The sequence below is a fragment of the Macaca thibetana genome, chromosome 7 (genome assembly GCF_024542745.1).
Source record: "Macaca thibetana thibetana isolate TM-01 chromosome 7, ASM2454274v1, whole genome shotgun sequence".
NCBI classification, from domain to species: Eukaryota; Metazoa; Chordata; class Mammalia; order Primates; family Cercopithecidae; genus Macaca; species Macaca thibetana.
Genome location: NC_065584.1, coordinates 31,095,010 through 31,383,367, shown reverse-complemented (window position 1 = coordinate 31,383,367; position 288,358 = coordinate 31,095,010). Strand labels below are relative to the sequence as shown.

Below are 288,358 nucleotides of genomic sequence, written 5' to 3'. Positions count from 1 at the left end.
AGGACAGGAGTTTGAGACTAGTCTAGGCAACATAGCAAGACCTCCTCTCTACAAAAATAAGAAAAAGGAAAAGTTAGCCAGGCACAGTGGACACACCTGCGGTCCTAGGTACTTAGGAGGCTGAGGCAGGAGGATCACTTGAGCCCAGGAGTTTGAGGCTGCAATGAGCTCTGATTGTGCCACTGCACTCCAACCTGGGAAACAGAGCAAGAACCTGTCTCTAAAAAATAAAAAATAAATTAGGATCCCAATGAGGACCAGATATTGAGATTCATGGAGATTCATAGATATGTCTTTTAATGTAATAGATGTCCTTAATTCTTTAATCTATGGTTTCTTTCTCTGTCTCTTTCTCTCCAGCTGCTTTCATGTAAGACATGGCTTAATGTTCACTGTTGTACCTCTGGTGCCTAAAACAGCAGGTGTGGCAGACAGATTTCAAGATGTCCCATGATTGCTGCCTCTTGGAGTCTACAGCTTTGTGTAATCCCCTCCCCTTGGCTGTGGCTTGCTTCTAGCCAATAGGATGTGGCAAAGGTGATGAGATGTCATGCCCATGGTTATGTTACAGAGGAGTCTGTCTTGTTATCACTCTCTCTTTCTCCCTCTCCCTGTTGCTGGCTTTGAAGGAACAAGCTTCCATGAAATAAATGACCATGTTGGAGAAGCCCATGTGGCAAGGAACTGTCAGCAGTCTCTAAGAGCTGAGGGTAGACTTCAGCAAGAAACTGAAACCCTCAGTCTGACGGCCACAAGGAAATAAATTCTGCCAACAACCTGAAGAAGCTTGGAGCAGATCTTTCATCAGTTGAGCCTCTGATGAGATTGCAGCCCCAGCTGTCACCTGGATAGCAGCTGGTAAAACCCTTCAGCAGAGAAGCCAGCCAAGCTGTGTGTAAACTTCTGACCTGCAGAAACTATAGATAATGAGTGTGTGTTATTTAGAACTGCTAAGTTTGTGGTGGGTAGTTAAGCAGCACAGAAAATGAATAAAGTAGGCAGGAAGTGATGGCTCATGCCTGTAATCCCAGCACTTTGGGAGGCCAAGGCTGGCAGATCACCTGAGGTCAGGAGTTCGAGACCAGCCTGGCCAACATGGAGAAACTGCGTCTCCACTGAAAATACAAAATTAGCAGGGTGTGGTGGTGCATGCCTGTAATCCCAGCTACTTGGGAGGCTGAGGCAGGAGAATTGCTTGAACCCCAGGAGGTGGAGGTTACGGTGGGCCAAGATCGCACCATTGCACTCCAGCCTGGGCAACGAGAGTGAAACTCCATCTCAAAAAAGAAAAAAAAGAAGAAAAAGAAAAGAAAAAAAAATGAATACAGTAGACATTCACTAAACTATATTGAATTGAATGACTGATATGGTTTGGCTGTGTCCCTACCCAAATCTCACCTCGAATTGTAATAATTTCCATGTGTTAAGGGTGGGGCCAGGTGGAGATAATTGAATAATGGGGACGGTTTTCCCCATACTATTTTTGTGGTAGACTTAACTCGAATAAGTCTCATGAGATCTGATGGTTTTACAAATGGGAGTTCACCTGGACAAGCTCTCTTGCCTGCTGCCATGTAAGACATGCCTTTGCTTCTCCTTTGCTTTCTGCCATGATTGTGAGTCTTCCCCAGCCATGTGGAACTGTGAATCCATTAAATCTCTTTTTCTTTATAATTACCCAGTCTTGGGTATGTTTTTATTAACAGTGTAAAAATGGACTAATATAACGACCAAACGTGAAGGCTAGTTAAGACCGGATCAGACACTGTGCTTTTAGCTGAATGAGTCCTCTGGTCATTGACCAGATGGTTGAACTTCACTATCCTTTGCTTCTGAGGTGGTTTTGTGACCCACGTCAGCACTAGTTGAGGTGGTCAGGCCCTCCTTCCAGCCAGGCTGATTGTGGCATTCTCTGACAATTGCTTCACCTCCTCTCACCTTCCCCCATGATCTCCTTGCAGCCTGCCCACACTAGCCTTAGGGTGATTTTCTGGAGAGGCAAGCGTCTTCATGTGAGACCCGCCAAAGGGTGTATACCTTCTCAACAGACCCTGCAGTTTCTTCTCCAATGTGGACAACGCTGAGTATATGATCTTTGGGTGTCTGTCTGCACTTTCTTTGCCCTGTGAATATTTCTGTTTATGGTGTAATTTACTTTCTCCTCTCCACATAGCTTCTCCAGTCTGATTTCTGAATGGTTGTAAATTGCTCCCGACAAAAAGCTTTAGAACATAAGCATTCAGCCTTGAGCTGAGCCTATGTGGTCACTGTGCAGATCCGTCCACCCTGGGACCCTCCCTTGTGCCCCCCGCCCCATGCAGGGACAGTTTTCCCTTTTTGTCTCCATGGCCCATGGCTCTGTTCTCTCTCTCTAGTGTTCTCTCTGTCACCTCTCCTTTCCTAGCCTGGGTGTTTGAAAACAATCATTGTCAGAATATGACATTTAATCTGTTTTCATTTTTTATTCTAAAAAGAGGAAGCGAAGACTAGCAGTAAGATGCAGATGACTAATAAAAGAATTCCTCACAGCTGTTCAGGGATATATATTCTTTCTGCAGCGGAGCAAGACAGATTCCCATCACAGCTCGGGGACTTGTTCCTTGAAGCCCCTCATCTGTCATGCTCCGGGGACGAAGGGGGCAGTGGAGAAATGTCATTATGGATGTAACTGGACTCAGAAGTGACTGGTCAAGGTTGGCACTGCAGTCCTGATGGAGCTGCTTATGGAAGTTTTCCTGGGAGGCACTGCTGGCTGGTGGAAAGGGCAGCTCCAAACAGCCCGTGCTTGTGGTTGATTCCCAGGTTCTGTCCAACCAGACCACCTTAGAGCTGAAATAAGTCCCTCCAACATAGCTATCCAAGGAAAATACCCTTCTACCCATTCCAAACCAGATAGGAAATCAAACCAAGTATTTTCTCAGATTTTGCACCAGACCTGAACAGGTGCTCTAATCATCTGCTCTAATGCCACTGGCCCATCTCCCTGGGAACTCTGAACAGAGTGGAACCAGGGTGGTCTGGATCCGTACCTGGTGCATTACACCAACAGGGAGGAATGCTTGGATCCGCAGTGCCTGCATCAGGCTGACCAATCCTGTATGGATATTGACTTAGTCTCAAAGGGAGAAGGCTAAGGAAGACAGAGATCAGCCGATCTATAAGATACAGATTCTACTGGGTGCTGTGGCTCACGTCTGTAATCCTAGCACTTTGGGAGGCCGAGGTAGGTAGATCACCTGAGGTCAGGAGTTTGAGACCAGCCTGGCCAATGTGGTGAAATCCTGTCTTTACTAAAAATACAAAAATTAGCCAGCTGTGGTGGTGGGCACCTGTAATCCCAGTTACTCGGGAGGCTGAAGCAGGGGAATCTCTTGAACCCGAGAGGTGGAGATTGCAGTGAGCTGAGATTGCACTGCTGCACTCCAGCCTGGGCGACAGAGCGAAACTCCGTCTCGAAAAAAAATAGAAAAAAGACACAAATTCCTTCTCCATACTCCCTTTTCCTAACCCCAGGAAACAACTTGAGCAAAGAGCTTTTCAGCCACTAATAGCTGTCCTTCCCCTTTCTGCTCCTGCCTTCAGGCTCGCCCATCCACCTTCCACCAGAGGCAAAGAAGCTGCCTCGCGCCCACTGCCCACAGCATCGGCCAGCCCCCTTGGGCTTCTCCACCTAACTGGACCCATGGCTGTCATGCCTTGACTGCCCTTCCTCCCAGGTTTCGAGTTTGCTTGGGGAGAGAGCCTTTCTCTTTTCTCCCCCACTTTTAAATGTATTTCCTTATTGTCAGCCTCATTCCTAAAAGGATTTGAAATATCTGACAAAAACAAAAACAGTGCAGCAAAGGAGGACACCCAGGCAGGGGAAATAAAGGCAGGAAACATGAGGCAAAGCCACGTGAGGCTCTCATACCAAAGGCTGATTGATGTTCACTTGCTAATTTGAGTCTGCGTTTTCTGGAAGAAGGAAACATAATCAACAATTCCCTTCACAGTGTCCACGAGATAAAAGCAAACGAGCTGTTTGGGAGAAAGTTCTGAAGTGCCAGATGCATCTCTAGTGGGATGTTTATCCTTTTAAGGATGTGAGCAACACCCTCAGTCATGAAGAGTTTCATGAGCCATACAATTATTAAAAATTTTTAACTTTCTTATTAAGATTCCTGTGAAGATCACTGGCATTTGAATTCTGATTGTCTTTAGAAAGACTGTGTGTCTCATGAAATCGTGTTTGAAAATACACTGTATTTTATCATTTTTCTTCCTCCTCCTTCTCCTATTTCTCTACTCTGTCTCTCCCCTTTCCCATTCTCTTCCTTACCCTTCTTTCTTTTTTTCTGAGACAGGGACTCACTGTGTCACCCAGGCTGGAATGCAGTGGTGCTCACTGCAGCCTCTACCTCCCAGGTTCAAGTGATCCATCTCAGCCTCCCAAGTAGCTGGGACTATAGGAGTGTGCCACCATGCCCGGCTAATTTTTGTATTTTTTGTAGAGATGGGGTTTCACCATGTTGCCCAGGCTGGTCTCGAACTCATGGGCTCAACGGATCTGCCTGCCTTGGCCTCCCAAAGAGCCGGGATTACAGGCATGAGCCACTGTGCCCAGCCCTTACCCTTCTTGAAAGGACACTAGACATTTTCCACTCTCAGGGGTCAGGGGGTTTGGGCTTTGGTACTTAACCTATGAATGGTTGTCTATGCCATTCATTGTGCTATGTGTGTCCTGTGTCCTGATCTCTCTGTGCAGTTTCTGTGCTGGTGTGTTTATGCATGAACAATAATAAGTGAAAGTATCCAGCCCAGGTACTTTACTGAGTTATTATTAAATTACATGCAATGAGCTGTGTGTAGGACTTTTTTTTTTTTGAAGCAGTGTTTCTCAAACTCAAGCATATTTTAGAAAAGTTTGTTAAAACACAGATTGCTGGGCCTCACTCTGGAGCTGCTGATTTCGTAGTTCCAGGTGGGACTGAGAATTTACATTTCTAACAGGGTTCTAGGTGGTGCTGTCGCTGTTGGTCTCGGTATCATTGAGAACCACTGTTCTAAAGAAACTTCCTTTCCTTTCCCTTAAACCTTCCTAGGTTGGACAACCAGTTGTAGTCCATTTGGGAGTTCCCATCTCATTAAAAACTGAGAACATCCTGAGCCAGGCAAAGATGCTCTTTGTACTTTTAGTTTCATTCTGAACCCAAGCCAGAAATCTACCTAAGCAACTCACATGGGAGTCAAGAGGAAGCAAATATTTAGACTTTACGAGCATGTGCATTCTATACTGACCAGTGTTGAATTTTTCCATGATTTTCATTTGGGCAAAATACTTTGTGTTACAGTCAACCAGGTGGTACCTCTCAGATGCCTGATAATGTTCTGAAAATTAGAGAGATAAACATTATCCTTGTGTGACAAATACAGGCTGGCTGAAGATCTGATTTGCTGGGCGAAAGCTCCTTTCCCAACTCTTTTACCTGAAACTAAAAGTTCTTGCTAGTGAGCATCCATTTTGGCCAGAGTGTGGCTACATCACCAACCCGAAAGTGTTTAGGGAGGACAGGGAACAAGATCTCATAGCTGCGTAATACCAGGCATTCCCAGAAGTGTTTTGCCACCTTTGCTGGTATGTCTTCTGTGGCTCTACACGTGCCAGGTAAGTTGAGAGCAGAAAATCAGTATCCACCTGTTGTGGTTTTAAAATATGTTCACATAAAAAGTTGAAAGCATTCCCCCTGAGAACTGGAACAAGAGAAGGATGCCCGCTTTCTATTCAACATAGTGCTGGAAGTCCTAGCCAGAGCAATCAGACAAGAGAAAGAAATAAAGGGCATCCAAATTGGAACACAGGAAGTCAAACTGTTGCTGTCCACCAATGATACGATCATATACCTAAAAAACCCTAAAGACTCATCCAAAAAGCTCTTAGATCTGATAAATGAATTCAGTAAAGTCTCAGGATACAAAATCAATGTATACAAATCAGTAGCACTGCTATACACCAACAATGACCAAGCTGAGAACCAAGTTAAGAACGCAATCTCTTTTTATGACAGCTGCAAAAAATTAAAATACTTAGGAACTTATATATATATTTTTAATTTTTAATATGTATTGTGCCACTGCACTCCAGCCTGGGCAAGAGAACGAGACTCTGCTGAGACAGAGTTGAGACTCTGTTGAGACACTGCTGGAGTGCAGTGGCACAATCTCAGCTCACTGCAACCTCCACCTCCTGGATTCAAGTGATTCTCATGCCTCAGCCTCCTGAGTAGCTGGACTACAGGCATGCGCCACCACACCTGGCTAATTTTTGTATTTTTAGTAAACACTAGGTTTCACCATGTTGCCCCAGCTGGTCTCAAACTCGTGACCTCAAGTGATCTGCCTGCTTCAGCCTCCCAAAGTGTTGGGATTACAGGCGTGAGCCACCACACCCAGCCCCTGATTTAGGAATATGCTTAACCAAGGAAGTGAAAGATCTCTACAAGGAAAACTATGACACACTGAAATCATAGATGATATAAACAAATGGAAATACATCCCATGCTCATGGATGAGCAGAATCAATATTGTGAAAATGACTACACTGTCCAAAGCAATCTATGGATTCAATACAATTCCCATCAAAATAGTATCATCATTCTTCACAGAACTAGATAAAACAATTCTAAAATTCATATGGAACAAAAAAAGAGCCTGCATAGCCAAAGTAATACTAAGGAAAAAGAACAAATCTGGAGGCATCTTACTACCTGATGTGAAATTATACTACAAGGCTATAGTTACCAAAACAGCACGGTGCTGGCATAAAAATAGGCATATAGACAAATGGAACAGAATAGAGAGCCCAGAAATAAAGCCAAATACTTATATACAACAGATCTTTGACAAAGCATACAAAAACATACACTGGGGAAAGGACACCCTATTCAATAAATGGTGCTGGGAAAACTGGCAAGCCACATGTAGAAGAATGAAACTGGATTCCCATCTCTCACCTTATAGAAAAATAACTCAGGATGGATCAAAGAATTAAATCTAAGACCCGAGACCATAAAAATTCTAGGTTATAACATCAGAAAAACTCTTTTGGACATTGGCTTAGGCAAAAAATTCATGGCTAACCCCCTAAAAGCAAGTGCAACAAAAATTAAAAATAAATAAATGGGACCAAACTAAGCTAAAAAGCTTGTGCACAGCAAAAGAAATAATTAGCAGTGTAAATGAACAACACACAGAGTGGGAGAAAATATTCACAAACTATTAATCCGAAAAAGGACTAGTATCTGAAATCTACAACGAACTCAAACAAATCACCAAAACCCCTCCCAAATCATCCCATCAAAAAGTGGGCAAAGCACATGAATACATTTCTCAAAAGAAGATATACAAACAGCCAACAACTATATGAAAAAATGTTCAACATCACTCTTCACTAGGGAGATGAGAATTAAAACCACAATGAGATACCACCTTACTCCTACAAGAATGACCATAATTAAAAAGTCAAAAAACAATAGATGTTGGCATGGATGTGGCAAAAAGGGAATACTTTTAAACTGCTGGTGGGAATGTAAATTAGTACAACTACTATCGATAATAGTGTGGAGCTTCCTTAAAGAACTAAAAGTAAATCTAGCATTCAATTCAACCATCCCACTACTGAGTATATACCCAAAGGAAAAGAAGTCATTATATGAAAAAGACACATGCACAGGCGTGTTTATAGCAAGCAAAATTTGCAATTTCAAAGGTAAGGAACCAGCCTAAGTGCCCATCAACCAAGGAGTGGATAAAGAAAATGCGGTATATATACACTATGGAATACTACTCAGACATAAAAAGGAATGAAATGATGTCTTTTGCAGCAACTTGGATGGAGCTGGAGGCCATTATTCTAAGTGAATTAACTCAGGAATGGAAAACCAAATATTGTGTGTTCTCACTTATAAGTGAGAGCTAAACTATGAGAATGCAAAGGCATAAGAATGATATAATGAACTTTGGGGACTTGAGGGGGAAGGTTGGAACGGGGTGAGGGATAAAAGACTACATATTGGGTATAGTGTACACTGCTCTGGTGACAGGTGCACTAAAATCTCAGAAATCACCACTAACCACTAACCATGGTTATCCAGACCATGTAACCAAAGTCTATACAAATTAAAACCATGAGATATCACCTCACATCTGTTAGGATGGCTATTACCAAAATGATAATTATCAATATGAACCCCTGCACACTGCTGGTGGGAATGTAAATTAGTACAGCCATTATGGAAAACAGTATGAAAGTTTCTCAAACACTTAAAAATAGAATTACCATATGATCCAGCAGTCTCACTACTGGGTATATATTCACAGGAAATGGAGTCAGTATGTTGAAGAGATATCTGCACTCTCATGTTTACCGCAGCACTATTCATAATAGCCAAAGTACGGACTTAACCTAAGTGTCTATCAAAGGATTAATGGATGAAGAAAATGTGGCATATATACACAATGAAATACCATTCAGCCATACAAAAGAAAGAAATCTTGTCACTTGCAACAACATGGATGAACTTGGAGGATATTATGTTAAGTGAAATAAGCCAGGCACAGAAAGACAAATACCACACAAACTTATTCATCTGTAGAATCTAGGTGGATTGCTTTCATGAAAATATGGAGTAGAATGGTGGTTACCAGGGGCTGGGGTGGTTTTGTGGGCTGGTGGGAGTTGAGGAAGAAAAAAGGTATGTTCACAAATTATTTGATATTACTCCTTTTGAAAGGTGGTACTTAGTTTCCTATCCCTTGAGTGTAGGTTCTACTGAGTCTCTCTTATAATGAACAGAATATGGCAGAAGTCATATTTTACCCAAAACTTGATCACTTCTGAAGGGAAGTCATAAAAGGCATTGTAGTTTCCTCTTTTTCCACTTCCTGGTATCACTCACTCTGGAGGAAACATCTGCCATGTTGCGAGGAAGATCAAGCAGCCAAGGCAGGGCGCAGTGGCTCATGCCTGTAATCCTGGCACTTTGGGAGGCCGAGGCAGGTAGATCACCTGAGGTCAGGAGTTCGAGACCAGCCTGCCCAACCTGGTGAAACCCCATCTCTACTAAAAATACAAAAATTAGCTGGGCGTGGTGGCAGGTGCCTGTAATCCCAGCTACTCAGGAGGCTGAGGCAGGAGAATTGCTTGAACCCAGGAGGCAGAGGTTGCAGTGAGCTGAGACTGTGCACTCTAGCCCAGACAACAAGGGCAAAACTTCGTCTCAGAAAATAAAATAACATAAAAAAAGATCAAGCAACCCTATGGTGAGACTCATGTGGCAAGGATCTAAAGCCTCCTTCCAGCAGCCCTAGAGTGAGCCACCTCGGAATCGGATCATTCAGTCCCAGTCATATCTGCAAAACTGGAAAACACCTTCACTACAATCTCATGAAAGACCATGAGACAGAATGGCCCAAGTAAGTGACTCCCGAATTCTTGACCCATAGAAACTTTGAGATAATAAAAGTTTGTTATTTTAAGCCACTAAGTTGGGATAATTTGTTACACAGTAATTGATAACTAATACATTACAATAAAACAAACCTTTATACCACCACTGCTAAGTTTCTGTTCATGTGACATTCCTTCTAAGAAGCTTTCAGTCATTTTAGTACCTCAAATTAAGTGCTCACTCTACAGTTAAGTCCGCAAGATGCTCCTACATATAACCCTGAACAGACACAACTGGACTAGTATTTGCTGTGCCCTGAACCCCAGTCAGACTTCCACACCTTGGCCAGCCAGCCTGAAATTATACCCCAAGTCCCATCTCCACCTTATAAAATCCTTGCATCCTCCAGGTCCTGTCCCCAAAGCCACCTTCTCCGTGACATCATTTTTGAGTCTCTCAGTCAGATGTTCCCCTCTTCATCCAAACCCACATTATACTTTGTGTGCCTGCTTGTTGCTCACCCAATCACCCTTCCCCTTTTGCTTCTTTATGGTAGAGCTCTGGTTTAGTTTGAGTCAGGTCAAATCCTGTTTAGTTCAAGTCATTCATAGTGGCCCCAATTCCCTTGGCAATGACTGGTGCAGGAGTGGTCATGTGATATATTTCTGGCCAATGACTTACGAAATGTCTGCTAGACAAGAGCATAGCATTCTGGGAAAGGCTTTTAGAAAGATATTATGGAAGAAAGAGTACTGCTGAATATTATCTGCATAGATATGATTTTTAGAATCATGGAAGCCACCTTATAAATCAAAGGGAGCCCAAGGATGGGTGGATGGATGAACAGAAGATAGAAAGAACCAGAGTTCTTGGCCAGGTGCTGTGGCTCACACCTGTAATCTCAGCACTTTGGAGACCGAGGCGAGTGGATCATGAGGTCAGGAGTTTGAGACCAGCCTGGCCAACATAGTGAAACCCCATCTCTATTTAAAAAAAAAAAAATACAAAAATTAGCTGGGCGTGGTGGCACATGCCTGTAATCCCAGCTACTCAGGAGGCTGAGGCAGGAGAATCACTTGAACTCGGGAGGAGGAGGTTGCAGTGAGCTGAGACTGCACCACTGTACTCCAGCCTGGGCGATAGAGTGAGACTCCATCTCAAAAAAAAGAACCAGAGTTCTTTGTGATTTTGTTGGACCATAAATTAGTCAATCCTGTTATTGCCCTGGACTTCACAGTATGTGAAGCCCTTTCTTAGCTGTTCTAGATTAAGCCAGTTAAGTTGATTTTGCTGTTACTTGAAGCTGAAAGGCTTCTAATTAGCTAAAAACCCTAGTGATAGTTTTTAGATTCATTAAAGTTATCCTTGTGCTCATTTTTCTTTGTATCCAGTTATAATCTGAAGGATAGTGATTGTATTTTGATTGAAGTAAGTTGTACATACTGAAAAATACGTAACCTTCGAGTTTTGGTTTGGTGAATGTTCACAAAGCAGCACAAATATATAAATAGCACCCAGATCAAGAAATAGAACATTACCAGCACACAAAAGCCATTCTTCTACCTGCCCTGCTTTTAGTCACTATCCCCTTCCAAGGGTAACCACTCTCAGTACTTATAAAGACATAGATCAGGTTTGCCTGTTTTTAAACTTCATGCTAATGGAACCACCACGGCGTGTACTCTTTTGGTCTGGCTTCTTTCGCTCATTATCATGTCTGTGAGATTCACCCAGTCTGTTGTATGTGTCTGTAATTTGCTCATTCTCATTGAGACACACTCTTCTATTGCATAAATATACCACAATTAGATGTTCTGTCTACCGTTGATGAACTGTTTGTTTCCAGTTTGGGGCTATTACAAATAGTGTTGCTAGGAATGCTCTTGCGCATTCTTTTGGTGAGTTTATGTACACAGAGCAAGGGGCTGGATTGATGGGTCATAGGCTAGGCATTTGTTCAGTTTTGGTATGCATATTGCCAAATGATTTTTCAGGTGTTGCCTTTGTATTCATCTTTGTATTTCTACACACACACCCTCACAATTCTTACCCTCTTGTCTCTTTTTACCCTAAGAAAATACTTTGCACATAGTGAGTACTTGACAAAGGATGTAACAAAGAGTGTACATATATACACATGTATATGTGTTTGTAAATGCATGCATGTATATATGCACATATATAAATAAATCCCTGTGTTGTGTATAATAGCTCAAATATAACAACAACCCTAGTCAACAATCAAACAGGCTATGCTTGGGTTTAAAGGTGTGAAGTTGGTAGGGGAATGGCTGGGGACCTCCATTCCCATCTGAGATTTGGCTCATCTGCAGGTGAATTTCAGTTGCCTTTGGTCTGAATTCTGGAAGTTGCTCCAACTTACGTCTTTCTTGTGGTAGTTGACAAAATAGAAGCAGGCCTTTGTAAGGAAAGGGTGTTACTGAAGAAAGAGATCATCCTTCTTCATGGAGAATGGGGGAGAGATGAGCCTGTTAGAATGCTTGGTGCAGAGAACAAGACTTTTGGAGAGAGGATTGTCCAGTACAACTGCCAGGCTAAGGCTCTTAGATTCAATATTGATTTTCTTAGATCATTTAGTTTTCAACAAACTACCTTTTCCTGCACGCTTTTTCCTCATTCAACCTTTAGAAGGGACTTGGGCTGCACATGATATGGGCGCAGCTCTTCTGTGAACCATCTCACAAGACTGGAACAACTTTCAGAATTTCTATAAAAGAAAACATTACAGTATTGGGGATTTTTTTTAATCACAGGAGGACTCTAAAATGTGTACTGCAATTTTCTTTAATCTTGATTGACTTCATGGGAAAATTTGATGCCACCAAGAAATATATAATTTCCCACAGATGTTATATCTCTGCCATTAAATGTTGATGTCCCAGAACCCCGTGTGTTTGTGGAAAGGTCTAGAATCCATGACTTTGGCTAATCACCTACTGTTCACAGTTTCTAATGGAAAAAAAGAGCTCAGTGATTGCAATCCAGGGTCTCTGTATAAGGAAATTGTGTGTGTGTGTGTGTGTGTGTGTGTGTGTGTGTGTGTGTGTGTGTTGAGGGTGATGGTGATGAGAGGGTCATGAATATATCTTTTACCATGAGGGGTATGAATGATTACCATTTGAATAGCAAAAATACAGGTCTTTAAGTCAAGTAATTGGAGAAATGCTTAGAAATCCTACCACGCAGATCTGCAAGTAGGCATCAGAAGACATTACAGGATTCATAACAAACTAAGTTGATATTTTTGAAGCCAAACCAACAGTAACTCACAATTCAAAGGGAAAAATGACAACGATTGAAAACCTGACTGACTCTAAGACACTGGTGCACTTGGTGGGACACTGTCCTTTTGGAAAGCTGGGGGAATCCTGCCTTTGAGCAAGCACGTTCAGGAGTGGCTGTGCCTTTTGACCAAGGACTGCACAGATGCCAGATGGCTTTGGAGACCCCAGAGTAGAAGTTCCTAGTGAACTCTGGGAATGTGCTAATGCAAGCTTATGAATATAGATTTCAGTAATCCTTAACCTTCTCAGGAGGTTACTAGCATGAACCTCTTAGTCATATGGAAGAAAAAAAAAGTCCTTGTAGTTGCTCATCATTTGCCCTGAAAAACCAAGAAAGGACTCATGCTACTTCTTGGCCCAAACAGACAGTCAACACAGCTCAACAGTAGGACATTGAGAAATAGAGTCCCTCACTAATAGAATGTCATGAGTCAAGCTCCTAATGCCTTCAGTGCAAATGTTTCAATCTTCCTGCAGGTCTTGGGATGGATGGGATGAGTTAATAGGGCATGCCCTGGAGGAGTAACCACAGAATGAAGTACTAGTCTTGGCAATACAGAGCCCCAAGTAATAGCCGCTGAGGGGGTTTAGTTGAGAGGAGGGTGTGCAGTGATCAATTGCTATGTGGTATATGACATATGTTATGGTGGGGGATGATGGTGGGTGTTGGAGGTAGCCTGGGTTGGGCAGGTCAGCCCATTGTCTGATTATTTCTAGTCTTTTCTTTGATCACGAAATGATTTTTAATCATATCTTGTGACTGATTTCCACTTAATTTTCAGATAATTTCCTTAAAAAAGTAATGAGTAAGCCAGGAATTGACTTATAGCTGAAGTCAGTTTCTATGTATGTTGTGTGGTTCCAAATATATATTTCAAAGCTCTGTGTGATATACAGAACCATAGAGAGATCAGAAAACATACAAAGAATAGATCTTGTCATTTGTGAATTTGGTGAATTAGACCATTTGAATCACCACTTGAAGGTTTGCTGTCCTGCAAGTCTTATGTATTTCTCAAAATAAAGGAGGTCTTCAGACACCCAGGTGTCCAACTACCTCCCATTTTCAGCCAGCTAATGTATTTTGTACTAATCTGCACTTTGCCTTTCTTAGTCCTCAATAGCTAAGCCTTACTCTAACCAGATTCTCAGTTGATTATTTTTTAAACGAGTGTTTCTCTGCTTGTGAAGGTTGCGTATAAAGATCGTTACACATCCTGAGCTCCTGTAGGATATCAAAGGACAGAATGCTCACCATGAAAATACTAAATAGGATAGAGGCATGAGGAAAGCATAAGAACACACACCTTTGTAGTTGTGTTTTTCTGCTGGAAGCTGCAGATCAGTCTTCGTTTTGTGGAATATTTTTACAAATGTGTTTATTGACTGAGTTTTAGAAAGGTAGGTGTACCTGTGGCTTGTTCTATGTTAGCTACTGGTAGCTTTAGGATTTCCTGCCTAATGCGTTAACTTGGTCACGGACTTGTCATGCCGAGTGAGCAATAAAAGCATCGGAATCTGAAGAGATGCCTAGTGTATGGGAAACTCTATGATTGACTTGTTGACATGTCTAGTTTGGTCTTGAAATAAAAATGAACAAATTTAGAACAGCGGCTTTATTTCTGTGGTGTTCTACCAAACTCTGATTTTTAGCATTCCAACCTCTTATAATGGCATTCAAAGTTGCCAAATACCTCACAATTATTCCTTCTACCCCATATAAATGGATCTTTTAAACAAAGCCACTTTCTAGGCTGGCAGAAGGACTTGGGAACTTTGCTATAATTACTTCTCTAAGGACTTCTGTCCTCCCAAATGCCCTGGGATGTTCCAAAGCTTGATGGAAGATATACTTGGTAAGATTGAAGAGTCTGCTGGGAAAGGCAGATGGGAATGAGAATGTTTAGAGTTGGAGAAAGAAGGTGGCAAATTGAGTAGAGGATGCAGCTGCCACGGTGACTGGAGTCAAGTCCTTGGAAAACTGGAGAACAACTGTAGCTCAGAGAGTCAGGGCCAAGGAACTGATGGGTCTGGAAGCAGAGAGGACTCTCAGACTAAGGCCCCTGGTAAAAGGCTTCCCCTTACTCTCCGCACGCTTATTTCGTCTGTCCAATGGGAAGGGTGCCTTTGGAATGCAGGGAAAGGGAGGAGCCGCAATTATGCAATCAGAGCCAGTGTCTCCTCCTGAAGGCCTTTTCCACCCGAAGGAAGGCGGCTCCCAAGACCTGCTTTTGGAGCTCACTGTTCTAGAGCTGGTGACACTTGGAAAAGGGGGAAGGAAGGGGAGGGGACATCACCATTTCCATTTTCACTCAAATATCCTAATATCATATCTCTTCCTGTCATCTGAGTGACTTCTGTTTTGGTAAAGTGTGTTTGTTCACAGAAGGTCTTTACCTTTGTGCTTTAAAAAAAAATTTTTTTTGAGATGGAGTCTTGCTCTGTCGCCCAGACTGGAATGCAATGGCATGATCTCGGCTCACTGCAACCTCCATCTCCTGGGTTCAAGCAATTCTCCTGCCTCAGCCTCCTGAGTAGCTGGGACTACAGGCGCCCACCACCACGCATGGCTAAATTTTGTATTTTCAGTAGAGATGGGGTTTCACCACGTTGGCCAGGCTGGTCTCGAACTCCTGATCTCAAGTAATCTGCCCCCCTCGGCCTCCCAAAGTGCTGGGATTACAGGCGTGAGCCACCGTGCCTAGCCACCTTTGTGCTTCTTGCAGATGGAGCTTTCTACTTGTTTCTGACCACACTATTTACTGGCAAAGAATCCAAGAAAGTTGATGAATTAATTAGTGTTATTGACTTCCTAAAAGGGTGAGCAGTTCATCTTCCAGAGTTCGGTAATTTTCTAAAGTGAGAGGGCAGGGTTTGTGCACATAGAGATGTGCATATAGAATGAACTTTCAAATGTAGAGGCTGTAACACACACTGGGACCATTTATTAAAAAATCAAATAGATTTTCATTTATATTTGTCATATATTCAATCAAGGCTGGAAAATGGCTGATGACTGCTCAGTTAGGCAAGTGCTAGTCCCAGTTCCAGACCCAATGTTCTGGTGGGTTTCTAAGGGATCTGAGACAACGAAACACACAAACAACCCAGAACTACACATCGCTTTAGCTAACAGGTTGAATTGTGTCTCTTCTTTTCCCTCCAGCCTGCCTACCCCAAGCAATGCCTCTCAACTCTTTAACTGAAGGCATTAACAATAACATGAACACATTTTGGCCTCATTTCTCTCCCTATTTTGATCTATTCTTAAGTGGATATTCTAGGGAGTAAGGAAATAGCCAAAAGCAAAAAATCATGGGTGCTTTCCGGAGAGGAAGAGATCCTTGGAAACCTAGTAAGGGTGCCTTTCATATTGGGAGTAGTCATCTGTACTTGGGCAATGTGGACTAATCCCTCACCTCCCTCCTTTCTCTGCAAACCCAACTGCACCCCACAGACTGACTGACTGTGGGTCATCTTAAAGTAGAAATTATGAGTGGAGAGGGGAGAGCCCACTGGTGCACATAGCTAGTTTTGACCTTGTTTGCTTCTGGTGTGTGTGTTTGTGTGTGTGCACCTGCATGTGTATTTCTTTATTCTCTTTGCATGTACCTCTAATTGATCTTGAAAAGAAGGGACAGTTAAAGAAGACGTTAAGGTGAAATGAAGCCATAACTGCAGCTGGAGACTTTTATTAAGTGTGGCAAAGTTCCCTGGGCTGCGCTGAAATTGTTTATTGATTTTGGTATGGCTGGGTGCTCGGGAGTAATCGCCCAGAATGCCACTAGAGAGAGCGTCTTGTTAGCTCACGCTCAGCATCGCCTCAACCCAGCCGTTCACTCTGGAGCTTGCCTCTTTAACCTGTAAATAAATACCCCTGGTTAACTCCTGAGGTGCCTCTGCCTGGGACCAGCGCTGCTTCTGACCTGAATGTGCTCACCCCTAGCAGCATTTAAAGACTCAAGGGGTTTAATTTCTTCCATTAGAAAGAGATGTCTCGAGGGGGAGCAAAAACAGGGTTAGGTTTGAGATGAAAGATGTGTATCATTTTCCATCTTGAATGTGTGTTTGGTTTGTTTTTCTCATTTCCCTTTTGGTAGCAAGGTTGGAAGTTTGAAGAAACAAAGTAAATTGAGACTGTTTTCAATGGTGTTTTCAGTATCTCATCCCTGTATCTTTCCTTGTGTGTTTTTAATCAGTGTCATGCCTTTGCCCATGTCTGGGTCTTCCTGGCTTTCCCACTGCTGTAACTAAACTTTCTCTGAGGTTGCAATAGGGGCAGAGGTGAACCTGGCAACTGATCTTGTGTCTGCAGCCAGTGCTGCTCTCCAGCAAGTGATCCTGTGTTGGGGTAGCTGCATGGGGAAGATGGGGTGTGCACACAGTCAAGCTCAATAGGAGGTGGGAAGAGAAGCCTGGCTCCAGGATCATCTGAGGGAAGAATTGAGTTGTAGGAAGACAGCCAAGAAGTTTGGGTCAGCTGAAAAAAGGCTGGTTTAACCTGGGGCATTCTACTTCAAAGGTAGGTAAGATTGGTATCTACTGGGGTCCCCAGGTTGACTCTGGAAGAGTCACATTCCTAAAGTTATTTTGCTTCAGAATTAGGGTTGCCAGTGATGGGGAGCTGACCGTCATTTGCTTTGTGGACTTTATTCCACATCATCCAATGAAATGCCCTCATGGTTGTTTTACTCGTTACCTTTTGAGATCCTTCTGCAATTCCCAGGCATCATTCTTTTCAAGCTTCATGACCATGCTGCTGTCAGGCTTCTCACAATGCGGTACAATATCACTCCAAAAGTACAGATCTACAAGGCACCTGGGGCCAAGGTCTTACATTGGAGTCCCAGGGAACTAGTAGCTGCTTGAAAATCACATTTCTATGAAGTGTCCCTCTAATTGTCCTTAAACAATCCCGCTAGAGATGCTGATATCATGTCCTTTCCAAGTCCCTCTGTATTTGTCTCTTCACCCTATCTTATGTAGTGACTATTTTCTCCTGAAATCAAGCATTAGCGTATTTCCTCTTTTCATTCTGATCACAGTGAGTTTTTCCCGTGAGTGACACAAGAATCAGAGACACTTTGGAGAGTACTGCATTCCGAATATTTCTACAACTTCCCACCTCCCTCACCCTGAGTATTGTATCAGCCTTGCCCAGTGTCTTAGGGAATGACTCTATTGCCAGGAAACAGAGCGAAGATGAAAGACAAAGCCATAGAATCCTTGGGTTTTATCTCAAATTGCTATAGATTGTGCCTTGGCATTGCTTTTTCATGCCTCGTCTTAGCTTCCAATAAGAGAGTTTGTATTTGTTTCTCATCCAACTGGTCATTGTTGGTCAAAGCTAAGGAGCAAGTAGTTCTCAAGATGAAATGGATGGTAAGTTAACTTTATGATGAATGACATTGCCCTGAAATCTCAGTAGAACCAAATTAGTTCTAAACCTAAGATGGTATCTTCACCTCAAAAACTTCTCAAGAGAATGACTTTTTGGCTAAACAGTAGGGTTCGGACAGCCTTTGGGCCAAATTTGACTGGTATAGACTTGATTTGTATAGGTGTTTGACTTTTGTAGGTAATATTATTAAGAGTGATCATAATATCTTCTCCTATGGAAAGTAGCACATATCTCAGGGAAAATTTTTGCATCAGGCAGACATGTATTCCAATCTCAATACCATCCTTGAACCTGATCTGGACCAAGTTTATTTAATCCTTATGAGTTAAACCTTCCTTATGTAAAATGAGGTTGTGAGAATTTACTAAGATCCTATAGACCATGGATCAGCAAACTTTTCTGTAACAGCCAGATAGTAAATATTTAAGGCTTCGCAGATCATATTTTCCCTTGTCACCACAACTCAACTCTACCATTGTAGCAAAACAGCCATAGATAAATGCGTAAATAAATGGGCATGACTGAGTTCCAATAAAACTTTATTTACAAAACAGCCAGTGGTTGGATTTGGTTGCAGTTGGATACAGCTGACCCCTACTATAGATGAAGTATTTGGCAAATGAGTGGACTTTCCTGGCTCTAAACATAGAGAGCTACAACTTTAATGGACTGAAGTTCTTAATTTTAATGAAGTACCTACCTCTTCCTTGATCATAGGATCGCTGGCTAACACTTAGACTATATTCAGCAAACTGGTTTGGCCAGTATGAAAAACTAAGTTTTAAACATCTTCTAAAAGCTTGTACTGGGTGTTGATCCTAAGATGCAAATCCATTCTATCTTCCTAATTTTTCCTTTTTTTCCCTAAGCTTGTCTGTTGCAGACCTCATTCGGACCCTCCCTCCCACAGTCTCTAATTTGGGGTTGGGACACTTCACTCTTCCATTGCCTCCCTGGCCCATGTCTTTTAGAGAATTTTAAATTCCTGTTATAATTTCTCAGTCTGTTGCCTCCACTGGAAAGAGTTATTTTTGACCTACCCTGACCCCGTCTTGAACAACAATAAAATGGGGATTGGGAGAAACGTGACACAAATCAATAGGTTATCCTAACAGATGTGATTTTTGAGGCTGTTTTTTCTTGGACATTCACAGCAGTAACAAAGATAAATAGTGACTCTGTTACATTGCCATCTGAGCAGTAGGTGGCTCAGCAGATCACTGCGTGGCCTCTAGTCTGGGTGGCCAGGAGGTTTGAGCAGGATGAGAAGCAGAGAAGAGCCAGGAATCTGGCCACGAGGATAGAAAATGAGAAGGCTCAAGGACAGCCGGTGCCTCTGTTTCTGTTGATGGTTGTTGATAACACACGGGGTACCTTCGTGCTACTCAGTTGGCTCTGCTCACTCACCCACTTTCTCACTTATCCTTATCCCCTTAGTCTACATGCATTCAATAAGCATATAGTGAGCACCTGCTGTATATAGGGCACTGGCATGGTAAGAGAACCTGGGCATTAGTAGTGGCTCTAGTGTTTCCTTTGCCAGGTTTTGAGCAAAATGTGAGAAGTGATTGAGAATTGAGAATTGATTGCTATGGCTGATTTGAGGACCCTGGGGGAAGAGAGGGGAAAGTAACTCAATGGTTTCCTCTTCCATCTTCCCAGGGACACCAGCTGGCTGGAGAGTGGTAAAGAGCAGATGGAAGAGATGCAGGGAACTCCACTCTCTCCTCCTTGAGTTCTTGTGGTAGTTGTGGTGAAAGTGGTACTACTGGTGGTGGTAGTACTAATGGAGGTGATACTAGTAATGATGGTACTCTTAGTGATAGTACTAGTAGTGGTGGTACTAATAATGATGATAGTAATAGCTAACAAAAATATTGATTGATTACCATATACAAAGTATATTCTAGCTGTATTACTTCTCATTTAATTCTCACAGCCCCATGAGGCAGGTATGGTTATCATTCCCATTTTATGCAAGAAGAAAAGAAGGCTGAGAGAGTTTAAGTCACTTGCTACCACATGACTAGATTGGGGCAGAGCTGGGTCAGGCTCATCATGGCATTGATTTCATTGTGTCATGAATGCCTGTTTTCTTTTCTCTTTTTTCCCCAAAAAGCTCTTAACTGGTCGATGGCATACACCATAATTTTTGTTGATTTTAAAAATATTATAAAGTATAGCACATATACATTATTAAAAGAAAAACTTCATCTGGGCTGGATTAAATTTAAAGGAGTTTAATTGAGCAACGAATGATTTGTGATTCGGGTAGCCCCCAGAATCACAGCAGATTCAGAGAGACTCCAGGGATGCCTCCTGGTCAGAACAAATTTATAGATCAAAATAAGGGAAGTGACATACAGAAATCAGATGTGAGGTACAGAAACAGCTGGATTGGTTACAGGTTGGTATTTGCCTTCTTTGGACACAGTTTGAACACTCAGCAGTGTATGAGTGGTTGAAGTATGGCTGCTGGGATTGAAGTATGGCAGCTGTTGTTACAGGTGCATACTCCTAAATTAGGTTTTCAATCCTGTCTACCTATTAAGTTAGGTTGCGGTTCATCCACAAGGACTCAAATATAGAAGTACGGAGTCCTTCTCAGGCCATTTTTAGTTTACTTTAACATCATAAAACTGCACATACAGTATAAAGTGCAGTGGATTATTATACAACAAAACACCTGTGTATTCATTACCCAGACATTGCCAGCATTCCAGAAAATTCTCCCAGATCCCCTGTCAATTCTTATCCCTCTTCTTCCCTTCCAGGAACAGCTCCCATGAACTCTAGCCCTACAGTTAGTTCTATCTATTGCTTAGATTTGTGAGATTTATCCATGTGTGACATGTAGCTGTAATTTGTGTATTTTCATTTTGGTATATGATATACTTTGGATGTGTGTATAATATTTTAACAATATTATAAAGTATAGCACATATACATTATTAAAAGAAAAACTTCATCTGGGCTGGATTAAATTTAAAGGAGTTTAATTGAGCAATGAATGATTCAAATCTCATATTGAAATGTAATCCACAATATTGGAGGTGGAGCCTGGTGGGAGGTGGTTGGATCATGAGGGTGTTTCTCATAAATGGTTTGGCACCATCCCTTTGGCACTGATCTCATGATAATGCGTAAGTTCTTGTAAGATCTGGTGGTTTAAAAGTTTGTAGCACCTTCCCACTCACTCTCTTGCTCCTACTTTTGCCATGTGACATGCATGCTCCCCCTTCACCTTCCGCCATGACTGTAAGGTTCCTGAGGCTTCCCCAGAAGCCAAGCAGATGGCCAGTATCATGCTTTCTGTACAGCCTGTGGAACCATGAGCCAGTTAAACCTCTTTTCTTTATAAATTACCCGGTTTCAGGTGTTTCTTTATAGTAATGCAAGAATGGCCTAATCCAGTATAGCACTCCATCGTGGGAGCATACCAAATGTATTTATGCAATCTATCGTTGACGGACATTCGGGTAATCTTTCGCTTTTGTTTATTATGAAGAGTACTACTATCAACATTGTTTTCCATGTCTCTTGGTCTTCCTGTACACATAGTTCTTTCTCTTGGAGAGAAACCTAGGAGTGATCTTTCTGGGTCAAAGTATATTTCTATGTTTTATAATTTACCTTCCCACAAGAAGCGTCTGACATTAACTGTTTCTTCACAGCTCACTGACACTGGGGATTGACAGATTTTTAAGGTAATTCATTCTGACCTTAATTTGCATCTCCCCAATTAGTAATGAGGTCAACATTTTCATATGTCTACTGGCTCTTTGGAATCTCCTTTTTGAAGTGCCAATTCAAATCTCTTGCCCATTTTTATGTGTGTGTGTGCCTTTAAAAAAAAACAACTAATCTTTGGGAGTTATGTATTCCAAACACAAATCCTATGCTGGTTATGTGTTTGTCAAATAATCTTCTCTTATTATGTTGCCTGCTTTTGATTCTCTTGATAGTGTCTTTTGATGGACTGAAATTCTTAATTTTAATGAAGTTAAATTTATCTATCTCTTCCTTTACGGGCAGTGCTTTTGCCTTATCTTCTAGAAGCTTTATTGTTCTGTTTTTCTTTATAGATCTATAGTCCACTAGGAATTGATTTTTGTATATGGCATAAGGTAGGGATCATCTTATTTTCTTTTTACCTTTCTTATTGATATTGAGTTGACCCTGCACCATTTATTCAGAAGACCATCCTTATCCCACTGCTCTACAATGTCACTTTTGTTGTAAATTAATAGGCCATATATGTGTGGGTCTGTTTCTGGACTCTCTTGTTCCATTGGTCTATTTGCTTGTCCTTGTGACAATTCCATAATATCTTAATTGCTGTGGAAATCCACTTGAGTCTTACTTTAATTTCTTAATTGCATCTTCCATGCCTACCACAGTGCTTGGCACATAATATATGCAAATACTTATTGGATGAAAGGATGAAAGGGCCTCTAGTACTGGTTTCTGTGGATTTGCCATCGTGGAAGGCTCTGAGAGGGTAGAAAGAAGGTGACTTTATTCCTCTCCCAGGATGGAGGCTGGGCTTGGAGGGTGCTTTGGACCTACCAGTGTTTTGCTGGGATCGTAAGATCTGAATGTCTGCATAAGGCAAAAGGCCATGGGGGTTAGTGGAACTGGGAAGCTGTGACAGAGATGGATGTTAGAGGTGGGACAGCAGTGGTGGAGTGGGTTAGCTGGATCCCCTTCACAATGATGATGGCATCCAGCTGTGATCCAGCTGTGTTCCTTGGGGGAGGGGCAGAGAACATTAATAAACTAAAGCTGTCACCAAATCTAACCTCAAAGCCTCCCATCAGCCTCCCCAACACCCACTGAGACTGCTCCTTTGCTCAGAAGGAGGACCTTGTCTCAAGTAGACTGGTGGGTCATCTCCTCCCCATCTCCCAGTGGGAACCTGATAGGAATCCAATGTTTCAGAGATGGTTTCCCTGACTTTGCTCTCTCCCCATCTCTGGAGGCAGCTAAGCTTCCTTAAACACCACCTTCAAGTTGTGACTCCCTTGCCCCAAGACCAACAATGAATTCTTGTCCTTTACAATATACATTTCAAACTCCCCAGTGTGGACTTGAGAAGACTTTCCATAATTTGGCCCTTCAACATTTATCCAGTATTCCTTTTCTCTCTCAGCCACTCTCTGGCTGGGTCAGTTGGCTTAGTTATCCTATTTCCCACCTGGGTCGTTCCTTCTACTTAGATGCCTTTATCTTCTCTACTGATTCGTTAAAGCCCAGCCTGGGTTTTACCCCCACTCACCTGCCACGAAGCCCTGTCTGACTACTTCAGCACTCTATTCTCTCCCATCTCCGAAACCCTTGGTGTATTCCTATCCAACATTGAAAAGTGGCCATTTATAGTTCTCCTATAGATTGCAGGAAAAGAAAGCGTATTAGTCAAGTGTCCTTTGGTAGCTGTGTTAGTTACTAGCTGCCATAGCAAATTACCACAGACTGGGTGGTTTAAGCAACAGAAATTTATTTTGTCACAGTACTGGAGGCTAAAAGTCCAAGATCAAGGCATTGGTGGGTTTGGTTTCTTCTGAGGCCTCCTTAGCTTGCATACGGCTGCCTTCTCACTGCGTCCTCACATTATATATTTGTGCAACTCTCTGCTGTGTGTGCATCTAATTTCCTCTCCTTATAAGGACACCAGTCAGATTGGATTAGGGCACACCCTAATAGCCTATGTCAACAACCTCATCCCCTCCTTAAAGGACCTATCTCCAAATACAGTCACGTTCCGTGTACTGGACATTAGGGCTTTAACACGTGAATTTGTTGAGGAAGAGGGACACACATTTTAGCTCGTAACAGTAGCCATCTCACAGTGAAAAAAGCCAATGAGAAAATGTATCACCTCTGGCATCTGAAAAGTGGGAGTTGATCAAATTGTTACAGCTGATTCCAGGTATCCCAAGTTGTCTAGGGCCTTGCTCTCTCCCTCCCTCAGCCCCATTTTCTTCAATGTTGAAATCATTCTAAGAAAGCTCCCCTTCCATTGTTGTGGCAAGATAGCTGCCACAGCTCTTGGCTCATATTTCAGCCACAGGGCTGCTCCAGGGAACAGGAGGCTTCTATCCCAATGGTACAGGAAAAGTTCTAAGGCCAATTCTCATTGGCACAGACTTGGTCAAGTGCTCATCACTGAACCAATCACTGAGATTCTACTGGGCCTGATTTGGCTAAGCCATCCTTCCACCTCAGAGGAAAAGTAGAGTCACCTAATCAGACCACATTGACCAAGAGGGGGGCAGTGGTCCCCCACAGAAAAGCCAAGGCATTGTCGTAGAAAGAGGACAGGATGCAGGACAAGGAAAACAAGAAATATTCATTCCAGCTACTTTCCAAGTGCCTCATGCTGATCCACACTTAGCCCCAAGAGGTAGGTTTTATTATTTTCATTTTATTATTTCCTTGAAGCGGGCAATAAAGAAATGGTGTCTCAAGGAGGGCATGTCAAGTCAAGTAGCTGGTAAGTTGAGATCTCAATTTGAGTACTGATCTGACTGCAAAACTCACATCCTTTCCGCCACTATACTGTCTCTCTCAGCGTCTTCCATGAAGGGATTCAGCTGCTGGCATCCTCAACAACTGGCACAGCTGCAGGAAATCACAAGAGCTCCATCTGTTATAGGGCTAGAGGCTGATTATAGTTGATTGTGCCTAGGACATGCTGCAGGGTATGTTAAGCTTCGGGGGCTGAGGCTAGGGAGGCAGGTAAGGCTCAGGTTTGAGGGCAGAGGCTGTGTCAACAGGGATTCTGGAAGGAGGCAGCAAAGGGCACGGGAGGAAGAAAGGGAGATGGATGTAGAGATGGCAGTTCGGTAGATGTAGCAGGTGCAGTTCACTTCCCACTGCATAGCCTGGGTGTATGTGGCTCTCCTGGGGGACTCTCTTGCTATCTCCCATTTCTCCCTTCCAAGACTGGAGTTTCACTGTATGAGTGAAGGCAGGTCCACCTGGCTCCTTCCAATCTTCTCTTTGTTCCTCTTCTTTGCAGATATCTTTCCAGACTTCCAAACACTAAAAACATTAAATTCAGAGATTGCTCAGCTCATTGTAGTAGAGTGGAGTGACTAAGAGAACAGCCTGGAGGTGGTCTGCCTAGCTGTCCACTTAGCTGCTGTGTGGCCTTGGGCAGTTATTTAACCTCTCTGGTCTTCGGTTTCTTTATGTGTAAGATGGAGCTAAACAGAGATTGACCTCATAGAACTGAGATAATCTACCAAAAGGTGTCAGGATAGTGCCCTACATACTGTATATGCTCAAAAATTAAAAATGTCAGGCATTATTGATTGACTCAAGGCTGAAGAGCCTGGCTGGACAAGGGCTGCCCAGCTCAGAGCAAAGATACTGGTGAACAGAGGTGAGCTCACTTTTTGTTTGGGGATGTTCCATATGCTCGATTCCGAGAGATGGTATTCTGAGGGCGAGTTTCTGGGGCCGGTAGGTCAAGGGTTACTTCTGAGTTTGCTTTCCTTGAAGCGGGCTTAGAAAAGGCTTCTCAGAAGAAGTGAGTCATAGGAATGATTTTAAGAAAGGGAAATTGCTGATTAATAGGGTGGCATGAAACTTCAAAAGCTGACCTCCATAAAAATTTAACTAGTAAAAATGGAGTAGTTTTACATCCCCTTATATTAATTGAGGGCTTCTTTGGCATAGAAACCTACATCCATTGATAACCCCAAATGCACCTTTGATTTCCGAATGCATTTATATATATTTTTTGGCAGTAGATTTACTTCCTAACCATGTTTATAGCTTAAATTAATATGGAAATTAACCCTGAAACCCCAGACCATTTCAAAGCACTGGATTTTACAGACCTCAACCTAGTTTAAAATAAACTTTGAAAATGTGAACTGCATTAAAAAGAAGCTGATAGTATTAATTTAATTTCATCTCCATTAAAATATCAGGAATGATTTATTGAGTTTTTAAAAGAAAAAAAGCATAGGCTCTGTTATGGGCAGGTGCCACTTATAGATACAGGTTATTTGAATAAAAATAATGCTTTTGTCAGATGCTAGCTTACTGCTGGATCCCAGCTGGGAAGAAAGTTCTGTGGGTTTCACTGTAATGATAATCTCTATGAACACATGTCTTTATGCAGAAACATTTCATACCTTTAGCAAGAGCGTTCTACCTACCAGGTTTTCTCACGTTCCAGATTTAGGGATGTGGGGAAGTGTCACATAATAAGCTTCAAACCATTTTTACTATGGATATGAATTTGTTCACTCACAAACAATTGTTGCATAGCCACTCTGTGCCATGCACGGCATTACGTGTTTAATGAAAATAGTGGGTTAAGAGAGCAGACAGTCCCTGCCTTTGTAGTTAGTTAGTAGCCTAGTGAGTGAGAGAGACACAAAATAAATGACCCCAAGTGGATATATAGTAATCACCTGAGGTCAGGCCCAGAGGCTCATGCCTGTAATTCCAGCACTTTGGGAGGGTGAGGTGGGCGGATCATGAGGTCAGGAGATCGAGACCCGCCTGGCCAACATGGTGAAACCCCGTCTCTACTAAAAATACAAAAATTAGCTGGGCATGGTGGCAGACACCTATAGTCCCAGCTACTCGGGAGGCTGAGGCAGGAGAATCACTTGAACCCGGGAGGTAGAGGTTGCAGTGAGCCAAGATTGTGCCACTGCACTCCACCCTGGTGACAGAGTGAGACTCTGTCCCCCCCCCCAAAAAAAAATCACTTGGGCCGGGAGCTCACGCCTATAATCCCAACACTTTAGGAAGCTGAGGCAAGAGGATCACTTGAACCCAGTAGTTAAAAACCAGCCTGGGCAACATAGTGAGACCTTGTCTCTACAAAAAAAAATCCCAAAATTAGCCTGGCCTGGTGGCATGCACCTGTAGTCCCAGCTACCTGGGAGGCTGAGGATCGCCTGTACCCTGGAAGTCAAGCTGCAGTGAGCTGCAATTGCCTCGCTGCACTCCAGCCTGGGCAACAGAGCGAGACCCTGTCTCAAAAAAAAAAAAAAAATCACTTGGGATAACTACCTGAGAGAGAATATGGAAGGGGACATTTAAGGGTCTGGGGAGGCCTCTCCAAGGAACTGACATTGAGCCTGAGATACAAAGAAAGGTGAGGACTTTACCTATTCACTTTTACACAAAGGTAATGCATAGGCACCTCCACGTCACTTTACATATGTCTGTCACTTTGTGCAAACAGCACACAGTTTGCAAGAATCTTTATCATACCATGTGGCTTGCTCAGGTTAGGGGGTTGAATGTAGGGACTTTTGGCACTTACTTTGTATGCCCTCTCCCCAACATCCCTCCCACCCCCTGAACTGGTAGATGAGGAAGCCACAGAGAGGCTGTCCCCTGGTCCTGGTCACACACCTGGTTAAGTAGCACAGCTGGGATCTGAAGGTCTCTGCCTCAATGCTTGTGTTTTTTCTCTTATCCTACACTACAAGGCCTCTTAGAAAAGAGCTCTCCTCCCCCCAACCCCAGCAACCGCACTTACATTCCAAGGGCTTCATCGAGTGCTTCTCTGCAGGCAGTTGGAATTTCAGCTGCCTTCTTCAGTTTAGGCCAAAACAAATAGGTCTTTCTCTTTCCTGGAGGGATGCGCTGGACCAGAAGACCTGAGTTAGTTTTTTCACCCTTTGGGGCTACCTCTGTGGTGCGTGGTCCTGACAGATGGACAGTTGAAATGGAACAACTGTAACCAAAGCCCGGGAGTTCCTGTGGTTTCTTTAGTCCCTTTCTTCTCAGCTAGAAGCCTGCAGAGATAACTCTATCAATTCTATCCCCAGGTGGGGATGGGTGACAAAGCTGGAAGCTGAGGATAACTGGATTTGCTGGGGGCAGAGAGCAGGTCTGGGGAGTGCCAGGTGTCACCTGTAGGGCTGCCACACCTTGGCGGGGATCGGGGGTAGGGGGGACATGGAGAGACGGGTGGCATTCTAAACCCCAGAGAAGAGCAGCTTCCAGCCTTTATTCAGTTTTTCTTTTTAACTGACATTAAAGAAAAAGTTCAGGTGTAATTATGTACAGTCAAATGCACAGATCTTAGGTTCAGCGCAATGGATTGTAGCAATGTATACACCTATGAAATTGCCACCCAACAAGACACAGGACACTTTCATAGCTCCAGAAAGTTCTTTTTGTTCCCGTTTCTAATCATTCCCCTGCCTCCACTGCACTGAGACAATGCTCACTGTGTTCTGACTTCTACCATCCTAGGTTAGCTTTGTCTGGTCTTAGATTTTATGTAAATGGAATCGTACACTATTTACGTTTTGGGTCTGGCTTCTATCACTCACCTAATGTTTATGGGAGTCATCCAATTTGTTGCATGTGTCCAGTAGTTTGTTCTTTTTATTGTTGAATGGAATTCCATTGTATGGATACACCACCATTTCCTTATCCAGTTTTAGTTGGTGAACATTTGGGTAGTTTCTGGTTTGAGGCTGCTATGAACATTTGTATCAGAGTCCTTCATAGACATGTGTTTTCCATTTATCTTGGGAAATACCTAGGAGCGGAATTGTTGGTCATAGAGAAGTAGAGAAGTTGTGTTTTATGTGCCTTCATTCTAACTTATATCAGAAAGAGGAGCAGCAGAGAGATGGAGCCTCATCTGAGGGTGGCTTTGCTGTCTTATATGATAAGCCTCAGTGGCATCCAGTGGTGTCTGATGGGCCGATTTGGAGTTATATTCCTGCCTACTTTTGGAATGAGCAGGAAGGGTCAAAAATGGACTCTTTAACTTCCTTAATGATGACCAAGTGCTCCCTTTCCCTAAGATGTCACCCCATGGGGAATTCCCCATGATGGTGGGCAGACACTCTCTACCTCCAAGAAGGCATCAGTGGGATTTCCCATATTGGGATGGTAACAGGAAGGGGATTATATGTTGGAGAGTCAACAAAGTGACAATCCCACTACTTAAGTCAGTTTTGAGGAATGAAAGATGTCTAACTTATTGACAGGAGACCTCATCACTTCGTAAACCTAGCCTCAAAAATGCAGGAGCCTATTAAGCCAAATCTTCTCTCAAGGTGATAGAGGGACAAAGACTCTCAGAGCAGGGCACAATGCTTCAGCCTCTTCCACTTTGATATTTGGAAAAATAGCCATTCATTGTTATTTTTTAAAAAATGCAGAATCACCCAAAGGGATACCATTTGAGTTCTGGGAGAGCTGCCTGCCGACTTCACAAAGATATATTCCTCTCATTAACGACTGTTAGCATAGCATCGTGCAACGCTCCTGAGAAACTGCAGAAATAGTAATGACCATGTGGCAGCCAACGCTGATTGGAAGATGCTCCTGGGGAGAGATGAAGTTTGGATTTACAGCATCAGCATGGAGGAGTTGCAAGCACTGGTGTTGACAGCCGCACTGGCACCTGATACTAAATGTGGGAAAGGGATGGCGTTCCAGAAATAAAGCAAAAACACCAGGCAATGGATGCATAGTGACTGAGTTTTGGGAAAGGCATAAATGCCAAGGAGAATAGGTTGTGGGTTTTATGTTGGCGTGAGGCTATAGTGGGGTGGAAGTATGAGTGCTGGGTGAGTGAGTATCATTGTATCAGATCCTGGAGAAGGGTCAGCCTTGCGTGGCATGGAGAGGCAGGTGCTCATGTGGTTGGGCATTACGCCTGGCACAACACCTATGTCAACCCATTTAACCTTCACAACAACTGGGCGTAGTAGGTATTGTTGTTTCCATTACACACATATGAAGAAATTGAGGTTCAGAGAGGCCCTTTAATTGCATTGTGGTCTGATTCAGGTGTGGGGTTTATGGCTAGAAGTTCTAAAGCAAGCCTTAAAACACTGCTACACCTTTTAGATCTGGATTTGGAGGAAGGGAAGATTATTCTAAAATGCAGTGGCAGACAGAGGACAAGAGACTCTCATCACCGCTGCATCTAGATGACTCTTTATGGTCATTAGCATCTCCCAGGGCCCTCAGCGAGTAGGTTCTCAAGGCAGGTCTTCCCTGATAGCAAGAGGTGGCATGAAGCCTCCTCCACCACATGCTGGCTGCTCCTGTACAGGTGGTCTGGCTGCTGCTGGCTAAGGACAGGCAGAGGAGGGAGGATGGAGGAAGGTGAGGGCTGGTAGGTGCTCAAGTCACCCAGGCCAAACAGTGGCAGCAGGAGCAGCAGAGAGGCCTGCATTTCGGTGGTGCCCCAGGCTGCACTCCTATTTTTACTTTAGAGGCTGTGAGCAGAGAAGATCCTTCCACCTCACTCTTCCCATTTTACATGTGCCCTGAAGAAATATCCTACCCAGAGGCTAGAATATCTCCAACTATCTAGAAGATGTCCATAATTATTTGGTTAATAGCCACCTCCACCACTGAACTTCTGCAACTTGCCTCTGATGAAGCTGTTCCAATAATCGTTCATTTCTTCACCCATTCTTTTGCTCCACCAGTATTTACTAAGCAGCTGCTATGCCGTGTACCAGACACTGTGCTGCTCCTGTAGTATGGTAGGCAGACACAGTCCCTGCCCTCAAGAAGCTTACAGTCTGGTGGAAAGACAGACAGTTCTCTTCTGCAGCTCCCTGTCTGCCCCTGCCCCAGCACCCATGCTGGTCTCTCCCAGAGCTTACATCCCCTAGGTCCTCCCTGCAGGCCAGACACTATGATGCCAAATGCAGGCTGCTCATCAAAGACTCCATTGAGAGTTGGTCGCTGTGTGGGGAAAGCAGCAGTGTTGGCCCTGAACCTGACCTGAGGAGGCACGGCTACTGTCAGTTCTGTTTCGACAGCCCTTGACCGCAGGTGTCTGTCATCTCCCCCATTCTATCCCCTCCAACCACCCCAACGTTTTCTGCCAGCCTCAAAGTGTCACTTTCATTTGGAAGGCACAGAGGAAGCTAGGTGGTGAGAGGAAACTGTCATCACTCTGCTTGTTGACCAGGGTGGGGGCCAGAGGACAAGTGGCATCTGTGCTGGGACATCCTAGGAGCCTGAAGCTGCTGCTGAAAGCAGCTGGGACCCCAAGTGCCTCTGCTGCAGTCCCTCTTCTCCCTGCCTGTGCCTTTAAAGAGGGTAGTTTTCTTCCATGGACCCATCATTGGCATTCAACTTCTCAGTGTCTCACTTGGTGGAAACCATAATATTTCCCTAGGTAGGGGCAGAGTGAGGAGTGGAAGGGAATGTCCTAGCTAAGGGTTTGAACTGCTGGAGACTGACTTTAAGGGATGAGGAAGGGAGTGAACAAAAGGTAGTGAGTTGAGGCTCTGGGGTCAGACCAGGGCTGAAATCCTAACTATGACCCAGCAATTAACTGCTAGGTGTATACCGAAGAGAAATGAAAACTTCTGTCCACACAAAGACATGTATGCAAATGTTCATGGCAGCGTTATTCATAATAGCCAAAAAGTGGAAATAACCCAAATGTCCATCAGCTGATGAATGCATAAATACAATGTGGTATGTCCATACAATGGACTACTATGTACCCATAAACAGGAACGAAGTACAGATACCTGCTACAACATGGATGAACTTCAAAACTTTATGAACTAAGTGAAAGGAGTCAGATACAAACCATGCAGATACATGTTGCATGCTTCCATTTATATGAGATATCCAAAAAGGCAAATCTGTAGATACATTTATTAGTCCATTCTTAAATCGCTATAAAGAAATATATGAGACTGTGTAATTTATAAAGAAAAGAGGTTTAATTGGTTCACGGCCCTGCAGGCTGTATAGGAAGTGTAGTGAGTTCTGGGGAGGCCTCAGGAAACTTTCAGTCATGGTTGAAGGCAAAGGCGAAGCAGGAGGAAGAGACAGAGAAGGGGCAGGTGCCATAAACTTTTAAATGACCAGATCTCGTAACAACTCACTCGCTATCAGTGAGTGAACAGCACCCAAGGGAAATTCACCCCCATGATCCAATCACCTCCCATCAGACCCCACTTTCAACGCTGGGGATTACAATTCAACATAAAATTTCGACAGGACACAGATCCAAACCATATCAATACAGAAAGTAGATTAGTGGCTGCCTGGGGCTAGAGAAGGAGGACAAGGAGAGACTACAATTGGACAGATGATCTTTTTAAGAGGATGGGAATGTTCTAGAACTGGATGGTGGCAAGAGTTGCACAGCTTTGTAAACTCACTAAAAATCATTGGAATACATTTACAATGGCTACATTTTATGATGTGTAAATTATACCTCAATAAAGCTATTTTTAAAATCTCAATTATACCACCTGCTGGCTGGCAGGCTTTGGGAAGTCACTTAACTATTGAGTCTGTTTCTTCATCTATAAAATGGGGAGGATGACACCTATTTCACAGGCTCACTGTGAGAATTAGGGGCCTGATTCACAGTGAGCACTCAAGAAATGTAAATGGTAGCAGCTGGCAGTCGTTACTGCTACTCCTGTCTTTTTGTTTGTTTTTGTTTTTGTGGTAGTAGAAGTGTCTTGATTTAGAAAGAGAGGAGAGGGCTGGGCGCGGTGGCTCAAGCCTGTAATCCCAGCACTTTGGGAGGCTGAGGCGGGTGGATCACCTAAGGTCAGGAGTTTGAAATCGGCCTGGCTAACATGGTGAAACCTCGTCTCTACTAAAAATACAAAAATTAGCTGGGTGTGGTGGTGAGTGCCTGTAATCCCAGTTACTCGAGAGGCTGAGGCAGGAGAATCGCTTGAACCTGGGAGGCTGAGGTTGCAGTGAGCTGAGATCGTGCCATTGCACTCTACAAAGCAAGACTCAGTCAGGAAAGAAAGAAAGAAAGAAAGAGGGGAAGGAAGGAAGGAAGGAAGGAAGGAAGGAGGGAGGGAGGGAGGGAGGGAGAGAGGGAGGGAAGGAAGGAAGGAAAAGAGAGAGAGAGAGAGAGATACCAAGAGATATGGAGCACCTTAGCCAGCAGGAAAATTGCAGGGTTTGAGGGTTTTTGAGACGTTAACTTCACTCCTTGTACCAGTTGCATGGTTTTATTCTGTTGTTTGTTTTTTTGAGACAGTCTTGCCCTGTTGCGCAGGTGGGAGTGCAGTGGCACAATCTTGGCTCACTGCAACCTCCACCTCCTGGATTCAAGCAATTCTGGTGCCTCAGCCTCCCGAGTAGCTGGGACCATAGGCACGCACCACCATGGCGGGCTAATTTTTGTATTTTTAAATAGAGATGGAGGTCTCACTACGTTGCTCAGGTTGGTCTCAAACTCCTGAGCTCAAGCCATCCTCCCGCCTCGGCCTCCCAAAGTGCTGAGATTACAGGTGTGAGCCACCACGTCTGGCCCAGGTTCATGTTTTTAATGGTCTGCCTCCACAATACATTCCTGAATGTTCTCTCTGAACGCCAAGGATTCTGGTTAAAACAAACAAAACTTCCCGCCAGTCAGAGGCATAATGGAGACGTGGGGCTTCTACAGATATTTATAGCCAGGAGGAGTTGAATTATGCTGGAGAGAAAGTGAGAGAAAACTTAGGGTCCACGCGGTGCCCAGTGCCCCTACTTTCTTTCTTCTTATTCCAGCTCTTCATTTTTATTCCCCAATTCTGAAATGTAGTTGGGATTTACTATGAGCCAGCGGGGGCTGAAAGGGCCCGCTTTACCTCCGGGCTCTGCGTTCCTCTGGACGAGCTACATTCCCAGGAAACTGCTCCCCTCCTGGAGACAACAAGGTCTTCAGCAGGCCCAGGTCCGCGTCCATTCAGCCTAACAACCCCAGGGGAAATGTAAATGGTAGCAGTTGGCGGTGTTTACAAATAGTTTCAACAAAATCTGCAGGGTTCATTCTCTTTAAGTTCCTGAGACCTCACACTCCTCCTGCACTGATCCTCGTGGCCTAGAGAACACAGCAAGCTGATTGGCCAGACCTGGTCACATGTCCTGGCAGGCGGGGGAGGGGGGATGTGGGGGGGATGTGGGGGGGATGTGGGGGACAGAGTTGGGGGGGTCAGCCCCACTTTACCAACATTGATAGAAAAGAGGAGATCTCCCAAGGAAAATTAGAGCTTCTTACCAGAGGAAGAGAGAATAACCGTCTGGCAGATAAATCCCAGATGTCCACTCTAACCGTCCACCTTGGAACCTCCACCTTCCTGTGCTCGCCTTGGAGGAATTCTGGAACTGTTGTTGGAGGAACACCTCTGTTTTCTAGAGGTCCCACAGCGGTCCTTCTGTTCATGCGGAGTACAGGCCAGCAGCTTCATTTTCCTAAGAGAATGTTAATTCCGTTTCTCCTCTGGCTCGTTTTCAAAGCCGTGTTTCCACACTTAATGAAAACACAATATCAGTATTACAAATTCTTGCTAGGGAATATAACCCCAAAGATGTAACTGGCCAACTCATAAGAATTTTTATTTCAAAAAGTAATTCACATGGAGGACTGTACGGAGCGTTTACACCCGGATAGTTCCCCTGGATATTCCAGCATGCACTCGAGGCCAAGCCGGAACCACTGAAAGCCGTGTGCTCTCACTATACAACTTTGCTCCCGTAGACAACTATTTTGGGAAAATATCCTTGGCTTTTATGGAGATATGCTATACAAAGCAGTTGTATTGGTTAGAATATTCCAGGCCATGATGCAACAACAAATAAACCTTCAATCTCAGGGGTTAAACACAGTTGGCTTAAACACAGAGGTTTAAGTTAAACACAAGGGTTAAACACAGGTTGACTTCGTGTTCACCTCACAGTGCAATGTGAGTCGGTGGGGTGTCTCCTCCACAAGAGACCCAGAGACCCAGTCTGCTCCCTGCTGGCACTCAGCTGTCTCGGAGTGTTTTTCTTTCATTCCTGAGGATGACAGGGATTTGAGGGCAAATGAACAAAATTCCTTGGTACACCCCATTCATGGGAATTCAGCGACATGATCCCAACCTGTCTAAAAGGGAGTCTGAGAATTGTGTTCTCCTGAGTGCCTAAGAAGAGAGAACAGGATGGCAGACTCACAGTGTTGGCTCTGCCACATTGGTTGTAGGAAATACACAAGCATGTTTATTATCTGAAGCCTGTTGAGACGCAGGATCAACTGTGGCAAACTGAAATACACGCATTTATTGTCATCCCTTCCCCACAGCAGCTAAAGTATGATAAATGGATTTTCAAAAGGCACAGGCCCATAAGGATAAAGAAAATGAAAAGAAGACGATAGCAATTAAGTATTAGAAATGAAAAGGAAATGATAGCAATTAAATATTGGAAGTTGGAAACCAAATAAACAAGTGTTGCTGACCTGGCCAACCAAGGAAAGCTAAAGCTGAAATCTGGAGTGGGGTGGAGGTAGGGGTGTGAGGGAGTGATAGAGGAACCCCAAAGCAGGTTATAGGAGGTTCTGGGACCCCAGCAAGGCTGAGATATTAGAGGCACCAGGTCCCTTGAAAATGAGAGGATAGGCACAGTGGCTCATGCCTGTAATCCCAGCACTTTGGGAGACTAAGGTGGGCGGATCATTTGAGCCCAGGAGTTTGAGACCAGCCTGGGCAACATGACAAAACCCCATCTCTACAAAAATACAAAAATTAGCTGGATGTGGAGGCACATGCCTGTAGTCCCAGCTACTCAGGGAGCTGAGGGAGAAGGATCACTTGTGCCAGGAAAGCGCAGGTTGCAGTGAGCTGAGATAGTGCCACTGCACTCCAGCGAGACCTTGTCTCAAAGAAGAAAAGAGAATAAGCGAAGAGAAGAGAAACAAGCTAGATGGGACTAAAATAAAAAGGACAGGTTTAAATTCAGAAAAGTAGCTGTTAGAAGCCCTATACCCTCATTCCTCCCTCTCCACAATGCGGGCTACTGATTTCCCCTCCTCTACCATAGAGAAAGGAAAGAGGTTTATTTTCTGGAGAAACTGAGCCAGAAAGGCTCTGGACTCTTGATTCTAGACACGGCTGAAGGAAGGGATTCCATGTTGAAGACAGGAGCATTAAGTGAGTTTCTACACTGAAAATCAGTTCCTTTATTCCTTTCCCCACTTGGCTCCTGGAGCTCCAGCAGTTAGATTTACGTAAGTCAAGTTGGAGAATGAAGACTCCTCCCTGAGGAAACCGGTGAAACCAAAAAACCTACAAGAACTTGGGACTTGCCTTACCTATGGTGTCCACTTGATGAGACCTCAGGAGAAATTTCTGACCTTAGTTGGGCTTCTATGGAACAGCTGAGCTTAGGAACATTGTGAATCTTGTAAGGAAGGGAATTTCCTTCTTTGCTTTGTTTCTGGGAAACGTAACTCCAAATTCTCTGCCCACCTCGAGCAGTTATATGGGAATTCACTTATGTATTTCTGGGCACTCAATGTATTCCTGACTTTCCTGTGCTACTTCATTTTAGTTTCACCCTGATTCCCATCCATTGATCCACCCACTCACTCACTCACTCATTCAACAAACATGAGTGGATTCAGTGTGGTGCCAGACAATAGGCTCAGTGTTGGGGACCCAGGGACTAATGCTCATGGACCTTAAACACACTGCCACTGTAGGCAATACAAATTTTCTCAATACAAATTGTATTGAGAAATTGCAATTTCTTTGAGAAATCCATTTTGGAAGCATGTGTGGGTGACGATTGTTATAAATAACTACATATATAAAGACTAGAGCTGATCTAATATACCTGGAACAGAGAACAGAGGCACTGAAATGTTTTCTGCAGCAGCAAAGCAGGAGGGACTTAGTTTAATGGGTGCATGCTAGCGTCTCCAAACCAGTGGTAAAACCCCAGTGTTGTCTATTGCATCTGCCACCATGGGTGGTTAGGCATGGAGGGGGGACTGGGTGGGGGAGGATCCTGGGAAATTGTACCTTCTCATGGAGGGACCTCAGCCCTCAAGGAATTGAAATAAGAGAGAGACAAAGAAATGAGCTCCTACTCTTGTCTCTCAGATGTCGCTCTAAAGCATCTTTAATTTGGATTATGCTCCTCGGTGCCTGAGTCACCCTGCAAGGCCACGGCATTACAGAAAATCACCAACAGTTTCAGAAACACCAGTGTGAGTCCAGTTAGTGCTTCTCTCTGATCTTTAGTATATGTGCTGCTGAAGCGAGCCCATCCCTGATCTTTAAAATGATCTCAGATCTCTAATATGAAGGGGGGGGTCTCAATGCCTAGATCTGCCCACCATCACCCCTCGCTGGCTGGGAGAGGCTGGGGTGTGCAGAATACAGGTGACCTGTCCCTGGGAGGTCCATGCTCCATCGTCCAGATGGGGCTGAGGATGCTTCATCCCAGGGCAATGTTAGCAGGACGGCAGCCCACGCCTTGGCTTCAGTAGGGTATTCTGCGTTAAGGCATGTGCACGCACATGCTCACATGTGTGCACACGCTTACAGGGAAGTTAATAGAGATCTACAGCCCTCGTTACCATTTGCTTTCATAAATAGATATATTAAATTGGGAAGCCAGATTTATTTCTGGCAACAGCTTCCAGGCGATACCTCCCCCTCTTATTCACAGTTCCCGAAGCGAGCCCAGCCTCTCCCACCCCACCCCCAGGCGTGACTTTCTCTCTTAAAATTTTATTTTTAATTTGTTGTGATGAATGAGTGACACCTCTGACAGCTGATTCGCGGAGATTAATAGAAACGACACAATATTTACGTCGGCGCTACGAACAATTATCCTGCCATCTATCTCTGAGATTATCTTCCTGATTGAAAACTACTCATCCGTGTAATCGGAATTATTTGGAATTAGAAGGGAATTTATAGCCCCCCTAGAGCACGCTCTCTCCCCTTGAGTCTACACCTCGGTCTCCATCTTTCTCTTGTCTCTCCTCTGGGCCTCTGGCTTTCTCTTCCATCCTGGTGATGGGCAGAGAAAAATCTTTTCCTCCTGGAGGGGACCACTGGTCACTCAGGACAGTGGGCATCTCTTTAGGGTGGCCTGGGAGTCCATGATATGGATCTAGAAATAGTGGTTTGTGGGAAGGAGGATCTTAGTGGTGTCATAAGAATTAGGGGTCAGCGAGGCCAGCTCCTGAGCTCAAGATAGATGAATATGATCTGAAGAAAAGGGTTTAATACAAAGGTGGAGAAGAAAGGTGACTTTGGAAAGCACTTGGTGTCAGACTGTGACAACTGTAAGAAATCTAAAGGAGCAGGATGGGATTCCCATGATGGTGTTGAGGTTGCTCTATTTCTGTTAAGACTGTCTTAGTTGGCTCAGGCTGCCATAACAAATACTATAGACTAGGGGGCTTAAATACATTTCTCTACAGTGCTGGAGGCTGGGAGTCGGAGATCAGAGTGCTAGCATGGTTGGGTTCTGGGGAGGGCCTCCTCCTCCTGGCTTGCACATGGCTGCTCTCTCATGTCCTCACCTGGGGGAGAGAGAGAGAGAGAGAGACAGAGAGAGAGAGAGAGAGAGAAACAGAGAGACATACAGAGAGAGACACAGAGAGAGAAAGGCAGAGGGAGAGGAGGGTGGAGAGAGAGAGGGGGACAGAAAGAGAGAGACAGAGAGAGAGAGAGAGTCAGAGAGACACACAGAGAGAGGGAGAGAGAGGGAGGGAGACAGACAGAAAGAGAGAGAGGGAGAGAGACAGACAGAGAGAAATAGACAGAGACAGAGAGACACAGTCAGAGAAAGAGATAGAGAGACACACACAGAGGGACAGAGAGAGGCACACAGAGAGAGGCAGAGAGAGAGGGGGTTAGTGGAGGGGGGGGTTAGTGGAGAGAGAGAGAGGGACAGAGAGAGAGAGGAAGAGAGAGAGACAGAGAGACACAGAGAGAGGGAGAGAGAGGGAGGGAGACAGAGAGAGAAAGAGAGAGACAGAGAGAGGAAGTGGACAGAGAGAGAAAGAGAAAGGCAGAGAGAGGGAGAGAGAGATAAGGAGAGGGAAAGAGACAGAGAGAGAGTAAGAGAAAGAGACAGAGAGAGGGAGACAGAGAGGGAGTGAGACAGACAGAAAGAGAGACAGAAGGGACACACACCCACACACATGCACAGAGAGAGAGACAGACAGAGAGATCTTGTATCTCTTCTTCTAAGGGCACTAATCCCATCAGGAAGGCTCCACCCTCATGACTTAGTGACCTTCCAAAGATACCATCTCCAAATATCATCCTTCTGGAGCTTAGGGGTCCAACACAAGAATTCTAGGGGGACAAACATGCAGTCTATCACAGGCATAATGATGTAAAAAGCTGGAGAGGGTGAGTCAGGTTGGAGGCTGGACACCATTAAGGCTCACATATGGGTTGTAATGATGGGGAGGGGAGGCTGAGCAACAGCGTGTGCCGCTCTGGAGAAGCCTGAGAGCCTGTTTCTCACACCAGGGAGGCTGGAGGGTGAGGGTCAGAGTGAGAATGAATGGAGATTCTAGGAGTACACGCTCTGTTTTCCGTTCTCTGCCTCGTCCCTGCCTGTTAGCCTGGTGGATTCAAGGTTGGGCTCTGAGTCAGACAGACCTCAATTGACTCCCCGTTCTGCCACCCCAAAGATGTGTGACCCCAGGCAAGTTTCTTAACCTCCTGAGCTTCCTCTTTTTTTGTCAGTAAATTGCAATTTATAATCATCCTTGTTGGAGTGTGCACAGTCTGTGTATTGAGGGTGGCAATAGTACCTACTTTACAAGGATGTGTGTGGATTAAATGAGATCATGTGAGTAGGGTACTTTGTGCAGCTCCCTCTACGTAGGAGGGACTCAATATACATAGATGCTACAGATGAGATCAGCCTAAACCCTGGGCCCTTTAGGAGACAAAGGCCTGGACTCCTGGAACAGCCCTGGCCTGCCAGATTCCTTTCCCCACCTTTCGCGTCACACATCCTCAAGACCTGTCCGCCTGCATCTCCTCCCGCTTCCAGCTCAACCTTCCCCCTCTCTCTTTGTGGTACTGGAATATTTTCTGCAGTAGCAAACCAGTCTGGGACTTAGTTTAGTGGGTGCGTGCCAGGATCTCAAAATCATCTTTGTTATTTCTCCCCTCCTGTAAAGACTCGTAATTGAGGATGTATTGAACACATCCTCTTCCCTGGCATGTTCCAAGTTCTTTACCTGAATTCGTGTATTTAATCCACACACTATCTCTGGAGGCTAATTGCTATTAAGTATTAACATTCCCATGTTACAGATGGGGAAACTGAGGCACTGGGAGGTGAGATAACTTGCCAAAGTCACATGATTGGTGTGGTTGTCAGCCTCTAAGCTGCCCTTAAGATCCTTGCCTCTGGTATTCACATCCACATACAGTTCCTGCTTCCTGTGTGTGGGCTGTGGTCAGTGACTTGCTTCTAATGGATAGAATAGATCAAAGTGCGGCATGTCACTTCTGAGATTAGGGCAAAAGCCCGCAACATTTGTCTCGCTCATACTCTCTCTCCCTAGCTCCTTTAGATTGTTTGTTCTGGTGAAGGGACCTGCCATATCAGTTGTCCTCCGGAGAGGCCTCAAGAAACTGAAGGCAGCCTGCCATCAACAGCCCATGAGGAACTGAATCCTGCCACGAACCACGTGAATGAGTTTGGAAGTCTGAGATGACTGCAACCCTGGGCCACACCTCAGCTGTAGCCTTGTGAGAGATGCTAAGCCAGAGGACCTAGGTCAGCTAGTCCCAGATTCCCGGAGCCACAGGGCCCCAGTGTTTGGGTTGATCTCATCTACAGCATCTATGTATATTGAGACCCTCCTATGTAGAGGGAACTGCACAAACTACCCTACTCGCATGATCTCATTTAATCCACACACATCCTTGTAAAGTAGGTGCTATCGCTACCGTCAGTACACAGACTGTGCACACTCTAACAAGGAGTCTTGTCTTAAACCGCTGGGTTTGGGATAATTTCTGATGCAGCAATAGATAATCAGGGCAACAGGTAATAGCCCAGCCAGGATTTAGACCTAGGCGGTTGGACTCCAGTGCTGGTGCTCTTGGTCATGTTGCTGTATGATGGATGGGGAGGCCTTTGGGATTGAGCCACTCCAGTTCTCAGGTCATATTTGAGAGGGACAAGTGAGCTTGCATGGCTTTTTCAGACAGATTCAAGCTGAGATTAAAGAAAGTAGTGTCTTGGTCAAGAGAGTTTTTGTTGTTGTTGTTATTTTTTTTTTTTTTTTTTTTTTTTGAGGTGGAGTCTCCCTCTGTTGCCTGGGCTGGAGCGCAGTGGCGCAATCTTGACTCACTGCAACCTCCGCCTCCCAGGTTCAAGCAATTCTTCTGCCTCAGCCTCCCGAGTAACTGGGATTATAAGTGCCCGCCACCATACCTGGATTATTTATTTATTTATTTATTCATTTAAGTAGAGATGAGGTTTCACCATGTTGGCCAGGCTGGTCTCAAACTCCTCACCTCCAGGGATCCAAGTGATCCACCCACCTTGGCCTCCCAAAGTGCTGGGATTACAGGCCTTGGTCAATAGAGATTAGTAAATACCATTTGGAAAATGTCACTTCTCCTTTGAGATTCACATAGCCCTGTCCAAGAGAAACATGAGTATGTTGTTTGGGTCTAGAGGAGCTTTATTCTGTAGGTGGCTGGTAGGTGGAGAGAGAGCTCTTCTTTTGTAGGAAATGTGGTGTCATCAGGGGAGTCTTGGGCCCAGAATAGATAACAGTAATCCCCAATAGTGTTCTCAAGAAATGCTGCCAAGTCAAGGCAGCCCCACGTGGTACATAACATGGCCCTGCCTCAGGGGCTGGAAGGACTTCATCTCCAACAGGGTCATAATCTTCGTGCTATCACTAACATTGGAAACAAATGGGACCAATCTGGATTTATTCATGTGCTCTTTAAACAGTGGAATTCTGCTATGGCTCTCCAGGAAATGGGGACATCATAAATTTGTCATTAGGACATTATTCCTCCTTTTTAATAAATAACTTTCTTTAGTTTCTCAAGAGTTGGCCAACTCTCTCAGAGGAAGACTGTGGAACCCTTAGAATTCAGTGGAGTTCAGGGCCCATCCTTGAATAATGAGGGAAATCAACATTCAGGCCAATGTAGTGCATTTGTTATAAGGGCAGGACCCACGTGGGGCAACAAAGAAGACAAATGTTATGTTCAAATCATAGAAAGCACCATCTGAGTAGAAGGGTAAGATGCCTTGATACTTGAGAAAATATTACCACTTTCAAGCTGGGTTTAGACTGCGTTATCTGCCTCCTACAATTAATATCTTTGGGGGAGCTCTGTGCCTCCTTTAAAAGGACAGTAGATGAAGTAGCTGGCCTCCCTGTGGCTTATGCAGATTTAGCTACTGAAGGGTAGCTAGATCTGGAAGGATCCACATCTACCACAGGGCCCAGTCTCTTTTACCTCCCAGCTGTCCTTTAAAAGTTGGGTGATTTTTTTTTTTTTTTTTTTTTTTTTTTTTTTTTTTTTGAGACAGGGTCTCACTCTGTTGCCCAGGTTTGAGTGCAGTGGTATAATCATAGCTCACTATAACCTCCAGTTCCTCGGCTTTAGCTTCCTAAGTAGCTGGATCTACAGGTGCACACCACCATGCCCAGCTAATTAAAAATTTTTTTTCTAGAGGTAGCGTCTCACTATGTTGCCTAGGTTGGTCTCAAATTCCTGGGCTCAAGTGATCCTCCTGCCTTAGCCTGCAGAGTAGCTGGGACTACAGACATGCACCACCGCATTCAAGGAAGTTGGGTGGATTTGAGTATCACTGACCATCTGGTCAGGGCCTGATCTTTTGCTCTGTAATGATTGGCTCAGACTGGGGGCATTGCCTGGGCACAGGAAGGATACAGCCAGAGAGAAAGAACTCTTACTGCATTGGAGGTGTTTCCCAAGTGAGGTGGAGAACATTTCTGAGAAATAGTCTGAGAAGGAAGAGACCCAGGGACTTCAAAGGGAAGCACATTCACCTTCAGCCCCTTATACTGCAATTTCATTTAAAAATTGCCCGACCCCTGACTAAACACAATTTCCCAGACCTGGACTTAGGAGATAGAAAGGAGAAGCTGGTAAGACAAGGGTTAGACTGTCCAAGGCGTATCACCAGCTCCATTGTTGTCTGGTTGCAAGCAACAGAAACTGACTGAGCTGACTTAAGCAAAACTGGAATGTATTGGAAGGGTGGCAGAGCTCACAGAAAGGGCCAAGCCTCAAGCCTCATAAAGGAGCCAAGGCAGCTTAAGATGTGGGGATGCTTGGCTGTTTTCAGCCTTTGGGTATCCAACTTTACACTCACCACCTAAGGAGAGATTGGCCCAGGATGAGTCATGTGATTAGCGGTACCTCCAAGGTTGCAAGTAATGGGTGTGGGACCGCTCGCCAGAGCAAAACTGGAGAGAAGTTATCAGACAAAGGGTATGCTAGACAAACAATAACAATAGAATATCTACCAATACAACCAATCTCTCTCTCACCGAAATCTTCACATTTGTCTAAAAAGTTAATATCAGGCAAAGACAGTTTTCTTTCCATTGATCCTAAGCTCATCCGACAGAAATGAGACCATCATTCCTTCATCGTGGATAAGCCTCTTTTCCTTCTCAGTCTCCCGTCAGCACCCAAGACCCCATTCCAACTGCCAGCGTCCAGTGTGTGTCCTGGAGACATAAGCAGCACCCCGGGAGAAGCTGCCAGGGAGGAGGAGCATGCAGAATTGTGTGTACACTTGCCCCTTTCTTAGGAGTTTCCCTGGATGCAAATAGATGATTCTACAGAGGACCAGGGCAGGGCCCAGGGACAGCAGCTGAACCTTATTTAAAAGCGACAGTGAGATGTCTGTATTTGTTTGGGAGTGTGACGTGCCGGGGCAGGGGGCACTGCGGTGAGGTGTGTGCTATTCTGATGGGGCCTGGGAGTGGAACAGACCAGGCCATTGGTGCCTCATGTGCTACAAGCCTAGGAGCATGAACTTGCCTAGCCTCAGGCAGCACCTGGTGCTGGAGGAGCCAACTCGAAGTGCGTCCTGGGAGAGCAACCTCTTCATAAGAGCAGCCGTAGGGGGCATGCAGAAAGTCATCAGGGTAACCAGCCTTAATAAAGGTAGAAGATGAGATTGGAGAGGGGTGGGTGGGAGCAGGGGGGAGTCAGAAGGAAGGAAATGATTGCAGGAGAAACAGATGCAATTGAGCAAGACTCCTGGAGATGGATTTCCCTGCCTTGGTCCAAACTCAAATCCCTGTGCTCAGATTAATTAGCAAGGAAATATTTTCCTGTCTGCAGAACAAGGCTGCTGGATTGCCAGTGGGACAGGAGGGTGGGCAGTCTATCAAATAACTACTAATTAGGTTACTTCCCACTGCTGTTGACATGCTGGGGACATGTTCCTGGGCCAAAATAAAAGGGGGAGGAGGGGAAAAGAACAGAGGCAGAGATAGAGGAATAGACCAGGATCCTCTCTTTTCATTTTAGAAAATTGTTGGCTGGGATTGGGGAAGAAGAACTGGATCCAAACGGGAAGACAACAGAAGAGAAGCAATGTGCTGGTTGGCAGACAGCCCAGGGCCGAGACCTGTATTTGTGCTTGTATTTTATTGTTTTCTACAAATGATAGGAAAACATGAGCATTGGTGGGATGGGTGCAGGTGGGGTAGGCATTTGGATGATGCTAATAATGATGGTGGGTGTTTATTGAGTGTTTACTTTCTGCCAGGCTCTTCCTAAGCACTTCATTGATCCTTTCGCTCAACAAGCATGGGACAGGAGGTTAGGTGATTCACACACATTTGCATCATTTATTCTCACAACTATGGGGAAGGCCATGGAGGCTTTTTTATAGATAAATAACTTGGGGCTCAGAGAGGTTTCGTAAGTTGCCCATGGTCACACAGCAGGTAAGAAGTGGTGGAACTGAGTTTTGAACCAAGGTCTGCCTGACTCCAGCCTCGCTACCGTTCACCACTACTCCATGGATAATGCACATTCGACCATACGCATTCTCTTCTTTCTTGTTACTTTGCCTGTTTCCTAGTTCTACCTGAAGTTCTCAAGGCATATTCTTTACTAAGTCACATGCAGGAGTCTAACTGTATGGCACGAGGGGCACCATCATTTTCCCTGAGGTCTGAGATTTTGAGGTCTGGTAGTGACCTTGAGAGGGCATCATCTTGTTCCCTGTCTTTAGCCAGAACTGAATTTGAACCATGTCAAACTGATGAGTATCCATCGTATTTGTAGACACCCCTCAAAGGAGAGTTGTACAGCCTATTCCACTGACACCCTGACCAGGTCATCTCCATTGTGCCCAGGTGGAGCTGGCCTTTTTCCTTACATTCTGTCTTCACTGGAGACAAGCAGGTGAATCAGCTGGGTGTGAAGTGGCCTTCAGCCATGTCCTCTCCTGGGGAATCCATCCCCATCCTTCCACCCTTTCCTTGTAATCAGAGTTGAACCAATGGTGCCCGTGGCTCTCTGGGATGAATCTCTGTCTTGGTGAGTCCTGTTCTTCAGTGACATTTATTTTTGCTTTCCTCATGTCCCCTCTTGCAATGCTCATCCTGTTGTTACAGTAGCTATTTGTAGCCTATGCACCAGCCTGTGTGTTCTTGGGGCCAAGGACTGTGTCCTCTGCTCCTTCCTGTCCCCTATACTGCATATTGTACCAGGAACCTAGTGGTGAGTGTCCCATGCATGTTTGCTGAATGAGGGAGTGAATGTCTGAAGGACATTTCATGGCTTGCATCCAGCCTGCCCCTAAATGTTTCCCTAATTTCTTTTTTTTTTTTTTTTTTTTTCTTTTTTTGAGACGGAGTCTCGCTCTGTAGCCCAGGCTGGAGTGCAGTGGCCGGATCTCAGCTCACTGCAAGCTCCGCCTCCCGGGTTTACTCCATTCTCGTCTCAGCCTCCCCAGTAGTTGGGACTACAGGCGCCCACCACCTCGCCCGGCTAGTTTTTTGTATTTTTTAGTAGAGACGGGGTTTCACCATGTTAACCAGGATGGTCTTGATCTCCTGACCTCGTGATCCGCCCGTCTCGGCCTCCCAAAGTGCTGGGATTACAGGCTTGAGCCACCGCGCCCGGCCATGTTTCCCTAATTTCTAATGCTGACACTAGACACCCCACTGAAGGACTAGGGTGTCTAACTATTCCACGCTAAGTATGGGCGAAAGAGGACAGTTTGACCAAGATGCTCTTTTACCCTTGTGTATCAAAGTTCCCTCTGATCGTTAAATGAGCAGAGACTTTACACGGAAGGTGTCGCTACTGCTACAGATGGAGGTCAGAATTAAGGTACTGCTGCTCAGACCTTTGAAAGCCAGACCCAAGCCTGAGGTCTTGGGGATGGGAATGCCAAGGGATGGGATGGTGAGATACACCAGAGTGGCTGGGAGTGAAAGAGTGTCCCGGAAAACCTGCTTCCTCAGAGCCGATCCTGTGTGAGCAGAAGAAATCTATCCACAGAGGGGTGAGATCGCAGAGCAAGTGGGTTACCTAAAAATAGCAGTGCTGGTTTCCCACAGTTAGAGATGGGTCCTCTGCCATTCATCTCAATTGCTTTGTGCAAGTTTGCTTATTTATTGAGAGTGAGAGAAAAGGATCAAACCATTCATCCAAAGATGGAAATCCGCAACCTCTTCTACAATGATCAGCCAGACAGGTGAGCTGAGTGAGAAGTCCCTGAAGTCTCAGAGGCCTAGGGCTGGCCAGGAGAGTGGGGTGGGCATGCTTAGGAACTCCCTGCAGCTTGCCCTGACTTCACGGCAGAGTTGACAGTGGGCTGAACCTTATCCCCGTCATGGGGACTTTTGCAGGGGAGGCAGACCTGTGTGTACATGTGAGGGTACATAGACATATATGAACGTCTAGCTCTCTGAGGGAAGAGATGAGATGCATAAATCGCCTAACCCAGCACAATAGGTGCACACAATAGGTGCCTAGTAAATGTTAATTAGGGAGTCAAGTAGGTGGAAGTTGAGGTCAGGGCAGGAGGAGGCAGGGATAGAGGAACATAATGTAAAGTAGCCAGAATATTTTTGATGAAAGGTATGGATTTTGGAGTTAGGAAAGCCTAGGTTGAAATCCCAGCTCCACCACTTGCTAATATGGTAACCTCAGGCAAGTTACTTAACCTCTCAGAGTATTGGAGTCTTCACCTATAAATTTTGAGAATGGTGTGATATCTCATAGTGTTACTAGGATCATTAAGTAAAATAATATATTTAGAGTACCTGTACAAGCCCAGGGTTCAATAAATTGTAGCCATTTTTCTTTTTATCATCATTTATTATGGTGGACAATGAGGTTCCTCAGTTTATTAACAGCTAGAATCTTACTTTTAAAAAAGAGCCCAAATTAGCCTGGGCGTGGTGGCTCATGCCTGTAATCCCAGCAGTTTGGGAGGCCGAGGTGGGCGGATTGCTTGAGGCCAGGAGTTCGAGACCAGCCTGGGCAACATAGCGAGATCCCATCTCTAAAAAGAAAAAAAAAAAGAACCCAAGTTGGAAATACTTGCAAGTCATATATCTAATCTGATAAGGGGTTAATATACAGAATATAGAGATAACTCAGAAAACCCAACAACAACAAAACAAGCTGTTCAATTAAAAAATGGGCAAAAGACTTGAATAGGCATTTCTCCAAAGGAGATATAAATGGCCAACAAACACATGAAAAGGTGTTCAACAACACTAATCATTAGGGAAATGCAAATCAAAACTACAATGAGATACCACTCATACCTGTCGGTATTAGGATGGCTACTACCATTGTCAGTGGGGATGTAAATGATATAGTCACTCTGGAAAACAGTATGGCAATTCCTCAAACCATTAAAAATATAATTACCATATGATCCAGCAACTCTACTTCTGGGTATGTACCCAAAATAATTGAAAGCAGGGTCTCAAAGAGATCTTTGTACACCCATGTTCTTTCTTCACAATAGCCAAAATGAGGAAGCAACTCACCCATTGTCCATTGTCCATTGATAGATGAATGGATATGCAAAATATGGTGTGTATATATATATATATATATACGCACACACAATGGAATATTATTCAGCCTTTAAAAATGAAATTCTAACATACGTAACAATATGGATAAATCTCAAGGATGTTATTTTTGGTGAAATAAGCAAGTCACAAAAAGACAAATATTATATGATTCTATTTATATGAAGTACTTAAAGTAGTCAAACTCATTGAGCAGAAAACAGAATGATGATCCAGGGAATGCGGGGAGAGGAAAATGGGGCATTTTTGTTTAATGGGCACAGAGTTTCAGTTTTATAAAATAAGAAGAATTATGAAGATGGATGGTGGTGATGTTTGTACAATATTGTGAATGTACTTAATATCACTGATGTGTAGTTTAAAATGGATTAAGATGGTAAACTTTACATGCATTTTATCACAACAAAAAAAATTGGAAAAGCACTAAAATCAAAGATACTGATTTCCCCCAATTGATCCATAGATTTAATGCAATCCCAATGAAAATATCAGTAGGTTTTTAAAAAACTGAAATGGACAAACATATTCTAAAATTTATATTGAAATGCAAAGACCTCCTAATAGCCAAAACAATTTTGAAAAAATACAAAGTTGGAAGATTTATACTACCAGACTTCAGGAGATACTATAAAGCTACAGCAATAAAGTATTGGCGTAGGGATAGGCATATTAATGAATGGAATAGAATGGAGAGTTCAAATGTAGATCCATAGACATGTATGGTCAGTTGCTTTTCTACAAAACTACTGAGGTTTACTATGAGGAAAGGATAGTCTTTTCAACAAATGATGCTGAAACAGTTGGCTATCCATTTGGAAGAAACCCCAAAGACCCCAAAAAACAAAAAGGCTTAATTCTTCTTACTTCACACCACACACAGAATTCAACTCAAAATGAATCATAGACCTTGGGACAAGTAATACCATGTGTCAACTTGACTGGGTCACAGGTGCCCATACATTTGGTGAAACATCATTCTGAGTGTTTCTGTGCAGGTGTTTTTGGATGGAATTAATATTTAACTTGGTAGGCTGGAAAAAGCCAAGTGCTCTCCCTAATGTGGATGGATCTCGTCTAATAAGTTGAAAGACTGACTAGAACAAAAAGGCTGACACTCCTTTGAGTAAGAGAGGATTCCTCCTGCCTGATGGCATTTGAGCTGGGCCATCAACTTTTTCCTGCCTTTGGACTTGAACTAAAACATTGGCTCTTCCTGGGTCTTGAGCCTGCATTGGAACTATACCATCAGCTTTCCTGATTCTCAGGCCTTTGGACTTGGCTGGAACTATACTGTCAGCTCTACTGGTTCTCCAGCTTGCCGACTCACCCTGCAGATCTTGTGACTTGTCAGTCTCCATCATCATGTGAGCCAATTCATTATAATAAATATCTTTTCATATCTCTATATATCTCCTGATGAATCTGTTTCTCTGGAGAACTCTAATTAAAAAACCCTTAAACTTTTGTTCATTGAAGGACACTGTAGCAGGCTGAATAATGGCCTCCCACAGATGTCCATATCCTAATCCTGGGACTGTGCATATATAACCTTACATGGTAACACACTCTTCAGATGTGATCAAATTAAGGATCTTGAGATAGGGAGATTTTCCTGGATTACCCAAGTGGGCCCAGTGTAATTACAAGGGTCCTTTTAAGGGGGGTGGGAGAAGGGTCAGAGTAGATGTGATGACAGAAGCAGAGGTTGGAATGATGCAGGGCCACCAGCCAAAAAAATGCGGAAAGCCTCTAGAAGCTAGAAAAGGCAAGGAAATGAATTTTCCCCTTGAGTCTCCAGAAGGAACATTGTCCTGCCAACACCTAATTTTAGCTCCATGAAATTGACTTCTGACCTCCAGAACTATGAAATAGTACATTTGTGTTGCTTTTAGTCAGTAAATTTGTGGCGATTTGTCACAGCATCAATAGGAAACAAATACAGATGCTATTAAGAAAATGAAAACTCAAGCCAAGTCTTGCAAGAAAACTCACACACTCACATACACACACACATTCACACACTCACACACACTCTCACACACTCAACACACTACACACACATTCACACACACTCACACACTCTCACACACACACTCTCACACACACATACACACACACCCTGACTTTTACCAAGAATACATAAAGAAGTCTTACCGTTCAATAAGAAAAACAACTTGATTTAAAAATGGACAAAATATTTGAACAGACAAAAAAGATATACAAATGGCTGATAGGCACACAATAAAGCATATCATTAATTGTTAGGAAAATGCAGGTTAAAACCACAAGATCCTACCACATACCCATTAGAACAGCTAAAATTGAAAAGATTGCTAATGCCAAGTACTGATGAGGATTTAGAACAATTAAAACTTGCATACATCACTGGTGGGAATGCAAAATGGTCAACCACTTTGGAAAATTGTTAGCTAGTTTCTTATAAAGTTAAACATACGTTTACTATACAACCCAGAATTCCACTTTTATTTACTCAAGATAAATCAGCACATATGTCCATGCAAAGATTTGTACAAAAGTGTTTATAGCAACTTTACTTGTGATAGTTGAAAACCAGAAACAATCCCAAATGTCCACCAACCAGTGGTAATTGTTACTATGATATGACAGTATCTTGGAATAACACTCCACAATAAAAAGGACTGAACTACAGACACACAACAGCATAAATGAATCTCAAAAGCATTACACTAAATGAATTAAGTTGGACCAGAAAAGTATATACTCTATGATTATAGTTATATAAAATTCCAGGAAAGGCAAAACTAGAATATCACAAAGTGGTTGTCTGGGGCCAGGAGTAGATCTGGGCAAAGGGGCAGGAAGGAGCTTTTTGGGGGTGAAGGGAGCATTCCATATCTTGATTGTGTGATAAGCTAGGTGTTAATATTTTAGAGGACCACATGATCTCTGTTGCAACTACTTAATTTTGTCACTGTAGCATGAAAGGAGCCATAAACAATATGTAAACAAATGGGTATAGCTGGATTTGTCTCACGGGCTATAGTTTGCTGATCCCTGGTCTAGATCCATCAAGCCGTACTCTTAGAATGGATGCATTTTACTGTATGTAAATTATGCCTTAATACAGTTGACAAAAATAACAAAAAATCAAAAGTAATACGTAGCTATTTTTGAAGTTAATTTTTTGGAAATCTGCATACAGAAAATATACAAAGCACATGTACATAGCTTGATGAATTTTAATTTTAGCATTCTGGTAGATGTGGAATAGTATCTCATTGTGGTCAATTTGTACTTCGCTGATGACAACTCACATTGAGCATCTTTTTCTGTGCTTATTGGCCATCTGAATTTTTTTTGGTGTGTGAAATGCCTATTTAAGTCTTTTTCTTGTTTTAAAATTTGGTTGGTTATATTTTTTCCTTACTGATTTGTGTGAATTCTTCATCTACTCTGGATATAAGTCTCTGTCAGAGATGAGTTTTGCCAATATATTCTTCCAATCTGTGATTGCTTTTTTACTCTCTTATGGGTGTCTTTTGATAAACAGAAGCACTATTTTTAATGCCAATTTATCAATATTTTTCTTTACATGAGTGCTTCCATGACCCATTTAAGACATCTTTGCTTACCCAAAGATAATTGAAATATTTCTCTATGTTTACTTGAAAGAGCTTTACTTTTTACCTTTCACATTTAGTTTTTCAATCTGGAAATGGGTTCTGTGAATGAATATCCAATTGACCCATTTCCATATATTGAAAAGGCAACTGTTTCCCACTTCACTGCAGGGACACAATTATGATAAGTCAAATAACCCTATGTGTGTGGTTCTGTTTCTCTATTCTGCTCCATTGGTCTAGTTCTCTGTCTTTGCACCAACAACATACTGTTTGAATTAGAACTTTATACATTCTTACCATCTGCTGTAAAGTTCTCAAGTTTTGTTTTTCTACTTCAAGATTACCTGTTTTATATTGAGCCTTTGGATTTCCATACAAATTTTAGAATCAGATTGTTAATTTCTCTAAAAAACTGCTGGGGATCTGATTGGGACTACATTAAATATATAGATCAATTCATGAACAATTTACCTCTTTACAATATTGAGTCTTATAATTCATGAACATTGTATATCCTCTCACTTATTTGGGATTTATTTTCTCTCAGTAACTTTTCATAATTTTTATGTAAGAATTTTTGTGCATCTTTTGTTATATATATATATTTTTAGGTATGAGATTTCTAAAATGCTATTGTAAACTGTATCTTTTTTAAAATTATATTTTCTAATTGTTTGGTTCTGGTATGTAGGGGTATAATTGGTTTTTGTGTTTTAACTTATATCCAGGGCTTTTACTAAGTTCACTTATTAATTGTAATCATTTATTTATTATTTTACAAATTTTCCACATAATTATGCTGCCTGCAAATAGTGACTATTTTATTTCCTCATTTCTAATTCTTAAACTTTTAATTTCTTTTCTTTGCCTAACTTCTCTGGCTAGCTTCTCAGCACAATGTTCAACAGAAGTGATATTTGTGAATATTTGTGTCTCATTCTCAATTTCATGAGGAAAGGAGAAATGGGGGAAAAGAAGGCTTTTAATAATTTACAACTATTGTGAAAGTGAGGTTTATTGTGGGTTTTTCATAAATAGCCTTTTTTAAAATAATGAAGTTCTAATTTATTCTTAGTTTGCTAAGAGTTGTTTTAAAATCATGGGTAACAAATTCTATCAACATTTTTTCTGCATCTGTTAAAATAACCACATGTTTCTGTCTTTTCTGCAAATATAGTGAATTATATTGATTTTTGAATGATTAAAAAAAACCTTGGTTTCCTATAATAACCCTAAGTAGTTGTGACATATTTTCCTTTTTATATAACAACTCTGGGTTTGATTGGCTAGTATTTCATTTTTATATAACTCTAGGTTTGATTGGCTAGCATTTATATTTGTGAGGGATATGGACCTATATTTTTTCCTTTTCTGTAATTTCCTTATCATATTTTATATCTGATTACACTGGCCAGATTATACTCCCTACAAATAATAAGTTGGGAAATGTTCTCTCTTCTATTCTCCGGAAGTTTGAGTACAATTGGTGCCATTTTTTCCCCTAAATGTTTGGAAGCATTCACCAATGAAACCGTCTGAGATGTAAACTATAGATTTAAATATTTTAATATATAAAGAGAACGATTCAGATTTTCTGTTTTTTCATATGTCCAAGATTTTTAAAGAAATTTGTTCAGTAATATTTTTTAACTATACCCACACAAAGTTATGATAGTCTCCTATCTTCTTTTTAAGTTTGTAGGCTCTGCAACTGTGTTTCTCTTTTCATTCCCATGTATTAGTCTTTTCTGAGAACGTATTTTCACCTTGTTGTTTTCCTCTTATATACATTTATTTTCTATTTAAATGATTTCTACTCTAATATCCATTATTTCCTTCCCTTCCCCTTCAATATATTGAATATATATTGAATATAATTGAAGAGTATATTCTATTCAATATAATATTGAAGATTATATTCTATTCAATATTCTTTTAGACTTATCCATACATATGTCCTTTTCATTTTTCATAATGATTTCCTGTATTTTTATGTTCACATATGGGATCATTTTTGTCTTGCCTGAGAAGAGCTATCTTTAGTATTCCTTTTAATGTGGGTCCAGTCACAATGGAATATTTATTTTTGTTTCTCTGAAAATGTCGTTACGTTACTTTTACTTTTGAAGTATGTTTTCACTGAGTATTCCAGGTTGGCTTTCTTTTCTTTAAGCACTTTAAAGATGCCATTTCTTGCCTTCTGGTTTCTATCATTTACGTTCTGAAGTCAGCTGTCAGACTTCTTGTTGCTCTTTTTAGGGAGATGCATTTTTTTTTATTATTATTTTTACTATGGCTGCTTTTAAGATTCCTTTGTCTTTAATTTTCAGACGTTTTACTAGGATGTGCTTGGATGTGATTTCTTCTGTATTTATCCTTCTCGGGGTTTGCAGTGCTTCTTGAATATTTGGTTTGATGTCGTTCATCAATTTTGAAAATCCCAGGTCTTTATTTCTTTATTGCTTCCACGAAGCATGTATCTTCTCCACTTCTAGGACTCTAGAGACACATATTTGAGAACTTTTCACCATTTCTCCTAAAACTTTGCTCTCTTTTTGTATTTTGCATGTTTTTTTCTTTGTGTTTTAGTCTGATTTTTTCCAACGGATCTATCTACCAGTAAAATAATCCTTTCTTCATTTTTGTCTATTATGCTGTTAAATCCAGGTATTGAGTTCTTAATTCATTATTGTATTATTCAATGGTAGAATTAATAAATTCCAATTCTGAGATGAACTTCCCCACCTTTTCAATTATTTTCTGGAAGATTTTCATTATATTTATTTAAAAGTTCATGCCTAGTAATGCAAATATCTCTGTTATCAGCAGCTCTGTTTCTATTGACTTTGTCCTCTTTTGTATGCCAGAAGAGTTTATGGAACGCCAGATTTGCATAAGGACAGTCATAGAGGGAGTGATCAAATGTTATCTCCCTCCAGAAAGGGTTCACTCTTTCCTCTGGAAGGCAGGTAGAGCAGGGCAGACCACCTCAGTGCAATCAAGGATTAAGATGATTCAAAGTGGGTTTAGACTTATTAAGGATTGTCCTACCCTTGATGTCCCTTCCTCTCAGCGTGTAGTCTTCCAAAGTTTCTAACAGGGAGCTTGAGATGTTTTCAAGCTCAGTGTTCCACTGTTTTGAAAGCTCTTTGATACCCTCCAACAGTTTTGTGTTTTATCCAGCTTTTCTGTTTATTCTTGGTGGAAACATTGGTCGAATACAAGCTACTCTATTATAATGAGAAGCATAATATAACCGATATATATATATTTTTGAGACCGGGTCTCACTCTGTTGCCCAGGCTGGAATGCAGTGATGTGATCATGGCTCACTGCAACCTCAGCTTCTTGGGCTCAAGTGATTCTCCTGCCTCAGCCTCCCAGGTAAGTGGGACTCTAGGAATGGGGCCACCTTACACCCAGCTAATGTTTGACTTTCTTTGACTTTTTTTTTTTTTTTTTTGTAGAGACAGGATCTTGCCTTGCTGCCCAGGCTGGTCTCAAATTCCTGGGCTCAAGCGATCCTCCTGCCTCAGCCTCCCAAAGTGCTGTGATTACATGCATGAGCCAGTGCACCTGGCCCAATATTCTTTTTTAGAATCTCTAGAACTGTCATTTAGGTTCTGAGCCAGGATTAGAATTCATACATTTTCCAAGCAATATTTATTGAATTTCTACTATGCTTCAGACATTGTTTAGGGGCCAGGGATATAGTAATAAATAGAAAGCAAAAATGTGGTGTTTATATTGCAGTGGGAGAGATAGACAATTAGCAAAATAATTAAGTAAAATATATAGTGTGTTACAAAATGAAAAGTGTCAGGGAAAATAAGAAAGAGAAATAGAAATGTTTAGGGGAATGAGTTATAATTCTGCATAGGATATGCAGGTAAAGTCTCACTGGGAAGGTCTCATATGTATGAAGGCCTGATGGAGGTGAGTAAACAAGTTACGTGGGTATCTGGGGAAGAACATTCTAGGCATAGGGAACAGTAAATGCAAAAGCCATGAGGCAGGGACACAGCCGGTGTGTTGAAGGAAGAACAATGAGGCCAGTGTGGCTGCAGCAGGTGCATGATGACAGCATGGTAGAAGATCGGTCAGAGAGTGCCGGACACGATGGCTCACACCTGTAACCCCAGCAGTTTGGGAGGCTGAGGCTTGAGATCAGGATCACTTGAGGTCAGGAGTTTGCACTCCAGCCTGGGTGACAGAATGAGACTCTATCTTCCTGTCTCAAAAAAAAAAAAAAAAGATAAGTCAGAGAGGAAATGGGGACAATATATGGAGGACCTTGGAGCTTCTTGAAAGGACATTAGCTTTTAGTCTACATGAGATGAGAAGCCCTTGGAGGGTTTGAAGCACAGCAGTGACATGACCAACTTCCAATTTAGCAGGTTCGTTCTGGTCTCTATATGGTGACTAGAAAGAGGGAGGACAATGGCGGAAGCAAGGGGCCTCGTTAGAAGGCAGTAATCTAGGTAGGAAAGAGTTTGTATCAGGGTGTAAAAGAGGAAGTGCTAGGATTGGATATGGGATGAGAATGAGGAGAGTTAAAGATACTCCAAGGGTTTTGGCCTGAGCAACTGGAAGACTGAAAAACCGTTGACTAAGATGAGAACAGCAGGTTTCTAAGAGACACGAATGGGGATAGCAGAAGCTCAAACTTGGACATAATTTGAAATGTTTATTAGACATTCAAATGGAATCAGATGACTGGATATAAAAATATGAAATTTGAGGAAGAGAACTGGGCTGGGAATGTAAATTTAGGAGCCTCAGCCAATAGCAAGGATTTAAAGCTACAACCCCTGAGGAGATGGCCAGAGGAATACATGTAGGTAGAGAAGAGGTAAGGCTCAGGACTGATCTCCAGGCTTCTCCAGCTCTTAGAGGTTCAGGAAATGAGGAGAAACCAGCAAAGGAGATTAGGAAGGAGCCTCCAGAGCTGGAGCAGGAGAATGAGAAGAGCGTGGTATCCAGTAGGGAGTGATCAGCTATGGCACATGTGTTGCAGAGAGGCTCAATTAGGTTAGGATGGGCAACTGACCACTGGATTTAGTGATGTGGAGGCCGTGGGTGTTCTGATACCAGCTGTTTGGTGTCATGGTCGGAAGGAAGGCCTGTTATGTACAGGAGATTGTCAGAAGAGAAATTGGAGACAGTGAGTATGGTCAACTCTTCCAAGAAGTTTTGCAATAGAGTAGACAAAGAAGAGGGGGTGGAAACTGCGTTGGAAAGAGAGGTCAGAACTTTATAAAACTGGAGAAATAGGCCAGGCATGGTGGCTCATGCCTGCAATCTCAACGTTTTGGGAGGTTGAGGTTGGAGGATGACTTGAGGCCAGGAGTTTGAGACTAGTCGGGCAGCATAGTGAGATGCCATCTCTACAAAAAAATCTAAAAATTAGCCAAGTGTGGTAGTGCACACCTGTAATTCCAGTTACTCGGGAGGTCAGCGAGCAAGTTATGTGAGTGGGAGGATTGCTTGACCCCAGGTGTTCAAGGCTGCACTGAGCCATGATAACACCACTGCACTCCAGCCTGGGCAACAGAGTGAGACCCTGTCCCCTCCCACCACCCCTTGCAAAACAAAAACAAAAACAAATAAACAATAAAAAAATACTGAGGGAATAACAGCATGTTTGCTATGATGATTGAGATGGTATAAGAAGGGAGAAATCAGTGATGCAGAGAGAAGGGGAGAATTACTTGAGAATGACTTTGGTTGGGCAAGGGGTAACGGGGGATCCAGTGCACACATAGGGGTTGTCTCAGTCGGGCACATAAACAGTTCAACAGTAGCCACATGGTATAAGCCAAAGGCAGCTTTAGACCACACATTTCCAAGAAGAGGTTAAGGTTTCCGACCTGTCCATCTTATGACTTTATATTTTTCCTGTACTTCACAGTTAGAGAGTTGGCTCCTCTAACAAAAACTCAGCTAAAGGGGGAAAAACGTGCCAAGAGACGGGGGCACCTTCAGAAACAGAAGGTGTTTCTCTCCTGCCCTTGCATTTGGTCCAGGCTGTTTCCTAGGAACTACAATACAAGGTGGCTTGAGGGGAGACAAAGGTCTGTGGGTATGACTCAGCCCTGAAGGTCAGGCTGGCGCTTGAGCTCACTGCAGGGAGGGAAACCCCATCTTTGCCTTGGTTGAGGGTGTTATTATCCATCAGAGTCCCAGGCCTGAAATCTCACAGCCGAGGTGTTCGAGGAGTTTGAGAAGAATGAGGATTAGCTACTTCCCTACAACCCCCTACAATCATGTTATAAAAGGAGCAAGTCACAGACCAAACTATGTCCTTGTAGAGAAATTTATGAACTAACCTTCTACTGGCAGGCAAGCAGAAAACAGTCACACAACCTGTTTTAGAGGCTCAGGGAAGTCCCGCCTTTCTGTCCTTTTAGGTACTCCAAGTGTACTTTGCTTGGAGGGTCCATTCAGGCAAACACCAAGATTCCAGAGGTGGAATTCTTAGTACCGCATAGCCCACTGGCCACCAGAATTTTCTAGAATTCGCTGCTGGCTGGTTATTGAACCGTGTGGGGTTCTGGCTTCGAGCCTCACCCCAGTGAGTAAAGCCCACAGATCCCACTGGATTCTTACACTCTGAGCATGCAAGGGAGAGTAGTTTCAAAACATTTTAGCTAGCCCAGGTATTGTCTTAGTTTCGTTTCCCCCTAAGCAGACCCTAAGACAAACCCTTCGGTACAGATGTTCTATTTGGGAAATGATTTCAGGAAGCACAGTAAGGAAGTAGGAAAAGTAAAACAGGGGAGAGAGAAAAGACAGCAAAAGGTGTGCTAAGGAGCATGTTACTGCTACGGGCAGCTGGGCCTGAGGATACAGCAAACTTCAGTCTTTTCACCAAAGGACTGGGAGCCTGGGGCATTCTACTAATGACTCACATGCCCATTGGCTGAGGATTCCTCCCGGGACATTAACCCTCCTGGTGGTACCTCCTTTGGGCAGAGCAAGTTCCAGTAGCAGCAGAGAAAACACGCAGAAAAGAGAAGAGACACCGGTGTTTGGGGGGACATGGTTAGGCTGTCGCACCACCCTGGCCAACATGGCGAAACCCAGTCTCTACATAAATATATAAAAAATTAGCTAGGCATGGTGGCTCGAGCCTATAGTCCCAACTACCTGGGAGGCTGAGGTGGGAGAATCGCCTGAGCCGGGGAAGTTGAGGCTGCAGTGAGCTGTGACGATGCCACTGCACTCCAGTCTGGGTGACAGAGTGAGACCCTGTCTCAGAAAAATTTAAAGAAAGAAAAGCTCACTTGAGAACTCCCCTCAATGATAGTTTACAAACCTTTAATTTACCAATCAAAATCAGTCTCTGACTTTCACCATGCTGCTTAACCATGTGTTGTTCATGGATCTAGACACAAATAGGAGATGCCCCAACCACGGGCCTCCCCACTAATTACCAACCCTGGCCCTGCACTATGCATTCCTGATGGGAGTCCCGGCAGCCACTGGGTTACAGCTTAACCTGAATGGCACACACAGACACATAAACAGGTGGGCTGTTAAGTAAGGCTGCTCTGAGGGGACCACAAAGCTGACCACAAAGGCTGCTCTGAGGGGACCACAAAGCACCTGCCAGGCAAGGTCCAGGCAAGGTGGAGCATCTGAGGCCCAATGACTAGTTCCTGCCACTTCCTCCCCCTCCCACTCCTTCTCTGTCCATCCCCAGGGCCTTTTATGCTTTTAAAATATCTACCTGGAAAATGCTGTTACCCATCTCTATGCCTGGCAATCTCCTCTACAGCCCTCAAAACCCAACTCAAATACCCCACCTCCTCATACATTCTCCTCCAACTCCAGTCAAATCCCGCATCACCCAAGGAATTTGGTCCTACCTCTGCCTTAGCACTTACTGTACTGTACATATTTTGCCTTTTATGTATTTGCCTTCTTAAGAACAGTGAGAGTAGTTTATTCATCTCTGAATCCCTGGTCCTTAGCTCAATGCCTGGCTCACAGCAGATGCTCAATAAACACTTATTCAATGAATGGTATCTGTGAGGTGGTCAAGGAAGGGGAGTTATCAGGAGAACGGGCCAGGGCTCACTCTTCTTCCTGAATCACCTATTAATACCAAATCGTCACACTCCCAGCCCAAAGCCTCCTCCCAGAAATACAAGGAAGGGAACCGCTAATATCTGAGGTGGAGAGACTTCCTTCACCATGCTGAGCACAAAGGCAGTGCTTGTGGGCTATGCTATGGAGGAGGTTCTGCCCTTTCCTGCTCTGTGGTTTAATGTGTAACTTGTCACCTTCCCTGAATGTCAATTTCTTCTATTTGCCTGTAACATTTTCACCTTGGTTGGTCTCCTTGGTTACAATGTGAAGTTCCAGGCCCAGGCCAGACCTGCCACCAGCCTACCCACCTCTGGATCCATAGTGACTGACAAAGGCTTTGACACCATGGTCTCTGGCCCCAGGAGACTGACCCAGACTTCCCAAATCTGCCAAACACTCTCCGAATCACTCCCGTCCCAGGGCTGGCTAGTGGCTGAGCTCTTAGGAGCCTCAGTTACTCCTGGAGGGTAAGATCCTGGAGGGCATGAGTCTGCCCTGTGCCTCCCACAGAGCCCTGCACCTTGGAGAGGCTCAACACGTATTTGTGGAATTCAGTGGAATTATTGTCCCTTCTTTGCTACAGTTCCTTCATTTGAAGATTCTATTTCTGCCTCCTAGAAGAGTTCACACTAACCTACAAGCTCTCCCTTCTTCCCTTTTTCCCTCCCTACTTTCCTTCCTTCCTTTTTTTTTTTTTTTTTCTGAGACAGAGTTTTGCTCTTGTTGCCCAGGCTGAAGTGCAATGGCGCTATCTCGGCTCACTGCAACCTCCACCTCCTGGGTTCAAGCGATTCTCCAGCCTCAGCCTCCCAAGTAGCTGGGATTACAGTTGCCCACCACCACACCTGGCTAATTTTTGTATTTTTAGTAGAGACGGGGTTTCACCACACTGGCCAGGCTGGTCTCGAACTTCTGACCTCAGGTGATCCACCTGCCTCAGCCTCCCAAAGTACTGGGATTACAGGCGTGAGCCACTGAGCCTGGCCTCCTTCCTTTCTTCTACACATTAAATCAGCACCAAATATGCAGCAGCATGGAGGAGCCCCACAGTGACTAAGACCTTACAGGCATCTCTTCTATGGAGATGACCGGACGGTACAGGACACATCAGCAAACCACAAGGTGACCTCACACAGTGGGAGATGCCATAAGGAAAAAACAGAGGCCCCGCCAGAGGGGAAAAGAGAGGGGTCTGCTCTGGAGAGTGCAGTCAGGGAGGGGGCACTAGAGAAGGTGACAGAACACCAGCGGTGCAGCGTCAGTGTTTTAATGATGCAAAGCTTTTGTTTTAGTTTTAGTTTTAAGATAAGGTCTTGTTCTGTCACCTAGGCCGGAGTGCAATGGCACGATCTCGGCTTGTGCAGCCTCAACCTGCTGGCCTCAAGCAATCCTCCCACCTCAGCCTCCCAAAGTGCGGGGATTACAGGCATGAGCCACTGCGCTTGGCCACAAAGTTTTATTAAAAAAAAAAAAAATCGTAGCTAATGACATAAGAATAACATTTGTTCATTCTGGTGGCAAGTACATGAGCATCTATTACCTTTTGCACTTTTCTGTATTAAAAATGTTTCTGTACTTAAAATGTTTTCTGCATTATATTATCAAATAAAAGCTTCTATTCAACAAGTCACAATTTGTGACACTTGAGCCATAGCTCCTACGAATGACGATTAGCCACCTTGGAGCATTATCACTGGACCCCTGAATTACTCTGGCCCTTGTCTTGTGGCCACCCTTGATTTCCTCTTTTTCTCTTCCTGGTAGACTCTTACTCATCCTTCAAAACCCAGCTCAAAGATTACCTTCCCAGTGAATCCTTCCTTTACCTCCTCTGAGAGAGTCAGTTGTTCCATAACTGTAGTCACTCAGTACGTTGTCTATATATTCCTAATAAATCCTAGCATATTGTATCATTATTTATTTGTGCATATATCTTTTCTTAGTCTGCAGATTCTTCCAGGATATTGTCTGAATCTTGTTGACTCCTTATCTTCAGCTTCTAGCAGAGAGCACACAGTAGCACATTGTAGATTCTCTGTGATGATACTCCACGCTGCCTGTTGGATGTATGAATGAATGTTTAACCTTCAAACAACAAGCTTTCAAAAGTATATTAATAGAATATATTTGTATACAAGGAATATGCTAATTAAAATTAGTTTTATTTATTCATTCACCCAAACTCAGCAAGAACTCCATTTGGCTGCTATTAATGTTTAGTGTGATTTACTGTAAGTACTAGAAATGTAAAAAATGTGTTTCTTTTGAAAGGAAAGCTACAGTTCCTTCTTGTTTTCTTTCATGCCTCCCCCATTTGTCTGAATTAGTAAGGCTTTACTTTTAGTTCAAGTCTTTGCCTCAGACTTGAAAACTACTTGTACGGTAATTTAATTACCTCTGAATCTACTGAAGGCAAATACCAAGCAATCTACGGGGTAAGATTATGGAGTTCCAAGTTATGTATTAAGTCAGCCTCGTGTAATCCTCTAGGCAGTAGATGGTGACCCTCTTACCCCCATTCCGTTGTGTCAGTGCTGGAAGGGAAGCTCAGTTAGAAAATTTGCATCCTTGAGTTAGCCAACAGAAGGGCGGCAGAGTCCTTATATGCAAGCAAATCAAGACAGAGGGCTTTCTGCTCCTTCCAAAGCTCTACGGTTCTTCCTGGAGGGGCATGGATTAATAACCATAAAACCAGAAAGGAGTTGCCACCATCACTGAACAGATTGTGGGGGAAAACGTAGGTCTGGAGCTGGACTGACTTGGTTTCCATCCCAGCTCTGCCTCTTTCAAGGTGGAAATGCTACAGGACCTCCCAGTGCCTCAGTTTCTTAGTTTCTTAATCTGTAAAATGGGATGATAATGGTATCTCCACTTCAGGGGCTGCTGTGAGGATCAGATGAGTGAACATGTGTAAAGTGCCTAGAACAGTGCCTGGATAACATGTGCTCAGGTGCAAAAGAAGCTCCCCAAGAAACTCTCCTGCAGCCCAATTGATTCACAAAGAAAGGACATCTTCATTGCTGCCACTTGTCCCTTGGGTGTTTCCTCACCTTGTCCCATATGCCCAGGGGCTACTGTGACTGAAACAGTGAGGAATCATTTTGTAAAGGGCTGCAAAATGGGCAGGTTTTCTTCTAACCCAAAGACTGACAATAATTTTTTGGAAGTGGGGCTTGGGGTTAAAGGAAGATGGTGACCAGGCGCGGTGGCTCATGGCTATAATCCCAGCACTTTGGGAGGCCAAGGTGGGTGGATTACTTGAGTTCAGGAGATCAAGACCAGCCTGGTCAACATGGTAAAACCCCATATCTACTAAAAATATAAAAATTAACTGGATGTGGTGGCACGTGCCTGTAATCCCAGCTACTCAGGAGGCTGAGGCACAAGAATCGTTTGAACCTGGGAGGTGGAGGTTGCAGTGAGCCAAGATCCTGTCACTGCAGTCGAGCCTGGGGCACAGAGCAAGGCTCTGTCTCAAAAAATAAATAAATAAAAGGGAAAATGGTGCCAACTTATTAGAGGGAGAAATGGAGTAACTGAAAGTGTGAAATGAAATTCACACCATTGACATTATTCTACCAATGTTTGCATTTTAGGGATTTTTTTTTTTTTTTTTTTGGACGGAGTCTCTGTCACCCAGGCTGGAGTGCAATGACACAATCTCGGCTCACTGCAACCTCCACCTCCCAAGTTCAACCAATTCTCCTGCCTCAGCCTCCCAAGCAGCTGGGATTACAGGCGTGTGCCACCACGCCCTGCTAATTTTTGTATTTTTAGTAGAGATGGAGTTTCACCATGTTGGCCAGGCTGCTCTCAAATTCCTAGACTCAGGTGATCCACCCACCTCAGCCTCCCAAAGTGCTGGGATTACAGATGTGAGCCACCTCTCTCGGCTGCATTTTAGGATTCTTAACCTGTGGGGTCTCAGGGCTTTTCTACTGGTTTACATGCAGTTTATATTAATTGTCTGGCTCTGGGCCATATGTAGCACCATTTACCATATGTAGCACCACACCTAATTTATTAGTTAGAATGCTTTGGGATGCAAGTAACAGAGAGACTATGAAAAGGAAACAGTGATTTAGGCAATAGAAACATGCATCGTCTTCTATAACAAGAAGTAGTTGGTTCCAGGGTTGGTTTCTTGGCCCAGCGGGTCACCAGTGAGCCATAGTCCCACACCTTTTCCATCCTTGTGCTCTGCTGTCCTTGGCATGTTGGCTTTTCCTGTCCAAGTTTCTTTTTTATGATTACACAATGGCTTCTGCAGCTCTTTCCCCTGGTCTGTCTCTCTTTCTATCATGGAGGAAAATATTGCCCAAATGCCTTCCCTTTCCACCCCAGCAAACTTCCCCTTAAGTCTTATTGTTTGACTGGGACACATGGAAACCTCTAACTATAAGGGAAGCTGGAGAAACACCTGGCATTGTTAACGTCTACAGTAATTGGCCCAGCCAGCCAGGAAAACCGGAAGACTACAAGGCAATCCATGATGTCTGCTGCACTTGCTCAAATGCCTCTTTCATCATTTTCATCTATGTTCTCTTCTCCAAAAGCCTCTTCCAACTCAAATATTAACTGGTAGCTGGTTCTTTTTCTCCTAGAAGAGGGTTTATCCCTTCCTAAGTCAGTTCTTTTTGTGGGGCTGCTGCACATACCTGCCCACATTGTGATCTGCCCAATTCTAGGAAATTCATATGCACTGCCCCATGGATGGTGCCTCCTGGAGTTGTGCAGTGCACAACGTTCTCATCTGACACCCTGCAGACCATTTCTCATTCATCCTATGTTGATCTCTTTCCCTACTCTTCACCCATTTACTCTATGTTTCCTAATTCGTTTTCATTCATTCATTCAACGAACATTTATAGATCACCTAGTGAATGCCAGGAGCTGGGATAGGCACTGGTTGGTAGTGGGACAGAGGATGATAAAAACAAGAAAAAGCAAGTCCTCATTCTCCAGGAGCTACCTCCCAGGGATGGAGACCAACATGTGAACAAATCTTTACAGTACTGTGTGATATGTGTTTTAGGAGAGTGTGTCCCACAATCCTGTAGGAGTTCAGAGGAAGCAGTGGCTGAAGTAGGGAAAGGCTCCTAGAGGAGGTGACACTAGAGCTGGGCTTTGAAGGCCGGTGCTGTATTTCAGGCAGAGGGATGAAAGAGAACGCAGCGGTGCAAGGGAGACAGTACCATGTGCCAGGGGGTGGCGAGAGATGTGACCAGGAATATGAGTTAGAGCTGAATTATGAAAACTAAAGGACTTGGGTTTTATCCCATGGAAAATGGAGAGCCATTGGATATTTTAAATAAGAAAATTAACAAGGCAAGGATGGCCACTCTCACCACTTGGCTCAACATAGTACTGCAAGTCCTGGCCAGAGCAGTTAGGCAAGTAAAAGAGACAAAAGGCATAGAAATCAGAAAGGGAGAAGCAAAATTATCTCTGCAGATGACACAATATATACAGAAAAATCCTCCCAAATCTGTTAGAACTAATAAATATAGTAAAGTTGCAAGATACAAAATTAACATACAAAAATCAGTTACCTTTCTTTCTTTCTTTCTTTCTTTCTTTCTTTCTTTCTTTCTTTCTTTCTTTCTTTCTTTCTTTCTTTCTTTCTTTCTTTCTTTCTTTCTTCCTTCCTTCCTTCCTTCCTTCCTTCCTTCCTTCCTTCCTTCCTTCCTTCCTTCCTTCCTTCCTTTCTTTCTTTCTTTCCCTCCCTCCCTCCCTCCCTCCCTCCCTCCCTCCCTCCCTCCCTTCCTTCCTTCCTTCCTTCCTTCCTTCCTTCCTTCCTTCTTCTTTTTTTTTGTTTTTTTGACAGGGTCTTGCTCTGTCATCCAGGCTGGAGTGCAGTGGTGCAATCTTGGCTGACAGCAATCTCTGCCTCTCAGGCTCAAGCAATCCTCCTCCTTCAGCCTCCCAATTAGCTGGGACCACAGGTGTATGCCACCACACCTGGCTAATTTTTTGTAGTTTTTGTAGAGACAGGGTTTGGCTATGTTGCTCAAGCTGGTCTCAAACTCTGGGACTCAGGCAATCTGCCTTCCTCAGCCTCTCAAAATGTTGGGATTATAGACCGAAGCCACCACACCTGGCCTAATTAGTTGTGATTCTATATCCTACAACAAGCTATCTGAAAAGGGAATTAAGAAAGAAATCCCAGTTACCATAGCTTCAAAAAGAATAAAATACTTAGGAATAAACTTAGCCAAGGAGGTGAAACACCTGTACACTAAAAAGTACAAATCATTGGCCTGATGCAGTGGTTCACACCTGTAATCCCAGCACTTCGGGATTACAGCAGAGGTGGGCAGATCACTTAAAGCCAGGACTTCAAGACCAGCCTGGCCAACATGGTGAAACCCCATCTCTACAAAATTAGCGAGGTGTGGTGGTGCAAGCCTGTAATCCCAGCTACTCAGGAGGCTGAGGCAGGAGAATCACTGAGCCAGGGAGGCAGAGGTTGCAGTGAACTGAGATCATGCCACTGCACTCCAGCCTGGGCGAAAGAGAGAGACTCGGTCTCAAAATAAAAGTACAAATCATTGATGAAACAAATTAAGGAAGACAGGAATACATGTAAAGCCATCCTGTGGTCATGGATTGGAAGACTTAATATTGTTAAAATAGCCATATATCCATAGCTATCTACAGACTCGGTGCAATCCCTATCAAAAATCTCAATGGCATTTTTTATAGAAATAGAGGAAACAATCTAAAATTCATATGGAACCACAAAAGACCCCAAATAACTAAAGCAACCTTGAGCAAGAAGAACAAAACTGGAGGCATCACACTTCCTGATTTCAAAATATACTACAAATCTATAGAAATTAAAACAGTATGGTATGGTACTGGCATAAAAACAGACACACAGACCGTGGTATAGTATAGAATAGACAGCCCAGAAATAAATGCATGTATATACGGTCAACTCGTCTTTCACAAGGGTCCAAGAATACATGTGGATAAGATAGTCCTTTCAGCAACTGGTGCTGAGAAAACTGTATTTGTATATGGAGAAGAATGAAATTGAATGCTTATCTTACACTATATACAAAAATCAACTTAAAATGGATTAAAGATTTAAATGCAAGATCTGGAACTGCAAATCTTCAAAAGAAAACATAGGAGAAAAAGTTGGCAATGATTTCTTGGATTTGACACCAAAAGCACAGGCAACAAAAGCAAAATTGGATGTGTAGGATCATGTCAAACTAAAAATCCATGCAGCAAAGCAAACCATCAACAGAGTGAAAAGGCAATCTGTAAAGTGGGAGAAACTATTTGCAGACCACATACCCGATACGGGATTACTATCCAGAATGCCCAAGAAACTCCTACAATTCAACAGCTGAAACAAGAACAAATAACTTGATTGATTGATCAATTGATTGATTTTGAGACAGAGTTTCATTCTTGTCTCGCAGGCTGGAGTGCAATGGCTCACTGCAAACTCTGCCTCCCAGGTTCAAGAAATTTTCCTGCCTCAGCCTTCTGAGTAGGTGGGATTACAGGCATGAGCCACCATGCCTGGCTAATTTTTAGTATTATTATTAGGAACAGGGTTTCACCATGTTGGCCAGGCTGGTCTTGAACTCCTGACTTTAGGTAATCCCCCACCTCAGCCTCCCAAAGTGCTGGAATTACAGGCATGAGCCACCTACCCCAGCCAATAACTTGATTTTAAAATGGGCAAAGGACTTGAATAGACACTTCTCTAAAGAAGATATACAGATAGCCAACAATACTTGAAAAGAGGCTCAACAACACTAATAATCAGGGAAATGCAAATCAGAACCGCAATATCACCTCACACCTGCTAGGAGGGAAGGAATGAGATCAAATTTGACCATATCCTGGTGATCAGACTTGGTGGCTAATTAGATGTGGAGGGAGAAGGAGGAATTAAGGACTTGGAGGCTTCCAGTTTGGGGAATGAGGTGGATGGTGGTACTGTTAGTTAAGAGGGAACACAGGCAGAAGAGTGCATTTATAGAAGAAGATGATAAATCTGGTTTTGAGCACACTGCATTTAATGCAGTTACCTGGTTATGAACACAGCCACATGTAGAAGGGAGACGTAAATAAGACTCTAAAAGATCCATGGTCCAGGGGGTGACATTGCACAATGTAGGGAAATAGACTGAGGGGAAGGCAGGGTCCAACACAATGCAGTTTTGTTTTGTTTTGATGTTGAATAGAGCCGACTTTAAAGCATTTCAGTAAGTTTTGTGGAAGGAGTCATTGGAGAGAATCAGTGATGGGAGAGAGGGAGGGGAGAACTGATAGAACAGAGTCCTGGAGAGGGGCTAGCAGCAGGGCTGGATGGAGCTGATATCCTGGGGCAGGAGGAAGAACAGAAACTTATCGGAGATATGGTAGAGGGCTGCCATCAATCTCTCTATCCCTTAAAAGGCTCAAAATCCCCAGAGATTTTTTTTCAATATGGCAAATTCATATTCCTGAGAGTCCTGAACAATTTATTTATTTATTTATTTATTTATTTATTTATTTATTTATAGAGACGGAATCTCGCTCTGTCCCCCAGGCTGGAGGGCAGTGGCGGGATCTCGGCTCACTGCAAGCTCTACCTTCCGGGTTCATGCCATTCTCATGTCTCAGCCTCCTGAGTAGCTGGGACTACAGCTGCCCACCACCACGCCCGGCTAATTTTTGTATTTTTAGTAGAGAACGGGTTTCACTGTGTTAGCCAGGGTGGTCTCAATCTCCCCATCCACCTGCCTTGGCCTCCCAAAGTGCTGGGATTACAGGCGTAAGCCACCGCGCCCAGCACAATTTCTACTTTTAAAGTTTGACTACCAGCATCCATTTGCTTTTGGAGAGGTGCAGGACCCTAGTCTCTTTTTGGGGAATTACTTTTCTCCCATTGTGCATAGTCCTAGTGAGCTGTCAACCTCTCCCACCTCCTCACCACCCAAGGTGATCATGTGACCCAGGCTAAGCCAGTCAGTATCTTTCCTGTGGCTTTTGGCCTTTAAGCAGAAGGAGGCAGGGTTGGCAGTTGCTTGGAGCTCATTCATTCTAGTGACTGTGTCCCAAAGAAGCCACCACATTCTGTTCTCAGACTCCCAGAGCCACCTTCGTTTCCTCAGTCTTTCCTTCTGTTATTGTTGTTGTTGTTTGTTTCTGAGATGAAGCCTTGCTCTGTCAACGAGGCTGGAGTGCAGGGGCGCACTCTCAGCTCACTGCAACCACCGCTTCCCAGGTTCAAGTGATTCTCCTGCCCCAGTCTCCCAGGTAGCTGGGATTATAGGTGCGTGCCACCACGCCTGGCTAATTTTATATTTTTAGCAGAATTTCACCATGTTGGCCAGGCTGATCTTGAACTCTTGGCCTCAGGTGCCCACCTCTGCCTCCCAAAGTGCTGGGATTACAGGCTTGAGCCACCACACCCAGATGGTCTTTCCTTTTTTTAATATGAATTACTTTATATCATTTCAATAAGTTCTATTTCTGCTTAAGTTGGTCACAGTGGGGTTCTGGCTGCTTTTGACCAAAGTATACTAATGGCAGCTCTGAAAAACTGCAGAATAATAGCGTGTTTATTGCTGACCAGAATTGTATAGGTATCTTCAGCCCTCCCATTTTACAGAGCAGATTTGGGATCAGCTCTCTATCCCCAGTTTATAAGGAACAAGACAGAAGGCCTGGGAAGAGCTGCTGGAATCCATGGCCAGCATGAGCTTTGGCCACATCCAGCTCTGAGACTTCCTAAACTTTCCACCCTTGCCCTTCTCCTGCCCTTCACCTCCTTTTCCCGCTTTAAATCCCATCCTGAAGGAAAGACTAGGGAGATCTAACTATTCCCTATGGGGTCTATCCAATAACTGGGAAATCTCCCAGCAGTCATTAAGTTCTAAGATCTTTCTCTTACTCAGCCAGAGGAAAAGACTCAAACCATGGTAGATATGCCCTGAGCCCTGGAAACGCCCCACAGGGTGCACCCAGCCAGTGCAAGCCCATCTCTCTTTGTGCATTCCCTTCCAGTTGTGTTCTTGGTGGAAATCCTATTGCTTTAGTTCACTAACACCATGAGAAAGTGTCACTGTGTACCCCCTACTTGGGTGGGGAGCCATAGCAGAAACACTATGAGCATGGGCTTTTATACCAGGCAGAGGCTGATCCTAACTCTACCATCTACCCACTGTCCAATGTGGGCAAGTCACTTGCCCACTTGGCTTGCCAGTTTCCCAGCTGATGAACTGGAGAAAATAATGACCATCAGGGTAGTTGTAAGATTTAAATAAGGCGATGTAGATCAGGTGCTTTCCACAGAACTTAGCACACAACAGTGCTCAATGAATGTCAGCAATTGTTCCATTATTACTGCCTTTTTGTTGCTTGAGACAAACACAGGTGAGAAGACAGCACACTACTCAAGGCGATGTGAGATGTGACAGACACTCAGATGAGACATGTTGGTGGTGGTGGGAGGAGATTGGAGGTGAGGGATGCTGTGAAAAGGGAGTGGACAGGTGAGATGTCACACTTGACCTGGGCCCTGAAGAATGAATAGAAATTAAGTAAGACAGAAGGGAGGCAGCGGAGCCAGGAACACACCTAGCTGGGACAGCGTGTTTATGGGATGCCATGCAGGCTGGCTGGGCAGCAGGGCAGGTCTCCTGGAGTAAGGAAATGGTGGAAATGGGGAGAGGGAGTCTGGGCCTGGGGGCCTTTGATTTGTCGACTTAGGTCTCCTGTTATTCCATGAGTCCCTGTTCAGGCAGCTCCCCCTCCTCTAAGAAGAATACAGCATCCCCCAGGGGATTGTAGGCATGTGCCAAACTGCTGGGCATGGAGAGTTCCCCAGCAAATGTATTCCTGGTCAAAAGGCATTCTGCAGCCACCAGGGGGTGGGTATTTATTTCAGCGCGAGCACCTGCTTTCAGGGAATCCTTTGGGGACATCAATCTGCCCTTCTTGCCTCCTCTTCCCATGCAAGATGTCACCAGCATCAAACTGTGTGACCTCCACCTGATGCACCTGTAGAATGCCCTCTGGAAATGGTGTGTCCCCAGAGCTTTCTCACCCTTGAGTTTAAAGCCAGCGTGCCCACAATGCTGCTTCCTGGTCTCCTGTGTCCCGGCGAGAGATGATTAATGGCCTAGTCGCACCGGTGTGTTGTATTTAGGTCTATCCCCAAGCAGATAGATTTTTCTTTCCAGATAAAGTGGAGGCGGGCCCTTCCTGGACTGCAGGTCCTTGCCCACCCCTCCTGGCTGGCAGTCTGTTAGGGAATTCGGAAAGGTAAATGAATTGATAAGACAGTGTGGGAGGGGGATGACTGCACTTTCAGTGGCCCTTGTAAACAATGTAAAGTCACCTTGATGTGCCGGGACTAATGACGCTGGAGCAAGCCAAATGGAGCCCTGTGGCACTGAGCCAGTGGAGGTGCACGCATCCCCGAGGCCGGACAGGAGCGGTCAAGGGCCCACCTCCCTCTGCCTGTGTCCTTTCTTTGTGGTGACACAGCTCTGTCTCGTTCCGGGGACAAGACCTCCTGCACTTTCAGTTGCTTATTCTGTAAAAGGGAATCTTCTGGGTTGAGCTGTGTTTCCCACAATGATGTTGAAGTACTGGCTCCCAGTTCCTATGAAGGTGACCTTCTTTAGAAATAAGGTCTTTGCAGATGATCAAGTTAAGATGAATTCACTAGGGTGGGCCCTCCTCCCATACCTGGTGTCCTTATAAAAAGGGGAAATTTGGACACAGAGGCAGAAACGCACACAGGGCTAACGTACTGTGACGCTGAAGGCAGAGACTGGGGTGATGGTGCATCTACAAGCCAAGGAACCCCAAAGACTGCCAGTCAACCACCAGAAGCTAAGAGCGAGGCCTGGAACAGATTCTCCCTCCGAGCCCTCAGAAGGAACCAATCCTGCTGACACCCTAATCCCAGACTTCCAGCCTCCAGAACTAGGAGCCAATACATTTCTGTTGTTTCAGGACCCCAGTTTTGGCCACTTTATTCTGCAGCCCTTGCAGACTAATACAAGAAGTAATAATTCTTCCTGTGGGGGTGTGCCGAGGATTTGACGAGAAAACCTGGGTGAAACAGCTAGTACATAACAGGTATTCACAAATGGTCATTGACTTCTTAGGCTGGGAGGCTCACCCTCAGACCTAGGGGTTAAGAACTGGACTGGATGTAGGCCAAGGGCCTGGCAGACCCCGCCAAACAAAAAGTACTGCAAGAAAGGTCAGCCTCCTTGTTTCTACAGAATAGACACGTGGGGTTAAGAGTTTAGGGAAGGACCACTTATTGTGTGATGTTGTTTATATGAAATATACAGAATAGGCAAATCCGTAGAGGCAGAAAGCAGATATGTGGTTGCTGGAAGCTAGGGTCTCCAAAATGCATATGTTAAAGAGAAATAAATGCCTTTTGTTTAAGCCACCAAGTCTCAGGTCTTTTGCTATGGCAGCCCTAGCCAACTAATGGGGGAATGGAAGGTGCCTGCTTAATGTGTACGGGGATCTCTTTGGGAGTGATGAAATGTTCTGGAACTAAACAGTGGTGATAGTTTGCACAGTGTGCAGCATTGTGAGTGTGCTTAACGTCACTCAACTGCATACTTTAAAATGGTGAATTTGCTCATATGCAGAATCTGAAAAAGCTGACCTCTTAGAAGTAGAGAGTAAAATAGTGGTTACCAGAGGCTGGGGAAGGGAGTGAGAAAGGTGGATGGGGAGAGACTAGTTAGTGCTACAGTGTCTCAGTTAAATAGGAGAAATAAGTTCTGGTGTGCTATTGCACAGAAAGATGGTTAGAGCTAACAATATTGGATGGCATATTTCAAAAGAGCTAGAAGAAAGGATCTTAAATGTTCTCACCACAAAGAAACAATGAATGCTCGAGATGATAGTAATGCTTAATACTCTGATTTGATTATTACACGCTGTATGTACGTACAGTTATTATGTGTCAATTAATTTTTTTTCCAGTGGACTTTAGTATATTTACTATGTTATGCAAGCATTCTGGCTATCTAATTCCCTAACATTTCCAGAACAATTCAAAGCCTTTCTATCAGTACAATAAAAAAATTGATGGTGAATTTTATGCCATATGAATTTACAGTATTAAGAAAAAGACAGCTGGCATGGTGGCATGTGCCTGTAGTCCCAGCTATTTGGGAGGTTGAGGCAGGAAGATCGCTGGAGCCCAGGAGCTTGAGACTAGCCTGAGCAACATACTGAAATCCCATCTCTAAAACAAAAAAAAGAAAAAGTATATATTGTATACTAAAAAAAAATTGAAAAGGAGGGATTAGGAGGGAAAACTCAAGAAATTCTAGAAGAGTTGGAATCACCTTTGAAGGAGGAGGCAGAGCTCATAATCTCATGGAATAATTGGGGTTGCTGGGATATTTGGATTTTTTTCAAAAATGTCATGTTCTGGTCAACTTCTGAGTGGTAGCCCCAAGGTGGAACATGTAACTGTTCTGGGACACCAGAATACTCCAGGGGGGCAGAGCATCTCTGGAATAATTGAGGTTGCAGTGATATTTGGATCATTTTTTAAAAAACCATGTTCTGGCCAACTGCTGCATGGTAGCCTCAAGGTGGAATACTCAGCTGTGCCAGGACACAGGGAATCTCTGGGGCAAAGGAACGGAGCAGTGCAGGGAGGAGTGAGTGTATTATGAACCTGGCTCTGTGTGATAGGTGCGGAAACCAGGACAGATATGGAATCCTCCGGGTCTTCCTGTTCTTCTCTATACCTGCTTTTGGGTGTAAAACTCCAAAACACACTAAAACACACTAGTAAAACACATTGAAACTCCAAAAGTCCCCACGCAGTCTTCTCTTCCTGACCTCTGACTTCTGGCCAGGCTCTGCAGCCAGAGCACGTCTTGCCATCAGGTATTTGCCCTGCCAGAGCCACTTGCCAATTTTAGGGAAGAACCAAAGCAAGATCGAGTGATATGGCTCAGGTGGGCAGGGGCCACCTCCAGAATGAGCATGGGGCACACGTGGGGGCTGATATACCTGGAGCATATATAGAGGACACTGGATGGGCCAGGCATTGTTCTAAGCATCCTTTTGTGTTGAGTCATTTTGTCTTCATGACAATCCTAGGAGACAGACACTTAGAATTCCCGCATTGCAGATGAGGAAACCGAAGCACAAAAAAACCAAGGGATTTTTCTAGACTTTCCCAATAATAAGTGGAAGAGGCATGATTCCAACCCAGGGAGTTCCAGTCCAGAGTCTGTACTTAACAGCCCAGTCTGACAGGCTCAGAGGTGTGTGTCAGGATGCGCATCTGCTCCCAGTAGACTAGGGGGCCTGGCCCTTGAAGCTGGAGAGATTTTGTGATGAGAAAGTGAGGCCATGATGAACCTCCTGCAGGCAAAAGCCTGGGATCTCCTAAGATGATGATGACCTGCCCTTCAAGAGAGCCCCTGTGAGCAGAGAGAAATGCCACTGCTTATCAGCTGATCCCAGCAGACCCCTGCTGCCCCCAGGCCAGCTTCAAGGGGGCAGACACCAAGGCTCAGTTCAGTTGGCAGAGTTGAGAATCAGACTGTGAGATGATTCAGAGGTCGACCTAGAGATAAAAAGCCAAAACAAAGGTGCCACAGGGGCTTTCTAAGGAGAGGGGTGGCTGGGTTCAACCCAAACACAGCCCTTCCTACAGACAGCGTGCTGTGCTAGGGGGCTGTGGAAGCCCTAGGAGGGGCTGCAGGATGTCTGCCAGAGATCAGCAAGGGCTTGATGAGAATTGGAGGAGAAAGCAAATCAGGGAGGGAAGTCCTCAGTTTGCATTAGAAGAGAAAGGTTTTTCCCTGGGAAGGAGGCTGGTGGTGAATGTGAGTCTAAGTGGCTATAGCCCCAGTCATCAGAATGGGAGCCTCTCTAGAGCCCTGTCTCTGCAGGATTATCTGCTTTTCCAGCAACTAAACTTGCAGAGAACCCTGTGTGTGGCCAGGCCTGATTAGAGAGGAGTGCTTAGTGGCTGACCACTGGCATCACTGGCCTGGTACTCAGAAGGGCAATGGTTCTCAGATAAAACTGCGAGTGAAAATACAGCAGTTTGACTATATCTGCCTGAAGTCTCACTCCCAGTTCTGGGCCTTCCTAGGGACACTCTTACGCTACAGACATTTCTAGACAGTATCTTACTTAGTCCAAAGGAGTGGCTCAAATGATAGTATCTTAAGAATCACTCATTCATTCAATTAGTCAGTCAATCAATCCGTACTCAGCAGAGTCTTACTATGGATCAGGTATCATGGGGATGTGATGATGAATGAGACAAACACATAATCTTTACCTTCTTGGAGCTCATATTCCAGTGGCAGGCTACTGGGATAAAGATTGGAGGCTCTACACATTAAATAGGTTTTCGACTTCAACAGCTTAGATACCACCCCATCCTTGTAGTTTCCGATAACCTGGAGAGTAAAGGATTAGATCTAACATGAAGAAGAGGTTCAACTTCATTTCTTTTAAAAATTGGGGATCAGGAAGTTTTGGGGATTATGAAGTACCTGTCCCTTATCCACACCAGCAAGGGGCTCGTCCTGTGACCCTTCTTGAAAGGGAAACTCACCTGAAATTCTGCCTCATTTAGCATGCACAGGAAATCCAGAAAATCAAGACAGATGACCCTGTGTAGTCAAAGCAAGTGGGTCTCCAGCTGGCAGATGGGAAGCCCCCTGGGGTAATGCGTGCTCACCTGGTTAATTGTTGAACAGCCCATACTTGTGCCGTTTCACCAAGATTCTTCCATCTTCCAGAAACAGCCCCTTGGCTCCGCTTTCAGAGCTGGGCTGGCCTATCCCAGAGAGGCTGCCCCAACTTTGTAGAAACTGGGACAGGCAGTGCCTCTTAGAGACCATCCAGTACCCCAAAGAGCGAGGCTTGTTCTCCAAAAAGGAAACCTTTTCAGACGACTTGATGTCCTAAGAAATCTTTCTGGAAAAAGCAGAGACACTCACACCCCCAAGGCCTTTCAACTTCAGGCCGTTCTTCTGTTGGGAACACCATCTCTTGGCCTCTCCAAAGACCTGGCCTCACCAGGCACCTGCACATTCTCTCTCACCCTCCAGGAGCCTTCTGCATGGCCCCCAGGAAGCCTGCCTGGCCCCTGAGCCGGGAAAACTGAGTTCTCTCCCTACCTCCTAATTTGGCAGGAGGAATGGAAACTTTCGTGGAAAGCACTTGAGCTGACGAATGCTCCCAAGTCAGGACTTTGACTCGGGCCCTGACAGGGCCACGGGCTCAGGATCCAGAGAGGGGGTGGCTCTCCTTCTCCAGGTCAGGACCTCCTGCCCTGGCTCCTCCCCTTGCTTTCTGCCGACCATCAGTCACCAGCTCTCCTGTGACCCCAAGTGACTGCCACACACCACTAGAGAAGTCATTGTCTTCCACATCCCCCCTTTTCCCTTGCCCTCCCCCAGTTCCTCCTTCCCTGCGTGGTATATTTTTCTTCCACACTTTCCTGCATCCACCAGTGGCTGTGGAGTCTGCGTGGGGCTCGGTGGAGTTGAAAGTCTAGAGCCTTTTGCTGTTTTGTTTAAGACCTGGTTATGGTTGTGAGATTTTTTTTTTTTTTTTTTTTTTTTTTTTTTTTTGTCAGCTGCCTGTTATATCAATCACGGAGTCGGGATCTATTTATAGGTTGGGAGTACTGTGTCCTTAGTCACAAAGAGACACAGACAGGGGACTGTCAGCTGGTACCGGAGGAGCGGAGCAACGAGTTATCAGCAACCAAAAGCACCTGAGGGGACCGCACATTCCACACCAGCCCCGTCCTCCACGCCAGCCCCAAGCATGTGAGTAAGCCAACTTCTCCCTTTCTCCTCCCCAGACTCTGCGGGTCCTTTTCTGTCCCCTTTCCCTCTCTCTTTCTTTCTCTCTCTCTCTCTCTCTCTCTCAATGGATAAAAATATCTCCCCATGCCTGTTCTTTCATCCTGGTTTTCCGCACTCTAAAGCATCCCTGTGTGGCCGAGAGGAAAACCTTACCTTTCTTAGACTGTCACAGGAAGGTCAGAGGGTCTCCGAATGGCTAGGTGGGACAGTGACACAAACTCATTTGGAAGCAGTGAGTTCCCTTTGATTTTTGTTTGTTTTCACTGAGAAAAAAAAGTAAGTACATCAGAAGGGCAAGGGAAGTTTACATGCGGCTCAGCAGGGTAGAGATGTCGCCCAGCGTGAAAACTTTTATTTGCTGGCAGCTCCGGTGGAGGGCGAGTTGGGGAAGGTTACCCAGGAAGACCCAGTGCCCACAGGACAGGTAATGATGGGGGCTCCTGGAAGATCTGGTTTCAATGTGGGAACTTGCAGGTTCAGGGAGAGCCCCCACAGTCCCAATGACCAGTTTTCCATAGCACCTTAAAGAAAATGACTTTCCCCCTCCCCTCCGCGGAGCAAGTTTGCTTTGAGAAGTCAAGATGAGAGCTGAGGGTTTGTCCTGCCTTCCCGGCTGTCATTGGCTCCCTCATTTGGTATATCTTCTTAATCTTGAAAGGGAACTTTGCTGGGGGCTGGGAGGAAGAGTCCCAGGCCAAAGCCAGGTGTGGAAGGAGGGCTGTTGACTGCTTTGCTCTGCATCCTTCGCAAAGGAAGAAACTTAATATCGCGAGGCTTGTCAAAGCTGTGCTTGTTTCAGACAATTCGAATAGTGTGCAGGCTCTGAGTGCACCTCGGGCAGCTCTAGATGGGGCCTCCCCAGCCATAGTCCGGTGTCCACAGGGTTTACCTGCCACGAGCTTCCCGTGCGACGTTTGGGACTTTAGTTTCTGAATATTGAATAGTATTCACCCGAAACCCTGTACTTGGGAAGATTTGCTTTATAGAATTTACAAAGGAAAAGTAGCCCTACATTTTGGAAAAGCAAAAAAAGTAATGATGCCTAATGTATACTTAAGTACAACTTTTTAAATGTACCTCTTTTTTTTACCATGAGTTTCTATTTATACAACGGATACCATATGCTATATGGCTGAGGACTCCTTGGTTTCTTTGGGAGAACAATATCCTACAAAGAAATAATCTTTCCAACAATTTAAAAGCATTAAACAAAGCAGAGATGCCTGTATTGTTTTTGATTGATCACAAACAAAATAGTTTTACCAGCAAATCTGACTTGATGAAAGTTAAATAAATGTGGATATATACACATACGTTTAGAGAAGCAATTTGATATCATTTTGATTGTAACCTTTCTGAAACCTTAACTTTCCTTTTTCTGGTTCCATGTTTTCAGCTGCATTTTGTTTAGGGTTATTAATATCTTTAATCCATTCATCCATTATTTTGGATGGGAGAGTGGATCAGGAAGCAATGAGAAATTAGAAGGTAAACGTCCCATGTTCAGCCAGTAAGACCGCATTCAGTAGTGGAGAAAGTCAGAACAAGGAGTTTGGTGTACAAGGGGGTAAATGTCACTATTTAAGACCTAGTACAGACGGTGAAGTCTAAGAACTCCAGAGGGTGACAAGCACCAACTAGGTGTTAAAGTGTATTATCCATACAGCATTATTATTCTTCCTGTTACAAGGGCCTCTATTCTGGTAAATATATCCTGCTAAGGTTTTTTCACCATAATGCTGAAGTGGGATTTGGTGGGTTATTGTTAATTAAAGCTCAAGTGAATGAAGTGATTGAGACATTGCATTCAGAAATCAGAGAAGTTCGCTGTTGGCAAAGCCAAACTTCTAGGACTTTCAGATCTCGATGGCTTTTGAGAGAAAGTGTGGCTTTTACAAAAGCCTTTTAGTACAAGAGCAAATTCTCCCTCCCTTCCCCAGCCCGCACGCTGGAGCCTGCCTGGCCCACTGTGCAGGCCCAGTGTGTCAGGATTAAATGCAGTGGGAGAGAGTCCTGCATTCCTGAACAAGTTCTGCGTTCTCAGAGCCTTCGTGGTCAGAGAGAAGAATATTTTGTTGAGACATTTAGCTAAAAACTGCCTCTTCCCTGGCCTACATGTAGATCCTTTCAGGTGAGACAGGGGTTTGCCTGACAGTGTGATAGAGGGCCTGGCTTTCATCCTCAAGTCAGGATGTGATTTGGCCCATTGGGCTTAGTTACAGTGATGCGGTTCAGGGAAACTTCAGTGTATTTGCATGAGACAGCCTCTGATTATTTAGTTTCTGCTTCAATAACGATTAATTTTATGTGGTTTGAGCTCCCATCAAACTCATTTTTTTTCAAACTGATTTCTTAAATGCAATTGGTTACGGAGCTGTCTGTGACTTCATGTCTGCAAAATCTAACCCATTCCATCCTTGTCATTGTTTATTTCTCTGAATGTAAACAAGCAGTTTCCTGTGTGCATGCACCATTGTTTTATGGGTCCCCCCCACCGCCCTTGAACACGTAGGAATCCAGTCCTGACCTCCTCCCAAATTGGGGACAGTGGGGGCAATGAGCAGGTGCTTTGGAATGCAGCAGGCTCAGGTGCAGGAAGAGGGAATCGCAAATACCTGGAAAGTGCTCCCCTAATTCAAACGATTTTACATAGTTGAGGCCTCTCCAAATACCCCATCAATTAAAATGGCAGCTGGCAGGATTTTAAAACCAAAGACCTATCACTTCACTTCTATAGTATATCTGTCCATCTTTTTCTTATCTCTATTTTTACATTTCATTATCCTCCCGCTCTTTCTCTCCCTCCTGCTTTCCCTCCCCCTTTTCGCCTTTCTTGAAAACACATTTCTATCTGGCACAGAAAATAAACTCAGATTGTGGGTAGTTATGTTAATCTAATTCAATCCTCAGCGGGTTAAGAGTGAAATTCTAATAGTGGAGCGGTGGAGGGCTTTTTTGTTAATGGCTTGGGGATTACATTGAGTTAAAGGCTCATTTCCTAATCAAACAGAGAGGGAGAGAGTGACTCCGAATATTTATGAGTCTCCCAGTGAGAGTTTCAACATTCAACTCCAAAAGCAGGGTTTCTGCAGGAGGAAAGAGTTAAAACCCCTCAGGGCTGCTGGGAAAAAAAAAAAAATTAAACCAGTTAAGCCATCAGCATTTTCAGGCTTCTGTACAACTTGTATGCTTGCAAAGTGGAAGGCACTGTGGAGCTGGAGAGAGGGGAATCATTTCACAAAGCGAAAATGGCAACTGTGGTGCAAGCTCTGAAGCTGGAGTCAGCTGATGTGCTCAGAAAAGTGTCCCCTCCAAGCCCCTACAGCTGATGCGCCCGTCCGTTCACTAAGGGCCTGGAGGGGCTATGTGCCTTCAACTCCCCAAATCACTTCTCCTGCTCTAGTTCGGAGGTGAGAACATAGAGACAGGAGTATGGCTCAATTTGCCAGCAGCTAGAGAGTTCCTGTGCCGTCTGGTGGGGCCAGAGAAATGGATTCTCTCCCACTTTGGTCATGCCGCTGGAGGGCTCAGTCTTCCCCTTTAGCCAGTCAATTAGCATCTCCACAGGACCCTTCTCCCACTTTGATCTGTTTTGGTCTGGATGCCTTGGTTCTCCTGCTGGCTTTCTTCACGGAGGACCTCAAAGTCCGCCTGACTTACTGTTCCCAGGTAAAGGCAGGTGAAGAACTCTCTGGTCTCCAGCCAGAGAAGCAACTTGGCCAAGGTCGAGCAATGTCAAGGCCAAGCTGAGGTCAGAAGTCTAAGTCCAGGCAAGCATTCTGGCCTCTCTCTCCCCTCCTTCTCCAAGGAAAGTCAGAGCCATATGGCTGCTGAAACAGGCCCTGGCTTCCCTGGAGAGAGATTTCCTTCTTCAGCTTGGAAAGGGAGGACAGGAATCCCTGATACAGGGGGATTCTGCATGCTCTGTGAACACACATCCTTTTTTCTGCCACCAACCAAGTGAGCAGTTTCTATTTCTTTCACGTGGGCCTTTTTTCCCTGCTTCATGAGGTCAGCAGAGGCACCAGGATGCCGACTTTCTTTCTGCAGCATCCCTTGGCTTTTTATTTCACCTGTACCTGGGCACTGTTCTTTCTTTAGTGCTTCAAGCTCGGTGCCCTGTGAGTCTTGCATTTCTCCTTTCAAGTCAAGGTGGCATCTATAACACGTCTACATCACCTCTTCTCGGACACCGTCTCCCTTTTCCTGGGGCTTTCAGGGTCCCCGCCTGGTCTCCCTCTGTGACTGCATTCACCCCCTGTGCTGTGATTGTTAGTTTCTGTGTCTCCTTCATTAGGCCGGGAGCTCCACAGAGCAGAGTCTATGCTTCATTTCTCTTTGTTAGCCCGCCTCATCATTGATAATTCCTGCCCTCTTGCCCTAAGTCCTGCTCTATGGACAGTAGAGAGCTGTAGTTAAGTGTGTGCCTTCCAAGCCAGACAGCCAGAGTTCAAATCCTGGCACTCCCCTTTCTCAGCTGTGAGACTTGAGCTACCAAACCCCTCAGGGTCTCACTTTTCCCATCTGCAAAATGGGGATAACAATAGAACCAACCTCATAGGGTTGTTGGGAAGATGAAATGCACGTGAAGTGCTTAACCCTGGGCCCAACAGGTGTTGACACTTTTATTTTTTCAGCACAGAGCACTCGCTTCTGCGCACGTCATGTCACACTATTAAAGACAGGCTCCCGCGCCTTCCACTAAGGGGATATTTTTCTTGAATGTTGGCCATACAGAGCTCTGTGTCAGCAAGACATGCAGCTTCATCCTCCAATGGGCTATTCCATAAGGAAGCCCTCTAACCTGAGAAGAATCCAGGACCGTAAAGCACTGTTTAAACCACTACGGGAGAGCAGAGGATGTGACCTGGGTTTTGGGCAGCACTCCTCAGTCAGAGGAAGCTGTGACTCTTTTCCCTCTGTAGAAAGAGAATTTTGTCAAATTTCTTGGCCCTGGCTCACATTCCAGTGAGCACTTTTGTTCTCGGGTCTCCAAGTCACTCCTGCACCCCCTCCACCCCACATTCTCAGAGGGCAGTTTAGGCTCTGCCTACAGAGCAGGCCAGACCAGTCCTGGCAGTGAAGCCAACAGGGCTGCTTTTATAGGGCAGCTGGTGACTACTGTGGCCTCCTCCCTCTTGACACAACCACTTGACAGATGAATCCAAACTCCATCACTGGCGTTCCTGCAAGAGGTGTCCCCTCGTGGGATGTCCGCAGTCCTGAGACCCTCAACACTCCTTGTCCCTATGCAGGGACTCACGACGCTGCCAGGCAATGCTCTCTCTTGCTTTGCTTTGCCCACTGTTAAGCTATTGTTTCCTGACTGAAGCAGGGGACTGGAATATGAATCCCAGCGCCACCCAAACTTACAAAATGTCCCATATCCTCACTCTCTCCTCTCTGCTCCCTCCCCTAGCAGTTGGTAGGAGTAGTAGTAGTACAATTAGCAGTAGTCACTATCTCCCTTTTTGCTTCCTTACTATTCACCTTTGAAATTCCCCAGTGCCTAGTGCAGTGCCTGGCACATAGTATGTGTTCAGTAAACACATGCAGAGTGAATTGCAGAAGCTCTTTCCTCATGGGGCCACTTCTAGTCCCTTCATCACAGGAGGAGTGATTTGATGCTATGAATGTCCACCTGCTTTCACTACTAGGTCAGCTCGTGACCCGTTGATCATGGTCCTTGCCCCTGTCCTTCTCTCCTCTCTGTCCCTCTCTCCTGCTTTCATGTTCCTCTGTCCAGGAAAAAAAAAAAAATGAGATGAGTCTTTTATTCATATGTGCACAAATCTTCCCAGGAATTTTATTCTGTTCAGTGAAGAAGCTTTGTCTAAGTCGATGTCAAATTTAATTGCTAAACTGGTGTCTCTCCTGTGAATATTTCCCTCATTTGTCATGCTTTCTCCTCTCCCCTTTCTGAACCATACCTGCTTCCTCTGGCTGTTCAAACTCTGTAGGGCCCCCTGTGCTCCTCCTCTTGCTTTAACCGCTCTGGTCCCGGGTGGTACACATGAGAGGAAGACCTTCCTTCTGAAGTTTTCCAAAGTGTCTGCTTCCATTAGCACAGACAAGGCTTTTGAAAGGTGTCAAGTTATGAACATCATTTTAGATACTGGATTCTTCCCAGAACAGTTTTTCTGCCCTCGTTTGGAAGACAGGGGATAAAAACTCAGGCTGCTGAGGGTTAAATGACAGCAATGAAAAGTCTAGGCATCTCTTGGGGACAAGTGGCTGGCTGAGACAATTGATTAACTTGGCTTAGTGATCTTTCTAGCAATATTCGGGAGTGAAATTTTGCTGATTAGGCTGTGTGTGTGTGTGTGTGTGTGTGTGTGTGTGTGTGTGTGTGTGTGTGTGGTGTTTTAGGGTTTATGGCAATAGGGGTAGGATAAGACATGGGAAAGAAATAGATGGTTTGCTCCTAAGTCGGTTTCAGGAAGGAACCTGCCATCACATGTGCATCTGGGGTTATATTAAAATTGTGGACTTTGCATGCTCTGGGGGTTAGTGGAAAACTGGTCAGGGTTCCTTGTTCAAAAACAAGTTTCCAAATTCTGCATTTTAAATTTTGACTTTAATTTGTAGAGACCCTAGTTTAGTATCTCTGTGGCCTTAATACTCCTCCTTCCCCAGTCCTCCACCCCAGCAGTCGCCCCTAGGCTTGTACGTGTCTGGAGAGGCCCAACACCTGGGCTACAGGTTTGCTAAAAGTCCTGTAGCAGAGTTGGAAGTGAGAAGCATGGCTGAGGTTTGGGAGGGGAGTTGCCAAATGGGGTGACCTCTGCAAGTTCTTAGTTTCACTGTAGCTTAATTTCTTCACCTGTCAAGTGGGGCTGACACCTCCTCTGAGTGTCTCCCAGCACTGGTGTGAAGCAAAATAAAAATCAGAAGATAAACAGGCCTTTAAAACTGGAAGTGCTTACCAGTTTTAGACTAAATTATTCCCCCTAATGGTGACCTCCATGAAACAGTTTTGGTGAAAAGCAGGCTTCAGCGCCAAGCTACTGGGGCCTTATCCACATTGTAATAGCTGTGACCTTGGGCAACTGTCCCAGCCTCTCCACTTCACACTCAGTTTCCTCATCTGTAAAATATGGGTCGTAAGAACACTCCTTCATCGAGTTGTTGTGAGAATTAAAGGAGGCTTGTGTAAGTCCCTTGAATAGTACCTGTTGGATAATAAACCCTCAAAGCCACTGCTGTGGGTGAGGATGATGACATTTTGTCTGTAATCATTATTTTGCAGGGCCTGGTGCCAGAAAGGCCAAGAAAGAGGAAACTTTCAAAGCTCCTACATTCCTCCCAAAGTCCCCTGGACAGCTTGCCAGTATAGCAGAAAGTGCTATATTGAGTCACGGATGGCTGATCATAATTCCCCTAATGTGCACATGTGTGCACAAACATCTACAGGTGGTTTAAAACATGCCCTCAGCCTTTACAATTCCCTGCTGAGGGGGGCTCCACTCCCACATCCGATGACCAAGTGAGCATCCTCTCATGGCCTGTCTGGAGTTTTGGGACGACCTGGCCAAGCCTTTTTCCTCTCATGGAAATCTGCTCTCCATAGCCTAACACATTCACGGACTGCTGCAGTCCGGATGTGAAGGTGGGATGCCATTTAACATGGCTTGTCGTGGGTGTCCTAAGCATTCAGAACCACTGGAGTGTTGTCTCTGCACAGGGCCAATTCCTCTTCCCTGTGTAGCATGGCCAAAGTGGGGTTGCTTGTTTGCCACATATTTGGTGGTGCACCTTTGGGGAGTACTTTGCAAAGAAAGAAGAATAGGAATAAGCACGGGCAATTTCTCATGCCCCTAAGGGATGCCATTTGTATATGTCAAGGGACTTAGAGAACTAACATCATGTTCTTGGGGAAAATTCCAAATCCAGACTTGTGACTAGCCTGGGTGTTTGTGCACACGTGTGCACATTAGGAATATTGTGGTCAGTCGTCCATGACTCTTCTTTCTCCATCTCAGGCTGAGAGTAATCTTGAAGGAACATGTAATTACTATTTACTGTAGGGCACTCAATTGAGAACACCCTCATGTAATGAGTCTTGAATTAATTCTGCCTTTAGAATCCCATATGCTGTTGCTCCTTTGGAAACCAGTGGGGATCAAGCACCACTTTTAGCCCAGGGGAAAAGACCACAAGATGGATATGAGTCCCTGCAAGTTCAGGCTTTACTCTTGAGTAGTAGAAACATGGTTGTTGGTGGCGTCTTTCTTGGGCAGAATCTTCACTCGGATCTCTGCCCTTTATGATGGAAGCTTTGGAACAGAGCCAGTGTTAACCTAATGGATAGTCTTGGTAGACCGGGACAGTCAGCAGCATGGCTAAAGGAAGGGAGTTAAGAAAATTCCTAGAGACAGGATGACACCATTTATATAAGATTTTTAAACATACAAAATTATGCCGTATATAGCCTAGGGATCAGCCATAAGATATGCATGGCAATGAAACACCAACTTCAGGAGAAGAGGGATACATGCTCATTGGGATATTATCTGTACTCATCTGCCAAGCATGCTTTGGCTTCCTTGGTTTTCCCACTTATTTTTGGGATGATTTGCCTAATCATTTAAGATGGGTAATGAGGCCAGAGGGAGGGCAAGTGGATGCATTGTTATTAAACCTGTGGAATCTATTTGCTAAAATATCAGAAATATTACCTTGAAATATGACACTCTATGAATGCCGTGGGACGCTGTCTCAGAGGCTACCAAACTGCTTACAGAAATAAAACTGATTTTGTAGTAGCATATTGAGCAAGCATTTACATTAGCTTCCATAAGCCACTGCCTGATGGCTTTCTAGGTGTCACTTCGTCTCTCTCTGCCTCTGTTTCTTCTTCTGTAAAAGAAATGGGTGGACTAGATGATCTCCAAGGACTGTTCTGTTCAGTCTTGACCTTCTCCTGTGCCCCCCGCCCCCGCCTCCCTGGCAGTGATCATGTTGTATGACAGCTGTTTGTCTGTCTGTTTCCCCTCCAGAATTAAGGACTCTGTAGGCAGGGCCTGGTGGGACTGTCTCCCAGCACTGTGCCTGGACATGACAGGCACTTGACACGCTTTGGATGTACTAATGAGAGAAATGATACAAAAGTAGATGCCAACCCCCGCAGCCCAGTATCGACTTGGCTGTTTCCAGAAATGCCACAGGCCTGGCTGATTGTGCTTAGCGGCTTTGGTTTCCTCCCTTGAGGCTCTCCCTCATGGGTCAGGGATGGCGGTTGGTGCCTTCGTGGCGTGAACTGAGAATATGTTAGTAATAATATGTAAACTGAGCTGTCCCAAACAAACCCCCTGAAAACACCTTGGAGGAATGACATTGTTTCCTGAATGCCATGCTTACTTCTCTCCATGCCCATTCTACTGCCTGTTTCTGGTTTTTTCCCCTCTCTCTATCATACTCTATTAATTTAAAAATATTACATTTGGAGACTTGCTAAATAAAGAGACCTCAGAGTACAAAATATCCCTTATTCATTTTCTGGGTCCCTATGTGCTTCCTTATAAAGATTTTTTCTTATTTTTTACTAAATGGCCTTGATTTTATCATTAATTGCTGTGCGACAATTCTTTTTACTGTGTCTAACTTATTTCTTAAATATTCTCCCATAAGTCCTTAACTCTATTGGTCTCTGTGCCTCTTTCCATTCCTGTCTTTGCCATTTTGTAAAATTTATGAAGCGATTCCTTTATATATTGAACCCTTGATCTCAGGCCTTCCCTATAGTCTTCCACCCAAATTTCCCAGAAGAATGGTTCTTACAATTGGACTTTCACAGTCCAGGTAATCTTGGGTCTTTGTCATTTCCATACTGAGCCTGGGGACATGCTTTGTTCTCTATCCCCTAAAATCTCCTATTTTTTTTAACCAGCAGTTTTCACATTGGGGTTGAACCATATTATGACTTTAAAGCTTTAAGAATTCTTCAGTATCTTTCTTTTGCTCTATATTGTGAAAGATTCTATGTTTTCACCCATTACCTAGTCATGACATTTCCCTAAGACATTTCTTTATTGTTTCCTTACCTTGTTGTCTAGTGCTTGCCTGGTTTTTGACTTTTTCAAGTGTGCCTCCTCTGTATTACTCTTCTGAGTGTGGGAGAAGGAAAGACGCATTTTTTGAGAGCCTGTTCTGTGCTGGAAACTTTCTGTAGTTTACCTCACTTATCCTTGGAATGACTGCAAGATGGTATTAGGATTCTTCCCATGATACAGAAGAGGAAACTGAGGCTCTGAGGTTAAGGATCTTGCTTAAGGCCACCCAGGTAGCAAATAGTACCATCGAATGTCACCTTCCACAATAGGCAACAGGGCTGAGTGCAAACAGGCAACCACATGAATACCCTTTTGTATCATTTACATGTATATTGAACTCGGTTCAACATTTTCAAAGTTTTCGTCTTTTTATGTCTTTTCTTTAAAAAGGGTTGAGTGTCCCCCTTCACAGACCCATGTGAAAGAGAGGTCCTGATACTCTAGCTTTGATTCCCCAAGTCCCTGCGTCCTTGTAAAGATGACAACACAGACGCCTCTGCCAGGTCAGCCCTCTGTTAATCAGCCTTCGCTTTCCTTTGGAACTGCTAACAGCCTTGCTTTTCCATAAGTCAGTTTCTAAAAATCTCTGCTGAGGAGCCAGGAACCATGTTGGAGAATGCAGACCTAATCTGCAGGTTTAGACTTTCAAAGTGCCTGTGTGGCTGGAAGCTCTTTCCGAAAGCACATGCTCATTCTCCCCTACCTTAGCATGTCCACACCTTCCCGGCCCCATCTCCTGCCCTACTTCTGGCCTTCTAGCCTCCCTTCCCCATCCCATAGACAATGTTTTCATTCCATTGCGTTTCACATCTTGTGTTTTTCCCACCATACTCTTTCCACAGGTCATCTTTCTTGAGACCTGAAACTGGTAGTCCATCGCCTCTCCCACCACCAATAATATCATCTTAACTCCTTGGGGGACATGAACATGTTCATCCCTCCGTGTAGGCTGTCCCAAGCTTACTCCACTGCCAAGCTTTCTCACTGAGGGAGTGAGCCATGGGCAGTGGGGTCTTCTGCCGATGCTGATGCCACTGCCTTGGGCAGCTGGCCTCCTCGCCCACTCTCCTGTGACCTTTATCTCTGCGCGATCCGCCCACCTTGGCTCTTGGGATGCTAATCACATTGCTCAGGAGAGTTATAACATCTCCCCACCTTGGATGGAGTCCAGCATGTGCTCACTGTTTGGGACAAAGTGTTTATCCTCTCTCTGCCCGTGACCTTCCGTGGACACAGGTTCATCAGGTTCCTGCCTTTCCACTGGCTTCACTTTCTCTCCAGGGGCTCCCACAGCCTGCAATCTCCCTCCTGAATGCAGTGGGTGGGGGGCGTCTGGGGGATGCTAGCAGATGTTTAAAAGTCGCTGATGTGATTTCCAATGTTCAGCACTTCCCCCTTTTCTCTGCACCACAGTGTCACGTTGAAAACCTCAGATCACTGAAGTTAGATGATCGAACAGGGAGATTTTTTTGTCTCTAGAGCATTCGCATTCCTTGGGGACATTTTTTTTTTTTTCCATCTTGTCTGGCATTCTTAGATTCCCCAGTTTTTGGTCTCTCTCTCTCTCTTTCTCTTTTTTTTTTTTTTTTTTTTTTTTGTTTGTTTCTTTTGAGAGAGTCTCACTCTATTGCCCAGGCTGGAGTGGAGTGGTATGAACACAGCTCACTGCAGCATTGACCTCCTGGGCTAAGCAGTTCTCCTGCCTTGGCTTCTTGAGTAGTGGGGACTACAGGCATGTACCACTATGCTTGGCTAAGTTTTTGAATTTTTGGAGAGATAGATAGGTTATCACTTTGTTGCCAGGCTTGTCTTGAACTCTTGGGCTCAAGCAATTCTCCCACCTCAGCCTCCCAAAGTGTTCAGATTACAGGCATGAGCCACTGCATCCAATCTGGTCTCTCTTTTCATAAGGAGCCCACTCAAGTTCTCGTGTTGGGGAGTGGGGGTGTGTTGGATGTGACTGTAGTTGCTCCTGATAGAGGCTCCTGGGTTCTCAGCTATAAGGTGACAGCATATTCGGGTGAATTGCGTGGGATCTGTTGACTTCCCAAGTGGTGGCCTTGACCAAGGCTCTGGTTCTCCAGATGGGAGTGACCCAGAGGAGGCCAATGCTGTTCTCTCTGGTTTCTGGGGCCATTGCACGTTCAGGGGCTGGAATTTTCCCCAGAGTGGGTGAGTCTGCCGCATAGCTGGTGCTTCTTCATCTGAAGGAGGCATGTAAGTATCTCTGCCAGATGGCGTTTGGCATTCCCTTGGGTTCCATTGTCACCCTGGCTGTTTGGGGAAGATTTCTGAGAGGTAGGGGAGGAGGCTAACTTAGGTCAGAGTCTCCAGGGGCAGAACCTGAAACGGGCACTCTGGGCAAGAGCTGTGTTGAGGGAGTGCTGTCTGGGGAATCCTGTAAGGGACTGAAGAAGGAAAAATAGGGCGGCAGGAAGCTGAGCAAAGATGTGGACTCAGCTGAGGTCTGGCCTCAGCCTATCCAGGAGCATAAATGAGGCTGCAGAGTTGTCCAACCTTGAGGCACAGAGACTGGTCAGTTCTAACCCCAAGTCAATCAGTCATTGGCTGAGAGCTGCCCCGGCGGGTAGGGATCAGCCTCCCAGGCCCTTCTGGACCCCATGAGGGCTCATGTGGGTCTTGGGCAATTCGCAGACCCTTTGTTAGCAGCTGTTAGCAGCTGGGGATGGGAGCATCACTGGCCAGAGGGATCTGAGCAGAGCACCAACAGCATCTAGGACAGAAAGACGATGGGAGCTGATGCCCTAGCGTGGTCCTCATCCCCTCCCTCTCTGTGGGGGTCCCTCTAGAATGTGACCGTGAGCTTCCATCTCTTTCCAGGTTGAGCTCAGGGTAGAATCCATCAAAGAGAACCAGGACCCTGGGTGTTGAAGCTTCCAGGCTACAAAAAGAGGGATTCCGAAGACCATCAGTGTCTGGAGCTTGGGTTACATCTCTCTTTCTCTCCGCTAGTTTGGGCTCAGCAAAGGCAGAGGAAGGGGAATCACTCACTGCCACATATGTGCTGTTGGTGGAGGGCTGGAAACAAAGTAAGAAATCGCCTCTTTCTCTTCTAAGGAGGACAGCTTCCCTCCAGGTCCTTTTGATGGAATTAGGAGCTCCCTACAATGGCCTTCCTACAGGGAAGTCTTTTGGCCTTTGATTTCCCTTCAGCAAAAGGCCAGGATAGGGAATGCTGGCATCACCTGTTACAAAGCGGCACTTTCTTTCTTTTCTTTTCTTTTTCTTTTTTTTTTTTTTTTTTGTTTGAGATGAGTCTTGTTCTGTCACCCAGCCTGGAGTGCAGTGGCTCAATCTCCGCCTCCCAAGTTCCAGGGATTCTCCTGCCTCAGCCTCCCGAGTAGCTGGGATTACAGGCGTGCGCCACCACGCCCAGCTAATTTTTGTATTTTTAGCAGAAACGGGGTTTACCATGTTGGCCAGGCTGGTCTGGAACTCCTGACCTCAGGTGATCTGCCCACCTTGGCCTCCCAAAGTGCTGGGATTACAGGTGTGAGCCACTGCGCCCGGCCCCAAGCAACACTTTTTATAAATGTCCATGTGCCTGGCTCTGCATGGGAAAAATACAGGAAGATAAATTCTTATTCTTTTGGTGTTTGAAATATCAAATTAGTTAGGGCAGGAGTGGGGAGAGAAAGGGAGGGGTTGTCTGCTAGATTTAATTCGTTGTCGTCTGTCTGGCTACCTCAAGGGGAAGGAGACGGGGTGTGTAAGGAAGGCAAGCGCATGGAGAAGGGAAACTTGTATTGCCAAAGGACCACGTTTAGAGTCCTGGGTCAAATTCTTCTCGTATTAATGCATCTGATCTCCACGGCAAGCCTTCGAAGTAGGTGATGTCTCCAGTTTGTAGCTCAGGGAACAGAAGCTCCCAGCTCAGACTACCTGAGGAGGCTGCAGATCTAGGCAATGACAAAGACAAGTTTCAAACTCAAGCCTGGTTGCCTCTTATAGCTCATGTTATCTTGCCGCTAAACCAATAGGGCTTAGATACCTAATTCTGGAAACACTGGGGTGGCTGAAGCGGGAGGTCAGGGCCATGAGGGCGTGGTGGCCCACAGTAACTCTGGACAGCCCAGCTTATCCCAGGCCCCAAGGGCTTGAGTGCCTCCCTGAGTGAACTCCTCTACTGCACTCAGGCTCCTCTTCTCATTACCCACCTGTGCTACATACCCACAGGCTGGAGTCCCCCAGCCCAATGCCACATCACATCTTCTCTATGTTTATTTTGAGAAGCCTCCCTAGTGATATAAAGGCCAAGAGTAAAGCACCCCCATTCCACATGCCTGGCATCCACCCCTGACTGCAATCACATCTGTGCTCAGGGACCCATGCGTTCACTCTGTGCCAGCCTGAGTGCCTGTGCCTGCCCAGTGGTTTCTTGTACACCCACTCAGAATGCCACGCCCAAGTGTGTTTTTAACACCTGCTCTGTGCTAGGCACTGCTGAAACTAAAAAAAAAGAAAAGAAAGAAACAAGATGCAATGATGTCACGGTGCTGAAGTGAAGGAACCTACACGTGGACAGCTAATGGCCCGAGGACAGCATAGGGGATGGTAAAAGTCCAGACTTTGGACTTGGGCAAATCTGGGTTCATATTCTGGCTCTGCTGTTTCTTAGCTCTGGGATCCCTGGTAAGTTAATCCGCCTCTTTGCATTTCAGTTTTCTTGTCTGTGCAAAGGGGATAATAAAATCTAATCTTGTGGGGTTACTCTAAGGTCTAAAGGAGATGAGGCATGGGGAAGCACCAACTCCTCTTGTAGCTAAAGTTCACGGACAGTGAGTGTTCCTGAGCATTTGTGGACACAAAAGCATTGAGTGAGAGGAGTGTTGCTGGTAACAAGGTCAGTCTAATCTAGAACTTTGCTGACTCAAGAGTTTGGCTGTAGAAGTGTGTAGAGGGTAGGAATGGGGTTTGCTTTGGAAGACGTTGGGGCTGCATGATTTCCCCCTGCTTTTCCAATTTTAGGACCCAATTCCACCTTGGAAGGCCCCTTGACTTTCTTCTCTGGCTGTGCCCTGCACAGAGCGGGGAGAAAAGCACCCTTCTTGCCAGCTGCTTTTTCCAGACTTGACATATTTACGTCCCTGGGCATAGGGAGGGCTCCAGGGTGCACAGGCCACCATCTGCTAGAGCCACCACGCCTGGGCCCAGCACCAGCCCAGTCTTGGGACCCCATGCCCAGTTTTTGGCAGCTTCCTGGGCTGGGAGAACCCAGGTCTGAGCCAGATGACCTCGCAGCTGTGCCTTCCACCCCTCAGGGGCTTGTGTTTGTGTCTCTTTTGGGGGCCTTCCTGGCTGCTGGGCAAATGGCCCACTGCCCTTCACTACCAGCAGCTCACATTGCCCAGCCTGTGCCAGTGGTTGGCAAGGGGTTCTCAACCAAGAGGCCTGGTGTCCTAGTGTCTCTTGCATGTGCAGCTGCCTGCGTGCCACCCAGGGCCGGGGACCCACGTGGGGGTGGGCTAAGCCACTGGTCTCCACCTCCTGGGACTTGGCCAGCTTCCCCATTTCTCTCTGACAGGTCTGGAAACTCCTTGAAAGGTATCTATGCTCATGTGAGTCCAAGGGGGAAACTGGACAAGTGTCTCAGAAAATAGAGATGCTTGTTAAATTCTACCGAAAGGATATTTGACATTATGGGAGGTGGTAGGTTTTCTAGCCTGACTTCCTGGAAAAGTATTCAGCTTGTGATGATGATGATGGTGATGGTGATGGTGATGATCATGATGAGCCAGGCACTGCGCTCTCTCCTGTCATCCCTTCTCAGGCTCAGCAACCCAAGGAAGTGCATACTGTAATCCCCCAGAGGAGAAAGACAGGCCCTGGGGAGTTAAATGACTCTCCTACGGCCTACGACTGTTGAATGGCAGCACTGGAAGTTGAACCAGGTCTTACTGTAATGCCTGTGCTTTTTTCTTGTTTTTTGTTTTTTTGTTTTTTGTTTTTTTTTGAGACAGAGTCTCACTCTGTAGCCCAGGCTGGAGTAGTGCAGTGGCGCGATCTCAGCTCACTGCAACCTCCGTCTCCCAGGTTCAAGCAATTCTTCTGCCTCAGCCTCCTGAGTAGCTGGGATTATAGGCATGCACCACCACACCCGGCTAATTTTTGTAATTTTTTTTTTTTTTTAAGTAGAAACGAGGTTTCACCATGTTGTATAGGCTGGTCTCAAACTCCTGACCCCAGGTGATTCGCCCACCTCGGCCTCCCTAAGTGCTGGGATTACAGGCATGAGCCACCGTGCCTGGCCATGCCTGTGCTTTTGACCTTATACCACACTTCAGCCCCATACAATGCTTTGTGGAACTCTGGGATCATTTATATCGGAGCTACAGAGGAGACCTCAAACAAGTAAGGAGTACTTCTCCATTTTATAGGATGAAAAACTGAGGCTGGTGGTCAGAGCACCCTCGGTCCAGTGCTCACGCCAATATAGGGCCTCAGTGAGGGTCCTAACCTCCTGGGGTGAGCTGCAGAGTTGCTGAGACACTGTGTGCATTTTAGCAAAAGCTCTACCGTGTGTTTTAGAAACTTCAAATGTAGGAAGATACAGGAAAGAGAGGAATTAGCTAGAGTTGGTCTAGGAATGAGATGTACTGGCTGGGAGGCCTCTTAATCTCCCTCAGTCAGGGACCAGGACCATCATCTTCTGGGGGGACTCCTATCGATGCCCCCAATCCAGACACAAGTGCTGCAGGCAGCCTTTAAAAACGTGCATGTGCGCCTGCATATAGGTGCCACCGTTCGTTTAAGGCCAGGGCCCTTCTTGCCCCACCACCCCCCACACACCTCCCAGGGCTCACACCCACGTCCACTGCCCTCTTGCCCTTCCACTGCCCTTGAGTTCCATGCACCAGCTATGCGGCAACACCCTGTTTTCCTGAACGAGGGCCAGGCTGGGCTGCATCCCTGTGTCCTGGCTCACACAGACCCTTCATGACTCTGCTAGATTCTCCCCTTCTCAGAGAAGCCTCCTCATGCCTCCTCTTGCAGACATCATCTCCCCTGCTCTTGTCCACACATGCACTCTGTGCCCAGTCTGCAGCAGCCCCTGAGTCCCAGTTATGTGCTGCTGCGTCTGTCTTCCCTCCAGGACTGAGATCTCTTGAGGCAGGAACTATGTTGCAAATATTCAAAAGAATTCCCCAAAGAGCTGTGTGTGTGTGATCCCTGGTGCACAGAGTAGTTGCTCAATACATTTTTGTGGAGTTCAGTTCAAAAGAGAGCAGGGGCTGAATAGTCAGATTGTGAAGGGAGCTGAGTGTCAGCATGGTTATGGGGGTGGGAGGGTAAGGGGAGGGAAGGGGCTTGGCAGCCAGTATTTTATGGTATTTAGGAAAAAGCAATTGGGTACCTGTTTGGCCACCACACCCCACTAACTCCAGTGTCAAATGGATCACATTCTGGGAAAGGGGTCACTTGAGAACTTGTCTTCCCAGGGCCCAGGAGAGAACAAGGAGAAGTGGGAGGTTCCCAGCCCTAGAATAAATAATCGAGTCAATCTCAGGTTTAACTCCCTTTGACCTTGTGTCCCTGACACTGCTACCAGGAGGTCCCGGGGCCAGCAGGTTCTCTCTGTGTGCCAGTTCCCCATCCCCATCCCTCTGCAGGGAGCTGGGAGGCTCCGTGCATCCCAATGCCGGCTGGCCCAGCTGGAAACAGCTGTGCACAGCACAAACATGCACAGCACAAACATGCACAGCACACGCCAGGCACTGACCTATGCAAACACAAGTAGAATTATAGCCGCCCATAAACAAATTAGCATCCTTTAAAAGGTGAAAAGCTCCATAAAATGTCTGGGTTTTGTTTACGGCTCCAAGGTGGGGTGGCAGGGAGCTGGATTAAATCACCGAGGTGCCCATGTAGCGCGGGCTCTCTTTTCTCCTCTCACCTCCGCCCACCACCCTTGTAGGCACACGCAGACCCGGGCGCACACTCACATGCACATGCCGCCCCGCCTGCAATGGCCGCTCAGTCCGTCCTGCCGTTGTTCCTGCCAGCCCGGGTCCCAGCAGGTGTTCCCTAATTAGCAATCTCTTCATTTCCAATCAAAGCACAAAGCGGCCCCAAAAGCCCGTCTTTATGAGGGAGCCGAGCAGCGGCTAGGGATGTGCGGGGGGGATAATTGTCTTCGCCAGTGGCGGCAGTAAGCGGGCTGGCTAATTCATTATTGTAATAACTTTGCTTGTCCTTGGGGAGGTTTGGGTGGGGGAGGGAAGGAGGGGAAGGGGGAAGGGACTGAGTGTGGCTGAGGGTGGGGTGGGTGAGGGTCTGGGGCCAAGGGATGGGAGGCAGAAGAGGGAATGACGGACACACCTGTTCGCGGCCCTCCTTGCAGGGAGCCCTCCCTCTCGCTGTGTACCCATTCCCCACAGCAGGCCAGGATGGGCCCTGGTTCTGAGGGAGGCTCTGGGATCTAGGAAGCAGGGTGGCGTTTACCCTCTGGGGCCCAAGGGGCTGGCACCCAAATAAATCTCAGGGTCAGTGCTGTGGGGTGGGGTCCTGGGAGCCAGGCTGCTGTCTTCCCAGGACCAAATCCCACGAACTCCTGGCCCTACGTTTTCATCCCACCTGAAAGTGACAGAGGGGGTGACAGAGGGGGTCCAGTTAGAGTGTCCAAGGCGCATCCCTACACTGTTGTTGGCAGAGCCATATAGGTGACAACTCAAAGACCCCCCAACCCAAAGCAGGAACTAACCACGAAGGTGCCTATGAGTACCCCTAAAAAGAGGCCATCATAGCCGCTGGCCCGGGTTGCCCCCACACTCTGTCCTGGTGTGCTTGCCCTGACCATTTCCTGGAGTAAGAGGTGGGGGACTGCTCCCTGGCAGCTGGTGTGCAAGTAGACTAAGAATCGAGGAAGGGAGGATTGCGGTGGCTGGGTCGATAGGGGGCTTCCGGAAGCTTTAGGACTCCAGCTGAGCCCCCATCAGAAACAAAACACAGGTATGGAGGAAGCAAGGGCAGTGTCCCTGGTGGAGGAAACTGTGTGAGCAAAGGCTCAGGGTGAATCCTGAACCTGAGGACAAAGGGAGGCAGGTGTGGGGGATGGAGGCAGGGGTATGCCGAGGAGTCCTGGGAGAATCTGGGAACACAGGGTGGGTGGGGCTGGCCACGGAAGAGCTGAGTGGCAGGCTGGAGACTCGGTCTTCATCTCTTGCACCCACAAATCAATAAGAGTAGCAGCCCCAGCTAGAGAGGCTGTGGATGGCCTTGCCCTGCCCTGGAGAGATGGGGTTAGTTAGGTAAGCCCTCAGTTTCTGGGGACAGCCCATCCTAGGTCACACTGGAACTTGGAGGAGATGGCCAAGATAGGAACCTACCAGATGGCTAAAGAGGAAGGGATCATCTCCCCATACTCCTCCCTCTCCCCTGAAGCTGCCATCCCAAATCCTGGCCATGTGACACTTGTTATGGACGTTAGAAACGACTTCTGACCAGCCCTGGCGTGACTCCTGGCAGCTTTTCTCTAAGTTCTGGGCATTTCCCTGGCCTGAGTGCCTGGTGGTGACTGGCCAGTGGTAATGTTGTGGCTCCAGGATCAGAAGACCTAGAATCAAATCCTGGCCCCATCTGTGAATGCACCTTTGTGTCTCAGTTTCCTCATCTATAAAACGGGGACAATAAGAATAGCTGCCTCACATGAACTAACACGGGTGACGTGCACAGCACAGCGCTGACTCATGTAGTGAGGGTCCCTAATGTGTTCTCTCCTGCTCTTAAAGATATGAGAAGGAGGAGGTCGGTGTGTGTGGGTGGGGAGGGGCTATCAGAGCTTCACTTCCCTCCTTTACCCATTTTTCCCCCACCTGGGAAGTGGAATGGAGAAGGCTGAATATGGATGCTCTAAGGTTCTCTGGTTGAAGGACAACAGAGAGCTGGGGATATGCAGCTGCCTGTCCTCTTGTCCAGGGGGCTAGCTAATTTGGAGATCTGACATCACCCTGGCAGCAGCAACCAGGAGGCCAAGGCCCAGCCCTGTTCCAGCTCAGCCCCGCCTCTTTCTGCTTGGTTTGGGTCAGGAGGCCTTGTGGCAGCATTCTGGTCCCTTCTCCTGTGCCAGGAGGGCAGCCACATCCCTGGCTTTGCTCACCAGGAGTCCCCCAGCCCCGATCTTGGTCTGGCCCACAGAACTGAGTTTAGAAGTCCAGATGCCCAGCGCCCAGTCACCTCAATGCTCATTTCCTGAGGACTTTGTGGCTTTGGTGTCTAGCTCTCATCCTAGCTTAAGAAAACCTAGGAGCCAGCTTTCTGTCCCCTCCCCAACCCCAATTTACAGATCATTTTACAATGGCCTTTCAACAAATATTTATGAAGCATCTATTATGTGCTTGGTGGGAGAACCTGATGCTACACCAATAAAGCAGAGGATGATTGGAGTAGCCTCTCTCTTGGGATGGAGAAGGCCTCTCTGCAGAGGTGACATGTAAGCCTCCATCCACCCAAGGAACCTGCAGGGAACCAAGTTAGAATCTGCGTGGGCCAGAGCAGTTCTGTCCAGTGGAAATGCAATGCAAGCCACATGTGTAATTTTAAATTTTCTAGTAGCCACACTTCTAAAATTTTTGAGACTGGATCTCAAAAAGGCTGGAGTGCAGTGGCACGATCACAGCTCACTGCAGCCTCTATCTCCTGGGCTCAAAGCATCCTTCTGCCTCTGCCTCCTGAGTAGCTGGGCCTACAGGGTGCACCACTATATATGTGTGTGTGTGTATATATATATATATATATATATATTTTTTTTTTTTTAGTGGAGACAAGGTTTTGCTGTGCTGCCCAGGCTGGTCTGAAACTCCTGAGTTCAAGCAATCCTCCTGTCTTTGCCTCCCAAAGTGTTGGGATTACAGTCATGAGTCATTGCACCAGGCTACATTTTTTTAAGTCAAAAGAAACAGTTGAAATCAGTTTTAATAATATATTTTATTTAACCCAATATATCAAAATATTATCATTTCGACATGTAGGTAATATTAAAAAAAATTATTACGGAGATATTTTACCTTCTTTTTCTTGTGCTAAGTGTTCGAAGTCTGGTATTTATCTTACACTTCCAGTACTTCCCAATTTAGACTGGCTGCATTTCGCCCGCTCAGTGTCACCTGCGGCTCTCGGCTACCATGTTTGACTGGGCAAGTCTAGAGATGAGGAGCACAAACTCTGCAGCCACTTGCTAGCTGTGTGACCTTGGACAAGCTGCTGAACTGCTCTGTGCCTTAGTTTCTCTAGCTGTAAAATGGAGCAGGAATAGAAGGCCCTACCTTGGAGTTGTTAGGAGAACCACAGAAGCCCCTAAACGTATAGGGCTGAAATAGTGCCTGGCAGGTAGAAAGTGCTAGCTAAATGTTAGCTATTAATAAGAATTAGTAAAATAAGAGTAATAAATCTCTGAAGGACAAACAGTCCAGGCAGAAACCAGCAGAATGAAGAGCAGGAAGCCAAAGGGACCTGGGTGGGCGGCGAAGGGGACAGAGGAGGCCAGTGGGGTAGAAGATCATCGTGTCCAGCCTCCAAGGTCTCGGTTTCCTTTTCAGTTCCACGCGCAGAGCTCGAGAACATACTATGGAGAGAGAACTCTAAGGGCCAAGACTTTGACACCTGTTCCCAGGTGAAGGGATGGGGTGCAAGTCCTGGGTAGAGGGCCCAGTGTACCCCTCCGTCTTCCTCATCTTGCTCTGACTCCAAAACTGTTGCATGCCTCGCGCTCACAGCCGCCTGGGAAGCACAGGGCATCAGCTGGAGGGGGAATATTAATGATTCAATTTTCAACTGGGTTCCACTCCAGGGCCTCGCCTGCGACATGCATTTTTAATCATAACAAAACAGAATGACAAAGGGAGTCATTTGCAGCAAGGCAGCCCCTGCTGGCTGGCCCCCCTGAAGGGTCTGAGGTGGGGAGGGGTGGCTGGCCCCGAAGACATTAAAGATGTCTCCCCAACTTAAGAGAGTTTGTAGCTGTGACCCAGCCTCTGGCCCTGCTGTGCTGTACAAGCCATTTTCTTTGGGCCGCCTCCTTTCCCAAAGTGGGGCTGCTGGGTTGGGGGAACCGGAAACACTTGGGTGCCATTAGCTAGGGCTGGAAGAAGCTGGGGGCAGCAGAGATTTGACCATCTCCTTAGGGTTTCAGCTGGTCTGTGGCAGGGACAGGGAGCCACGTGGTGATGGGGGCCCTGTGGGTATGGAGGTGACTCTGAGGCCCGAGGTGACTCTTCATTCTCTGAGACTCTGTGAGGCATGGGGGTGTATTCCTGAACCGGCCTTCTGGGCCGGCCTTGCCTTGGTAGTACCTGGTGATTGGCCAGTCCCTCTCTGATGAAGGGCACTGTAGTTCCCTATTGGTTCCCCTTAGTTCGCCCACCAGTGGGTCCTGGCCCATCCTGTTTGGCAACTCACTTTGCACTGAGTCCATTTGGAATGCTCTCCTTCACTGATCTCCTTGAATCTCCATTAGCCAATCTCCCAGGCTCTTTTCTGCCAGCATTACTCATTGTCTGCACCACTGCCTTGGCAATTCTGCTGCCCTCTGACCAACCCTCTGTTCATTCACCCAATCTCTGAGCCAGTATGTACTCAGTATATAACAGGCACTGTGCCTGGCTGGCTCAGTCTGGTGGGGAAGGCAAACTGGAAGCCACTGTATGGACAGTGGTGTAGCAGGGTCACAGAAGAAGCTGTAGGGACCAGTACAATTTAAGGTACACATGTTATTTATTTAACCAAGATTTATAAAGGACCTACTATGTGCCAGGCACTGAATGCTGTGGTTCAGTGGTAGACAAGGCAGACATGGTCCCTGCTTTCACAGAGTGTACAGTTAGGTGAAGAGGAAACAAACCAGCAGGTGTTCCATGCTTCTTTTTAGATCCTCCCTTGTGTCTTGTACACAGTGGGTGCTCAATAAATGATTGCTGGTTGGTGGGTTCTAAGTTGGCAAATTCTCCAACTATGCCATTCTCTTCTCCCCACCAAGGCTTTGTGTTTTTGAAGTTGGTTCCTAAGTTGGACTTTTACCTGCTGGGCTGTCCCCTGTCCTGATTCTGCAAGCTCTGGTTTCAGGTGTCATAAGTTAATCACACCAACCAGCATTCACTGAATGCTCATGATGCACCCAGTGCTTAGCACTTTGTGGGTATAGTTAATATCATCTTATGTAATTGTCACAACAACCCCAGAATAGCTTCTACTATTCAACCTGTTTTACCAAAGGGGAATATGAGGCACAGAGATGTGAAGTCGCTTATCCAAGATTGCACAGCAAATAATGGGCAGAGCTGGGATATAAACCCGAGCACTCTGGGCCCAGGGTCTGTGCTGTAAACAGGCCATGCCATCCTGTGGCTTCCTCTTACCAAGTGGAAAGCAGGTCAGAAAGACCCCTTTTCACCCAATCTGCAGAATCTTGCTGCCTTTTAGTTGATGGAGAGCCATTATCAGGTAGGTCCAGGCTGTCCACATCCTCCAGGAATCATGGAATGTCAGTGCTGAGGGTCCTTAGAAGTCCTCTCCTGCACTCCTCTCATGTTTCAGCCAAAGGAACCAAGGCTCAGTGATGGAAAAAGACTGGCCCAAGGGCTCAAGACCAAGTCTTGGCTGAGAGGCCCTGTGTGTCCTCATCCCCAGGATGACTTCCTGAGCATGGTTTTACATGATTTAATAGAGAGCAGGCAGCAGATGGCTGATCTTGGATGGAGAGGCAGAAAGGCCCATGACCTTGCCTCTGCACCTGCCCCTCTGCAGTCCTTGAAACTAACCAGACCCTGATTCCTGGGCTTTCAGGCCCCCTGGTCTCTGACACCCTCTTCATGGCTGGGACCTCCCGCTCCCTTCCTTCCATTGTCTTTCCTGCTGGGGTGACAGAAACCAGCAGCCTGCACATCTCCCCAGGATCCCCAGGGCAAGAGCAGGAGTGAGAAGAAGCCACTGACAGCTCAACTGCAGGAGCTGCAGTTTCCTGGGGGCATCTGCCTGGGGGGTGCTACCCAGTCTTCACTGACTCACTCACTCACTCATGCATTCCAGCAAATGTGCTAGCGTGTGCTAGGTGTGGGATACAGTAGTGAACAAGACAGACAAAAGTCCCTGTTTCTGTGTATCTTACATTTATGGGGGTGAGGGATGGAGGAGACAGACAAAATAGCCAAGATGGTGAACACATTTAGTGTATCAAACAGGTAAGTGCCATAGAGAACTAGTAAAGGAAGGAAGCGAGGGCGACCCCCACTGCCCTTCCCTATTGCTGCGGGAGGTGAGGGAGAGAGCCCTGCACGATTCCAGAGGAGAGATTCAAGCCAGAGGGTACATGTAGGAAGTGCAAAGGCCCTGAGGTAGGAATGGACCAGGGGTGTTCAAGGCACAGCCAGGCCATTCGCTGGCTTGGTGTGGACTAGGAGAAGCGTAGAAAGAGATGCAGAGAGAGCAAATCTGGGCATGGACACCTTGGGATGCCACTGACTAAAGGTGCCAGTGAGAGACAGAAGTCACTTGCAGTGGCCGAGACTCTGCTGCGGCTGAGGCATCCTGTCCCATGATGTGGGAGGGCAGATCTGGCATCTAACTTGGCAGAGGTAGAGGACTTTCCCCACGGAGCTGGCCTCCCCAGGCTGCCCTGGGTGGCGCAGGATGTGATGTGACAGAGGTGTTAGGTAGGAAGGTAGGAAGCGTTCGTGGTGGTAGGTGCTCCTGTTTGTTCAACTCCTGCCTCCAGATCAAGGGAGTTTCAGAAAAAGACGGGTCCACTCACACCTTGTGACTTCCTCTCACCTTGTATGGTGCTGTAGGTGGAATCCATAGAACCTTCCAGAAAATGAGCAATGGGTCGGTGTGTGTGTGGGCGGGGAGTGGATGGGGAAGGGCGGGTGCTTGACTGTTCACCTGAAGCTTCATCAGCAAGCTTTCACCTTGGAAATAATCTTTCTCTTTGCTCCAGCAAAGGGCTTCTCAAAACTGTGGTTCCCACAGCTGTCCTAGGAAGGAGGCCTTGGTGGATCACCAACTTTTCTAGGAACTCTGAGATCCTGGTCCTTGTTCTGAGGGGGACTGTGCACACCCTCCATGAACACTGCTTCCTTTGCCCAATCCTACTCCTACTGCCACGGCCTTGGGTAGGAGTCCCTGACGCAGTGTAGGGTTTTGTGTGGACACAAGCCCCGGGGCCTTGGCCGTCTTGCCCGATGGGGCCTGCAGCTTCTGCTTTCCATGCGAGCTTACATCGCCTCCTCCTTCCTTCCTGCAGCCGCCTCTCTCTGATTTAAGGGCAGGTTTTATTCCCGAGCTGCCTCGGGGCCCCTCTTTCTGATTGCATTAAAGTCTCTGCAATTCTCCCCTCATTAATGATTGGCATATTTTTACCTCTCACTAAAGGAGCTTCAAGGCGACTCCCAGGGGGCCCTACTCTCCGAATGAAACAATTTCATCCTGCTCCAGAAACGCATTAAAAAGGGTTTGTCAGGATCTTATCACCAGTTAGAGAAAGCTAATCAAATTACTTCTATTTATTAGCTGGTACAGCAGTGTGTCATTCCATCAAGCCCTGGCCCTGGCTCCAGCCCGGGTGGGCATGGAGCAAGCACCCAGGCACCCTGACTGCTGGAGGAGAGAGTGCCTGACGGGAGCCCGCTGCCCAGCCTCTCTGCCCCGGCTAGCACCTCTGTGCCAGCCCTGCCAGCCAGGAGAGCCGGGTGAACTACTAGGGCACCAAAACCATGGACATCTGTTATTCATCAAAGATGGTTCCTCACGGCTGCCTGTGTCTTCTTCTTAGCCAGACGGCACATCTCAACTCCAGGCTGCCTGTCCTTGGCAAAGCTGGGTATGAAATTGCAGCATATTTATAGGACACATATTCTCCCCTCCTTTCGAAGAGAGGGGTATAGCTTATTTTGTGTTCCTTTAGGAAATAGGTTTTGTTTTTTTAAAGAATAGAAAATAGCAGGCCAGGTGTGGTGGCTCATGCCTGTAATCCCAGCACTTTGGGAGGCCAAGCTGGGCGGATCACTTGAGGTCAGGAGTTTGAGACGAGCCTGGCCAACATGGTGAAATCCTGTCTCTACTAAAAACACAAAAAATTAGCTGGGTGTGATGGCCTGTAATCCCAGTTACTCAGGAGATGAGGCAGGAGAATTTCCTGAACCGGGGAGGTGGAGGCTGCAGTGAGCCAAGATTGTGCCATTGTACTCTAGCCTGGGCAACAAAGGGAGATTCTGTCCCACTAACCTCCCCAAAAAGAAAAATAGCATGCACCCCAAATGGACCATGGATCATATGTTGTTACCTGTGTCTCAGGTTTTGACAACAAAATGAACATTTGATTCTTTTGTGCTCCATCTTCCAGTTGCCTTATTTTCTCCTCTTTCCCAGTGATGAGTATCATGAATTTACTATGTATCTTTCTAGGACCCTAAATAATGAGTATATCATATCCAAAAATGGCACACCCTAGTGGGTGCAGCTGCTCTGAGCCTCTGCTGTGTGGCATCACGGAAGTCAGCATGGGCTCCACGTTTATGGTTCTGTGACCTAACCTCCCCATGCCTCAGTTTCTCCATCTCCACTACCATCACTTACTTTGTAGGATTTGTGGTGAGGATGAGATGAGATAATGAATGCACTTAATGAAGGACTGGGCACATGGTCAGTGCCCATGAACGGTAGCCATCGTCATTACCATTGTCTCTACCCCTTCCACCTGCACCTCTTGGGGCCCCATGAGCTTCCGGGCTCCATCTCAGATGTGTATATTCGTACCCACCCAGCTTTCAGCTGCTTATGGACGATGTACTGTACAGTGTCCAGACAGGCCCGTGTAGAGCTGTGTGGACATGTGTGTACTCTGCAAGGAGCCCCAGAATCCCACAATTCACTGGACAGAGAAAGCAGGCTGGGTGAAAGAATTGGCCAGACTCTTGCCTTGGCCCGGCCTCTCATAGCAGACCCAGGCTGGGGTGGAAGAGCAGCCCCCCACACCCACCAGCTGGGGGCAAGGGGCTCTCCCAGCTGCCTGGCTGCCTCTGTGGCCCCAGGAATGGTTCAAAAGGCTATGCCACATGCCCCGTCACATCGCACAAAAGGACATATTGATTGGTTTGTAGAAGCATTTCCTGGGGTGCTTTATATCTCCCTCCCTTGTCGCCCATAATGAAGGGGCTGAGTGCACAGAGGAGGGAGAGGCCGGGACACATCCATCCGGGTGGGATTTCTTCATCTTATCAATCAGGACTTTAATTAGACACGTCCGAGAGGGCAGTTCCATCTCGGGGCAGGCGGCAATCTTTATCAAGCATGCCACATCTCTAATTACTGTGTACTGACAGATAACAATTGGGGGGCAGGGTAGGGAGCCCAGGAGGCCAGGAAAGGACAGCAGGGCCCAGAGAATGGCCATTCACCCAAGCAGAGTGTCCTTCCGAGACAACCTGGAGGGAATCGCTCTAACTCTATACCCAGAAACTGGGGATATGGCCTCAGATAACACCCCTCTGAGTGATGGCTGGGATGAGGCACAGAGAGTGGCCGGGTCAGGAGATGAACAGATGTGAGCACCCCTGTACCCCCGGCCCATGCTCCTGACACACATTTCTTTCTTTTCTTCACATCTGAGTTTCCTTGTTGCTCAGTGTTTTTAATGGCATTGTTGAAGGAGCCAGGAAGACCTAGGCTTGAATCCTATGGTTTGGTCCCTTGGCTTCATGTCAGCCAGCTTATGTGACCTTAGACAAGTGACTTAACCTCTCTGGGCTCAGTTGACTTCACTGCCACATGGAGATGGTCCTACCTCCTGGTAGGATTGCTGTGGCCGGGAACTGAAATGAGCTGTGTGCAGGAACATGCGTTCTCCCCGTCCCTACCTTTCTTCCTTCCTTGTCCATCAGGCTTTATTGAGGGAGTGAGGAGCAGTTCAGGTCATCAAAGGCTAAATACAAAGTCTGTTCCTTTCCAGAGTGAATTTCCTGCTTAGCTGTGTTGACAAACCATGAGGGAGGACAAATCTGGACTTTGTAGACAAGGCACCATGCAGCAGGTTGGCAAACTCTGTCGTGGGTGAGGGCCCTGGCTGGGAGGTGATGCAAGAGGAATACGCTTCTGCAGTGGAGCTGAACTGCAAGTCTGCTCTCTCCGTTATGAACTGAGGGAGCTCCATGACGGATCCTCTCTGAGCCTCAGTTTCCTCATGAGCAGAATAGATGAATCATCCCTCCTCCCAGGGTTGGAGAAGGGGCATGTGAAGTACTGAGACCCAGCCCACCCCTGCACCCAAGTAGCTGCCCAGATGTGGGTCAAGACAGGGTTGCTCCAAGCCCCCTCTATTCTGCGTGTTCCAGCCTCCTGCAAATGGGGTTTTCTCTTGCTCCTTCCTCTCTTCAGGGACTGAGTCTCCTACCTCTGGGCTCCCTTCTCCCCTCTCCTGGGTCCTGGTGTCCCTCAGAAAAGAAGCCTGCACAGTCTTTGCTGAGTGCCCACCACGTTATCTAGACAGCTCCCAGCTCTCCCTCAGCTGGTTCTCAGCCTGGGGGCCTTGTGTCCTGCTGTCTTCATCCCCTCTCCAGCCACCACACTGTGACCACTTTCAGAGATACCTCAACATTCACATCTCATTGGTGGAGGCTTCAGCAAACAGTTCCTGTGCTCCACTCCCTGTGGCCTCCTGGAAGCCTGCAGGTTTCACCCAGCTCTCCTGCCCCCGTCAGAGCTCTTGTCTCCAGTCTTTGCAGGCTGACATTTCTCTTGAGACTTGGCCTGAAAGCCTTTAATGCTCCTGGCCTCCAGGGTCTCAGGTTAAGTTCCCCAGGGAAGATGGGCCATGAGGTCCCCAGGGAATAGAGGGAGGAAACAAACTACATGCTTGTTCTTTATGATCATTGAATTGATCACGGCAGTCTTGCTAGTTGGATAGCTCAATCCCTGCTCAGAGAGGTTAGTAAATTAATAAACCCACCCCCTGTCTCTGGTGTCCAGTTGGTATTGTTTACCTGAAGGAAGTGAGTAAGACTGGGCACTACAGGTATGGGAATATCTGAGGATGTCTCTGGATAAGAATTCCCACATAAAGCTTTGGCAAACTCATACTTGTCCTTCTCTAGGCTGGCAGCATAAAACCTGTTGGAGAATGGTGAGGAGTTGGAGGTGGTACTCTGGCAAGAGTCCGCATGTCCCTGAGATTGCCCAATGAGGCCGTGGCCTGGACTTGGGCTGATGGGGACCCGGGAGGAATTTCAGAATGCTAGGCGGGTTGGGACACGGGAGGGCAGGTGGTGGTGGCGGTGATGTGGGTATACAGAGAAGGATAAGGAAAAGCCTCACCTTAAAGACATCAGAGCGTCTTTGGGGCAATGTGGCTAACACACAGGCCCCATTAGAGAATAACAAAGGGCCCTGCTGGGTGGCGTCTGGAGAGTTCCCAGGAAGGAGTCAGCACGATGGGCCTGAGTGGCAAGAGGCCTTCCCAGGGGTGAGCAGCCTTCTCCCTCCAGCTCTCGAAATCAGACACACCTTTCAGAAGAGGTGGCATTCTGGCAGGGGAGAAGGAACAGAATGGGCAAAGTGAGGGACAACAGGGAACTTGGTGAGAGCCCTAAGCAAGCCTGTAGGAAAAGCCCACTGAGCCCCCAGGCCACTCCAAGACCAGGGAAATGCTGCTGATTACAGTAAGGGCATTCTCCCACCTGACACCTGTCATGATGCTGATGCTCCCACTTGCAGGTGCCATGATCATCTCCATTCATCCAGGTGAGGAGCCTGAAGCTCAGACAGGAGAAGAGAGCAGCAGGCGTGGCTGTCTGCTTAAGGTTATAGGCTATGGAGCCAAAGACCTCTGGTTTGAATTTGGTCCACATGAGCTTTGATTTCCCCATCTGTAAAGTGGGAATAGTAAGGTCCATGCCACAGGGTTGTTGGATGTCATGTCAACCACTTAGCGTATCTCCTGGCATGATTCCTAACAGGAACTTGACAAATAATAACTGCATTTTTTGTTTCTTTAGAAAATTCTTGTTGAGCATCTACTCCATGCCAGGCATTGTGATAGGCTCTGGGATCACAGCACTGAACCTGACAGTCACGTTCCTGCTTTCAAGGCCTTTATGTTCCAGTAGAAAGATAGACAGGGATCGAGTAAGCAAAGAATATCATTACAAATTAGACTAAACTGCATTGAAGGAAATGAACAAGGTGATGGAATGGATAGGAGAGATGAAGGGATCCAGAAGATCCCCTAGACAGGGCATTCGGGGAAGGCCTCTCAGAAAGGACTGAGGAGCGAGGAAGATTCAGCCATGCCAAGAGCAGCCCAGGCAGAAGGAACAGTGAATACGAAAGTCTGGTTCTTCAGAATGTTAGAGGAACAGAGATGAGTTGAGCCAAGTGAGAGGGAGGATGGTCCAAGATGATGTTGGAGAGACAGATTAAGCAGAGCCTTTTACATCCTGGCAAGGAGTTTGTAGTTTATTCTAGGTATGACAGAAAGTCATGGGATGGTTTTAAGTAGGGGAGTGATGGCATGATGCCATCAGTGATTGAGAACATGGACTCTGAAGTCAGACTGTTTGGATTAGAATCCAACCAGTGTAACCAACTCCCTTAAACTTAGTGTCTTAAAATAACAACAATCCTTGCTTTTGCTAACAAATCTGAAATGTGGGCAGGGCTTGGGGAGAGTGACTTGTCACCACACCTTGCAGTATCACGCTGGGGTGGCTCAGCTGGAGCTGGAGGTGATGCCCACTCACATGTGTAGCAGGTGGTGCTGGCTGTTGACTGGGAACTCAGTCGAGGGGACCGTCAGCCAGGGGCCTCAGTTCCTCTCTACATGGGCCCCTCCACGGGGCTGCTTGGGCTTCCTCACAGCATGGTGATTAGGTTCCAAGAGCAAATGTTCCAAGCTGCATGGCTTCTTCTGACCTAGCCTTGGAAATCATGCATCATCATTTCCACTTCATTCTGTTGATTAAGCTAGTCACTAGGGCCAGCCCAAATTCAAGGGGACAGAAATAAAATCATTAATTTGTAGGAGGAGTAGTAAAGAATTTTCAGCCATGAACTACAGAAATTTGGAGAGGTAGGTTAGATCAGAGACAGATCAGGCAAACCTTTAGGTGATGGTAAGACATTTTAATTTAAGTGTAATGTGAAGTCACTGGATGATTTTAGGGAGGGAGTGATGTCAAATGAAGTGGGAGATAGACTGAATTTGAGGATTAGACTGCCAGGGTTTGAATGGTGCCTGCAGCAATAATTATTAGCTTCAGAAACATTTCATTACTTCTCTGGGCTCAGTTTTCTCATCTACAAAATGAGATCGGTAACAGTACTAACCTCAGAGGGTGCTTGTGAGGATGAAATAAATTTAATTCTTGTAAAAGACTTAGAATAATGCCTGGCATGTGTTATGTGCTCAAAATATTCACTATTGTTATTAGCTTTGTGCTTTTATTTATTTATTTATTTTTAAATATTTTTTTCCATAAGTTATTGGGGTACAGGTGGTATTTGGTTATATGAGTAAAATCTTCAGTGGTGATTTGTGAGATCGTAGTGCACCCGTCACCTGAGCAGTATACACTGTACCATATTTGTTGTCTTTTGCCCCTTGGCCCCTCCCTCTCTTCCCCACAAGCCCCCAAAGTCCATTGTATCATTCTTATACCTTTGCATCCTTATAGCTTAGATCCCACATATCGGTGAGAACATATGATGTTTGATTTTCCATTCCTGAGTTACTTCACTTAGAATAATAGCCTCCAGGCTGGGCATGGTGGTTCATGCCTGTAATCCCAGCATTCTGGGAAGCTGAGACGGGTGGATCACTTGAGGTCAGGAGTTCAAGACCAGCATGGCCAACCTGGCAAAATCCATCTCTACTAAAAATGCAAAAAATTAGCCGGACATAGTGGCGGGCACCTGTAGTCCCAGCTACTGGATCACCTCAGGTGATCCACCCGTCTCTGCCTCCCAGAGTGCTGGGATTACAGGCATGAGCCACCATGCCCAGCCTGGAGACTATTATTCTAACTTAAGTAACTCAGCTACTTGGGAGGCTGAGGCAGGAGAATGGTGTGAATCCAGGAGGCGGAAGTTGCAGTGAGCCAAGATGGCGCCACTGCACTCCAGCCTGGGCAACAGAGCGAGACTCCATCGCAAAAAAAAGAAAAAAAAAAAAGAATAATAGTGTCCAATCTCATCCAGGTCATTGCAAATGCTGTTAATTCATTCCTTTTTATGGCTGAGTAGTATTCCATCATATATATACCACAGTTTCTTTATCTACTCATTAATTGATGGGTATTTGGGTTGGTTCCACAATTTTGCTATTGTGCTGCTATAAACATGTGCAAGTACATTTTTCAAATAATGACTTCTAAGACTTGAAACTATAAAAATTCTAGAAGATAACATTGGAAAAACCCTTCTAGACATTGGTTTAGGCAAGGATTTCATGACCAAAGCCCCAAAAGCAAATGCAATAGAAACAAAGATAAATAGCTGGGACCTAACTAAACTAAAGAGCTTTTTCACAGCAAAAGGAACAGTCAGCAGAATAAACAGACAACCCACAGAGTGGGAGAAAATCTTCACAATCTATTCATCTGACAAAAGACTAATATCCAGAATCTACAATGAACTCAAACAAATCAGTAAGAAAAAACCAAACAATCCCATCAAAAAGTGGGTTAAGGACATGAATAGACAATTCTCAAAAGAAGATACACAAATGGCCAAGAAACATGAAAACATGCTCAACATCACTAAAGATAAAGGAAATGCAAATCAAAACCACAATGCGATACCACCTTACTCCTGCAAGAATGGCCATAATCAAAAAATCAAAAAACAGTAGATGCTGGCGTGGATGCTGTGATCAGGGAACACTTTTACACTGCTGGTGGGAATGTAAACTAGTACAGCCGCTATGGAAAACAGTGTGGAGGTTCCTGAAAGAGCTAAAAGTAGAACTACCATTTGATCCAGCAGTCCCACTACTGGGTATCTATCCAGAGGAAAAGTGTTGTCCTTTTAAACACTTGCTCTGGCTGCTCTGTAGAGGAGGAATTGCAAAGTAGTTTGAATAAGATCAGAGACACCCAATTAATAAAGCCAAGACTTGAATTCAGACCTTCCAGGCACTCTGCTCACATTTGTTTTTTAGGTAGGTACTGTGTGCCAGGCTGTGTGTCTTGCTTTCCCAGGGCTGCTGTCATAAATTACCACACACCAGGTAGCTTCAAACAACAGAAATGGATTCTCTCATAGTTCTGGAGGCCAGAAGTCCAAAAGCAAGGTGCTGGCAGGGCCATTTAAGGAAGGATCTGTCCATGCCTCTCTCCTGGTATCTGGTGGTTGCCGGAAACGCTTGCTGTTTCTTGGCCTGTAGACACATCATTAGGGCCCACTTAAATCTCGCATGACCTCATCTTGATTACATAGGCAAAGATCCTATTTCTAAATAAGCCTGCATTCACAGGGTGGATGTGGATTTTGAGGATATACTATTATTCAACCCAGTATATGGTCAGGGCTAAAAAGATGGAATCCATGCAGATCCTGCCCTTAAGGTGAAGGAAAGCTGCTCCTCCAACTTCTGTAATACTTGATGGGGAACCGCTGTGTGTCCTCAGTGGGAATGTTAACCCCTCTGATCAGCTGAGATGCCTAGAACCCAGCCTTCTCTAAATCCCCAAATGCCAGACCCTGAAATGACTTCCACCCGGGGTGCCCATCCTTGGCTCACCCAGGGCAACACCCTTAGTGTCCTGAGTTTGAAAGCAGGAGGCAGAGAGAGTGGGGGTCTGCAGGTTGCTTTTGTCTGCTGGAGGGACTCCCCTGGGGCTAGGCCTCAAGATGCCATGGGGGCTTGGTGCTGGGGGAACTGACCTGAGCCTGGATTTCTGGCTGGGAGTGCCAGCCTCCATGCCCCTCCTTCCCATCTCCCAGGCAGCCCATCTCTGCCCAGGCACTTCAACTAGGAGCTGCTTCTGGGGGCTGCTCCCCACAGGCCCAGACCTAGGAGCATCTGCCCCAGCTGCTCCAGACAGGCCACCCCCAGCCAAGTGAAGCCAGAGCCCTGCAAGGTCTGAGAGGTGTGCCCAGGATCCACCAGGATTCCGTAATTGGACTGTTGTTCTTTCATTTTGCCACGCCGTAGCGTGCAGATTATAGACACCACATGCTATAGATTTCCTGTCAGAGCTCATGAATCAAGCCCCACTGTCTTATTTACTGTCGGCCAGCGGCTGTGAATAACATCGCCCCCAACACACACACTCACAGGCACGTGCTTGTGCAAACACTGCCCACAGAGCCAGGCTGAGGCTGGGTCCCAGATGCCACTTTGGGGGCTGTAGCCGGAAGTGAGGCTTCTCTGACACCTTTGTCCCCTACCTTGGCCTCTTGGAAACAAGCAGTCTCCTCACCCTGTAGGGAGACTGATGCCTTCAGATGTCATCTTTCCTCATCCAACTTAGGGTTACTCTCTGTGGGCTGAAGGAAGAGTCCAGACCCTAGACTAGGCTGTGAGCTATCAGCCTATGCCTATGCATGTGGGTAGTGGGAAAAGATTACTATTGTGCATGGGCTCTGGAGGCAGAGAGATGTGGTTCAAATCCCAGCCAGGCCTCTTAGTACCTATGCAATCCTGGGCTGGTTACATGTTCCCTGAGTCTTGGTTTCTGCACCAATAAAATGGGGACAGTATTTACTCATGATACACACACACACATGGAAAAAGAAAATTAAATGAGAATTAAATGGATAACACTGAGCACAGAATGGGGGGCCTGATACTCTAAGCTACTATTATGGACGCTGAAGCCAGTGCCTGCTGCAGTGCACGTGATAGACACTGAAATAGCTCACTTAATGTGCCCTACAACTCTTCCAGGTAGGTATCACTTCATTTTGCATATAAAGAACCCAAAGCTCAGAGGGGTTAAGTAATTTGTCCAAAGTTGTACAGCTAGTAAGTGATGGAGCCTGGACTCCAATCCAGTTCTGTCTGACCCCAAGGTCCGGAGCATCTCTGTTACATTCACCTTGAGGTCAAGGACTCTGAGCAAACAGTTCAGAAGGAGACTCCTCACCCCACTGAGCCACCAACCAGTCAGATCACCAGTGGGCAGCAGCCACTTCCTTCCTCCCACCTGAGGGTGCAGATTATGTGTGTCTAATTGGCTGTTCTTTCTACATGTGACAAATGGTCAGGAAGTATTTGGATGTATAGGAGGATGCTGGATGGATGGCTGTGCCCCTACAGATGTTGTAAGAATGACATCTGAGTATGTTTTAAACTAAATACCTACTACACTTCCCAATGAATTTCTTTTGTTCAGTATCATTCATTAAGTTGGTGCAAAAGTAGTTGTGGGTTTTGCCATTACTGTCAATGGCAAAAACCGCAATAACTTTTGCACCAACCTAATAATTATTAGCCACTTCAAGGTGGCACAAACCTGGTAAAATCATCATGAAAATGCAAATTCCTCCACTTCAATTTAAAGAGAAATGTTAGATGTCCACAAAGGAAACACTGATAACCTTTCCTCCAGGCTCAGCGCCAGCCCCAGCCCCATGGTGGGTGTCTGAGACTTGAGACTGTTAGTTTCCATAGACTTGCAAGAGGCTGTACTTAGAGGACAACAGGAGGTTTTCCAACATGAATATTGTTTCCGTCATACCCACACAGGCGGGTTTCTTACTTTTCTCTCCTCGTGTCTTTAAAATGTAAGTCAGCAAAGAGGACCAGACTTCAATTTTTCTGGACTGTCCTCCTCCTCACCTGTGCAAGACCTCAGAATCATCCTTAGCCAACTGAATTCTTAAAGTCAGGGTGGTTCCTGAGAAAACAGGTCACTCAGTCTCTCCAAGCCTCAATTTCCTAGTCCGTAAAATGGGACTGAGAATACCTGTCTCACAGGGATGCTACAGAGCTTAGAGTCTTCGATTCTTCTCCTCACATCTAGGCTGAGGGATCATATTTTATTTATTTCCTTTGTGTCTTGACAAGTGCATAGACTGTGTTAAATAAATATGGGTGATTGCGGGGTTTTGGGGTGCCACCCGGGTCTCTGGGGACACTGCACATAGTTACTGATATACCCCGTACTGATGCATGTGTTAAGTCCCCTTTTGCGTAGGAAGGTGGATGCATTTTCTTTCTCCCCCCAAGAACAGAAACTTCCACGGAGTAATAAGGCCTGTAGGGCATATAGCATTTGAATGAGATGCACCTGCCCTGTGGGATGCCACTAACCTCAAGGCCTGCTCGTGAGTCATCTCCAAGCGGGCCCCCCTTCCCACTCCCTCAGAAAAGCTTTCACTAGCTTGTTCTGTGCCCAGAGGAAATGCTTCATCCTCAAATGTAATTGTGTCTGAGGAGGTGTCCTCTGTGACCAGGCGGGTCACAGAGCCAATGAGTGAGTCAGCGCATCCGGGCAGAGTTAATTAAAGCAGTGAGGGCTGGTGGGGCAGCTGGAGTCCGGGGTGGCTGAGCTGCTATGGCGGGAGACAGCTCCCATCAGAAATGGGGCCCAGTGCATGCTAGGGCTCCCTCTGTGGTCTCCTGGGCTCCAAAGGGTGCAAAGTGGGGGTCACGAAAGGAGGCAATAAAGGGAAAAGGCAAGATCTCAGTGGCTCACACCTAACTCCATCTGCATTCTGTACACAATATCCACAAATAATCAAGAGTTTCTTGTGACATCTCTGTGTCCAGAGGGATGGACTGGTCTGGGAAGGGAGGGGTCATTCTTTTAGATTGTCCTTAACCCAAGAAGGTGTGGCCTCCTGAGAGATGCTCAAGATCTCCAGAGTCTAGAATGGTGCCTGGCACATCCTAGGCACTTAATGGACAGCTCTAGAACGAATGAATGAGATTTGGACTCTCCAGTCGGGGTTTATCTGAACTACCAATAGCCTAGTGGGTGGTAAGCGAAGGATGAGAAAAGGAAAGCAGAGAGCACCCTTGTCCACTAGAATGTAAATTCCGTAGAGGCAGGTCATTTTGTCTGTTTTTTCCCTGCTGGGTCCCCAGCACCTGGAACAATGTCTGGCTCTGAGTACATGCTCATTAAAGATTTGTTTAGTGATGAATGAACAGAGAAGGGAAAAGGGGAAGGAAAGACTCAGGAAAAGGAAAGAGGCTTTGCAGTTAGGAAAATACTGCTGCACTACTGGGGAAGTGGGGTCCATGTGCCTGGGGTGGGTCTCATGAAAACCAGGCTTACATTCAGTTAACATCATCAGGCTTACTACTCTCTCTGCCACCTCGCACTCCTTTTCTTGGGTACCTGTTCCTGTGGGAGACAAGTATTCTCTTATTGAGTGATACGAGAGCATTCTTTTCTTCCTCTACTCTCTTGCTGCCACCCACCAACCTGCCCCAACTTCTGAAATTCCCATCTCAGGGGAAGTTTCCATGAAGAGCTCCTCTACACCTACATGGAGCATCTGCCCTGAATCTCTGCTCCTCTCCCTCCCACGTAAGCTGGGCTGGACACTCCAGAAGGAACCTCTACTTCTCCCTAAAGCATGTCCTCCCTCAAGCCAGCCGGGGATGTGGGTAGGGCCAATCACATGCCCAGCTTCCTTTGATTGTAGAAGACACTGCGCTGGACACAGCTATTCGAAACAGCCCTCGCCCTCGCGAAGTTTGCTACCTTCCTAGAGAGACGGGACATATGCCTGCGAATGTCTGTACATCCAGAAAAATGTCAATAAGCTAAAGGGGTTTGAGAAACACTTGCATGGCTGCCCAGGAGACTCAAAGTGACTGTTGCCAGGGCCCCAGCCTACCAGGATGGCAGAAGCCACTAGTGTCTGCAACTTCGCAATGAGGGGCTGAGTCACTCCCCAGTTTTCAGATTTGGCACTTTGTATATTTTCAAACCAGAATATCCTAAGCCAAGCAAATCAATATTCTGTCTCCCAGAGCCTGAAGCCCTGCGATGAACCAGGTACGATGACAGCTGTATCGAAGCACTTTAGGGGGTGATTGTTGAGGGAGAGAGACCGGGTCAGGCACGACTCCCCACAAGGCTGATGGCCTCTGCCTGCTGCCGCCATGGACCACCTGGACACAGCTTGATGGACTAGCAGGACGCAGATTCTCCCTCTGTCCTGTCCCTCGGCAGGAATCAACAGGCAGTACATCAGTGACATGAGGCTTTGGCAGCCCTGAGTGAGGCTGGCAGGTGAGGTGCGGGGGCCCTGGGCACACCTGCCTGCTGTCTGCCTTGCCTCTGCCAGCTGAATATACCTTTGTCATCTTGACTGGTAACCATGAGTCTGTTCAGTCAGGTAGAGGACGGTGATGCTGAGACCACAGGTTGGGGGTAGATGTCATTGCGGCCAGTGAGCTTTGCACCTGTGCATGACCTCAGTATTCCCCCAACCCTGGCCACTGTGGGGCTGGAGTGAGAAAGAACCCGGATGAAAGAGCACATCATCCCCATGAATGGAAAAGAATTAAAGTTAATATCATTAGAGTGGTTTCCTAGGGCAGCTATACCAAAGTACCACTCACTGAGTGGCTTAAAAATAAACAAATGTATTGTCTCACTGTTCTGAAGGTCCAAGATCTTAGAAGTCCAAGATCAAGCCATGGGCAGGGCCATGCCCCCTATAAAACCCTGGGGAGGATTCTTCCTACGTCTTCTTCACTTCTGGGGGTTGTTGGCAGTCACTGGTGTTCCTGGCTTGGAGCTGCAGCACTTCAGTCTCCTCCGTTGTAACATGTCTGTGTCATCCCTGTGTCTTCTCCTCTTCTGATAGGGCCACTGGTTGTATTGGGTTAGGGCTTGCCCTGCTCCAGTATGGCCTCATCTTAACTTGACGACATCTGCAATGACCCTATTTCTAAATAAGGTCACATTCTCAAGGTCCTGGGGGTGAGGACTTCAGCATATCTTTTTGAGGGACACAGTTCAACCCACAGCAGCCATCAGTATCCCACCTTCTGGGTGAAGGTCAGGAATATTATCTCATGTATGCACCATATGCGAAACACTTGTTTTCCTTTCTGTTCACAGCATACGACCTCTTCTCACCTCTTCTCATAAACCAACAAGAAACAAGGACTGGGTGAATGCCAGTGGGGGGCTCTCTATAGCTGATGAAGAGTATAAACTTCACTGGGTGCTGTGGTTCATGCCTGTAGTCACCGCTACTTGGGTGGCTGAGGCGGGAGAATCACTGGAGCCCAGGAGTTCAAGGCTGCAGGGAACTATGATGGCAGTACTGCACTCCAGCCTGGGAGACAGAGCGAGACCCCCTCTCTTTAAAAAAAAAAAAAAAAAAGCAAACTCCAAGAAAGCAAGTGAACAGGTTTTTAAGTGTCCTGTTCACTGTTGAGTCAGTGCCTGGCACAGAGTAGATTGGTTGAACTAATGGATAAGTGAATACGGTGTTTGGAGCTCCACAGTCTGGAATGAACTGTGTGACTCAGGAAAACCACTTACCCTCCTGACTTTCTTTCCCTGGTGTGTAAAATGAGAATCAGAACAAGTACATGTAATTTACACATCATTGGGAGTATTGCATAAGAACCTACTATGTAAATGCCTTAACTCAGTTCCCGGCATGCAGGCAGTGTTCAGTACATGTTAATTAAATCACAACCTGTTGGCAGCCACTGAGCAGTCTTTGAGGTTTGGGGCAGCTGCAGCAGTGATGCCAGCCTAGCGAGTGGGAACGTAGCTACTCAATTTTTCTGCAGGGAGGGTTGAGCTGCCTTAACCAGGGAGCTGCTAGTGAGAAAGTGATCAAGCCTCAAGTGGACCTGGGAGAATAGATTACTAGAGAGGTATTATTACAGGGCACCAGTTGAGGGCACAGGCCCTGGAGCCAGACCCGGAGCCTTCAAATCCCAGGTTTGGCCCCAGCCAGATGTGGGACCTCTGGTGCAGGCAAGCTCAAGTTTCTCCGTCTATAAAGTGGAGACAATAATAACATCTGGCTTTCTGGTGGTAGTGAGGATTGGATAACAGTGCCTGGCACATGGTGAGTATTGTGTAAGTTTGGTATTACTGGTGTCACTTTTCTATGTCCTCGGCCCCGATTGCTCGGAGCTAGCTGATTGGAAACCCTCGAACTCCGGGCTTTCTGGGAACGCGGGCTCTCGCCCCTCTTTCCCTTCGCCCCCGCGCACACAGGCAAGCACCTGTCGCCCTCCCTAGTGCCCACCGCGCGCCCCTCGCTGAGCGCTCCGCACACTCTGAGATCCAGCGCGCCCTCTGGTGGCACACGGCCCCGAATCGCTGCGCTCCTGAGGGCCGCGCGCAGGATCGCCGGGTAGGCACAGGCACAGGCACAGGCACATCCCGTGGCCCCGGACCATCGCGCTCCGAGGCACCCTAGACCTTGGCTTTCTCTCTCTCCCTTGCTCCTGTGAGAAAAGCAGCCTCGCTCTGCGGCCTCTCTCACGAGCGTGCCATTGTCCCGGAGAGCCCAGGAGTTGAACCGGACCCTGGACAGAGCTGGGGAGAGGGCAGCACCCCCTTATCTTGGTGAGGTTTCAGGGCTTGCGCTCCTGGTTCTAGCCTCAAAGGAGGGAGTTTAGCTAGGGGACAGCTCTTTTTACAGTCCTCAGCCCCACACTTTTTTTCTCTGATGTGAAGTTGAAACCGATGGGCAGCTGAAAGGCCCTCATGTCTGCAAATGCGCCTGACTTAAGGTTCACCCTGTATGTCTTGGGTTCACCAGCCCCTAACACTCGGGGATTACAGTTCCTGCCTTGCTTGCCTCTGTGTGGGTTTATTTAGGCCTTCCAGCCCCATCACTTCATCATCATCACCTCTAACATTTACGAACCGCTAAGCATGTGCCAGGCACTGTTCTAAACACTTCGTGCATATAACTCATTTCATCTGGACAAGAGAAGAACCTGTAAGTACAGTAGAGCCTATGAGGAAACTGAGGCACAGAGTGATTCGTGACTTGTCCAAGATCACAGATTGTAAGGGCTGGGTGTGGTGGCTCATGCCTGTAATCCCAGCACTTTGGGAGGCCAAGGCAGGAGGACTGCTTGAGCCCAGGGGTTTGAGACCAGCCTGGGCAACATAGTGAGACGCTGTGTCTCACTATGTTAGTTACAAAAAACTAAAAATTGGCCAGATGTGGTGGTGTGTTCCTGTGGTCCAGCTACTCAGGAGGCTGAACCCAGAGGATCACTTGAGCCCAGGAGGTTGAGGCTGCAGTCAGCTATGGTAGAGCCACAGAACTCTAGCCTGGGCAACAGAGTGAGACCCTGTCTCAAAATAAAAATAAATAAAAGGAAAGAAAAGTAAAAGGTCACACATTGCAGGGGTTTGAACCCTAGCAGCCTGGCTCCAAGCCGATGTCAGTCCCGCTGGGTCCTGCTGCCTCCCTGCTGAACTTGATGTGGCTGGTCCTGCTCCCTTGCTTTGCATCCACATATCCTGACCTCTCCATCTGGAATGCCCTTCCTCACCCCTGGGACATCTGCTTGGCCAACTCCTCTGTGAGCTCTTCCTTGGTCCCCAGGGTTCTCTACCCATGCCCCCCACCTCCGCCCGCCGCCACTTCCACCCTCACCTCTCCATGTGCCTGTCATCGGTGTTACTTGTTTGCAAGTAACCACTAGGCTCTGGGGCTGCTGGCAGCAGAGGCTGTTTTCTGTTCGTATTTGCTCTCTCCACCGCCTAGTACGATGCCAGGCACATGGCAAGTGCTCATATGATGAAGCCAGGCTCACACAGCAGCAGCCTATTTCCAGGGACATATCTCACCATTGCACTCCGAAGGGGGAGGACAAGTGCATTAATCCCATTTTACAGATGTAAAGACTGAGGTCCCAGGGGTGAGGGATTCATCCAACATTTTGACCCAAATGGGAGACATTCTTACCACAGTCCCTTGTTCTGTGCTCAGTGTCTTAGGCCAAAGGCTTCTGAGGGACCAGAATAAGGTGAGGGGCTAACCCACAAGAACCCATGGGGTCTCCAGGGTGGAAGAGTATGCCTCGTTTGTATAGGTAGGTCCTGGGCTTTTGTTTGTTTGTTTGTTTTTGAGATGAGTTTTGCTCTTGTTGCCCAGGCTGGAGTGCAATGGTGCAATCTCAGCTCACTGCAACCTCTGCCACCTGGGTTCAAGCGATTCTCCTGCCTCAGCCTCCTGAGTAGCTGGAATTACAGGCATCCACCCCCACGCCCGGCTAATTTTTTGTATTTTTAGTAGAGATGAACTTTCACTATGTTGGCCAGGCTAGTCTGGAACTCCTGACCTCAGGTGATCCACCCACCTCAGCCTCCCAGATTGCTGAGATTACAGGCGTAAGCCACCACGCCCGGCCTGTCCTGGGCTTTATCTGCATGGGCCAAGGAGGAGAGAATTTAAAATCCATGTTTGTTTTATTCTCTAGGGTCTCCCCTGGAAAGATCTCACCCTTTGGGTACACCTTCCTCCTTGGAGGGGTCTTTTCCAGGCAGCCTTCTTTGCAGTCTGAAGCTGGGGCCAGGTGGTCAGAGGCAGTAGAGACCCAAGTAGGGCTCGGAGAAGTTAAGGGCAAAGATAGGGACAGCTACCGGGGCTGGGGATGCTGCTCTGTAGGGCAGCTGGGGACCTGAAATACAGAGTTTTTTTGTGTTAAGGACCCTGGCGAACTTTTACCACGCCCTTCTCCCTTTCACCACTCGTGTTTCCCTCACCCCACTGCCCATCCACGTGGTTCCCAACTTTCAAGACTCAGCCCAAGCCTCACCACTCCCTCTTGGGCCCAAGTCACTTGTTTCCTCTGCCACGTCCCCACAGTACTCCATCCAAGCCATGTCACTGAGCACTCTAGCTTATACCAATGTGGATCATTTGCAAGACTTTACCAGGCCAGTCATTTCTCCTGCTCTAATGGACACCACCTAAAAAGAAAAATCAGGTATTCTGTCCTGTCTGTGTCCCCCTCAGTGGCCAGTACAATGCTGGGCAGTAATAAATGCTCAAGGGTGGGCAAGTTGCCTAACTTCTCTGAGCCTCAGTTTTCTTCTCTGTAAAGTGGGGATAATATATCTATATGTGAGACTGTATACATCAGAGCACCCAGCACAGGGCCCAACGCATAGGAGGGAATTGTTTGATGTTAGTTCCCTGTCTTCCCCTTCAACACTTTCCTGCTGCGCCCCCAGCTTCCTGCTCCAATCAGAAAATGATGCATGGTGAATAGTATTCTCTCTCACCCCACCCTGGGCCCAGGTGTCTGGTGTGCAGAGGTTCAGATGACCCTCTTCTGCAGTCTCTTCCCCCAATCTTGAGGGGCTGCAGGGGACTCTCTGAGCTCCAGCCAAGTGGAGGTTGAGTCTTGCTTGTTCTCCCTGCAATGCCCAGAGGGAGCCGTGGGGAGCTTGAGGTAGAAGTTGAAGGAGTGGCTGTCATGGACATGACCTGCTCCACAGCCCTTTCCCACCCTCACCACAAATGGATCGGTGAATGAATGGGTGGAAGAGTCAGAGAAGGGGCTAGGGCTTCTCCCTGGGCATTTTCTGCATTCATGAGTGATGGTGCAGAGGGCACAGGCTGACCCTCCTTACCCTTTCTCTGCCTGGCTGTGTCTAAAGCAGAGCATTGACTCCTACATTGCGGTGCAGGGAAGAGCAGGTTCATGGGATGTGCTTGTCTAATGTTTTCTCCTATGAAGCCATTTAATCTCACAATGACTCTAGGAGGCTGGTACTCTCTCTTTCCCATTTTACACACAAGGAGACTGCGACAGAGACTTGCTCAGATTATGCGACCACCCCAGAGACTCTAGCCCCAAAGCCTGTGCTCTATGTTATACTGACTCTAGGATGACAGAACGAACATTGTCATTGAAACCCACAGCCTGATTTCTTCTAGCCCCAGCCTGCCCTTCTAGCTCATGGCCATGTGGCCCCACTGACCTCATGTGACCCCACCGACCTCATGTGGCCCCATGTGAGAGCGCTCTTTTTAGACCTCCCTGCTCTGTGCTCACTCCAGACTCATCCTATCCTCTTGGCGCTGCCTGCCTTTCAAGGGGAGGGGGCACGTCCCCTAGGAAATGGAGAACAAGCAGTGCATGAATAAATAATCACTCCTGTCCAGCCCCATCAGCGCATGGTCCTGCAATTGCTCTGGGAGGCTAGTTTCTCCTGTGGGTTTTAACTCACTCTTATTCTCTTGTCCAACTTTATGCTCCCTCACTGCCTGTCCCCCAAGATTTCCATCTCTCCTGAGGAGGGAAAGGGCCTTGTTGGGCCTTTGATGGCCACTAGGAGCTCCTCTGAGGATCCTCAAGGAAGGTTGACTCTCTCCCTGAACCCCCTCTCCTCCACATGCACCCCCGGGGGAAGGTGTGGGCTCTTGCTGGTGCCCCTGCCAAGCTACAGCCCAGCTAATGCAGGATAATCTACTAGTACCCGCCACTCCTACCCAATGGGGGATAATCTACTAGCATCCACCACTCCTGCCCAGTGCTGCCAGAAGTATTTTTCTGGGTTCACAGGGGCATGAGAGAGAAGAATCTATATCCAGAAATTTTAAGATGCGGGGAGGAGCTCAGAAATGCACAGAAGTATTACCCAAGATGGGATTCACATTTTTTACAAACAGTGCAAATAATAAAGAGCCCTAATAAAACGTTCAGAGCCTTTCACTTAGTCATTTCTCCTCTGACAGCTGATTCTAAGGAAATAATTCCAGAGAAGAAAAAGGATGCATGAGACATGAGGAGGCTCATTGCAGAATAGAAACAGCCTACATATGGGGGAATGATGGCTAATTGACACTTTGATATGATGGTACAATGTAGGGTCATTTACTTTCTTTTATGTATGTATATAAGTGTTTATTTATTTAAAAAGATGGGGGTCTCATCCCCTGCCTAGGCTGGAGAGCAGAAGTGTGATCATAGCTCACTGTAGCCTTGATCTCCTGGACTCAAATGATTCTTCTGCCTCAGTCTTCCAAGTAGCTAGTACTACGGCGTGCACCACCATGCTTGGCTAAATTTTACAAACATTTTTTAGAGCTGGAGATCTTGCTACATTGCCTAGGTTGGTCTCAAATGCCTGGTCTCAGGTGATCCTCTCGCCTTGGCCTCCTGAGTAGCTGGGATTACAGGTATGAGCCACACATTAAACTGGGATTGTTTTAAATAGTGTTTATGAAAACTATGTAACAACATGGAACAGGGACATTATAACAGGATAAAATACAAAACTACGTAAAATATATGTGCAGAAGGGAATGAGCAACACTGAAATAATTTTGGTGTAAGTGAGGTGACTAGGATAGTAACTTTCTTTAAAATAAATTGCTTGTTTGAAATATTCCTGCAATTAAAAAGAATTGCAGGCTGGGCACAGTGGTTCATGCCTGTAATCCCAGCACTTTGGGAGGCTGAGGTGGGCAGATCACATGAGGTCAGGAGTTCCAGACTAGCCTGGCCAACATGGCGAAACCCCGTCTCTACTAAAAATACAAAAATTAGCTGGGCATGGTGGCGGGCTGAGGCAGGAGAATCGCTTGAACCTGGGAGGTGGAGGTTGCAGTGAGCCAAGATTGCGCCACTGCACTCCAGCCTGGGATGCAGAGCAAGACTCTGTCTCAAAAAACAAACAAACAAACAAACAAACAAAGAGAAAGAAAGAGAAAGAAAGAAAAAGAAAAAAAAGAAAAAGAAAAAATTGCAATGGATGGGGCAGGAGTGGGATTAGAAGGAAGCATGAGCTGGGGTGCTGCAAGGTTTGATTTTCTCATCTGCGTGCTGGGTACATAGATGCGTTCATTTAATGAAAATTCAGTTAACTGTACACTTAGAATATGCGAACACTTCTGTATGTATATTGTACTTCAATGAAAAGTTGACAAATAAAAGCAAAATAAGATAAAAAAAAAAAAAAGTAAGACATGGTGACCACCTTGTGTTCACTAAGACACACTGTGAACTGCAGTCTGCACCATCTATGGCTTTTCCCTTCTAAAAAGGTTTGTTATTAAAAATTAGTAATGACTATTTTTAAAAGCCCTGTTTTCTGAGATTGTTTGAAGCTGAAGACATGGATAGTAAGAAGACAGACTTAAGAGCTTAAAATACGTAGAATTTGCAAAACCTCTAAATTAGTGGCTCCCTTGCTTGAGAATCTTCTGGATGACTTGAGTGCTTGTGAATACACAGATTGCTGGTCGCCACCCAGCAAGTCTGTGGGGGGACCCGAGAATATGCATTTTTAATACGTTCCCAGGTGATACTGGCGCTGCTGGCTTTGTGGAACCCACATTGAGAACCACTGCCCTGAAATAACCCTCTAGGATACCCAGTATGGTGGTAGGGGAAGACCATTGCTGAGAAACATCACCGTATGTTCTTCCTTCTGCAAAACCGAAGCTGGTGTTAAGTTTTGATAATAATAATTCCATCATCCAGAGGATGTCAGTTCCTATGATCATCTGGCACTATGATCTGTGCAGAATGAATTGATTTTAACTGACCCTATTGATGCCTTCCAAAAACTCTAGCTGAAGCTGGTATTGCTGTTGTCAGGTATGAAAGGGACATAGAGGGAAACCCATTCAAGGGTGAGGAAATGCACAAATTAGAACTATTGGCATTATATCTTTAAACACAAGTGAGTGCCTTTTATAAGGGTGAAAAAACAATAAAAACATTTATTGAGCAATTACTCTATGCCAGGCACTATGCTGAGAGCTTTTATCTGCCTTGTCTCATTTCATTCTCAGAAGTACCCTATGAAGTCGGTCCTATCAGTATCCCCATTGCCCAGAGAGTTGAGTAGAGTAGCTCCCCGAGAAGCCCACAGCCTATACATGCAGGAGTCAGGGTTGAAGCCCAGGTCCAGAGCCAGTGCTTTTTCCCAGACAAACTCCGATGGGTTCATAGTAACCTCCTCTTGGAACCACCTGAGGAAGTGGCCTGCAGGGAGGAGGTAGAATCCCAGGGCTGTTGGAATGGGCAGGCCAGGGAAAGTGCAGGGCTTCTGGGAAGGGTTGGTGCAGGAGGCAGGCTTCTGAGAAGGTAGGCATGAAAAGGGAGGAAGAGGAAATCAATTGAAGGAAAACACACAGGAGGCAAGGCGACGTGACTCATATTTGCTAGGACTCTTGGGAGTGAAAGAAAAGCAACTCACACAGCAGAAGCCCCGAAGACTCATGTATCTGTTATGTCTGGGCAGATCCTGTCTTCAGGTATGGCTGGATCCAGGACCATCAGGACTCCACTTCTCCTTATTTTCTGACTTCTCTAAAGGGGCATAATAGAAAAAAGAAAATAAATAAGGCTAAAGTCAGGTTGCCAGGGTCTAGTTTTCAATTGCCCAAGTGCTCTGATGCCTCTCAATGCAATCATCCCTGTGCCAGGGACTTCTCTTCCTCCCTCTCGGAGTGAGCATGGCAGGTGGAGAGTGCCCTGCTGGCTGCCTGTGTCCCTAGTGCACTGTCACATTGCTCTGCTCTGAGTCCAGCCTGGTGTATGGAGGCTGCCAATCCCATCCTGTGCAGGCACGTCCTGGTACAGCACCTTTCTAGGGTTCCTAGTGGCACCACTGGATTTCCTCCCTCTCCATGAACTCCAAGATACTTGGGTCTCCTGGAGCAGACCAGAGATCTGGTTAGTTGTAGACAGGTGAACTGGAAGGAGAGGGAGACAGACAGAGAGACAGAGAGAGAGAGAGACAGAGAGAGAGCGCATATGAAGAGGCCAACTTTGCTGTAGCAGGCTAGAAGCCGTGATATCAAGTGGGCAAGAGAGAGCACTGGGCAAGTATGCAAACCTTCAACACCTAGTGGCCCTACCGCCAGTAGAACATGACCCTGAGAATACCCTGGACACTGGCCAATCAGACTCCTCCTTCCTTTCCCCTGAGCAGAGATGGCAATGTAGGAGAGAGGCTCCTTCTCTCTTTAAGCATGTGTTGTTATATTTGCTGGGACAGATATAACCCCAAGTCCATTGCCTTGCAGACTGCTTTATCACAGGGCTCCCTCCATTAGCTAGCATTGAATGTAACAAGACTTAACAGATGATAGAAAAAGAGGCCTGTTGCTCTGCCCTACTGCTCCAAGTCTGCACACACCTGTCTACCTTTCTGGGTTGTTCCATCCTTAGCTTCAATGACATAGATTGACCTTATTCATTTCCCCCCTCACCAGATAGAGAGGAGGGATTATTCTGCCCCTGACTGTGAGTTAACAAGATCCACGAGACAATATTCAGGCAGGGCTTTGAAATGGCAAGACATATGATCCACATGCACCTTACACATGGCTTCCACCCTGGTTGGAGGTACTACTTCTACCTGGTGCCTCCTGCAGGTGTTGGGCCGGGAGCTTTCTCACGTTACGGTAGAATCATGAAAGAATACATTTGAGAAGCTGCCCCTGTGTTCCTTATATTGAGACCATTCTACGTTGGAGATGATCGCAGCACATCCAGGTGACTTGGCTGCCCAGTGGCCTGGCAGGTGGGGTCTATGACTCACGTGCTTATCCACCTGGATTGTTGATGCCATTCAAGGTGGCTGCCTTGAGATGCCCCTTGTGATGGGAGGCTGGGGCATGAGGGAGACCCCAAGGTAGTCAACTCCCCTTCTGCCACAGCAGTGAGGTGAAGTGAGCTCAATTGTGAGAGATTAAATAGCCACTGTCTCTCAATTACCTCCAATGTTTCCTTTGGAGCAGAAAAAGCTAGTGTTTGGATTATTACATATTGATGACTCTTCCTCCAAGATTAAGAAATTGAAGTAGTATACATACTTCCGAGAGTTATCTGGGAAACACCTGGTGTTACTGAAAAATATGTAGGAGAAGGGAAGATTTCCAAGGTTGAAGTAAGTCTCAGAGGCTGGAGGAATGGCTGTTCTTTTTACACTTGTTGAAGGACTCAACAGTGGGGTGTTCTTTTGGACTGTGAAACTCCATGTCTGCATCACAGTGAAGACTCAAAACCAACCCACAGGCATCCCTCATGGATGGTCCTATGTGGCCTTAGCCCTGACGTTGTCGGGGACTCTATGGCTTGCCACGATGGACCAGGCATTGGGTTGTGTGGTTGGGGAACTCCAGGGAAGGTGGGCAGAGCGTGACTGGGCTCTCAGGTGCTGTGCTGCAGTCACATCTGGGAAGATACGTTTGGTCCTCCAGGCTCTGGAGATGAGATGGGCCAGAGAGGCAGCTTGGGAATAGGAGCCATATGAACTGTTGCAGTTACAAGGTCAGTCACAGGTTAATGCCTCAGTTGTGTTCTGCCCCGAGGGGCTGAGCCTTACCAAATCTGAACACAGTGTGGGTGCTGGACGTGTTACAGGGAAGAAGATGACTGTGAGAGACAGGCTCCCCTTCTCCAGAGTTAAGGTCAGAACTTCCACTTGGGAAAGGGTGGGTGTAACCAGTGTCTATTGAATGTCTGCTATGTGCTAGGCACTGTGTAAAGTGCTTTCTTTACACACACTACCCTACAGCAAGCCATTTTAGAGACTGTGGAAACATGGACAGCGAGGTCACAAATTGTCCCAGGGTCATATTGCTAATGAAGGGCATAGCAAGGATTCGAGCTTGGGTCTGCCATACTCCAAAGCCAGAGATCTTCTTTACCAACATCAACATCCCTAGCAACATCCCTAGCAACCGGCTTCATACCTGATTTGAAATCCACCAGTGTATCATGATGCTGTTTGAGTTCTACCAAGCCACCCTATTCGTGAGGACAAGTTTGGTCCTGGCTTGCAAAGTTGCTGCAAGACCCACCAGCCTCATCCTGGTAGCAAAGGACACTGAACAGGAAGCAAGAGTGTTTGGGCAGTTGCTAACTTTTAACTATGGCCTCCTTTGACACAGCACTGGAGCCTCCAAAGGGGATGTTATTCTAGGCATGGGTCTAATTTGTGGTCATGACACTTCTTTATTTATTTGATTCCTTTAGAGAACAACTGATTTTAGAGATACTGTTTTGATTTCCAACACATGCTCCAGGGAGACCTGGGGTGCCATAAAGATGTTTCCTGGGCTTCCTGGGGGTGGGGGTGAAGGACTGAGTGAGAATGGGGTGATCCCTTCTTCCTGCTTGCCTACCCTAGAGCAGCTAGGCTTTTTGCTGCTTTCTATAGCAGGTTTCCATGTGCAGTTTCAACTGAAGAATGACTACTCGGGGCTCTTTTTTTAACGTTTGAAAGTCATTGCTTTAAGATGATGCTTTTGAGACCCGTTAGGCAAAAACATTTCTGTTTGTGGGTGAGTCACTCTCCCACAGCAGCCAAGTGGCTGGTCATTTGCGGAGTTGTTGAGGAACTAAGTCTGCATAAAGACCCGTCCTGTACCCTATCCTTTGATGGTGGGAGCAAGAAGTGCATCTCCTTGGTTGAATGGCTGGGTTGAGAATCCAAGGAATGAGAGGAAATGTGCATTGGTTGATGTTGGAAGAAACAGGAAATAAAACCACCTATTTGGTCTCATTATGGCCTTTCAAACTGGAAGGGGAAGGAATATGGTGTAACAAGCCCTCTTTATTTTGCTAAGGAATTTATTTTACCTCCAAAGGGGACCTCCTAATTTCTTGGGTGTGTTTGCAGAAATCCTTCAAGTGCACCTAGCCAGCTTCAGAACTGCTGCCCATTTGGACTTGCTCCAACCAAGCAAATTGGCCCTCATGGGGAAATTTTTCTTGGCAGCAGACGATCTTCCTTTTCGTCACCTCCTCCTTCTTCTTCCGGCTGCCCTTCATCTTCTCCAAGTCATAGAAAGTTAAAATGGACCCTTTGGCATCATTCCATAAAATCAATTGGTTTCTGCCCCAATGTTATATTCCTTTTCTCATTTTCTCCATTCAGCACTGAGAGCACACCTCATTTCAATTGGAAAGAACTTTTCTATTAGGAATAGACACGTCTTGCTAAATACATGGACAGTGGGGAGAGGGCTGGCCCACACTGGCCTCCCAAAAGGCATTGTTCCTAAAGTCCTCTTATCCATCAGTTGGTTGGACCTATGCACGTATTTCTCCAGTTATCTACTGTGCTTAGGTTTCCAGGCCTGCTCACAAACGCCCTTTCCTTAGTGACAGCATGCTGCACTGGGATGGACTCTGTTGAAGTGACGTAGTAGAACGGACAGAGAGTACAGGTTTGGGACGAGCTAGACTTGGGTTCTAATCCCAGACCGTTTTCTGGCCTTGAGCATCTTACCTCCAGAGCTTCAGTTTTCTCCTCAGTAAACAAAAGGAGAGTGATGATGCCCAGCTCAGATGAGAGGTGGGCTTGACTTCCCTGCAATGAAACCAAGTGGCAGAACACAGCCAGGTGCCCAGCACAGAGTAGGTGTGCAGCAACTGCCAGCTTCCTCTCTGATTCCTGCTGCCCCTGGTCATTGAGTCTGAGATTGATGCTCTAGTTGGCTTACTCCACAGGTGCAGTGAAGACGGGGCCAAAAGTGAAAATGCTATCGTTTTTACAGTGATTGTCCAAAAGAGAGGAACCAACCACATGATTGAATAAGAAATACAGTTTCTGTCTTTATTGCTGGTATTTGATAAAAGGCAGAATGATTCGATTAGAGAAAGGTAGAGTAGACAGGCAAATGATGAGGATGCTGAGGGGTTTCTGGACCCTTTCAGGGGTTTGGTGATGGTTATTACTGATCTGTTTGGGGATGTATTCTCTTAAAAATGTCCTAAGGGGCTGGGTGCAGTGGCTCACACCTGCAATCCCAGCACTTTGGGAGGCCGAGATGGGTGGATCACCTGAAATCAGGAGTTCAAGACCAGCCTGGCCAACACTGTGAAACTCCATCTCTACTAAAAAAAAAAATGCAAAAATTAGCGAGGTGTGGTGGTGTATGCCTGTAATCCTAGCTACTTGGGAGGCTGAGGTGGGAAAATTGCTTGACCCTGGGAGGCAGAGCTTGCAGTGAGGTGAGATTACACCACTGCACTCCAACCTGGGCAACAGAGCAAGATCCTGCCTCAAAAAAAAAAAAAGGCCCTAAGGACATGTGGACAGTTGCCTTTTTCTGTTTCTCAGAATCACCAACCCAACTAGGGTGCAGGAAGAGACAAAGAATAACTGGGGAAAAGGAGAGTAGCAGGGCGTGGCTGGGAGGGACCTCAAGCATGTGACATCAAGATTCGATCATTTTGAGCAACTGCCCTTCTCTACACAACAAAATTATTCTTGGTAACAATCATGTAGTAATAATAGTCATTAACTTTCCTGATCTGTCCATTAATTTAAAAACAAACCATAAGCTGTTCAAAATGAAGAATACATTTCTATTTTAAAGGTATTATTTAAGTTCATTGAAATTTGTCATGTAGGAACTAATATCTGATCCTACCAAGAATTACATCTCATAGTTCAGGCTGTGTTCCATTATTCTCAATTTTAAATGCAAACAAAAATTCCAAGTGGTCACGGAATAACCAGAGTGAAGTAACTTGAGTTCTTCGTTTTTAGAATCACTGTGCTAAGGCTGGCATGATGGCTGACGCCTGTCATCCCAGCACTGTGGGAGGCCTAGGTGGGTGGATTACTTGAGTCCAGGAGTTCAAGGCCAGCCTTGGCAACAAAGCGAGACCCCTGTCTCTACAAAAAATAAAAATATTAATTGGATGTGGTGGCGCATACCTGTGGTCCCAGCTACATGGGAGGCTGAGGTGAAGATCGCTTGAGCCCAGGAGGTTGAGGCTCCAGTAAGATGTGTTACACCACTGCACAACAGTCTGGGTGACAGAGCAAGACCCTGTCTCCAAAACAAACAAATAAACAACCAAAGAAGCCCCCAAAATGAATCACTGTTTATTCTGAATCTATTGTTTGGACACAGGGGTATGTAGTACTTCAGGGGCTGAGACACAAAGTGTGCCTAAGTGAGCTTGAACCATTCTGAACCATTAGGAATTTGCTCTGGAAACATTTGTGTAGTGTGTGTGTGTCTGACTTTATAACTTCCAGGTGGAATGCCATTTCTATTAAATAATAGGTAACAAAAACTTGCTAATTTGAAGCTTACATATATTATTAAAAGTCAACAGCAACTGCAAAAATTGTTCAGAACTTAGACCAACGAAAGGTTTTCTTGGGGAGGAGTGTTTTATCGTTGACATCGTTTTGACTAGCTGGAGCAAGATGATAATTAAAAACATTCTGACTTTTAGTTTAAGTATTGCTTTTCCATTCTGGACAGAAAATGCCGCTCTTATTGCTTGCTGACATGGCGGTCTCCTTCCACCACCCTGCACACGGTACACCTCAAGGAGTAGCAGACTATTGGTTGCCAATTCAAGAGCCATTCCTGCTTCCGCTTACAACAGAAGTGGATTTGCTTGTTATTAAATACCAGTGTTCTCAGGAAAGGCAACCCTCTCCCCTACCTTCAGGGAGTGATCCTATGTTAAACCAGTCATGGCGGGCCATTTCTCCTTTGATACAGTGACTGGTTTGGGGTGAACACGTGACTGGATTCTGGCCAATAGAAAGTGAAGATAAGTTGCTGGGGTGGGGAAGAGAAGCTCCTGTTTTCCTTCAGATTAAATTCAAATCAAAACACAGAAATAAACAAAAAACAAACTAGAGAAATAAGGAGTGACATTCCCCTCAACACGAACACACAAATACATTCACCTCTTTCCTGGATTTGGATACAGCTGGGTGAGGAAGTAGGATGCTCAGGCCCACAAAAACTCCTTCAACAATGGGAGAATAAGTTGAAGGTGAAAACCAATATGTTAAGGACGCAGAAGAAAAAAATGAAATTACCTGCCTCTGGAAAATTTGCTGTGTGATATAATAGACTCTTACCCTTTAAGCTACTGTCACTTGACTCTCCCGTTGCTTGAAGACAAAAGCAACTTAGAGCTATTGTTGGATGTGTGTGCACGTGGAGGAGAGATGGTCGCCCAAGGAAGTAGCAGACTCCGTGTGGGGAAACCAGGGCAAAGAAAGAGTACAATATGTACTTGGCCTCCCACATGTGGTGGGAGGAGAGCAAGCCAGTGGAGAAGGGATACTGGGCCAGATGGTTCTACTGCTTGGCTTTAGTTGACACCATTGACCTGAACATCCTGGCAGCTGAACCAGAACTAGAGTGTTGAAGTAGGCGGGTGGGCGGATGGTGCAGGGCGGGGCCTGTGTAGGCCTCTGCAAAACAGTGAGTCTGAAACTGGGTGCTGACTACCGATGGTCATCCATCAATCACTGTACTCACTGCGCGCCCCCTCCCTAACCAAGGAGGCGGGTAGTAAATAATACAATAATTAAATGGAAAGAAAGTCAGTGGCCCTAAGCGATTTGCTGACTGGCTGTTTGACTTAGCCCTTGTTGTCTAGAAAACAGAGCCCTGGGGCAAGAATTAAGTTACTGGTACTTCATTTGGGAGATGCAAGCCCAGGGAATGGAGGTGGTGGCAAAAGGGAAGTGAGGTGAGGAGAGATGCCAGGCAGTGAGACGTGATGATGTGTGCTGTGCTGGCCACCACTGTATTCAGCCTCAGAGACTTAGCAGGTTGCATGCCTTTTCTGGAAGGCTTATTAAGAAAAAAAAAAAAAATGGCTGGGCACAGTAGAGGCTCATGCCTGTAATCCCAGTACTTTGGGGAGGCCAAGGTGGTAGGATCACTTGAGCACAGGAGTTCAAGACTACCCTGGGCAACATAATGAGACCCCGTCTCCACAAAAAATTTTAAAAAATTAGCTGGGTGTGGTGGCACACACCTGTAGTCCCAGCTCTCCAGGAGGCTGAGGCAGGAGGATCCCTTGAGCCTGGGAAGTCAAGGCTGCAGTGAGCCGTGATCATGCTACTGCACTCCAGCCTGGGCGACAGGGGGCGATCCTGTCTTGGAAAAAAAAAAAAAAATTCACCCCACGAAGCAGTGCACAGAGAGGGAGAAAGAGGGAGAAATTTGGGGAGCTGCCCTCCTGAACTTCTGGGTGCCATCATGTGGCTTCTCAGCAAGCCAGATCTTAGGCACTGGGAGTGGAGGTGAGATTTCACCCTGAGAGGGAAGCTGATTAAGAGAGACAAAAAAAGAAGGCAGTCCAGGAAAACCGAGCCAACAGCTTGTGTGTGGTACAGGGTCGACACCTAAATATTTGCTCTTCCATGGGCAGGGACAACCCATCCCTCCTTGTCCCACGTTTCTCCCCCTCCTTGTGGTGCTCAGACACCCTGCAGAAGGCCTTTGACCCCCTCCACCTTTCTTAAGTCCTTTCCACATCACCCTTCCAGTTTGCTTTTTTTTTTTTTTTTTTGAGACAGAGTCTCGCTCTGTCACCCAGGCCTGAGTACAGTGGTGCGATCTCGGCTCACTGAAGCCCCCGCCTCCTGGGTTCAAGCGATTCTCCTGCCTCAGCCTCCTGAGTAGCTGGGACTACAGGTGCGTGCCACCATGCCTGTCTAATTTTTTTTTTTTTTTTTTTTTTTTTTGTATTTTTAGTACAGACAGGGTTTCACCATGTTAACCAGGATGGTCTCAATCTCCTGACCTTGTGATCTGCCTGCCTCAGCCTCCCAAAGTGCTGGGATTACAGGCATGAGCCACCAAGCCCGGCCCCAGTATGCTTTCAAAGCAAGTGCCTCAGAGCTGAGTGTAAAAGTCCCTCTGTGTCTTCAGGAAGGGAGAGTAAAGAGGAATTATTGCTGCTCCCTGCTCTGCTGGGCTTGGTAGAATTACCCCAAAGCAGTGTTTATCATGCCATGAAGCTGGATGCCCGTGTTTAATGTGCTATCTGTTCTGACCCCAGGTGTCTCTCTGCATCACTGCTCTCCAACCAGCGATCCTACAGTCTGTGGCTCAGTTGAGGGTCATTGCTGACAAGTGTATTACTGGTGTTTATCCATATTAAATCTTGTAGCAGTGACTGCCTTTTACCCATTTTTCTAAACTCTCTGATTCCTCTGTAGTTTCCCTTCCTGCTTAGTCTTGTCCTTCTTGGAAAGGCAAACCCTCCTAAGTCAAGAATTCTGTTGAAGCTTGGTATTCCCAATTGTTTATGAAGAATAAAGATGTTACGGATGGCCGTGCTATGAAGCTCGAGCCTTCATGAAGAATTGTACTGTCCCATTCATAATTACATCATTCGGAGAGGCAGGGAGTTCACCAATGGGACTGCTTTCATTACAGTATACGTCTGTGAAGGTAATGGTCAGCCAGCACTGTTCTCATGTAAAAACACAGTTAAAAGCTGTCATCTTGGCTGTACATGGTGGCTCACGCTTGTAATCCCAGCACTCTGGGAGGCTGAGGTGGGCAGATCACCTGAGGTCAGGAGTTTGAGACCAGCATGGCCAACATGGTGAAGTCCTGTCTCTACCTAAAATACAAAAACTAGCTGGGCACAGTGGTGCATGCCTGTAATCCCAGCTACTTGGGAGGCTGAGGCAGGAGAATCGCTTGAACCAGGGAGTTAGAGGTTGCAGTGAGCCGAGATGGTGCCACTGTACTCCGGCCTGGCAACATCTCAAAAAAAAAAAAAAAAAAAAAAAAAAAAAAAGCCTGTCATCTTAACCATGTTTTATATAGGTCTACACTTTAGAAAACACTGATCTTTGATTTTTCTTTACTTTGAGTTTGTTTGTTTGTTTGTTTGAGACAAGATCTAGCTTTGTTGCCCAGGCTGGAGGGCAGTGGCATGATCTTGGCTCACTGCAACCTTTGCCTCCCAGGCTCAAGCAATTCTCCTGCCTCAGCCTCCCTAGTAGCTGGGACTACAGGCGCCTACCACGGCGTGTGGCCAGTTTTTGTATTTTCTGTAAAGATGGGATCTTGCCATGTTGCCCAGGCTGGTCTCAAACTCCTGAGCTCAGGTGATCCACCTGTTTCGGCCTCCCAAAATGCTGGGATTACAGGCAGGAGCCACCACGCCCGGCCTTGACGTTTGATTTTTCCTAAAACCTGGAAGCATTTGCTGGTTGTTTTTTTTTCTCTCCACAAAACATTTTACTAGAGCAAAAATAAAATGCATTTTTTTCCAAAAAATAATTGGGTACAATGAAGTTCTACCTTAATTGAGCCATTAGGAAATAAAAACACCTTTGAATGTCCCCAGTGCTTAATTTTCTGTCATTCATACTAGGGAGACAGGCTCTGTCAACATGTTTCTTTGTTTGTACTTAACAACAATACAAGTGTGTGTGCTGCTTTAGAATTAATTTTCCAAAAGTTTCCCATATTTTATGGTTTCTCTAAAATAGTTTTCTTTTAGAATAGACAAGCAAATGGAGGCATAATGTGTGAGTCTGCAAAGAAATTATTTATTCTTTCTGTGGCCATTGCTGACCATGGGATTTCTGCAGTTAAAACTATCATCAGCCAAAGAGAACTTTTTCTTCTACCAGTGATGAGAGCCTAGAAACAAATTGCTTACATTACTGTTTGTAATCAACTATGTATTCTCAAATTATGCTCAAATTGTTGCCAAAACTGGGCGTGGTGGGTCACACCTGTAATCCCAGCACTTTGGGAGGCTGAGAAGGATGGATTACCTGAGGTCAGGAGGTCGAGACCAGCCTGGGCAACATGGCAAAATCCCATCCCTGCTAAGAAAAAACACAACAGTTAGCCAGGTACAGTGGTGGGCGCCTATAATCCCAGATACTTAGGTGGCTGAGGCAGGAGAATTACTTGAACTCGGAGGTTGCAGTGAACTGAGATCGCGCCACTGTACTCCAGTCTGGGCGACAACAGTGAAACTCTGTCTCAAAAAAAAAAAAAAAAAAAAAAAATTGTTGCCAAAGTCACAAGAAACTAGATGATAATGTAATATGTGATGTGAACAAAAATAAGGTCAAGTTTCTTTGTCGTAAGACAAAACCCCACAATCCACTGTAATGGAAAATATTTAATGAGACAGATCATTCATTCAGTCAATAGCTAGTCGTTCAATGCCTCTTTGCTACCAGGTACTATCGAGGTATGGTATTCTTTCTCTCCCTCTGGTCTCCCTTCTCCTCCTCCTTCATTTTCTCTTTGTGCTTCTCCTACTCGTCTTTTTCTCCCTTAGAAATCTGGCAGGGGATAAAGCTATTACAGTCATAATGTGCTCCTATTCTCCTGGTAGTTGGGAGGAAAAGAAGATTTTTGTTTCTATGGAGAGACAAATCTCACTTTCCTCATCCTCCAACCTGCCTGCTCATTGCAGCTGCCATCTTGCATAGGGCGTATGGGAAGAAGGAATCTATGGTAAAGAGAGAACTTTAATATATTAGTCAGCTGTGTTGGTGAGAATGGATCTTGAGGCTCAGAAAAAAGAAAAAATAATGGAGCTTTGAAATATCTGGAAGTTATTCCAAGACCCCTGGTAGGGATTTCAGATAACGAAATGGATGACGCTGGTGGTGGGAGGGCACCCAAGCGTTTATCCGCTTAAGATGCCCCCTTCATATTTTATCCTTGGTGTCATGGCAGCAGTGCTAATAGGACATGAGCCTTCTTGCCCCAATAATGGCCCATTACGGCTTCAGGAAAAGCCATCATGTTTCCGCAGCATTTATCTGTCAGCAGGAGACTATTATGAGAGCACAAACTCACATTGTATTAGCGTTATCAGTTAATTATGATCCTTGGGACCAGTGCCAGCCAATGGGCTAGCAGTCTGCTGACCATCACTCAGGGATATAACTCCACACCCCCAAATTCAAGCATGTGAGAAGACAACAGGTCCGCAGAGACATTTGGTCAGGGACATTTCCCCTGGCCGGGAGCCCACGGGCATTGTCCTCAGAGATGCGCAGGTTAGGCTCGCCGTCTAGGCCAGGCCCACCTTAGTCATTGTGGACTGGCAATGGAAGCTCTTCCTGGACACACCTGCCCCAGCCCTCACCCTGGGGTGGAACAGAAATGAGCTTGGCTTGCAACTCAGACCATTCCACGGAGGCATCCTCCCCTTCCTGGGCTGGTGGTAAGAAGTGGCTACACACTGTGGGTGTTTCTGAAGGCATCATTCCCACCTGGAAACTTGATTTCAGGAAAACGGGGATGGGTGAGGGATGGGGATGGCATAAACATGCAGTTAGCATTCCCACACTCACTGGATTTAGAGAGCATGTGGCAAATTATCCAAAAATGCCTGTTGGGTCTTGTCTTTTAGTGAGGAAGCCGTCAAGCCCTCTGCTCTCCTGGGGACCAAGCTGGCTCCACCAGATTCTGCTAAGTTGCCTGGCTTGAAAGGTGGAAGAAGTATCCTCCTGTTGTTGGTCTTAGGGGAGCATAGGGCAGGGAGGGGATTTGAGGACCTGAGAGACACTGCTTGCTGCTGCCTCATTTGTGCAAAAATGGCTGGTGTCCAGGGAGACTGCCTCTAGAGAGGGAAAACACTACAAAGACTGGGTTCTGTTAAGAATGGAGATTTTCTCCCGACCTCTGGCAAGAGTTGCTATGCTGGGTTAGCCTGCATGTATCATGATGAGACTGCTAGACTGCTCTAGTCACCCCCTGAGATCTAGTCCCTAGAGTAGGATGGCATACCCTGAGGACTTAGGCATGCTGGGGTGGGAAAGGGTTGGTGGTCAGTGGAGACCTGTGTTTGTCTAGATCTCTGACATACTCAGTGCTTTTTGTACCCAGGGAAATAGAGGCATGGGGGACAGAGTGGGCTAGGCTGTATGTGAATATTTTTCCTAATTATCTGCCACCTGGAGCATTGCTCACTGTAGGACAGCAGCCTATGACATTGGCATCCACCAACCAGTGCTTCCTTTTTACCTCCCAGGAAACCACTGGGAGGAGGGTGAGGACACAGAAGCCTGGGTTCCCTCTGTCCACCAGGCGAAGAGTGTGTGGAGTGTGTTGTATTGGACAGTTCTCATTTGTCTTCATATTTCTTAGGAAAGAGCTCAAACTCAGGGAAGGAGGGAGTAGGAAAAGCAGAGTGGCAGGGCATGGTGGCTCATGTCTATAATTCCAGCACTTTGGGAGGCTGATGCAGGCAGATCACAAGAGGCCAGGAGTTCTAGACCAGCCTGGGCAACATGGTGAAACTCTGTCTCTACTAAAAAATGCAAAAACTAGCCAGGCGTGCTGGTGGGTGCCTGTAGTCCCACCTGCTGGGGAGGCTGAGGTAAGAAGATGGCTTGAGCCCAGGAAGCAGAGGTTGCAATGTGCTGAGATCACACCCCTGCACTCTAGCCTGGGCAACAGAGCTGGACCTTGTCTCAAAGAGAAAGAAAGAAAGGAAAGCAAAGGGACTTGTCTTTTAAGATTTAGGAATTGAATAAGTAGAAACTCAGTGACCACAGATGGCATGCTTTGCCAGATATTCTCTGTGTGACCTTGGGCAGGTCACTTAACCACACAGGGAAATTTACAAATTTCCTTTGTCAAATCTGATGATGGTTCTAAATGGTTTTCTGAGTCCCTCCTAGCTGTAAGGTGCTATGAATGTAATGAATATCAATTTAAAGGCATTTGTCACAAAAACAACATGAGCTGCTGTCATCTTACATCCTCCACACTTACTGCATCTAATAGCTTTTGTCCACTTTCCTTTTGGCTGACTTGCCCACCTGGGGGTATAAGTATTGGGGTGGAAGGTAGTGAAGGGATGGCTTAGAGCTCTTGCTGGGCGTGGATTACAAACAGCCCCTGCTCTAGGTGAGCAGTAAACTAAATCATGATTGGTTGACTGCATTTTAGGCTTGAAGAAAGCCAAGAATGCTGCCCACCCCACTCCACCCCTGCACAGCCTGTTTTCTGGAGAAGAGATGACTTTGGCAAGGTCACACGGAGGAGTCAGGACCGGATCCCAGAGTTCTTTACTGTCCCACACTGCTGCCTCTCCAGTCAGAGGCATGGAGCCTGACCCCAGCTTTGGGGAGGAATCCATCCTCTGTAAGTGAGCTGAGGGCAAAGCAGGGAAAATGTGGGCCCCATGCACAGTGTGGGACCCAGGCAGGTTTGTCGGGAGAATCACAGGAGGAGCCTGGGCCTGCCGAGTTGGATCATGCCACTGGGGTGTCCCAGCGGCTGACCCTCATCTCTCCTCTTGCAGAGTCAGGAAGGAAATGAGAAAGAGCTTGCCCCAGGGCTCTGTGAGAGAAGGCTCAGGCAGAGGAAGGCTGAGAAGGCCTAGGTCTCCAGGAGCTCACTTCCGCCTGGAGGACAATCAGCTAGTGCCCAGAGATGAGGCCCGGATCACCTTCATGCCTGGACCTTAGAGGCAGAGATATTGTATGCAAGCATTAGCCTAGTGTTTTAACCAATGCAGACCCCAATTTCTCCTCATGTGCTCCCAGCGGCTTTGAATCCATTGCATTGGGCTGTGACGTGGTCTTTCTTTTCAGGCTGTGGAGAGGACTTTATTTTTACCAAGTGTGTTTTGTTTCCAGTTAAAAACGGTGCACCCACACAGAGTAAGGAGCCAAGGGGCCCCCAAACCCATCAGTGCCTCACCTTCTTCCTGGGCAGTGGCCTGTCACTCAGCAGGCTGTGGCACCCCACTCCAAACTCCTACAGGTTGGCCATTCATTCAGCAAAATCTTCGTCAAGCAACTGTGATGTACCAGGCACCTTTAGATGCTGGGGATTCTCTGGTGAACAAAAAGAGACATGGTCCCTACTCCCATGGAGCTTACAGTCTAGTGAGGGAAGGGTGGAGGAGGGAAGGGCCACTCATGCCAGTACACAGACAATTTTAAACTGTGATGAACTACCCAAAGCAAAGCGAACCACAGAAGGTTCTAGCACGATATGGAAGGTGGGGCCTTCTTGGTGGCAGGTGTAAAGACTGGGGCCCAGAGGGAGGGCAGCAGGGACCGTGGAGAGGAACACAGGGACCTGTAGGAACCTGTCATAGGATGCCTTCCTTGGAGGTCAAGGACTGGGGCCTGTTTCCTAACTGCAGCAACAGGACATTGGATGTGCATTTTACAAAGCGCTCCCTGGTTGCTGTGTGCCTGGAGAATGGATTTCAGCGGGGCAGAAAGGTTGCAGAGAAACCAGCCACTGAGGACTTGGTGAGAGATGATGGTCAGGTAGAAGCCAGGCTCAAGGGAAGCATCTCTGCACCCCTCTTTCTGTCTCTGATGAAGTACCTATGTGATTTTTAAAAATCGGAGGCTGCTGAGGGGCTACTGACAAAGCAGACATCTTCATCCGTCTCTCTGTGAGACGCCTTCCTGAGCCTTGTGCCCAGAGAATCCCACTCGTCCCTCCACTTCAGCACTTATGAAAAATCTCAGCTCTGTTTCCCAACCTGCACAAGCACATTTATCCAAGTCAAAAATCATCTGCGATCCTTCTGCCCACTCTCCCAGCCCCGGCCCAGGCGGCTGGCCCCTCCTGGGGTTTCTCACAACCCTCCCTGCTTTTATTCCTGAAGTGCTTGAACATTGCCTGCAGTTACACTCCATTTAGACATTATTTTGATGATAAAATTATGTCTCCCCCCTACTGTTCATTGTCTTCTGCAGAATATAGGAGAATAAGGTGATAGTCTCTCCTAAGGGCTTTTCCCCCCTTTTAAATAATTCTATACCTGCTCCTCTCCCCACACTCATTTGAATCATCAAATTGATTATTATCCCTGTGGCTGGTGCATCTCAAAAGATGAAAAACCCCAGAAGCAGGGCTGGGGCATAACTTACAGCTCATTTTGGTACAGTGGCATCCCATAATATTCAGGTTCACTGAGGGAGCAGCTGACGGGGATGCAGGTGCATTTGTAGCTGGGGATTCAGGTGTGTATTTCAAAGTGTGTACTTGTGCCTTGGAGTGGATGTGGCGGGTAAGTTGATCATTTTCACCACGATTGTATCTTCCTAAGCAGACAAGAATTTATTTGCTCATGTCTGTGTCCTGGGTACATTTCAGAGAGCTGCCAATGACTACAGCGTCACTTCATACATCGAGAGAACGTTTTATAGATGCGCACCCTGCATCTAACCGTATGAGAGTGGTGCAGAACTGACTGGCCCAGGTGATAAGAACTGGGAAGGGAATCTGTTTCTCTCCTGCCTTCTTGCTGTGCCTCACCTGCTGGCCTGACCCTTTGCACTTTTGCACACACAGCGCAGGGTTTGAGGCTGCCTCTTCTCTTTGGTGTGTGGGTGGAGAAATGTGACTCATTTTTAATTTGGAAAACAAATCCATTCCAGAAAGGCTGAGAGGTGAGTTTGCTAAGACCTGCCAGTTAAAAGATGGGATGGGGTGGCTGGGGGGTATGTAAGCAGCAAATCTCCCCCCACCCTGAGACCCACCTGGCAGTTGGACATTCCCCCTCCGCCCCGCCCCTCGCCTTGAACTGCGAGAAGGCAGACCTTGGGGCTCTAACACCCACTACTCCTACTGCTCAGGAGGTGGGGACCTTGCGCGCTGAGCGTCTTATTCCATTGAAGTCTCTCTGGCTCACCCCCCTCCCCCCACCCCAGCTTGATTCTGTCACTTTAAGTCCAGCCCCTGAGAGATAGCCAATAGGAGCCAAATCATACATCAGTCTCCCAGCCTTAAAGCTACAGTAGGGTTAGTGGGCTCCAAGTCTCTGGTGCCCCAGCCTCCTCCACGGCTTCTCATCCCCTCTGCCCGCTCGCTCCGGAGCGTGCGGATGAGTGGGAGCGCCGGCTCTGCGCGCACGGGTCTCTGCCTCCCTCTCCCCGGCCGGGGCCGCGTCCTCCCACTCTGCGTTCTCGCGCTCACTGTGCCCTGCCCGGGCTCGCACCTTGCCCGTGCCCTTCACTCGCTCTTCCGCGTGATTTCCCCGCCGCCTTTCTCTACCAACTGGGAATGCTAAAACGGGACTGATGGACGTGTCCGAACTCTGCATCCCGGACCCCCTCGGCTACCACAACCAGTAGGTGCCCTGCTTCTCGGTCTGTCTGTCCTTCTGCCCGTCCGGCAGTCTCTGTCCTGGGGATGGCCGTTCCTTTTCTGCACATTCTTGTGTAAAAGTGGAAGGGACTTCGGGGGGGCACTTGGGGGACGAAGGAGGGGAAAAGCCGCACACTTCTGGGTTTCTTTCTAGGGCATAAACCCGCCTCTAACTTTTTCCCGCACCCCCTTTTACAAATCCACTTTCGGGCAAGAGTGGCGCTTTCTCATGCACTTTCTCCTTTTCTCTCTCCTCTCTGATCTTGCTCCGGGGTGAGAAAATATTTGAGTTTTTGTGGAATGGAGCAAGAAGGGAAGAAGCAGCCCAGAACAGGTGCAGGGATGTGGTTGCAAGGATGTCCTGTCCCGTCGGGGGAAGCCTTCCCGCGGGTGCTTTGTTTTATTATTTCCATCCTGGAGACCAAAAATGATCCCGGCAAGAGAGAGAAAATCGAACGTGCCGCGGCGGTTTGGAAACTGCAGGCGGCCAGTGCCTCTCTCGCCTTGCGGTCCCCGTGGGGCGCCCGGAGGGTGCGCACGTGGCGCGGCGGATGCAGGGCGCCAGGGGGATGCGGACCCAGCGCTGCGTAGTAGGCAAAGTTCGCTCGCGGCTTTGGGGGAGGCTGCGCCCAGCGGAACAGACGGGCACGATTTCCCTGCTCCGAGGCGGCTTTGCGCTCGCGGTGCCAGAGCTTGGGGTTATCCGAACCGCGTAGGCGCGGACGGCTGCCGGGGCTGCGAGAAGCGACTCTCAGGAACCGCGGGTCCGCAACCCCGGGGCAGCGCGCCAAGAGCGCAGAGTAGGAAAGTGAATTGATCGCCCAAGCAGCGGGTGGTCAACCCGCGTGTCCTGTCCGGGCTCTCGGGGGTCCCACTCTGTCCACCTACGGTTTCCCTCCCGGCCCCGTCCACCGTCGCCGCCGCCTCACCTGCTCAGGTACCTGCCCCGGTCTCCTCTTGGGCACTGCGCACCCCACGGCGCCCCCGGCGGGTGTCCCGGAGGCAGGGTGTGTGCATGTGGAAAGTGGTCCCTCGGAAGGCTTAATAATAATAATAATAATTAATAAAACTCTAGGTTCTCACGGACAGCTTTTCTGCTTAACTTTGTGCTTGTCTTCCTCTTTTTTTCTGAGGCAAACTAAACTCTCTAAGTCAGCGTTTCTCCAGTTCCACCGTGCTTTCACGTGTGTACCACTCGCTCTCCCCTTCCCCCAAAGAACCACGACTACATCTCTAAAATATATACTCTGGATAATGTGGGGTCCCAGGAAGTACCTAACCCCTCTCCTGGCTGCACGGACCACCTCCACCACGGTGCACCCCGCTTGAGAGAGAGGGCAGCTGTCCACAGCAGGGCTTGTGTTGTTGACCAGACTGTTCCTGCTTCTAATTTGGGGATTTTTCCCACTCCACCCTCGGGCAGAGGGCCCTTTAGATGCCCCCAGAATGTCCGCAGAAGGCGCTGGTCTGGGAGAGGAATCCTTAATAATAATGGATTCCGATTTCCATCAGCTTGAAAAGTGGCTTTCACTCCTTTTAAAGGTTAGATTCCAGCTGGGGTGGGGATGGGGTGGGAGAACCTGAGGTTAGTGAGGTTGTGGACAGTTTTGGTGCTTGTGGAGTATTTCCTTACATAAAATGATCAAGTATGACAAATATTGGATATTTAAATTATTAAGGCTCCCTCTCTCCAGAGGTGACTTCTTTAGTTGAGCACAAAATACTTATGTGTTTGTCCCTGGCTCAAGTCATAGTCAATAAATATGAAAATTCGTATGAAGGAAGTCCATTCTTTGATTGTGCTTACCAGGAAAGCAAGGAGTGAGATGGAGGCTTTAACAGCTGGGTAATTCATCGAGTTGACGGCAGCCCTGACTGGAGTTTGAGGAGAAATATGGGCAAAAAGGCAATGTAAGGGAAGCAGCAGAAGGAAGTGAGGAAGCCGAGGTCCTGGGGGTCTGGGAAAGGTTTGAGATGGAAATCATTTATAAACTAAGCTTGACAGGGGTTTAGATCTCCAACCCTTCCTGGTTTCTTCAAAAAGAATTAGCTTCTCACTCCATGGGGCGCAGGAAAAGCCAAAAATACACCTGCCGTCTCCACCCAGGAACTGAGCACCCCTGTGAGATGTCATTTCTCAAAGCCCAGGACCCACTGGGCGGCAGCCCAGGCATTGGCGAGCTGGCCTCATCCATATATGTGCCGCCTGGGGAGGGTCCGCATGTGCGGTGGTGCAGAGGGGCATCATTTCAAGGACGAGCTTGTGGAGGTCTGGGGCTGGTGTCTGGGGGGACATCTTTCTGACCTCTACCCCACAGCTTTGTGACATAGCTTTAGAGCCATAGGTAGCAAAGTAACAGAGCGGGGGACTGGATTCTTTGGTTTGGTAGAAGGATAGTAGGACAAAGCCATTCATCACAGTGCCGGCGTTTCTAAGGGAACATACAGTGAGTGGGTTCGGGTACGCTCTGCTCACAGTTTTGACCCCTGTGGATTGGTTGACATTCCCGGACTTGAGAAAACCCAAGGGCATAGGGACTAGAGTTGAGGGAGGAGGAACTCTGTGATCCTCCCTTTGCTTCTAACACACAGAGAGCATTTGTTAATGCTGTAGTGTCATTCTCACTTTCCCAGGTGAGAAATGAACACACACACACACAGAAACATACATACCTTCCTACCTTGCTCTCCTTCATTTTCAAATGAAAATGAAGCTAATCCTGTAGCTAATCCTGTAGGTGACTCCATTACCCTTTCTAATCAATATTTTATGTACATATATGATCACCCAGAGTGGGAGGCAGCGTGCTCGCCTGTGTGTGCCTGTGTACAAATGGGTCCATGACTGGACCAACTGGAGACCCACCGCACACAGCCCAGAGAGCCAGGGGGCTGTCTTCCCCACCATTCGATGACCACTTCGCTGTTGTTAAAGAAACAAAGAACAAATTGTCCTGAAGGTAAAATATGTGAGTTCACACGTAGGAAAAATGCCACATGGTAATTCAGAGTCAGTGACCCGGAGAAAAACAAAGGGGGAAATTAATTTTTAATGGTACATTTAAAAATAAATCAGAGTGAGGACATTAGTCTCAGTTTTCTAAGGGAGGGGCTCTAGGAAATAAACCTTTATGTGCCTGTCACCCTTCTGGAGATGTGCGCTGCGGTGGAAGAGGATGGGTGATAGGAGGTGGGAGGTGTTCAGGCCTGAAGGCGATAAACTGGGAGGAGACATTAGGTCAATGTTGGAGGGCCCCGGTCCCGGGTAAGGCTCTTTCCAGCTCAGTGAGATCCTGACATCACTGGAAATTTCCTCTTGGAGTTTGTTACTTCCCCCAACCCTTTTCATTTTAGAAACAATCCTTTATTTTGCTGATAACGAGGATATATGAAAAAGATCTGTTTCTTAAAACAAACAAAACAAAACAAAAAAACACAAAGAAATAACCTGGCCACCAAACAGGAACCTTTTTATTCTATTGATTTGGAGTAATCAATAAATATTCCATTTAGTCTGGGAGAGGAGGGGCAGAGGGGACTTTCGGGGAAAGCACTTCGAAGGAGGTGGCGGTGACAGAGATTTCATGTCACATTCTGCTTTCTCAGAGCACCCCCGGCCCTAGCTCGGGGGCCCTTATAACTTTGTCCTGCATGCGCTCCATTAATATTCCTGATAATTGGACATTTTGCCAAGTGGTTTTTAAAGATAATCTAAACTCATTGAGAAAGTTTATACCCTTCCTCGGCCCTCTGCTGAATGCCTTTTTTCTTTTGAGCAAAGATCTGCCTACCTCTGATGGGCCAGAGGAAGGATGCGTGTGACAGAGAGACATTGAGGGAGTGTGTGCATTGGGGGTGGGTGGTGGAGTTGACCGTGAATGAGTAGGATTCAAAAGGAGACAGAATTCGAAGACGGTAGACAAGCAAGAAACAGGATGCTTTTGGCCTGGCTCTGCAGCGCCCTTCTCTAGAACTTGTCTTCCCAGGTCCTTTAAGTGACTTCTTCAAAATGATTAAAATTCTTTCTGGTTCCAAATTTAAGGGAAGAGATGGCAGATATTTAGACCATAATGTCCTCCTTCAAAGTAAAGCCCACACCACACCTTGATTGCCTCCATTCTGGTGTCCCCCAACACCTACAGGCCATGGTCAGGTCTCTGTCCATTTCTCTCTTAAGTGACACCCTCGAAATGCTCTTCCTGCTGAGCAGGAGCTCTGCCCAGAATTAGCGAGGACGCTGCACAGCTCCCCTGGGAGCTTCTGTCATAGAGTCTGGTGGCTCTTGACTGAATGTTACTGGGGTGGGGAGCCCCAGCTTGACTCGAATGCTCAACTTCTGGGGTCCTCCAGTGACACTACAGCCCCTAGAGGCGCTGCCAGTGCAGCGTCTAAGGAAGGACCCCAGGAAGCCAGGAGGGTACAAGCTGAGAATGGGCTGTAACTAGCCAAATCTGGTCCGGAATCTTCCTGAACATCCTGCCTGTTTGCCCTTGAAGCCTTTCGTTGATTTCTAGAGATAAATCAAAGACCTTTTTAGCATGTATGCACTGGTGACCCCTGATTGGGCTCTGTCTCTGGTGAGTTTGCCCTTCCTCAGCCCCAGCAGCCTTAGACCTCTGGGGACAGTCACAGACATGGTCTTCCCTCGGAGGAGGGGCCCATAGGCTTTGGGTGGCCCTGGTGTCCCGTGGCATGGGTGGGGTGGGATTATATCCTGATAGCCCCGTCGGCTGGTGTGGCTTCGTCCCTGTGCGGGGAGGTTGTGGTGTTTATAATTGCAAATGTAATTAGCAGACCAGCTCTGGGGGACTGGGAGGCTCAACTTCTCTGCACATCACGGTGACCCCTGTAATGGCTGGCCCGGCAGATTAACCCTCACAGGGCCAGCCTGCTTCCTGCCACTGGTGAGGCTGCTGACCTTCTCTGATAATGGCAGGGCTGTCCTGGGACCACACAACTTCCTCGGAGGGGTTGTCAGGGCAATGACTGGGAGAGGTCCGTAGTTGGTCCGTAGTGTTTTTTCTTCCCTAGGGCACTGGGCTGGTGACCCTCGCCTCTTGAGACACCGTCACCCTGGGCAGCAGGCTGTGCTGGGCCATTTCTTCCCTCGCGTTCCTGGCCACATGGGAAGGATGTGATGGAAGGACTTCGAGTGCATGCTGGTCATTTCTGTGGCTCTAAAGGGACTCATTGTGACTTCCATCTGGTGCTTCTGGGCTCAGCGGGCAGTAGCTTGTACTCACCCACCTCATCAGCTTCTTCTCAGAGCCAGCTTTGGGGAGGTGACTGTTCACTGGCTCCTGGACTCTGAGCAGGTGTTCCACAGAGCTGAACTGCTTTGGTGGTCCCACTCAGAGTCGTGAGGGAAGCTGGTCGTAGGAGAGCACAGGCTCAATTTGTTTCTAGGAACAGAGACCTCCCCAGTTAACCATCTAACAAAAAGACATCAAAATACCAGACAAGTGGGGAACATGGAGCTGCATGGTCTTTTCCCTCCTTCCTATGAGTGTGCTTGTATTTGCCTCTCTAGGGTGCCCTTCTGTACTGATCAGGATTAAAATCATCAAGGGTCCTAACAGGACCTTTCTTTATAAGTCATTGCTTAACAGAGTGTCAAGTCCTTCTGTGCTGCCAATAAAGCCCCTGTTGTAGAGGATGTTTCTGAACCTCGAAACATCAAAAGCCGTGTCCACCCCTAAGAGACTTTCCACCATGGGAAACCTGTGTGTGCACATGTGTGAGTGTGTTCCGGTGGGTAGTCCCCTTTTAGATGGGGGGATAGTGGACTGCTATTTAAACATGTTCCTGCTGCCTGCTATACCTCTTGCCTGGGCTGAGGTCTGGCTGTGACCACATTCCAGCAGGGGCTGCCGTGCCTTGGGATTGGTTCATCCATGGTGCAAAGGGGACTACAGGGGCACCTGCTAGGTGGCTGTCCCTCTGGTTTGCCCAGAGGATTTCAGTCTTAAGAGCCTCTCTGCAATTTTCTGGCCTGGGTAGGGCTGGGGCAGACCCCAGAGAGGGAGAGAAGGGAGTCCTGCCCTTCTCCAGGATAGCAGATGGCCACACTCAAAGGAGCATTTGGGCCATTCTGTTCCAGGTTCCCGACTTCCCCTTCTCTCCAGCCATTGACAGGCTGTAGCTTAAAGAGTCAACTGTTTTCTTAAATCAAGGAAAATCATACTGGTTAATCAGCCCATGGGACGTTTACTATGGAGTCGGACTAGGTGGAAATAAATTATTGGCTAAATGTTTTAAATTCAGAATTGTCTGAGTTTGAGTTAAAATTGTATAAATCTAAAACAAAAGTTTTCCTGGGACTTAGAGATAGAATTTTTTCGTCTTCATTTTGCTGTGCTTTTAAACCTATACACATTTTGGTCTAAAAGTTTCTTTTTTTAAAAAAATGTCTTTCTTTTGTTCCTTAGGACTTTAAAATATTCTGTTCAATATTGTCATTCAGAGTCCCCAGGACTAAACCTTTTCAGGGAATGGTTTTCTGGAAAATGTTATTTTATTTCTCAAAGTCATTTCATTCAGAGGTCAAAAGGCAGTTAAACAAACTCCAACAAGCCTTTGTTTTTATCTTCTGATTTCAAATGTGATCAATTTTTATTGAAAATCATATCAGAGACCTCTCCTACCAATTATAGTGGCAGCCAGCCTCATGCCTGACCATCGGTGTTTACTAACTTCCTGCATTTAAATTGTCCGAATGTGAAGTGTCCAACTGAATTCAATCTTTTCTATCAAGGAAACGATGAGTTTAAAAACCCCAAATACCGAATGTGGCTTTAATTTGACTCTTTTATTTTTAATGGCTTGAATTGACTTGAGTTCATAAATTAGTGTTTTTTTGTTTTATTCTTTTTGTTTATTCATTTTGAAATTTTTATTGTATTTATGTTTTTGGCATTTTCGTCTGGCTTATGCTTTAAAAATGACGCCTGATAAAGGGTTTTTGAGCATCACTGGCCTTTTCATGTGTTCTTGGTTTCTGAAGGGCGAAGAACAAGGAAATACAGGTGTAAGGAAATGCTATAGGAGAGGATGGACGGGGTGAAGAAGGGTGAGCTTTTAGATGAGATTTCTCTCTTGTTTTACAATTTAGCATTTTCCTTTGTCTTCATGTTTCCCCTCTATTTTTATTCCAACTTGCTGTAGTTTGCTCTTGTCCTTTTATCCCTCCTCGACTGTTTTGGAGGAAGGAGTATAGGTGTGTGGTCTGCCTGAGTGTGAGTGTGTGTGTGGGTGGGGGGCTGGCTGAGCTGTTCAGAGGTGCGGAGCATGATTAGTTGGGTAAAGTCCCAAAGCAGAATGCCTATAATTGGCCCCTCTGTTCTGATTCTGCCATCAATACCTTTATCCATGGTCACTGGCTGGCTCACGTTTTGTTGGAAAAAACAAGAAGGGTATAGACCTGCTGTTTAAAAGCAAATTTCAGGTGGTCTGTTTGTTACCTGAGGAGTGTGGTGATAGGGGCTGCAGGTATGGGTGAGGATATGAAGAAGCACTAAATTTTATTCAAAATCAATTTTTAAATCCCTCTCCTCATGTCACCGCCTACGCTTGGAACCCGAGTTTGGGATCTTGGTGATGCACAGTAAATGAGCTGTTGTATGCTTTTGTTTTTGTCTTCCTAATCAATCAGCAAAAAACATTTCCTTTTGATGGTGAAACAGGAGTTCAGCATGCAGAGTGCAGTATTTATCCTCTTCCTTTTAGCTTCACTCTTTGTCATTTGTCTCTTGGGTGTGTTGACATTGTCTACCTAAGCAGTCAAGCTAACAAGCTTTGGCAGAAAGAACGCTGCTTTTACAGAAATAGTAGCAATTTTAATGTGATGGTTATAATAATTATGATTACAGTAATCACAGCTTGTACCTTTTTCTCCCCAAAAATCGCAAAGCAATTCTCATAACCATTTTTCTCATAGTAGCTGGATGAGGGTGGCCGTTTCTTGCTCCCAAACATAAATATCTTCGTGCAAACATAAGCATGCAAAGGCTGCAGGTTTGCATGTCTGAATTCACCCATGAGCAAAAACTCTCTGGTCTCTGAATATGAACAGGCCAGTAGAGGAGAATACGGTGTTAACCCCCGGCCCCCCTGAGAAATGCTGGGTACTTTGCCTTTGAACGAAGACGGGAGAAATGTTTCTTGTTAGTGATGCTGTGCCAAGTTTGACCCCACTACCGCCAGCTTCTGTGCCCCGTGCCATGCTCTGCCTCCCAGTTTCCCCTTGCTTCTTGGTTCCCCTGGCTGCGTTCTCATGAGAGGTTTGCAGACCAAAGGCACAGAGCGGACAAGGGGGGTTATGACTTGGCGCATATGAGTATCTGGGAGAAGAACTGTGTGAAGAGAGAGGCAAAGTCACCTCTCCACCCTTGATCGCCTTCTTGGCCATTTGGCTTCTGTAAGGCCGTTGTCCCTGCTCCTGAGTACCTCAACCTGCACTCTGGAGGTGATTAGAGGGAGGTCGTCAGGGAACTGACCTCTCTGAATTTCCGTGACCCTTCTTGTGATGCTTCGTGGCGACTCCCAGACCTGAAGCCTGCTCACCTACAGACCATGCTTATCTGTGCATTACTTTCGAATCTGACAATGCTTTTATTTCCTCTCTCATTTCCTTTTTTGTATATGTATCGTGGAACGAGGAAGCAGCTCTGCTTCACCTAATATTCCAGGGTCCCCTAGCTGTCTGTATTTTTTTTCCACCTTAGTGTTCTTACTCATGTTCTTACTCAATTCTTTTCCTCAGGAAAAAAAACCAACCAAACCCCAAAGCTTTGGATTATTAATTGATTATTAACTGATTTAACAAACAAAACATTCCACCCCCAAGGAATGCAAGCAAGACTCTGGCTGTGCTGCTCAGGTGGAGATCTGCTTTCCCCCTCAATGGGTGAGAAATGTTATAGCTTCAATTCCCTTGTTGGACCCTGAGTAAAAAATTAATTCATGAATAATAAAAACCAATCAGTCTTGTTGAGTTTAAGAAGGATTAGGAGAAAGGGTGTTTTTTTCTTACAGAGAACATTTGGAATCTGTGTGTCACTGTCACCGAGAGTTTGGGGGTGGCTTGAGGGGTGCCTTTATACACGGCAAATGAGCTATTGATTATCCCGAGTATAACGCATCTTCCTCAGTTGTAAGGCCAACTTACTGCTGACTGTTACGGGGTTCCCACCCACTGCTCTCCCACCATCCCGTACTCCAAGCCAGTGATAATTCACTGTAATTAAGACAGTTTCCTGTGTAAGTGGCATATAACCAAATAGCAACCAACCTGGCTTTGCATTATGAATAAGGCCATTTGTTGATGGGATGGAGTCCTTCTTGGTTTCCCTCCCCTTTCTTTCTCAGGAAGCAATTGGCCAGAAATTTACATGCTTTTCCCAGAACTACAGAAATTAGATGTGTAGATTCTCTTTTCAGTTTCCACTAATAGTATCTACTTCCCAGGGTTGTTTTGAAGATTTAGTCAGAGGACAAGCACTAGGCACATAGTACGTATGCATGAAATGTCCAGTGTTACTAATTTTTTGATGTTATCTTTGGGACATTACTTTTCATTCATTTGACATAATCTCACAATTATAGTCTTCCCTAGCAGTGAGACTGGGTGCTTGAACTGACTACTTTGTTTAATGTGATCAATATGACTTGCGTGTCAACATATAACACAAGGGGATTAAAGAAGGAATTACAATTTGGGGTGGAGAGGATGAATAGGAAATTTTCCTCTGAATGAATCCCTGTATTTTCAGTAGGGCTGTCCATTAAAATACAGGATACCTAGTTAAATATGAATTTCAGATAAACGCTGGTATCTTTTTTCGTGTAAGTAAATCCCATGCAATACTTTTTAAATCTGGCAATGCTACCTACCCATAACTGTTCTTCTTAAATTAGTCTGATAAGAAACACATTGCCCTTATTTTTTTTTCTGCTTTTGACCAAGCCCCAAAGATTGATTCTATGTTCAGTTTTTAATTTTTTTATTTTTATTTATTTTATTTATTTATTTATTTATTTATTTATTTATTTTTGAGACAGAGTCTCACTCTGTCACCCAGGCTGGAGTGCAGTGACATGATCTCGGCTCACTGCAACCTCTGCCTCCCGGGTTCAAGCGATTCTTCTGCCTCAGCCTCCTGAGTAGCTGGGACTACAGGTGTGCACCACCACACCTGGCTAATTTTTTTGTATTTTTAGTACAGACGGGACTTCACCATGTTGGCCAGGCTGGTCTCAAACTCCTGACTTCAGGTGATCTGCCTGTCTCTGCCTCCAAATGACCATCTTTAACATGTTACCAATATGAACGTGTTAGGCTGGCCGTGCCCTTAGATAAGGCAGTGGGTAAGTTCCGTCATCCAGATATATTGATAGAGTTACAATGAAGTAAATAAATCTGCTGAATGAGGTCTCCTAACAGCACCCAGGGCTATTGAATTTTGCCTTAGGGAGGAACAGGGTAAGTCAAGTCTTTTTGGGAACCTGTCTGTGCCTGATGTTTGCCTGACAAACTGGTTGGGGTGCTGGACTACCAGAACCCGAGACCCCAGAAACTGGAAGTTACCCTTACCTCACCTTGGAGGCCAAAGCAGCAGCTCTCTCTACCTCCCCACACAAGGACCGGAGGCTGACCCTTGGGAGGGTCTCCCAGGAGGCTGAGGGGAAGCAGCCCAAGTCAGTGTTAGGTGGTGGAGCAGGGAGGATTAGGACTCCAAACCTGAAGCAGAGCTAGTTGCGAGCATGGATGAACCGGGGCTCGCCAACAGGGTACCAGCGGACCCCAGCTTCCCCTCATTCAATTCTCGGAACAGCACAGTCGCACAGTCCTGGTAAACATCACCATTGTTTTAAGCCTGGTGCCCTCACGGCCCAGGGTACGGGGAATGGAAGAGCTCTAGAGCCCCCTACAGGCACTGACTGGCACTGCACCCCATGGGTGACAGTTCTGTAACAGAGCCCTCCCTTGGTGGGAAGTTGCAGGGAGAATCCCAGGGGGTGAGCCTTCAGAAGCGCAGGAGTGAGCTCAGGACCCTGGCTTTAGAAAGCAGCTGTGGTTCTCATCTTTCCGAGCCCTGCTCCATGCAATTTAGCACTGCAGCTGCCTTGTAGTGTGGTATTCCTCCCAAGCCCCAGCATGCACACATGCACACCTACGCACAACACACTCGCTGCCTCCGTGGCTTGCCTGACCTCCAGATGGACTGGAAAGTGCTCAGATCTCATTCGGTCTGAAGAATGCCCTCCAGCTGCTGGATATGCAGAAGCCGTGCAGCCAGCGTGATTTTCAGAGCCGGATACTGGTGTTCAGATGCTCTTCTCCAAGCCACCTAATTCTCTGCGGGATCATTTTAGGATTTGATGTAAGAAAAGTGCCTGAGGGTGGATAGGAGAGCTAAATATAAAGTGTAAGGCCAGAGATGGGTGATTGTAATAGTAATAGTTGTAGTAATTGACATTTATTGAGTATTTACTGTGTGTCAGGCTTTGCCTTAGAATATTTCGTGTATGAAATCATCACTTCCTCACAACAATCCTAGGAAGTAGGTATTATTACCATCCCCCATTTCACAGGTAAAGAAACTGAGGTGCAGAGACATTAAGTCATTTGCCCAAGGTCACACAACTGACAAAGCTGGGATTTGCACAGAGGCAGTCTGGCTGTGTGCCTGCACTCCTCACCCCCATATTATGTGTCACTCATTGCATCTAGAATTTCAGCTTCCTAATTCCTGCCTTCAGAATGCCCCATCTAACACTGTGTGGATCTAACACTTGGGCAAAGTTTGAGGTGGGGGTGGAGGGGGAAAAGACCAAGACCCATGTCTTGGTTCTAAAAAAAACAAGGTGGAAGAATCGCTGCACAGAGTCGGACCTCTCATCCCCCAGCTCAGCTTCCATCCTTGTCCTAGGCACAGGAGAAAGCTGTAGAAAGGAACTTTTGGTCTTACTGACATCATCCTCCAAGGGCCCATGCCCAGCCTCTGGAGGCCACCCAGTGATCTGATCCCGTCCACGCCTCTCCTGGAGTCTATCATAAACATATTTTGAAGCCGACTTCCCTCTTCTCAGCTTGCATTTTCTCCTGTTCCATGCCTTCCCACCATTCTCTTATTGCCCATTCTCCAACGGCTCCCAAGTCTGAGTCTCAGTGCCCTACCTTGGTGCCTGTCTTGGATTCCTGCAGGCACCACACAGCAGCACGTGCAAAATCCCGCAGGCACCACACAGCAGCACGTGCACAGCATCACACTCCAAACCTGCTTCTCCTCATGTCTCTTGAGGCAGGGACCCCCCCAAGCCAAGATATGGAGCATATCTTCAGTTCTTCCCTCCCGCTCTTCATTGTTGAGTCCCCTCCTACATCTGGAAAACTTTTACCTATGTATACACCTCAGATCTGGCCCTTCTTATATTGCTTCCCCCTACTCTGGTCTGCTTAGCAAACTTCTATTTATCCTTTAAAACCCTGCTTAGGTAGCTCCCTCTGTGTGAAGCCATCCCTGACTTCTCCCTGGGGGAATTAGTCTCTCTCCTTGCAGCTGTTCTCTGTGTCATGCCCCTGACTGGGTTACAATCTGTTGGATTTGAATATTTGCTTATTTTTTCTCCTAGATCATGAGGTCCTAGAGTCCAGGCTTATCTCTATGTCCCTGGTGACACAGAATAGGTGTTTAATAAATGTTGGTCGAGCTAACCTGAGGGGATTGGAAGCAGTTAAAGGGGAGCCCTTGGGGGAAAAGAGAGAGAATAAAGGGCCTAGGAAGAGGTAACCAGGAGAGCACTGGTTCTGCCACATCTTTTGCCCTGGTTGAGCCATGGAGGCAGCTCTGGCTAGGGAAGCATTATATCCTTCTGGGAGGCAGTCTAGTGTCGTGGTTAGGAGGAAAAACCCTAGCTCCAGACTGAGTTGAAATCCTGGTCCCAATGGTGTGCTGGAACCAGCTCAAACCAGCTCAGAAGAGCTCATTGTTAAATGTTCAGCAGTTTTGTGGGCTGATGGTCAAACACAATCGTTATTAAAAATTAAATGGTATAAACTTATAGTTAAATGCATTGTATTAAAAACAAAGGTAATAGATACCACTCCTCAATTCCTCATATCTTAGTACATTTCACTTTACGTTCTTGCAGTCAATTTACACCTAATGTATAGTGAAAAAACCATGTGATGCTGAGCTGCTGCCTGTCTCTTCCCAAGCCTGCATTCTCTGATGACACACTGGTAGTTTGCAAACGGCCTTGATGGGAGTATTTACACCACAGAAATTGGCAAATGCTACAGATCTGCCTTCCCCCAGCTAGTTGTTAAACATTTATTACCACACCACTGCATTGGCTCTGTCACATCCCAGCTCTGTGACCCCAGATAAATGACTCAATCTCTCTGTGTCTCAGATTCTTCTTCTGTTGTGATCTTCCACGTTGGATTGCTGTAAATATTAAAAGTTGATAAACATGGCTGGGTGTGGTGGCTCACACCTATAATTTCAGCACTTTGGGAGGCAGAGATGGATGGATCATCTGAGGTCAGGAGTTTGAGACCAGCCTGGCCAACATGGTGAAACCCCATCTCTACTAAAAATACAAAAATTAGCCAGATGTGGTGGTGGGTGCCTGTAATCCCACCTTCTTGGGAGGCTGAGGCAGAAGGATTACTTGAACCCAGGAGGTAGAGATTGCAGTGAGTCAAGATTGCACCGCTGCACTCCCGCCTGGGCAATAGAGTGAGGCTCAGTCTCACACACACACAAAAAAATTGATAAACATAAGCTACTTATAGCAGAAATTGGTACACAGTAGGTGCTCAATAAATATTAGCTCTTTTTAGTATTTCTTCTCATTGCTCCAGTCATGCCCCTATCCAAATTCTATGGAAACAGATGATGTGCCAGGTAGGGGAATGGAAGTTTTATCTCTAGAGCGTAAGGTTCATGTCTTTTCCTTACAGGACCCCTGTGTGTGGGATTTAAGTTGAGGAGCTAAGTGCAGGAAGTGAAAACCATGAATTTTCCAAGGGGAAAGACCCTGATGGAGAGATATGCTTAAGCCTCCAGGCGTGAGAGGATTGTGCCCCAGGCCCTGTGAGCAAATGAGGCCACAGAGGCACAACATGGTTGAACAGGTGAGGCAGGCACAGGTGAGGTCAGGAGAGGAATGGAGCAGATACCGAGAACAGCCAAGCTGCAGCATGAAGGGAGCCTCTGTGTGTGGCTGCAGCGGGGTCCCAGGACCCTGCAAGGAGGCAGCTGCCCTCTCTGGAAATGCTGGGCTGTGTGGTCATGCCCATGAAGGCAAGGGCTCCTCTGGCTTTGCGAGTGGAGAAAATATTCCTGGCCAATCCCGAGTTGGAGCACACACTTGAGGTTACATTGGCCGCATTGTGGTTTCTTGGGATGCTACAGCAAAGTGGGAAGGTGAGAAGATTTGGTCTGCAGCCTCCAGGACAGCAGAGGCCAGGAAAGAGCCAGACGGGGTTTGGGCTTTTCTAGACTCCTCCATGGAAGGTTCCCTGGGTCCCAGCCAACACAGGCCCCTGGAGTGAGGATTTGCACTTAATCTCTCTGTTACCTGGAAATTGCTTCAGGTTCAGACCTTTGCCATCAGAAGGGGCAGCTCAGTGACTCAGATACACACAGTTCCCAGCCCAGCCCTTTTTCCAATGGTAAGTGCATTACAAGCCCACAGACCCCTGGCAATACATACATCTGCATGCTGTACAGGCCAGAAGCTGCAGCTCATTGCTGGGGTCTCCTGTTCTTTGAATCCCTGGTCTATAGACAAATGCCCTTTGGAGTGGCCTTCCCAAGGAGAAAGCAGCCTTGAGAGTTGAAGCCCTTTTTCCCACCTCACTATGGGAGTCTTTCACTTTACCCTGAGCTCCTCAAGGGCCCATTTGGTTCTGATTCGTCTGCAGCACAGGGTCAGTCATGGAGGAGACTTCAGTAAACACGAGGTAGAAGTTTAGATACATTTTGAGAAAATCTGTGCTTTGGGGAGAACCACTGGTGGGTTACCTGTTCAGTTGTATAGGTTGTTCACTGTCCAAGAGTGCCTGGTTGAGGAGGTGGGTGGGCTCTGAACCTGGTTATTCTAATTCACAACAAGGCACACATGGCTGAGGCATGGGGGTGAGTATCCAAGGGGTTGAGGGCCTAGAGGGGGCTGAGGAACCACCTCGCCAGGCTCCAACTCATTAATTGGGAGCAACTTCCTACCTAACCTGTGTCTGGACTCTCTGAAGAACTCTGTTTCTTTCTGCCGGCACTATCCCTGCAGCCTTCCTGTAGAGCCTGATAGCTCTTCGAAGGCTTTCTGTTCTGAGTAACTGCAGTACTTAGCGGGTCCCTGTGGCTCTCAGCAGGCCCCAGGGCAGGGAGGGGCCTCCGGGCCCTGCTCTGGCTGCTGATATTTTGGGATGTCCACAGAAGCAGAGACGCTGGGGCACTGTGTTCCTGAGTCAGAGTGCAGAGTGGTGTGTGGGGGAGTGAGCCAGCGGCCCTGGCAGGCAGGGGCATATCCGAGAAACAGCGCCACAGGGTCCCTGGGCTCTAGGAGCCTCTGTGAGTAGATTTTGGGGAGTGCTAGAATTTATCAACATAGAGGGGAAGGAAGCTGCTGTTTTAGCATTTGATGTCTTTGATCTTTACAGTAATACCTAAGTAGGGAGTCCTGTTCCCCCTTTACAGAGGTCTAGAGGAGTTGAGTGACTGCCCAAGGTGATGCAGTGGATCCACTTCAAGAGCCAGGATGCACATTCAAGTCTGTCTGCCTGAAATAGCTCAGAATTCCAGGGGCCCAGAAAACCCACTGTTTCTATCACAGATCTCTGTCTTTCCAGGCCAACCTCCTGATGTTTCTCCCAACACATTAATGTGGTCTCAGGTTGAACTGTTCAGTTGACCCTGGGCTCAGGAAAGGGGAGTGCAGGCCCTGAGACAGGCATGTGGCTCGGGGGCTGCCACCAGGGCCTCAGTGGAGGCTGTGGAGAGGGTCAGGACACCTGGAAGAGCCAGTGTTGGGATCTGTTCATGCCGTGCCGAGAGAAGTGCTTCCATTTGCCAAGAAAGAATGAGGAAGAGGGAAGGGCGGGCCCACCTCCTTGCTGCTCCCTGGGTCAGTAGCCCTTCACGGCCACTGGCCTTCACAGAGAAGAGCCACTTGGGGGTGGTCCGTATGTGTGAGCTGGAACCCAGGGCCTGTGGCCAGCCCTGGGAAGGCCTCTTGTGGGCATGTGGGGTGGGGAGGCACCGGAGGCCAGTTTCCTGTGCAAAGCCTTTGGGGCATAGCAAAGAGGGAGGCCTGCTTTGGTCTGTAAGGTGCTGTAGCCAGGATCTAACACACGTGGGCTTGGGTTTGTGGGTTTATCTCCCTTGTGTATTCTTTGACCACGCAGCTCCATGCCTGGCCAGCAGAGTGCTCGCAGGAGACCCTGTAGGCTTGACATGAGGCCACAGTCAGAAACCTGATGGGCCCTCCCCTAGAGACCTATTGCCTGGGGAAGTGCCCCCACCGTAGCTCCAGTAGACGCCCCTACGTGCAGTCTTGGCCACCACCTTGCTCACAACACTCCTCTCCATGCCCTGCAGCCTCCTAAGTCTTTCCTCTGTGCCAGCTACTTTTGCATGGCAACGATAGTAATAAAAATAGTCACATATGGTCAGGCAATGGATCTCTTTTTTTGGTCTATAAGTATATTTTATGTTAAAAATTTTACATTTTATGACATCAAGACTTTGCATGAAATACATTTACTGCAAAGAAAAAGCATTACCTGGGATCAGAGCAGTCACGGAACATAGAGGCCCCTGGCAGCCAGGAGAGAGGTCCCCTGGTCTGTGCCCAGGTGAAGAGTGTGGCCAGGTGCCGGCAACTGCAAGCGTTTCCAAGCAGTTGCCCATGTCCAGCAGATGCCTGCAAGACTTGAATCAGAGGCATTTTTATGAGAGCAAGAGGACCTGGGATCCCCAGGATGGCTGAGGCAAGGGACTCCACGGCTGCAGTCTTCTCAGTAAGAACACCTTGGATTCATTTTTTTTTTTTTTTTTTTTTTTTTGAGACAGAGTCTCATTCTGTCACCCAGGCTGGAGTGCAGTGGCACGATCTCAGCTCACTGCAAACTCTGCCTCCCAGGTTCAAGCGATTCTGCCGCCTCAGCCTCCCAAGTAGGTGGGATTACAGGCATGTACCAATACGCCTGGCTAATTTTTGTTGTTGTTGTTGTTGTTGTTTTATTTTTTATTCTTAGTAGAGTTTCACCATACTGCCCAGGCTGGTCTGACCTCAGGTAATATGCCCTCCTCAGCCTCCCGAAGTGCTGGTGTTACAGGCATGAGCCGCCGTGCCCAGCCTAGAACACTTTGGATTCTAGTTTTAGTACTTCCAGTTCCTGGTCACGTGGATGAGATCAGAGATTGTGCCTGTAACAGGTAGACTTGGCCACTCCAGGCAAAACTAGCTTCTCTTTGATGCTAGGCTCTTTTCTTTTTCCCCATCCTTCTTTCTAGCCCTGTATCCCTGCCTCTGTCATCCTAGGCCAGTTTCCCTGTATTTTTCTCTTTGCTGATGCTCAAGATGATAGTAATATTTGCTAACATCTTCTGACTGCCCACTATGAGCCAGGCGCTGTGCAAAGTGCATCTTGTGGCTACTCATATGTTTTGCCTCCTTCTCTCTTTCTGGGCCTTTTGTACTGAAGGGTATCCCTGGTATCCCTTGAGCACCTCATGTGGCTAGTACTCTCCTCCCCAAAGAGGACACAGCCTGTGGGGACTGGGAGGGAGGCTCCTTGGCTTCAGCGCCCTCATTTTACAGATGAAAAACCTGAGAGCTTGAGCTGATGAGGGGCTTGGGTGCAGTTCTGCAGCTTAGGTGCAGAAGGAAACCCAGGGCTTGGCCTCTTTACCTTTACCCAGAGCTGTCTTGCATCTTGTGGATGCAAATCATTTGCTGTCAGCTGCATTAAGGGCCTCTTTGACCTTCGGGCTCTGAGTACCTAAATGGTGAGCCTCCGGCCAGGCAGTACAGATCACTGATGTGACTGTGACTGTGCCAGTGTCACTGCATACCCACCTCAGGCCGGGCAGGGCGAGGAAACTGCAGGAGCCACGCAGAGCCAGAGGAGGGCCGGACAGACTGACACAAACCATTCCCATGTGAGAAAATTAAAAGATAAAAAGAATTTTGATAGAGGGAAACTGGTAGGAGGGAAGATGAGCTGGCCGTCTGGGCGAGGTGGCCTCCTTCACAGGTTTTGCTGCCGTCATCTCCCGATGTGGGCCCGTGGGTCCCTCACTTCTCTCCCTGGGCCATCCCTTTAGGCTGTTCTCTGCCCTCGGTGACCTCAGTAGGAGCTCTCCATTTCGGACAGTCAGCCCCTTGCCCCGTGGGAGGAGGAGATGGAGAGGTAAGAGCTACATGAGAATTAAGCCGTGTGCACTGTCTGGCTCACGCTGGCCTTCCGGGGGCCTCATTCCACGGTCGGTACAGAAATAGGAATGTATTGCCCTGCTGCCAGGCAGCATCCCAGCTACTCCAGCCTGTGTCCTAGGTCAGTGCCTAACTGGCCATCCCGGCTCCGAGGTCACTTGAAGGTCTGGCAGTATTACCATGGATCTGAACACCGCTGGCTCCCCAGGGACTGCAGCAGGGTGTGTGGAGGAAGGAGTCCCTCCTGACTCACGGCCCACACTAGAGGAACACGAAGGAATAGACAGCCCCTGTGTGGTGCGGCAGAGCAAGCAGGACCTTTGATGTCAGACAGGTGTGAATTCAGCTGACAACTCTCCCTTGCTGTGTACCCTGGGGCAAGTCACCTAACCTCCCTGCGCAGGCTGGCCTCATCTGAAAAGCAGGAATAAGAATCCTTCTCTTACAGGGTTGCAGAAGGATTTAATAAAATAATGCTTGCAAAATGCTTTTATGCAGGGTACTGTCAGCCTCACAAAGCCAGAGATACCCCCACGCATTCTCTGTAAACATGGCTATGGTCATTCAAAAGAAAATTATAAATTCATTTTAAAGTATTGCTAAATTAGGAGTTATGATATATTTTTCCACCTAATGAAGACTGAAAGTCCAAGATTATGATACTTGGTACTTGGGGTGGGGGGGCGTGATCGAGAAATGCTTTGGCATTAAAAAGAGGCCTTCAACCGGGCATAGTGGCTGGCACATGTAATCTCAGCACTTTGGGAGGCTGAGGCAAGTGGACCACGAGGTCAAGAGTTCGAGACCATCCTGGCCAACATGGTGAAACTCCATCTCTATTAAAAATACAAAAATTAGCTGGGGCGTGGTGGTGCGTGCCTGTAGTCCCAGCTCCACAGGAGGCTGAGGCAGGAGAATCCCTTGAACCTGGGAGGCGGAGGTTGCAGTGAGCCAAGATCACACCACAGCGTTCCAGCCTGGTGACAGAGCGAGACTCCGTATCAAAAAAAAAAAGCCTTCATAGGTTCATGTGGACTGAGATGAAAATACAGGCAACATAGAGTTGAGTAAAAATAAAAAACAAGTAGCTGGACAGTAGATAGAGTAAAATCACATGCATGGCTTTTTAAGCTCCAAATGCTGGGTATATGATTTTGAAACTTGTGGAAAGAGATATTAAAGAAAACCTGTCCTTTGAATCAGCTGTAGGGAATGGGCTTAAGAATCCTGGTATTGGGAGAGATTTTTGCTTTTAACTTTGATTCTTTTGATTGTACGTACGTATTCTATAATGAAGACAATTTTAATGTGTAAGTTAAGGGAACCAAGTGTGAGCAAACAAGCCAGCAACTAATAAACCTTCCTAAGAAAAACATTGAAATACAAGGGGTCCTTAAGAAAACTTGGAAGTCGGCTCTCTGCACAGACAGCCCTCTAGAAGCTGGGTTCTGACCCTGCTCCAGCTGCCTGCCCACCAACTGCCCTGGCCCCCTGTGGTGCACGTCCTACCAAGCCTGCGCCTCTGCCTGCAGCAGGACAAACCCAGACAGAGGCTTAGCCCGGAGGCTCGACTCCCGGAGCCAGCGCTGGCGGCAGATGCAGCAGCCGGGCTCGGCCTGCATTGGCAAGGGTTGGCCTCACCACCGGATTCTCTCTCCACTTCACGCCTCATGGAGCCAGGCCGAGGGAGTCGCTGGAGGATCGTGACTGCCCGAGTGGGTGGCTGCTCACCTGCCCAGGAAGCCATTCATCTTGTGTCTCTGCGGTCTCTCCTCCCACGCCAGCCGCCCGGGCACGGACTGACTCGGGAAAGGACATGAAAGGGTTCCTGGGCTTCACTCCATGGTGGACCATGACCCTGGAAAATACCATCTGGCTTTTCTGTGTGTCTTCTGACACCAATTCCCCAGGTTGGGACACTTCAAAGAGAGTGTATCTGGTGATATTTCTAGTTGTTATTCCTTTGGCTGGGCCTTTGGATTCAGGTCACAGATAGGGCTCATACCTCCAGAGGCTGCCTGTGGGGCCTGAGCACCCCATCTTACAGATGCCTCAGGAGGGGGCTTGTAGAGGTGACCCAGGACCCCCTAGCAGCCAAGACTCCAGTCAACGGCACCCAGCAGGCCAGTCCCCCAGGGCCAGTCTGGGCAGCAGAACCTACCGGCATGACCAGCTCTGACTTTCTTTCTCTGCCCTCTGATGCTGCCCATGCAAAGCAGCCAAAGTGCCAGGTACCCCATCCAGGGTGTCAGTAATGTGTGGAGTTTGACCTTACCCTGGGAATCTCAGCTTCAGTCACAGATTCATATTTTCTTTACGAAGGCTGGGCTTGCTGGCTTTAAAGTAATTCCAAAATAGATTTATTGGACAAAATTTGGACAAAAATTGGGAAAAAATAATTTGGGGCAGGCCAGGCATGGTGGCTCATGCTTCTCATCCCAGCACTTTGGGAGGCCAAGGCTGGAGGATTGCTTGAGACCAGGAGTTCGAGACCAGCCTGGGCAATGTAGTGAGACCTTGTCTCTATTTTTCAAAAATAATAAAACATTTAAAAGAATAATAGTTTGGGGCAAAAAGGGGGACTTCTGATTAACTGGAGGTTTGGTACTCAGAAATGCACTACCTCCTGAGCAGAAAGTTGCCTGTGGCAGGAGGTATGTGCATGCAAAGCTGACCTGTTTGGAAGGTTATAGAAGATACAACAGCAGCCAGGGGCTTGCAGTCTCTGTTGCACGCTTTCCCCTTTTGAATAAACCCTTTTGTTTCATATCAATGGGGAACAGAGAATGGGCACATGCAGGGCCTCGCTGGATATCCTCTCACTTTTTTATGTCTAGCCTTTCAAACATGGGGCAGTGCCTCCTACACCAGCTTGTGCTTTGTTGGAAAATTCGTTCAATAGCCCTGCTAACTGGCACGCATCGAACTATTTCCTATATGCCAGGCACAGTGTGTCGTGTGTTACCCAGTTAGTACTTTTGAATCTCACAACTGTCTTGCAAAGTAGGCACGTGCGTTTTCCTCGTATTCCAGGTGACAAAATGGGAGCTCAGAAAGGTTGAGGAGCACCCCCAGAGTCACAGATCTAACACAAGGCAAAGCTGCCATTTAAACCTAGACCCACCTCCAGAGTCCACTGTGCTGGACACACCTGTGGAAGACAAATAGTTCCCCCATATTTCAATCTCTCGCTCTGTTGGAAACTGAGTCCACTTTTTGTTATTGCTTCCCCCATCAGAGTTCAAAGGCAGCCTGGAAATGAGGTGGTCTCTGCTTTGCTGCTTACCACATTGTCACCTTTCATTTGTATTTCCCTAGAGTAGGGAGACAGTGCCCTTTCTTGGCAGGGTGCGGAGGGTGGGAGGAGGGTAAGGCTGTGGGGGAAGGGGTCAGAGGAGAGGACTGCCTCTCTAGGCAGTCAAGGGAGCATACACATGGGGTAAGAGGCTGACTGGCATTGGGCATTGCATTCAGGATCAACCATTCCAGGTCCCAGATACACATGCTGATTGAATACTTGTGACAACCCTCTGAGGTAGAAGCTCTTCTGCTCCTCCTTTTACAGGTGTTGAAACTGAGGCTGTGTGCCTTGCCCAGGTTGCTGAGCTAGTACATGGTGGAGTCTGACTCCAGCCTAGGTCTGCCTGCCTCCTAAGTTCCAACTCACCACCACCATCCTGCATTTGATTCGGTTCAGTCTCTGTCTGTTGAGGGGACTGTAGGAGGTGACAGAAAGGATGCAGTTGCATAGGTGGTTTAGGGATTTTTTTTAATCCTCATTTTCCTGATGAAGACCCTGAGACCCAAGTGTCTTGCTGGACTCAGTAAGTTGGGGACTGAAGCTACCACCTGTCCCCTGGCTGCAGCCTGCCTCTTTTGCAGATGGGTCCAAACAGCAGATCTGGATGGTCTGAGAGGGAAGGTCCCTATGGTTGTGTGAAGGGGAGACTGGGATGGCTTGCTAGTGAGCTGTGTGTTTTAACCAGTGCATACGTATCTCTATTTAAAGAAGTCCTATGCTTTTGACAATCCATCAGGAAGCTCCCTGTGACAGAGTCCAAAGGTTTCTTGGTATTGCTCTGTGATCTTTAGACAAGCCCCTTAGCCTCTGAGCCTCTGTGTTCTCATCTGCCTAATGAGGATAAGAGAACCCCAACTCCCTGGGTCAATGCTAGGCTAGGTGAAATCAAGCAGCCAACACAGGTTGGATGTGCACCCCAGGAGGCTTCCTAGCAATGTCCCTGCCGCTCATTCCTCCTCATTATGCCCTCAGAACCCACATCATCCCCTTTGAATATGCTCGCTGATGGCAAGTCTTCTTCCATTGGGGGTGGATTTAATGTTTAACGCAGCCGAGGTCATTTGGAGACAAGACTAGGGAATTAGCTGGGTGACAGAGCTGAGCAAAGCGATTTTTGATTACAAAGAAAGTGAGGATGTGACTCTATTTCTCAGATAATCTGGCCTGAAAGGCAGCTCCCAGAGGAGCTCCAAAAATGCTTTGACCAAAGCCAGCATACTGGGAACTGGGAAGAGATGCCCAAGGTGACCATGAGGAAGGGGACAGTGCTCACCGGGGTGTATAAATATCGGTTGGTCACAAATGGTCTCCTGACTTCGCAGTCACACCCTGCTGCTCCTGACCAGCTGCTGCCGTTTGGAGGAGCAAACTCGGTGGGAGGTCACATAGGTGTCCAGCGGAACTGGGGTAATTGTGGCCGTCTCAGGTCAGGCTCAGTCCCTGATCCATGCAGAATAAATAATGGCCCAGCAAGATGCCTATACCTTTCTCATCTTACCAGCCAAACCTGTAAATTACCCAACAGAACACGCTGCTTTGGCTGGGGAGGGCCGAATGAGCCAGCGCTTTCAAGAGTCTAGCTGGGGGCAGAAGGGAAGAAAGACATGCACCCCCCTCCTGCTCCTGGTACCTCATCTGCTCTTGAGAATTAGCCTGGCAGTGGGAGCCCTTCAGCTGGGTACTTCTTGTACTGCTGTCCCTTGACATTTTCCTTCTGGGAAAACTTCTAGAGAAGCCATTCTGGGAAAGGTAGTGATTTAGAAGTTTTGAATAAGAAAATAGCTAGCTGAGAACATAATTCGGGGAGAAAGAGCACAGGGCAGAGAACTCTGAATAGTGGCAGATGGACTTCAATTTGAAGACTGTTGCGGATTTGAGCAAAATGAGGGAAATAACAATAGTCGGGAGCCTTCCAAAAGGAACCGCTTCCATTGAAATCTGTTCCTGATTCTCAGGTTAGGGTCTTCCTCATTAGGGATGTGAAAATGGTTTTTCTTTTATAATGTGATCATTGTCCTAGGTTGCCTTTTCCCATGATTTATGTTCTCACTTGACATATAGAGTCAACCTTGTATTGGTCCCAGTTTGGGTGGTAGTGAACAGGAGTGGGAATTATCTCGTGTGGTTGGAAGATGGGAACCACTGGCCTAGAACCCAGAAACTGGAAACTAGGTGTCCTCAAGCTGGGCCTTAAGTCTCTGTAGGGAACCTGGGGACAGAAAGTGAAGACACGGGAACAACGGTTTCTATCCGCCATCCTCCAACAGGCAGGCTTCTATGGGTGGGGCTCCATTCAGTCCAGGAATTCTCCTCTTCCCCGTGGTGCTCTGCTCTTCTGCACTGTGCAGAGGGCAGCTGGTTCTAAGATCCAGAGATACAAGATTTCTTCCCTGGTTTGAGCAGCACTGAGAGCACAGTCGTCTCGCTCTCCCTGATTGTGCTCTGAGCTCTGGCCTCTTGCAGGGAGTTGCCAGACACATGTGTGAGAAGAAGGGCTCCTTTTACCGTTTTGCCCTGGGTGTGATCACAGCTCAGGCCCAGGCCACTACTGAGCCCTACACTGTCCAATCTTCACATGGGAGGGTTGAGAGGAGAAAAGGCATTAAACATCCTGTGTCATAGGAAAAGGGAAAAAAAGAGGAAGCCTCAAAACAGACTGGGAGTTGTCATTCATGAAAGAGTGAGCCTTCCAAATCCCCATTGCTGGCTGGTCTTTATAGCCTGGAAGACTTCAGATTAAAGAGACCGTGATGAATGGGGACTGTGGGGATACATTACTTCAGGGAGCACCCCAGTGTCAGCCAGCTAGTGGTGGCCCCAATTTCTGGGCAGTGGGTGGGGCATGGAGGCCTCCAGCCTTCTTAGATTCTGACCTTCAGCTACAGCATTCTTTGAGCATTCGTGGAACTTTAGTACTGCAAGATGCTCTGGGGGAAACAGCTTCCTGGGGAGTTCGCCAAAGAAACAGAACCAATACAATATGTAGTCATGTGCCACATAATGACATTTTGGTTAATGATGGGCTGCATGTATGATGGGGTCTCATAGGACTATAACATTGCATTTTTTACTGTACCTTTTCTTTGTGTAGATAATACACATACCATTGTATTACAGTTACCTACAGTATTTAGTATAGTAACATGCTGTACAGCTTTGCAACCTAGGAGCAATAGGCTTTACCATACAGCCTAGGGGTGTAGTAGGCTATGCCATCTAGGCTTGTGTAAGTACACTCTATGATGTTCACACAATGATGAAATATCCTAACAATGCATTTCATTATTAAGCAATGGATGACTGTGTGTGTGTCTACCCTTTATTTATGTATATAAAGAGATTTATTATAAGGAATTAGCTGACATGATTATGGAAGCTGACAAGTCCCAAAATCTGCAGGGTAAGTCAGCAAGCTGGAGATCCAGGAGAGCTGACAGTGTAATTCTAGTCCAAAAGCAGGCAGGCTTGAGACCCAGGAAGAGCCAATATTTCAGTTGGAGTCCAAAGGCAGGAGAAGGCTGATGTCCCAGTTTGAAGGCTACTGGGCAGGAAGGATTTTCTTTCTCTTGGGAGAGGGTTAGCCTTTTGGTTTTATTCAGGCCTTTAGCTGATTGGATGATTGCATAGGGCAACCTGCTTTACTTAATTTGCTGATTTCAATGCTAATCTCATCCAAAAACACCCTCTGGAAATACCTAGAATAATGTTTGGCCAAATATCTGGAGACTCCATGGCCTAGCCAAGTTGACACTCAGAATTAACCATCATAGCAGTCACATGAGTTTGGGAGACTCTTGTATACCATGGCCCTGTCTTTGGCCTTCCAGGGCATTTTAGTGTATTAAATGTTCTGAGAATGCAGTCAAGAAACCTATTTGACTTGTTCACCCAAGTATTTTCCTTATTTATTTGGCCATGGTCCTTTGTGGGGCTGGGGAGGAGAGAATTAGGGAAGGGCTATGATACCTGTTGAATCCCATGACTCTGGGGACTATCCATTGGGAAACACTGCTCTGGGGATGTAACATTAGTAAGACACTACTGTGCCAGCTGCAAGAAGGCGGCCTGTCCATGACTGGGGCTGTGGTGCATTTTGAGGCTTCCAGGCACTGTCATGGTCAAGCTGCATTCCAAAGTAAAAGGACTCAAGAGAGAACTTTCTGGGAATTCTTTCTTTCTTTTCTTTTCTTTTTTTGAAATGGGGGTCTTGCTATATTGCCCAGGCTGGCCTCGAACTCCTGGCCTCAAGCTACCCTTCTGCTTCAGCCTCCTAAGTAGCTGGGACTACAGGCATGATATTCCATTCAGCTCTGGGAATTCTTCTTTTTCTGTTTTATTTTTTCCTGAGACAGGGTCTTGCTCTGTCACCTAGGCTGGAAGGCTAGAGTCCAGTGATGTGACCACAGGCTTACACCACCACACCTGGCTAATTTTTGTGTTTTTTGTAGAGACAGGGTCTCCCCATGTTGTCCAGGCAGCTCTCAAACTCCTGGGCTCAAGCAATCTTTTTGCCTTGGCCTCCCAAAGTGCTGGAATTACAGGTGTGAGCCACCATACCCAGCCAGAATTCGTAATTCAACTGTACTTAGAGGGTGTTTACTCAGTACTGGCTGAGTGCTAAGTGCTCTGGGTGCATGATCTCATCTAATCTTTTCAACCATTTTTTGCATTAGGAACTAGTGTCTCATTTTACAGATAAAGAAATATGCACAGAGTTATGTGACTTTCTCGCAAGTGGGAAATCAGGCTTTGGACCTAGTTCTGTCTGACTCTAGAACAATGCACTTAACCGCTCTACCAGCCTGATTCCTACTGTGTGGCTGGGAAACGTTCAGGAGCAAACAAAACAGAGGCATTACCAGGCATGTGGTTTGAAATCGAACAGTTTATCTGAAAGCCCTTAACTGACAGGATGCCTTTTGATGACAAAAAGGAAAATGAAGAGATGAGGGAATGGGAGGAAGTGTAATACTATTAGGGAACATAGACTTTGTATGATGGTAAGACGTGGTCATGTCGTAGAGGGAAAGGCAGAGCATAGCTCAAGGTGTTCTGAGCCATCATCTCCCTTGCTGGTGACAGACAGACCCTGCTCAGTTCCACATTTCCTTGCTGTAGGAAGCCCCGGTGCCCTAGAGGTGGTCCCTGTGAATGCCAGAGAAGTAGAGGTGGTGACAGGTGGTAAGACCCTGCTGATTGGGAGCAGGACCATCTTTTTTTTTTTAGACAGAGTTTTGATCTTGTCGCCCATGCTGGAGTGCAATGGCACTATTTCGGCTCACTGCAACCTCCGCCTCCCGGGTTCAAGTCATTCTGCTGCCTCAGCCTCCTCAGTAGCTGGGATTACAGACACCAGCCACCACGCCCAGCTAATTTTTGTAGTTTTAGTAGAGATGGGGTTTCACCACATTGGCCAAGCTGGTCCCGAACTCCTGACCTCAGGTGATCCACCCACCTTGGCCTCCCAAAGTGCTGGGATTACAGGTGTGAGCCACTGAGCCCGGCCGGGAGCAGGACCTTCTTGTGCTCCAATCATTGGTGTGACTTGGACAAGTCTGTGCGCTCTCAAATAGCTGGCGTGCTTTCTGTCTACCTGCTGCACAAACAAGGTTGCTGTATCCTATTTTGCATGAGGGTGTTTCAGAAAGGAAGAGTCTCGTGTGTGTGTGTGTGTGTGTGTGTGTGTGTGTGTGTATGCGCGTGTGTCTTTAGCAACCAGTACTCATCAGGGACCTGGCCACAGAGGTGCCCATGAACAGTGTGTCTGCATATGTGTGTGTGTAGATACATACCACACATAAATGTATTCCTGTATCACAAAATACTTTTAAATTATTTATATAATATAATATAATATAATATAATATAATATAATGAATTATCTGTCTTCCCACCAGAATAAAAGTTTCCTGAGGTCAGGGACTTCCTTTTCCCTGCCAAAACGGTGTCCAGAACTTTGAGGTATCTAATAAATATTGTGAGTGAATGAATGACCAGACCATGGGCTGTGATCTCTTAGTTAATATCCTAGAATTTACACCTTCCGCAGAGCCCCTCGAGAAATGGCCGTCAGTGTTGCAACGGCCTTCACCTCTTCCTCCACCTTCTTCTCTTCCTTTATTGTTTCTGCCTCCTTTTCTCCCTCCCCTTCCCAGTGCTTAGAATCATCTCTGGCAACAGTTCCAGCCCAGCTTTTTGAAAATACACTTAATGATAGTTTTGACTTTTTTCCTAAAAGCAACAAAATCATTTGGAAGCAAGGATATTAGCTGTTTTTTTGGCCACTGAGGTCCCTAACTCAGAGATGATAAATAGGGCACGGTAATCAGATGAGTGTTTTGTTGTGGGCAGTAAACTATCTCTAATGGTCATTCCTCTTATAGAGGAGAGCTCAGTATGAAGGAACAGGGACAGAGGGACCCAGGAAACCCCTCAGAAGGGGACAGACCCAGCTGGATGTTGACACTCTGTTTGCATTGTTTTCTAAAGCAATTTCCTGAGTTTTTGCCCTTTTGTGTGTATTCACATAGACATGAACTTTAAGCCTGAGACCTCAGAAGCTCTTTGGCAGTGAGAAGGATGGGCTCGCAGATTTTGTTTCTGGGTTTGTTTGTTTGTTTGTTTGTTTTTGAGATAGGGCCTCTCTCTGTCACTGAGGCTGGAGTGCAGTGGTGTGATCATAGCTCACTGCAGCCTTGAAACTCCTCAGCTGAGGCAATCATCCCACCTCAGCCTCCCAGGTAGCTGGGGCTATAGGCATGCACCACTGCACCACTACACCCGGCGATTTTTTTTTTTTTTTTTTTTTTTTTTTTTGTAGAGACAGGTTCTTGCTGTTGTGGCCAGGCTGGTCTCCAACTCCTGCCCTCTAGCGATCCTCCTGCTTCAACCTCCCAAACTGCTGGGGTTACAGGTGTGAGCCACTGCGCCCAGCTGGTTCCCAGAACTGAAGAAGGCCGGGAACCTAGAGGGTGGATGAACTGATAATGGGAGTGTTTCCTTGTAAGTTACCTTGGGAAGTAGTGTGGGAGGTTTGTCTTGGGCGTTTAAGTCCATGAGCATGATCGGAAGAGGGAGAATGCTTCCAGGGGACTTTTTGGTGAACCCAGGGTGAGGCATTAGGAAAATAGACAAAGGAAAAGACAAAGGGAAAATGGACAAAGTTCGGGATTTGCATGTGGCCTGTGTAGCCAAGCTACCCTTAGGATTTAGTCCTTCTCCCTGCCGAGCCTCCCTGAGTTCACGCCACTGCACTCCAGCCTGGCAACAGAGTGAGACTCTGTCAAAAAAAAAAAAAAAAAAAAAAAAAAGATGTGGTGGCATGCATCTGTAATCTTAGCTACTAAGGAGGCTGAGGAAAGAGTCACTTGAGCCAAGGAGTTTGAGACCCAGGAGTTTCAGGTGACAGTGAGCTATGATTGTGCCACTTCACTCCAGCCTGGGTGACAGAGTGAGACCCTGTCTCAAAGAAAGGGAAAGAAAATCTAACCTACAAATTATTTTCCAACATAATGAAATGTTTACGAATATACCATTAATGAAGCAAGTTGACATTAGGTTGTGCTTTGTGGACATTTAATTACACATTTAAACATTTTGATCTTGCATTTTTCCTTTTCATATTTGGGGATTAAAAATGTATTTGCATATTTCAAGCATGTTGAAGGTCTTTGGAAAAACTCAAAGGCCAGAGGCCAGAGGCTCTGTGCCTACAGGGCTGAGTGGACAAACCGCCCCTGCTCCGGCCCTGAGAAATTACAGAGTAAGGAAGGGGTAGGGGAGGACGCTGGAGAAAAATGAAGCATTGACTGGAGATGTCTCCGAGGGTCTCTTGAGGGTGGTAGGTGGGGTTGGGGCTGGCAGTTAGGGCTTGGTTCTCAATGGTTTTCTGATATTTAGTTCATTTAATCCCCATTGCCTGGGGATCTCTTCCCCTAACTCTCCAGACATCCATTAGCTCCCTTCCTCTCTCCATTAAAGATTCTAATCAAATGTCACATTGGTCCCGGCTGGGCGCGGTGGCTCACACCTGTAATCCCAGCACTTTGGGAGACTGAGGCAGGTGGATCACAAGATCAGGAGTTAGAGACCAGCCTGGCCAACATAGTGAAACCCCGTCTCTACTAAAAATACAAAAAACTAGCCAGGCATGATGGCAGGTGCCTGTAATCCCAGCTACTTGGGAGGCTGAAGAAGGAGAATCACTTGAACCCAGAGGCAGAGGTTGCAGTGAGCCAAGATCAAGCCATTGCACTCCAGCCTGAGCAACAAGAGCAAGACTTCGTCTCAAAGAAAAAAAAAAAAAAAAAAACTAAACAAAAAAAAACAGTGCCCCATCTTTGTCTAATACAACATGTAGTGCCAAGAAGTCATTAATGCCATGTAGACAAATAAACAGACTAAATGGGCAGGGAGAGTACTCTGTTATTGATTAGTTTGTTTACTTGTGCGTGCTCTGTCTTGATCCGCTTCCTGAGGGCAAGGAATGTGTTTTGTTCCCCAGTGTCTAGCACCTAGAGGCTCCACAATAAATGTGTGGTTGTTGGCACAGCAAATGAATGAATGAATCTTGGCCCTCCCTGCCTCCAGTGGCTGTCGGGAGAATCAGGTGAGAGAAGATGCACTCTTCAAAGGATAAGCCGATGTGCCATTGGCCCCAGGAATCACAGCACATTTTCTCTTTCTAGGAGTCCTAAAAATGCAAGCGGAAGCTCATCCTCAGAGATTCTGAGTCAGTTGGTTGGGGGCGGAGACCAGGGATCTGAATTTAACAAACTCTGGGTGATACTGATGCTGCTGGTCATCAGCCTGTGCTGGGAGGAGCCTTTGCTGACAACTAGTTGTCACTTTTTAGTCATTTTTGCTGAGCAGGACACAGAGGTACAGCCACAATGCAATGTGACCCTGGAGTCCGTGGTTCCAGAGTCGGGGGTTGCCCCTCTCTGTGTCTGAGGGCCGAAGAGCCTGCATCGAGCAGAGCCGCCAGGCTAAATCCTCTGACCTTGACTCTGGTTTAGGAACCAGAGTCTGGTATCTAAGTATGATCTTACTCTAGCTTTCCCATTTGGAAATGGGCCAGAGGTGATCCAGTGATCTGGGAGCTGCAGGTCACACAGGCTGCTCAGAGAATAAGTTGGGTCCAGTCGAGCCAGCAGGGCCGCATGGCCGATTCACACTCAGTCCAAAACCCTGGTGGCTGAGCCCTGATGCAGACCATGCTGTCTTGTAGGAGTGGTCTGGGTGCTTCTAGGGGAGCAGAAAGACTACATTACTGCCTGGTGACCTTGGAAAGGGGCACAGAGGTGCTGGCACTGGGAGGCTGAGCAGCCGAAGCCAGTGAGACCCACTTGGAGGAGGGCAATTAGCTTGCTTGCTTCCTGAAAGCTGGACAGAGCCTCTCAGCCTAATATGCTTGTGCCAGGCAGCCCGTGAATTCTTACAGCCAAACCAGCTGGTGGGTGACTGTTGACACAGGATTGCAGGGTCCCAGCAGCCCAGCCCTTGCACAGACAACAGCAGCACACAGACCTCAGCTCACATATGCACTGGCCAGTCTTCGAGGACACAGTGTCCGGCTGCAGTTATTTCTATCTGCAGTACGGTCTCGGGCCCCTGAGTCAACAGGCGGCTTTGAGAGGACTTCAGGTCTTGGCCCCAAAACAGTGCACACAACCAGGTTCACAGTCACCTCAGGCTATCTGGCCCCACTCATTGATTCATGCTTATGTTCATTCTACAGAAATTATTCAGCACCTTCTACGAAGACACAAAGAAGGAAAAGAGTTCCCATCTGTCCTTAAAGAAGTTAACTGTTAAATGATGCCCCAGGCCGGGCTCAGTGACTCACACCTGTAATCCCAACATCTTGGAAGGCCGAGGCAAAAGGGTCACTTGAGCCCGGGAGTTCAAGACCAGCCTAAGCAACATGGCAAGACCCTGTCTCTGCAAAAAAGTGTTAAAAATTAGCCAGGTGCAGGTGCATGGGGGTGCATGCCTCTGGTCCCAGCTCCTCCGGAGGCTAAGGTGGTGGGGCGATTGCTTGAGCCTGGGAGGTCAAGGCTGCAGTGAACCAAGATCGCACCACTGCACTCCAGCCTGGGTGACAAAGTGAGACCCTGTCTCAAAAAAAAAAAAAAAAAAAAAAAAAAAAAAAAAAAAAAAAAAACGTGGCAGCCCCAAATGCACAGAGCTGGCATGCAGCAGGCACTCGGTAAATCTTGGTTGAACGAGCAAGGTGCTAGAAGAGCTAGGAGGGGAGAGTGAGAAACTGGCTGGGGAAAGCTCCTGCATGAAGGGAAAGGAAAAGGCATTCTACGTGAAAGGTGTGAATGTTATAAAATATGTGAGGCGTAACGTGGCAGTGTAGAGAAGTAAGAGCTCACTTCCATTGAGCGCTTCATTTCAACCAGGCATTGTTCTGAATGTATTACAGATATCACCTCTTTAACCTTTGAGATAGGGCCTATTGTTGTCACCCTCATTTTACAGTTGCACAGCCTGAGGCCCAAAGAGTCTGAGCTGAAGGCCATGCAGGTAGTGAGTGGCAGAGTCAGGTGTTAATCCACTCACCAATGGGCACTTAACCCAACCTGAGCCTCCACTTCGCCATCTGTAAAATGGGAACACCTGGGCTTCCCCTGAAAGTTACTTGGAGAGATTAAGAAAGCTGTGCATGAGTGCACATGGAATGTCTGCGAAAAGGTTACAAGATTCACAGAAAACTTGGTAACAGGGCCGGGCGCGGTGGCTCAAGCCTGTAATCCCAGCACTTTGGGAGGCCGAGACGGGCGGATCACAAGGTCAGGAGATCGAGACCGTCCTGGCTAACCCGGTGAAACCCCGTCTCTACTAAAAAATACAAAAAACTAGCCAGGCGAGGTGGTGGGCGCCTGTAGTCCCAGCTACTCGGGAGGCTGAGGCAGGAGAATGGCGTGAACCCGGGAGGCGGAGCTTGCAGTGAGCTGAGATCCGGCCACTGCACTCCAGCCTGGGCCACAGAGTGGGACTCCGTCTCAAAAAAAAAAAAAAAAAAAAAAGAAAACTTGGTAACAATGGTTACCTTTGGGGAGGCTGCCTAGAGGACCTAGGATGAGAGAAAGTATATACCAGTTACTGGATCTCATTTTGGGCCTCTTGCGGGTGAGAGTTAAAATAACAAGCAACCTAAATGGGAAGGAGCTGGAGGGTGGGTTAAGCTTGAAAGGAGAAAGAGCAGTCGAGGCTGGAGAAAGGATGTTATTTGACTGTAGTGAACACTCTGCCTGCACCCCCAAATCACACTATTTGAGGAGAAGGATGCCGTGGCGACTGGCTTCCTCCTTAATATAGTGTGTACATTTTATCTCTGCAGACTTCTTGCAGGCTTGGTTTAAAGATCTCAGCTCAATACCATTAGTGTATATCTGCAGAGGGCCCTTTGTAAAATTGATTAGAAAGTAGGCTTTTGCATGTGGGGTGGGGGCGGGGATGGGACCTAATCGGATTTGAGCATGAGATGGTATCTAATTCCCTGCATCTAGCAACTGGCTTGGGGACCTCCCTGGGAGCCAGGGCCCCCCTAATTTGGTTTGCGAATACATTAGCCAAACAAGCTGAGGGGGCTCCTTTGGGGAGAAGGTTTTTGGGGGATGGGGATGGGAGATGGTGGGAAGACTGAGGAAATGAAGAAGGGAAGGGTTTTCTGTGCAGGTCCTGGAGTATAAACTGTACATGCGATTGCCAAGGGTGTGGATGTCTCATGGTTTTACGCCATCTGGGAGAATGAAGCAAACTTTTAAGAGGACCAGGGTGGGCCTGGTGGTTCAGTCCTGTAATGCCAGCACTTTGAGAGGCTGAGGTGGGTGGATCGCCTGACGTCAGCAGTTTGAGATCACCCTGGCCAATGTGGTGAAACTCCATCTCTATTAAAAATTAAAAAATTAGCCGGACATGGTGGCACATGCCTGTAATCCCAGCTACTCGGGAGGCTGAGGCAGGAGAATCACTTGAACCAAAGAGGTGGAGGTTGTAGTGGGCCGAGTTCATGCCACTGCACTCCAGCCTGGGCGACAGAACAAGACAGGTCTCAAAAAAAAAAAGGAAAAAAAAAAAAAAAGACTTGGTGTATTGCTTACCATTTATTGAGCTGTTCTATGTATATTTTGTTTCATTTTTTCAGTCTTTTAAAAAAAGTAATACATTCACATGTGTAACAAAAAAAGTCAAACACTATGAGAGTGCAGGCAGTGACTGGTGGGGTATTTTTCCTCCCCTAATCCTTAGTCCCCTAGATAGAATCCCTAAAAGTAGCCACAGTTACCAAGTTTTCTGTGAACCTTACAATATTTTCAAAAATTGCCCATGTGCACTCATACACAGCTTTCTTAATCTCTCCAAGAAACCTGCAGAGGAAACCTGGTGTACCCATTTTACTGATGGAGAATGGAGGCACAGGTTGGTGAAGTGCCCACTGGTGAGTGGCAGGGCCAGGATCCAAATTGTGAATGATCTGGCGGTCCGGCTTTATATCCTGGGGTCTTTCTGTGAAATCATATGCTCTCCTATATGCCTTTCCCAGAAAGAGAGGGGGCTGTTCAGAGCTAAACACAGCAAATATTTGAGTTTTCACTTCTCCAACTCCTTCCCTCCTTCCTTCCTTCCTTCCTTCCTTCCTTCCTTCCTTCCTTCCTTCCTTCCTTCCTCCCTTCCTTCCTTCCCTTTCCTTTTTTTTGAGATGGAGTCTCGCTCTGTCACCCAGGCTGGAGGGCAGTGGCGCAATCTTGGCTCACTGCGACCTCCCGCTCCTGGGTTCAAGTGATTCTTGTGCCTCAGCCTCCCGAGTAGCTGGGATTACAGACACGTGCCACCAAGCCCGGCTAATTTTTGTACTTTTAGTAGAGACAGGGTTTTGTCATGTTGACCAGGTTGGTCTCAAACTCCTGATCTCAAGTGATCTGCCTGCCTCGGCCTCCCAAAGTGCTGGGATTATAGGCGTGAGCCATGGCGCCCGGCCCACTCTTTTCTTCTTGGGTCCATCCATATGCTATCATTTTGTCCACTTATACCCAAGCATCCTAAAAACAGGATGCAAGGCCGGGCGTGGTGGCTCACGCCTGTAATCCCAGCACTTTGGGAGGCCGAGGTGAGCAGATCACCTGAGGTCAGGAGTTCAAGACCAGCCTGACCAACGTGGTGAAACCCTGTCTCTACTAAAAATACAAAAATTAGCTGGGTGTGGTGGCGGGCACCTGTAATCCCAGTTACTCGGGAGGCTGAAGCAGGAGAATCACTTGAACCTGGGAGGCGGAGGATGCAGTGAGCTGAGATTGCATCACCGAACTCCAGCCTGGGCAACAAAGCAAGACTCCATCTCCAAAACAAAACAAAACGAAAAACCAGGAGGCAAACTTGCAAGGGCATCTTTACTAGGGTCTCCTTCAGCTCAGTACCCCTTTATGAGAGTGAGGGGTGGAGAGTGTTGAGTGAATCCTTGCCTGCTTTATCTGAATCTTGAGTTCTGCCCACTTCCTACTAGGCACTGTGTGTGTTACAGAGCGGAGGATGCTGGTGGCAGCACGTGCTACAAATTGTGTGGCGTTACAACCTAGAGTCAGCACCCAGTTTCCTAACAGATAATCACAGTATCAACTCCGGAGGGTTCTTTGGAGGGTGGAATGATACCATGGCATGGTACCTGGTACATGGTAATCTCTCAGTAAACATTAGCGATTATGAGTGTCACTAGCTAGAGAAGCTTCCATACCTTGCTCATCTGCTCTGTGCAACTTGCCTCAACGATAAGAATAGTATTGTTCTGTTATCATCACACTATTATTTAATATTTAATATTTTTAAACATCATCTATGTAATAAGCTAGTATCATTTTAAATACAATTAGCATAGTGTCAGGTGTACAAGAGATGCTCCATAAATACGATTTCCCATTTTATTCCTGTCTCTTTACCAGTTTTAAATCAAGATCTTGATTCTTCTTTATCCTTGTTGTGAATCTAATTTCTGTAAAGTGAGCCAGTTTGGATTCCCACTCACATTTATTGAGAACCTGCTATTTACTTGGTATTCTGCTATGTGCTGTCACAAAGAAGAACAGACCTCGGACTCTGCCCTCAGGGGACGAACAATCAAATCGGGAAGACTGACTGAGAACAGAGGCATCAGTTGCAGCCCAAGCTGTTCGCAGGGTTTGGGGCATGCTCCTGGGGTACAGGAGTAGATGGAGTGGCTTCCTGTTCTTCAGTACCTCAGTTTCCCCTTCTGAGGAGTGGAGGTAGTTCCCTCTCTTGTTTCTTGGTATTTGGAAGATATGGAACAATCTGGCTGATGTGGTTTCAGTCTTGTGGGGACCAGTGGGCTGAGCACCTTTCTTTACCCCCTCCCTCTCCCTCACCGCCTAGTGCCCTATACTCCCTCCCACCCAACGCTGGCTGGAAGCTGCGAGGTCTTGGCTCCTCCACCAGGCTGTTGACCTGGGAGCCTCCATCCTCCTCCTTGCAAGCCACCCCTTTTCACCAGATCTTTATGCCAACCCCATCCCCCCCGACAAAGGTTTTGTAGGGACCAGAATACCTCAGCTTTGGATGCTGTACTATAAAATCCAGAATTATATAACTGCTGGATTATGGAGTGATTATTAGCTTTGCTGAAAGATTTTCCGTTTACATAAGGATTAGCTGCAGGGTTCCTTTAAATAGCTAGCTTTGCTAATGCATTTGTATTGCAAAGAAAGGTGGGTGGGGGAAATAAGGACAGGACTATGAAGCAGAAGGCCCGAGTTGCAGTGGCTCAGGCCTGTAATCCAAATGACTCAGGAGGCCAGGGCAGGAGGATCGTTTGAGCCCAGGAGTTCAACACCAGTATGGGCAACACAGGGAGACCCTATCTCTACAAAAAATTAAATTACATTACATTAACTAGACATGGTGGCTTGTGCCTTTAGAAAAATAAAAAAAGAAGGCTCGAGTTCTAAGCCAGCTGAATGACTGGTCATTTTACCTTTTGGAGCCTTGGGTTTCCTTGATGTGGAAAGTGAATGGTGACCACCCCACCCAGACCCAGCATCGCAGGGGAGGACTGTGCAGGCAGTTTGCAAAGAGCTGGGTGCGGGCGGTCAGGTGAGGCAAAGCTGCACCACAGTGCTATCGGTGTGATGAGCCTGCCCCTCAAAGGGTGATGTTGAAACCCCTAGTGTTGAATCTCCTAGCTGGCCCCTGCCCACCTGTCCATCCTGGTCTCCTGACAGACCTACCTTCCTCCTGCGCCCCTGCCCTGGCCACACACCTGTGTCCCAGACTCCCCACGCCAACTCCAGTTCCTTGGTTGTATGCTGCTGTTCTCTCTCTCTGTGATTTGCATACACTGGTTCCAGTGCCCAGAATGCCATTTCCCACCCTCTCCCCTTCTTGGCCTGGCAGACACCTACTTGTCCTTCAATACATAGCCTAGACTCCTCCTCCAGGAAGCCTTCCCTGACTCCCTTCCCCTAAGAAGGGTTAGACACTCCTTCTCGGCACTCGCAGGGTCCCATGAATATGTGTGTGTGACCCTATTGTGTTGCTTTGGGATCCTTCCTTGTCCAGTGACTTTATGGTCATTGATCACTTATTTGTATCTCCACGAGCTACTGAGCTGAGGGGCAGGATCCCTGTTGTGTTTGACTCAGTAGATGTGTAGTAAATGAAATAAGTAAGTGAATAGTAACAATTTTTCATGTGCAGCCGTGTTCCATCCCCAGACACATGCAGCAGAGGCGGCGCCTGCACCGTCCCCGCCCCTGCACCGTCCCCCGCCCCTGCACCGTCCCCCGGCCCTGCACCGTCCCCGCCCCTGCACCGTCCCCGCCCCTGCACTGTCCCCCGCCCCTGCATACTGCATGCCCTGAAGCACAAAAACCCACAGGGGTTCAAACAAATCCTGGCTCCACCCCAGCTGTGACCTTAACCAAATTATTTTGCTCCCAAGTTTTTTATATCTATAAATCAAGATCATAATAGTTCTGACCCTTAGGGTTGCTGTGAACAGGAGGTGAGTTAATCTGTGGTCTGCACTTAGAACGGTGCCTGGGTGCAGTACCTTCTGCGTCTGGTGACGGTTTTCATGGTTTTCATTTCAGAAGGCCGAGTTCTGCCCCTGCGGTTCCACCCCAGCTCAGTCCCCTGCTCGTTGCTGAGCTTGCAGTCTCTTCCTCTTTACTTTCTTCGCTTGCTCCAGTGACCTGTCTCAGATTCCCACTCCCCCAACCAGTCAGCACAGAAATAATCCAATTTTACTTGATTATTAGTCATTACTTTCTGCTGCTGTTTTTGTTTGTTCCTTAAAAAAAAAAATTCTAGATTTAATTGAGTTGATTGATTAGCACAATCGCTGATTGGAAGGAGATACTCTGTAACCCTCTCCTCCTCAGGCGCCTTTTCCCAGAGAGGCACCAGGTGGACTGCCCATGGCCTGGAGGTGCAGTGGCCTGTGGTGGCTCTGTGGGCTGGGAGCCTGGCCCTCCCAGGCCTAGTGACCTGAGGCAAGTCCCTGGCCCTCTCAGGGCCTCATCTGTAAAAAGGTTGTTGAAGTAAATGAGCCTCTGAATCCCCCCACCTTTAAATTCTATGAAAACTCTACCTCTGAGTGCCCCAGCCTTGGTTTGTGAGTTGCCCATCCATTCAGTATCAGAGCTACCTCTGGGCCAGCACTTATCAGGGTACTATGGGGACCCAGATGTGAGCAAGTCAAGAGCCCTGCCTTCTAGGAGCTAGTGGCGTGGAGTTGGGGACTGGCAAGATGCTAACTCTGGCATCTATAACTTAGTGTGTTCCAAGCTCAGTGGAGTTTCAGAGGGGAGTGCCTAACTCAGAACAGTTGTAGAGCGGTGACATTTGGATTCAGTCTAAAATAAAATACCTTGTACAAACTTTAGGGGTGTGAAGAGTGAACTTTGTAGAAGCCACCTCTCTATGCTGAGTACAGTGGTAAGCACTTAAATTGTTTTAAAACTTTTCATATTAAATAGAGATAGGATGGCCAGGCACGGTGGCTCATTCCTCTAATCCTATCACTTTGGGAGACCGAGACGGGCAGATCACGAGGTTAGGAGTTTGAGACCAGCCTGGCCAACATGGTAAAACCCCGTCTCTACTAAAAATACAAACATTAGCTGGGTGTGGTGGTTTGCACCTGTAATCCCAGCTACTCAGGAGGCTAAGACAGAAGAATCGCTTCAACCCGGAAGGCGGAAGTTTCAGTGAGCTGAGATAGTGCTATTGCACTCTAGACTGGGCAAAAGAGTGAGACTCTGTCTCAAAAATAAATAAAAAATTAGTAAATAAATAGAGATAGGGGTCTCACTGTGTTGCCCAGGCTGGTCTCAAACTCTTGGGCTCAAATGATGCTCCCGTTTTGGCCTCCCAAAGTGCCGGGATTACAGGCATGAGCCACAGCACCTGACAAGCACTTTCTTTTCATTGTCTTTCGAATCCTCACAGCAACCCTCTAAGTAAAGGGATATGACATCACTTTTGTAGACAAAACATCCAAAGCTCAGAGAGGCTAAGTGGCTTGCCTACAGTCACACAGCAAGCAAGGGAGAAGTAGACTTTGAACAATGTCAAAACTTATCCTCTTTATAGTTTGGCACCATATTACAGTATTAAATAATTTGAGGAAGGTAAAATAATCAGCTAATTTCCCAAATGTCACTTCTATTTCCATTTTGGAACATGATCTTCCATACATACCCTTTTTACATTACATAATTAGAGCAATGTACCATTCCCCCGCCCCCCAACTTTTTTTTTTTTTTTTGAGGGTCTTTGCTCTGTCACACATGCTGGAGTGCAGTGGTGTGATCACAGCTCACTATAACCTCCTGGCTCCTGGGATCAAGGGATCCTCCTGCCTCAGCCCTTGGAGTAGCTGGGCTATAGGCGCCCACCACCACACCCAGCTAATTTTGCGTTTTTGTAGAGATGGGTTTTCGCCATGTTGGCCAGGTCAGTCTCAAACTCCAGTTCAGACCGCCTTTGCCTCCCAAAGTGCTGGGATTACAGGCATGAACCACTGCACCCAGCCTCTATTTTTTTTACTTATAGCATTCTTTCCCCCCATCTCTGTTTTTTGGGTTTTTTTTTTTCTCTTTTTTTGAGATGGAGTTTCACTCTTGTCGCCCAGAATGGAGTGCAGTGGTGTGATTGCGGCTCACTGCAGCCTCCACCTCCTGGGTTCAAGCAATTCTCCTGCCCCAGCCTCCTGAGTAGCTAGGATTACAGGTGCCCACAACCATGCCCGGCTAATTTTGTATTTTTAGTAGAGACTGGGTTTCACCATGTTGGCCAGTCTGGTCTCAAACTCCTGACTTCAGATGATCCACCCACTTCAGCCTCCCAAAGTGCTGGGATTTCAGGTGTGAGCCACCTTTCCCGGCCCATCTCTGGGTTTTGTTCATTGACTCATATATTTACCGAGCACCTACGATGTGTCTTGGTTCTGAGATAAAACAATTAGTCCAAGACCCTGCCTTCAGGGACCTTACCTTAGGTGGACAGATGACAAACAGAGAAGCAATAAAACAGATAATAGGATGTCAGATATTAAGCATGGCTGTGAAGAAAGTAGACCAGGATAAGATGTAGAGTATACGAAATTAGCCGGGCATGGTGGCGGGCACCTGTAATCCCAGCTACTCAGGAGGCTGAGGCAGGAGAATAGCTTGAACCCAGGAGGCGGAGGTTACAGTGAACCAAGATCACGCCACAACAATCCAAGCTGGCCAACAGAGTAAGACTCCATCTCAAAAAAATAAAAAAGAAGAAGAAGAAGAAAAAAAAAAAGATGTAGAGTACCTGATGGGGGTCAGGGTGTCTTCCCTGAAAACGTGACATCTCAGCAGAGACCTGACAAATGATGGGGTGAGCTATGTGGCTATCTGGGTACTCCAGGTAGGGGGAGCAGTCAGTGCAAAGGCCCTGGGATGGTGATGCCCTTGGCACACTTGGGGAAGAGTAGGAGACCAGCATGGGTGGAATGTGGGAAGGTGGGATGTGAAGTTGGAAAGGTGGCTGGGGTCAGGTCACAGGCTTTGCAGGCCGTGGAAGAGACTGGCTTTTGTTCCTAGTGTGTTTCTCTGGTGTCTTCTAGTTCCCATTATTCTACAATTCAACCCAGTGGATGTGGTGTTATTCATGAACATCGACGTTGTTTCCTGCAGCGTCTGTGTGTGTCTGTGTGCGCGCATATGTGTGTGTGTGTGTGTGTGCAGCAAAAACACATTTCAAGCATATTTCAAGCATGTGACTTTTGACTATGTTGGGATAATTCTGTAGCAGCGAGATAAGTGTTTGGAAGTGTTTGCTCATCTTTTTGGCTCTTGACAGGTAAAACTATAGTGTGACTTCTAGTGACAAGAGCTGAAGGCATGGCAGGTGGTGGATCTGTGGTGCAAAGGTGCAGAGGCAGAAAGAACAAGCCTTCCCAGAGGCCCGAGGCATCACACAGGTAGTCCCTGGCCATGAGAGAGGAGCCACTGGAGAAGCAGGTGCCTCGTGAGAACAGGTGGGCGGTGGGCCAAGTGAGTGCCTCCCCTCTCCTCCAAGAGGCAGAGCCAGGTGGGGCTTTTACACATTTTTCTACGTTTTTTTTTTTTTTTTTTTTTTTTTTGAGATGGAGTCTGGCTCTGTCACCCAGGCTGGATTGCAGAGGCATGATCTCGGCTCATTGCAACCTCCGCCTCCCAAGTTCAAGTGATTCTCCTGCCTCAGCCTCCCGAGTAGCTGGGATTACAGACGCCCGCCACCACGCCTGGCTAATTTTGTATTTTTAGTAAAGATGGGGTTTCACCATGTTGGTCAGGCTGGTCTTGAACCAGCGACCTCAGGTGATCCACCTGCCTCAGCCTCCCAAAATGCTGAGATTACAGGCGTGAGCCACTGTGCCTGTCCTTTTGCCGCTTTTAAAGAAACTTTTTACTGTAGTCCCAGCTACTTGGGAGGCTGAGGCAGAATGGTGTGAACCCAGGAGGCGGAGCTTGCAGTGAGCCAAGATTGCACCACTGCACTCCAGCCTGGGCGACAAAGTGAAACTCCGTCTCAAAAGCAAAACAAACAAACAAAACAAACAAACAAACAAACTTTTTAATGAAATCATTCTTTAGCTTTACAGAAAAATTGCCAAGATAGTGCAGAGGGCTCCTATATGTCCCTTGTCTGGTTTTCCCTTTTGTTAGCTTCATATATTACCACCATAGAACTGTCGCAACTAAGAAACCAACCTTGGTACATTACTATGAACTAACTTCCATACTTTATTCAGATTTCATTTGTTTTTCCACTAATATCCTTTTTCTCTTCCAGGATCCCATGCAGAATCCCATACTGCATTTAATTGTCATGTCTGTGTAGTCTCCCCTCATCTGTGATAGTTTCTCAGACTTTCCATGATTTTCATAAACCTTCACGGTTTTTGTTTGGTTGGTTGGTTGTTTTGAGACGCAGTGTTGCTCTGTCGCCCAGGCTGGAGTGCAGTGGAGGGATCTCAGCTCACTGCAACCTCCCGCTTCCCGGGTTCAAGCGATTCTCGTGCCTCAGCCTCCCTAGTAGCTGGGATTACAGGTGCCTGCCACCACACCCAGCTACTTTTTTATTTTTTAGTAGAGACAGGGTTTCACCATGTTGGCCAGGCTGGTCTCAAACTCCTGGCCTCAAGTGATCTGCCTGCCTCGGCCTCCAAACTGCTGGGATTACAGGCGTGAGCCACTGTGCCCTGCCTAACCTTGAGAGTTTTTAGAAGTGCTGGCCAGGTATTTCGCTTTTCCATTTTTCAACTATCTATTTTTATTTGGAATCGTGATGCTGAGAGTCTGTAAAAAAAAAAATTTTTTTTTTTTTTTTTTTTGAGACGAGGTTTCGCTCTGTCACCTGCCTGGAGTGCAATGGAGCGATCGCGGCTCACTACAACCTTCGTCTTTCAGGCTCAAATGATTCTCCTGTGTCAGCCTCCTGAGTACCTGGGACTACGGGCATGTGCCACTGCGCCTAGCTAATTTTTACATTTTTAGTAGAGATGGGGTTTCACCATGTTGGCCAGGCTGATCTCGAACTCCTGACCTCAGGTGATCTTCCTGCCTCGGTCTCCCAAACTGCTGGGATTACAAGAGTGAGCCACCGCACCCGGCTGAGTCTGCAAAATGTTGAGGTCGAGCTTAGAACTCAGGAATCAAGGGTGGGGGACACGGTGCTGGGTTCAGTCCTGGCTTTGCTCCCTACCCACTAAGTGACATTGAACAAGGAAATCTTCCATGCTTCATTCTTATCCTGGGGGTGAGAATATTCACCCCCGAGCCTGATGAGGGTTAACTGGGGTGAGACATGGAAGTGCTCATGAACTTGGGGTTTCTTTTCGGTTTCATTGCTGGTTGAGCCCCTGGTGAGACTAATTACCCTGAAGACATTCACTTCCTCTTGCAGGAGCTGGGGCTGTGAAATGCCAGAGTGAGGATGGCAGGGAGGTTGTGACAACTTTGCAGGAAGCACTTTGCAAAGCCTTTGAAGATCGTATTCTATATTGATCCTCACAATAACTCCATGAGTTATGGTAGTAAAATGGGTTACTAGAGGCTCACAGAAGGTCAAGAACCTGCTGAAGGGCATGGAGGAAGGAAGGACAAAGTCAAGACTTGCACGTGGGCCGAGAGTCCCTGTGCTCTTTCCAGTGTAGGCTGGCCTGAGTTGCCTACAGAGGGGTAGAGGGGGCAGGCAGCTCTGGGGTGGATGTGGGCAGGAAAGCCCAGAGCCCTGGATCCTGGGAAGGAGAGGGTCTATCTCATGGGGCAGGAGGACTGGGGTTTGGCTAGGGATCTGACTCATGGGGCAAGAGGCTAGAGAGTTATGGATTCTCAGTCTTTACACACCATATTGGTCTCAGGCCGTTGTATTACAGCGAGTGTTTAATTTTGTCATGTAGTTTTTTTTCTCTAGGTAATCTCATTTTTAACCCTTGAGTTACCTATGAAACCAGCATGAGCAAATGAGCAAAAGGTTCATGACTAGCAGGCAGCTTCCCAGGTAAATCTCAGGACCAGTGGTCCAGCTTCCTGCCAGAGAGCCAACTGTCTTACCTCCTGTTTCATGCATCTTCAGGCCCCTCTGGCAGATGGTGAGGGCTCTCTGTTTTCCAGAAAGGGACATAGAATGACTGAAGCCAGACAGGGCAAGTGGCTCTCTCTAGGACACACAGCCTCAGAGCAGACACCACATCAGTTAGTCACTGGGCTCTTTCTACCAAACATAGTAAGAACTCAGAAGGCACTTGTGCTATTTATTATATTTTAAAACTTGAAATGTAAACTACAAAGTTGCAGTTCCGACATGAATGGGAGAGTTGGGAGGCCACAGTTCTAAGTGCATGAGCTAATAGGTCTTCTCCTAGAGGGTGTGAGAGTGTGTGTGTGTGTGTGTGTGTGTGTGTGTGTGTATGAGAGAGAGACAGAGAGACAGACACACACACACACATACACAGAGAGAGAGAGAGAGAAAGAGAAGGCAGCACATTTAGGTCAGTGCACTGTGAGGACAAAAGACAAAGCAATTTTGGCACTTGAGCCAAATGGCCAAAAATTACCTTCAATTCGACCAAAGCCCACAGAGGTTGGAGGGATGGACTGTCCTTTTCAAAAAGGGGTCCCCTGAAACCGGTGGCCACCATGCCCTTTATATTGGGGGTTCCCATTTCATCCACGTCGAAGTTTCCAAATTCAGAGCCTGCAGACCACCCACACACACCCCACCGGTGCACATGGATGACATGGCCCTGCTGATTCCTCTGGCTCTAAATGATATTTCTTCTGCCTGTCCCGTGCAGTGAGGTGTGCCCAGGTATTCAGACCCCTGCAGTGTCTCACTGAGCACCCAAAGCACTCACCCGTCACCCTCTGGTTCCTTGGGGCCCGATGCTGGCCTTGGAACACTGGTCCCAGTACTCAAGCAGTCCAGGAAAGAGTCTGCTTGGCCGGCCAGCTGTCAGCAGCCTTGCCCCTCTTCCCAGCCTGGATCCAGCCAGAGGAGCACAGAGCCCACCTCTCTTCTGCCCACCTTTAAAGGCTAGGCCGGCCAGGATAGGGAAGAAGGAGGCCTGTCTGGAGTCACCCCTCCAGAGATGGGTAACCCCAGAGTGGTTAAAATCCCATACATTGGCATCAGGATGGCTAAGAGGGCACATCTTTGCCTTTCCACGTGCCATGGAAGGTGTGGGGCCCACCTGACAATGTCTAGTGCCTCGATTGATTTTCCCATGTATAAATCAGGATGAAAATTCCAGAGTTACTTTGAGGAGTAAATAAGCTTATGTGTGTAAATCTCTTTGCACATAGCAAGTGCTTAAAAAGAAAGGAAATGTAGTATTATTATTCGGTTATATAATATAGCAGCATTCGTGTCTCTCTTTTTCTTCCAAAGAGCTCACACATCTGTTTACTCCATGTGTCCTTACAACAAGCCAGTGGAGTAGGAGAGTTTTTCTTGGATCCAGTTTCCTGATGCAGCAGCTAAGATGCAGTGAAGTGTAATGACATGCCCAAGGCCACTCCACAAAGCAGCAGGGGCACTGAGGTCCCTGGAGGGCACAGGCTAGGTTAGGTGTGTCCCAGTCTGGCTCACCTGCAGCCTTCCTGCCTGCCACAGCTGCCCCTCCAGTCCCCCTGTCACTCTCCTCCCTCCCCTCCCTGAGAGCTGCTGTCTTCCCCAAGGACCCCTCACTTCCCAGGGAGGGAGGGTGTGGTTGGGCACTGGTAGGGGGTGGCTCTACCTCTCCAGCCAGTGGCAGGGCTCTGCCATTGCCAACAGCATCTCGCAGGATGAAGGTTGCATCAGTGAGCAGTAATTGAAATGCAAAATAACATTTTGATCGAGCCAGCAGGCTGTTTATTTATCAGATCAATAGTCAAAATGCCCTGTCTGGAGAAGCTAGTGTGATAAGTGACAGTCTTGCCAAGGGCAGTCCTGGTGGCTACAGTCCCCTCCCGCAAATGCCTGGATTAGAAGGCCAAGGAGCCTGGGAGTGACCCCTACCTCTGCTTCTCCTTTCCAGAGTGTGGGCACACACAGCCCTTGCCACATTTCTTCTTTTTTTTTTTTTGAGATGGAGTCTCGCTCTGTTGCCAGGCTGGAGTGCAGTGGCGCAATGTCGGGTCACTGCAACCTCCGCCTCCCAGGTTCAAGCAATTATCCTGCCTCAGCCTCCCGTGTAGCTGGGACTACAGGTGCCTGCCACCACACCCAGCTAATTTTTTTTTTTTTTGCATTTTAGTAGAGACAGGGTTCCACCATGTTGGTCACAATGGTCTCAATCTCCTGACCTCATGATCTGCCTGCCTCGGCCTCCCAAAGTGCTGGAATTACAGGCATGAGCCACAGCGCCTGGCTGATATTTCCCTCTTATACTCAGTTTACAGAGGAGATGACTGAGAACCATGTGGGCAGGCACCACCCTTGCTGTGGCTGCCAGGACGTGTACCCAAGAGAGCTGAGATAATAGCACATATTTTCGAGCACTTACAATGTACAGGAGCCGTCAATGCTTCACATCATTGGGTCATTTACTCCTCAGAATAATTCTATGAGGTAGATATGTCTATCTTACCCATTTTGCAGATGAGGAAACCAAGTCCTAGAGAGGTCAGGCAATGGTTGCACAGCGAGTCAGTGACAGGCCAGGATTCTGACCCAGGTGCGCTGGGCCCAGAGCCTTCATGTCCAGGCCCTGTCAGTTCCCTCTCTCAAGGGCAGGGGTCGGTGAAACATTTTTCTTTACACAGTGGGATTCTGGCTCTGAAGTCAAGCAACCCCTTTCCAGCCCCGCTTCCCACAGTTTCTTTACACATTACACTGATTTTGTGTTAACATTTAGTTTTTAGCATTTTGAAGGCAGATGTCTCAATGACTGGCTCTCAGACTCTAGCCTCTCTACGTTGCTGGCCAACACATTAAGTGGCTTGGGGTACTTACAAAAAAGCAACCAAAACCAGAAAGTAAGAAAAATGCACACATCTTTCATAAACTTGTTTTGTTTTGTTTTGTTTTGAGACAGAGTCTCTCTCTGTCACCCAGGCTGGAGTGCAGTGGCACAATCTCGGCTCACTGCATCCTCCGCCTCCCACGCTCAAGTGATTCTCATGCATCAGCCTCCTGAGTAGCTGGGATTACAGGTGGACGCCACCACACCTGGCTAGTTTTTGTATTTTTAGTAGAGACGAGGTTTCACCATGTTGGCCAGGCTGGTCTCGAACTCTTGACCTCAAGTGATCTGCTCACCTTGGCTTCCCAAATTGTTGCGATTACAGACATGAGCCACCGCATCATCCTTTCATAAACTCTTTAAACCAGGATGGTCAGAATTCGATCAAAACTGATGGCAAGGTGGATCCTTTAGGAACCTTCGTGGGCTTCACTGGACCCCAGGGGCTCTGTGGGTTCTGCTCCTGGGGCGCTGGCGGACTCCCTTTCTCAGACCTTGATCCTGTCGTGTGTCTCAGGCCTGTGACTGTCACATCCTGAGGGAGTGCAGGCCTCTGGAAACGGTAATGGTTGTTTGACTGGGGTCCTTAGATCCCACCTAACCCTCCTTACTTATTCAACAAATATTTATTCTGCACCTTCTATGTGTCTACTACTATTCTAGACACTGGAGTAGGGCAGGAAAGAAAACAGACAGCCTCTGCCATCATACATGGGGAGCAAAGACCCTGAGGAGGGAAAGTGATTGGTGTAGTCAAGAACCAGTCAGGAGGCCAGTATGGCTGGGATGGAGTGACCTCAGGGGAGAGCGGGCAGGAGATAGCATGACAGAGGTTGGGGAGCAGACCCAGAGGCCTTCTGAGCTGTGGAAAGGACTCCTGCTTCACTCGAGCGCCTGGTGTCTTGAGCAGAGGAGTGTTGTGACTTACTCCCCTTCGTGATGTAACTCACGACAGCACTTTCTGGCTGTGTGGTCCCTGCCAAGATATTTAACCCCTCTGGGCCTCAGTTTGCACATCTGCAAAATGGGGGAAATGATAGTACCTCAACTAGTTGTTGCAAGAAATCAGTGATTTAATAACTGAGCATAGAGAGCAAGCCCTCCATATGTGAGCACTCTTGTCATTACAGAGATCAGAACAGGGATCTCAGTTGGCTGCAGTGGCCAGTCCCTATCTGTCCACCTGAGTTAAGATACCTCTTTGCCATCTGCCCAGGCTGCCCATTTGCACAAAGACTGAAAAATTGAGTCAGGAGGAAGAATGGCTACTGGGAGCCCTAAGCTTCCTATGTGGGGTCTGCTCGTGGGGCACTGGCTGACCCCCTTTCTCAGACCCTGATCCTGTCCTGGTATACACACGGCCATGTAGAAAGGGCCATGGCCATGACCAGGGAGTAGATAGAAGTTTTGTCCCCTTCGTTGTATGGGTCTGCACACTGTCCTTTGGGAATGCACAGGGGGCAGCAGTGCGGCCCAGTCACAACACGCACAAAAGAGACTCAGATGTGTGATCAGAGTGGAGGTCAGCAACATGAGCCAAGCACCGATTGCATCCTGGGTTGTATAAGCAGAAGTATAGTGTCCAGGATGAGGGAGGTGTCGGTAATGTTCTGCCCTGTGCTGTGCACAATTCACTTGGAGAACTGTGCTCAGTTCTAATGCTCTTTTTTGTTTGTTTGTTTGTTTGTTTGTTTGTTTGAGACGGAGTGTCACTCTGTTGCCCAGACTGGAATGCAGTGGTGCAATCTCGGCTTACTGCAACCTCCACCTCCCAGGTTCAAGTGATTCTCCTGCCTCTGCCTCTGAAGCAGCTGGGATTTCAGGCGTGTACCACCATGCCCGGCTAGTTTTTATATTTTTAGTAGAGATGGGGTTTCACCATGTTGGTGGTGCTGGTCTCGAACTCCTGACCTCAAGTGATCTTCTCGCCTCAGCCTCCCTGAGGCTCACACCTGTAAATCCCATTACAGGTATGAGCCACTGCGCCTGGCCTGCTGCTGTTCTTTAAGAAGAGAAGACAGAGCAGGCGGGTTCTTCTTGGAAGTGCAGGGGATGTTGACCCCGGTGAGGAGAGGGGAGGATCCGCAGGGAGCAGGAGCTGCCTTCCGCAGTCTGGAGGGCTGTCTCATGGAAGGGCTTAGACTTGTTCTGTAGGTCCTGAGGGGTGGGGTTGTATAAACTGCAACTGGAAACTCAGAGGGAAGAAACACTTTTACTTTTCACAAAAAAAAAACCCTTTTATTTTTATTTTTATTATTTTTTTAGCATTCTGAGCAAGACGTAAATATTTGCCTCCTGAACTAGTGATCTCTATCACTAGGGTCTTTACAAGGCAGGTGGTCACATGTCTGGGATTCAGGGACAGGGACTCAAACATTGGATGAGGGTGGGCTGGATGCCCTTCTGTCCTGGCCTGCCTGAGTGCCCCTGGCTGTGTGGGGGTTCTGCCTGCCCCTCCCTCCTCCCCGCCTTCCTCCCTCTCCTCCTCCCTTCCAGCAACGGATTTCCCTGCTGTCCCTCCAACATAGAGCTTTCCCTGTGTGGACCCTCCCTCTCTCCTTCAGGCCCCCGCTTAAATGTCACTGCCTCAGAGAAGCCCTCTCTGGCAGCTCTCTCTGGATACTCCCCCGACCCACTATGCTGTGTCCTCCCTGCTGGTTTTTTGTTTGTTTGTTTTTTGAGACAGAGTCTCACTCTGTTGGCCGGGCTGGAGTACAGTGGTGTGATCTCTGCAACCTCTGCCTCAGCTCACTGCAAACTCCACCACCTGGGTTCGAGTGATTCTCCTGCCTCAGCCTCCCAAGTAGCTGGGATTACACGTGCCCACCACCACGCCCAGCTAATTTTGGGAGCCTCAGCCTCCCAAAGGGCTGGGATTACACGTGTGAGCCACCACACCCAGCCCTCCCTGCTGTTTCTCATAGCACTCAGCACTAACTGCATTGATACCATTTGGCTGTTTACTTATCACGTTAGGGGGGATGACACTTGGCATTATTTCACATAAGCCGAGTGTTTCAGTTGCTTAACACGGCAGAAGTTGGTCTTGCCCACAGGTGAGGGTGTTTGGCAGGTGACCTTTCACAAGGTGTTCAGGGACCCGGGCTCCTGCTAATTTGTGGCTCTGCTCTCCCCCAGGGTCTTGGAACCCCCTGGCCTGAAGATGGGGGAAGAGAGAGGAATTGGAGAGAGGAGGGGAGGGAGTGGAGTGGGGGAGGAGGGCAAGAGTCTATGGGAGATTTTTATGGGCCCGATAAGGGAGTGGCTTATATCACTTTGCCCACATCCCATTGGCCAAGACCCAGTCACATGGCCATAGCCAATGGCCAGGGTGACACTAGAAATGTAGTCCTCCTGGTGTCTAGCAAGAAAATGAATTAACTTTTGTTGAACTCATGGCAGTCTCAGCTACACTGTTTATCATATGTCATTGAATTTATGACATCGTCTATTGCAAGGGACACTATGATTTCTGGAACCACTAATTCAATTAAACTAAGACATGCCATAGATTTCCGGTGAATTCTGATTGCCAAGATGGTAAAAAGTGAAAAAATGGTACAGCTCTGAGTCAATGAACTATGGTATTGTCTCTCCTTGAGGGCAGGGACCCAATCACCTTGCTCACCTGTATCCCCAGGGCTGCAAAAGTGTCAAGCATGCAGTAGATATTCAAAGAACAATAGTTGAGGCCAGGCATGCTGGCTCACACCTGTAATCCCAGCAATTTGGGAGGCTGAGGTGGGAGGATTTCCTAAGCCCAGGAGTTCAAGACCAGTCTGGGCAACATGGGGAGACTCTGTCTCTACAAAAAAAAAAAAAAAAAATTTTTAAGACAATAGTAGTTGAATGAGTGAATGAATGAAAGAGACAATATGTGAGCTATTGTTTTGGTTAAATGCGAGAAGCCCCCTCGAGTGGACTATAGCATCAGCGAATCAGGCCATGCTCGTTCACCTGAGCAGAGATGCTGCAGGGGCATAGGAGCAATTGCCAACAGCAACTGGGGCTCCCAGGACTCTCTGCCTCAATCGTTGCTTCTCTCTGCTGCCAGCTTCGATATTCTTCTCTCTCACTGCACATGGGAGGGAAGGATGACCTTGCTCAGCTCTTGAGCTGTCCATCTTACTGCCTCTGTCCCTGGAGAGGCAGCCCTGACACCAAAAATCTAGTGGCAGAGACTCACTGGCCCAGCTTGGATCAGGAGCCCACCCTGGGTCAATAAGCTGAGCCAGGAAGGTAGATATAGGATGTCTCTAAGAATATGGCAATTCCTGCAGGAGCTTTGTGTGTGTGTGTGTGTGTGTGTGTGTGTGTGTGTGTGTGTGTGTGTGTACATGCGTGTGCACAGACAGAAAGACAGGCAATGTATGTTGGGGTCAGATGCAGTTCTCAGGAGAGAGGCTAGTGCTGGGCAGTCAGTTCTAGCAGTGCCTGAATGTGGGCCCCTTTGCCTAAAATGGGACTGTGTCAGTGGAAGTAACAGGCATGCAAATTCATAATGAAATGGGTGGGTGGGAAGACGCATGGATGGATGAACGATAGAAGGCGAGAGGGAGTAAGACAGTCTTACTTGATTTAGGATTGAACATTTTAAAGAATCTAAATGGAAGCTGTCTCCTCATTACCAAACAGGGATGCTAGAAACAACTCTTAATATTTATTAAGTACTTCCTGTATGCCAGGCATTGTTCTAAGCTCTTTTCTGCATTAACTCACTAATTCTCAAGACCACCCGGTGAGATGAATATTATAAATCACATCCCTATTTTACAGATGAGAAAACTGAGGCATCTAGAGGTTAAATAACCCCATTCATAAGGGGCAGAGCTAGGATTCAAACCCAAGCAGTCCAGCTCTAACCACAAAGCTCTCTGGCCCAGCGCCATGGCTATTGTGAGGACTAAAGCCATCTGGAGGCTACTGAGTGTGTTCAATGACAGTAGGTGGGACATAGATATGTTTTGTTTTTGTTTTTGTTTTTTTTAGACAGAATTTTGCTCTTGTTGCCCGGGCTGGAGTGCAATGGCGCAATCTTGGCTCACCACAACCTCGGCCTCCCAGGTTCAAGTGATTCCCCTGCCTCAGTCTCTCGAGTAGCCGGGATTACAAGCATGCGCCACCACGCCTGTACTTTTGTGTTTTTCGTAGAGACGGGGTTTTTCCATGTTGGTCAGGCTGGTCTCAAACTCCTGACCTCAGATGATCTGCCCACCTTGGCCTCCCAAAGCGATGGGATTACAGGCGTGAGCACCACGCCTGGCCATTAGGTAGGATATTTATGCCACGTCACTGTTTTGATATAGAGTGAAAATAAAAACAGATTTGAGAAAAGTTAAGCTAAATTCACAGATGTCAGAGCTCCAATAGCTACAGAAAAGAAGGATACTAGAGGTGTATTTGGGGGCATATTCTGAATTTTTGATGTTGTCCTTCCCTCAAACACACCCCTTTGTGGTGGTCAGAGCCCAGAGCTGGCCAAGGCTAGGTGGACTAAAGTGAGAGCTACCAGGTACCACTGGGCCCTGCATAAGGACACTTGACTGAGAGGACCCAAGTGAGGGCTGAAGTTTCAAAAAGCCAGCAGCGGCCACTCTCCGTGAGCCTGAGCTCACATGTGCCAGGCTTAGCCAGTGAACTGGGACCTCCCAGCTGTCCCAGGGCAGCCACTCTGCCTCCAGTTGTCTCTTTCTGCCTTGGTAGAGCCTCTCTCTTCTCATTGTGATGCCTGCAGCCTGGAAAATCATGGATAAAAAGCCCTGATTGAAAGGCACTAATTACCCATCATTATTTTCCATGCCGTAATTTGTGCGGAATGAGATTTCAATCAGTTGTCGGGGATCAGCCTGGTTTTGACTAATCTTTCTAACGACAAGATGCTTAATTACAGATTTTTTGCCTGGGCTCCAGAGCGTGCAGAGGGAGGCAAGCTCTCACTGAAGCCACCACCATGCTCCTGGGTCATTCTGCAGCTCTGGGTCCCACAGGGCCCCCAAGGGGAAAAAGAGAAAGAAAGCATTAGGAAAACATTCCCGAGGAGGCCAAATACAATGGAACCGTCACAAAGAAGGGGCCGTGTTAGCAACATGGACATAGAGGGTATCAGAGGGCTACTTTCTAAGTTAGCTCATCCTCCAGGACAGGTCACCACTCGCTGTGTCTCTAATGCCCCATCAGCCCCAGCCTCCCCCGCAGCAGCCTGGCATTCTAGTTAATAAGTTTGAGCATGTCATTGGTTTCTTAGGACTGTTCTATTATCTGAAAGTCACCAGGGTAGTCAGAAAAATCTCTGAGAACTTAGGATTCAGTGACTCCAGCTGTGCTGAAGTGTGTGGCCAGAAAAATGTTACCTATTGTTGAAAGTTGAAAGATACACATACCCAAGATTCAATCACACAGGAGCAATTAAAATATCACCATCTATTAATAAAATAGGCAGTTCAAGCTGGGCGTGGTGGCTCATGCCTGTAATCCCAGCACTTTGGGAGGCTGAGACGGATGGATCACCGGAGGCCAGGAGCTCCAGACCAGCCTGACCAACAGGGAGAAACCCCGTCGCTACTTAAAATACAAAATTATCCAGGTGTGGTGGCACATGCCTGTAATCCCAGCTACTCAGGAGGCTGAGACAGGAGAATCGCTTGAACCCGGGAGGCAGAGGTTGTGGTGAGTCGAGATCACACGCAAAACTCTGTCTCAAAAAAAAAATAATAATAAAAATAAAAATAAAGTAAAACAAAATAGGCAGTTCAGACTACTCAGAGGGAAGGTCAGTTTGATGAAAAATCCGAGTTTAAGTTGTGTGTGTGTGTGTGTGTGTGTGTGTGTGTGTGTGTGTGTAATTAATGGATCTCAGTGCACAGAACTGGATTCATCATTATTGTTGGTTAGTAACACTTAGCCATTGGCCTACTTGCCCCTTCCTTCCTTCCCTCCTTCCTTCCTTCCTTCCTTCCTTCCTTCCTTCCTTCCTTCCTTCCTTCCTTCCTTCCTTCCTTCCTTCCTTCCCTCCTTCCTTCCTTCCTTCCCTACCCTCCCTCCCATGTAATAAGTGCCCATGAATCCATGTTCTACAGGAAAACTGGAACCTTGACAGTAATTTGCATCTAGCCACACGGTCCTCCCCATCCTACCCTCCTGTTAGGGGCATTCTGCATTCTTTAATACTATTTTAAAGGAAATTTAGTTATATTAGTTCCAGGTGCCTGAGGGGCTGATTGGTGACACAAAGCCTTGCTGGAGGGTCTGAGGATCTGCTTTAATGGATAGCTCTTGACGGCTCCTGGTTAGCAAATTAATTATTGAAATGTACATAAGAATCTCTCAAGTGTTCAGAAACCATTTTTCTTCTATGGAGTGGATTCCCATGTCAGGCTTGTTTATCTTCGTAATTTGCCCAGCCAGCCCCTTTCCCTCCTGGTCTGTGGCAAGTTCCTTGCAGAATCATCCTCAATTCTAGGTCTGGGGAGCTTGGATGAGGGAAGGGGTTTGCTGGGCTTAACCACAGGCCTGCCCACCGGACTTTCTGAGAAGAATCACGGCCTCAGGCAACATCCACCGAGTGCTTGCTCCACAACTGCTCTGTTCCAAGCATTTCGCCTTCATTGCTTCTTGCTCAACTCTATGAAGGACAGGCTGTGATTGAGCCCATTTTACAGATGAGGCCCCTGAGGTCCAGAGAGGATGACCTGGTTACTCAAAGTCAACAGCAATCGGGGATAGAACTGACACATCTGCTACCAGCATTCAGGCTTGTAGCCATTAAGTGGCCCAGCTGCTTGTTCCAGCTCTTAAATGCATGGCCCCAGGAGGGAAGAGGCTCTGGGGGCCGTCCTTCAGCCTGACCCAGATTCTTGGGTGTGGTGGGTAGACTCTACCCCACAGAGGAAAGCAAGTTAAGTGCTTATCAGGCCAGTCCATTCCTCTGTCTGCTGCCCTCTGACCAGCAGCAGGCCACCTAGTGTGGGATAGATCCTTGAGATTCCAGCTTAAAAAATCATGAGAGGCCGGGCATGATGGCTCATGCGTGTAATCCCAGCACTTTGGGAGGCCGAGGTGGGTGGATCACCTGAGGTCAGGAGTTCAAGACCAGCCTGGCCAACATAGTGAAACCCGTCTTTACTAAAAATACAAAAATTAGCCAGGCGTGGGAGCACACACCTGTAGTTCCAGCTACTCAGGAGGCTGAGGCAGGAGAATCACTTAAAGCTGAGAGGTGGAGGTTGCAGTGAGCTGAGATCGAGCTACTGCATTTCAGCCTAGATGACAGAGCAAAACTCCATCTCAAACAAAACAAAACAAAACAAAACAAAACACTGATGATGATCTCTTGTTGATACCCTGAAATCTGTCTTCCTCTAGATGTCAAGGGAAAATAGTTCTGCAATTTGAGTTTCATTCAGAACTTTTGAGATTCCCCTGATCTCTGCATTAGGAAAATCTTCAACCTGCTTTGTGGTCCCACAAAGCAATGTCCAGCCGAGGCAGGAAGGGCCCCCCAGCAAGCCCAGCGTCCCCAGGGATCAAGCTGTGCAGGGAACAGGGTCCCACGCTGGCTACTGAGAAGGCCCAGGGCAGAGCTGGGTTGGGGCACGAGGGAGGCCGCGTTTAATCAGATGGGGGTGAAATTGAGGCCAGGACAGTGCTTGCTAAGCTCCAGTTAGGAGATGAGTCAAAGGGAAAATGATGCCCCGAGGGGCTTCGACCACGGACTACTGCCCTTTCAAAGGCTGCTTAGATGGGCGTCTCTTCCCTCCCCACCATGAGTCAATAGTCATCGATCCAGTGGGGAGCTGGGTCCCAGCCAGCCACAGATGATGGACTTGACACTCCCTGCTCCTCCCCAGAACACAAGGGTCAGCTGCCTCCTGCCTCGTCCTGCAGCTACTCCTCCTGGACACCGGCTCGGCCACCACCCCACGACCACCTCTAAAATCTGAAGTGTCAGTCTCAGGCCTAGACGCTGTCTCCCAACCTTCCAGCTTTCTTGCTACTTCCTCCTGCTGGACCTCAGCCTCAGCCTCCTGAAGACCACCATCACTGCCTCTCCATTTTCTCCCAATCCCGCCCTTTCTGACATCCCTCCCTTGTCCACCCTCTTCCCTCATACTTCTAAGTCAGTGGTTCTCAGCAGTTTTGCTCCCAGGGAGACATTTGGCAATGTCTGTAGGTTTTGGCTCACATATTTGGGGGCAAGGTGCTATGGGCATTGAGTGGGTAGAGGGCGGGGGTGCTCCTGAGCATCCAGCAGTGCCAGGTCAGCCCCACAACTTGGAATCACTCAGCCCCAGATGTCAGTAGTGCCGAGGATGGAAACCCAGGTCTCAGCTGCTGGAGATGGGGCCCCCTTGCATCATCGCACCTGCATCAAGAGTTAAGGGGCCTGGAGGACCTTTGTGTCCCAGATTTCTGCTCCCTCCTTGTCCCACAGTTACTATTGCAAACTTTCCTCCTTCTCCTAGTCCTCCTGCCCTCCGGTCCTCGCCTTCACTCCCTGTCCCTCCTACTTCACAGAGTCACTAGAGGCTGAGTGGAGGTGGTGTGGGTGGGCTTGGGGGGTAAAGAGGGCCTCACTCAGTGCCCCCTTCTGCCACCTACAAAATTCCCATCTGTACAGCCAATGTTCCCTCTCACTGTTACTGAATAAACTATTTCTCTTTTTTTTTTTTTTTTTTTTTTGAGACCAGGTCTCACCCTGTCACCCAAGCTGGAGTGCAGTGGCACAATCTCAGCTCACTGCAACCTCCGCCTCCCAGGTTCAAGTGATTCTCCTGCCTCAGCCTCCTGAGTAGTGGGATTACAGGTGCACACCACCACACCCAGTTAATTTGTATTTTAGCAGAGACGGGGTTTCACCATGTTGGCCAGGCTGGTCTCAAACTCCTGACCTCAAGTGATCTGCCTGCCTTAGCCTCCCAAAGTACTGGGATTACAGGTGTGAACCACCACACCTGGCCTGCATAAGCTATTTCTCTAACTGCACTCCAAATTCCTTGAAAACTTTTTTTTAAATTTATTTTTTGGAGATGGAGTCTTACTCTGTCTCCCAGGCTGGAGTGCAGTGGTGCGATCTCAGCTCACTGCAACCTCTGACTCCTAAGTTCAAGCAATTCTCCCACCTCAGCCTCTTGGTAGCTAGGACTACAGGTGTGTGCCACCATACCCAGCTAATTTTTGTATTTGTAGTAGAGATGGGGTTTTGCCATGTTAGCCAGGCTGGTCTTTAAACCCTGGCCTTAAGTGATCTGCCCACCTTGGCCTCCCAAAGTGCTGGAATTACAGGCATGAGCCACCACACCCAGCCAGATTCCTTGCAAACTCTTACAAGATCCTCTCACGACGGCATCCCTTCTTCCAGTGGTACCCCACCCTTAAGAATCGCACCCTGAAAAATCAACACCCTTAAGAATCACAGCTGCACCACCAAAACCAAACCAAACCTCCCTGCAGATTTCTTGGGCGCCGCCTGCAGAGATGCTTCTTCAAAACATGACGTCAGTGGGATCAGGTCTAGGAAGCCACCTGTTCACCAAGCCCCTCAGCTGCCTCTGGTGAAGATTGAAGTACAGTTTGAGAAAAGCTGACATGGATTTTGTGTCTTCAGCCATTAAATGTTGATTTTGCTCTTTACCACTAATATTTAATATAGGGTAGCCATGTGATTCGTGATCTACTTCAGGGACAGAAGGGGGGACGGTGATGGTAATGACACTGGGCCAGCAGTAGGAGCAAGATTGCTCAGGGCCAACTGGGAGGTATGGATACCTGATTTTTAAATACCTTGAATTCCTTACATTCTCAACACACCTCCTTCTCATCAAAGAAGCTGACAGTTAATACCGACAATAATAACAAAACATTCCTTCTCCACGCCACAGGCCCTAAGTCCAGGAGGGCATGCTTTGTTGACAAGGTAGCTGGTGCTGCCTGAAGGTGTTCATGAAGGCACCCCTGCTCCGCCCAGTCCTCTACCCTTCATGGCCAATTTTCCTGAAAGAATTGTCTGCATTCACTACTTCCAGCCATTGCAATGCGGCTTCTGTCCCCACCATGCGGTAACCCTGCTCTGGTGAATGTCCTCAGCCACTTCCTGACTGCTAAGTGCGGGGATACTTGCCGCTTCTCACTTCACCTGACCTTATAGGATGGAATCTGTTGCCCATGGCCCTTCTAGATGGCTCTGCTCATCCCGTTTCCATGATATGCTCTGTTTTTCCCTTTTCCCACACCTCTGGTTACATCTTCTCTGTCTTCTTGGACTTCTTTGCCTCTGTCCTGCCTTTACATTTTTTATTTTTATTTTTTTGAGACGGAGTCTCTCTCTGTCACCCAGGCTGGAGTGCAGTGGCACAGTCTTGGCTCATTGCAGCCTCTGCTTCCTGTGTTCAAGGAATTTGCCCACCTCAGCCTCCCCAGTGGCTGGGATTACAGGCATGTGCCACCATGCCTGGCGTGAGCCACTGCACCCGGCCTGCCTTTAAATTTTTCATTTGAATGAATGAACACATGAGGTCCTGGGGGCTAAGGACAGATGGAGGGAGTGGGCAGGTCTCCCAGAGTGTCTGGCCTCTCCAGCAACTTTCTTTTTTTTTTTTTTTTTTTTTTTTTTTTTTTGAGACGGAGTCTTGCTCTCTTGCCCAGGCTGGACTGCAGTGGCCGGATCTCAGCTCACTGCAAGCTCCGCCTCCCGGGTTTACGCCATTCTCCTGCCTCAGCCTCCCGAGCAGCTGGGACTACAGGCGCCCGCCACCTCGCCCGGCTAGATTTTTGTATTTTTTAGTAGAGACGGGGTTTCACCGTGTTAGCCAGGATGGTCTCGATCTCCTGACCTCGTGATCCGCCCGTCTCGGCCTCCCAAAGTGCTGGGATTACAGGCTTGAGCCACCGCGCCCGGCTCTCCAGCAACTTTCTTTCCCCTTTCTGGTACATCAGGAACCAGGTAGCCCAGAGAGCATTGTGCCTCTCTCCCCTTCTGCTTCCAGAGAGTTCTCTATTCTGACACTTTATAGGTTAAGAAATAACAGTGAGGCTGGGGGTGGTGGCCCATCCTGTAATCCCAGCACTTTGGGAGGTAAAGGCAGGAGATCACTTGAGGTCAGGAATTCAAAACCAGTCTGGCTAGCATGGCAAACCCCTGTCTCTACTAAAAAAACAGAATACAAAAACTAGCCAGGCGTGGAGGCACGCGCCTGTAATCCCAGCCTCTCGGGAGGCTGAGGCAAGAAAATTGCTTCAACCCAGGAGGCAGAGGTTGCAGTGAGCCGAGATCGCACCCCTGCACTCCAGCCTGGGCGACAGAGCCAGACTCCGTCTCAAAGAAAATAAAAGAAAGAAAAAAACAAAAAGAAAGAGCAGTGACAGGATTCTAGGGTTTGGAACTCTGGATGGCAATTAGACATTGTCTGCATTTTGGGGGGTTGGAAAGCTGAGGTCCTTGCCTGGAGCGGCTCTTGCCCAGGCCTGGTAGCAGAGAGGCAGTGTCGTGAAGCAAGGAACACGGACCTGCAATCAGGTTCGGAGCACAGCTTCTCCCGGGACTCGAGTGAATGGGACAGGCTCTGAGCTCCAGCCTTTTCCTTCTCCCAGGACTCAAGTGAATGGGACAGGCTCCAAGCGCCAGCCTTTTCCTTCTGTAAGGTGGGGAGAGGAGGGCAGAGCGGACAGGCTGTAAGGATTAAATAAGATGGCACGGAAGAAGGTGTCTCGCGTGCAGCTGGGGCATGATGGGCAGCCGCCAGCACCGCCCAGCCTCTGAGGGGGCAGCCGGGCGGCCCCTGAGAGTGAGGAAAACAGGCAGAAGAAAGAGCCTGGAAGAATTTCAACCCAGAAAAGAAGCTGTGGCCTTCTAGGGATCTTCATATAGTCTGAAAATATGAAGAATGAGCAAATGAATGAAGCAAGACCAGAGGCACCACAGCAGTGCCCCCATCAGCAGGGCACCCGCATGGCCCTTTCTGGCGCTCTGTGCACTTATGTTGGTTTAGTGTCTGTTGTTCCTATGGAAATATGAGCGCCTTGAGATCGTGAGCTGTTCCTGTCTTGTTCCCATTATCTGGCTAGCACTTGGCACATAGTAGGTGCCCAAAATACACATTGACAGTTCCTGGAAAAGGCGTGCTGAGGAGGCCAAAATAATAGTTACAGAAATGAGGCAGGGCGCGGTGGCTCACGCCAGTAATCCCAGCACTTTGGGAGGCTGAGGGGGGTGGATCACTTGAGATCAAGAGTTCGAGACCAGCCTGGCCAACATTGTGAAATCCCGTCTCTACTAAAAATACAAAAATTAGCTGGTTGTGGTGGCGGGCGCCTGTAATCCCAGCTTCTCAGGAGGCTGAGGCAGGAGAATCGCTTGAACCCAGGAAGGCTGCAGTGAGCCAAGAACGCACCATTGCACTCCAGGCTGGGTGACACAGTGAGACTCCATATCAAAAAAAAAAAAAAAAAAAAAAAAAAGTCATGGAAATGAGAAAGCTGGAGGACTGAAATTACTAGACCACCCCGCCCCCGAGTTGGGATTCAGGCTCTAAATTAATAGTGGGTTTCCCCGCACCAACCCTGAAAGAGTTAATAGCGGGCTTTCTGCACCAACCCTGATAGAGGCCAGCATCTGCCAGCCCGGGGGTTCTCCATCGAGGGCCTGGAGGTGGGGCCCCGACACTGCAGGATGCTTTGCACCCTTCTGAATCAAGGAGGAGAGCAGAAGAGGAAACCAAGGCTTGGGGAGCAAACCGCTGCCTGCTCTGGTGTCCTTCAGGGTTGTCCAGCCATGAGACGGTGCGGGGAGGCAGCTGGGAAAACTGTGGGCTGCCCTCTCCTGGGAGGGGCTGGGAGCTTTCCATTTACTTTCCTTGGGGCAAATGCCTCTTATCCATCAAGGCACAGATCTGAAGCAGGGGACATAGAGCACTGGCTCACTACATCACCACTGCTGTAATCACTGTTTATGTCGAGTGTATCTCCGGAGATCTCTGGAGCCCTCTGCAGCCTGGGGAAGGTTTGGGCTGAAGGTCCCTGGGGTCTGGGAGCTGTCTTGCTCAGCAGGGTTTTTCACAGTGCCCTAGGGTCTTCCTGTGAAAAGCAAAACCTAAAGCGGCCATCAGGAGAGCAGGAGGGGACTAAAAGTTAGGGCGTGGTCAGTTCTATTCTGCCTGCCTCCCGGAAGGGTGCCCAAGGAGCAAGGTGCACCCCTGCCTGCCCATCAGATGCCCAGGCAAATGATGGCCTTGCCAGGCTGATGGTCTTTCCTGGGGACTCCACTGGTGGTTGGGAAGAAGTTGTATGGCAGTGCCCAGGGAGATGATCACAGAGATGTAGAAGGGCCTGGAGGAGATTATCAGCCAGGGGACTGGGGCTCATAGGAGGGTGTCTCCGAGGACTCAGGGACATTCCGTGGGGAACAGAAGAGACCCAGGAGTCTCTGTCTTCACACACTGCATTCTGGGAGTTCTGAAATTCTGGAGAGTAGGAGCCTCAAGTTATCTTTTATCTTTGTGTCTATAGCTCCCAGCTTCTGGTCTGTGGGAAAGTGAGTTCCTTGACTTCGGCCATAGTCAAGGGCAGCCCCTCAGGAGGGGTTAATTAATTAATTAATTAACTTTTGAGACAGAGTCTTGCTCTGTTGCCCAGACTGGAGTGCAGTGGCCCGATCTCGGCTTATTGCAACCTCCACCTCTTGGCTTCAAGTGATTCTCGTGCTTCAGCCTCCCGAGTAGCTGAAACTACAGGCTGGTGCCACCATGCCCGGATAATTTTTTTTTTTTTTTTTTTGAGGTGGAGTCTCGCTCTGTTGCCCAGGCTGGAGTGCAGTGATGCAATTTTGGCTCACTGCAAGCTCCACCTCCTGGGTTCACGCTATTCTCCTGCCTCAACCTCCCAAGTAGTTGGGACTACAGCTAACTTTTTGTATTTTTAGTAGAGACCCGGTTTCACCGTGTTAGCCAGGATGGTCTCGATTTCCTGACCTTGTGATCCGCCCGCCTCGGTCTCCCAAAGTGCTGGGATTATAGGCGTGAGCCACTGTGCCCAGCCCATGCACAGATAATTTTTGTATTTTTTGTAGAGGTGGGGTTTCACCATGTTGGCCAGGCTGGTCTCGAACTCCTGACCTCAAGTGATCCACCCACCTCGGCCTCCCAAAGTGCTGGGATGACAGGCATGAGCCACCACGCCCAGCCAGGAGGAGTTAATTTGTATTAATCATTAGTGAGACCAGGGACAGTGGAGGCCTCTCCCCATCATAAGGTTGCACAGACACATTTTGTGGCATTGCTGTTCGGCCATGGGTTGCAAGATGCGAGTGGGCTCTGTGGGTGTGATAAGAGGGAGAGATCCTCCCTGGCACCCATAAGTTGTCTTTCCATTGGCAGGCTGTCCTATGACCTCCCTATCCTTTGCTCCTCTCCAAGATCTTTCCCTCTTTCCTTTCACCTGCTCCAGGCATAAGCAGGAGCCTCCTCTCTACCTCCACAGAGGAGGCTCAGGGAGTGAGGCAGCCTGTCGAGGACAGGGACAGATCAACACCACCCAGGCTGCCCTCACACTCAATCCTGGCTGGAATGTGACCCACAGCTGGGTGTCCCTGAACACATACCTTAATCCCTCAGGTGTGAGCTCAGCTGCCTTTCTTGTCCATGTTGGGAGAGGGACAGGTCCTCTCCCTTCATCCTGGGAGCTGGTATGTGGGAGGGGCACACGCTTGCCCACCTTCTCCTCCACCAGCGTGGCCGGGGCAGAAGGTCTTGGTTTACAGGAAACATTCTGTTATCCCACACAGTGATCTTGCCACACTGGTAATTCACCTGGACTCTGTGGGTGGGCGGGGAGGCTTCCTGGGTAGAAATAGTTGGCGGATGCTCAGAGTTGGGGTTAGAATGCTCCCTCAAGCTTTCCACTGGAGACGTGTCTCTTGGGGGACAGGCAGGCTGGGAAGAAGCTGGTCTGCTCGGGGTCTAAGAAGGGAAATGAAATAGGGGGTTTTGGAAGCCACCTTCCAGACATGACTTCTTATACCAAGCCTGGACCAGCTGTAAAACCCAGAGGGCAGCCAATCTGGCTGGTACCTTTGCCACAAGATTCCTTCTTGAATTGGCCAAGTGACCTGTTGCCTCTGGTTCTGATCTTAGTGAAGATAGGGGTCCCAGGGAAGCTCCAAGCCACTGTACTTAGAGTCTCTGGGCCAAAGCTGGACTGCCAGGACTGTTAAATTGCAGCCATTGGCCGGGTGCGGTGGCTCATACCTGTAATCCCAGCACTTTGGGAGGCCAAGGTGGGTGGATCACCTGAAGTCAGGAGTTCGAGACCAGCCTGGTCAACATGGTGAAGCTCTGTCTCTACTAAAAATACAAAAATTAGCTGAGCATGATGGTGGGTGCCTGTAATCCAGCTACTTGGGAGGCTGAGGCGGGACAATCGCTTGAACCTGGGAGGTGGAGCTTGCAGTGAGCTGAGATTGGCCCATTGCACTTCAGCCTGGGCAACAGAGAGAGACTCCATCTCAAATAAATAAATAAAAACATTGTAATCATTGTGTATTATTGTTGTGCAGGAAGGTTGACCAAACATTTTGGGTGAATAGTTTCCATCTTGTGTCACCCTCAAACCAGAACTTTGCAAAGAACTAGGGTGCCTAATCTGAAGGTTTTTTTTTTTTTTTTTTTTTTTTTTTTGGAGATAGGGTCTTACTCTACCACCCCCATGCTGGAATGTAGGGGTGCAATCAGAGCTCACTGCAGCCTCAAACTCCTGGGCAATCCTCCCTCCTCAGCTCCTGAGTAGCTGGGACTACAGGCATACATCATCATGCCAGGATAATTTTTTTTTTTTTTTTTTAACAGATGGGGTCTCCCTATGTTGCCCAGGCTGGTTTCAAACTCCTGGCTTCAAGCGATGATCCTCCCCCCTCAGCCTCCCAAAGTGCTGGGATTTACAGGTGTGAGCCACCACACCTGGTTCACTGAAGTTTATTGATCAAAATAAAGTTTCTTTGAGGCCTCAGAAGGTTCTGGAGGTAATGACCGAAACTTGCTGCCGGCTGTGCCGAGTGGAGACCAGTTGACCTTCTCCACCATTGTTTTATCTCACCAAAGCCTTAGCATAGAGCCCTTCCCAACCACCCTACCTGCGGGGTGGGACCCGCCCGCCACACCCGCCGCATCTTGCTGGGGCTGACTTCCCGATTTGTGTCCACAGGCTGCTGAATAGGATGTCCTCAGATGACAGGCACCTGGGCTCCAGCTGCGGCTCCTTCATCAAGACTGAGCCGTCCAGCCCGTCCTCGGGCATCGATGCCCTCAGCCACCACAGCCCCAGTGGCTCGTCCGACGCCAGCGGTGGCTTTGGCCTGGCCCTGGGCACCCACGCCAACGGTCTGGACTCGCCACCCATGTTTGCAGGCGCCGGGCTGGGAGGCACCCCATGCCGCAAGAGCTACGAGGACTGTGCCAGCGGCATCATGGAAGACTCGGCCATCAAGTGCGAGTACATGCTCAACGCCATCCCCAAGCGCCTGTGCCTCGTGTGCGGGGACATTGCCTCTGGCTACCACTACGGCGTCGCCTCCTGTGAGGCTTGCAAAGCCTTCTTCAAGAGGACCATCCAAGGTGCGTGGTGGGCCTCGCGGAGCCTGGGTGCGGGGTGGGGGGTGGCAGCCCTGCCTGCGGGTCCAGCAGAAGCCCTAGGAATTCCCAGAAACTGCCAGTTCTGGGCGCTGTTGGAGCAATACTTCTGTGGGGCGCCTTTTCCCTTGCTCAGGGCTTCTCGTTCTGGGACTGGACAGCTGCAAGACTGTTGTTGAGATGACATGCGTTCCCTACCCCCTTAGTTCCCCCATGCAGAGCCCCAGAAAACCAAAAGAAAATCCACAGGAATGCCAAACCCTGGGTGCTTCTCACTGGTGTGGGGTACACTGTCAAATGTGTGTCCCTCAAAAAGTGTATTTTGTGCCGGGGAAAAACACAACATAATTTGCCCTGCAATTCCAGACTTGTGGGACATATGAAGAGTCCCTCACCTTGTTTTTGTCTTTCTTACTTATACAAGTAAAACGCCAGACGTGACTCATGCCTGTAATCCCAGCACTCTGGGAAGCCAAGGCCAGAGGATAGCTCAAGGCCAGGAGTTGAGACCAGCCTGGGCAAGACAGTAAGACCCCAACACTAAATTTTTTTTTTTTTAAATTAATGCATGGTGGCACACACCTCTAGTCCTCGCTACTTGGGAGGTTGAGGAGGGAGGATCATTTGAACCCAAGAGTCTGAGGCTGCAGTGACCTGTGATGGCACCACTGCCCTCCAGCCTGGAAGACAGAGCAAGACCCTGTCTCAGAAACAAACAAAAAAACAAATAATATGTGAGTATTTTCTCATTGTAGAAGACTCAGGCCTGTTGGAATCAGGACAGTAACTCATTGTGTCTGGATCCCAGTTTGACCTATCTTTTAAGATCTTCTTTTCTTTTCTTTTTCTCTTCTCTCCTCCCTCTTCTCTTCTCTTCTCTTCTCTTCTCTTCTCTTCGCTTCTCTTTTGATGAGAGTCTTGGGCCAGGCACACTGGCTCACGTCTGTAATCCCAGCACTTTGGGAGACCAAGGTGGGCCTTGAGGTCAGGAGTTCAAGACCAGCTTGGCCAACATGGTGAAACTCTGTCTCTACTAAAGATACAAAAAAAAAAAAAAAAAAAAAAAAAATCATCTGGGTGTGGTGGCAAGTGCCTGTAATCTCAGCTACCAGGAAGGCTGAGACAGGAGAATCACTTGAACCCAGGAGGCAGAGGTTGCAGTGAGCCAAGATTGGGCCACTGCACTCCGGCCTGGGCAACAGAGTGAGACTCCATCTCAAAAAGAGAGAGAGATGAGGGTCTTGCTATATTGCCCAGGCTGGAGTGCAGTGGCTATTCACAGGCACGCTTATTGCACACTGCAGCATTGAAGTCCTGGGCTCAAGCCATCCTACCACCTCAACTTCTCAAGTAGCTAGAACTACAGTGGCTGCCACCACACCCATAAGCTTTTTTTCAATACATTTACATATCAGCTGAGTCACATTCCAATGGCCATGGGGGTGGCAGCCTCTTTCTGTGGGTACTAGAGTGAATCAGTCTAACAAAGGAGTGTAAGAACCCTGGTGGGTTGCTCTGTAAAGTCACCACGAAGTGAATTGGGGGGAATGGTGGGCCTGCCCCAACAAGGCTGTTATCAAATTCATGGCAGAGAGAGACTGCTGGGACAACTGGTGCACACCACCACACCCAGTTCATTTTATTTTTAGTAGAGATGGTGTCTCACCATGTTGCCAAGGCTGGTCTCAAACACCTGGACTCAAGTGATCCACTTGGGCCCACTTTGGCCTCCAAAAGTTCTGGGATTACAGGCCTGAGCCACCATGCCTTGCTGATAGCTGTGATTCTTAATTGCATCAGGCCCTGGATACAGCGCTTTCATACAGTTTAGTCAAGTATCTGCTGAGCACCTACTAAGCACCAGGCCAGGCTGTAGGTGCTGGTGATAGGATACACAAAATCCCTACTCATGCAGGTCATTGCGATGAGCTGGTGCCATCCAACTGGCACAGAAACTGCAGACCAAACTGGAGAACACCCAGGAACCACCCATCCTGCCCCTGCATCAGATCTCTTTTCAGGGCCCTGCCTGGCTCTCCCCAGAATGTACCCACCCCATTCATTTCTCTTTTAGAAGAGGCAGGCTGAGCTTCCCCGGGATGATTCTGTTTATTCAACAAATATATATGTGTTTAAGTTTCTTCAGATGGCAATCTATTTATGAAACCAATTGAGGACATTAGGATTGGATATGTTTCCAGTTCCACATATGAGTTGAGATGGTGTGGTGCATTGGCTAACCACCAGGGCTTCTGGTCAGAGAGTTCCATCTTCCCCTTACAGCTGCACCTTGGGCATGCTGCTTGTTTCTCTCTGTGCTTCAGTTACTTCATCTAAAAAGTGAGATATCAGCTGGGCGTGGTGGCTCACACCTGTAATCCCAGCATTTTGGGAAGCTGAGGAGGGTGGATCACTTGAGGCCAGGAATTCCAGACCAGCCTGGCCAACGTGGTGAAATCCTGTCTCTACTGAAAATGCAAGAATTAGCCAGGCTTGGTGGCAGGTGCCTGTAATCCCAGCTGCTTGAGAGGCTGAGGCAGGAGAATCGCTTAAACCCAGGAGGCAGAGGGTGCAGTGAACCGAGATGGTGCCACTGCACTCCAGCCTGGGCAACAGAGCAAGATTCCGTCTCAAAAATAAATAAATAAAAATTTTAAAAATAAAAATAAAAAGTGAGATATTGTTCATACCTCATAGAGCTATTAAGAAGCTTATGTGAGTTAATATATATAAAGCACTTAGAATATTGCCTAGCACCTAGTAAGTGCCAAACAAATGTTTGTAATTATTATTTTCACTTTAACAATATAACTTAAGACATATTATGAAAACAACACATTTATCTTATAGAATAGGCTTTTGTAATCTACATATATTTAAATAAAACAATAATTGTTTTGCTCTAACAGGACTCAGATTATTTTAGCTATTTTAGTTATATATTTCTTTTTAATTTTTTTTTTTTTTTTTTTTTGAGATGGAGTCTCACTCTGTCACCCAGGCTGGAGTGCAGTGGCGTGATCTCGGCTCACTGCAACCTCTGCCTGCTGGGTTCAAGCGATTCTCCTGCCTCAGCCTCCCAAGTAGCTGGGATTGCAGGTGCCAGCCACAACACCCAGCTAATTTTTTGTGTTTTTAGTAGAGATGTGGTTTCACCATGTTGGCTAGGCTGGTCTCAAACTCCTGACCTCAAGTGATCCACCCGCCTCAGCCTCCCAAAGTGCTGGGATTACAGGCGTGAGCCACCACGCCTGATCATAAATTGATTTATTTCTTAAATGAGCCGTTTTAAAAAAATAAACATGATAAAAATTCTAGCAATGCAGGCCGGGCGCGGTGGCTCAAGCCTGTAATCCCAGCACTTTGGGAGGCTGAGACGGGCGGATCACGAGGTCAGGAGATCGAGACCATCCTGGCTAACACGGTGAAACCCCGTCTCTACTAAAAAATACGGAAAACTAGCCAGGCGAGGTGGCGGGCGCCTGTAGTCCCAGCTACTCGGGAGGCTGAGGCAGGAGAATGGCGTGAACCCGGGAGGCGGAGCTTGCAGTGAGCTGAGATCCGGCCACTGCACTCCAGCCTGGGCGGCAGAGCGAGACTCCGTCTCAAAAAAAAAAAAAAAAAAAAAAGAAATTCTAGCAATGCAGAAGAGTAGAGCAAGTCTTCCTGAAACCCCAGACCTCAGTTTTCTTAACTATCCCAGAAGGACCCCTTTACCATCTTTGTCAAGCAAATATTTATTGAGCATCATCTGTATCAGGCACTGTGCTGGCCTCCAGGATATAAAAATGAATGCACCCTGATCTCTGCCCGCCTTATACACCCTGAGTCTGAGTCTGGGGGAGGCCCTGGGATCTCCGTATTTGAAAAACACTGCATGATGAACCTGCCTCTTGCCTCAGCCAAGAATGAGAATCTCCAGTCTGATGGTTTTTATATAAATCATTAGATATTTGAGGAACATAAAATGTTTAAGTCAGTTGAAGTTACCAAGATAACATTTTTCTTTCTAAATTGGAAGGTGGTCTTGGAGAGGTTGCCATTATTTTAGACTCTTTGAGGTCAGTTTTTGAAGAATTGCTTGTTAGAAGGCAGTCACATTTTCTTCTCATCATGTTGTTCTTAGATGGGCTGGAGAGTTCTGAATCACATTTTTTGAAAGCAGAGGCGAATGTGTGTAAACTCAGAAATCCTATTGCATGCTTGCCCAGGTGTCTGCGAATGTTCTCAGCAAGTCAGGAGTCCAAATGAAAGATTTGTAAATAGTCTTAATTACTTGCTACCGTGAATAAGATAATGATCTCTTCGTAGAAGTCAAAAGACAAACAGCAGCATTTGTGCAGTTGGAAATGAACTGCTGCAGCCTCTTCTCTTTCCACAAGGAGAGTTTCAAGTTTGTAACCAGAAAGAGGTTTATATTCAGGACAGGGAAAAGTAAACTCAAGGCTGACAGATTGCTCTGGTTATTTTATTAACTCTTTGGTTTTGTTCTAACGAAGATTTAGGTTTTGTTCTTGTTTTTTTTGAGACAGTCTCGCTCTGTTGCCCAGGCTGGAGTGCAGTGATCTCGGCTCACTGCAACCTCCACTTCCCAGCTCAACCTCCCAAGAAGCTCCCAATTACAAGCATGCACCACCACGCCCAACTAATTTTGTATTTTTAGTAGAGACAGGATTTCATCATGTTGGCCAGGCTGGTCTTGAACTCCTGACCTCAAGTGATCCTCCCGCCTCGGCCTCCCAAAGTGCTGGGATTATAGGCATGAGCCACCATGCCCACTCAGATTTTGTTGTTTCTAAATGTAGCAACTGTAGAAAATCTGGAAAAATGGGAAAAGTACAGAGAGGAGAAAAATGACCTAGAATTGGACAACCACAGAGACAAACTCAGAACTCAGTGAGCATTCTTTGAGTCCCTCTCTGAGTAAGGTGCAGAGGCAGAACAGGAGAGAAAGGGATGTGGTTCTGTCCCTAAGAAGCTGGAATCTGTTGTGTTTTTTGTTTTGTTTTGTTTTGTTTTCGTAGAGATGAGACCTTGCTCTGTTGCCCAGGCTGGTCTCAAACTCCTGGCCGCAAGCAATTCTCCTGCCCGCAAGCAATTCTCCTGCCCCAGCCTTAGAGTGCTTAGGATTAGAGGGAGGAGCTGCTGCGTCTGGCCCAAGTAGCTGGAATCTACTGCTTAGTGCCCATGAGTCTACAGGTGTAGCACTGTTCTCCAAACCAGGACAGTCTCCTAAGCACCTAATATTCAGGCCATTTTTTTTTTTAAAGTCCTATTATGTGGACAGAGGGCTTAAGTCATGGAATGATCCATTCACGAGTGCCTGTAAATTCTTGGAAAGCTCTGAAAATTGGGCCAGATGTGGTGGCTCCTGCCTGTAATGGCAGCACTTTGGGAGCTGAGGCAGGAGGATCCCTTGAAGCCAGGAGTTCCAGCCCAGCCCAGCCTGTGTAACAAAGCGAGACCCCATCTCTACAATAAATTTTTTAGAACTTAGCTGGGTATGGTGGCTCGTGCCTGTAATCCCAGCTTCTTGGGAGGCTGAAGTGGGAGGATTGCTTGAGCCCAGGAGTTTGGAGGCTGCAGTGAGCTATGATCCTGCTACTATACTCCAGCTTGGGCAACAGAGCTGGAGTTTCTTTAAAAACAAAAACAAACAAACAAACAAACAAACAAAAAACCAACAAGAAAAAAGCGGCCCGGCACTGTGGCTCACACCTGTAATCCCAGCACTTTGGGAGGCCAAGGCAGGTGGATTACCTAAGGTCAGGCGTTCAGGACCAGCGTGGCCAATATGATGAAACCCCGTCTCTAGCTGGGCATGGTGGTGCATGCCTGTATTCCCAGCTACTCGAGAGGCTGAGACAGAATTGCTTGAACCAGGGAGGTGGAGGTTGCAGTGAGATCTTGCCATTGCACTCCAGCCTGGGCAACAAGAGCGAAACTCTGTCTCAAAAAAGAAAAAGAAAAAGAAAGAAAGAAAGAAAGAAAGAAAGAAAGAAAGAAAGAAAGAAAGAAAGAAAGAAAGAAAGAAAGAAAGAAAGAAAGAAAGAAAGAAAGAAAGAAAGAAAGAAAGAAAGAAAGAAAGAAAGAAAGAAAGAAAGAAAAAGAAAGAAAGAAAAGCTCTGCAAATCATGTTAGTCATGTTACCTCACGCTTTACCTCTTGTTTAGATCACTTCCTTCTGCTCAATCCAATGGTTGTACTAATATGGGGGGATATTTTGCAGAAACAAGGATGTCATAATAGATTCAGGGAAAAAGACTAAGACAGAGTCATTCCTTCTCCACCAATCTTTTTTTTTTTCTTTTTGGACAGAGTCTTACTCTGTTGCCCAGGCTGGAGTTCAGTGGAGTAATCCTGGCTCACTGCAACCTCCGCCTCCCAGGCTCAAGCAATTCTCCTGCCACAGCCTCCCAAGGTAGCTGGGATTACAGGCGTGTACCACCACACCTGGCTAATTTTTGTATTTTCAGTAGAGACGGGGTTTCGCCATGTTGGCCAGGCTGGTCTCCAACTCTTGATCTCAAGTGATCCACCCACCTCAGCCTCCCAAAGTGTTGGGATTACATGCATGGGCCACTGCGCCCAGCCCACCCATCTTTATTGAGCCCTTACCATGTTCTTGGCTGGTAGTACAATGGTGGTGGGAGGGAAGAGGGGGAAGATGGGCAAACTACAGCCTGCAAGCTGGCCACCCTTGGTTGTATAAATCAAGTTTTGTTGGAACACAGCCACATCTATTTGTTTGCATATTGTCTGTGGCTGCTTGAGCATTACAACAGCAGAGCTGAATAGTTGCAATAGAGATGGCCTGATCCACAAAACCTGAAACACTCCTCTGCACTGCATTGAACTAGGCAGATTCAGTCCCCTGGTTCTCAGAGACCTATAATCAACTCCCAGTAGTGCATGTTAGTGTTTATTCCAGCCCTGCCCAGTTCTATGCTATGAAAGGGAGGGTTTTTTTTTTTTTTTTTTTTTTTGGTCACTGGGGGCTATGATGACACTCACTGAGTATGACGACACTCACTGAGAATAAATGAGCTCATAGACAGATGAAGGCACCTTCCTGAAGGAACAGAATGGCTCCAAGTCAGATGAGATAGAACTCAACCTGATTGCATTTACTAGCATATCTAAAGAAAAAAAAAGTGCCAATTAACAAGGATTGGCCAGCCCTGGAGGCATAGAAAAAAACAGACATACTTAGGCAAAGCCACCACTCCTAGGAAAGGGGAGTCTTAGCCTAGGGACAGCCTGATGTGATTAAACATTCCGTTTATCTGATTAATATCTTTCTGGTTAGGATCTAGTTCCCCTGCAGGTCTTCTGCAAGGAGTGAATTTGCAGGTCAGGCAGACAGATCAATTTCTCCTTGTATGTGTGCTCTCTTTGGACCGCATCCCTGAGTTTATACATCAGGTTCCTGAATTTAGGCGATAGGAGTGCCTCTGAGAGATGGAGCCACTTTCTGTGGCTGGCAAAGTCAGCTGCTTCTGGGACTTAGGGCTAAGTGACACTGACTCCACCGTAATGAAAACCTTTGTAATAACCTTGACCCTGTCACCCGGTGTCTGTCTCAGCAATGACTCTGCCTCCTGTTTTATTGAGAAACTAGAACTCCCTCAGCTTCCTGCTGCCAAACCAAGGCACTCTCTTCCCTGTCCGCAGCTGCTTCCGTTCACTGATTCTGCAGCTATTTCTTGCAACTCACTCACTGCTGGAAGAGATGTCTCCTACCCCAGGCTCAGCTCTTCTAGGGCTTTGAATCCTACCTCCTTCCCTCCTCCTGAGACCCTCTCGCCTATTACCTCCTCTCGTTTGTCTTCCCCTGCTCATTTTCTAAAGTCTTCCTTCCTTCCTTCCTTCCTTCCTTCCTTCCTTCCTTCCATCAGCATTCAACTATCTCTAGTATCTCCAATCTTGTAATATATATATTACCTCTACCTTCAACTCTGATTCTTCCTCTCTTCCTCCTCTCAGTTCTTGACCCAGCTTCTGTGCCCAGCATCTTCCTTCTCATATCCATGGCTTCTGTTGTCTCTGAAATCAGGATGAATGCTAATTCCATAGGTCTTGCTGTCATCCTCTTCCCCAAGCTCCATTTCTTTCACACCTAATGAACATTTCCACTTGGATGTCCCAGAAGCACCCCAGTTGCACGAAGTCTTAAACAGAAGCGGTTTTCCTTCCATCACCATTTCTCCTTGTGTTCCCAATACAGTGCCTGCATCAGCCCTCCGTGTTCAAGTCAGACACCTGGGTCTTACCTTTAACTCTGCTTCCTGTCCCAGCGCCCACCAACCCCCACCCCAAACTAACATCCCAGTGGCCAAGTCCTGTTCATTCTCCCTCCTTCAGATCACTTGACCCAGCAGCTTGTCTTCTTTCTCCTGCTTCAGCGCAGGCCACTACTGACTCCCACCGCTTCCTACCTGTTCTCCCTGCTACCAGGCTCAGCCTTTCCCAGCCTGGACACACATATGACCATGTCTCCCTTCTTTCTTGTGGGGAGAATCGAAGCTCCAGAACATGGCTGAGGACGCCCTCTGGGATTGCCCCACGTCTCATGACACTCTCTTTTGCACGCTGTGGTCACCCTGATTGCTCTGTTTTCTAGTTCTCAGATTTTATTCCATGCTTTCAATTTCTAGACTTTGTATACACTCTTCTCTCTGTTGCACCTACTCCCAACCTCTACTCCCAGCTTGTGTCCCTTAGGTCTCCAGTTAGTGGGCATTTCCTCCAGGAAGCCTTCTCTGATTCTCTCCTCTCATTCCTCCTGGATGCCCTGAAAAGGTTTGCCTATCACACCACCCTTATCCCACTGTATGGTTATTGCCTTTTTTTGTCTGATACCCCAAGAAGATTGTAAGCTCCTAAGGCACAGGGTTACATTTACTTACTTTTTTTTTTTTTTTTCTTTTTTTAAGACCGAGTATCCCTCTTGTTGCCCAGGCTGGAGTGCAATGACGCAATCTCGGCTCACTGCAACCTCTGCCTCCCAGGTCCAAGTGATTCTCCTGCCTCAACCTTCCAAGTAGCTGGGATTCCAGGTGCACGCCACCACACCTGGCTAATTTTGTGTGTGTGTGTTTTTAAGTAGAGACGAGGTTTTACCATGTTGGCCAGGCTGGTCTCAAGTGATCTGCCAGCCTCCAAAAGTGCTGGGATTACAGATGTGAGCCACTGTGCCCAGCCCACATTTACTTTGATTTTCACTTAACCCCATGTCTTCTCACAGTACCTGGCATGTAGGAGGTTCTCAGTGTGTCCAAATACAATGCAATCCCCAAACAAAGTGATCTCCCATTTCCCAGGGAGGACAAACTGAAGAAGTTGGGCCAGTTTGCATGTATGCAAACTTCAAGGGATCTAGGTAAAATAGTCAAATGTCTGCTTATAACAATATATTACTTAGTTACGCTTGTATATTTTAAATTACCTTATGGAAAACAACATATTATTTTTGAAAAGTTGTTTTTCTACACATATTTTGTGAAGGAAGGCTTATCAAATGAATCTTTGATACAAATGTCTTTGTTTTCCTTCTCTGGAGTTTTTTGAGTCATTTAACACGGTGTTTCAGTGTGCTGCCTTCATTTCCATCAGTTAATTGAAATTTTATGAGAATGTATGTGCTGCTATCCCTAAAATTTTTTTATTTTAAGCCATAAGTATACGTCCTACACCATTAGGGGAGTTCTTTCTTTATTTGTGTTGACTTATGATCAGGATATCCACAATGTATCAGGTACATACTGCTTTTGATACCCAACACTTGTAAGATTATTTTCCTGGGAATAACTAAATTTGTGTTAAATTTCTTTACTCCCAGGCCAGGCACGGTGGCTTATGCCTGTAATCCCAGCACTTTGGGAGGCTGAGGCAGGTGGATCACTTGAGGCCAGGAGTTGGAGACCAGCTGGCCAACACGGTGAAACCCCATCTCTACTAAAAATACAGAACTTAGCTTGGTATGGTGGCACATGCCTGTAATCCCAGCTACCTGGGAGGCTGAGGCACAAGAATTGTTTGAACCCGGGAGGCAGAAGTTGCAGTGAGCCAAGATCACACACTGCACTCCAGCCTGGGTGACAGAGGAAGACTCCGTCTCAAAAAAAAAAAAAAAAGAAAAAGAAAAAAAAGTGTATTTTTATTTACTCCCTTTGTTAGTGATTCACTCAGGCAAGTAGCATTGATTGAGGTCTTCTTAGGGCCATGTGTCTTCCCAAATTGTAGATTGTTGTTCAGTACAAAGTGATTGACTTAATAGCACCTCTGATGTGAGACCTTGTAAAGACTCAAATCATAAGCAATTTTCTCTCTTTTTTTCTTTTTTTTTATTCTTGGCACAGGGTCTTGCTCTGTTGCCCAGGCTCAGTGTAGAGACATGATCATGGCTTACTGTAGCCTCAAACTCCTGGGCTCCTGCCTCAGCCTTCTCAGGAGCTGGGATTACAGGCATGCAGCACCATGCCCGGCTAATTTATTTAAAAAAAAAAAAAAAAAAAACTGTAGAGATGGAGTCTCTCTACGTTGCCTACACTGGTCTCGAACTCCTGGGCTCAAGCAGTCCTATGGCCCCCACCCTAGTGGGCTTGCATTGTAGGGGGGAAAGTTGACAATAAATATGATAAATAATGAATCATGGTGACAGACTGAGACAGGTGTTATGAAGGAGAAAAAACAATGATGAGACCAGGGAGTGATTGAGAAAGGGGGTCTCATTTTGAAAGAGGATTAGGGAAGGCTGTGCTAATAAGGCAACTTTTAAAGTAAGCCGAAGCTCATCAAGGAATCCTGGGACCAGCGTTCCAGGCAGAGGAAAAAGCCAGTGTGTTTCAGGACAGCAGGACCAACATGACTAGTGTCAGTGAGCAAAGACGAAGTGGAAGGGGCTGGAGAGGATGCACAAAGTCCAGGGGCCATGGTGAGTGGTGCACTTGGGTTTTTTCCTAGGTAGAGTAGCAGCCATTGACTAACATACAATACATGGCCATGAGGGGCTGTGCGGTTAGGTAAAGCCAGTCTGCACTTCTTGAGTTCCCAGGGTAGATGGCCAACTTTGCACAGGCCACTGGGAGTCCTTTGAGCAACTCCTGGGTCTCTAACTTAAAACAAAAAGGAACAAGTAAGAAAGAGGCCTGGCACAGTGCTTCCTCCATTCACCTGGGGCCCAGATGCAGGCTTGGAAGAAAACTCCCCTAGGAGAAAGGAAGGGGGGTGATTGATGGGTTATTCCACCTTGGGTCGCCTCCAGGTCTTTTGTCCCGGAGAATGCAGCTGGTGGATCCAGATCCCGGATCTCGGGAGACACAAGATAGGGGTGTAGAGACAAGGGCAGGAGTCGGCAGGAGTCGGGAGCTAGGTGCTGGTCCCAGCCCAGTCACTAGCCAACTGGCTGACATTGGGCAAGCAAGGACTGAGTTCCTCTGGCCTCAGTTTCCTCATCTATACAACAAGAGCCCATTAAACCCACAAAATGTTAGCTGTCTGCAGGGCACTGGCAAATGACAGAACAAATCACAATTCCTCTTTCTGGAGACACAGCCAGGGTGCAAGTCAGAATGTGGTCAGCCTGTGACTTAGGTGACACATAGAGTTCAGAGAAGGTTCATACCTTCTGGAGGGCAGGGAGGGCTTCCTGGAAGAAGGGACACTTTCTCAAGAGTGGAAGGTAAACATGCTTGGCAGCAAGAGAGGAGGGGGCTCAGTGGTGGATGATGGGCTGGAAAAACAGCATGGGACTGGACTGCACCGGGCTTCACAGGTCGTGGTAAGGAACACTAAGTAAGGAGTCATATTTAAGATTTGAGGGCTATTTAACCAGGCTTAGAATCTCAGCTTCACAATTTCTTAGTTGTATCACCTTGGGCAAGTGACTTAGCTTTTCTGAGTCTTAATGTCCGTATCAGTAAAATGTGGCTAATAAATAGTTCCTGCCCCTACAGTGTTGTTGCAAAAATGAAATGAGACATGCATGTGAGGGTGTAACTGAGTGCCTGGCACATGAAATAAATAGTATTTGTTTTGTTAGTTATGCTTGGCAATGGGAATTCATTGAAGGCTTCTGAGCAGGGAATTAATCAGATCTCCTTTCAGCAAGATAATTCAGACAACAATAGGAATGATGATGTGGAAGCAGTAGATGCTAGGGGCTGGGAGCCCAGTGAGGAAACAATTTTATTTTATTTATTTATTTTTGAGACAGAGTCTTGCTATGTTGCCCAGGCTGGAGTGCAGTGGTGCAATCTCGGTTCACTGCAACCTCTGCCTCCTGGGTTCAGGCGATTCTCCTGCCTTAGCCTCCCCAGCAGCTGGGATTACAGGTGTGTACCACCACTCCCAGCTAATATTTGTGTGTTTTTTTTTTTTTTTTTTTTTTTTTGTATTTTTAGTAGAGACAGGGTTTCACTGTGTTGGCCAGGCTGGTCTTGAACTCCTGACCTCATGACCCTCCCACCTTTGCCTCTCAAAGTGCTGGGATTACAGTTGTGAGCCACTGTGCCCAGTAGGAAGCAATTTTTTTTTTTTTTTTTTGAGATGGAGTCTCACTCTGTCACCCAGGCTGGAGTGCAATGTCATGGTCTTGGGTCACCGCAACCTCCACCTCCCAGATTCAAGCGATTCTCCTGCCTCAGCCTCCCGAGAAGCTGGGACTACAGGTGCATGCCACCATACCTGGCTAATTTTTGTATTTTAAGTAGGAAGGGGGTTTCACTCTGTTGGCCAGGCTGGTCTTAAACTCCTGACCTCATGATCCGCCTGCCTTGGCCTCCCAAAGTGCTGGGATTACAAGTGTGAGCCACCGCATCAGCCACAGGAAGCAATTTTAACAATGCAGTTAGGGCCGTCCAAACCAAGATCGGGGCAAAAGGCCTAGAAGGAGAAGTCAGGCTTGAGGTACTTTCCAAAGTGGATTCAGGCCGGGCACGGTGGCTCACGCCTGTAATCCCAGCACTTTGGGAGGCTGAGGCGGCAGATCACTTGAGGTCAGGAGTTTGAGACCAGTCTGACCAACATGGTGAAACCCCACGTATACTAAAAATACAAAAATTAGTCAGGTTTGGTGGCGCACACCTATAATCACAGCTACTTGGGAGGCTGAGGCTGGAGAATCGCTGGAACCTGGGAGGCAGAGTGAGCTGAGATCAGGCCATTGCACTCCAGCCTGGGCAACAGAGTGAGACTCTGTCTCCAAAAAAAAAAAAAGTGGGTTCAGTATTAAAAGGATAGTGACTGGATTGTGGACGCTGAGGGAAGGAGGACTTTTAGATTTCTAATTTAGGCTACTAGGGAGATGGCAAGGCCATTGGGGGGAAACATACATACCCAGAAGGAACAATTTCATTAGCTGGGGGAGTCAGGGTGGGAAGGAGCATGAGATAATGGGTAAAGTTTTGGACATACTGAGTTTGATAAGTTCACAGAGACCCTGGAGAGTTTAGAATTACAGCCCAGAAGCAAAATCTTGAGTGGGGTTTTAGGTCTAAGGAGATCCTCTAGGCTGTGGTTCTCAAAGTGTGGCCCTCAGGCCAGCAGCAAAGGCTACACCTGGGAGCTTCTTAGAAATGCAAATTTTGGGCCCCACCCCAGACGTACTGAATCTAAGACTGGGGGGCAAGGCCCAGCAATCTGATTTAACCAGCCCTTCAGGTGAGCTTCATGCAAGCTCAAATTTGAGAACTGCTGTTCTAGTGAAAGCTCTTTAGAAGGAGAAGGGTTGAGGGACCCTGCTGAACAGAAAGAGCATAGGAGGGGCCCTGAAAGGAGACTGAGGAGTGCCATATTTCATCAGTTCTAAGACACACATTTTCTCCAAGTTACATCTCTGAATTGGGCTGCCTGTCACAGTTACCACTGACCAGGTGACAGCCGTTCCCTGGTTGTCGCTGCTCTCAAATGCACCTCAAAAGTTGCAGAGTAGGGGCCAGTGACCTGAAACAACAGTGAACATTTTCTTAACAAAGCCCTTGATAGTAGAGAGGATGAGTCTGTGAAAAAAACCTGAAAACAGTGACTGATCAAAAATGAATCAAGAGAGTTAGACTCTAACTGAGATGTTTTAACAATATTTTAACCAATCTCTTTTTCTTGTGTTTTCTCTTACGTATGTGTAAGAAGGCTATGGGATCAAATAAAATCTGGAAAAAAGCTCTTTTTTTTTTTTTTTTTGAGACTGGGTCTCGCTCTGTCGCCCAGGCCGAAGTGCAGTGGCACAATCTTGGCTTGCTGCCGCCTCAGCCTCCCTGGGCTCAAGCGATCTTCCCACCTCAGCCTCCAAAGTAGCTGGTACCACAGGGGCACGCCACCAGGTTTGGCTAATTTTTTGTATTTTTGGTAGAGATGGGATTTCATCGTGTTGTCCAGGCTGGTCTTGAACACCTGGGCTCAAGTGATCTGCCGGCCGTGGCCTCCCAAAGTGCTGGGATTACAGGCATGAGCCTAATTGGTGGATTCTTTTTTCTTTCTTGACTGATGCATCTTACCATTGAAAGCATCTTAGTTCATTACAAACCAGGCGACTAAAAAAACAAAAGAAAGCAAGCACCCCAGAGCTGATGAAATCCATATAGAAGTGGTCAGAGATGTTGCAAGAGTCCCTGCAGAGAGAAGGGAGATGAAATCTAACCAAATAGTCTGTTTTAAGAGGGTGGCAATGGGTGGGTGTCTGCTGCTTCAGGAAGGACCAGGAGGAGAAAGACCAAGAGGAGACAATTGCATTTGGTAGCTGAAAGGTCACTGTTGTGGAATTCTAGGATTCTCTGGGTGGGGGCTCTTGCTTTTGATTCATTTGCATTCATTATCTATTCAACAGATATTAATCAGGTACCAGGATTGAGATACTGTACTTGAGATACAGAAATGAAAAACATAATAATCTCCATTCCCAAAAAGTACGCAGTTCAGAAGGGAGGCCCACAGGTACAAATGTGATTAGGAAACACTAAGGTAGCTGCTTTCAGTGTGGGGATGGGGTGGTGGGGAGAAACATGTGAGCCTGTCTGGGGCACAAGGGAAGAAAGTGTCACCAAGGAGGCCATGTGAGAGCTGTGGCTCCAACGAGGAGCTGGCCAGGTGGACCACATGAGGAGTTTCAGGTAGAGGGAGGCATGGGAGGGCTGGGGGCTCCATGAGATCCATGAACTATTATACTTACTGATAGTTCAGGTCTGCTGGAGCCTACGAACTGGAGGCCTCAGTGAGAAGGGATTAGGATGGACAAGTTGGAAATGGTCAGATCATAAAGGGCCCGGTAGGCTTTGCCCTGGAGTTTAGATTTTGTTCCCTGCTCTGGGGGACAACAGTTGGAGAATTTCTTAAATTTATACTTTAAATTTATTTCTAATTCTTTTCAAAATAAGGTATGCAAATAGTTTAAAGAGTATAAAAGAAACATAACTTTTAGGCCGGGCACAGTGGCTCACACCTGTAATCCCAGCAATTTGGGAGGCTGAGGCAGGCGGATCACCAGGAGTTTGAGACCAGCCTGGCCAACATGGTAAAACCTCGTTGCTTCTAAAAATACAAAAATTAGCCTGGTGTGGTGGCGGGTGCATGTGATCCCAGCTACTTGGGAGGCTGAGGCAGGAGAATTGCTTGAACCTGGGAGGCAGAGGCTGCGGTGAGCCAAGACTGTGCCACTGCACTCCAGCCTGGGCGACAGAAAGAGACTCTGTCTCAAAAAAAAAAAAAACCAACAAAAAACATACATATATGTTTATATAAATATATATTTTTATATATATATGTTGTATAATGAAAGATCGCAGTCACTGGCACTACCCATTCTCCTCCCACTCCAATCCAGAGTTAACCATTTAAAAAAATCTCTTCTTCTATCATTTAGTAATATTGTGATTTTATAGCTATATTTGCTGACAGCAATTTTTACCTTCTTTCTTGACTTTCTGTTATGGAAGACGAGTTAGCTCCAGTTACACAACCCATCCCACACACACACACACACACACACACACACACAAAATCCCACTGTCCTAATATGGTTATATTCACAAAATAATCTATTTTGCCTATTGCCATTTCCTTCTTGACATGTCCTTGACTTTTCTCGTGGGTTGTATTCCCTGTTTTCTGGATCCTACCTCTTCCTTTTTTTTTTGGTTCACTCCTTCTCTGGGGAAAGCACGTAGTTCATGGGCGCCCTCAAAAGGTACAGGAGAGGTAAAATTGGCAATACCTTGTATATGTGGAAATGCCTCTATTCCATCCTCCAACCTTCACATTAGATTCATGTCTTGGTTTGGTACAGAATTCTAGTTGAAAATAATTGTCCTTGGACAGGCGCAGTGGCTCACGCCTGTAATCCCAGCACTTTGGGAGGCTGAGGTGGGCGGATCACCTGAAGTCAGGAGTTCGAGACCAGCCTGACCAACCTGCAGAAACCTTGTCTCTACTAAAAATACAAAATTAGCTGGACTTGGTGGTGCACGCCTGTAGTCCCAGCTACTCGGGAGGCTGAGGCAGGATAATCGCTTGAATCTGGGAGGCCAAGGTTGCAGTGAGCCGAGATCACACCACTGCACTCCAGCCTGGGTAACAAGAGCGAAACTCGATCTCACAAAAAAAAAAAAAAAAAAAAAAAAGAAAGAAAGAAAAGAAGGAAAAGAAAATAATTGTCCCTCAGAATTTGGACACCATTGCAGCTTTGTCTTCTAGCTCCTGATGCCGCTGTATATTGAGTCTTCAATGCCTGACACTTTCTGAGGTTTTGCAGTGTGGCTAGCTTATTTCTTATCTGGATCCCTTGCTTTAGCTACCTAGGTTTCTACTTTCCTCATTCTCTGAGACAGTTCCCACTCCTGTCCTGCCAGTTAGTGGACTTTTGGGATGATGTGTAGACAGGTGTGCTCTATGTACTACGATGAGCCAGAGAACCGGTAAACTTGCCCGGGAAAGTTATTAACCGACCTCCAGGAGGCAGTGTGGAGGATAGATTGGAAAGGGAAATGGAGACAGGCTAGTGCATGACAGTAGTCAGAAGGGGTGATGAGTGTGAAACTAGGACTGTTGCAGAAGGGAGGGAGGGAGGAGGTATCAGGAAGTAAGATGAAAAGAATCTTAGGGGTAGATATGGAAAAATCCAGGAGGCCCCTTCATTTCTGACAGGTTGCAGGTGGCTAGTCATCCCATTGATGAGACAAGGGATACAGTAAGAGGAACAGGTTGGATGAGGATGGGTTCAGTTTGAGAAAGAGGAGGGCCCAGGGGACATCCAGGTAGACACATGAGCAGGCAGGTGGCTCTAAGGGCATGGGCACGGGCTGCAGATCATTGCCAATTAAGTGATAGTGGAAGCCAGTGGCATGAATGAGATCATCCAGCTCATGGTGAGGGGAGCATCGGGAGGGCAGAGGACCCTGGGCAACACAGAGATGAAAGGGATGGTCCCTGTCTCCAGGGGTGAGTAAATAAGGGAGTGGAACTGAGTGACCATCACCCCAGCCCTTTCACACCAGATGCATAGAGTGGTACCACTTGAGCTCTGTCATTAGCCAGCAGCCTCTGAGGCCACAGGTCCCTGAGAGCTATTTGTCTGAGCTTAGCAACCCCCTCCCTGAGTCCATGGCAGGGCTTCCCTCCTCCCTGCAGCTGTTCGTGAGCAGCTGAGGGGGATGCCCCTGGGATTTCCTTCTCCCAGGGAAGCACAGGAGCAAAGAGAGCTGATGGCGGTGGTTACCCCTCCGCCTTAAGGTCACAGAGAAGTCTAGGTCAGGTTCTACCAGTACCTGCCTCCCTCCCACAGGCACCAGCAGCATCCACTCTGAGGTCTAGGGATGGGAGGCAGACCTTAATGTTCTCAAATATCAGAGTTGGTGGCTAGCCTCGGATCCGACACCTAGAAAAGGCTTACCCTGGAATCCTTTGGTTGTGTCTATGCTGTAAGACAATCTTGTCCAACCTGTGGCCCAGGATGGCTTTGAATGCAGCCCAACACAAATTCATAAACTTTCTTGTAACAGGATGAGTGTTTTTGTTTTGTTTTGTTTAGCTCATCAGTTATCATTATTATATTTTATGCATGGCCCTAGGCAATTCTTCTTCAATGCAGCCCAGGGAAGCCAAAAGATTGGACACTCCTGCTGTTTAAGATCTGCCTGAATATAAAAATAAGCAGAGCAGCCATGGTGGCCTGCTTGCCAGTGCCTGCACTTCACTAAGATCTTCGTATGCTTTCTGCCACTGAATCCAGGGAACGTTTATTTTTTATGTGTTTATTTTTGAGATGGAATCTCACTCTGTCGCCCAGGCTGGAGTGCAATGGCATGATCTCTGCAACCTCTGCCCCCTGGGTTTAAGCGATTCTCCTGCCTCAGTCTCCCAAGAAGCTGGGATTACAGATGCCCACCACCACGCCTGGCTAATTTTTTGTATTTTTGGTAGAGATGGGGTTTCACCATGTTGGCCAGGCTGATCTCAAACTCCTGACCTCAAGTGATCTTCCTGCCTTGGTTCCCCAAAGTGATGGGATTACAAGCATGAGCCGCTGTGCCTGGCCTGAATCTGGGGAACTTTTTAGATAAGAACTTTATGAGTTGGGAACTGTACCCATTTTACAGATGAGGAAACTGAGGCTCCGAGAAGTTAGGTGATGTGCCCAAAGTGGAGTCTGCACCTGTCTATACTGAATACACTCCCAGGTTAGAACCTGGAATTTTTGCTAACCATTGGCTGTGTCCCTGTCCTGAGAGAACTCATCCCCAAAACTTCCACACCTCAGTTGCATGTGTGTGTGCCGCCAATGTCCTGTCCCTGTTCCTGCACGCTCCTAGGCCCTCCTCAAGAGACCACAGGAATTCTGATGGATTAATCTCATCACTTTATCGAGGAGGCACTTAAAAAAATTACAAAGCAAGGCCGCCAGCCTGGCTTTGCTGGCAGCCAGCCGCTGGGGCCATAAAACAAATTGAAAGGAACCAAAATAAATACATAATTTATTTATTTTGACACACACTGACACACACACACACACACACACACACACACACACATGCATGCAGGCCGGCCCCCAAAGGGTGAAGAGCCTGGCTGGGGACTTGCTGTTAGCACTTGGTCCTCTTGTCCTGGGAGAGCACCAGTACCAGCTCCACACACACACTTCCTGACCCCCCTGCTCTGAGCAGCAGCCTGTGGCCTATCCTTCCTCAAAAGGGGACAGATTGGCTGAGCAGCTGAGAGCAAAGCATGGGAAAAGTGAAGAACATGCAAAGGGTGTAGGGGTCCCAGGCAGCTGGAGCTGTGAAGCCCATGGCAGGCCCTGTGAGCTCTTTGCACAGTGGCTCAGAGCAGGCTGGACCTGACAGGCTGGGTCCTAGTCCTTGCTGTCCCATACCCTGGATTCTGTTCACCTTCTCTTCTTTTTTTGTTTTTTTTTTTTGTGTTTTTTTTTTTTTTTTTGTTGTTTTTTTGAGAGTCTCGCTCTGTCGCTGGAGTGCAGTGGCACAATCTTGACTCACTGCAATCTCGGGTTCCTGGGTTCAAGAAATCCTTCTTCCTCAGCCTCCCAAGTAGCTAGGACTACAGGTGTGCACCACCACACCTGGCTAAGTTTTGCATTTTTAGTAGAGACGGGGTTTTACCAGGTTGGCCAGGCTGGTCTCGAACTCCTGACCTCAGATGATCTGACTGCCTGGGCCTCCCAAAGTGCTGGAATTACAGGTGTGAGCCACCGCGCCTGGCCCCTCTACTCACCTTCTTATCTGTAAGATAGAGAAAAATCTATTTACCTCCAGGGTTGCTGGGAACATGAAAGCCTCAGGATCTGTAAAGCAGAGCTGTGGCTACTCCCTAACAAGCACTGGCCAGTGTGAGCTCCCCATGTGTGTGCATTGAGTGGCTTGGTGTCCCAGGCAGTGAGACTAGAGAGGAGCTGGAGTACGTGGAGGAGGGAGAGAGATACAACACAGGGGACATTAATGGGTTATCAGCACGGAGAAGGAGCGCCTCCCCATGTGGGATGTGGAGGAACAGAGGGTGGAGGGAGCGTAGAGAGTCTGTTCTAAGCTGCAAAGCAAAGGCCTGGCAGCCTAGGAGACCATGGAGTTCCAGGAAGTGATAGTTATGCAGAGCGAGTGGAGGAAATCAGCATGTTGAGGCTGCAGAGAGAGGGTGGACCTGGGTGGGGACGGGCCAAACCTTCCAGTGCCTTCTAAGCCAAGATAAAGGCTTGGCTGAATGAGCTTTTATATGTGTTTCCCTCCTTTCTGTTTGTCTTTCGAATTTTACCGGGCTTATATGAATATTGAAATTATTCCCCAAGAAGCCACCCAAGCCAGAACGCTCTAAGAAATAGGGCTAGATAAAAGCGGAGTACAGAGAATCTTCATCCCTTCCCCTTCCCATCACCTCCCATCCTCCAGCACAGAGCATGACCTCCAGCTCCCTCCCTGCAAGAAATGGGATGGGGAAAAAGGTGATGCCTGCTGGACTTGAGAGAGGGAGAGAGGGAGAGAGAGGGAGAGAGATAGAGAGAGGGACAGAGAGGGAGAGAGAGAGAGGGAGAGAAGGACAGAGAGGGAGAGAGAGGGGGGAGAGGGGGAGACAGGGAGAGAGAGGGAGATGGAGAGAGGGAGAGGGAGAGAGAGGGAGAGAGGGGGAGAGAGGGGGAGAGAGGGGGAGAGAGGGGGAGATGGGGAGACAGGGAGAGAGAGGCAGACGGAGAGAGGGAGAGAGAGGGAGAGAGGGACGGAGGATCACTAGCCTTCACCTGTAGATCTCCGAGGTGCTCCAGAAATAGTTTTCCTCACCAGTAAGAAAGGATGAGAATACTCACTGAGCCATCGTGAGTACTCAATACAGTTAGGCACATTGAGTAATTTTGCTACCTCAAAGCACTTTTTAATGGCAGAACATGGTTCATGCTTGTTCCCAGAAAATCCAATAGAAAAGGTTTCCATCCATATCCCATGTGCGGAGGTAGTGACACAGGGAAGCCCAAGGCCACCCTTCTCCCCTGCTGCCCACCAGGCAACCTCAGCTGCTGCGTCAGCACCAGGCGCCTGTCCTTAGGGGGCAGCACTTCCAATTTCCCCATCCTCCTTGTGAGATGCAGGGTGGGACAGGAGCTCTGTGTGGCCTTGGGTAACCCGCTTCAGCTCCCAGAGCCTCAGTTTCTTGGTCTGTGAAATCGGACACTGATGTACCTTCAGAGGCTGTTGTGAGGACTGAGGGAGCTGGTGCAGATTGTGCACACAGTAGGTGCACAGTAAATCTTAGCTGCTATTCCTCTGAAGTGGGTAGGGTTTAGTGTGGAGGATTCAGATAGGCAAGCCTCCAGCTCCTCCCTGCTCCCTCAGGAAGTGGATGTCTGGGTGGGGCTGGAACGACAGATGTGTTCTAGTTGAGAGATTCTGTTCTGAAAAACCCTGGCTCAGGCTGACCTCAGTGACTTTGGGACTTTGGCAGCCAAAGAGACACCATAACAAAACAGCACTGTGATGTGCTGTTTTTCATTTGTACCTTCCAGTTGCATTTTTTTTTTTTTTTTTTTTTTTTTTTTTTTGAGACAGAGTTTTGCTCTTGTCACCCAGGCTGGAGTTCAATGGCATGATCTTGGCTCACTGCAACCTCCACCTCCTGGGTTCAAGTGATTCTCCTGCCTCAGCCTCCCGAGTAGCTGGGATTACAGGTGCCCACCCCTACGCCCAGCTACTTGTTTTTTTGTATTTTTAGTAGAGACAGGGTTTCACCATGTTGGCCAAGCTGGTCTCGAACTCCGGGCCTCAGGTGCTCCACCTACCTCAGCCTCCCAAAGTGCTGGATTACAGGCATGAGCCACTGCGCCTGGCCACTCCAGTTGCATTTCGTTATGCCCCCGCCCCCCGCTCTCCCCCCATTGCCTTTCCTTCCATTACCAGGCACATTGTAGGTGCTCAATGCATATTCGTTAATAAGAGCCAACAGGTCAGCGTGCCCAGGGCAGATGCCTGTATTAGAAAGGCAGCCGCAGCCTCTCCTGACTGGACTGTCAGCCCTCCCAGGAAGAGCACTGGAAGGTCAGTTCAACCTAAAGAAGACCTCTGTGTTCACATGGCATAGAAACACTTGGAAAACTCACCTGTAAAATGGGAATAGTGTTAGTACTTACTTTCTCTTTCATGGAATAGCTCTTGGGAAGGACTCCGTAGATCCTTCATTTGCTCCATTCTACCTGCCCGTCTCTATATGGTGGGGGCTGTGCTCAGTGCTGCTGGACACTGGGGAGCAGCCCAAGGTCTTGGCTTCATGGGGCCTACAGCTTAAAGGAGCACGGGTTGGGTTTATGGCAGCCATTCTTTGTTTTGTTTTGTTTTGTTTGAGACAGAGTCTTGGTCTGTCGCCCAGGTTGGAGTGCAGTGGCATGATCTCAGCTCACCGCAACCTCCGCCTCCCGGGTTCAAGCAATTCTCTTGTCTCAGCCTCCCGAGTAGCTGTGATTATAGGCACACACCACCACACCTGGCTAATTTTTTTGTATTTTTAGTAGAGACAGCATTTCACCATATTGGTCAGGCTGGTCTCAAACTCTCACCTCAGGTGATCCACCCACCTTAGCTTCCCAAAGTGCTGGGATTATAGGCATAAGCCACCGCGCCCAGCCTGGTAGCTGTTCTTATAACCCATGAAAGGAGTGGCCTGAAAAATTTATCACAGATTCCCTCTGCTAAACGAACTGTGCTTATAAAATGACCCCCTCGAATTGAACAGTGTTTAAAGCAGTTGTCCGTATGCGGTCTTGTTTAATCCTTCATTTAGTAGATTATCTCACTGTTTTGAAGATGAGGAAATTTCAACTTGGTGAGAGGAAGCATATCCTCAAGGTCAGCAAAGCCAGGTGGCCTGGGCCCCTCCAGTGGGATGCAAAACCCAGGCCTTGATCCTGGTGGACACAGAGTTTCCAAGAGGCTCTTCCCGCACATCAGGGTCCCAGGCTGGAGGCTGGAGGAGCTGGTGGTGGTGGTCTGCGCTGACGTTCTGGTCAGCACAGGGGATGTTCTCCTCCTGGAGTAAAAGGCTGGCTCAGTGAGTTTCGATGTCCCCGCCCACAGGTGGCTTCAACACTGTGGGTGGCCATCCTCTGGAGAGTTTCCCCAAGTGGCTGCCTGGTCCACCCAGACCTGCGACCTGGAGTCTCCATATGGAAGAGAGTTTGAAACGTTCTGACAAGCACCTCAGAGCACCTGCTTTGAGAACACTGCCCTGTGGGAGCCTCGGGGTGGGGGGAGTGGCAGCTCTGGCGAATTAAAATCCCCGTCCATCCATCCCTGCGCTGGCAGGTGGGGGCCCTGGGCGGCCAGCACCTGGCAACCCTCTCTGTGTCTGATTGCAGGGAACATCGAGTACAGCTGCCCGGCCACCAATGAGTGCGAGATCACCAAACGGAGGCGCAAGTCCTGCCAGGCCTGCCGCTTCATGAAATGCCTCAAAGTGGGGATGCTGAAGGAAGGTAAGAGGCCCCACTGAGTTGGGGTTTGCCGTGAGGCTCTGCTTCCTGGGGAGTTTTCATTCCCTGTGAGACACCCACAAGCCACGGATCTGTGTCCCAGGGTGAGACCCAGTCTGGGCGCCCATCTCCTCCCACACCCTGCCAGCCTGCCACGGCGCCTGCGTGGCTGTCCTCCTTTAAGGAGGTGGGAATTGGAATTTCTCCATTAAGGATCTTTCAGAACCCCTGACCCCAGCTGGGCCCCAGACAGCTGGCCTGGCACTCTGGGAAGGCCTTCCTTTAGGGGCAAACCCCACCTCCACCCTAGGAGGGGTAGGCTTAAGAGGCTGTTATATCCCCCAGCACCCTCGAGGGCTCGGGGGTGGAAAGGACAGACACATTAAGGCCAGGAATGATAAATAATGTTCCCTTCAGCTGTGAAGAATGGCATTTGTTTTCTGGTGGGTGGACAGGACATGGCTCTTGCCTTGGAAATGCTGGTCGCTTCCTTGTTCCCTCTCTTCCCATGCTCTCCCTTCCCTCTCCTTTCACTCCCTGTGTCCTCTGTCTCTAGAGCTGTGCTGTCTAATATGGCAACCACAAACTACACGTGGCTTCCGAGCGCTGGTCCAAACAGAGGTGTGCTCAGTGTACAACACATACCCGCTTTAGAGGACTTAATAGGACCATAAAAAGCAGTGTAAAGTCTGGTGGTGATAATTTTAAAAACGTGATTGCATGCAGAAAGGCTAATCTTCTGGACATGTTAAATAAAACATTGTGAAATTAGCATCACATGCTTCTTTTTATCTATTCTTTAATGTGGCTACTAGAAAATTTGAAATGACACGTAGCTCTCATTGGGACAACTGCTCCAGATCTCCTCTTCCTCGCTTTCTCTATTGATTTGCTCCTTTTTTTTATATTAAAATATTATCAGTAGAGGCAAAGTCTTGTCATGTTGCTCAGGTTGGTCTCCAACTCCCGGGCTCAGGCAGTCCTCCCACCTCAGCCTCCTAAAGTGCTGGGATTACAGGCATGAACCACTGTGCCCGGACGATGTTTTTAGTTTGAGGAACCTCGTTCAGTACCATTTTGGGGATGGGTCGTGAGTGTATGTGGTTTCCCTGCTTCTCCAGCTTCCAAGGGGAGCCAGTGACAACTCTTAGAGATCAACTTTTAAGCTCTGGGCCTGGAATCCTTCTAGAAGAGGGAGGAAACAGGAAAAGAGGTGTGTGGGGGTGATCAGAAGGGGCTACAGAGAGAACCAAAGGACAGGTCTGGAATGCAGACCCTGGAGGGGGAAGGCTGGGAGTGGGCATCTGGAAGCCCAGCCCAGCCTTGGGAGCCCCAGGGCACTCCTCCTATCCCCTCTCCCAGGGCCCTCTGAAGATGAGGGCCCAGACCTAAGATGCTTTGTCAGAACAACTTGGACCGTCATGTGCTATAGAAATTGGACCTTCCACTTCCGTTTACCATTTCCAGGTCCCCCACTTCACCTCAGCTCAGCCCAGCACCTATATCCATAAAACAGAAGCTCTTGAAGCAGACCCTCGGCGGCCTTTGTGTCGACATGGCACACTGGCTTTTAAAATGCTCCTCATTCAGGGCTTCATTTAACCCCTTTGTGATGGAGCGGACCACTCAGCTCTTGGACAGGCCAGCTGCTTCGTTAGGGGCTCAACCGAAAAAACAGTCTCCTTTCCAGATTAAAAATGGGCCACATCCTGTGGAAAGCCTGTCTGTTAGTTCATTTTTGACTCTATATAATTTTGGTCTTGCTCCTGGATAGGATGATCCAAACTGGTGGCTGAACTGGGTCCCCTGACTCCTATGCCAGGCTCTTTCTGCTCCTTCAGAGCCTCCTGGTGTTCACAGATGGGAAAATTGAGGCACAAAGGCCCAGAGAAGCATGCCTGAGTGCTGGTCTCTCGACTTTCCTCTCTGTGTGGTGCTGGGAATCTGAGGGTTTCTAAGCTTTGGAGACTCATTTATTCCTCTTAAGCCCTAGAGACGGAGCTGCTTGACCTGTTGTTCTCACATCCAGAGACGAAGCTGGATGTGAGAACAGCAGGTCAAGCAGAGGGCCAGGGGCCACTTGGTTGCAGCGTGCAGCCTCCCTTCCTACTTGACAGCATCCCAGGTACTTAGAGCAGCCAGAAGCCTCATTGTTTTCAATATAGCCCTGAATTTTACAGGTGACAAAATGGAGCCCTGCAGGAGCTGGGGTGAGATGACTCCCACTCTCAGTCACACATTCATTTGAGGGGAGCTGGGCCCAGAGGCTGGAACTTTCCTTGCCCTGTTCAGTGTCTGCTCCCCATGGCACAGGGCAGGGATGGGGGAGGGCCAGAGGGGACCCCCACTCAATTCCTGGACCATCTTGTAACACGGAACAGAGTCTCTTTGGGGGCTATGCAGGGCTGGGAAGAGAGAAGGGCACTTTCTAGTGGCTTCCCAGGAAGCAGGAGATGGTGAGGGGTGCACTGATGGCAGGAAGGGAGATGGTGAGGCCCACAATTGCCCGGTGGCCACTCAGACATCCAGACTGGCACTCGTCAGAGAAACGAGGTGGACACTGTGTGTCCCAGGATGATGGTATTGGGGGTGCTGGGAGGACAGAGGCATGAGACCCCTGCTGCCTCAAGTGGGCAGGACGTACAGGGGACGCCTCAGTGTTGACACCCCTGCCCCGCTGCAAATATAGCCCTTTGGTTGATGTCCTTTACCCAGGGTGGCAGCTGGGGCCTCCCAGGCAGACATGCTGAGCCCGAAAAGGCCCTTTAAAGAGCTCTGCCTAAAGAAGGAAGGGACAGCCACTGGAACGCTCCCTCCCCCACTCCCTACCAGTGCTGGCAGGTCCAGATCCAAGAGTGGGGAGATGACACAAAGCGGAGAGCCGCATTTAGTTTCTGTCCCCTGCAGGGCCTTGGAGAGATCCTGGGATCTGAAGCTCCGTGGGGACCGACCCCCTTAGGAGGAGCATGCCTCCTTCAACAGCCTGGGCCCCTGCCAGGTGGGGCTCTTGGCAGCTGCCTGGCTTGGCTTTTGTTTGGGGGTCCCTCCTGGCTCTGCAGGCAAGGCCCAGGCCCCCCGAGACCAGCGTGGGCTCATCGCCCACCTCAGACTCTGACGGGACTCTGAAAGGCAAACTTCACCTTCCCCAGGGCTGCTCCTCTGCGTTAGGGTCCCACAGTGGGCCTCTGTTGCTGGGGGGGTTGGGGGGCCAGGGGCTTGGGGAGGGCTGCAGAGGGAGAGATGTGGGTGCCTCTGCCCTCTCTGCTCCCCTCACCTACACGTCTGAACACCATCCTCCCCCGCATCCAGCCACACTCTCCTTGTGTTTTATGATTTTTCCTTTCTTAGGTAAAATAATCAGAGATCGTTTCCCAATTTGGGGGCCCAGCAACAGCCACAGAAGAGATCAGACTTGGGCTTTCTCTCGCTCTCCCTCTCTCTTAAGACTGTGCTCAGCTCAGGGATCTAAGCTTTTCAGATTCCTCACATGGTTGGGACAGATCCTATGGCCACCTCCCTGTGACTTTCTCCCTGGAACATCCAGAGCAGACCGTGGAAAGCAGGAGATGTCCAAAGGCCTATCTTGCTTTAAGCAAATCTAGTACATAAAAATCTGTATTTTCAGAGAAAAAGTAATTTTTCTCTTTTAAAAATTGAATACAAAATCTGGGTTAGGAGTTGGTGGCCTGTGTTCTGCCCCTGGTTATTAGGTATTTCTGCCTATGTAATTTTTTTTTTTTTCTTTTGAGACAGAGTCTCGCTCTGTCGCCAGGCTGGAGTGCAGTGGCGCCATCTAGGCTCACCACACCCTCCACCTCCTGGGTTCAAGCAATTCTCCTGCCTCAGTCTCCTGAGTAGCTGGGACTACAAGTGCGCACTGCCATGCCCAGCTAATTTTTGTATTTTTAGTAGAGATGGGATTTCACCATGTTGGCCAGGATGGTCTCGGTCTCTGGACCTCATGATCTGCCCACCTCAGCCTCCCAAAGTGCTGGGATTACAAGCATGAGCCACCACCCCCGGCTGCCATTTAATATTATTACTCACACCCACATGCTTCCATTTCTTCACTGTAAAACAGGGATCTTCATACCTGTTCTCCGGCACTGGTCAAAGTGGGGACCTAGGACAGATGGGACAGCTCCTCTTGGCAGAATCCACTGTGGGATTGCTTTGCAATGTCAGCTCCCTTGATGTGTTAAAATACTCCAGTGTTTGATTCAGGCTGGGCGCGGTGGCTCACAGCACTTGGGGAGGCCAAGGTGGGCAGATCACCTGAGGTCAGGGGTTCAAGAGCAGCCTGGCCAACATGGTAAAACTCCCTCTCTACTAAAAATACAAAAATTAGCTGGGCGTGGTGGCACACGCATGTAATCCCAGCTACTCTGGAAACTGAGGCAGGAGCATTGCTTGAACCCAGGAGGCAGAGGCTGCAGTGAGCTGAGACTGCATCACTACACTCCAGACTGGGTGACAGTGCAAGACTCTGTCTCAGAAAAAAAAAAAAAAAAAAAATTCTAGTGTTTGATTCAAAGACACTGTCATTTACAGTCAGCTTTTCATCAGTCTGCCTCTTGTGTTGGGGGAGGCAGACTGGTGTCTGGCCGCCCTGATTTGCTTCCTGGATTTGTTGGTGGGAATCTTAAAAGGTGGCCTTGTCTTGGGCTGGTCCCCACTGTGGGTTCTAGAATCAGGATGGGCAGCTCCCCCGGTAGTCAGCCTTTGCAGCCTGGCTAGGATGTGGACTGACTCAGCCCCTAAATCCGGAAAAGCCCTGGAAAACCACTAACTGCATTTCCTAGGGGGCTCCCCAAGTCCTCAGTGCAGCTGTGGGACTTCAATGATTCTCTCTAGACAGCCCGTCCCTGCCAACTTCACCTCCTCCTCACCTCATGTCCCTCATGTGACCAGCCTCCCAAGCCCGCTCCACTTCTCCCCCACTCAGCCCCTGCCTGCCTTTCCCCAAGTGTTTTCTAAAAGATATTTGATTTCAGTGAAAGCTGGGCCGACATCCATGCAATATGCTCTCACTCGCTTTGTGCTTGTTGGGAAGGTGGAGGGCTCCTCCGGGGATTCTGGGTAATTGCGTTAGTGGCCAGCTCATGTCAGGAAATTAAAAGGAGGCCCTGATCAGGTTCCCACTGCATGGGATTTAATGGCCTTGTATTTATAGAGTATTCTGCCTCTAGCCCATGCCAGAAATATCACTTTTTTTCTGGCCCTGTGAATGAAGAAAGAACATAAGAGATGACTTGCCTTTAAACATTCTTTTTCTTTTCCAAAATATATTAGTGTTTTGAAACAAAGCAACTCTTTAGCACTTTAGAGAATGGTATTGAGCTACAGCCTGAGAATGTCGATGTGTGTTTGCATCCCTTTCGAGCCACTTTACTTTCTACACACACTGCCACCCCCAACCACACACACACAAACACACACACACATACACATACACATATACACACACACACACACAGGTACCTGACAGCTCACAGGATCTTCCCAGGCACCCTGAAATCTTCGGCCCACTCAGCCACAATGACCTCTGGTTGGAGACGTGTTGATTGAATGAAGACTCAGGAGATGATCTTGTCTGTGCTAAATTATTGTTACTGTTCACTGCAGGCTTTTGGATAACGGGTTCGGTGGTCACGTAGGCCTGGTTAAACCTTCTCTTCACCACTTATCGGCTCTTTGGGCCGGTTACTCAAACCCCTGTAAGCCTCCCTTTCCTCCTCCATAAAATGGGAATACTAATAGTGCCTATCTTCATCTTGCTCCCAATCTTCAGGGAAAGCCCCTAGAGTTATACCGTGAAGTCTGATTGTTATTAGAGATTGATATTCTTCATGTTACAAAATGGATTTTCTTCTGTGATCCAGAGGCAATTTTGAATCTCCTGTAACCTCACTCCCTACTCTGACTGGTAATCTTGCTTCACATGTTCGGGAAAAGATAGAAAGTCACATGTGAAATTTCTTACCCTCCTACCATTGAATCCACAAACTTACCAGTTTGTGCACCTGTTTTCTGTATTCCTTTTGGTAGAATAGAAGTATTTCCAATCCTGACAAAAGGTGGTCCCGCTCCTGCCCTCCTGTGCTCTGAATCACTCTCTTCTTTACCAAGGACTTCATTCCTTTTTTTTTTTTTTTTTTGAGATGGAGTCTCACACTGTTGCCCAGGCTGGAGTGCAGTGGTGCAATCTTGGCTCACTACAACCTCTGCCTCCTGGGTTCAAGCGATTCTCCTGCCACAACCTTCCGAGTAGCTGAGATTACAGGCATGCACCACCACACCCAGCTAAGTTTTTGTATTTTTAGTAGAGACGGGGTTTCAGCATGTTGGTCAGGCTGTTCGCGAACTCCTGACCTCAAATGATCTGCCCGCCTCAGCCTTCCCAAGTGCTGGGATTACAGGAGTGAGCTACCATGCCCAGCCTTTTACCAAGGACTTCATTCCTATAGTATCTTCTCTGCTTCCAGGACCATCGAATTCTCCCTCACTACTGGATCATTTTAATTAGCAAACAAGCATACTTCTGTTCTCCCATTATGAAGACAAAATTATTAATATATATATATATATATATATTTTTTTTTTTTTTTTTTGAGACGGAGTCTCGCTTTGTCGCCCAGGCTGGAGTGCAGTGGCCGGATCTCAGCTCACTGCAAGCTCCACCTCCCGGGTTTACGCCATTCTCCTGCCTCAGCCTCCCGAGTAGCTGGGACTACAGGCGCCCACCACCTCGCCCGGCTAGTTTTTTGTATTTTTAGTAGAGACGGGGTTTCACCATATTAGCCAGGATGGTCTCGATCTCCTGACCTCGTGATCCGCCCGTCTCGGCCTCCCAAAGTGCTGGGATTACAGGCTTGAGCCACCGCGCCCGGCCAAAATGTATTTTTTAACTTTTAAAAAATATTTAAAAAATTTTTTCACATTAAAAAAAAGAGACAGGGTCTTGCCCAGGTTGTTCTCAAACTCCTGGGCTCAAGCAATCCACCCACCTCAGCCTCTCAAAATGCTGGGATTACAGGTGTGAGTCACCATGCCCAGCCAAAAACGAAATTAAATTTAAAAAATCCACAACTGTGTTTTATCCCTTCATCTCAATCCAGTTATTGCTACCTGATCCCACTCTCTCAGCAAAGCCTCCAAAAGGAATTGACAGCACTTGCTATATTCATTTTCTTATCCCATTCACTCCTTTCTTTAAAAAAAAAAAAAAAAAGTTAGCATTGAATAGATCCAGAAATACACTTATAGTATATTACATTAGTTAGTGTAAGGTAGGCTTTTTTTTTTTTTTTTTTTTTTTTTTTTTTTTTTTGAGACAAAGTCTTGCTCTATCAACCAGGCTGGAGTGCAATGGCATGATCTCAGCTCCCTGTAACCTCCGCCTCCCGGGTTCAAGTGATTCTCCTGCCTCAGCCTCCTGAGCAGCTGGGACTACAGGCATGTGCCACCACACCTGGTTAATTTTTTTGTATGGGATTTCACCATGTTGGCCTGGCTAGTCTCGAACTCCTGACCTCAGGTGATCCACCCGCCTCGGCCTCCCAAAGTGTTGGGATTACAGGTGTGAGCCTGTAATCCCACTCCAGGCCAGGCTAGGCTTCTAAAAGAAAGAGACTCCCTTTCCCCCTCCACAAAAAAAACCAAACTCCAAAACCACCCAGAAGGCTAAGCAGGATAGCAGTTTCATTCCTGCTCATTTCTCACATAACAGGCCGTAGGTCACAGGCAATCCAGGACGAGCTGGCAGCTCTGCCAAGCTTAGCATGTGGCTCGCCCTTGCGGACCCCAGTTCTTCCCCATCTCACAGACATCTAGAAGGAGGAAAAGCCCATGTGAAGGGCAGGACCACAAGTAGCACACATCTGTTCTTCTCACTCACAGCCCATTGCTGGAACTGAGTCACAGGGCCACGCTTCTCTGCCACGGAGTCTTGGAATTGTAGCCATTATCTGGGACGTCACGTACACAGCTAAAACGTTGTTGGTATGGAAAAAGAGAATGATGAGAATGACGTATTTTCAAGGACAAGTATTGTTTTTTGGGGGGGGATTTTGTTGTTGTTTTTGTTAAAGAGACAAGGTCTTGCTCTGTGGCCCAGGCTGGAGTACAGTGATGTGATCATAGCTCGCTGTAACCTCTAACTCTTGGGCTCAAGAGATCCTCCCACCTCAGCCTCCCAAGTAGCTGGTCTGCAGGCATGTGCCACCATGTGGGGCTAATTTTTAAATTTTTTTTTTTGTAGAGACAAGATCTTGCTATATTGCTCAGGCTGGTCTCGAACCCCTGGCATCAAGCAACCCTCCTGCTTCAGCCTCCCAAAGTCTTCCCTAGATATTTTAGACCTCCATGTCTAACTGCCCTATTGGCATTTCCACTTGGGTCCCTTGTGAGACATCACAGATTAAACATGTCTAGAGATTAACTCTAGGTTTGAACCATTCCTCCTACTATCCCTTCCAGTCTTTCCCATCTCAGGAATCGTGATGCTAGTCACCCATTGCTCAAGAGAAACCTGGAGGTCATCCTTGACTCCTCCCAGATCAATGTCCAAAATGTATTTCAGATTCTCCTACTTTTCTTCATCTCCATGGTCATGACCCTGGTCCAACGAAGTATTGTTTTTTTCCTGGACCATTGCAACAGTTTCCTAACTGGACTTCTGATTCCACTCTTGGTCCTGTTTAATCCCCCTAGCAGTGATCTTGTTAAAGCACTGGTAAGATTCTGTCCTTTTGCTTTACATCACTCAGTGGCTCTCCATTGCACTCAAAATACAATCCAAACACTTTGCTTTGGTCTTCAAGACCTTGCATGGTCTATCTACTCCCTGCCTCTTCAGTATCATCTCATACCATGCCTTTCCTTTCTGCTCACTCCTACCCACTCTGCTCCAGCCTCCCTGGCTGTTTTTGACCCTCAAGCATGACAAACGGTTTCCCATCTTAGGACTTTCAGGGCCTTCCCTCTGCCTGGAATGTTCTCCCCAAGGCTGGCTCCTTCTTATCCTTCCGACCTCAAGTTAAATGTTATCTTCTCAGAAAGGCCTCCCTGTCCACTCTATTACATGCTATCATATCCCCTTGTATGCTTCTTCATTGAACTTCTTTCAGTCTGACATTATCATATTTATTTATTTGTTTATTTGCATACTTGTTTGCGCTGGCTACCTCTAACACAATTGTTCTTAATTCAGGCTCCAGGATGGCAATTTGCCTTTAGTTGGACTCAGCTGGAGTGCATGATTTAAAGGCTTCTTAGGCAGTGTCTGGGATTAACAGGCAAGAGTGCCATGATTGATTAGCAATGTCTGCCACAGACTAAGCAATGGAAGGCAGGTGATAAGTCTTTGCCATGCCTGATCTGGTCAACTGAGTTTCAGCGATTTGACCAAGGCCACACAGCTCGTAAATGACAGAGCTGGGTGGAATCTAGTCTCCTTGGCTATGTGGAATTCCTTCTAAGAAGCCTATTCCAACCTCACCGTTGATGCCTTGGCCAGTATGGAAGCCTGCAGCCCTTTCTTAAAGGGGAAAAAAGAAGAAGGGAAAGGAAAGGGAAGCTGGGCTGAAATAACTTCTCTGTGTCAGGTGTACGGTTTTGGAGACTTGTTGGCAGTTGGGAATGCAGGGCGTAACACAGTTTTGTCAAAATGTCCTTGGGAATGTGGTGGCATGATAAGAAGTGTCTGGAGGAGCCCAGCATAATAGCAGACACTCCTTTAATAGGCAGAATTCTGGGAGCTCATCACTCACTACCACTTACCCACCACAGTGCCCAGAGTCCACAGAGTAGCTGGCAAAGGCCCCGGAATATTAGGTGTCTTCTGTGTCTGTTTAGCTACAAGGCTCTCTCTCTCAGCTTTTAGGAAGTCAGGTGTGAGGCGCTCTGCCTTTATGGTGTGTCATCGGGGTAAGAGGCAGCCCAAAAGAGCCATAGTGTCTGAGGCAGCAAGGCAAGCTTGCCTGTCACCCAGAAACCCGCACAGAGCAGGTGGCTGAAGGAAGCCCAGTGTATACAGCGGTTGTGGCTGAGAGTTCAGGGCATCGCACTGGGCTGGAGTGCCCGTCAGCATGCCCACACAACTTCCAGAGCCTCAGGGGCTCATGACATCCACATCACCTTCTGGGTGGTTTTCTCCTCCTCCTGGGGGTGGGTCAGCTATAGTTTGGTAGAACCTACAGGCAGGGAGTTCACCCCAAGTTTCCTGGGAAGAATACCGGTCACATAAAAGTATTGAATAAAATAGGTTTAGCACAGTGCTCCCCAGACCGGGCACATAATTAGAATTAGTAGAGGAGCTTTGGAAAAACACTCATTCCTCAACGTCTCCCTAGACCTACCGACTCAGAGCCTCTAAATGGATAAGTCCTCAAAGTCTGTGCTGTTCGAAGGCTTCCCAAGGCATTCTGAAATTATATGGGACTGGTGTCACAAGTTTAGGGCAAAGAAGATAGGACTTGGAGATCTGAAAATCAAGGTTCAAAGCTTCCCTGTGATGTTTCTTGGCTGTGTGATCCTGAGTGAGTCGCCTGACCTTTCTGAGCCTCAGATCTTACATGGGACTAATCATAATTGTGTATATTCTTCCTCCTCAACATTGTTAGGCAGCTCAAATGAGATACGGGTATGAAATAGATTTGTAAACCGTGAAGCTGCTTATTTTGTTCATAAACCAGGGATGTTGAATTTGGCGATGGTGATGGGGGAAAGTTCTGGATAAGGGGAAGAGAAGGGTGTTGGTCATGAAAACCTTGCAATGCCAGTGGGGATCTTGACCTCAGACCTGGACAGTAGCTCATGGGAGGACACTGGCTCAGAGGCGTTTCCCCCGCCTGCCCTGTCTGAACCTTTCCTGTTGGAAGAGAAATATGATGGGGAAGCTCCTGGGACAGGCTTAGGGCCAGGTGCAGGGCCACGCTTTGCAGAGCTTTAGCCTGCTATTTTTAGTGCCTGGGTATAAAAGAAAGAAGCTTAAAGTGGCTCCACTGCGACTGACCCTGCACACTCGGCTATTTTTACTTCTGAAAGACTGGGATCTTGTCCAGCTTAGGGAGGGAAGATGAGAAGAAAGGAGGGAGATGGAGGGAAGAAGGAATTATTTTACTTCCATTAAGAAAAATGTCAGAAGCCTGATCTTATCAAGCCAGCTGGTGGATATCCTATCCCAGATGTGTAAGCTGCCCGCTGTGGACGCTGTGACGTGCCTGCAGTGGATAGGAGGGGCCAGCAGGTGGGGAGCCCTGCTCCCCTCTTCTCAAGGAGTTTCTGTCCCAGAGTGACCCCGAAGCTTCTTTGCTATATTTTTGTGCCCTGAGCTGGGAAGTGGGCTTGACCACCACAGGCACGAGGGGCACCAGCCTGGTGATGAGGCCGGTGGAGGTGGGAGCAGTTATGACTGCAGCCAAGGGCGGGACCTCTGTTCTCAAGGTGGACAAAGGCGGCCATCAGACCCGCTGGCATATTCCAGAGAGTCCCAGTGTTTGGGCTGTGTGCCCTGGGTACAATATTTAACCTCTCTGAACTTTAATTTCTTCATTTAATACATCTGACTCACGGTAGTTACAGCTGTGGGGATGTTTCTCCCTTCCATGAGGAAGTTCAAGCCAGACTCCATGACCTTCAACAGGCAGATGAAAGGCAAGAAGTTACTACTGAGTGCCTACTGTGTACCAAGCACTCTGTCACATGTTTCAACATTTTACGTTGTTTAATTCCACTAACCTGAGAAAGGATAGATATTTTTTAAAATTTTAACAGCTTTATTGAAATATAGTTCACCCATTTAAAGTATACAGTTTGATAGCATTTTGTATTCCTATATTTGTAAATTGTGGCAAAATATATATCACGTACAACTTGGCATTTTAGAAATTAAGTGTACAATTCAGTGACATCAAACACATTCACAATAGTATGCAATCACTGACCAGTTACTGTGGCTCATGCCTGTAATCCCAGTACTTCGGGAGGCTGAGGAGGGCGGATTGCTTGAGCTCAGGAGTTTGAGACTAGCCTGGCCAACATGGTGAAACCCTATATCTATAAAATATACAAAAATTAGTCAGGTGTGGTGGCATGTACCTGTAATCCCAGCTACTCAGGAGGCTGAGGCAGGAGGATCACTTGAGTCCAGGATTGTGCCACTGCACTCCAGCCTGGGTGACAAACTGCAACCCTGTCTCAAACAAAACAAAACAAAACAAACTATTATGTAATCACCATCAGACCAGGAGTTCAAGTCCAGCCTGGGCAACATAGTGAGATCCCCCATCTACCAAAAAAAAAAAAAAAAAAGGAGGGGGCCAGGCACAGTGTTTCATACCTGTAATCCCAGCACTTTGGGAGGCTGAGGCAGAAGGATCGCTTGAGGTCAGGAGTTTGAGACCAGCCTGGGCAACATAGTGAGACCCCCATCTCTACAAAAAAAATCTTTTTTTAATTATCTGGGTGTAGTGGCGTGTGCCTATGGTCCTAGCTATGTGGGAGCTGAGGTGGGAAGATCTCTTGAGGCTGGGAGGTCAAGGCTGCTGTGAGCCAACCTGGCCTATAGAGTAAGACCCTGTCTCTTAAAAAAAATGGGGTGCAGTGGTGTGCACTTGCAGTCCCAGCTACTGGGGAGGCTGAGGCAGGAGGATCACTTGAGCCTAGTAGTTTGAGGTTGCAGTGAACTGTGATGGACTCACTGCACTGCAGCCTGGGCAACGGAGCAAGACCTTGTCTCAAAAAAAAAGAAAGATTAAGTGGAATCACATAATATCTGTCCTTTGGTGTCTGCTTTATTTTCCTTAGCGTAGTGTTTTTAAAGTGCATTCATGCTATAGCATATATCAGAACTTTATTCCTTTCTGTGGCTAAGTAACATTTCACGTATATACCACCTTTGCTTCTCCACTCATCTATCCAGACACTTGGATTGTTTCCACCTTTTGGCTATTGTGAATTATGCTGCAGTGAACATTGTCCTACAGGTGTCTGTTCAAATTCCTTCTTTTTAGTTTTTGAAAATTTGCTTCTTTTCCCCACACTACACAGATGTATGTTCAGATTCCTCTTTTCAGTTTTTTGGGGGTATATACCTAAGAGTGGGATTGCTGGATCGTATGGTAATTCTGTTTAGCTTTTTGAGGAACCATCAAACTATGTTCCACATGGTTACACCATTTTCCAGCAGTATCGTTTTTTAAGTTTTCAATTAAACTTCTTATTTTGAGATAATTGCAGCTTCACAAGAAGTTGTAAGAAATAATAGAGATGCCATGCATCACTTACCAGTTTCCCCTAATGGTAACATCTTTAAAAACTACAGTACAATATCACAACCAGGATATTGATACAGTCAATTGACATTGATATGGCCAAGATGCAGAAAATCTTTAAGGGTGAAGTGGGTTTTTTTATTATTAATTTTTTTTTTTTTAGATGGAGTCTCACTCTGTTGCCCAGGCTGGAGTGCAATAGCGTGATCTCAACTCAAGATCGCCATCTGCACAGGGTCATGTATTCCAGGGATTATCAATTTTTTTCTATTCATGGAGCACTCAGAAATATTAAGATTCTGACCTGTACACATTAAGGGATTAAACGGTGTTAACGGTGGTTAAAACAGAGGATCTGTATTTATTACAGTATTTGGAAATATGTGACACTTTACATTTGAGCATTACTAATGCTTTTCTGCATTCAGAAAAGTATCCATAAGATGATAAAATCTAATAATCCTAGACAGTAATTGTAAGTTAATTAGTATTTTAATGTGTTTCCTGAGTCTACTTTTAGATATTTTATTAATATAAGGACACAAACAATAAGGCAACTCTCATTTCAAGTTCAAGTCTTGTTGTTTTTTCCAGTTAGTGTTTGTAAGGCTTAAGCATCCTAATTTTAAAAGTAATTGCCCATTGTATCAGTCAGTGAAAATTGCTTTCTGTCGCAAGTTATAGAGAACCTGATAGCAGCGTAAGCATGGATAAATGAAGTTGGTTTTTCCACCTTACAAGAAGCCTGGAGATGGGCAGCTGCTGTATTGCACAGAGCTCTCAGCCATGGCGGCAGGGGCTCCAGCTCTTTCTTCCTTCTCCGGTGTTCTTTGGTGTCCTCAGACAGCCATGTCATGACTGCAAGATGGTTGCCACAGCTGTAGGCTTCACCTTCCAGGTTGGGGCAAGAGAAAGGCAAAAAGAGCTGCACTGAACATGTCTGTCCCTTTTCCCAGAAAAGCAAAACCATTCCAGAAGTCCCACCATGGACTTACCCTGACGTCCCATTGGCATGGTGGCACACACCTATGGTCCCAGCTACTCGGGAGGCTGAGGCATGAGAATCGCTTGAACCTGGGAGGCAGAGGTTGCAGTGAGCCGAGATCGCACCACTGCATTCCAGCCGGGGCCACACAGTGAGAGTCTGTCTCAAAAACAGTAAAAAAAGAAGAAGGCCACTTCACTTAGGTGGGGGTCCATCTTCCCCAACCCCAGGCAAGGGGTGCAGAGGTTGCAGTAAGCCGAGATCGCACTGCTGCATTCCAGCCTGGGCCACTTTTTTTTTTTTTTTTTAACAGCATAACCTGATAATTGATACACATATTGATTGGAGCCATTGACCACTATGCTGTAAAGATCTGGAGGAGAAAATTTAGAGGAGAACTTACATTTGCTGTACCCTGGGAGGTTATACCATGGAATGGCAAAGACCTTGGGTCTTTTATTGGGCAGATTACTGAATCTCTCTGAGCCTCAGTTTTTCTTGTTTGGAAAATGAGGATAATAGCACCTGCTTTATATTTTTGTGCATTCAGTAGGGTAATACATACAGAGAGTCCTTTACAAATTATGCTGTTATCATTATCATTATTAATGTGATTTAGCAAAAACTTGGGTGCAATGCTGGGGAACAGTAATAATAAGGATGATGATGATAATAATAATACTTTCATTTTCTAAGCACGTGCTGTGTCTTGGGTACCTTGACAGACATTGGGGCAGGACTGTGAGCCGCCCCTGGCCTTAACGGGCACCTAGTCAGTAGGGGAAGCCCAGTGTGCTCTGGGAGCCCATGAAGAAACCCGGCATGGGGATGAGGAGGAAAGAGGTACATCCACCCCTGTATTCAATATCAAGTCTTTCCTGAACATCCATGAAAGGTCAGGCCCTATATTAGGACGCAGAACACCCCAGATGGAGCCATCAGCAGAGGTGGCGACTGCCCATCTCCTTGCCTTGCTGAAGGACGGACACCTCTTTTTATTTTGTGTTGAGCACGTCTCACTGTGATTGACAACTGCTTGCCAGGAAGCAGGGTGGATGGGAAGTGAGAGTTCATTCCAGTGGCATCTAGGAGAGAAGGTCAGTAAAGTGGGGTTGGGGCTTGTCCTGGACTCAAGGAGAGTATATGTTTAAGATCCTGGCATACAGTAGGTGCTCAGTAAGTGGGGGCCCTTACTGTCTCTTATGGATGAGGTGGACCGTTTTCACTCTTGGTCCCGTCACCATTCCAAGGGGAAGCAGAGCTTGGTGGAGGGTTTGGTTTGGCCTGGGTATAGTGAACAGAGGAGGCTTCTATGTAGACACGTCACAGGATAGAGTCAGAAAGCTTTTCTAGACAGGGAACTTTTCCCAAAAAACTTTCACAGGAAAAATCATCCTTCCTGTGTTTGTGTCTGCTCCTTCTGCCCTCCCTGAAGGGGCTTGGAGGGGTGAGGGGACAAATGTGAGCCAAAGTGCTGGCAGCATATAGGTTCAGTCTGGAGCTGGATGGCATCTAGCTGTCCCTTTAGGGTCCAAGGTACGGGTACGAGTTGATAGTACAGCTGTATTTGCTAGGATGCCTTAGTGCAGCGCTCCTCAAACTCTGTTGTCCATGCAAATCACCTTGTCTGGTTCCTCTGTGGCCAGGCCTGAGATTTCGAGGCTTCCACCAAGTCTCAAATGATGGCGATGATGCTGGCCTGCAGACCACACTTGAGGAGGAAGACAGCGGAGACTGCTCCTGCCCACACCTACTCAGCACTCTCTATTTGTGTGTGTGTGCGTATGTGTGCATGTATACATGCATGCGTGTGTGTGAGTGTGTGTGTGCTGATCTGACGCCTGGGCTTTGGCCACCAGAGTCTGCTCAGCCTGGACCTGGGAGGCAGGCAAGAAGCGCCAAAGCAGCCTGCAGCTGGGAGCCTCAGTTGCCCACAGCAGTACTGTCCTCAGGAACACATTTGTTACTGGCTTTCTCCCCTCCTTGGAAACTGTCCGCATGCACAGCCTTGTCGCAGATTCTGCTCCTGGAGAAGTCAACAACAGATGTTGTCAGTTACAAAACCTGACCTTCTAGGCAGAAGGGGAGTTTATTGGAAGCCTATCAGGAGGCTCAAAGAGTACATTGAGAAACCAGACAAGAACCACGAGAATCCCTGGAAAGCCCAAGAGCAGGACACCCAGTAGCCAGGACACACTGGCCAGGGGCTGCCTACACTCCGCTGTGGAGGCGCTGCTGGTCTGATCAGTCCTCACCTTCACTCTGCCCTTGTGCCTCCATTTGATGGTGCACTTGACTGAGCCTGTGTCATGGGTTCATGCCTTGACCTCCAGAGGGCAGAGAGAAGAACGTGTACTACTCAGATATCCATTGAGGGGTGAGGTGCAGGCTTCCAACAATTCCCCTATTCCCAAGAGGATGATTACCTTTTTTAAATTTTTTTAAAATTTTTCCTTTGAGATGGAGTCTCACTCTGTCACTCAGGCTGGAATGCAGTGGTGCGATCTTGGCTCACTGCAACCTCCACCTCCCGAGTTCTAGTGATTCTTGTGCCTCAGCCACCCGAGTAGCTGGAATTACAGGCATGTGCCACCACACCTGGCTAATTTTTGTATTTTTAGTAGAGATGGGGTTTCGCCATGGTGGCCAGGCTGATCTCAAACTCCTGACCTCAAGGCATCCATCCACCATGGCCTCCCAAAGTGCTGGGATTACAGGCGTGAGCCCCAGCGCCTGACCAGGGGAATTTCCTTTAAACAGGAAGCCCGGGTGGGCTGCTGAATAGACTCCCCCTCTCCCCGACTAAAAAACGTTCACTGCAACCATGTAGCACCAGGTACAAATGCACCAGGTTGTGGGGTCGAAAAAGACATTGCTGACAAAAATGTGGAGTTATAGGCTCACTCAGTGACCTCACAGCATTCTTGCCCTCCAGCGGGGGATGTGACCTGGAGTCCTGAACTGAAAACACCTGGGACAGCAGAGGGGTGGGGGGTAGTGTCCTCAGCACCCCGAAAGCCCTTTAGGGCAATGTGCACTTAAAGGAATTTTCTCCACTCATTCAGTAAACAAAGTAATTTTGCTTTCAGTTGCTCTAGGAAACTTCCTCCTTCCCAGGGACTTAAATTTAGTAGCTGTACATCCTAATAAAGAAACAGCCAGAAAATAGCCCCAGGCATGAATGGGCTCTAAATCATCATTCCACTAAGTAACCATTGTTCAGGCTTCCCCTTGCCTCTCCTGGAGAAAGGCCTGAATCGGGGGACTGGCAGCCAACCCTCTGGGGCTGAAGGACGGACAAGGCTGGGACAGGGATGAAGATTCTGTTTCTTCTGCTCCCGATCTAGCAAGCACCAGAGTTTATTAGAAAAGGGAAAGACAGGGCCCTGAAGGTCAACTGTGCGGGGCTCTGTGAGGGTGATACTCACCGCCTTTGGGGAAAAGAACAGAAGTTGAACCTGGCCTGTCACAGCAGAGGCTGAGGTGGCAACCAGCTTGCTTCTCTGAGGACTCTGGTCTCCGTGTCTGATTTCTTGTGTGTTTCAGTCAAGGTCCATTTCATGGTCAGGAAAAGGGAGCTGTTCTGTGAGCTCGAGGCAGAGACTCCAAGAAGGCACATTGTCTGAGGCTGGCCTGGAAGAGCCACAGCAAGAAAGCAGAAGTGGCTTCCAGGTTCCACAGGGCCCCAGCACCATGCTTGGGGCACCTGCTCTCTGGTGCTTTTGTGCGGTTCATACTTTGTAACCAATTTGTTGGGATTCATCCTCGCAGGCCAGGCCACATCAGTGGGTAGACAGTCTGAGCTGTGTGCCCACCTGAGGCCCTGTGCCTTTGATCTGCTGGTAGGGGCTTGAAATGGTACCAACGTGTCTGTCCAGGCAGCAGGAGCTGTGGGTGAGGCAGACTTCTGGAAGGCAAGTTGCATACAGTGACAATGACAGTTCTCTCCAGGGTAAACTCTCACTCCTGGAAGTGGGTGTCAACGTGGAGTAGCCACGGCTGCTTTTGAACCTACTTTCAAGATATTTCCAGGCACGGATTTTCCAGTCCAGAGGTGGCCAGTCCAACTGTTGCATTCCCAGCCCCTGGGGACTTGTGTAAAGACAGACTCTAGAGCATTATGCTAGAACCTCAGAGAGTGGGATCTAGAAATTGACTTTGGTAATGAGTGCCTCCTCAGATGCTTCTTATGTGGAAAATGTGAAAACCCCTGAAGTGCCTGTGAATGACTGGGATTCCTTTCTTTTGTTGGCAAGTTAACTTAACCCTCCCTGGATTCAAAGCAGATCTAACATAATGTGACTTTTTCCGCCAGCACTTGGTAGAGTGTCTTTGTTGAGATAAGGAGAACCAAGGGCTGAGGGTTGCTTGAGATGGATTTCAGAAGGATGCTGAATCCAGAGAGACAGGACCAGGCCTGGGGCAACTGGGATGCGCCATTACTGTTAGACAATTATTTTAGGATTGTCCAGCCACCTGACCTGAGGCTGGCCATGGGGCAGCTGTCAGAGGTCATCTGAGCATGGCCCTGAAGGACCCAGCCAGTGCTGAAATTCCAAAGTCAGTGCTTCTACCCTGGTGATGTTGAACAACTCCTGAGATCTTTTCCCTTTGCTCCCCAATAGGTGTGCGCCTTGATCGAGTGCGTGGAGGCCGCCAGAAATACAAGCGACGGCTGGACTCAGAGAGCAGCCCGTACCTGAGCTTACAAATTTCTCCACCTGCTAAAAAGCCATGTGAGTGTCAGTCCCTGTCCTTTCTGCCAGATCATCTCTGTACCTGGAACATCAGGCCTCCCTTAGGGAAACGTCATCTTCCCACCACTGGGTCATGAGACAATATGGATCTTGGGGAGGTGACATCAGTGCCTGGCACATTTAGAATGTGACTCCAATTGAAGCATGGTCCTGACAAGCCACAGGCCCCAATGTCCAGAACATGCTCCCCTTGCCACCCACCCAAGGTTGCTCTGCAGGTTCCTCCTGGAGAATTCATCAGGCAACTTCCCTTGGAGGGATATTTCTCAATATCCCAGATCACTGCTATCATCAACTTCATGGAGCCAGAACAGGAGGGGAGATTACAGCCACTTTGACCTTCCTGGGGCTCTTAGGAACCCGACTTTGCTTCCTGACCCATCTGAGCCTCCACCCCGGCCCCTTTCCTCTTTTCCCAGCATTTACCTTTCCTTCTTTGGTTGTTGCAGTGACCAAGATTGTCTCATACCTACTGGTGGCCGAGCCGGACAAGCTCTACGCCATGCCTCCCCCCGGTATGCCTGAGGGGGACATCAAGGCCCTGACCACTCTCTGTGACCTGGCAGACCGAGAGCTTGTGGTCATCATTGGCTGGGCCAAGCACATCCCAGGTGAGCATGTGGGACCAGGGGAGAGTGTGGCCAGGGACACTCAGCCAGCATCCCCGCAGCCTACCCAATGGCTATGCTTCTGATGCCCAGATCCTGGACCCCAGAAGGCCTGTGAAATCCTGGCAGGCCTGTTTCTCTGAGCTCCTCTTCTCTCCTTGTAGCATTGAAGAGGAACAGATAGTTAGAAGGCCCAGTGAGGCTTATACACTGCTGCAGACTCTTCAGAATTAGTTATCATTCAAGGTGGGGCCATGTTTGAATCTACAATTAGTGTAATATTCAAAGAAAAAGTTCCTTGAGCCCTTAAAGGGCAAAGAGTAGGGTTTTCCTGTAGACCTTATTGGAACAATGCCGGAAAACAACAGAAGAAAGACTGACTCTCTCTTCCTATTGGAGGCAGCAGAATGGAGCAGTGAAGAGCATGGGCTTGGGAATCAGATTGGGATTCCAATTCTGGGTCTGCAGCTTACTAGCTGAGTAACCCTAGAGGCCACCTGACCTCTCTGTCAAATGGGAATACAAGAGTCCCCCACTTTGTGAGCTTTGATGTGAGCATGAAATGAGATCCTGTGTTTCGTGGAGCGTTCGGCACAGTGTCTGGCATGTGCTGGCATCGGTTGCATGCCCACTATTGCCATTCGTCTGTTCTCTAAGGGAGGCCTGTCTCTGGGTTGGCTTCTGAGATTTTAAGGGCCTTTCTGGTGCGGAAAGTGTGTGTTACATGTTTCAGGCTGTGTGGACTTCTCTTCGCTGTGTGTGGACCCAAACCCTGCTTTCAGCCTCTCTAGGTCTGGGCAGATGGCAAGAGCTTTTTTATTTTTGTAGACACCAACACCCATGTATTCTACATTACATACATATTGGGGGCCTTTCTCTGTGCAGTTTATTCCTCAACTCCTTTAAGACTCTAAAATGTTGACTCAGAGTGTGGTAGAAACTCCTTTTATCTTTCTGGTGATGCCTCACCGTGAACATGGGACAAGTCAGCTTCCTGTCTGTAGATCTGTGTTTCATTTGTTGTGGCTCTGAAAGGCGAATACAGCATGCAGATGATACAGCAAAGGTGTCCTAGACTTTGGACACCAAGGCCCACAGTTGTTTTTTTGTTTGTTTTTTGAGAGAGTCTTGCCCTGTTGCCCAGGCTGGAGTGCAATGATGTGATCTCGGCTCACTGCAACCTTCGCCTCCCAGGTTCAAGTGATTCTCGGTCCTCAGCCTCCCGAGTAGCTGGCATTACAGGCGCCCGCCACCACGCCCAGCTAATTTTTTTGTATTTTTAGTAGAGACAGGGTTTTGCCATGTTGGCCAAGCTGGTCTCAAACTCCTGACCTCAAGTGATCTGCCCACCTCGGCCTCCCAAAGTGCTGGGATTATAGGCGTGAGCCACCATGCCTGGCCCAAGGCCCACAGTTGATTGAGGGAATAAAAAAAGTCCTTCCGTGTGAGACCTTGCATGCCCAAGTTAAAGGACAGGGACGCACAAAGATATCAGATGGCCCAGAGACTCTGCTGGCAGGGACTGCCCGGTGGCCCCTGGGCATTCTGACCAGGGATCTGGGCTGGTACGCCCTTACTAAGGAGCTCAACCTCTCGGGGATTATATACTCAGTAGTTTTTGAATCTGCCCAGTGCTGGTTCAGCACAGATGTGGGGTCAGGCCACTGCTTAAGACACTTCAGCCTGGATTGCTCCACTAACCCAGGGCCAAATTGGGTACAGGTACCCCTGTCCCCACCCCCACACTCCTGTTCTAGGTTGAACAGATCCTGCATCCTAGCAATGGCTCATGAGTGGCGCCTGGCGGTCCCCTGGGTCAATGCTTTGTTCTTCCACAACCCTACCCCTGCAACACCACGGAGGAAGTAGATAGGACAAGGAGACCATGTCTCCCCTGCACTCATTTTTCCCTGTGCCTTTCCACCTCCAGCTCTATCTCCCATCTGTGCCCAACCAAGATAGCAGGGCTAGAGCAGAGTGGGTGCTAAAGCCATAGACTTTTGAATCAGGCAGCCTGGGCTTTCATCTCAGCTCTGTCCTTACTGGCCTTGTGCAACATACTGAATTTTTCAGAGCTTCAGTGTCCTTGTCTGTAAAGTGGGAATCACAATAGAGCCCCTCACGGGATTGCCGTGAGGATGTAGCGCACTTAGTGTGTACGAATGGCAGAGACGCTTACCAGGGCTGTTGTAGTTGCTAATAGTAATAAAAGCCTCCTTTCATGGCTTCATTTATCCTTGTCCAAAGCTGAATTCTTTTTGGTAAAAAAAATAAAATGAAATAAAAACAGGGGCTCAGTTGTCCATCTTAAATGCTAATTTGCCTATTTTGCATAAATCTGCATGCTGAATTCTTTGCCTCCTGACCTTCCAGTGTTTAAGGTAAAATTAATTAGTGAAGTCTCCTGCCACTGCATGAAAACCTCATACTGGCCGGGCACAGTGGCTCACGCCTGCAATCCCAGCACTTTGGGAGGCCAAGGCAGACAGATCACAAGGTCAGGAGATCGAGACCATCCTGACTAACACGGTGAAACCCCGTCTCTACTAAAAATAGAACAACTAGCCAGGCATGGTGGTGGGCGCCTGTAGTCCCAGCTACTCAGGAGGCTGAGGCAGGAGAATGGCATGAACCCAGGAGGTGGAGCTTGCAGTGAGACGAGATCGCACCCCTGTATTCCAGCCTCGGAGACAGAGCGAGACTCTGTCTCAAAAAAAAAAAAAAAAAAAAAAAAAAAAAAAAGAAAGAAAGAAAGAAAAGAAAACCTCCTACTAAAGGCAATGACACAATCAAGTTCCCGATTTTTTTTTTTTTTTTTTTGAGATGGAGTCTCTGCTCTCTTGCCCAGACTGGAGTGCAGTGGTACATTCTCAGCTCACTGCAATCTCCACCTCCTAGGTTCAAGCGATTCTCTTGCCTCAGCCTCCCGAGTAGCTGGGACTACAGGCACGTGCCACCACACCTGGCTAATTTTTTTTTTTCTATTTTTAGTAGTGATGGGGTTTCACCATGTTGGCCAGGCTGGTCTCAAACTCCTGACCTCAAGGGATCCACTTGCCTCAGCCTCCCAAAGTGCTGGGATTATAGGCGTGAGCCACTGTACCTGGCCAGGTGCCTGATATTTTTAAACTAATCAACTTTATCCCATCTCAGATTAGATGGAAAATGCATCTGACAGTCTCCCTAGCCCTGAGAGAGAGAGAGAGAGAGAGAGAGAGAGAGAGAGAGAGAGAGAGAGAGAAAGAGCTGGTTGAGTAGGGAGGATACAAGCTGGAGCCCATCTTTGGGCCTGTGTTGGCTTCTGTCCATTCTGGTGCCTGCACAGACAGAAAGAGGGGGACTGGCCACTCCAGGCTGCTCAGGAGTAAAGCTCTGAAGAATTTAGGCCACTGTCCTTAAACACAAGGTACCACATCTCATGCTTCAGTGTCTTCTAGCCTGGCACACAGAGGGCATTGCACACTTAGCTTTGCATGCACATATTGAGAAGTCACTATACATGAGGTCCCCTGATAGGAATTGTGGCTGAGACAAGGAATTAATTTTGCCCCAAGGATCCCATTTGGAACAAGGCTGACTTCCAGGGGGAACTTGGTTCACTCAGAATCTCAGCCATTGTTCAAGTCAGTCTGACATTATCCTACCCCAAATGCAGGTTTTTTACCTTGAGTTGAATGTTCCAAGTATTGGGTTCTCCATAGGGCAAGCCCAAGTCTTTAGAGTGTCCACCTCTTATTCCATGAGATCAAGAGCTAGCAGCCTTTAATAGGCAGTGGGGAATCACTTGATGAATTGCAGCCTCCTTCAAATGACCCAAGCCCGCCATCCTGCCTCCCTGGGCAGCCTCATGCCTGTGCCGGCCAGGAGAGCCTGCCCAGGGAGTCTCCACCACCCTGCCCTGCCCAGGTTCCCATGTGCAGGGCATCCCCAGAGGCCTCCTCACAAAAGTCCCTCAGCTGCGCTGCTCCCAGGTAGCCCCCGTCTGGCTCAATGAAATATGAGCTGCCGAGTGACAGCAGCTGTGTCTGAAGTGGCCCCAGATCCTATAATTACATCTCCCTTTATTACCTCTGCTAATGGCCCTCCAGGTCGACAGAAACGATCATAAATTAACAGATTATGAACTCCACTTGCCACAAATTATGTGCTTTTTTTTTTTTCCTTCTTCAATTCTAGGAGCTTTTGATGCCAAATCACAGATGGGGGGATGGGGAGCTTGGGGAGAGCCTGAATGTTATTAGATGAGTTGGTGCAGATAAAACAATTTTCCTGGGGCAGCGGAGCTCCAAGTGGGAGCCCAGGGAGCCAGGAGCTCTGGGCAGGCCCGAGAGCCTCAAGGGGGCAGTGCTGCCTGCAGTGAGCCTGGCACAGGGACACCCCTGCACTCCCAGGGGCACAGGCCACCCCCAGACCATCCTGGTAGCCTCTTCGGGGGCCTCTTGGTCCCAGAGTTACTAATAACTTGAGCATGAGACCCAGCCCAGCTGAGGGAGGCAGGGGTGGAAGGCGCTTTACTGAAGGGCAGGGAGGAGTGCCTGGGCTCCCTCTGGATTTTAAATAAAAGAATTTGTGGTTCTAGTAAAGACGTCAGATGGGACAGATGGGTCAAAATTAAGAGTTCCAAATTCCCCATCCTACGCTTCCTTCCGGGAATTTCCTGGGCAGATACAACCACTGTGTGGGGTGTGTGTGTGGGTGGGGCATGTGTATGTCCCTCAGTCCATGGGCTTATACCCTAACACTACTTTACACCTGCTTTTTCCATTTAATTATACAAAATAATAGCACTTACCTGTGCTAAGCAAGGTTCTAAGTGTTCCACGTGTCAGCTCATTTAATCTGAACAACCCCATGAGGTGAGTGCTGTTATTATTCCCATTTTACAGAAGAGGAAACTGAGGCACTGAGCGGCAGCGTGAGCAGCAGTTAGGAATCTGATCTCTGTGCTCATACGATGACACCCTTTTTGCCCCCTTGGGTATCGTTTCACGTCCACACAGAGTTCTACCTTATTTGGCACATTCGTTTAACTAAAAATTACATTTATATAATAATCACATGTATTACATTAGTTACCTTCTTTTTTTTCTATTTTGAATAATTTCAAGCAGTGATCTAATACCCTTTTACATTTATCTTTATGTCTTTATTCATATTTTTCTTTCTAGGAGAAATTTCTTTTTTTTTTTTTTCTTTTTGAGCCAGGATCTCGCTTTGTCATCCAGGCTGGAATGCAGTGGCGTGATCTTGGCTTACTGGAGTTTTGACCACGTGGGTTCAAGCGATCCTCCCGCCGTAGCCTCCCGAGTAGCTGAGATCACAGGCATGCACCACTGTGTCCGGCTAATTTTTAAATTATTTGTAGAGATGGGGTTTCGCCGTGTTGCCCAGGCTGGCCTTACACTCCTGGGCTCACGTGATCCTCCCACCTTGGCCCCCAAAGTTTGGGATTACAGGCGTGAGCCACTGTGCCTGGCCACTAGGAGAAATTTCTAGTGGTAGAATTGCTAGGTTGAAGGGAGCATGCCTTTTATTTTATTTTTAATTTAATTATATTTATGACTTACTTTTATTTTTAAGCATCTTAATCACTGACAGGGTTCAGAAGCCAAATGTAGACACAAATGTATATAACAGAAGTCTCACCTCTCCCTGTCCCCTCCCCTCCAGCCTCCTGGAAGTCACCATTTTTTCTTTCTCAATTTTCCTTCTGGTGTTTCTTTTTGCAAATATTAGAAAATATTTGAACTATTTCAGATGTTAAAAGATATCAAATATCTCCCCCTCCCTTCCTTGCACAAAATGAAGAAGGCTGTATTACCATTCAGCGCTTTGGAGTATACATTTAGATTATCAAAGCTATTTTCAGGGCTTTTTGAAAATGTTCAGGGAGGAAGAGCGCAATCAGGGACTGAGTCCAGAACTCAAAGCAGCCTAGCAGAGGTTTGGGAACAGGCCTCCCGGGTACATCCTCCCATGGCAGCACAGAACTTTCCAAGTCCGGACTCCCTCCCACCACTGAAGGGCAGAGCCTGACTCCTACAAGACAGGCAAAGGCAGCTAGCCCTGAATCTGGGTCCAAAGATCTTAGAGTGTCTAACCAAGTACCGTGGGCACATTTTCTTGTCTCCTGGGAGTCGAAGCCCATGGCATTTGTCCATCCTCTCTCTCCTTTTAGCTGCAAAGGTTTGTCAGGCAGCTTCTTTGCTGTGCTTAGCCGTGGGGGTAGGGGAAGGAAGAGCTCAGTGTCTGTGCATCCTGGGAACTCAGAGCTGGGATGGGCCAACCAGGGGCACCTGGGCATGTGCCTCATCAAAGGTGCCCTCACCACCCCACTGGAGAGCTCAGCCCTCAAGGCTCCCCTTCCACAAAGCCTTCCCTAGACTCTTGTTTGGACCACCTTCCCCAGTTACACGCTCTCAGAGCCCTGCATTTGCTGTAGCTCTTCTCATATTCTAATTTTGTGCTGATTTGTACCCCTTGGTGTGTGTCTTCCCCTTCACTGTAAGCCCTTGAAGGCAGGGAGCAGTTCTGGACTGAGCACACCATTCTGTCCCCGGTGCCTAGCACAGGCCTGGCACTTAGTAGGTGCTCAGTAAGTTTTTGCTGAATGTCTCAAAGGGCAGGAAAGCATTCTAGTAACATCCTAATGATTGTACCTGCATGATTCACTGCACAGGGGACTTTTCCCCTGCGTTTCCAGAAGCCTAGTCCTTACCTCATCTTCTCTCTCTGCCACCTTCCAATTCAGCTGTCTGCTAATTTTGCTCCTGCCCTCCTCCATCTCCCCTCCAGTCTGTCTGCTTTTAGACCCCCTCCCCAGAGCTGTCCAACACTCCCCCCACACACTCTCCCGTGCTGGCTGATTGGTATCTGTTAATTAATGTTGCCCAAGGCCTCTCTCCTACTCAGAGACCTGATAAGGGAAATTGGATGTCCATTTCTATCTATCTTTTATTACCTCCCAGCTCCCCCGGCCACCACAGGCAGCCACACCCCCTCTCCCATGCAGGGAATCTGGACAACCCCACACACACACACACACACACACACACACACACACACACACACCCTGACCCTCTGTCACAGCCTCTCCCCTGAGAAGGTGCATCAATCAAAGCTCGCCTGTGTCGGTCGGTGTAATCACTCCTGCTCTTTGGTTGATCACCCACGGATTCTGTTAGCCGGTGGTGATCTGAGCCGTCAGTCTTGGGCACCGTGATAATTCACTTGGAGAATGCTCACAGGGTAAGGGTGGCCTGCCAAGTTGGGGGCCTTCAGCTCCAGGAGTGCCCCCTAAGGTTCAACTGCCATGCCTTGTGTGGAAGCCAGGGAAGAAGTGGCATTTGAAGACAGAGGACAGCAGATGGATGGAGTAGACCACACAAGCCAAAGAGCTGGGTGATCCAGAAGCTCAGGACCACCCAGACCTCCAGACAAGTCCAGAGAGGAGAAGTGAGTGATGCCAATGCTGTGCCAACAACTACAATAATATTAATAGTAACAACAGCCACAGCCATTACCAGCACCCTGGCGTGTTGAGTGCTGATGGCGCCGGGAGAGGTGCCCAGCACTTTACATGCATCTCCTCTCTTCACCCCCACAGCACCCCACATCAGAAAGTGGCTTCCAGCCAGGGATGGGGTCTAAGTCAGCAAATGAAGTAGAAAGTCCTTCCTAGGCAAAACTAACCCTGAAAAAAATCCCTTCATGTCCGTTACCCATAGTGCATGGTGCAACAATTCTTTGAATAAATCCAGCATGTCCATGTTAGAACCAATCACTGAGTTTCTGTTTGAATCTCCAGTGAAGTTACTGCCTTGTGTTTGGTGGTTAAGATGTTTGAAAATCAGCTGACTTATTTATTTACTTACTCTGTCTTACTCTCCTATAAATCAAGATGTTAATTGACTTTGCCTAATTTAAGTGCGTGTATAATGCAATTCCAGTATATTATCATTGTTTTGCAGATGAGGACTCTCATCTCATCATTAGTAATAATAGCTCGGTAAATACTTAGTTTGTTCTGGAATCATCGTCTCAATTAGACCTCACAGCAACTCTGTGAAGTAGACCCTACTAAAAAACCATTTCCTAAATGAGGAAAGTAAGGTTTGGAGAAGTTGCATGGTTTTCACAAGGTCAGCCTACAGCTAGTAAATGGGAGTCAGCGTTCAACCCAGGCAATACCCAGAGCTCACTGGACAAGACAGTGTCGCAATTCTGGAGCCTTCTCCGTGCCCAGCTTCATTTTCACTGTGTAATCAGCCTCCTCAGTAGCAGGAAGCGGGGAACTCCCATGATTCCAAGCTCCCAGAACAGGACTGCTGGGTCATCGTGAAGCAGAGAATGATGGCCCAGGAAGGGGTGCTCTGACTCTGGGAGGACAGGCTGTCCTGTGAGAAAGTGCCCCTGACCCCGGGGACTCTTGATCTCTTAGCAGCCCCAGGCTGTGGTCGCTGGGGCCTTCCCCTGTGGCTTTGAACAGCTGTGTCCTCATTCTTGGTAAGGCCTGTGGGTTTCTGCACAGCTGAGGCTGCATCAAGGATCAGGTGTCATTTTCAAACACGAAAGCCTCGTCTGGTTTGAGCAGAGAGTGGGCCCTGGAAACTCCCCAGAGTGGCCGAGAGCTCGTAATGCTGCTCTCGTATGTACTCAGTCACTCCTCTAACTACAAATGCATTGAATGAATCAAAAAGCCTCTACAGACATTTGGAAAATACCATAGAACTAACAATAATAATGATAGCAACAACTGTCAACATTGACTGAGTTCTTATTTCAGTCTTTTCCGTGAATTCCAAGTCTGACACATTCCCCAAGGGGAGGACAGTGAGTCTTACACCACACAAGGAAGGCCCGGGGACAGGAACCAAGGATGCCAGAGACACAGCCACACCCTACAACCTCTGCCCCCTAGCAAGCCCCAGGGAGGCTCCTGGTCCGCCCTTCTGACCTGCCACTGCCCTCTGTGTCCCCTCTTCCCGCAGGCTTCTCGAACCTCTCCCTGGGGGACCAGATGAGCCTGCTGCAGAGTGCCTGGATGGAGATCCTCATCCTGGGCATCGTGTACCGCTCGCTGCCCTATGACGACAAGCTGGTGTATGCTGAGGACTACATCATGGATGAGGAGCACTCCCGCCTCGCGGGGCTGCTGGAGCTCTACCGGGCCATCCTGCAGCTGGTGCGCAGGTACAAGAAGCTCAAGGTGGAAAAGGAGGAGTTTGTGACACTCAAGGCCCTGGCCCTCGCCAACTCCGGTAAGGGCGGCAGCGGGGCCTGGAGGGGGAGATTATAGGGGTCTGCATGGGCCTAGTGAGCCCATCTCTGGGGCCTGTGGGCAGGACTGGCTGCCTTGGACAGAGATGAAAAGAAAACACTGAAATTTTTATCACCGAAGATTGTCCGAGAGGTGGCTTGCAGATAAAAAGTTGGTGATGAAGGCTGGCACTGGCTGAGCATTTCCTAAGCCTCAGACATCCAGACTGGCACACTGGCTAAGGACATGGGTTCTGAGGCCACATTGCTAAGGAGCAAATCCCATGTCTACCATTTGGGCAGGTTGCTTCACTCTGTGCCTCAGTTTCTTCATCAGTAAAAGGAAGGCAGCAAACAGTCCCTACTCTACAAGGCTATTGACAGGATTTCTTTATACATAATTATATTGCTTGCAACATGCTTGGCACATAAAAAGCACTCAATTATTTATTTGTTTATTATAGACAAGGTCTTGTTCTGTTGCCCAGGTAGGAGTGCTGTGGCTTGATCCTAGTTCACTGCAGTCTCAAACTTTTGGCTCAAGTCATCCTCCCACCTCAGCCTCCTGAGTAGCTGGGACTACAGGCATGTGCCATTACTCCAGCTAATTCTTATTTCTATTTTTTATTGAGATGGGGTCTCACTATGTTGCCCAGGCTGGTCCCAAACTCCTGGACTCAAGCAATCCTCTCACCTCAGCCTCCCAAAGTGTTGGCACTACAGGTATGAGCCACCACGCTCAGTGTCAACTTATTAAATTAGCTAGGAGTTTATTGAATTCTTACAAACAATCTGAGAGTAAAATTCTTATTGTTGCAACCCCATTTTACAGATGTGGAAACCGAGACCTGGAAAAGTAAAGAAAACCACCCAGGGTCACACAGTTAAAAAGTGTCAGAGTTAAGAGTCAAACCAAGATCCTCTGATTCCAAAATCAACCTGAACCTATACCCCATTCCTTGAATCTTTCAGTCAAATTGCTTGAACACAGGAGGATAAAACCTTCCCAACTGAGTGGTTTAAGCTGGAGTTACAGAGGAGGACTCACTCCATTTCATTAGCATCCACCAGCTTCTGGCTAGATTATCTGAGGAGAAAGGCAGGCACTGGGGAATGCCAGTGAATGAACTTGAATGGAACCATTATCTGCACTGAGAGAGCTTCCACACTATTCAGGGAATGGTGCTGGGTGCCAGGGGCTGCAGGAGAAGGATAAATACAGGGTATCCTCCCTAAAGAGAGCACATGTCAGGAATCACACACATGATTCTGCTGCAGAGCAGTGTGTGGCTGAGTTAACTGTCCAGGTCTGGGTCAGATAGACCCAAATTCAAATTCTGTCTCTGACACTTCCTAGCAGTATGACCTTGGGCAACTCGGTGTTCTTGTGTGTTCAGTGGGGATATTCTGAGCACCTCTTCCAAGTACTTTTTTTTTTTTTTTTTTTTTTTTTTTTTTTTGAGAGAGTCTCGCTCTGTCACCCAGGCTGGAGTGCAGCGATACAATCTCGGCTCACTGCAACCTCTGCCTCCCGGGTTCAAGCGATTCTCGTGCCTCAGCCTTCTGAGTAGCTGGAACTACATGCAGGCACCACCACATCCAGCTAATTTTTGTATTTTTAGTAGAGACAGGGTTTCACTATATTGCCCAGGTGGTCTTAAACTCCTGGCCTCAAACGATCCACCCGCCTTGGCAGATGTGAGCCACCACGCCCATCCCCAAGTGCTTTTGTGAGTATTAAAGATCGACTGACAATAAAGCACTCAGCCCGGTGCCTGGCCTAGAGGAAATGTTCAATAAATATTAAATATTATCATTATTATTAATGACAGAGGACCCAAAGTGTTATTAGCATATGGAAGAGGGAGAACTGGCTCCCAGATGTAGACAGTACACACAGGGTAACCAACTGGTTTGCTCAATACTGTCCTGCTTTAACTGAAAGTCCCATATCCCAGGAAACTTGTCAGTCCCTGGCAAAATGGGACAGTTGGTTGCCCTAGCACATGGCTTCGTGGCGCATGCAGGGGGTGCTGTTGATGACCCACTTGGATCCCTTTTACTGGGTTAGTGCATCCATCCCCCAGCTGCTAACAGCTCATAGGTACCCCTTTGCAGGGCCTGCCCTCCTCTGCCTTGCCCAGAGGGTTATGTGGCCCTTTCCTTGGCACCACCAGGCAGTGGTGGACCCACATGGGGACAAAAGTCCAGATCAGAGCCCTGCATGGGCTCAGGCTAAGCCAAGGTCCCATCTTTGCCTTGCTTTCTCCTTCTCTGTGCTTCCTGCCTCTCCACTTCCTTTCTCCTGAACACATGCCCTCCAAAATGTCTCTATCTAAACCCCTGCCTCAGGCTCTGCTCCCAGGGAACCTGATCTAATACAGAAAAGGATGTCACTTTTTTAGTTCAAATCTTTTATTAATAATAAATGAGTGCAAAATAATAATAAAAATTTTACATACGTCCACAGAGAATATTTACACATTGAATTCCAAAATTGTAGTGCATTCTTTGTTAGAGAATCCTAATGCTGTTTTCTTAAAGTATAGTTTTAGATTTACAGAATAACTTTTTTTTTTTTTTTTTTTTTTAAGACAATCTTGCTCTTGTTGCCCAGGTTGGAGTGCAGTGGTGCAATCTCCGCCCACTGCAACCTCTGCCTCCTGGGTTCAAGCGATTCTCCTGCCCCAGCCTCCTGAGTAGCTGGGATTACAGGAACCTGCCACCACACCTGGCTAATTTTTGTAATTTTAGGAGAGACACAGTTTCATCATGTTGGCCAGATTTATCTCAAACTCCTAACCTTAGGTGATCCACCTGCCTTGGCCTCCCAAAGTGCTGGGACTACAGACGTAAGCCACCACACCCGGCCAATTTGCAGAATAATTGAGCAGATAGTACATAAAGTTCCAGACACCCACTCCATCCAAGTCCTCCTTCCCCAGTAGTTTCCTCAATTATTAATATCTTGCATTAATGCAGTAATGTGTTACAAATAGTCACCCAATATTGACATATTATTAAGTAAAGCCCATAATTTCCATCAGGGTTCACTCTTTGTGTTGTATTGTTCTTTTTTTTTTCTTTAAGATGGAGTTTCGCTTTTGTTGCCCTGGCCGGAGTGCAATGGTGTGTTCTCGGCTCACCGCAACCTCTGTCTCCTGAGTTCAAACCATTCTCCTGCCTCAGCCTCCCGAGTAGCACGTGCCACCATGCATGGCTGATTTTTATATTTTTAGTAGAGACGGGGTTTCTCCATGTTGGTCAGGCTGGTCTCAAACTCCCGACCTCAGGTGATCCATCTGCCTCAGCCTCCCAAAGTGCTGGGATTACAGGCATGAGTCACTGCACCCAGCCGACTGTGTTGTATTGTTCTATAGGTTTTGACAAATGCATAATAACATGTTTCTACAATGACGTATCATACAGAATAGCATCACGGTCCTGTGCTTCACCTACACAGAGGGGAGCATTTGAACCAGGCATTGCTGAGGGCTTGGGGGTTCCAACGGGTGGAGGAGGAGCAAAAGCAGTTAAAGCAGAGGAAGCAAGGTGCATGAAGCCAGGTATAGGAAGGCTGGCCAGGCTTTAGAGCTCAAGTCCTCTATTCTGGGCTCTCCTTACTTACACCAGACACAGAGCTCAATCTTGGCTGTGTTGGGAGAGGCAAATAAAGAGGTGGTGTCTCCTCCACTCTTACTTGGTCCTCAGTACTGGACCACACCACACCAGCTTTCAGCTGCTCTTCTGTTGATCTCACATGGACCTGCACACATACACATATGCACATGTATACATACAAACACATGCACATGCCTAGACACCCACACGTACACACACATGTGAACACACATATGTGCATGCACGTACCCACATATGCACCCACATACATGTGTATACACACATACACACACACCCCCACCTGAGGACCTGTGGTGGTTTGTCGATATGAGTCCATCAGGAGCTTCTGTTGGCATCAGACTTTGCCTGAGTGCACTTTGTCATATGGTATGAGGTTTCAGGTCTCCGGACTTCTTGCCCCAGTGACACGTAGAGAGCCATCCTGCAGCTGGTGCACAGGATGAGAAGCTGGAGGTGGAGGAGGAGTCTGTGATGTTCAGGGCCTTGGCTGACCCCCAAGAGTCGACAGACATTGCTTATTCCAGAGAGCCGCAGGCCTTGATGACGGGAATGCTTCCTTCCCAGCACGGAGGGATTGAGCATGAGGCCCTGTGGCTACCAAGCAGATACTCAGAAAGCAGGCTGGCTAGTGTTTTTTTTTTTTTAAGTAATGGTTTTCCCGCCTAGGCGACAGAGTGAGACCCTTTCTCAGAAACAAATAAATAAATAAAATAAAGTAATGATTTAAAGGAGTGCTTGCCAAAGTACCTGTGATGAAGGACCCATTCTTAGGTGTTTCAAAATGTTCAATCCATTATGGATAGATCATTTTGTAAAGTACAACAGAAATAAATTATTAGAAAAATGAAATTAAAAACCAGATGTACAAAACATGAGTCAAATTTTTACATTTTTACATATAACAGACATAAATATAAATCATCCTTCCAAAGTGCTGTAAAGTTTCTAAATGCTTACTCTCAGTTTCTTATCACAGACCAGTAACATCCAGAGGGCAGGCAGGAGCCAGTCTGTGTACCACACTTTGAGCAGGCTGGGTTTAAAGCGTGTACTTCAGAGTCAGTGAGACCTGGGTTCAAGTGCTGCCTCTGCCACCTGCTGGCTGAGTGTCTGGCAACCTGACCTTTGAAAGCCTCAGTTTCCTCATCTGTGAAATGGGGAGAACAGCAGCTCATTGTGAAGAACGTGCAGTGACGCACATAAGGCCGTGGGCACCGTGCTTGGCACAGATCCCTCCTAGCTCACTGTGTTTCTGTTGGGCTCTGCGGGGCATAGTGAGTGGCCTGGGGAAGAGGAGCCAGTTGGAGGTAGCCCCTGCTTCCAAGGGAGATAAGACATGAACTCGGATGTGGCAGAAAGAGCCAGTGATTCCTGGCATAAGAGAGGATCATGAAAAGGGCTCAAGGAGGAAAGAGTAAATTGTTTTCAGCTGGGGAGGCAGACGCTGAGTGGGGTCTTAAAGCAAGAGATGATTCGGTAGGATGGGAAGAGGGAGGGTAAACTTCTGTAGTGGGGCCATTGGCTCCAGGCGGGAAATGGGGAAAGAACAGGCCAGTTTGGGGGAGAGACTAGAAAAGCAGGCTGGGCTCAGACCAGAAGCTCAAGGGCTGTGAAGGGATTGGATTGTGATGGGGTCAGTACAGAGAGACAGGAAGCATTGTACCGAAGTGACCCTCCCCAGCCTTGACGGAGAAAGATCACCCAGGCACAATAGAGAAAATGTGTTGGCTGGAGAAGGGATGGGTGCCAGGAGACAATTGAGGTGTCCTAGCAGCAGCCGCCAGGGCCACCATGGGTGCCACTGCTGAGGCTGAGTGCACGGGATGATTCAGGTGTGGGTCCAGTAGCTCAGGGGGCTGACGCTGGGCAGAAGTGCCCAAGCACATCAGAGGCAGACTGTGACCCCACACCACGGCCCCCTTGGAGCCTGCTGGCTGCCGTTTACCCCACATCCCAGCCATCCCCAAAGCTCCCTGACAGCAGGAAAAATTCATAGCCATTGATTTTGTAATTAACAGTTTATCAATGCTATCAATACAGACCTGCTGATGGATTGCAAAGAAATTAATCTTGCAATGTTATTTTATTTCATTTTTGGTCGAAGGCAGCTGCCAATTTTGGCCTCCTTGGGGAGAGTGGGGGGAGGATGGAGAGGGTGGGGAGAGGGAGCTGGCAAGAGACAGGAGCCCAGATGGCAGGGCCCAGCCATGTTAGGTACCCACTCTGTAAGTGGCCGAGAGTGTAGGAATGGGGCCTTGCTTCGTCTCCCACCTGATGACGAAGGAGTGCTTACTGCCTTGGTAGCAGGGAGCAGAAAAATGTGGAGGAGGCTTGGATGTGGGGCCAGTGAAGACCCAGCTCTGCAAGGACACTCACCCCAGCCTGAGTCCCCACAGGAATAACACTACCTGACACTGATTAGGTGCTAACCAAGCTCTGGGTAATGTGCTGCTTCAGTCACCCTCACCGCAACCCTGAGTCCTCACTCCCGTGTTTTTCAGCCGGCTCAGACCCAGCTGTCACGTGGCCATCAGCAGGTGCCTCCCTGCTATGCTGGGATATAGGTAAATTTTGTTTGAACCCCTAGGTCATGGCCTAAGTTCAAAACCTTTCCCAAGATTTTAGAGAACTCCCAACAGCTCCCTCCATCACCATGCCCCATGCTGCCACCACGGGGCACCCTGACACGGAGCTCAGCCCCTATATCTGTGCCTGTATTCTGTGTCCTATAGACAGAATTTTGTCAGGTTAGCGATTGCACTGAAGACTTAGGGAGCTGGTGCCTGGCAGCGGCAGCGGCAGTGGTTGTCATGGTGTTAGCCGTGATGGGGCTAGGGGCGGTGGTAAGGGTGATACTGCTACCAGGGCACTGACTTGTGACAAGTTCTGTTATAAACCCTTGACCTGTTTAACTCCTTTAAGCCCTTGAGGTAGGCATGGCTATTATCCCATTTTACAAGTGAGGAAAATGAGGCACAGAGAGGTTAATAACTTGCCTAAAGTCACACAGCCTGCAAGTAAGGTACACAGGATTTCAACAGTCTGGCTCCAGTGTCTCTGCTGCCACCCCCTGGTGACCTCTTGAGAAATGTCCTCTGTAGATGCCAGTCTCTCCCTGGGTTTGAGCCCCAGCTCTGTCATTAGCTTCTGTGACCTCCGACTGGCAGTTAACCTCTCTGAGCCTCAGATTGGCTCTCTGTGAAGTGAGGGTTCTGAAGATACCCCTGCCTGCCTCCATGCTGCCACCTGGACCCCGAGATGACACCCATGCCAGGCAGCACTCCCCGGCCAAGCCTGCTAATGCTCGTCCTTGTGCCTGCAGATTCCATGTACATCGAGGATCTGGAGGCCGTCCAGAAGCTGCAGGACCTGCTGCACGAGGCGCTGCAGGACTACGAGCTGAGCCAGCGCCACGAGGAGCCCCGGAGGACGGGCAAGCTGCTGCTGACACTGCCCCTGCTGCGGCAGACGGCCGCCAAGGCCGTGCAGCACTTCTATAGCGTCAAACTGCAGGGCAAAGTGCCCATGCACAAACTCTTCCTGGAGATGCTGGAGGCCAAGGTCTGATGGCCCTGCACACGGACCAATACCCACCTACAGACGGACAAACGGACAGACCGAGGTGGAGACCTCCACAGCCACCAGCCTCCACCTTCAACCCCTGTATCATGGCTCTGAGCTGTCCCAGAGGCAGGGGTTTCTCACCTCCTGGCTGTGTGCAGATTCTCGGGTGCAGTGGGGCGGGGGACGGGGATTGGGGGGCAGGGGTGCGGGGCTCATCTGTAACTGGCTTTTTCTTTGGTGTGTCTTTCCTTCTCCATGGGCGGTGCGGAGGCCTGGGCCAGGGCTGACTCCCTTCGGGAGTGGAGACCACTGGAGCAAGTGCCCCCTCCCCTCCACTGAGCCACCAAGAGGCAGCGTGTGCATTTCCGAACTCCCTTGCCTCCTCCTCGCTCCGCGGCCTGGGTGGGCAGTGCTCAGGCTGGGTACCACCCGGACGTTTTCCTTCTGCAGAGGGCAGGTGTGCAAGGGACAGCAGCATCTTTCTTCCAGAGGCCCTGCCTGCTCTGAGATTCTCTGGGGCCCCTCAAGAGGCCCCATACCTTCCACAGTTCCCACTCAGCTTTCAGCCAGGGCGGACCCACAGGAGAGCAGCAGCTAGAGCTCACGTGCTTCCTGGGCACCCCACCCCTCGGGGCCTAGCCCCCTGCCTGTCACCCACCGTGCCAGTGTCCACCTGTCCTCCTCCTCTTCTTCTCCTCCCCTGGGAGTCCCATGCTAATTCCTGACCCTACCTCAGAGCTCACTCACCCAGTGGGTTCAGCCAGCCACGGTGACTCCAGGGCCTGTAGACAGGAACGTGCTGGCACAGAGAAAAGCGGGGACCATATCATCCTCCCCAGAACCCTCTCCTGCTTCCTGCCTTCCCCCTCTCCCTGAAGGGCAGGTCCAGGCCAGGTGAGCCTGTGAGAAGCTCAGGAGCCTGGCTCCATCTGAGAGCACTCCGGCGGGGGGGGAGGGGAGGATCAGGGCAGGATGGGCAGAGGCCCAGACCCATCTTTACCAAGCACAGAAAGGCCCAGCAGCTGAGTAAGTAGGCAGGGGAGCCCTAAAGAGAGGAAGCTCAGCGGGGTAGCCTGCCTCATCCTTCCTGGCTTCCCTTCCCTGCACTCAGCATCATACCGCAGGGCTGGTGTGCCAGTGCCACAGGAGGGGTGCCCTCACACCACCCTTGCACCACCAGAGGTTTGGTGTAGCTCCCCTGGGCACTGTGAGCACGCCAGCTCTCTGGCAGGACGCCTGCAGTCCCCCTGGCTGTGCCGGGTGACCAACCATCCTGGGATGTTTCTTTGTCCCAGGAAACTCCTGCACTCCAGGCACATTGGGACAGTGGGTCACCGTATTTCTGTGGACGGCCATGAAAGTTTTCACTCATTCAAGGGGCAGCCCTGAACACCCATTTGTGCTCACATGTTGGCTAAGGGCAGCTTAGAGGATCTCCCAAGGACGAAAGAGTATCAAGCCATGATGGAAAATGCCCCTTCCGGATCAGCTGCCTTCACAAGCAGGAATCAGAGCAACCCCCCGGGGATCCCCAGTCAATGCCCTTCTAGTCCACCCCCCTCACCGAGAGAGGCAGGCAGATCTCACCTGGCACTAGGACACCAGGAGGCCAGGTGCCTTTCTGCAGCTTTTCCACAGAAGCCCTGGTCCTGCCTCCCTGGTTCTACCCCAGGAACCTCCCAGCCTGGGCTTCCGGGCTCGGACGTGCTGAGGTCATCCCAGACAGGAGGAATGGCTGAAATCCACAAACCGCAGAGCAGCTCTCTGATGGTGTCCCACACAGAAAATGTTAAGGATTCCAAGAGTCCTCCCAGACCAGTGGTGTGTCCCCCACGGCTCTGCTTGCCTTTGGGGAATCAGGTCTGAGTCACTTGATGAGTAGGTACTGGAGCCATTACCCAGGATGCTGCATGCCTGGCCCTCCATGCAGCCCATCTTCCCTCATTTGGGTGGAGGCACACATTTGGGGCAAAGGCCCCTTCCCAGCATCAAGGAACACCAGCTACAAACCAAGTCTAGCACAGTGTTTAGAGGCTCTGCCCCGAGGTTCTGCTCCGGGGAAACCTTCACAGTAGAGACCTTGGGGTGTGCACTTTGGGGGTCCCTCAGTCTCTCACTGTGCTGTGTCCTTGCAGCGGGGCCGAGGTGGCACCCTGTTCTGTCACTTCCTGCTCAAGCTGGAGGACCCAGGCGGCAGGGCATCATGCCCAGCTGGCATCTGCTGTCCGTCTTTTCTAGGGAAAGCATTTCTGGCTCACCATGTAACATCTGGCTTGGAGCGTGTTGGTGTTCTGCACACTGCCTCACTGGACCTAGCGTTGCTGCGAGCGGCCTCACTTCAGAGCCCCTTTAGCAGAGTGGGGCGGAAGTCCTGTTGGTGTCCATGAGGTGGAAGCTGCTTTTATACGTAAACCTCAGATCACAACAGGAAACGTGTCAGTAACAATGGAACTCCATCCAATGGGAAAGTTCCTGGCACTGAAAGGGTCCATTGGACGCTCAGAAAAGAAGTTTAGGGGCCAACTTCTTACCTGGAAGCCTGGCCAGATGAGAACCCTCTCCGGGGGACAGGACTGACGTAGTGGAAGGTGGTGAAGTGAGGAGAGTTTAGGGGACCCTTCCCCCAATGGAACAGATCTCAAGTTTACCCCAAACCTGCCATTTCTGGAAAATCTGTAAAGAGGAAACAGCCCGTCTCAGTTGTACTCTCATGATACAGGTCATTTGAAATGAACCAAGAAATAAAACATAAAAATCCAACCATGGAGAAGGTGGTATGGCTGGGTTTTGTTTGGTCCCCTTGTCCTCATACATTCTAAAGTTTCCAGACTGGCTTTGTCACTTTGTGAACTCATCATGTGTGAAACCCAATCTTTGCATATAGGGAGCTTCCTCGGGCCACACTTTAAGAACCAAGTAAGAGACTCTCAAGACTCCAGCAGAGTCGGGAGGCCATGGCAGAGCCTTAGAGGAGCTGGAACCTGCACCCACCTGTGTCGGGGGCCCCCTTTCCCCATAGACTCCGCCCTCCCTCTGTGCAGATGGAAGTGGCAGGGGAGGGTGACCAGCTTGTGACAAGAAGACCGAAGGGTCCAGAGTCCATGCTCATGGAACAGCACCAAAGAAAAGCACTATGTGGAAAGATTGTTTTATTTTCTAATAATGATAATATGGCTGGAATGGCTTCTTAAGATGTATATATTTTTTAAAATGGCAGTTCCCCATTGCAGCATCACCTACTTGTACGTCTTTCGGCCTCTGTATATGTTCTCCCAGAGATCCCCATGTAAATCAAATGCCCTAGGACTCTTCCATCCTGGTCCCATGTATCTGGAATCTAATAAATAAGGAAAGGAACTATTGAGTTTCTTCACACATTGTCTTTCTGGGCTGACTGTCCCCTGGACAGCATTGCCTTCGGGTCTCAGGCCGAGGCTAGGAGAGGCCGTTGGAAGAGGCAACCCAGCCGCAGTGTTCCCTGGGGAGTCCCATGGTGTCATTTTAAAAGCATGTTCATCAGCAAACTCAGGAATGCAACTGGAGAAGTATGCTGCAGGTCTGAGAAGTTCCCTGTTGCTTTTATGCTTTTAATATCAATGGCAAGGCAATCATTAATGCCAGAGAAACGAGATATCAGATATATGTAAATGAAAACCAATTCATTGCCTTAGGATTTGGAATTGCAACTGTGACACACACAACACTGATAGCACAGCCCACGTGTTATTCCAGGACACACACAGGACCAGTGAGAAGCAGAGGGGAGGGCCTGAAAGAGATCAAAGAAGACATTTCAAGATGCCTTTTGTTGCAAGTAAAAGACACTCTAGCTTATACCAGCTTACTGGATTTATATGTGAGTGCAGAGGTGGGGTAGGCATCAGGCAGGGTTTGATCCAGAGGTTCACAAAGTAAATAGAGTTATGGTTCAACTTTTCTGATTCCCCCTGTTCTTCTGTGTGTTTGTTTCATCCTTATGCTGGCCTCTTTCCTGGTAGCAAGAAGGCTGCCAGTTTTTTGTTTCACACCCTGGGGGAGAGAGAAAATCTCTTTCTGCAAAAATGGAAAATGTCTGAACTCCTTTCTGAACTCCACTGGGTTTTGTGTCTATCCCTAAATGAATCCCCATGACCAGCTTGGGGTAGAATTAGTTCCACTCAGTGGCCTAGCTGCCATACTGTGGGAAAGGGGTGGGTTGGAAGTCTAGAAGTCTAGAAGACAGCCAACCATAATGCCCACAGAACCCACATACGTGGACAGCTCAGGGGCTGGTCAACTTTCAGTGAGAGGTTTGTGAGTCTCCTGAAGCTCTTGAAAGATACGAACCACATGGTTATCTTTGCATTCAACACCTTCATGCATGATATGCATTATGTACTTGTGGGAATGAAAGTACTCAATTTATAGATTCTTTTTAGGTAATTCACCTTAAAAGAATGCACACGTGGCTGGTATTTATGCTGCTTTCTTAAGAAAAAAGTAATTAGGAAAAAAAATTCAACCATAATATCATGTAATGCAGTCAAAATGAAAATCTTGATTTGATTATCTGTATACTAGGATATTCTGTGCTACTTTTTCCATTTATACATGTAATTGTGATCAGACCAACTAATAGCTCATATTTTCAAAGACTTAACCCTCATCCATATATCCATCTCCATTCATTCTCTAGTCTCTCTTTTTTGTTGTTGTTGTTGTTGTTGTTTTGTTAGCAAAAAAGTGAAGCCTCAAAGAAAGGGGAAAAACTCAACTAATAGTCATTCATTCATTCTTTTATTCATTCAACAAATATTTACTGAGGATCTACCCTGTGCCAGACACTATTCTGGGCACGGAGACTATCTCCATAAAGAGAACAAACAAGGCTGAGCACGGTGGCTCACATCTGTAATCCCAGCACTTTAGGAGGCCTAGGCGGGTGGATCATGAGGTCAAGAGTTTAAGACCAATTCTGGCCAATATGGTGAAAACCCATCTCTACTAAAAATACAAAAATTAGCTGGGCATGGTGGCATGCACCTGTAGTCGCAGCCACTCGGGAGGCTGAGGCAGGAGAATGGCATGAACCTGGGAGGCGGAGGTTGCAGTGAGCCGAGATCGAACCACTGCACTCCAGCCTGGGTGATAGAGCGAGGCTCTGCCTCAAAAAAAAAAAAAAAAAAAGAGAGAAACAAGAACAAACTAAATCCATCTTCATTTTTCATGGAGCAGACAGTCTATTGGGAGGAAGAGAGAGAAAATAAGCACAGCAAATAACCAAATTATATAGTTTGTTAGAATGTATATAGTGTAAGTGAGTTGGGGGGAAGCAAGGTATGGGTGAGCAGAAAAGGGGTGGACGCTACAATTTTTTTTTTTTTTAAGACAGAGTCTGGCTCTGTCTCCCAGGCTGGAGTGCAGTGGCGCAATCTCGGCTCACTGCAAGCTCCGCCTCCCAGGTTCACGCCATTTTCCTGCCTCAGCCTCCTGAGTAGCTGGGACTACAGGTGCCTGCCACCACGTCCAGCTAATTTTTTGTAGTTTTAGTAGAGACGGGGTTTCACCACGTTAGCCAGGATAGTCTCGATCTCCTGACCTCGTGATCCGCCCTCCTCAGCCTCCCAAAGCGCTGGGATTACAGGCATGAGCCACTGCGCCCGGCCTACAGTTTTTCAAGGAGTGATCAGAGCAGTCTCAATGAGGATGTTACACTCAACAACAAAAGTTAAAGAAAGTGAGGATTATGTGGGTGTATGGAGGGAGAGGTCTTCATGCAGAGAGAGCAGCCAGGGCAAAGGCCCTGGGGTAAGACTATGCTTGGCGTATTCAGTAAGCATCAAGGAAAGGAGTGTGGGTGAAATGGAATGGGTGAGGCCCTGGGAAACAAGGGACACAAGGTGATAGTAAGTGTGGCTCTCACGCTGAGAGATTACATGAGGAACCAGTGGAAGCATTTGAATACAGGGGTGACGCAATCACACATTTTAATAGGACCACTTTCAGTTGTTTTGTGGTTTGCTGGGCTGTTGTTTCTTTGAAAGTGTCTGACTGGACATTGAACATGGTGTTGGGGTTTTATCTAGGTCATGTATTTAAATAGGGGTCTTCAGAATGGGGCCAGGGTGGAAGTACATGGGATAGGTGTGTCATTCTCAAGTCTTCCTGGGCCACCAGAGGCACCTGGCTGGCCCTACCTTTGTGCCCACCCCTATCTTAGTTTTGCCCCAAACTTGTCATGGGGGCTCTGGTTGTCCCTCTCCTCTTTCAGTTGCTGTGTTAATAACACGCTCCAAAACGACAGGGTAGAAGCAGGAAGACCAGCTAGAAGACCGCTGGTGAGGTGACTGTGGCTTGGAGCAGGGACGTTTCAGAGCAGGTGTTAAGAAGCGCTGGGGGCTGGCCAAAGTGGCTCATGCCTGTAATCCTAGTACTTTGGAATGTCAAGGTAAGTGGGCCACTTTGAGCTCAGGAGTTGGAGACCTGGGCAACCTGGTCAAACCCTGTCTCTACAAAAAGTGCAAAAATGAGCTGGCGTGGTGGCTCGCACCTGTGGTCCCAGCGACTCAGAGGCTGAAGCTGAAGGATAACTTGAGCTGGGAAGTGGAGGTTGCAGTGAGCCGAGATCGCATCACTGCACTCCAGCCCGGGTGACATGGCAAGACTCTGTCTCAAAAAATAAATAAATAAAAAGAAGTGCTGGGGTTCTAGATCTATTTTGAAGCCGCCAGATTTGTTGATAAGTCGAATGTGGAATGTGAAAGAAAGAAAGGAGACGTAGGTAATTCCAAAGATTTCGGCCCCAGAAACTGGAAGGAGTAAGGTTGTTATCCACTGAGATGGGAAAGACTGAGGGAGGGCAAGCTTGGGAACTGGGTGAGAGAATCAATCGTGTTAAGGGTGAGATGCTATCACAGGTCCAGGGGAGACGTATTGCCAAGAAGGCCTTAGACCGTAGGGCAGGTTAAACAGGAAACAGGAAATGTGCTTCCCCCAGTAACAGATGTAGCACTGGTGGTCTTTCCCGGCTAAGAATTCCTTCTCACACCCAGCCAACCCCTCCACTGTTCTCTACCTGTCCTCATAGGCAAGAAAGTAAATTAAACCGGTGAACATAGGTTTGTGGAGAAGAAGGAGCTTAGCGATCACCTTTTATGTCATTATTTGTCAGCTGAGCGAAATAACCCAAAAGTGAGCTTCTGGGGAAAAGACCCTCGCTAGAAGAATCAGAACTTAACCTCATCCTTGATGTTTCAAAAACAGTGTGGTGTGCTGGGAAGCTCGCTGTACTGGCAAGTACACAACTGCTTGACTAGATTTAGACCAGGAGTTCACAAATGGGGGCAATTTCTCCCCCAGGGGACACTTGGCAATGTCTGGAGACATCTTTTGTTGTCACACTGAGTGTAGTTACAGGGGTGGAGGCCAGGGATGCTGCCAGATATCCTACAGGGCATGGGATAATCCTCCACTGAAAGAATTATCTCACCCCAGATGTCAGTGGTGCTGAAGTTGAGAAACCCTGTTTGGATGTACTCTGGGCATTATTAAGGAAGAACTGGAAGCCATTCTTCTAGAAGGGCCCCTGTGTTCCACCCAGAGTTCCAGGAAACACAGTGTGGGGGCGTCAACTCCTGTTACCAAGATCTTCCCCCAGTGCCATCTGCACCCCACCTAGTCTCACTCTACCCTGACGCTTCTATCAGGGGCAAACATCCCATGCTCTCATGAGCAGTTTCTGTTCAGACTCAGCCTTCAGGTCCAACCAAGTTCTTCCCCCCAATGCCATCTGCACCCCACCTGGCCTCACTCTACCCTGACACTTCTATCAGAGGCAAACATCTTACGCTCTGCATGAGCAGTTTCTGTTCAGACTCAGCCTTCAGATCCAAGGAGAGACCGCTCTGGTCCTGCAGTCTGCCCCGGCCCGGTTCTTTTCTATGTCAACTTTTGGTTTTGTGAAGCCAGGCAGCACCTGTGGCTTCAGGTCTCAAAGAAGTGGAGACCCTTCTTGGCAGACCTAAGAGACCCCCGTTGAAGTGTGCTAAGAACAAAGGTGACTCTACATCCTCATCTTCCTCACCCCAAGTGGCCCCAGTCCCTGGCTGCCTATCCCTACAGTTGTGGTCTACCTCTGGGTTTTCTCTCATTATATCCTCCCCTTGCATGGATGGGCAGGGGCTCCTGGGGTTGGCCATTCGAAGTCCAGCATCTGATGGTCAGAAGTGAAGCCTTCTCTGCAGAATGGTGGGGGAGGAGAGCTACGAGACTTTTGAGACCTTTCCTCCTACTTACTTTTTCAAGGCAATTGATCTCACTTCTATAGACATCTCTCCCTTATCAGCCCAAATGTCCCACCCACCTATGCAAAGATCCCATTGTCAGCTGTCACAAACCAGGACCAAGTCACAAGGCACCAGGGCTTTCATTTGGGTACTGAAGAGTCTCTTCCACTTCCCTTGTGGAGGAGAAGGACAGGCAGAGCTTTCCATCCCCTTCTCCCACAGGCACACAAGACAAGCTTGGAGCAAGACTAATACAGCGGTGGGCAAAAAGGAGGGGGCCAACCAGGTGCCTGGGCTGCCCCAACAACCCACCTGTCATGTGGTCTATACTTCCACCCCACTCCCCCTTTTTTTTTTTTTTTTTTTTTTTTTTTTTTTTTTTTTTTTTTGAGACAGAGTCTTTCTTTGTTGTCCAGGCTGGAGTGCAGTGGCACGATCTTGGCTCCCTGCAACCCCCGCTTCCTAGGTTCAAGCAATTCTCCTGCCTCAGCCTCGCAAGTAGCTGGGATTACAGGTACCCACCACCAAGTCCAGTTAATTTTTATATTTTTAGTAGAGATGGGGTTTCACCATGTTGGCCAGGCTGGTCTCAAACTCCTGACCTCAAGCAGTCCACCCGCCTCAGCCTCCCAAAGTGTTGGGATTACAGGTGTGAGTCCAGCTATCAACCCCATTCTTCAGATTACGACACGGATGCACTGCCCACTGCACCAAGAGGGCAACCTATCAACCTCATTCTTAAGATCCCTATTTAATACATGTCCCAGGTAAAACCCCGATGCCATGTTTAATGCCCAGACAGTCACTTGCAAGGAAACAACAACCCAGCAAACCCCAAAACAACTGAAAGTGCCACAAGTCTTCACTCCCCTTCTTCTCATCCCTCCCTCACTGACCCATCCCTGATCCAGATCTGCGTAACACCTTAAACATTTTCCCATTTTCCTGCGCAGGTTAAAGGGCTAGAGGCTGATCCAGTGAGAAAATCTCTTCTTCAGCAGAGGACATGGGGCAGGGGTGGCAATGGAAGACTGGAAACCTCACCACCTATGTCTTTTATCTTGCCTCAGTTGCAAATTCACTTCACACTCCAAGAATAGAAACTGTGAACCTGAGAGAGCTGTCCTTTGCCTGCCCCGAGGCTTTGCTGTGTGCGTTGTCCTTCTACAGAACCAGGACATGCCCCTCCGGGACCCACCTCCAGGCCCAAAGGCTGTAGCAGTTGTTTTAAGTCTTGTTTCAGCAAGCATCCAGCAAGGCTGGGCCTTTCCAAGCTAAGGCGTGCCCTCTCCCCTCCAATGCGCCTAAATTTTCCCAGTTAATTCTACCAGAGCAGTCTCTCCTTGGACCTGAAGGCTGAGTCTGAACAGAAACTGCCCATGCAGAACATGGTATGTTTGCCCCTGCTAGAGGTGTCAGGGTAGAGTGAGACCAGATGGGGTGCAGATGGCATCGGGGGGGAAGGGCTTGGTAACAGGAATTGACGCCCCCACACTGTGTTTCCTGGAACTCTGGGTGGAACACAGGGGCCCTTCTAGAACAATGGCTTCCAGTTCTTCCTGACATTTGACTCATTATCTATTTCTCATTCATTCATCATCTGGCACAGGGCTGGATTTGCGGGGCATGGTGGGAGCTCAGAGTTTATCTGGGAAAGTAAACATTGAACTAGTGGTTTACAAGTGTATTTTATTACGGGAGACTTTTAGCAATATAAGAGAGACTTTAACGGAGGCAGGCACCAAGCTGGCCACTAAAGGTAGGGATGGTGAAGAACAGTTATCCAAGGACATCAGCCCTGGGGCAGCAGGTTGAGGCCAAGTCCTGAAGGAGTGGAGTTAAACAGGTGAGGGAGGAAATAGTGTTTCGGGAAGAAAGAAGAGAAACGCTGTTCAGGGAAGAGAGAGAGAGAGAGAGAAGCTGCTCTGTTCCATGCCTGCCCAATAAACTGGAAGAAGACCACCTGATTGGTTGAGTGGGGCCAGAGATGAGGAAGAAAAGAGAAGGTTGGAAACTGCCAGGGCCAGATTGTTGAGGACACTGCTCAACATGGCAAGAGCAACGGGAAATCCTGCAGAGTTTCAAGCAGGGCAGTGACAGGGTCAGATCTGTCTCTCCTACCCGGAGACAGTGGGTCAAGCATTTTGTTGTCCATGGACTGGCTATGGGATGAAGCATGGGCTTCAGATTCAGACAGGCTGAGGCCCAGAAGTCTGCTCTGCCACTCACTGGCTGCACGGCCATGGGCCAGACACCTCCGCTCTCAATCTATGCAATTCAGCTGATCACACCACGTGAGGATGCTAATGGGCAGCATTAGTGGATGCTTCCATATCCCAGATACTTCACACATATTAGGCCCTTCATTCCTCACAATGAGTGTCCGATGTAAATGCCACTGCCTTCATTCTATGGGAGACTAAAGCTCAGAAAGGTTATTCTACTTGTTTGAGGTTACAGAGGTCAGATTTGAATCCAGGTCTGTATGAGTTCAATTAATGTCTCTTCTCCTAACCACCATGTCATATTTTAGACTATGAAGTTGTTGTCTAAAGGACTGGGTGCATAGTAGGCACTCAACAAGCGTTTGCTCCCCCCAACCCTCCTTCTACTGTGAGACACCCATGGCCTCACAGGAGCCTCCCCCAGCTACAGATGTCTGCCCCTCAGCCCTGCCAGGCACAGCTTGTCCCCACCCTGGGTCAGCTTACTAACATCTCCATCAGGGCAGGAAGGGAAAGAGCAGACACAAGCGTGCATTTGGAGACTCCTGTGCCAAGCAGCTCCTGTGCTCTGTGACAGTGGGGCCACCAGAGGAGGCACTGCTGTGCCAGTTTGCTTTACCCAAAGACACACCCTGCAGAAGTAACTGAGCTGAGATGATGCTGCTGGCCTTCAGACTACATTACAGGGGACAAAAATCCTCCTACCTTATTCCTTTTTGCGTGACTTTGGAGAAAAAAAAATCCAGCCAAACCTTATGAGCTTATATTATGCTGACATTTTTATCATCATCCTAGAGGTCCCTGGGGTGAAGGCTCAGGTTTACTAAGAAGAAAAAGTCTTTTTTTTTTTTTTTTTTTTTTGAGACGGAGGAGTCTCGCTCTGTCGCCCAGGCTGGAGTGCAGTGGCCGGATCTCAGCTCACTGCAAGCTCCGCCTCCCGGGTTCACGCCATTCTCCTGCCTCAGCCTCCCGAGTAGCTGGGACTACAGGCGCCCGCCACCGCGCCCAGCTAGTTTTTTGTATTTTTTAGTAGAGACGGGGTTTCACCGTTTTAGCCAGGATGGTCTCGATCTCCTGACCTCATGATCTGCCCGTCTCGGCCTCCCAAAGTGCTGGAATTACAGACTTGAGCCACCGCGCCCAGCCAAGAAGAAAAAGTCTTAACTGTATGGTATGAGAAGTCAGACCTTAGGCAGAAGGAATCCCATATTCCCAGACAGAACACAGAAGGATCTTAGGAGGCAACGCCTGGCTTGCACCGTGGGACATGGAGATGTTTGCAGGGCCTGGATGTTTGGAGCAGATGTTCTGTGTCCCATAAACCATGCAGTATAGGGGACTTGTCCTGGCTGAGATTGCTCTCCTATCCTAGTCACAGGCGTCCTGCAGGACGGGGAATGGGAAGGAGATACCAGTGTCAGGTACAGAGGAAGGCCTGGGTGGTCCTTGCCTGGTCTTGGCCGGGGCCCTGTGTCTTTCTTTATTCTATGTCCCAGGCTACCCTCTGCTTCACATTGAGGTCACTAGGTGGGGGGAAGCAGGGACAGAAGGCCAACAGAGGGGAGGGCCCCAGGGCAGATGTGGAAACTGCTGGCCAAAAGGAGAGATAATTTGACTCAGAGGAACCGTTCCTGGAAGGAGACAAAGCTCCCCCAGCTTCCTCTGGAAATTGCTTTGTTTAAAATGCAAAGTGCGGATGTGTTTAGACGACATCTCAGCATCCATCACCCTATGCAAATGCTGACCCTGGGGGAGAGGAGCCCCTGTAAGTCACTCCAATCCCCTAATCGAGTGTGTGTGGGTGATGACAGGCCAAGGGAGTGGCCTAGGGCCAGGCGACAGCTCACCACCCAAGAGAGGCTTGATAAGGACTGAAATGGGAGGGATTCCAGCCCTGGGGGGCGGGTCCACACCTGCATCATCCCCAGGCTAGCTGCTCTTGGATGCAGGATGCCAGCTGCTGCTGTAGGTGACTAAGGACAGAGCTCTAAACAAGTTGCTGCTGGACCTAGCTGCCTCAGTTGCAGATTCACTTCACACTCACACAGACAGTGAATTAACAGCCCTTCCCCTGAGCAGGAGGATGCCCCTTACCTGAACACTCTGAAACTGGGAAAAGGGTGAAATTGATTACCTGATTGGGAGTGGGGCTCTTCAACCCAAGCTGCCATTTGAGATCTCAGCCCATCCCCATGAGACAGCCTTCCACCTGTGTCCCAGACTCGGCTTGGACACCTTCGGTGACAAAAACCCATTGTCCTGGGAGGATGTCCAGATAAAATACAAGATGCCCAGTTAAATTTGAATTTCAGATAAACAATTAATAATGTTTTAGTATAAATATGTCCCAAATATTGTATGGGATGATTTATTGTTTATCTGAAATTCAAATTTAACTGGCTGCCCTGTTTTTTTGTTTTGTTTTGTTTTTTGCTAAATCTGGCCAACTATATACCCTGATCAATCCATTCCCACTTTTTTGTATATGTTTAATCATCAAATAATGGATTGGGTCCACTTCTCTGCCTTTCATATCTTCCCATCTTCTCTATCCTCCATCCTGGTCCTGCTTTCTGGGCCATATGAGGCAAGCTGTACCCTTCTTCTACCCACAACCCTTTGAGAATGGAAACAGACTCTCAGGTACTCACAGGTTCCCTGATTCTGAGCTCTCAAACTGTCCTCTGGTTGCTTCCTGTGTATCGACTTTAGGTTGGATTCAGGAGCCTGAGACGGAACTGAATAACTTGGCAAGTCAGGTAGTAATCTCTTCCAGAGGCTATGTCTTTGGTGGTGCAGGGGGCTTAGGGTGCACCAGTACAATAAAACATGCTTACAACCACCCCACCCACACTCACCCACCCCCGCCAAACACTTGGCAGACTTGACTGGAAAATGCCATGAAGGACTAGAAGCTGATCCTATAAGTAAAATTTCCTCTTTAGCAGAGAATGTGGGTTGGAGGGCGTAGAAGAAGATTGAAAACCTTACCACCTATATCTTTTATTTTGCTTCAGTTGCAAATTCACTTCACACTCAAAGAACAGAAATCACCCAGACTTCAAGAGAGTTGTCATTCTACAGAACCAGGATATGGCAGAAAGGGCCACGAATGATACAAAACATCAATGCAGAGGAATTAATTAGGCAGAACAGTGCGTTTTGCACATGAGTACCAATTCACAATTAGGTCTTCTGCCAACCCAGAGTACAGGTGAGTGCGGTCCTAATTTTCAGGTAGCCAGCAGAACTTTCTCCTAAGCTCTGTACAGCCATCTCCACAGAAGTAGCCGTGGGGACCTCTTCAATGTGCTAAGCATCGATATGGAGCTGCTGCCTTCAAAGGTACAGCTGCAGGTAAGGGTACAACTCTGAAGACCATATTAAGCCACCAGTCGCAACTTACATGGAAACTGCTACCTCTCCCCAGTAATGAATTAATAACCCAACCAATAGGAAGAAGATAATTTTCAAGCAATTCTCAGTTGCAGAAACAAATTTTAGGGGCTCCATTCATTTACAATGTGGATAACTTCATGCATCAAAATATGTAAGGAGCCAAATGCCAGTGGGGTAAGGAAGGGTTTTCTCATCAGCATTCTCTTGTGTTTCAGGTATAGGTCTTACCTTTTCAGGGATAGTGGCCACATAGTTCGCCATGTTCCCAGCAGTTATTCCAGAACACGGTAGGTTCCCAATTTCCTGAGGACATACAAAGATGAGACTTCGTTTACCAGTTTCCTTTATTTTGATCCGTAATCCCATCTTTCCAAGTTTTATACTTTTGGTATGTTTTTTGATCATGGTTATGGTGATTTCTCTCAACACAATGTCTACTTCTCCTTGAAGGTCAAGGAGGGAAATAGAGCCCAGAGGTGACCAGTCATGGTTCCTCAAGACCTGCAAAGAAGAGGACAGGCTACCAGGTAAGTCCCAAGTGTCCTCTGGAGGGGTCCATGCTGCTGACCCACCTCAGCCCTTCTTCTGCTCCCCCAGCCCTCACTGGCCCACTCGAGTTTATTGCATCAGCCCCCACACCCTCAGTGCCACCTAAGACCTTACCACCAAGACAACAACTCTGGAATCTTCCATAGGCAATAAATACATGCTGATCAAATGAATAGATCAGTAAACCTCTTGTCTCTTTCCATTTCTTGGCCATACGAGCAGCAGAAGAACCTGCTTTTATTCCTACAGTTCTCAGTCTGCCAGGGGGTCAGTTTGGGCCCTCCAGTAGGCAGATGCTGAGACAGAGTTAGGAAGACATTTATTGGGGGAGGGTGTAGTGTGTTGAATAATCTCCCCCAAAATTCACAACCATCCAGAATTTCTAATTATTTGGAAATAGAGTCTTTGCAGGTATAATTGATTAAAGATCTCCAGATGAAATCATCCTAGATTTAAATCATCCACATGGAGCTGCCTTCAAAGGCACAGCTGCAGGCGCGAGTACATTTCTAAATCCCAAGATAGTGTCCTTGTAAGAAGAGAAGACACAGAGAGACACACAGAGAAGGGGATGTGAAGATGGAGGCAGAGACTGGAGTGATACAGCTCCCAGCCAAGGATCACCAGCCATTTCGAGAAGCTAGGCAAGAATCATGGAATCAATTCTGCTTCTGAACCTCCAGAAGGAAACAACCTTGTCAACATTTTGATTTTGAACTTCTGGCCTCCTGAACTGTGAGAGAATAGGTTTCTATTCTATGGTTCAAAACCACTCAGGGTGTGGTAATTTGTTACAAAGCCCTGGGAAGGGAACACAGGAAGTAACGCCTACAAAAGCAGATTGGACAGGGAGAGTGTCAGGCTATGGCCCAGTCTCTCCCAGATCAATTCTTCTACTTCCCCTTTATCATTCACAGGTTAACCCTTTACCCCCGACTCCCAACTCCAATAAAATTCTTTGTCTCCCAACTCCATCTCAGCCTATGACTGCCATGAAACCTCTATTGACACAGTCTTGGCTGCCTCAGTAGGGCGCTCTGGGCAAACACTGTCCATCGGGGCAGCCCTCCCTCCGTCTTGACCCTGCCTCACCCATCCCAGCCTGGGCTTTGCTCCATCGTGACTTCCTCTCTCTTGTACCTCCAGCCTTGCCATTCCACTGGCTCCTCCCCTCTCACCACCAAACCAACTCAAATACAGTAGCTCCTCTTCCAGCTGTGACGTCTTCTCTTTCTGTTGTTAGCCATGTGTTTTTCCCAAGATATTTGTTGTTTTTGTTGTCTTTTCCCCACTCACTCCTCATCCAGGCCTCTGTCTTCCTCCATCCTCCATCCAGCTGCCCTGCTCTTTCAAAGGTCCTCCACACTCCCTTCCCCAGCCTTTCTGATGTGTGGTTCTCTCTGGGCATGACTGTGTTTTGTGTTTTATACCCTCTGCCTAGGACGCTACAGTTGTTTCTTTGCTGGAAGATAGGTTCCTTGAAGGGAAGAACTTGTCTTATTGATGTTTTTGTTTTGTTTTGTTTTGTTTTACCACCCAAAGCCTCAAGCACAGTACTTTGCCCAGATGAACTGCTCAGCAAATGTTTAAGAGTTGAGTTCAACAGGGATATCCCTTGGGCTTCTAGGAACCAATAGGTGAGAGTTTCCTCTGGGGTACATACAAGAGGGCTCCTCTCAGTGGCAGGGGGATCAGGCAAATAGGGAGGTTGGATTGAATGTGGGGGCTGGGAGAGAGTGAGAAGGAAGAGGGAACAGGCGGAGGGTGCCAGCTCTTACAAGAGGAAGATAAATGATAACAGCACTGGGAACAAAACCAAACATCCTTCATGTTGTCAGAGCAATGAAGCCAGCACATTGCAAGTCATGGGCCCCAGACAGTGCCTTGCTTTTGGAAAAGGCTCGGGTTCTTAGTCCCCTTCTGCTCTCAGTGAACAGCACAATTCATCTTCCTTGGGGTGTCTCCTGAAACTGTGGGTAGATGGTACCCTGGAGTTGGCTAGAGGGAGGGGAGTCAACTTGAGCCAGCTGTCCTTCTCAACTTCCCCTCTCTGGGTCAACAGTGGTCTTATGTGACTCCCTGGGTCCCTTCTGTGTCCCGGGTCAAGCAGACAGGGCTGGCTTCCATGTGCGTTTAGTGGGTTTTGTCCCATCCTCTTTCATAGAGCACTAAAATATTAATGATGCTCTAAGAGGAAGCAAACTGAAACACACCAGCAGGGGGTGCTGAGAAGATCCAAGAGACTTAGCTGTTGCATAATTTCTTGCTTTGAATGCAGATAGAGCATGAAGAAGAAGCCCTGCTCTGAGAGTCAGGGAACCTGCCTGAATTTGGAGCTCTGCTTTGCCACTGAAGAGCTAAGGAGCCAAGTCAGTCACTTAACCTCTCTGGGTCCTAATCCCTAACTTAATGGGTTGACCAAATGGACTTCAAGTTACCTTCTAATTTTTTCACTGTTATTTCTCTTTTTTTGGCGGGGGGAGTGAGTCTCACTCTGTCATCTCACTGCAACCTCCACCTCCCAGGTTCAAGCGATCTTCCTGCCTCAGCCTCCTGAATAGCTGAGCTTACAGGCACGAGCCACCAGGCCCGGCTAATTTTTGTATTTTTAGTAGGTACGGGGTTTCACCATGTTGGCCAGGCAGGTCTCGAATCCATGACCTCAAGTGATCCGCCTGCCTCGGCCTCCCAAAGTGCTGGGATTACAGGCCTGAGCCACACTGTTCGGCCCACTCTTACTCTTTATGCAACTCAGTAGAGGACATCTGTGGTTTTCCTGAGGGCAGCATCCCTTTCCCTCCTTATGAGGAGGGAAGTCCTCACACTCACTTCTCTCTTCCCTTTCCACTGGGTGGCAAAAAGGCTGCCAATCATGCTGCTCCCCACCCACATGGGTGGGGCTAGGATGCAAACTCTGCCAATCAGACTCAGGGACAGGGTCACATGTTGGCAACCCCTTAAAGGACCTGCTGTGGTTCTGGCTACCTAGCTTCCCAGGTTCCTGCACTTCCTAAGGTCAGATTGTTCATCTCTCTAATAAAATCCCCTTTCCTCCAGCATTAATGTCTGGTGCTTGTCATCAATGACCTTGATAGCTTTCTGTTAGCATCGTGAATCCAGAAAGTGTCTCTAGACAAAGCGAGAGGCTTGTCAGCCGAACTACCACCCAGCTGGGAGGCTTTCAGTAGAAAAACAGGGACCCGTATTGTGGAGCCTCACTGCCTGTTTTCTGTGAGAAAAAGGCACGTGTCCAGAGAGTGGGGATCCCTTGGAGAATTCTGAGAGAACCCTGAGGTCCTCTGAGAACATGCCATGCACGTCAGCGATTCCTAGCATTTCACACCAAGTGAATTCCTCCGTGCCCACGCCCAGACATGTGAGGCACCTGTAACCTGAATGACGCTCCCCATCCCAGCATGCGGAGCGGGAGGCAGATAAGTCAGCAGTTCACATAACCTCAGTAACTGCCCATGATCCAACACTGTTTGTCCAACAGCATTTAACAAGTCAGTAAGGACATAGCCATTGGGTGCCCTCCATGGGCTTATATAGCAGCCCTTGTCCACAAGGAACCCTTAACAAGTGTGTTATTGAATGTCTGTGCCCTTGGGAAGTTGGAAATAAAAGAATTTGAACAAGACAGGAGGTCAGGGCTTTACCTGGAAAGGATTTGGGTATAAAAATGATGACTGCAGGGGCTGGGCGCGGTGGCTCACGCCTGTAATCCCAGCACTTTGGGAGGCCGAGGCAGGTGGATCATGAGGTCAGGAGACCAACCTGGCCAATATGGTGAAACCCCGTCTCTACTAAAAATACAAAAATTAGCTGGGCGTGGTGGTGCACGCCCGTAGTCTCAGCTACTTGGGAGGCTGAGGCAGGAGAATTGCTTGAACTCAGGAGGCAGAGGTTGCAGTGATCGTGCTACCAAACTCCAGCCTGGGTGACAGAGCGAGACTCTGTCTCAAAAACAACAAAAAAACTCCCTAATATATTCAAAATGTATGATATCACAGTTATTTTGCTTAGGAAGAGATTAAAGTAGGCACATAAGGTTAAAAAGTGAGTTTGTTTAAATGAAGATATTACATAAATAACAATACAGGTGGGAGGTGGAATCGGTGAAATTCATGACTATGGAGCTGGAATAAGTAAAGTTGGGTAGCACTTGTGTAAGAGAAGCCTGGAGGTCCACTCCCACCCTCCCCGCAGCCACCCTGTCTTTCTTCAGCATACTTGGGTGAGGAACCTGTCTTGAGACTGTGAGCTCCTCCAGGCAAGGCCTGGGTTTTGTTCATGTTGAATCCTCTGTGTCTAATGCAGAGCCAGCAAATAGGAAGTATTGACAGCTTGAATGATAGCTTTAGGCCCTGCCTTGTTCTAGAAAATAATTAAAGCAGTCAACATGGAGCTGACTTGCACAGAAACAAAGCATGACACAAGTTCAGGCCTGTCTTTCACAACATGCTCATCCTGTCCAACGGATCAATCTGTCTACTTGATAGGTAGCTTAATACCACCCCCGCTGTCTACTGGCATTCCTCCCCATTGCCCTGCCTGGGTCAGACCGCAGATATCTCTCACCTGAATTACTGTCTGCCACAGTCTACTAACTGTTCTCCCCATCTCCAGTCTTTCCCCATCCAAGTGATTTTTTTTTTTCATGCAACAGCCAATGGGTGGCTTCCAAAATGTGGCTCAAGCCCCTGATGGCTTCCCACTACAAACACAGTCTTTAGAATGACAGGCAAGGCCTTTTGTGAGCTGGCCTCTTCCTACCTCTCCAGCATCCTCTCTTAGTAATTGCATTTCCCATCCTGCATGCCAGCCATGTTTTGTTCTTTTCTGAAAGCATCTTGCCTCCATGCCCTTGCACATGTCATTCTCTCTGCTTGGAATGCCCGTCCCTTTCTTCTTCTGCCTCACTCCTCCTCAATCCCCAGGATCCATTCAAGCATCACCGCCTCCAAGAAACTGGACCAAACTTCTCAGATGGGATCTCATGTTCCCATGGCACCTGCTTTTTCTTAGTCATGGCACTTACAATGATGGATCCCAATTGTTTGTTTACTCATCTACCTGCTACATGAATCCTTAAGCTCTTCAGGACCAGGGGCTATAGTTTGTTGATCTTTGTTCTCCAGTACCCATCCCGGTGACAAACTAACTATAGGCCCCCAGCAAGTGTTTGACAATTGAGTATCCGATGGCTACAGGCTTGGGAAAGCCCATGACAAATGGGCTTGGGGGCCTCCCATGGAAACTCTTAACCTCATTAATGTTCAAAATACTTCTAATATCTCAACTGCTAGGCATATGGTAGGACTGCATGCCCTGGACACCTTGTGGTTAGGGGGACCATGAGATTATCCTGGTCACTGAGTTATGAGTAGATGTAGCAAGTGTCACTTTGAGGCTGAAGCATTTAATTACCAGAGCTCTCTGTCCCTCTGCTTTCACAATGCGCAAGAATCCAGATGGTGGAAGCTCAGTCAACTGGGGTCTTGGAGTGACAACCACACTTAGTAGAGCCTCCAGCTTGCCAGTGAATAACATTCAGGATAAATGAGAAATAAATCCTGTTATCATAAGCCTCTGATTCTTAACTAGTACAGCCTAGACTGTCTCAACTGACACACCCACCCAGTCCATAGGGTTCCAAGTGCTTAATCTAAATTATATTCTATTTCTCTTCCCTCATTCTGGTTCAGTTTACTGCCCATGCTGACCCCAACCTGACAAGTTCTCCTCCCACCCAGAAGAAATAAGGCAGGGAGGGAGGGAGTGAGGGAGGAAAGAAGGGAGGAAGGGAGGAAGGGTAAATGGGAGGAAGGGAGGGAGGGAGAGTGGGAGAGAGGAAGGGACGGATGAAGGGAGGAATGAAAGAAGAAGGAAGGAAAGAAGGAAGGAAGGAAGGAGGAAGGGAGGGATTAAGGGAGGGAGGGAGAGTGGGAGAGAGGAAGGGAGGGACGAAGGGAGGAATGAAAGAAGGAAGGAAGAAGGAAGGAAGGAGGGAGGGAGGGAGGAATGAAAGAAGGAAGGAAAGAAGGAAGGAAGGAGGAAGGGAGGGATTAAGGGAGGAAGGAAGGAAGGAAGGAAGGAAGGAAGGAGGGAGGGAGGGAGGAATGAAAGAAGGAAGGAAAGAAGGAAGGAAGGAAGGAGGAAGGGAGGGATTAAGGGAGGAAGGAAGGAAGGAAGGAAAGAAGGAAGGAAGGAAGGAAGGAAAGAAGGAAGGAAGGAAGGGAGGGAGGGAGGGAGGGAGGGAGGGAGGGAGGGAGGGAGGGAGGGAGGGAGGAAAGAAGGCAGGAAGGGAGGAAGGGTAAATGGGAGGAAGGGAGGGAGGGAGAGTGGGAGAGAGGAAGGGACGGATGAAGGGAGGAATGAAAGAAGGAAGGAAAGAAGGAAGGAAGGAAGGAGGAAGGGAGGGATTAAGGGAGGGAGGGAGAGTGGGAGAGAGGAAGGGAGGGACGAAGGGAGGAATGAAAGAAGGAAGGAAAGAAGGAAGGAAGGAGGGAGGGAGGGAGGAATGAAAGAAGGCAGGAAAGAAGGAAGGAAGGAGGAAGGGAGGGATTAAGGGACGGAGGGAGGAAGGAAGGAAGGAAAGGAAGGAAGGAAGGAAGGAAGGAAGGAAGGAAGGAGGGAGGGAGGGAGGGAGGGAGGGAGGGAGGGAGGGAGGGAGGGAGGGAGGGAGGGAGGGAGGGAGGGAGACCATCGCACCAGTAACCAGGAACACTGTCCAGTCAGTAGTCACCAGGGAGAGATGTTTTCAAGAACTACGAAGTTCATAGTAAGTTCACCACTATGAAGGCAAACCAGCCCTCCCTCAGACAGCAAAGTGCGGTGGGAGCCGGGGGGAGTGTGGGGGACTAGGTACTTTTTCCTCTCTGTCTTCTGCAGAACCGGTTATTTGGTACTTCTAAAACTTACGAGGCCTTTACCCACTAAATCTGACCCCTCTTACCCCTTGCCCTATTCCTAATTTGTGTGTTCCAAGATACCTTATATAGGTAGGTAGGTATATTTACCCCACGTGAGGAGGGGGTCACACCTCACACAATGCCACACCTGGGCCACCTGCCAGCCTCCCTTCCACAGCAAGGGTCCATCCCACTCACAGTTCACAGAATGTACTCTCTGCTAATCCCCACCCTAACCTTGCCAAGGGGTGTCTGCATGGTTTCCCAGATAACCAATCCCATCAAACACACGCCAGGAGCCACAGGTGGATGCCAGAAGTTGTGGGTGAATGCCAGCCAGCCAAGGGTGCATCTTGTTCCAGTCTCTGAGCCCCGGGGTCCTTGTGTTTCTCTGCCTGGTGGGGGATGCATACCACATAAAACTGTATGTTCCAGGTCTTTTCTCACTCCCATTACTCTTCATTAAGCCTAATTGGAATGCCACTGAATAATCATATTATTCTAATGCTCCATGTAATGATTAAGAACAATGGGGATTTCCATTTGTCTTTTCCTCTTCTTGTATTTTTTCTTTCCTCCCACAGTAAAGGTACGTTTGCTTCTTCAAGGTGTTGTGCTTGACTTTATTCCTTTCCCTGGGGCTGGGAAGACATTAGCTGGGTGATAACCATGACGGCCACACCACTCTGGCTTTTTTGTCACTGGATTCTCTGTGCCAGTTCCAGAACATTGCATCAAATGTTGCCAGTGGGGATGGGGAAAGATCAGAGAGGAGGAGAGTAATTTTTATGTGCTGTACACATTGTGATCTCCCGGACATTTGCTCATTTAATCTTAGGAGAAACCCTGCAGGGTAAATGATATTATAACTATCATTCCTATTTTACAGATGAGGAAATTAAGGGTCTATTTCCTTGTTGCATGAGATTTCTAGTTCAAGAGTTTTTTAATTGTAAATTCAATTTCCTCAAAAGTTATAGTGCTATTCATATTATTTTATATTGGGTTAATTGTGATAGCTGGTGTTTTTTGAGGAATGGGTTCATTTCATCTAAGGTGTCAAATTTATGTATGTAGAGTTGTACATAATATTCTCATTCTCTTGAGGTCTGCAGCATCTGTTATGGTATCATACCGTGTTTCACTCCTGATATTGGTAATTTGTATTTTTTTTTCTGATTATTTTCTCTGTCAGTCTTGGTATAAAAATTTTTTATTGTCAGTTGTTTTCTTTCTTATTTTTGTTTTCTTGTTCCTTCTTTTGAGGCGAAAGAGGCTTTTTTTTTTTTTTTTTTTTTTTTTTTTAATAGAGACAGGGTCTCATTATGCTGCCCAGGTTGATCTCGAACTCCCGGCCTCAAGGGATCCTCCTGCCTCTACCTCCTAAAGTGCTGGAGGGATTACAGCCATGAGCCACCATGCCCACCCAGTTTCTTGATATTATTCATAATTTTCAAAGAAGCAGCTCCTTTTTTCACTGATTTAATTTTTTTTTCTGTTTTTAATTTCACTGATTTCTGTTCTTATCTGTATTATTTCCTTCTTTCTGCTTGCTTTGGGTTTGTTTTTATCTTATTTTTCTAGGATCTTGAGGTGGGAACTTAGATTATTATTGAAAACTTTTCCTCTTTTCTAATCTAAGCATTTAATGTTCTGTTTCCTTCTCAGCATGACTTTAGCTACATACCACAAAATTCAATATGCTGTAATTTCACTTTCATTCCAATCAACTTTTTGCCTGGAGTCTTTCCTCTTTGATCCATGGATTATTTAGAATTATATTTCTTTGTTACCAAGTAGTTGGAGATTGTCCCATTATCTTTCTATTATTGATTTCTGGTTTGATTACATTTTAGTCAGATAACATACTCTGAAACTCTTTTAAATTTGTTGAGATTTAATTTGTGTCTCAGGATATGATCTATCTTGACATATGTTCATTGGACACTTGAAAATAACATGGCCAGGTGTGGTGGCTCATGTCTGCAATCACAGTACAAGGTGCAAGGATTGCTTGAGTCCAGGAGTTCAGGACCGTATTGGGCAATGTAGTAAGACGCCATCTCTACAAAAACAGTTTTTAAAATTAGCCAGGAGTGGTGATACACACCTGTGGTCCTAGCTGCTCAGGAGGCTGAGGTAGGTGGATCACTTGAGCCCAAGAGTTAGAGGTTACAGCAAGCTATGGTCATGCCACTGCACCCCTAGCCTGGGCTACAGAGTGAGACTCCATCTCTAAAAATATAAAAATAAAAACAATACAAAAAATTTTAAAAAAGAAAATAATATGTATTCTGGTTTGTGAGGTGAAGTGTTCTATGAAGGTTGATAAGAGTCTTGATTTATGGTGGAGTTCTTCCATACCCTTGCTGGTTTTTTGTTTCGTTTTTCAATTGAGAGAGGGACATTGAAGGTTTTAGTTTGTTTGTTTTGTTTATTTTATTGTAGAGATTGGGTCTTGTTATGTTGCCCAGGCTGGTCTCAAACTCCTGGTCTCAAGCAATCTTCCTACCTTGGCCTCCCAAAGTGCTGGGGTTATAAGCATAAGCCACCATGCCCAGCCTGGGTATTAAAGTTTTTAACTATAATTATGAATTTCCCTATTTCTCTTTTCAGTTTTATCAGCTTTTGCTTTACATAGTTTGCAACTCTGTTATTTGATGCATACACTTTTAGAATTTCCATATCTTCTTGGAGGATTGACTCTTTAATCATTATGTAATATAACTCTCTGTCTCTGGTAATTTTCCTTGCTCTGAAATCTACTTTATCTGATATTGAT

The 288,358-nt window shown here is 47.5% G+C and overlaps 1 protein-coding gene across 2 annotated transcripts; it reads left to right on the top strand.

Moving 5' to 3' along the window:
• Positions 1-76,198: 76,198 nt before the first annotated feature.
• ESRRB (estrogen related receptor beta) lies at positions 76,199-267,584 on the top strand. 2 transcript variants are annotated; one of them, XM_050798838.1, is made up of 7 exons: positions 76,199-76,477; positions 204,264-204,673; positions 228,024-228,140; positions 247,022-247,132; positions 247,603-247,764; positions 256,752-257,021; positions 263,984-267,584. In XM_050798838.1, coding segments are annotated over exons 1-7 (1,317 nt in total). In that variant the 5' UTR covers positions 76,199-76,475; the 3' UTR covers positions 264,229-267,584. The 2 variants fall into 2 exon arrangements, with proteins under 2 accessions (XP_050654795.1, XP_050654794.1); XM_050798837.1 differs by lacking the exon at positions 76,199-76,477 and adding an exon at positions 139,953-140,323.
• The last annotated feature ends 20,774 nt before the right edge of the window (positions 267,585-288,358 follow it).

Coding starts and splice junctions, on each gene's coding strand:
- ESRRB (XM_050798837.1), top strand. CDS start 140,274: ATGGACGTGTCCGAACTCTGCATCCCGGACCCCCTCGGCTACCACAAC. Junction 140,324..204,263: donor CCCCTCGGCTACCACAACCA/GTAGGTGCCCTG, acceptor TTGTGTCCACAG/GCTGCTGAATAGGATGTCCT. Junction 247,765..256,751: donor CTGGGCCAAGCACATCCCAG/GTGAGCATGTGG, acceptor CTCTTCCCGCAG/GCTTCTCGAACCTCTCCCTG.